This window comes from Aotus nancymaae, unplaced genomic scaffold (assembly GCF_030222135.1).
Source record: "Aotus nancymaae isolate 86718 unplaced genomic scaffold, 86718_ANA_hifiasm-v0.15.2.pri h1tg000029l, whole genome shotgun sequence".
Lineage (NCBI taxonomy): Eukaryota > Metazoa > Chordata > Mammalia > Primates > Aotidae > Aotus > Aotus nancymaae.
This window is the reverse complement of record NW_026988442.1, coordinates 8,320,883-8,526,864: the sequence shown is the minus strand read 5'-3', so window position 1 is coordinate 8,526,864 and position 205,982 is coordinate 8,320,883. Positions and strand designations below refer to the sequence as shown.

Genomic DNA, 205,982 nt, shown 5'->3' with positions numbered 1-205,982 from the left:
TTGAGGTCAGGAGTTCCAGACCAGGCTGAGCAACATGATGAAACCCCATCTCTACAAAAAAAATACAAAAATTAGCTGGGCCTGATGGAGATGCCTGTAATCCCAGCTACTCGGGAGGCTGAGGGGCCAGGTGCGGTGGCTACTCTGTTAACCCAGTACTTTGGAAAGCCTAGGCAGGATGAAACCCTGTCTCAAAAAAAAAAAAAAAAAAAAAAAAATTAGCCAGGAATAGTGGCATGCACCTGTAATTCCAGCTACTTGGGAGGATGAGGTGGGAGGATCACCTGAACCCAGGGAGGTCGAGTCTGCAATGAGCCATCATCATGCCACTGCACTCCAGCCTAGGTGAGAGTGAGACCCTGTCTCAGAAAAAAATAAAAATAAAAAAAATTCAGGACCAATGAACTAATGGTGATAAAGGGATTTGAAAAAATATGGGCTGGGCACAGTGGCTCACACCTGTAATACTAGCACTTTGGAAGGCTAAAGCAGGCAGATCACTTGAGGTCAGGAGTTCAAAAGCAGCCTAGGCAACATGGCGAAACCCCATCTCTACTAAAACTACAAACAATTATCAGAGTGTGGTGGTGCATGCCTGTAATCCCAGCTACTCAGGAGGCTGAGGCAGGAGAATCTCTTGAACCTGAAAGGCAGAGGTTGCAGTGAGCCAAGATTTCACCACTGCACTCCAGCCTGGGTGACAGGAGACTGTGTCTCAAAAAAAAAAAAAAAAAGGCCAGGAGTGGTGGCTCATGCCTGTAATCCCAGCACTTTGGGAGGCCAAGGTGGGTGGATCATGAGGTCAGAAGTTCAAGACCAGCCTGGCCAAGATGGTGAAACCCCGTCTCTACTAAAAATACAAAAAATTAGCCGGGTGTGGTAGCACACACCTGTAATCCCAGCTATTTGGGAGGCTAAGGCAGAGAATTGCATAAACCTGGGAGGCGGAGGTTGCAGTGAGCTGAGATTGGGCCACTGCACTCCAGCCTGGGCAACAGAGCGAGACTCTGTCTCAAAAATAAAAAAAAAGAAAAGAAAAGAAAAAAAAATGGGCTGGGCGCAGTGGCTCACACCTGTAATCCCAACACTTTGGAAGGCTGAGGTGGGTGGATCACCTGAGCTCAGGAGTTCAAGACCAGCCTAACCAACATAGTGAAACCGTGTCTCTACTAAAAACACAAAATTAACTGGGCATGGTGGCAGGCGCCTGTAATTCCAGCTACTTGGGAGCTGAGGCAGGAGAATTGCGTGAACCTTGGAGGCAGAGGTTGCAGTGAGCCAAGATCATGCCATATGCCATATGCCATTGCACTCCAGCCTGGGCAACAGAGCAACTCAGTCTCAAAAAAAAAAAAAAGAGAGAGAAAATACAGCAATGTTAATATGTGAACATCTGTCAGATTGGAATGGTGGGAACTTTGGCATCTATTTTATTATTTTCTATAAATTTGAAATAATTCACAATTCACATTTTGTTTTTCTGAGACAAGGTCTTGCTTTGTTGCCCAGGCTAGAGTGCAGCATACAATCATAACTCACTGCAGCCTCAAACTCTTGTGCTCAAGTGGTCCTCCTGCCTAAGCCTACTGAGTAGCTAAGACTACAAGCACGTGTCACTACACCCAGCTAATTTTTTTTTCTTTTTTCTTTTGAAACAAGAGTCTTACTCTGTTGCCCAGGTTGGAGTGCAGTGGTGTGATCTCAGCTTACTGCAACCTCTGCTTCTTAAGCACAATTAATCCTTCCACCTCAGCCTCCCAAGGTAGCGAGAATATAGGCATGAACCACCAAGCCCCACTAATTTTTATTATTTATTAATTTGTATTCTTTTGAGTTGGAGGAGTCTTGCTCTGTTACCCAGGCTGGAGTGCAGTGGTGTGACCTCAGCTTACTGCAACCTCTGCCTCCTGGGTTCAAGTGGTTCTCCTGCCTTGGCCTCCTGAGTAGCTGGGATTACAGGTGCACACCACCATGCCCATTAATTCTTGTATTTTTAGTAGTGATAGGGTTTCACCATGTTGGTTCGATTTTTTTTTTGAGACAGAGTCTTGCTTTGTCACCAGACACCAGGCTGGAGTGCAATGGCACAATCCTGGCTCACTGCAATCTCCGCCTCCTGGGTTCAATCAATTCTCCTGCCTCAGTCAGGCACGCGCCACTATGCCCAGCTAATTTTTTGTATTTTTAGTAGAGACGGGGTTTCACCATGTTGACCAGGATGGTCTTGATCTCTTGACCTCATGATCCACCCGCCTCGGCCTCCCAAAGTGCTGGGATTACAGGTGTGAGCCACCGCGCCCAGCTCCCAGCCTATTTTATTTAAGACAAGGTTTCAACTCTGTTCACCAAGGCAGGAGTGCAGGGCTGCAATCGTGGCTTTCCACATCCTCCCAGGCTCAAGCCATCCTCTCACCTTAGCCTCCCAAGTAGCTGGGACAACAGGCAGGCACCACCATGCCTGGCCAACTTTTGTATTTTTTTGTAGAGACCAGGTTTCACCGTGTTGCCCAACCTGGTCTTAAACTCCTGAACTCAAGTGGTGTGCCCACCTCAGCCTCCCCAGGTGCTGGATTACAGGCATGCACAACTGAGCCTGGCCTAAATAGTATTTTGACAAAGAGCCATAAATCCTATATAGTGATGAGACAAATGAGAGAGCAGTGCTAGTCTTTTAAAATGTGGGAAAATGTGGGAAGATAGTAAAATCTGTTCCCAGATTCCTCTGGTGTCTGTGAGTGCTTTTTGGGAGCTGATAAACAAGTGTCTCCAGTAAGGAAGGATTTAGGTTGAGGCAAGGAGAGGCTGAGGCAGTGTTCCCCTGTGTTTCCAGGAACTTTAACTTAACAATCCTGAACATTTTGAGAAATGTTTTGAATTCCTGAAAGGGAAAGAACTGTCCTTTTCTTTTTTTTTGTTTTTTTTTTGAGACTGAGTCTTACTTTTTTTTTTGAGACTGAGTCTTACTTTTGTCGCCCAGACTGGAGTTCAGTGGTATGATGTGATGTGATCTTGGCTCACTGCAACCTCTGCCTCCTGGGTTCAAGCTATTCTCCTGCCTCAGTCTCCTGAGTAGCTGGGATTATAGGCGCCTGCCACCACGCCTGGCCAGAGTTGTCCTTTTCTTAACTGGGTTTCCTTCAACACTGGGGGAGTACAGATCCAAAGACATTTTCTGGCACATTCCTTGCTGAAGAGGGTAAAAATTTACACATTCAGGGCTGGGTGTGGTGGCTCATGCCTGTAATCCCAGCACTTGGGAAGGCAGAGTGGGCAGATTGCCTGGACTCAGGAGTTTGAGACCAGCCTGGGCAACATGATGAAACCCCATCTCTACAAAAAAATACAAAAATTAGCCAAGCATGGTGGTGTGTGTCTCTAGTCCCAGCTACTCAGGAGGCTAAGGCAAGAGGATCGCTTGAGCCTGGGAGGTTGAGGCTGCAGTAGAGTCAAGATCACACTACTGCACTCCAGCCTGGGTGACACAGTAAGACCTCATGTCTTAAAAAAATTTATTCATTTAGGCCAGGCACAGTGGCTCACGCCTGTAATCCCAGCACTTTGGGAGGCCGAGGTGGGCAGATCACAAGGTCAGGAGTTCCAGACCAGCCTGGCCAGTATACTGAAACCTTGTCTCTACTAAAAATACAAAAACTTAGCTGGGTGTGGTGGCATGTGCCTGTAGTCCCAGCTACTCAGGAGGCTGAGGCAGGAGAATTGCTTGAACCCAGGAGGCAGAGGTTACAATGAGCTGAGATTGTGCCACTGCACTCCAGCCTGGGCAACAGAAAGAGACATCATCTTAAAAAAAAAAGTAGAAGAAAAAACAGATTCCTTTTATGAGGATTTCCACCTGGTGAATGTTTCTGCAGCTTCTGGAATTCTGCTTAAAATGTGTTTCTTGAATTTGCCTTTTTGTGGTTTTTGACTTGTATAACCACTTGAGACAGCTTTATTTGGCCTAGGATCTGAAAAGAAGCTGCTCCCCATCCTGAAGGATCAATTCTTTGGCTTTAGATATCTGCTCACACCTATAATCCCAGCATTTTGGGAGGCTGAGGTGGGCCATCACTTGAGGTCAGGAGTTTGAGACCAGCCTGGTCAACATGGTAAAACCCCATCTCTATTAAAGATACAAAAATTCACTGGGCATGGTGGTGCATGCCTGTAGTCCCAGCTACTTGGGAGGCTGAGGCAAGAGGATTGCTCAAACCTGGGAGGCAGAGGTTGCAGTAAGCCGAGATCACGCCACGCCACTATACTCCAGCCTGGGCAGTAAGAGTGAGACTTTGTTGGTGAAAGAAAGGAGGAAAGGGAGGGAGGAGGGAGGAGGGAAGAGGGGAGAGGGAGGAGGGAGGAGGGAGGAGGGAAAGACAGAAAGAAAGAAAGACTAAAATTACCTATGGAATTATAATTACAGATGTCAGTTGTGATCTTTTTGTTTGTTTGTTGGGTTTTTTAAGACAGGTTCTCACTTGCATCACCCAGGCTGGACTGCAGTGGCACTCTTGGCTCATTGAAGCCTCAACTTTGCAGGCTCAGGTGATCTTCTCACCTCAGCCTTATGAATAGCTGGGACTACAGGCATGTGCCCCCATGCCCAGCTAATTTTTTGTAGAGACTGGGTTTCGCCATGTTGCCCAGGCTGGTCTTGAACTCCTGGACTCAAGTGATCCACCGTGCCTGAGCTAGTTGTGATCTTACATTACAGAACACCTACTATGTACCAGGCACTGGGATTTAAGAATGACAGGTGAGGCCGGTGTGGTGCTCTAGCCTGTAATGTCAGCACTTTGGGAGGCTGAGGTGGGCAGATCTCCTGATGTCAGGAGTTCGAGAGCAGCATGGCCAACATGCAAAAAACCCATCTCTACTAAAAATATAAAAATTAGCTGGGCATGGCGGTGGATATCTATAATCCCAGCTACTTGGGAGGCTGAGGCAGGAGAATCCCTTGAACCCAGGAGGCAGAGGTTGCAGTGAGCCAAGATTGCGCCACTGCACTCCAGCCTGGGCGACAAAGCGAGACTCTGTCTCAAATAAAAAAAAAAAAAGAGAGGTGAACAAAAATAGACATGGTTTTTACCATTATGATTTTTAGAGGAGAAAACAGAATAATCACACAAATGGATATATATCTGCAGTGGAGAGGCCAGTGCTATGACAGCAGATGAAGGGGAGCTTAGGGAAGGTTTCCCTGAGCTGGGGCTTGAGCTGGCTGAGATTCAAGAAAGGCATCCATGTGGGGTGGGCCATTTTTCTTCTCAGGCTCCTCAGGGTAACTGATGTCATCCAGGCCCTTCTCTGCCCCAAATCCCCCTGGCCACTCCTCTAGGGACTCTGCATAATGGTTAGTGTTTCTGCTTCAATACAAGAAAACGGGTCACCAACCAAAGCAGTGGTTCCCACACTTTTTTTTTTTTTTTTTTGATATGCAGTTTTACTCGTGTTGCCCAGGCTGGAATGCAATGGTGAGAGCTCTACTCACTGCAACCGCCGCCTCCCGAGTTCAAGTCATTCTCCTGCCTCAGTCTCCCAAGTACCTGGGATTACAGGCATGCACCATCATACCTGCCTAATTTTGTATTTTTAGTAAAAATGGGGTTTCGCCATGTTGGTCAGGCTGGTCTCGAACTGCTGACCTCAGGTGATCCACCCACCTTGGCCTTCCAAAGTGTTGGGGTTACAGGTGTGAGCCACTGCACCCAACTGGTTCCCACACTTTGATGAGCATCAGAATGGCCTAAGGAGCTTAGTAAGAAGTCAGACTGGCCGGGCGCGGTGGCTCACACCTGTAATGCCAGCACTTTGGGAGGCCGAGGCCGGCGGGTTGCTGGAACTCAGGAGTTTGCGACCAGTCTGGGCAACACGGTGAAACCCTGTTTCTACTTAAAAAAACAAAACAAAACAAAAAACACAAAGAATTAGCTGGGCGTGGCGGCGTGCGCCTGTAGTCCCAGCTACTCCGGAGACCTAGGCAAGAGAATTGCTTGAACCCAAGAGGCAGAGGTTGCAGTGAGCCAAGATTGCGCCACTGAACTCCAGCCTGGGCGACAGAGCGAGACTCCATCTCAAAAAAAAAAAAAAGAAAGAAAAGTCAGACTCCCTCCCTTTCTTGTCCATGGGCAGAAGTGACCATTCAAGAGGTACTGCCCCAGGATTCCAGGCTGTGGGCAGAGGGCTGAGTCTCTGGAGGAGGGAGTCAGATGACTTGCCCCAAAGAGAGTATCAGCGGAGGTTCACCAGACCCACGGTTGAGAGGGCACTTCCTACTCACTGTTGTGTTTGGAATGCAAAGATCTGGATGAAACGGTGGCCCTGGAGAAGGGGTGATGGATTTGAGAGGCTGGAGGGATGAGGAAGTGAGGGAGTCTAGCTACTGAGCTCTCAAGCCCAGGAATGAAAACTAGGTTTGGGCTTGTTTTAGGCTATGCCGAGCTTAAATTCAGAGTCAGTGGATCAGAGCTGGCGAGGAAGGCTGAGGGTGAGATCAGGATGAAGGTTTGGGAGCCCTTGCCTAGAAGGAGGCAGTTTTTTGAGACAGCCTTAGGAGAGAGCAAACCTTCAGGACCACAGAGCTGCAGTCTTCTTTCGGAGACCCCATTGCAGAGAAGAGTGGAAAGCAGAGGCGAGGCGGGGCGGGGCGGGGCGGTGCAAGAGTGGGAGTGGTCTCTTCCGTTTCATTTTTTCTTTCTTTTTTTTTTTGAGACCGAGTTTCGCTCTTGTTGCCCAGGCTGGAGTGCAGTGGTGCTATCTCGGCTCAAAGCAACCTCTGCCTCCCGGGTTCAAGCGATTCTCCTGCCTCAGTCTCCCGAGTAGCTGGGATTACAGGCATCCGCCACCAGGTCCGGTTAATATTTTGTATTTTTAGTAGAGACGGGGTTTCACCATGTTGGCCAGGCTGGTCTCGAACTCCTGACCTCAAGTGATCCACCCGCCTCGGCCACCCAAAGTGCTGGGATTACAGGCCTGAGCCACAGCGAGCGGGCTCTTCCGGTTCTTGAAGAGAGCGTATCTTAAACAGGAGGGACAGGTCTTAGCGCACTCAATCTCCAGGCTCGGGAGGCCCCTAGCAATTCGAACGCGGAGGGCTAGGCCACCATGGAGAGCCTACCCACCCGATACGTGCCTTGGAGTCCGGGTCCGTTTTCCCCCCCTCCCGATCCCTGGCCGGAAACTGAGCCGTTTACTTCCGCCACCATCCGGAAGTGACCTGCCACTGAACGCCAAGGAGTTTCCAGTGGCTCCGCTGTGTAACCGGGGCTCCCTATGGCGGCTTCCTTGGTGGGGAAGAAGATCGTGTTTGTCACGGGGAACGCCAAGAAACTAGAGGAGGTGCCGGGAGGATGTTGGTGGTTGACTGAGAGGCGGCTGGGAATAGGGCGGAGAAGGGGCTTCCGGGCGGAGGGAACCATGTGGGAGGAGGCATGGAGAGTGACCGGAATTCAGCCGAGAAGGATGGGTCCCCAGCCGATTGTGTGGAAAGGCTGGGGCTCAAAAAGGGAGCGGCTACGGAGTCAGGACGCCCCGGGGTGGGCGAGGGAACGAGGGCCTTGACGGATCCCGATACAGGGCTTGTGTGGTCAGCGACCACCGGAGCTGGAGGAGTAGCGGGGCCTTTAGCAACCGTCCCCGAGGTCACCTATTGAACTAGATCCCAACCCTGGGTCCCGATACTCTTCCTGGACTTACCCACCTCCTGCTGCTGGGCCAGGGCTAGAAAGACCCAGAAAGGGCGTAGGACGGAGTTCCACACTGAGCAGTCCATGCCTCACCACCGTCCTGAAATGTTCTAACCTCTTTGCGCATGTGTGAAATGAGGGTGATGCAGGGCATTTGCTTCACAGCGCTATAGAGAGGAGTAAAGGTGGCAGTGGATGCAAAGTTTCTGTTTGCAGGACTTTGTGGCTAGCAAGTAACAGAGACACACAGGGAGCTCATGTAAGCCACCAGATGACTCTTGTGGGAATTTAGTGTTACTGTGTCCCACAGGACCTGAGGTTCCCTCAGGGAGCTGACTTGTCGTTCTCTCTGGATACTGATTCCTATTCCTGTTCAGATCTTTCATTTTTCTTCCCTGCTGGGGATAGAACAAAGGATCCTACAAGATATCAGCTCTTATTGGCCTTGCTTGAATCAAGGGTTTTCCTCTGTTCAATTAGCCATAGCCAGAGTGGTGGTGATGTGTGGGGAATCAGGATGACACCCACTGGATATGTCTGAAGCAGATCCCATGGGATGTAATCACTAGGGAAACCTACATTTGCCTGTAGCATAGGGAGGGACTGATGTCACTTCTGTGCCAGGACAGAGTGGTCTCCTCAGGAACCAGAGCCTTCTGATGTAAAAAGGTTTGGGATCCTGAGGCCAGACCAGTCAGGCATTGCCACCCAGAACAGAGCCATGCAGGACAATGGTCATGAGACCCCAAACCTCTAGCTGAGAACACTACCCTCTCTCCTTTAAAGAAGGAGCTGGGTGCGGTGCCTCAAGCCTGTAATCCCAGCACTTTGGGAGGCTGAGGTGGGCAGATCATCTGAGGTCAGGAGTTCAAGACCAGTCTGGCCAACATGGTGAAACTCCCTCTCTACTAAAAATACAAAAATTAGCTGGGCGTGGTGGCACACACCTGTAGTCCTGGCTACTCGGAGACTGAGGCAGGAGAATTGCTTGAATCCAGGAGGTGGAGGTTGCAGTGAGCTGAGATGGTGCCACTGCACTCTAGCCTGGGTGACAGAGTGAGACTCTGTCTCAAAAAAAAAAAAAAAAAAAAAAAATAGAAGGCACTAGAGTGGCCAAGGGAGTCTCCTTGGAGAACATGGACTTGAACTTGGCCTAGAACCGGTAGTCTTTTTTTTTTTTTGAAACAGCATCTCACTCTGTTGCCCAGGCTGTAGTGCACAGGCCTCCTGAATTCTGGGTGTCTTCTGATATAGAATTCCTGGTCTAGGAAGATGGTTAGGGTTTCTGGGAGCATTGAGAAGGGAAGGGGGTGTTCTGGATGGGGGCTTAGCACAAGCAGAGACCTGAAGTAGGAGAGATAGAGAAGTAAGGAGATGGAAGGGGCAGGCTTGCTGGGGTGGGACCCTGAAAGCTGGGGTGAGGCTCATGGTCCTGAGTTGGTGAGATTTAGGAGATCGGCAGGAGAGTTGTCGATGAGAAAGGTGGATGACAGCTCACATGCTCACGTAGTAATGGGTGATGAATGTTCTCTTTTCTTTTGGAACAGGTCATTCAGATTCTAGGAGATAAATTTCCATGCACTTTGGTAGCACAGAAAATTGACCGTAGGTCTCCATTTTGTTTTATTTTTAAAAGATGTTTGGATTTCTCTGCATTCCTGTGACCTGACTCTCTGTCTGTCTGTTTCCCTGATAAGTGCCGGAGTACCAGGGGGAGCCGGATGAGATTTCCATACAGAAATGTCAGGAGGCAGCTCGCCAGGTACTTGCCCTGCCCTTGTCTCATACTTGCTCCTCTTGTCCAGGTAGTTTTGGCGCCTGTGCCTGCCAGAAACAACAGAGTAGGCACAGATTGTTGAGCTCTCTAGGACCTGCCCAGAGCCCTCTAGGGTTCAGTTAATATTGGCTTTGGAACACTGCCTTCCTTTGCCAGCCTTGAATACATGGTATCTCCCCCAGACCACCATACACACCCACATACACACAGACTCCCCTTCCCCCAAATGCTCAGACATGCATTCTAGCCCTACATCTTCCCCACATACATCCACCGCTGCGTTCACACATCTTTGTGGAACTGAGAAAGCATGCTGTGGAGAGTCAGACTGAGTGCAAATCCAGCTCTCCCACTGCTATGCCCAGAGCAAGCTTTACAATCGGCCAAAGCTTTGGTGTCCTCATCTCTAAAATGAAGATAAGAGATTGGCTGAGGGCAGCTCCCGTGGCTCTGCCTGCTGCAGATCTCAGCTAGCTGAGGGCTGGCCCCAGTCTGGGTGACCTGGGGGTTCCAGGTGGGGATGGTGTCACGGGTCTCAGGGCTGCATGTCTTTGTGCTGCAGGTACAAGGGCCCGTGCTGGTTGAGGACACCTGTCTATGCTTCAACGCCCTCGGAGGGCTCCCCGGCCCCTACATGTGAGTGTTCACCTCCACCGCCTTACAGGGCCCCAGGCCCAAAATCACTAGAACTGCAAAATGATTAGATACCTGATACTGCAGGTCATTCACTGTCTTGGCATCAGTAGCCTTTCACATTGTCCAGAGGAAAGATGGCATAGGAGAAGCATGTCTTTCTTTTGTAAAGTGTGAGACTGCAACTATGTAAGTAGAGATAGTAAAGGGGACCTCACCCATTTGAGAAGTACATTCATAGGTAGATTAATTTCAGGAAAGAGAAAACAAGGAAGTTGGAATGTAAAACTTGATTTCTTTCTTTCTTTCTTTCTTTTTTTGATACAATCTCTCTCTGTTACCCATGCTAGAGTGCAGGCATGATCATGGCTCACTGCGGTCTCCACCTCCTAGGCTCAGGTGGTCCTCCCACCTCAGCCTCCTGGGTAGCTGGGACTACAGGTGCACGTCACCACACCAGCTGTTTTTTTGTATTTATTTACTTTTGGTGTGTGAGACGGTCTCAGTCTGTCGCTGAGGTGGGAGTGCAGTGGTGCGATAGCAGCTCACTCCCTGGGCTCACTCCCTGCCTCAGCCTCCCGAGTAGCTGGGACTACAGGTGTGTGCCCAGCTAGTTTTGTATTTTTTGTAGAGATGGGATTTCGCCATGTTGCCCAGGTTTTTCTCAAACTCCTGAGCTCAAGCGATCCACCTACCTTAGCTTCCCAAAGTACTGGGACCTCACCTGGCCCTTGGAGGCATTCTTTTTCATTTCCCCTTGGCTGTCAATAGGGAACAGCCTGGAAAAGGTGGTAAGAAGATCCAGCTGCTCTTGGTGTCTGACTCTCCTTTATTTCTCTTGTAGAAAGTGGTTTCTGGAGAAGTTAAAGCCTGAAGGTATTATCTGCTTTTTATCTTCCGTGGATCTGTTGGGAATGAGAATCTGCACTTGGTGTAGGGGAGGGGCCCCAATTAGTATTCAGGAGTCTCAGATTCTAGCTCCCACCATGGAGTCTCCACCTCAGTTTCCCCATCTAGCACCTACAGCTCACACTTACCCTGAACTCCAGGGAGCACCGCATAGGGGAGGGATGGTGAGAGCTGTAGGGTTGAGGGACAGAGGGGCTATAGTTAGTTCTGGGTTGCAAGAGGGACTTGGCCTTCATGACTGCCTTAGCTAGGGCCTGCCCTGGGAGTTGGAGGACTGCCCCTGGACCCCAGCAGTGCATATCCTTTCACCCACAGTTGCAGGCCAAAATGTTCCCTCTTTATTGTGTATTCATTCATTTATTTAGAGATGGAGTTTCACTTGTTACCCAGGCTCGAGTGCAGTGGCACAATCTTAGCTCACTGCCACCTCCACCTCCCGGGTTAAAGCAGTCCTGCCTCAGCCTCCCAGGTAGCTGGGATTACAGGCATGTACCACCACACTAGCTATTTTTTGTATTTTTAGTAGAGATGGGGTTTTGCCATGTTGGCCAGGCTGGTCTCAAACTCCTGACCTCAGGTGATCTGCCGACCTGCCAAAGTGCTGAGATTACAGGTGTGAGCCACCACTCCCAGCCTATTTTATTTCTTTGAGACAGTGTCCCACTCTGTTGCCCAGGCTGGAGTGCAATGGCGCAATCTCAGCTCACTGCAGCCTCCACCTCCTGAGTTCAAGTGATTCCCCTGCCTCAGCCTCCCGAGTAGCTGGGATTGCAGGTGCCCACCACCAGGCCTGGCTAATTCTTGTATTTTTCTTTTTTTTTTTTTTTTGAGTCACTGCACCTGGTTTTTTTAATTTTAATTTTTATTCGTTTTTAATTTTTTTTGGAGACAGGGTCTCCCTCTGTTGCACAGGCTGGAGTGCAGTGGCTCAATCTCGGCTCACTGCCCACCTTCCAGGCTCAAGCAGTCCTCCCACCTCAGCCTCCTGAGTAGTTGGGACTACAGGTGTAAGCCCCCATGCCCAGCTAATTTTTGTATTTTTTGTAGAGATGAGCTCTCGCTATGTTGCCCAGGCTGGTGTCAAAACTCCTGAGCTCAAGCGACCCATTCACCTTGGCCTCCCAAAATGTTGGGATTACAGGTTTAAGCCACCACGCCCAGCCGCTGTATTTCCTTTTTTTTTTTTCCTTTTTTTTGGAGACTGATTCTCTCTCTCTGTCACCCAGGCTGGAGAGCAGTGATGCCATCTTGGCTAACTGCAACCTCTGCCTCCCGGGTTCAAGCAATTCTTCTGCCTCAGTCTCCGGAGCAGCTGGGACTACAGGCATATGCCACCATGCCTGGCTAATTTTTGTAGAGATAGGGTTTAGTAGAGATAGGGTTTCATCATATTGGCCGGGCTAGTCTCAAACTCCTGACCTCATGATCCACCTGCCTCGGCCTCCCAGTATGTTGGGATTATAGGCTTGAGCCACCGCGCCCTGCCAGCCACTGTTTTTCTAAAAGGTGAAAAATTTAGGGCCGGGCATGGTGGCTCACACCTGTAATCCCAGCAATTTGGGAGGCTGAGGCGGGTGGATTACCTGAGGTCGGGAGTTCGAGACCAGCCTGACCAACATGAAGAAACCCCGTCTCTACTAAAAATACAAAATTAGCCAGGTGTGGTAGCACATGCCTGTAGTCCCAGCTACTAGGGATACTAAGGCAGGAGAATCATTTGAACTCAGGAGGTGGAAGTTGCAGTGAGCCGAGGTCCCACCACTGGACTCCAGCCTGAGCAACAGAGTGAGACTCTGTCTCAAAAAAAAAAGAAAAGAAAAGTGAAAAATTTCTGCATTGGCTAGTTTTCTGACTTTAAACAAAGCCTTGTGTCAGCCTGTGCCAGAGGGAAGTGAGGATGCCCAGAGACTTCCATTTCAAGCCTAGTCCCACTGCCTTGGGTTCTGTGGCCCCCATTACTACCCCTATTGAGACCCAATTTCCCCTTTTAGGGAGTTCCTCCCTCCTCACCCTTGGTGGGCTTCTGGGGAGTCGGGGTGGGAGCTGGCCAGCAAGGATGCACTGAGTCCTTACTGTACCCACCCACAGGTCTCCACCAGCTCCTGGCCGGGTTCGAGGACAAGTCAGCCTATGCGCTCTGCACATTTGCACTCAGCACGGGGGACCCGAGCCAGCCTGTGCATCTGTTCAGGGGCCGGACCTTGGTGCGTACCCACCTTGATGTAGTTCCCGCCGCATGCCGCCAGGGGGCGCTGCGACCTCGGGTGACTGCTCAGGGTCTGCGGGAGGTTGGTGGGAAGGGCGCCCTGGGGCCAGAGATAGTTATCCGTGCCTTTCTGAGAGGCTCCCCTGGGCGGCACAGGTAGAAGTGCTGTCAGTCCTAGAAGACTGGTGGAAAGGGTGCCCTGGGGCCAGAGTACCTAACGCCTTGCTGAGGGGCGCCCCTGGGCAGGACAATGAGAAGTGTCCTCAATTCTGAAACCTGTTTTACCCCTGAGGGCTGATAGACTCAAAAGTGTAAACTGAAGGTGACAACTCCCAAAGCTATTCTTTTTCTATTTTTACTTTTTTTGGTATTGTTTTGTTATTGTTAGTAAGAAACCACACTTGGATAAAAGCTACATCTATAGTCCAGACTTCTCCAAGCTCAGATCTCCTTATCCAACTGCCAAGGTGCTTGACTATCTCAGCCTTTCCAGCTTTTCATGTTCATGTATAATAGAGTCTGAATTCTTTTTTATTAATTTTTCGAGACAGTGTCTTGCTCTGTTTTCCAGGTTGGAGTGCAGTGGCGTCATCTTAACTCACTGCAACCTCCACCTCCAGGGTTCAAGCATAGAATCTTAGTTCTTAGCCAGGTTTGGTTAATTACCCCTGTAATCCCAGGACTTTGGGAGGCCCAGGTGGGAGGCTTTCTTGAGCCCAGGTGTTCAAGATCAGCCTGGGCACCATAACAAGATGCCATCTTTAAAAAAAAAAATTAAAAGTGAGGCCAAGCACAGTGGCTCACACATGTAATCCCAGCACTTTGCGAAGCCAAGGCAGGAGGATTGCCTGAGGCCAGGAGTTTGAGACCAGCCTGGGTAACATAGCCACAACCTGTCTCAAAAAAAAAAAAAAAATTGGCCGTGTGCAGTGGCTCATGCCTGTGGGCGGATCACCTGAGGTCGGGAGTTCAAGACCAGCCTGACCAACATGGAGAAACACTGTCTCTACTAAAAATACAAAATTAGCTGGGCATGGTGGTGTGTTCCTGTAATCCCAGCTACTCCGGAGGCTGAGGCAGGAGAATCACTTGAACCCAGGAGGCAGAGGTTGTGGTGAGCCGGGATCACACCATTGTACTCCAGCCTGGGTAACAAGAGCGAAACTCCGTCTCAAAAAAAAAAAAAGAAAAAAAAAATTAAAAATTAGCTGGGCATGGTGGTACACATCTGTAGTCCTAGCTGCCTGGGAGGCTGAGGTGACAGGATCACCTAAACCCAGGAATTTGAGGGTACAGTGAGCTATTATCGCACTCCTGCACACCAGCCATGGAGTGACAGAATGAGACCCAGTCTCAAAAAAGAAAAAAACAAAAACCTAAATTTTTGCCCGAACTCATTCCTTCTGTGAGATGCATGTGCAGAAGTGTGTCTTCTGCCACTCCACTCCTGCAGTTCCTCTTGCTCAGGAGAAAGTCCAGAGATTCCACTGTGTGCTGTTGACAGATGTCTTACCTTGTCTGCTCAAATTTTTTGGTGGTGGTGGTAATGGTAAAAAAAAAAAATTACTATCAGCCGGGCACGGTGGCTCACGCCTGTAATCCCAACACTTTGGGAGGCCGAGGCAGGTGGATCACAAGGTCAAGAGATCAAGACCATCCTGGTCAACATGGTGAAACCCCGTCTCTACTAAAAATACAAAAAATTAGCTGGGCATGGTGGCGCGTGCCTGTAATCCCAGCTACTCAGGAGGCTGAGGCAGGAGGGTTGCCTGAATCCAGGAGGCGGAGGTTGCAGTGAGGCGAGATCGCGCCATTGCACTCCAGCCTCGGTAGCAAGAGCAAAACTCCGTCTCAAAAAAAAAAAAAAAAAAAAATTGCTATCGTAATCTTTCTTTTTTTCTTGGTACTCTCTGGTTATAGCTTTTTTTTTTTTTTTTTAAAGAGACAGTGTTTCAGTTTGTCACCCAGCCTGGAGGGAGGTGGCACAATCATAGCTCACTGACTCCTTGAACTCCTAGGCTCAAGGGATCCTCTGCCTCAGCCACCTGAGTAGCTGGGACTATAGGCACATGCCACGGCACCTGGCAAATTAATTTTATTTTTTGTAGAAATGTGGTCTTGCCATCTTGCCCAGGCTGGTCTTGAACTCCTGGGCTCAAGTGATCCACTCACCTTGGATTCCCAAAGTGCTGGAATTACAAGGCATGAGCCACCACACCCAGCCATAATATTGATTGATTGATTGATTGATTGAGACTGAGTCTCTCTCTTGCCCAGGCTTGAGTGCAGTGGCATGATCTTGGCTCTCTGCAACCTTGACATCCCACATTCAAGCTATTCTTGTGCGTCAGCCTCCCGAAGTAGCTGGGACTACAGGTGCGCGCCACCACACCCAGCTAATTTTTTTGTATTTTTAGTAGAGACAGGGTTTCAACATGTTGACCAGTATGGTCTTGATCTCTTGACCTCGTGATCCACCTGCCTCGGCCTCCCAAAGTGCTGGGATTATAGGCGTGAGCCACCGCGCCCGGCCTAGCTTAGTGCTTTTTGTTTGTTTTTGAGATGGAGTCTCGCTCTGTAGCCCAGGCTGAAGTGCAGTGGCGCAATCTCAGCTCACTGCAACCTCTGCCTCCCAGGTTCAAGTGATTCTTCTGCCTCAGCCTTCTGAGTAGCTGGGATTACAGGTGCGCACCATGTCGGCTAATTTTTGTATTTTTAGTAGAGGTGGTGTTTCACCATATTGGCCAGGCTAGTCTTGAATTCCTGACCTCGTGATCTGCCTGCCTCAGCCTCCCAGAGTGCTGGGATTACAGGCGTAAGCCACTGTACCTGGCCAGCATAATGTTTTAAGGTTCATCTGTGTTGTAGCATGTGACAGAACTTTCTGTGACTTAAGGGTGAATAATATTCCATTTTATGCAGGGACTACTTTTTGTATCCATTTATCTGTTGATGGCATTTAGCTACCTCTTGGCTACTGTGAATAATGTTGTAATGAACATGGGAGTGCGGATATCCTGTTTTCAGTTCTTTTGGATAAATACCCAGAAGTGGAATTGCTGGATCATGTTGCCTGGTAAATTTTTTTGTTTTGCATTGTTTTGTGAGACAGTCTTGCTCTGTCACCCAAGCTAGAGTGCAGTGGTGCAGTCACTGCTCACTACAGCCTTCACCTCCCAGGCTCAGGTGATCCTCCCACTTCAGGGAATAACTGGGACCATGTGAGCCACTACGCCTGGCTAATTTTTGTATTTTTGGTAGAGACAGGGTTTCACTGTGTTGCCCAGGTTGGTCTTGAACGCCTGACCTCAAGTGATCTTCCCGCCTCATTCTCCCAAAGTGCTAGAATTACAGGCATGAGCCACTGTGCCTCGTTTTTTGTTTGTTTTTGAGATAGAGTTTCACTCTTGTTGCCAAGGCTGGAGTGCAGTGGCGCAATCTCAGCTCACTGCAACTTCCGCCTCCCGGGTTCAAGCGATTCTCCTGCCCTAGCCCCTTGAGTAGCTGAGATTACAGGTGTCTGCCACCACGCCCTGCTAATTTTGTGTTTTTAGTAGAGTGGGGGTTTTCTCCATGTTGGTCAGGCTGGTCTCAAACTCTCGACCTCAGGTGACCTGCCCTCCTCAGTCTCCCAAAGTGCGAGGCGTGAGCCACTGGGCCTTGCTTTTGTTTGTTTTTTAATAGAAACAGGGTTTCACTATTTTGCCTGGGCTGGTCCTCGACTCCTAGGCTCAAGTGATCCTCCTGCCTTGTCCTCCCAAAGTGCTGGGATTATAGGTGTGAGCCACCACACAGGCCCCCATACTTTCATTATTGAACTTAACACCTTATTCAGTCCTTTAAGGCACTTTGCATTGGGTAATCATTAATTTTATTAATTTTTTACTGGTGTAATGCCCTCTTTGGCTTAAGAGGTCTATTGTATGAGGGCAAGACTAGACATACCATAACCCCAGTGCTGGGAACACTACCTGGCCCCCCGTGGGTGCACAGAAAACATTTGTTGCATGTGTGAGGTTCAGAGTGTTCAGTAACTGGCCTTGGTTCCATAGCTCCTCACAGCAGAAGTAGAATTTGCCTTTGGGTCTAAATGACTTGGCATTTATGTGGCTAATACCAGTCATGTACCACCTCCATTTATTTATTTATTTATTTATTTATTTTTTTAGAGACGGGATTTCACCATGTTGGCCAGGCTGGTCTTGAACTCCTGACCTTGTGATCCACCCACCTTGGCCTCCCAAAGTTCTGGGATTACAGGCATGCGCCACTGCGCCCAGCCCCACCTCCGTTGTTTTTAAAATTTTTAGAAACAGCTAGGTATTGTGGCTCACGCCTGTAATCCCAGTACTTGGGGAGGCCGAGGTAGGCAGATCACCTGAGGTCAGGAGTTCAAGATCAGCCCGACCAACATGGTTAAAATCCCATCTCTACTAAAAATATAAAATTATCTGGGCGTGGTGATTCATACCTGTAGTCCTAGCTACTCGGGAGGCTGAGGCAGGAGAATCCCTTGAACCTGGGAGGTGGAGGTTGTGGTGAGGCGAGATGGCACCACTGCACTCCAGCCTGGGCAACAAGAGTGAAACTCCATCTCAAAAATAAGATAAAATAAATAAAAATTTTTTGAGATGGTCTTTTTGTCACCCAGGCTGGAGTGCAGTGGCATGATTATACCTCATTGCAGCCTTCATCTCCTGGGCTCAAGTCATTCTCCCACCTCAGCCTCCTGGGTAGCCAGGACCTCAGGTGCAAGCAACCACATCTAGCTAATTAAAAAAAAAAATGGTAGCGATAGGGTCTGACTGTGTTGCCCAGGCTGTTCTTGAACTCCTGGGTTTAAGCGGTCCTCTTGCCTCAGCCTCCCAAAGTGCTGAGATTACAGGCGTGAGCTACCACACCTGGCCCCTTGTATTTTTTCAGTTAGAATTTTTTTGGGCTTTTTTGAAGTGTTTGTTTTGAGACAGGGTCTCATTCTGTCACCCAGGCTGGAATACAGTGGCATGATCACAGCTCACTGCAGCCCTGATCTCCTGGGCTCAAGCCATCTTCCCACCAAGTAGCTGGGACTACAGGCATATACCACCAGGCCAGGCTAATTTTTGTATTTTTTGTAGAGATGGGGTTTTGCCTTTGCTGTGTTTCCCAGGCTGGTCTCAAATTCCTGGGCTCAAGCGATCTTCCCACCTTGACCTCCCAAAGTGCTAGGATTACAGGCATGAGCCACTGAGCCTGGCCAGATTGTTTTTTCTTTTTAATTTTGATAACATGACATTTCATGTCACTGGATTACAATTTGTTCTTTTTCTAACATTTTCACTGTGGAATTTCCCTCCTGCAGCCAGTATTGTACTCACTGACGTGTTCGTGAAGTGGAGAGTTGGGTGCCCGCTTCCTGTTGCGGTATTTCATCTTAGTGTTAAAGCCTCCCTTGCAACTTCAGGAACGCTGTCATAGTAGCAAACATCTAACTTATCCAGAGTGCAGGGCACTTAGCTTCTTATTAGGAGAAAAGGTTTTCTGTCTATCTTTCAAAATAGCCTCATTGTTCTTCAGTGATGTCCCAGTTTGTCCCAGGTGTGGAGAGAGCGCGTGGCCCTGGAGGTGCTGGTGGGCCCGTCCGATACGTGCTTCCTCCCTGTGTGTGTGGGGGGAGCTGCCCTGCTATACTTTTTTTTTTTTTTAGATGGAGTCTCGCTCTGTTACCAGGCTGGAGTGCAATGGCGCGAACTCAGCTCACTGCAACCTCCAACTCCTGGGTTCAAGTGATTCTCCTGCCTCAGCCTCCTGAGTAACTGAGATTACAGGCGTGTGCCACCATGCCCAGCTCATTTTTGAATTTTTAGTAGAGACGGGGTTTCACCGTGTTGGTCAAGATGGTCTCGATCTCTTCACCTCGTGATCCGCCTGCCTCGGCCTCCCAAAGTGCTGGGATTACAGACGTGCGCCACTGCGCCCAGCCTCTGCTCTGCTTTTTATTGTATTCAGCAAACATTTGCAGGTGCTGTGGAGCCCTTGTAACTACACTTTGCATAAGTTGGGTCAAATCAAATTCCCACACTCACCAAACTCATACTGGCTGCTGTCCTTCTCGTGCTTCTCCTCTGGACCCAGTTACACACCTCTCCCCGCTTTCCTGTGGCAGGGCCAGATCGTGGCACCCAGAGGCTGCCGGGACTTTGGCTGGGACCCCTGCTTTCAGCCTGATGGATATGAGCAGACGTAAGGAGCCCTGTTTCTTCCCTGGGGTGTGGGGTTGGCATAGCCATGGTTCGGGTTGGGCCAGTGCCCCGCCCAAGTGCAGGCATGCGGATATGGGCGGGGGAGGCTCCGAGGTTGCTGTTCCAGCCAAAAGCAGCTCTGCTGGGGTGGACACTAGGAATCTGGGTGGCCCAGACCATGGTCGGGGAGGCAGCCAGATGGTACTGGGAGTCCTGGGCTCTGAGGCTCCAGCTCACCCCACATCAGCTGTGTGGCCAGTGGTTCCACCTCTCTGGCCTTGCCTTGTAAGCTGTACATGTGACAGTTTTGTTTTGTTTTTTTGAGATGGAGTCTTGCTCTGTCACGAAGGAGGAGTGCGGTGGTGCAATTTTGACTCACTGAAACCTCTACCTCCCGGTCGAGCAATTCTTTTGCCTTAGCTTCCTGAGTAGCTGGTACTACAGGAGCGTGCAACGACATCTGGCTAATTTTTTTTGTATTTTTAGTACAGACAGGGTTTCACCATGTTGGTCAGACTGGTCTCAATCTCCTAACCTCAGGTGATCTAGCTCAGCCTCCCAAAGTGCTGGGATTACAGGCGTGAGCCACCACACCCAGCCAAATCTGACAGTTTTATGGTATCATTTTTTTTTTCCCTTTGAGACGCAGTCTCATTCTGTTACCCAGGCTGGAGTGGGCACAGTCTCAGCTCACTGCAACCTCTGTCCCACAGGTTCAAGTGATTCTCCTGCCTCAGCCTCCTGAGTATTTGGGATTACAGGTGCCTGCCACCTCGCCTGGCTAATTTTTACATTTTTAGTAGAGATGGGGTTTCACCATCTTGGCCAGGCTGGTCTTGAACTCCTGACCTCAGGCATGAGCCACCATGCCTGGCCTATGGCATCACTTTCTGACCCCCATCTAGGTTGGGAAAATGTTCGGGCTTTTGCGGCCTCTGGTGGGCACTGTTTTATGCCCTCACAGTACCAGTTGTTCTCAGTAGTTCACATGAATCCCCCCTTATTCACACAAGGGCCATTGTTGGAATTAGGCTTTCCAGGCTGGAGGGGCCCTTAGGGAGTGCAGTCTGAAGCCCCGCAATAGCCCCAGCAGGGGTGAGGACATTGTGAAACCAGCCACTAGCCACATGGGGCTATGGAGCACTTGCAATGTGGTGAGACCCAGGAACTGAATATTTTTATTCAGCGTTAATTCATTTAAATAGCCATACCTGGCTAGCGGCTACTGGCAGAGAGCAATCTACAGGCCACAGGCGGGGTGTGGGATTCACCTCTCTATGCCGTGCTGGCATGGAGGTCGGCCTGTGGCCAGCTGTTCAAGTGCTCCACCACCCTCCGCACATTAGAGGAGACTGCTGTGTTTGCTCTGTCAGGCCCCACTGCTTCCTGTCAACAGATGACAAAGCTGATCAAACATGCAGCTCATCTCCCCTGTCCCCAGCTTCCCTTAATGACTTTTGGGCACACTAGAGCAAGTTTAATGTCCCTCCATGCTCATTCATGGGGGCTTCTGCCTACAGTGGGATTGAAAACATCATCCAATTTTTAAAAATTCACTGGCTGCCAGGAGCTGCTGGGCCTCACTCCCCTCTCCTGGGGGTCTGTGAGCTTTGGACTCCAAGGATGAGAGTAGGGTAGGGAAGGGATGTGCTTCCTCCCTGAACCTGGGCTCCCTCTGAGCTGCTACCATCACCCCTCAGGTATGCGGAGATGCCTAAGGCAGAGAAGAACACTGTCTCGCATCGCTTCCGGGCCCTGCTGGAACTGCAGGAGTACTTCGGCAGCTTGACTTCTGTGGCTGGAGGAGGTGCCTCAGGCCGGGGATCTGGGGAGGGCTAGCCTGAAACCTCCTGCGTCCTTCAGGATTTCCACTTCCTGGGGGTGTCGAGTAGCCTCACCAGCCCGTCTGGAGGAGCAGCTGGCTCTACTCTGAGAAACTCTGGGCAACTGGACGCCATTCTCTTGCCCTTAGGGAATTGTGCTGTCTCCTGCAGCCTCCAGGCCTGGGATCCTGAAAGGACCTTGGGTGGTAAAGCTGAACTTGGTGGAGTGAGGGTTTGGAGAGGAACCATGCAAATCGCCTCTGCTGTTTTTTAAATGCAGCAAATCACATTTCTGGGTGAGACTTGTTTCCAGAATAAACCAGCTATATCTGTTTTGAACCCTGCCGCAGGCAGGTGTCTGTCTCTCTCTCCTTTGGCGGTGCAGGAAGCCTTTTGGGTGGGGGTGGGGATGGGGACACTGGTGGTGCCATATGGAAGGCATTCCCATGCCACTGTGAGCTGGAGTGCTACATCTCCACTGGCGTTCTTGCCTCACTCTATGGCACAGATTTTGGGCTGACTTTCTCCATGCTGGATCTATGCTGTCCCCCACCCACAGGTAGTGCCAGGGACTCTGTGAAGCCTTGCTGGATTGGGGACTGGGTGGTATGGCACGTCCAGTGCTTTTGTCTTATGCCGTTACATATCAGACCCGCTAAAATGTTGGTTTAGGCCGGGCGCGGTGGGTCATGCCTGTAATCTTAGCACTTTGGGAGGCCGAGGCAGATGGATCACTTCCGGTCAGGAGTTGGAGACCTACCAGCCTGACCAACATGGTGAAACCTAGCTCTACTAAAGATACAAAAATTAGCTGGGTGTGGTGGCAGGCCCCTGTAGTCCCAGCTGTTCGGTAGGCTGAGGCATGAGAATTGCTTGAACCTGGTAGGCGGAGGTTGCAGTGAGCTGAGATCTCGCCACTGCACTCTAGACTGGGTGAGACTGTCTCAAAAAAAAAAATTAAAACCTGCTAAATGAAGTAAATATTTCCCTGACTTTTGTGAACCACTCTAACAAATTAATTGAACCCAAAAGAGGAGTCGTTGGAACCCCACCTTGAAGACAGCCTGTCAGAAGTTCTGCAGGCCCAGGCTGCGGACTGGTAGGAAGGAACGGGTGGGCTTGTGGGACTGAGCCCTCGACCTGGGGTTTCTGAAGCCATCTCCAGGCAGGGAGTGGCTGGGTTGAATTGAATTGAATGGGAGGGCACTCAGCCGCTGTCCCGTGAGAAGTCCCTCACCTGGTCACAGAAGTCTTCTGTGTTGACGGTTATGTGCAGTGAGAGCAGAGGAAAATGGTTTGAGTTGTTTTTTCCACACTCACTACCTGTCCCCACAGACGGCAGGGTGAAGGGTGTGCTCGTACCCACCCGCATTGGTTCTCAGAGCCCTGGGGGCTCCTGATCGCCCACTCAACACCAGGCTACCCAGTGTGAGGTGGCATCTCATGGGCACGCATCTGTCATCTGATTACCAAGGTGTCTGAGTACCTCTCGACACTCCCTTTACGGTTGGGCCTCCTCCCTCCCCTGTTCACAGCCTCTGTCTCTTCTGTTGGAACTGCTGTCCTTTGTTTGCAGGAATTCTTTGCATATTTCAGATATTAGTCTCTTTTCAGTTTTAGATGCAGCCAGTCGCTTCTGTCTGCTAACTTAGTCCGTGGGGCATTTGAGGAGGTGCCGTCAGCTCCAGGTGTTCTTTTTGCCCACAGTTGCTGCACACGGGGCACTCCCCTGAGCCTCAGAGCCGTATTCCTGTTGCTGGCTGCCGCTGTGAGCCCCTGACCAACCAACAAATGACCAAGCCAGAAACACGGCACCTTCCCCCGTCCATCAAACCCTCCCTACCCCATGTCCTGCCATCGGTAGTCCTCCCGCTTCCCTCCATCCCCACCAGCGCTGCCCCTGCCCTGTAACATCCAGGATATGCAGTACAGACAGGATGGTTTGGTTCACAAGCGGGAGCCTTGGCCTCCCACAGGCAGCTTCCATCTGAGAGTCACAGGGCCCTTGGCTGTCACCCTGATGACCCTTCCCCGCCCCACTGCTCTCCACCAACCATAGCGCCTCGGCAGCCCCAAGCCCTTGTTCCTCTGGACCCTTGCACATGCTGTTCCCAGAACGCTTTCCCTGCAGGTCCCTGGAAAAATGGCCACGCAAAGGCCTCCCGGATCTTCATGTTTCACTGTTGGGCCAGCACCCACTGTGCGAGGTTGGAGGTGACAGCTCACGGGTGGCATTCCACAGACTGTCCCTTTCATTCCATTTCCCCAGGGAGGGCTTCTCCTCCCCAGAGTGGGGGTGGGGGTGGGGTGGTGGCAGCAGGGACAGAGGTGACACAGGAAGCCTAGAAACAGGAGCTTTATTCTCTAGTGTGCGTACAGCGAGTTCCTTACACAATCAAGGAAATGGTTTCTCTTTCAGGCATCGACTCTTTTATCAAAAGAAAATCCATCCTGCTCAGTCCCACCCACCCTGGGCAGAAGCTGCCCTGAGCAACGCTCCTGGCCCAAAGCTAAGGGATAATGGGAGGGGGGCAGGCACACACCACTGCACCCCTACAATGCCCAGATGGCCCCAGGCCTGAGTCAGCCATGAGAGAGCGCAGCGCAGAGCAGCCACCCACACACCCACACCTCCCCTCACAGTCCCAGAGCCAGCCTGGGAGCATGTTGGGGGCTGGTGAATGGGGTGTGGCTAGGCCTGTCAGTCAAGGCCTGTGCTCAGCATCCATGACATCCAAATACTTGGCTTCAATGATTCGGGGCAGCAAGAGATAACTGCGGGGAGGAAGGGACAGGAGAAGCCTGGGTCAGAGAGAAGGCAGTGGGCACCCACCCAGCCCACCCACAGGGCCAGGCTAGGCCTCTCCTTTCCTGCCTATCCCCAGTCCGCTCACTCTCCACCCCTAGGCTGGGCTCCTCCTGCCCACCAGCCACCCAGCCCGCCCACTGTCCACCCCTAGGCTGGTTCCCTCCTCCTGGCTACCCACCTACCCCAATTCACCCATTCTCCACCCCTAGGCTGGTCCCCTCCTCCTGGCTACCCACCCACCCCAATTCACCCATTCTCCACTCTTAGGCTGTAGCCTGTACCACCCCTAGGCTGGTCCCCTCCTCTTGGCCACCCACCCCAGCCCACCCATTCTTCACTCTTAGGTGGGACCCCTTCTCCTGACAACTGCCCCTGCCTGCCCAGTCTCCGCCCCTAGACTGGACCCCTCCTGCCCACTGCCGGCCGCCTGTACCGGATGGGGATCATGGTGATCATGATGAGAGGAAAGATCATCTTCATGTAAGGCAGGGAGCTCATGCCGAAGGCGCACAGCAGCAGCAGCTGCAGCACCTGCAGGCCTGTGAAGTAGTGGATCTTCCTCTGGGGCACCCTCCGGATGTAGTGTGTTGGGGGGTACGCGGTCTGTGGGCGGCAGGGACCCGGTGTGAGTGGGCATGGGTTGTGTCCCCGCCCACGCTGCTCCCTCGCAGGGCCAAGCACTCACCTGCTCCTTGAGCAGCAGGGCCACGCGCTGGACTAGCTGGTTGCCGTCAAGGGAGGTGAGTGCAATGTAGAGGAAGAGGCCGTAGAGCACAGGCTTGGGGATCCACTGCAGTGGGACAGGCAGCAGCAGCAGGGACAGCCCCACCAGGATGCTGGCACCCAGCGAGGTCAGCCGCGTCTCCTTCACGTTCACAATCCTGCGGCGCCCCAAGGCTGAGCATCACCTCTGCGCCCCCATCCATGAGGCCTCATCCCTCCCTACGTCCCATGTAGCCTGAGGCTCCCCGCTCCTCAGGGTCCCACAGTTCTTGCCACCTCACACTCACGTCTCATAGATGTGCCCATTCTCCACGCGCTCCTCCACTAAGGCCAGGGCCCGCACGTGCAGCGGAGAGTGGGGGTAGGCGGCGTGGATCCAGGGCAGCCCGAACAGAGACAGCCCCGTGTTGATGATGGCGAGAAGCAGGAGGTCCCAGTGGTAGGCAGTGCCCTTCACCAGCCTGCAGCAGACGGGCACTGGTAGACAGAGCCCCACTCCCCGGGGCCCAGGCCTTGTCCACCTCCGCCCTCACCTGCCCTCCACACCTGTTCTCCGGTGCATTCACCAAGGCGGCCACCAAGTTCTGCTCGATAAAGAAAAGCATGGACAGCAGGAAGCCGAGACCCATGGCACTGCTGATGGCCCTCAGGGACAGCGACTGGATCTGCGCCATCGCAAACAGGCTCTCGCTGGGATTGTAGCGGAACTTGCTCACTGCAGCAGGAGACAGGCTACAGCTTACCTGCAGCGCCTGGGAGCCACCCCACGCCACCCGCTACCCAGCCCCAACTTACTCTCGATTTCCCGGAAGCCGTGGGAGCTGATGAGGGAGAAGACGAGCACTGCGATGGGCAGGGCGCAGTCAGACAGGATCTCACGCACGCAGGGGTGCAGGTAGGGGCTGGGGACAGCGGGTGCATGAGCACGACCTTCGGCCCGGGGGGCCCCTTCCCTCCCTGCACAGCCCCTCACCTCTTCTTGAACTGGTACAGGGTGTAGCCCAGCCAGAGCGTGCCCAGCATGATGAGGAGGCTGAGCACGGCAGTCGCCTGGCCTGAGTGCGTGGCCGAGGACAGCTCTGTGGGGCTGGCCAGAAAGCTGGCATTGAGGGCAGTGTGGAAGCTGGCGTTGAGGCTGGTGCCAAGGCCTGACAGGCTGATCAGGGATGGAGTCCTTTTTGAGTGGTAGTCGTCCAAGTAATGCCCATAGTAGTACTTCCAGAAGACTGTGGACACGGACCCACAGGCCTCAGCCCTCTCCAGCGCGTGGTGGGGAGGGACCCTAAGGGAAGGGGCCCTGAAGGGAGAAGGCTCCAGGGATAGGGTGGGGGGAAGGTGGGGGGGAAGGTGGGAAGGACCCTGTCTGTGCACCTGCACTCCTGCCCACTGTCCTTGTCCCATCTCTGACACCTCATCACAGTCTGCCCAGTGCCTCTGCCTCACTGCTGATCCCACCTGGGGCGGCCCTGTCACCCTCGATCGTGGGGGGATCTGCCCTCTGCCAGTCCATGGCTTCCAGAGCACCGCACCCTTGACCACGGGGGCACGCTCAGCTTGGGCTGGTCCCATCTGCCCCTCGCCGGGCCACAGTGCAGAGCCTCCCATCTCGGCTGAGTGCCCCATGCAGCAGGTGGTCCCTGGACAGACTCACTTTTGACCATGCCCTTGACAGCATCCAGCACGAACGTGATGGAAATGAAGAGGGCAATGATCTCCTCTGTCGACCTGCCAGGAGGTGATGAGCCTCATCAGAGCGAGTGTCACCAGGGGGTGGGTGGGGCAGGCCTCCCTGAGCCCCTGCAGGGTCCCCTGCTTCCTCTTGCCAGGAAGAAAACCAGGGCCCCAGTCCCTGCCCGAGTCCACCCCGGCCCCTTCGGGTATCGATATGGTGGGGGCACCCCCCTTGCCCTGTGGTTACAGGGCCTGATGCTGGCATGAGGCTGAGCCAGATGCCACGCTTGAGGGTCCCAGCAGCTCACAAAATGGCCAGTCACCTCTTGAAGAGACTCATGACCAGGCTGAGGTTAAAAAAGGCATAAAGTGCGAGGAAGAAGCTGTTCCACAGGCCCGTCCACGCGTAGAAGGAGTTGAAGTCCAGGTTGTAGTCATCACAGATGACGCGAATCACTGCAGGCAGGGGGCAGGGTGGGTCAGAGCCCAGCAGGGATTAGGGGTCTCGGGTACCATCTCCCTCCTCAGCCCCTACTGCACCCTGGATGTAGAGCGCCAGGGGCGCGGTGGTCAGCAGAATCACCAGCGGCTGCCCGGAGAAGAGCGCGTAGAGCAGGCCTCCGATGCTCTGCCCGGCTATGGTCTTCTGCACGTCTGTGGGGGTGGGGAGGTCAGGCGGGTGCCGCAGCCCAGGGCCCTGCCCAGCACACCCCCGCCCACCGCCCACCGCCCATCGCCAACCGCCAACCCCTCACCGATGGCCCCCTTCGTGTTCTCATCATTGAGGGACCCAAAAGCGATGGTGGGCAGGAGGCAGGCAAAGTAGAGGAACAGGGTGGTGGTGATGTATTTGCCCACAGCCTTGTTTTTCCCGATGATGCCTAGGAATGGGGGATGGGACAGAGGGTTTGTTGAGGATGCAGGATGGGCATGCGTGTGGTCCAGTGTCAAAAGCAGTGGTCCAGATGCGCCACGAGGCCACATACCGTCAGTGAAGTCTAGGGGGTATAAGGGGAACCTGCGTGCGATGTCCTCCCGGATGCCCTTCCCGAAAGGGACAAAGTCCTTGCACTTTGGGGGCTGTTGGAGAGAACGGAGGGCCCGTTAGCCCTGTCCAGCCCCTGCCCCCACCAACCCTGCTGGCCCTCGCCGGGCTCTACCCTTGTACCTCCTGGTGTCTGTGGGCAGAGAGGGAGACTGTGCTGTGTTCCTTTGTTCTCAGCGCCACTGGGCCGTGGCTCACCATGGTGAGCAGCTGTCTCTGATGCACCAAGGCCTCCTTGAATTCCTCCTCTGTGCGGGTCTGTAGGAGCTTCTGGCGGAAGGCGATATCCGAGAACATGGTGGCAAATGTGCGCGCGACCTCCATCGCGGTCTTAGTGCTTTTCTAGGGGTGGAGGATGGGAGTCACATCCACCACCCCTGTAGAACAGAGGAGGCTCTGCACAGGCCGAACAGGTGGAGGTGCTCTCCCCATGAACTAGCAGCAGGTTTTTTGTTTTGTTTTTTTGAGACTGGGTCTCACTGTCACCCAGGCTGCCCACTCACGGCTTATAGTAGCCTTGACCTCTCAGGCTCAAGCGATCCTCCCACGTCAGTCTCCCCAGTAGCAGGGACCACAGGCATGCACCACCATGCCAAGCAATTTTTAGTTTTTTGTAGAGATGAGGTCTCACTATGTTGTCCAGGCTGGTCTCGAACTCCTGGCCTCAAGCAATCCATCTGCCTAGGCCTCCCAACGTGCTGGGATTACAGGTGTGAGCCACTGTGCCCGGCTGCTGGTAGCAGGTCTTATTCCACAAAGTTCAGGCATTAGTGTACTCTGCCATGATTTCAACCAGGCCAGTAGATCCAGAACTACCATCGATCTATATTTTTCTTATAAACTCATGATTTTTTATAAACTTAAGATATTACTCTTGTCCTAAGCAACAAAAGTCTGTGTAATCACAGATAATGAAACCACAATGGAGAAAAATGTTTACCCAACTACATTTCCCCAGGGGTATTTGCACTGTCTGCTGGTTTGACTTTCAGAGCAGCTCCAAGCCCATCAGGTCCTCTCTCTCCTGCTTGGCCAAGGTCAAGCCTATCCATGAACCATGAGCTCAGCATCCAGTCCTCATCGCGGCAACCTGCTCATCTAGCAGCAGCATCTGCCCCTCTGTGGCTCAAAGCTGTAGTCCCAGGACACTGTGCATGTTTGCTTTAGAAGAGGCCCATGCTTCGCCGTGGCTCATGCCTGCAATCTCAGCACTTTGGGAGGCTGAGGCAGGCGGATCACTTGAGGTTAGGAGTTCGAAAGCAGCCTGGCCAACATGGTGAAACCCTGTCTCTACTAAAAATACAAAATAATTAGCTGGGCTGGAATTTTTGGGTGGTGCTCGCCTGTAGGTCCAGTTATTTGGGAGGCAGAGGTTGCAATGAGTTGAGATCACACCACTGCACTCCAGCCTGGGCAGCAGAGCGAGACAGTCTCAAAAAATTAAAAACAAACAAAAACACAAAACCTCGAAAGAACAGACCCATGCCCCTGAGAGGAGCCCGGTGTCAGGGGCTAGGGCATCGGCCTCAAGGCACCAGGCTTTTACTCAGCTCTGGCTATTGCTCCTTCTGTCTGGGCACCCTGCTGAGGGCCACTCCCTCCAACCCAGGGGCTGCCTTTCCTCTGTCACCAGCATAGTAGCATTTGGGAAGGTTCCCGGCATGTCTGAAATCCCTGGGAGGGCTATCCCCCTGAGCATCCGCTTTGCCTATAGAAGGCCAGGGGCAGAGGCACGAGAAGCTAAGGGAAGCTGAAGCTGAAGGCCTTGCTAAGGCCTTGGGAGGGATGGTCTCCTGGCAATCATCTGTTGAGATTTGTTAAATCTTTTTCCTTAAAAAACTCCCAAAATTGTATCAATTCCAGCTCCCACAAAAAGCATGGTGTCCCAGCCAGTGGGTATGTAGCCTAGGAAGGAGCAGGGACTCAGCCAGCAAATCACAAAGTCAGCCAAGTTGAAGAAGGGCTGGGGGGGCAGGCAGGCCAAAGGAAGGCCCCACGTTTGAATAAGGATAGTGATCAAAAGCATTTCCTTTCAGTCAAGAAGGAAATACAACCTTTTGGGCAACCCCTGGGGAAATGAGGACTTGCCAGGCCTAGCAAGATGTTTCTGACACAACCGCAGGGCTGAGGTGGAAGGAGGGGTAAGGATCAGGCCTTCAGAGGCCAAGACAGGTGAGAGGGGCCCCCAGGAGAGGGTGGGTAACCTGGGATCCTTCTTCCTCCCCAGGACACAGACCCCAAGACCCCCACTCACCATCTTGGGTGGCGCCAGCACCAAGATGACGAACCGAACCTCACAGGAATTCTCCCCCCAGTTCTGTGGGCGAACCAGGCGGCTGATGCACACGTGCCGCTTCTGTAGGGCCTTCATGGTGCAGCTGGCAGGGGTGGGGAGGACACAGTGACACTTGCACCCTGGGGGGCTGGGGCTCCCCCACCTGGAACCCCCTTGACCTTGACCCCTGGTGACCTCTGCTAGGGAGGGAAAAGAAGACCAAAGGGGATGGAGTGCTCCGACCCTCTTCTCCCAGGTTGGGTGGGCGGCCAAAGCCCTGGCACTCACTGGGCCGGCTTCTGTAGGGAACAGGGGACACGGGATGCCCAGTTGCGCTGTGACAAGAAGGGGGGGCCAAGTGGCCTGGCAACTCACATGATGCAGAGCCATGACTGCTGGTACTGCACCCCTGTGACTGTGGCGGTGACCCCTTGGATGGTATCTGACAGCAGGTGGACTGAGGACAGAGCAATGGGGAGGGTGGGTCAGTGGCCCCTTCTGACGCCCACACCGGGGGTTGGGAGATCGGCCTCACCTTTACCCTGCATGGGGGCCCCGGCGTCGGTGAAGAGCATGGCCATGAGCAGGTCCAGGTTGCAGTTGGGCTCCGCGTCGTCAGGGTCCTGGGCAAAGCGGCGAAGCATGGCCCGCAGCACATTATCCAGGGAGGTGGCCGGCTCGTTCAGGATGATGCTGGCCTGTGCCAGGAAGCCATCTAGGTCGCGGTGGGCACGGATCTCTTCCTTGAAGTTCTTTAACTTCAGGTACTGAGGGGACCCCAGGGACAAAACCACAGGGGCCCATGAATGAGACGCTGTCACCATCTGGCCCCTCCCACCCAGCCGGCTGCAGCAGCCTAGTCCCCAGCCCTGGGCTGGAGTGAGCTCCCTGTTGAGCTGCTCCTGGAGGCATGGGAAGAGGGGAGCAGCAGGAGGACTCTCAGGGAAGCCACTGCCTCAGCCCCCAGGTAGAGACCCCAGAACCACCTGCAGGACGGACCGCTCACCTTGCGGGAGGTGTGCAGGAGCACACAGCCACCGGAAGTCGCTTCATTCTCTGCTGGAGAAAAACGGGGAGGGCTGAGGGTGCCGCCTCCTCCTCAGGTCTTAGTAAGGCGGGTCACACCTTCCCAGGCCGGTGCCCTCCCCAGCCTGCCCCTGCTGCAGCCCCCGTACCAGCATTGGCGGCCTGCATCTCAAGGTTCACATTGACAAAAAAACGGATGCTCTCGCCAGACACGATGGAGGAGTTGACGGTGTCGAAGCCCTCATCCCCCAGGATGTCCTCTCGGGCATCACAGTTGTCATCTGTGTCACACTTGTAGTAGCCTAGAGACCCAGTGACCCCCAAGAAAAGACCCCCAAGAGCAAGAGGGCCTGGCTGTTAGTGCCATACACAGAAAGGAGGGGCTCCAAGCCCAAGGAACAGGGACCCCTGGACTGTCCCACTCTCGGGCCGTGGTAGGAGAGGCCATCCCACAGGCCAGGAAGGCAGCTTCTAGTCCCACACAGTGACTCTCCGGCATTACCCAGCTGCTGGGACCAGGACCCTGAATGGCTCTGACCCTTCAGTGTGAGAAAAACATGTCCACTCCAGACACGTCGGGGCTGGCACAGAGTACAAGAATGAAGAGAGGGCAGGGCGCGGTGGCTCACACCTATAATCCCAGCACTTTGGGAAGCCGAGGCGGGCGGATCACAAGGTCAAGAGATCGAGACCATCCTGGCCAACATGGTGAAACCCCATCTTTACTAAAAATACAAAAATTAGCTGGGCGTGGTGGCACGCGCCTATAGTCCCAGCTACTTGGGGGGCTGAGGCAGGAGAATTGCTTGAACCCAGGAGGTGGAGGTTGCAATGAGCCAAGGTTGTGCCACTGCACTCCAGCCTGGCACCTGGCGACAGAGTAAGACTCTGTCTCAAAAAAAAAAAAAAAAAAAAAAAGGATGCAGATGAGACTTCCCTGCCTGTCCCCACCCTCCCCAAGTAGGGGACACAGGGAAGACAGAGAAGCTGCAGTATCCATGTGACACACACACACACGCATGCTGCCTGTGGGCACAGGGTCTTAGAGCTCCTCCTCAGGAGGGCAGGTGGGGAGAAGCATCAAGACTGAGACCCAGGTATCAGACAGCCTAGGAAGCAGGAAAGCCAGGGAAACAGCCAGGGGCTGCCAGGGGAGAGGATCCCAAGGCCTCACGTCAGCCCTGCCCCTGTTGTGCCCCTCCCTCATGGAGAGTGAGGGTGTGTCCTGGCACCTGGGGGATGTGGGACTCCAGAGCTGAGAGCCTGCTCCCCTTTCTCTTGGTCGGCCCCTCAATTCCTGCAGCTGGTTCACAGCACAACCCTCTTCCTACAGGAAGATTTCCTGGTTACATGCAAATATTCCTCTGCCTAAGCCCTGCGATGGCTCCCTGCAGCCTACAGATCACAGCCTGAGCCAGCCCTGCTTCCCCTGCCCTGACCACTAGCTCCTCAGGCCAGTTGGTCAGCACCCCAGGCATGCCAGGTCCTGTCCTCCAAGTTGAGGACTTTCCTCCCTGGAGGGCCTTTTTTGGAACCTCCTCCTCCAGGAAGTCCTCCTAGGTCCCTGCCTCACCCCTGGCCACTGGCAGCTCTTCCTGTCTTGTAGGTCCCCTAAGGTTCCCCACTTGTGGATACTCCCAGGAAAGGGGCTGCTGTAGCCCAGACCCTACCGATGCCTGACAGACACCTGTGCAGAAACAGGGACAGGTCAGCAGCACGCCTACACCTGCCAGGGAGTGACTCACCCTGACTCATTTCCACTCCTGCCGCCAGTTTCCCTGGTACATCCCAGGCCCTGTTCCCTGTGTTCTGAGTTTAACCTGGGCCCCTTCTAGGCAGGAGGCCCTAATGCCTCCTGAGTCAAAGCCTCCAGGGACTGGTGACCCCCAGGCCCAGGTCTGCACTACCTCCAGAGCCCAGAGAAGAACTATTAGGTCAAAAGACATCCTCGCTGCTTTGGTTCACCTCCCCGTGTCAGGCTTGCCTTGTTGAAACTGTCTGGTTTCTCTGGCCCCAACTTGTCCCAGCCTCCCCTCTGCCCCTCAACAAGCACCCGCTAGTCTCCGGCACTGCCCTTCACACAGCCCCATTCTTCCCCCATTCTTCCCGATATCCTGAGCTCTACCTTAGGCTTAGTGCTCAGGTCCCCTAGGTCAAGGACTTGCCCAGCTGACACTACCAGGTCCCCGGAGGGCTCCTGTAATGCCAAGTCCTCATCCCAGCCCATACCTATCCTGCCCACCAGCAGCCTCACACATAGAGCCCCCACGTCCTGGGGGCCCTGGGTAAGGGCGTATCAGCCCTGGGTCTACGCACTGACCCAAAACCAACCCTCGATGGCCAGGCCACTCATGGGGCTGGGCACAGGACGCAGCCTGAAGCCAGCCCGGAGACATGGGGAAGAAGACAGCTAGACTGGTACAAGGAGGGGCAACAGAAAGGTACCCAACATACTGCAGCACAGAGGCCTTATATTTCTTTAAAGAGACGACAGCCACTCCCCGCAGGGCTGAGTGACGACAGAGGGATGGGGCATACAGAATTCTTGCCCCAAGGCTAGTCAGATAACAGGCCACTGTCACAGAAAACCTCGGGGAAGAACCCCAGAGGGTCCACTTGGTCCGTGTAGCCCAGGAGAAGGGGCGGCCTGCCCTCCCAGGTGCACCGGGGACCCGCCCATGTCCAGCCTCCCGGAGAGTGGGAGCCAAAAGCATTCCAGCACTAGAGTGGTCTAACAGGCCGCCAAAGCCACAGGACTCTGGTGGGTGGGCTACACACCCCGGAGGCTTTTGCCGGAGAAGCTCTCTGCCCACGCACACTCCCCGAGAGGTACTCACTTGAATCCTCGAAGTATCCATTCCGCGACATGGTGGGAGAGTTTTCTGCAAGGGAAGCCGAAAGGTCACCAGCCCCATGGACCAGCCCTGGACCTCCTTCCTGTGTGCACCTGTCTTCCCCGCCCCCCCACCTGGCTGATTCCTTCACTCTTCCCAGGGATGCAACCCGGCCACCCTAGGGAGAAAGGGAAGCAGGGGAGGGGGCCCGATGAGGAGCAGGGGAAGCCAGTTTTAATCTCAGAAATTCAATTCCTTAGCCCATCTGCTAGGGGCTGCCCAGGCGGGCCAGAGGCGAGGAGGGGAGACGTTCTCGGGATGTCTTCCCACGGAATTAGTACCAGTACCATGTTCGCTAATCCAGGCTTTCCTGGCAGAACCCTGCCTAGCTGCAGCGGGAGGAAGGGACTGGGCCGGGGCGGGCCTCAGGCGATCTCTCCGCACATCACTCCTCTCCCTCTCAGACGGGTCCCGGGGGCCATGAACGCCCACTGCAGGCGCAGTTCCCCCGACCCCCGTCATGCACCCGGGGTCACACGGGGGCCGACAGGCAACGGTCTCCTGCCCTGGGACCGCATCCCGGTCGCCTAGAAGGCAGAGCCGTTGGTCCAAAAGGGAGAACAATCGGGGGTGGGAGGAGTGTCTGAGGGACACATGGGTCGGGGGAGGCTGTGCCCTCCCGGGCCGGGCCCCGGATGGTCCCGGCTGTTTGTGACTCGCTGTCAGAGGAAGGAAGCGACAGGAGGGGCCACATGCACGAGAGGAAAGCGCCTCCAGATTCGGAGACCCCGGGGGTCGGGGCGCAGGATGTGGATGTCGGCGCGAGGCGGGAGCCGGGGCCGCATCCAAAAGTGGGGGGCGGGGGCGCTGGGGCGCGTCCCAGGCCGCGGGAGGGATAGCGGCCGAGGGCGACGAAGGTCTGGGAGGGGTGGGCCAGGGCACACCCCGCTTCAGTCCACGCGGCCCACGTGCAGGTAAAGGGTCGTACAAACCCGGGTCCTGGTAGGGACCCCGGGCTGACCCTCGGGTGTCAGAGCAAGGGAGAAACCGCTGTGGCCGCGCAGGGCACGGTCAGGGCGCCCGGGACCCCCAAGAGCGGAGGACCCCACCGCGGTGCCGGGCAGGAAGGTGCTCGGGCAGAAGGTAAGAAGAAACCTTCCGAGGCGGCGGCGGGCCGGGCTCCCAAAAGCTCGGCGCTCGGGGTGCTGGGAGCCCCACAGCTCCGCCCTGCCCACTTTGGAGCTCCCTGCCCTCGACTCGCTGCATCATCTGTTCAGACCTGGTAAGAAATTCAAGACGGCGACAGCAGAGCCCTAATGAAACCAAGCGCTCAGGGGCCGCGAAGCCGCGCCCGGGCCTCCCGCACCCGCGCCCTCTTCCCCGTGGCTGGGATCCCCGCAGCCGTCTGGCCCACTCGCCCGGGCCCGCGCAGGCCGACGGCATCCGCGCTGTCCTGGTACCCCCGACGGCTCCGCGTCCCCGCCCAGCCGGCCTCAGTGGCGGAGACCCGGGCGGCCTTCCCCCGTGCCCCCTGTTTCAGGCACCCACCGCACGGCTGGAGATGGAACACGCGCCTGGTGGCCGCGGCCATGGCACACTCGCGCCCTCACGCCCGGGCTCCTCACGCCGCGCTCCGGCGCTTCGGGACCCCAAACTCGGCGACTCGGGCGGGCCAGCGGCGGGAGCCGGCGACACACCCCCGCGCCGCGCCTGGGTCCTAATGCCGCTCAGACGCCCCGCCCGGGGGCGGGAGCCACAGCTGCAGAGAGCTGGGACCCGGCCGCCCGCCCCGCGCCCCCACCCGCAGGAGGCTGCTCCTGCCGGACTGGGCCGCTCCCCGCCGCCGCCGCTGCTTGGCCCGACTGAGTAGACCCGGCCCCTTCGAGCCTGTGCGCAGCAGACCCGGCGGACCCAGCGTCGCTGGGTTAGGGGCTGGGCGGGGCCGGGGAGCTTCTGGGAAGACGCTCGACGGGCTCACGGGCCCACGGGCCCACGGAGCTGTGCGACTGAGGCAGACCCTGGGAGGGCTTCCCCCGCGTCCGCTTTAAGTACACGGCCGGCCCCTGTCTCCTCCTTTCGGCCGGGGACCTCCGCAGGGCCACGCCCGCTGGCTGCCCCGCCTCCTGCATTTATCCCATGGCTCTGGCCGCAGGTCCTCTTCCTCCTCCAGGAAGCGCGCCCCGACTGACTCGACGGGCCGGCGAGCAATCCCCGAGCTACTCCCTGGCCCGCTGAGCCGGCACTCTCCGAGCTCGGTTGCTTTGGGTTTGCTCGCTGCGAGCCTCGCAACTTATCTACCGCCCTCCTCGCGACCTCGGTCTTCTCTTAGGTCAAGGTCATGGTTCGCGGCCTCTTCCCTTCCCAAAATGGCCCCTGCGCCCGTCCCCTTTCCTGGACCGGCCGGGGACTCGCCTTCTCGGGCGCTTAGTCTCCTGCGAGTGTGGGTGCGCGCGCTGCGATGGGGTCTCGCAAATGCAGCCGGTGCGACGAACCCCTGGCCTGATCCACGGTGGCTTCCTAGTAAAAGGCTCCACAGCCCTCGGAAACGGAACACGCGGCTCCGTAAAGCGCTAACCAACCTCCTGACCCCTCCGGCCGTCAGCGCTTTCCGGCTTAGCCGCGCTGGGACAGAGTCCTCGGCCACTGTCCCCAGCCATCGAAGAGGGACGGGGTGGTGGGTGGTGGGCAGGCCGGGGCAAACCCATCTCTGCGAAGGAAGGGCTCCTGGCGCGTTGGGGAAGCCTCAGGCATAGATTGGGTGAGCCAGGCCGGCCCATTCCGCTCCCGGCAAGGTAAGAGCGCATTAGGAGCAGAGCCCTGGAATGCTCCTCTTGGCGACGGATGGCCTGGGGCTGCGCGACGGCCCGAGCACACCAGCTCCTCCGCTACTCCAGGAGGTCTTGTGGGAGATCCCTACCCCAAGACCTGCAACTGACTTGGGGCTGACCACATGCTATTTACTCAGGGGTGACTCTGGAGAGACACCGGGTCATACTGAGCACCCCTTGGGACCTTCTCTAGACGCCCTCTACCTAGAGCTCCACTCCAGGCACTGACTCCCGGGTGGCCTGTGGAGGCTGAGGGGGAGCTGAAGGACACAGGCAGATGTCGTCCCTGGAGCATGGCTGCATGGGTGGCATGCAGGCTGGACCCCTGAAAAGCCACCTTGCCACCCCCAGCCTCTCCCATCCGGGAATGCCTTGGTTTCTGCATCTGCCTCCCACCAGCTCCCAAACACCTGGTCCTTCCAACCCACTTGTTCCAGGAAAGCCCCTGGAATGGAGGGTGCTTCCCCTTACCACAGCCTCCTGTGCCCTCCTCAAAGGACCTCCGCCCACTGAGGAAAGAGGAGCCCACCGCCAAGCCTCCCCCAGACTCCCCCAGTCGGCTATGGTCCCCCTCTGTCCCTTCCCTGGCTGTCTCTCAAAGGAACTGGCACTGAGCCCTTCTCTGCTTCACCTGTGCTCTACCCCTGTGGTTCTGTTCCCTGGGCCCTCCTGGAGGGAACCCCTGAGGCCCATGCCCCTGCTGCCTCCAGACTGACCCTGTTTCAGAGGCTGTTTCCTTCAGCCCTCCCACCTGCCCCTGTCCTGTGTAGATCAGACACTGAGGCCAAATACAGGCGCCCCAGATCTCCTGGGCTGTGCCCCACTGGGTCCTTACACAGGAAGGCAGGTTGAGGGACCCAGATGCAGGCACACAGTCCCCATTCATTCCCTCCCTTGGGGTCTCAGACTCCACTGGGCTGTGGATATGAAACTGTGACCCCTGGGTTCCACACGGTGCACTTAACAGTTTTCTACTGTCCTGCCCTGATGCCACTTACCTTGCCTGCGGATTGTAAAATCTGGGGTGAGATCTCATTTTTAGGCCAGGCCTGGTGGCTCACGCCTGTAATCCCAACACTTTGAGAGGCAGAGAGAGATGGGAGGATTGCTCAAGCTCAGGAGTTTGAGACCAGCCTGGGCAACACAGAATTTTAGTAGAGAAATCCCATCTCTACTAAAATCACAAAAACTTAGCCGGCATGTTGGCACGCTTCTGTGGTCCCAGCCACTCAGGAGGCTGAGGTGGGAGGATTGTTTGAGACAGGGAGGTCAAGGCTGCAGTGAGTCAAGACTGCATCACTGCACTCCAGCCATGGTGACAAAGGGAGACCTTGTCTCAAAAAAATAAATAAGTCTCATTTTGAAAACAAAACAGGCCGCGTGCAGTGGTTTGCGCCTGTAATCCCAGCACTTTGGGAGGCCGAGGCAGGCGAATCACAAGTTCAGGAGTTCGAGACCAGCTTGGACAACATGGTGAAACCCCATCTCTACTAAAGATACAAAAAGTAGCTTTGCGCAGTGGCAGTATCATAGCCAATGAGGTTTATCCAAAGCGCAATTATTGCTAATTGAAAACTTTTCCCAATACCCCGCCGTGACGACTTACAGTACAGTCGACACTGGCAATTTTTGACAGTCTCTACGGAGACTGATAAAAAGAAAAAAAGAAAAAAAAGAAAAATACAAAAAGTAGCTGGGTGTAGTGGCAGGTGCCTGTAATCCCAACTATTTGGGAGGCTGAAGCAGGAGAATCACTTGAACCTGGGAGGCAGAGGTTTGCAGTGCCCTGAGATCACATCACTGCACTCCAGCCCAGGCGACAAAGTGAGACTCCATCTCAAAACAACAAAAACCCAAAACATTTCCTTAGAGCCCCTTCCCCTCCGGGTGCTGCCTTATCCCTCAGCTACATTTAAGAGGAAATTTCTCCAGAGCTCCGTGCCCCTCCTGCTACGTCTCTTCAACCCACTTATACTTGTCTTTTGTCCTCACCACACCACTGAAACTGCTGCTGCACAGGTCACTCTACCTTGGCTTTCTTGCCCTCCCTCCAGCAGTACCTAGTACCATACAGGCCTCTGCTTTCCTTTTTATTTTATTATTATTTTTTATGGTGTCAGTGTCATTTGCCAAGGGGCCCCCTTTTTCTTTTTCTTTTCTTTTCTTTTTTTTTTTTTTTCAGACAGTGTCGCTCTGTCACCCAGGCTGGAGTGCAATGGCACAATCTTGGCTCACTGTAACCTCTGCCTTCTGGGTTCAAGCGATTCTCCTGCCTCAGCCTCTCGAGTAGCTGGGATTACAGGCGCGGGCCACCATGCCGAGCTGATTTTTGTATTTTTAGTAGAGACGGGGTTTCATCACATTGGCCAGGCTGGTCTTGAACTCCTGACCTCAAGTGATCCATCTGCCTTGGTCTCCCAAAATGCTAGGATTACAAGCGTGAGCTACCGAGCCTGGGGGACCCCTTTATCTTGCAACATTTATTTCTTGTCCTCCCACCTCCCTCTGACCGGGTGCTCAACGTTGGCCTGCCCAGATCTTTCCCTGCATCCAGGGCTCTCCACCAGCCACAGCTGACTGTTAAATGTCACATCTCATGTCCGCACACCACAGGCTCTTTAGCCCTCCTCCCCCTGTGGCTAATAGACAATTCAAATGAAATTCAGGGGAAATAGGGTTTCTGGCCAGGCACTGTGGCACACGGCTGTAATTCCAGCACTTTGGGGGGCCAAGGTAAGTGGATCACCTGAGATCAGGAGTTCAAGACCAGCCTGGCCAACATGGTGAAACCCCATCTCCACTAAAAATACAAAAATTAGCCAGGCATGGTGGTGCATGCCTGTAGTCCCAGCTATAAGGGAGGCTGAGGTGGGAGGATTGCTTGAACCTAGGAGGTGGAGGCTGCAATGAGCCAAGATCACATCACTGCACTCCAACATGGGTGACAGAGTGAGATGCTGACTTAAAAAAAAAATCGGCTTCTGAGTCTGCCATCCATCCAGCAGCCCCAGACCTGGGGGTCGGCCCAACTCATCCACATCTAATCCATGAGCAGATTTTCTTCAAATTAGAGCTAGAATCCGCCCACTTGCACCTGCAGCCTGGTCCATCATCTGTCTCTGACTGGTTCAATCTCTACTTCTAGCGGCTTCTCCAACACATAGGAAAGAAAAATGCCAAACTCCCTGCTGTGGCCTACATAGGGGGCTGCTGTACAGCCTGGCCCCTGCCTAGTCCCCCACTTCATCTCACACCTCTTGCTCCCAGGAGAGCGCTGCTCCAGCCACAATGGCTGCTGGGGCTGTTCCTCCGCCCACCAGCCTGCAGCCCCTGCCTGCTTCCAGAACTTGAGTCTGTAGGCTGGAATTCATGAGCTTTTACTGAAGCTCATTTCATTCTGCAGGTCTCAGAGGCCTTGGTCTGCAGGTTCCATGGCCACACCATCTAAGGTTCCTGCTGTGCTTCTGTCACAGACCTTCGTGGCCTCTAACTCTAGCATGGCTTCCTTCATCCTTCTTACTGTACTGCTGGGTCCTGTCTCCCTGTGAGCTCCCAGAAAGCAGGACTGAGTTTCTCCTCAGCCAGTGCAGCACTGCATATAGTAAGTGCTCAATAAAAACAAAAAGTAGGCCAGGTGTGGTGGCTCACGCCTGTAATCCCAGCACTTTGGGAGGCTGAGGCGGGTGGATCACCTAAGATAAGGAGTTCAAGACCAGCCTGACCAACATGGTGGAACCCTGTCTCTACAAAAATATAAAAATTAGCCGGCATGATGGTGGGTGCTTGTAATCCCAGCTACTTGGGAGGCTGAGGCAGGAGAATCGCTTGAACCCTGGAGGCAGAGGTTGCAGTGAGCTGAGATGGTGCCATTGCATTCCAGCCTGGGTGACAGAATGAGACTCCATCTCAAAACAAAAACAAAAAGTAAACCAGGCGCAGTGGCACATACCTATAATCCCAGCTACTAGGGAAGATGAGACAGAAGGATCCCTTGAGCCCAGGAGTGTTGAGACCAGCTTAAGCAACATAGGGAGACCCGCTCATCTCAAAACAAACAAAAACCCAAAGGAGCATTAAAGGCAGCTCCAGCCATCTGCCTGCCTCGGCCTCCCAAACTGCGATTACAGGCGTGAGCCATGGCAGTCGGCCAAGTCCTATTTTTTTTCAGAGAGTTCCCCTTTTGTTGCCAGGCTGGAGTGCAATGGCATGATCTCAGCTCTCTGCAACCTCCGCCTCCTGGGTTTAAGAAATTCTCCTGCCTCAGTCTCCTCAGCAGCTGAAATTATACGTGCCTGCCACCATGCCCAGCTAATTTTTTTGTATTTTTCATAGAGACAGGATTTCACTTTGTTGGCCATGCTGGTCTCGAACTCTCAACCCCAGGTGATCTGCCTGCCTTAGCCTCCCAAAGTGCTGAGATTACAGGTGTGAGCCACCATGCCTGGCCGGCTAAGTCCTTTTATGTCTACCTTGGGTCTGCAGCATCCTGGCTGCCGTAGCCTTCCTTGGACCCTTGACAGGCATGGCTTTCCACACCTCACAGCCAGCAGCTCTCCTAGAAGTCCCAGCTACCTGGGAGGCTGAGGCAGGAGAATTGCTTCAACCCGGGAGGCGGAGGTTGCAGTGAGCCTAAATCGTGCCACTGCACTCAAGCCGGGGTGACAAAGCGACACTCTGTCTCAAAAAAAAAAAAAAAAAAAAAAAAAAAAAATCCATCACCTGCTACCTGAGGAAGAATTCTAGCTGGTGAATTCTGGGTAGGGTGTCACCTCCTGACCATCTTTCTGTGTCCCTCATGTCCTCCTCACCCATGGCTCTCCTTTTCGCTGGTCCCCATCCTGCTCAGGGGCCTGGAACTCACCCTCCGGTGCTGACATGGCCTGAGGCTCCATCCAGGTCATTCTCCCTTCTGTCCCCAACTCCTCCCAGGAAGTTGGAGGCACAGGGGAGAGAGAGGTAGTGGGAAAGCCCAGGGTGACACCCTGGAGCAAGACCTCCAGCCTCTTTAGATTTCTGACTATTGTTATCTGTAAAATAATTTGGAATGGAGTTTTTGTAGCTAGAAAATTCCATGAATTATATCTCAAACTGAAATAATCTTATCAAACCATCTTTCCATTTCCTGTTATTATTTCTCTATTTGTACATTCATCCAGGCATGAAATTTCAGAGTAAAGATGTAAAGTTTGTTTTAATTTTTTTTTTTTTGAGATGGAGTTTCGCTCTGTTGCCCAGGCTGGAGTGAAGTAGCGGATCTTGGCTCACTGCAACCTCTGCCTCCTGGGTTCAAGCAATTCTGCCTCAGTTACCCAAGTAGCTGAGAGTACAGGCATGTGCCACCATACTCGGCTAATTTTTGTATTTTTAGTACAGACGGGGTTTCATTCAGGCTGGTCTTGAACCTGACCTCGTGATCCACCCATCTCTGCCTCGCAAAGTGCTGGGATTACAGGCATGAGCCACCATGCCCAGCCTGAGATATAAAGTTTTTTAAACATGTTCAGTCATGAGAGGAAAACAGAAACTTTATTGCTGGAGGAAAAGCAGTCATAATTTGTGGGATAAAATGAAAATATATTCACATTTTATTTGGTTAATTTTTTTTTTTTTTACAGATTTACAGTCATTTTTGAGTAGGACATAAAATGAATTGAACCCAATGTAATTTTGAAAAAAACCAAACTTGTTTAGCTGGTCAATCTAGGAATGCAAAGGCCTGGGAAAAACAGGAATGATTTGTGGATAAACAAATTTATTTTTCTTCAAATTTTTAGAGAATGAAACAAAAAAAGTCTTTGGATTCATTTCAAAACATTGGGTTTTTTTCCGCTTGGGGTTTTTCCACTTTTACCTCGAGGTCATCTCCTTAGCTGTTGCCTCTTAGTCACTGTCTTGTCAATTGTTCCTTCTAAGCGGCTCTCCAGTTGGTTCACTTCTCACCTCCACCCAGGAGGAGCAGCAGCCCATTCCTCACATTATGGTCTCCAGGACCTTTTTCTTTTCTTTCTTTCTTTCTTTTTTGTAACCTTTCTTTTGTTTAAGAAAAATAGATTCTTGACCTGCATGGTGGCTCACACCTGTAATCCCAGCACTTTCGGAGTCCAAGGCCGGTAGATCACAAGTTCAGGAGTTCGAAACCAGCCTGGCCAACATGACGAAACCCCGTCTCTACTAAAAATACAAAAAATTATCTGGCGTGATGGTGCGTGCCTGTAGTCCCAACTACTCAGGAGGCTGAGGCAGAATTGTTTGAACCTGGGAGGCAGAGGTTGCAGTGAGCTGAGATGGTGCCACTGCACTCTAGCCTGGGTGACACGGTGACACTCTGTCTCAAAAAAAAAAAAAAATAGATTCTCAAACAGGATCCTATGGATCCCTGGTATCCCTGGGTTGTGCTGAGGCACTGTAAAACCAAACAATGGAAACAATGGGCTGGGAGCAGTGGCTCACGCCTATCGGTTGAGCCCAAGTTTGAGACCTGCCTGGGCAACATAGGAGATCCTGTCTACAAAAAACGCAAAATTTGGCCTGGCATGGTGGTGTGCACCTGTCCGAGCTATTTGGGAGGCTGAGCAGGGAGGATGACCTGAGCCCAGGGAGGCTGAGGCTGCAGTGAGCCATGATCACTCCACTCCACTCCAGCCTGGGCCACAGAGTGAGACTCCATTTCAAAAAAAAAAATCAAGTAGGTTAGCAGGGTGAGGTGGCGCATGCCTATAGTCCCAGCCACCCAAGAGGTTGAGGTGGGAGATTGCCCAAGCCCCGGGAGGTTGAGGCTGCAGTGAGCTGTGACTGCACCACTGCACTCCAGCCTGGGCACTAGAGTGAGACTCTGTCTCAAAAAAAAAAAAAAAAAAAAAAGCTGGGTGTGGTGGCTCATGCCTGTAATCCCAGCACTTTGGGAGGCTGAGGCTGGATCACTTGGGATCAGGAGTTCAGCCTGGCCAACAGGGTGAAACCCCGACTCTACTAAAAAAAAAAAAATGCTGGGCATGGTGGCACACACCTATAATCCCAGCTACTTGGGAGGCTGAGGCAGCAGAATCACTTGAACCCAGGAGGTGGAGGTTGCAGTGAGTCAACCTCCAGCCTGTGCTCCAGCCTGGGTGACAGAGCGAGACTGTCTCAAAAAAAAAAAAAAAAAGAAATCAAGTGGGTGTCTGACTTAGCAGAAAAACTTGGAAACTGCAGGGAAATGTGTAATACTGGTTTAGGGGAGCAAGCCCTTCTTTAGGGGCCCACCTCTTAGATGGGCCTGGTATCAGAGGCCCATGGAAGCACACAGAGACCCAAGGCCAGGCCAATCAGAAAACTCCCTTCTTCCTGACCACTGTAACTGTTCAGGGATAGGAATGTGACCCTTGCCTTTGGGACCCTGGGGCTGCTGGTTGTGTAGAGGAAGCTTGCTGCAGGAGGAGAATGAGGCCACCAAGGATGGGGAGAGGGTCTGATGGCATCTAAGTACCTGGGCCGGGCTGATTTGTAGCTGATACTCCTGGACTGGACTCCTACAGAAACCAAGCTGATCTCCCTGTCATGGGCTGGAAGTGGGTCACATGGTCATGTCTTCTTTGGGCATAACTTTTCCCTAGAGTGTAGGATAGAGATTAACACTGGGGTTTCTCCATGTTCCCTGATGGGCCCTGTGATTTTCAGCAGTTCCACGAGATCCGCTGCTCTAAATCATGTTTCACAATCGACTTTGCCAGGATGCCCTGACTCTGGGGCTCCCTCCCACTCTGGTAAGCAGCACTAGGGTTTCAGTAGTCCCCTGTCCCTACTGAGGGCTCCAGGTGGAAGATGGGATCCCTTTCCCGTCCTCAGGTTTCCTGGCCTCTTCCTGGCCCCTCAAGAGCCCTTCGCCGTCTACTGTCTCCCCACTGCTCTGGGAATTCCTGTGGGTTCATCCCGAAACCTTAGAGGTTTCGAGATTTCGCCAAAATGCAAGCACAGGCACTCCATAAGTTCAAACCACAGCCTGCAGAATGGGGAGGCCGGAGGCTCTGGGCAAAGAGGTTGTGAAGGGGTAATGTTGCTGCCAGCCCCCTCCCCCAAGTCTACCAGGCCCTTCCCGTGCAGATTTGCATTTGGTTTGCACAGGACTAATTTATCTCAAGGAACTTCCAAACCTAAGACCACCATTCCAGTCACCTGAAGCTCTCTGCGGAGGCTACACCCTTCCCCCTGGAGGAGTTCCACATCTGCCCAGTGGGGCATTTCCCCTTCTCTCACCCAGCGTCTGGCCAACAGGAAGCAGGGTGTCTGTGGACCGGCGGTGGGCGTCCCTTTGCCCCACCTCCCTGCCCGGCCGGTGGGGGCCCGGGGTGTAGTCTGCTGGGAGGCTCGCGCCACGTGCCGAGGGAACCGCCTGGCGAGCGGAACCCAAGCCTGCACGGGGACAGCAGATGCATTTGTGGTCGCTCCTCTTAGAGCTCCGCGGGCTCCGGCAAACCTCCGCGTATCCGCCCCTTACTGTAACCGCCTCGGTTGTCCCCATGTATAAAGTAGTTCCGAGGAGCCACCTCACCGAGATTTCACTGCGCTGAAAAGCGCTATTAGGTGGAAAGGCGTGGTTCCTAGGGGCTGAGAACCCGCACCCGTGCACCGCGGTATAAAACGAGGCTGAGGGACCCAGGCAGGGCGCGAGGGCCAGGGAGACCTCTGTTCCCACAGCGGGCTTCCTTGAGCCCATCTCCGAGTTCTGTGACTCCCCAAGTTCCCACCTCGCAATCCAGTGTGGTTTCTTCAGATGAATTTTATTCTCCGCGGGCTGCTCTGGCATCTAGAAAGGAGGGAGTGTGTCCCCAGCATCCCCAGCAGAGGCGTCCAGCAGAGGCTGAGGGCCAGCCCCCCTCATCCCAGCCCCAGGAGCACCAGGGACTGAGTCTATGGCATAGGCATCGTCTGGAGGCCTTGCTTGTTCAGTGATAGTTTATTGGTCCTTAGCATGACATCTCAATTACCAAGGTAAATTCACATACACAACTGCAGGTAAAAACATGTAAAATAATATAAAAATAAATTGAAGGCTACTTTTATATATTTACTGAATTAAGTAGTGTAATAAATACTATAATAAGCAAAAAGCTTCAATCACACAATTCAGTTTCACTGAAGTTACAGTAGTGTTTGTAAATACAAGTTTTAAAATTTAAGTTACAAATATTAAAGCACTGAAAAACTAGTATAAAAGTGAATTTTGGCATGTAAGTGAGCTCTTATGTCATTAGTATTTGACACCCTGGGACAATGAGGAAACCAGTTCTCACCTACTTTTTGAGGTACAACTATCCAACTAGGTCAGCAACACGGCTGGAATACTTCATAGTGTACAATCTTTGAATTGAACTTTTCCCTTTTGAGAAGCCCAAAGAGCAACCCAGAGCTTATTACTGTGCAAAAATTCTCCAAAATCCTAATAGAATTTAGGAGGGAACTTTTTCTTGTGACCTGAGGGACCCAGTGTCCAGGCCTCAGGTCAGAGAGCCCCCAGGGCTCAGAGGGGCCAGCTCGACTCCTTGCCAATGGCCCTTCCCTAGGATAATAATCCCATTTTCTCCAATTTCTGTCTCCTTCTTCCAATTGAAAACAGAAAAATCCCATGTCAAAACATAAAGTAACCCATAACTTCAGCGACTTCAACAGTATCCCACGCACTCTGGGTGATATAAACTGAAGCTGCTAACAGGAAAGTTGGCAAAAAGCATGTTAAGCCCCTGGAGGACTGCCTGTACCTGGGAACCCACCCACCATGTCTGCTGGGTCCCTGGATCCACTTGTATGGTCAATAGCAGTGTCATGGCCCTTCCTCTGGAGACAGTGGAAGACCCTGCTCTCCCCGACCTGGAGCACTACCTGGATGAATCAAGTGGATACTGAACTTCACAGCACCGAGAGGCCCAGCAGGTTCCAGCATTTGCTGGGAGAGAGGAGGCATCCCCCAGCCTCAGTCCTCAAAGAGCTTACACAGTGCACCGCTGGTGTGCTTATCACTGGGGCAGAGCAAGTGGCCCCAGGAATGCCCTTTCGCCAGCTGCCCCTTCACGTTCCCGAGTAGGCTGAGCATCGACAGAGGCCTCAGCCAGTTTTGCCTTTTTGGCTTTGATGCTTCTTAACATTTTGACTTTTTTCAATCACAGTTTCATATTCAAGTTGAGGTAATCAGTTTTTCCTCTAAGAGGAGAGGAGTTGGGACAGTAGGGCAGGTTGGTGAGAGAGCATTTCTATAAACAGAAACCAAGACCACCATGTAGTACAGCCCCACATGGTGAGAAGACCCACTCTCACGGGCAGGCTCCGACCCCTCTTTAAAAACTCTTGTGCAGCAGCCAGACTGCCAGGCCAGTGCAGTCAGAAAATGGCTCAAGCTCCTAAAGCTAGAGCTTTCATTTAAAACTTCACAGCAGCCCCCTTAGAGAAATGGCCTGTGGTTCCCACCCCACCCCTACCCCTTTTCTAAGGCTGCTCAAGTTTGAGTTTTTAAAAAGAGCTCGGTAGAGCTAAAGGAAGCTACAGTAACTCATTGCTTATTAATCAATTGCACTTAAGATCTATGTTATTGATTCTGAAGCAGAGGCAAGCCCTTGATGGACCCCAGCCTCTGGCCAGCCAGAAGTCTGGGGGCTCCCAGACTTGGGCTCCACAGTGGGGCCTTTTGGAGCTGGGACTGGAGCACATGGGCCTTTTCAGAAGCCCTTCTTGATGCAAGATTTCTTACTCAATGGTATGTGGAGTTTTGTTCATTTGACTTCAGATTGTTTTTTCTAATATATTTTACTGACAAGCCCTTGACAACTGCTTTGTTACTTGCATGCAGGCCTCTGTGTGACCAGGCACACAGACTGCATGTGCTCCATCCTGTCTCTCCACTGCTCCAAGGGCCTTTCTCAAAAACCCCTTACATTACTGGAAACTGCTGGTTTTACCTATGTGCTTCTTCCTAAGGCATGCAAAAAAAAAAATGTGAAATTCAGAAACATTTACAGTTCAGGTAGCTGAGGCACTGAAGTCATAAGAGACATCACCTAAATATCAGTGGCTGTGACTCCCCTATCCCCCAACACCAATTATGAAGGTTAGGAATGGGACACACTTGTAATTCCCCTCTGCTTTATGGTCCAGCTGAAAACAATGTCATTGGAAGGAATTCTAACTTGGGTACTGGAATTATTTGAAATTCCCCGTCCTCAGGAGCCATACAAGCCCAGGGCCAGCAACAATGCTCTGGAGAGCGGGGGGATGAGTTTCCTGAAGTTTGTAGCTGAAAAGCAGGCCTTCCCTGACAAGGCTTGCGGGAGGGCTGGGTGCTGGAGGTTAACCCCACAAGTGATCAGCCACCAGGCCAAAGACTAACCAGCTGCAGGACACCTCCTTCCACAGTGAGATGAAGCCTTGCCAGGGGGCCTGGGCTGCACGCTTGCTCTTGTCCCTATATTAGGACACATGAATGATGTGATAGGAGAGCTCAAGAACCACCCACAAGGGGGAAAGCTGATGTCAACTCAAGAGCCACACACTTCTGGAAAGCAACGAGTCTCTCCTTCAGTTTAGTTCAGAAGGGAAATCTCCTCATTTGTGAACATGTTATTGATCTCAACCCAAGGTGCTGGCTCTGTGGGCTGGACTTGGGCAGGGCTTGTACTGCTCCTCCCAGGACTGGGCCCACGGCCAGTAGGGCCAGCTCCTTCAAGGAAAGGGGCCTAGTGGGAGGCAGGCACTCCACTGGGGAAGACGGCTCTCATGGAGCAGCATCTGAGGCTTGAGCCTGTGGTGGCCTCGCCTCCCAGACATGGCCACAGTTCAGGCAGCCAGGGTTCCTTCTAAGTCCCAGCAGCTCCTTTGTGCAATCCTAATGCTTCTCCACAACCTCAAGAGCCCAAAGGAGATCCTGTTTTCAGAAATCCAGAGTTCCTGGACTGCCAGCTGCATACATAGACGGACAGGTCCCATCTGCTCATCCTTGAGTATTCCCCCAACCCCACAAATCAATGGTGCAGGTGATGCTCTTCAGCGCTATACAGGGAATAAAGACAACATGCACTCAAGCCAGCACACATAGGCCAAGGAGAACAAAGACAGCCCTTCAGGGAGAAGCCTCCAGGAGAGCTGAGGTTAAGACATCCATTTGTCCATCTCCAGGGTGGACATTCTGCAGGACATATGGGCCCAGCCTTCCTCTAGGGCTTCAGCTCAAAGAGGTCATGATACTCCTGCTGCTCCAGCTCCCGGTTATACTTTTCGATTTCCCGGTTGGCTTCTTCCACGTAGTCATTCATGAACTGGTCCATGACTGGCATCTCATTAAGGAAAAGAGCGCTGAGCCTGGAGGACAAGGGAGCCGGCCTGAACCCAGAGGGACCTGTAGGCAGGTGAGGAGGGACTGCTGAGGAAGTGAGCATCTGGCCCATACAGTGGGTACCTGATGGGCTCTTTGTATACACTGGCAGCACCACAGCTACAAAGAATGTGATGGCTATGGGCACAAGGCCATTAATGAGGTCCTAGAACTGAGCCCTTCAGCTTTCATTAGCACACAGTAGCACCTCAAGTCTTACATTTTATCCTATCTATCTTTTCGCAGATTAACTGTTGTAATCAGGCTGTCTTCAACTTGTAAATCGTGACTCTGACAACTGCAGACTTCAGGGTATCACCGTAGATGCATCCAAACTATAACCCACAGGCTGGGCACAGTGGCTCATGCCTGCAATCCTAGCACTTTGGGAGGCTGAGGAGGACGAACCACTTGAGCCCAGGAGTTTGAGACCAGCCTGGGCAACATGGCGAGACCATGTCTCTATTAAAACAAGATAAAACCAAAAAAACTATAACCCCCAGAGTCACCTTAGCAATCACTCAATAAAGGAGAAATCTAATTTTAACAACATCAAAGACTGAAATGCAAAGTTTGCCCCTGAGGTTTGCCCCTGTGCATCCCCAGTCCCAGTCTGTGGATATGCAGAGCCCGGCCTGCTCCTGGGGCTCAGATGCGTGGCTCTGGCAGACAACTGCTTTACAGACAGGCTAACATACACTTCCAGCCTCACTGCCCAGGTTCCACACAGGGACCACACTGTTTCAAGGATACGTGGATGAAAATCAGTTTTGTCACCAAAGAAGTTAACAAATTGGGTGCCATTATAAAAGTAGCCTGCAGGGAGGGGTTCCAGGTGGCGTTTTACCTGTATGAAAAGAGTCCTGTAATAATTATCTGACTACTTTCTTTCACTCACTCATTAAAAACAAACAAGTCTATTCCCCTAGTAAGACAGACTACTCTGCTATTCAGAGAAGCCCGGAAGCGAACACCCCCAGCAACCCTCAAGCCATGCCTAAGGGTGGTTCCCCACCTCTCAGGTGAGGAGCTCTGGGAGGTCCTAGTGGGATGAAGCTCCCATGGCTGCAGTGGTACTGATGTGCGAACACTCTTTATTGACTGTTTCCCCTTCCCCTCTTTCATCCTCCCGTTTCCTATTTAGTGTCTCCTAGAATCACTTCCAAAATAAAGTACCTGTATTTAACTCCTATGTCATGATTGGCTTTCAGGGGAACATGAATTATGAGGACTACCTTGTGCCCATGTTGTCTTCCCAGGAGCATCCAGGGCTGTCTGGGCCTATAGGAGTTGGTTATGAAGGGGCCTTCCTCAAATCCAAAGTAGGGGCTCCTGGAGTCCCAGAATACTTTCCTGCCCCCGCTTCCCCTGCTCATTATTGGGGCTGGTAACACCCAGTCTGGGGACCTAAACTCTATGTTCTTTTTAGCTTTTTGTCCCCAAACCCCTCAGGAAAAAGCCCCAGTGGGCATGGCGACTGAGGGAGAGGCTAGGGTCAGAACCTGGAGGCTGGGAGGCTCATCAGGGGGTCTCTCAATCAGCCTCTCATCCTGGCCTCAGGTTTCACAACCTTCCCATGAGCACCTTCTGGATCTTGACAGTTTTTGCCTGGGCCCTAGCTGGTTCATATGGAACAGGGGTCTTCTGCAGTTGCTGGAGCAAGGTGCCAAGGCAGGGCCTCTGGTCATCAGCTTCTCCCACAAGTACTGGCTCTCCTCAGTCTCATGCCCAGGTCACACCAAAGGTCTCCTGCACCCTCCTCACTGAGGCTGCAAAAGCCAGACTTCTGTACCCAGCTTCCCTCTGTGGCCTGGGAGAAGCAAGACCTCCAGCATGTCCTACAAACAGCTCCTCACTCAGGGAATCCAAAAGACAGAGCTATGCAAGCCGAGGAGGACAGCCCTGGGCCACTGAGAGGAGAAGCCATGGCAAGGCACTCACGTGGATGCTCCTGATCTCCTGCTGTGTCAGCATCCCCCTGGTCTTCAGGGCTTTTCTCTGAGGCTTCTGCAGAGATGGGGAATGGAGGGTCAGGTCCCAGCAGAACTCATAGAGTGCATGGGCAGGGGAGGGCTCAGGGCTCTGTTACACGACTAAGATCCCAGCAGCGGGAAAAGCATGTGCACTATGGCCTGGACATAATATTCTGCCTGTCTGCTCTTTGATAAAACCACTTTCTCGTCATAGGGCCCTGTGAGCCAGCAGGGAACAAGCAGCAGAAGATAGCCCAGTGTTTTCATAAATGGGCATGGTCCTGCCTCTTTGTAGATTCTTATCCCTAATCCCTACCAATGACATGCAGACAAAGGGGCAGCCTGAGATCCCACAGTCAAGAACCATTTAAAAGCTTATCTAGGTGAGGCAGCTCATGCCTCAGTATAAAGACAGGTCTCGAATGAGCATCTACAGAAGACCCAGGCCCCCACTAACTCTATTCCCAGAGTTCCAGGATGAACTAAACCCCTAAGGCTGTGCTACAAGGCTTAGCACCCAAAGTTTGCAGAGAACCTGGTTCACAGAACAGACAACATAGCATGCCTGCCTGGAGTCTGCTCTGAGTGGCTTCCTCCTTCTCTCAAAGTGTCCCTGAAAGTGCTGGGCTGGGCCTGGGAGGCAGTGGCGGGGCTTCTCAGGGCCAGCAGCAGCTCTGAGGTGTCTGGTCACATCTGTGTCAGGTCTGCCTGGACTCTGGAAACCACCTGCTTAGCTGTCTGCCGCAGCCAGTCCTTGATGCTGTCTTCCTTCAGGGAGCAGCCGATGAACACAAGGTAGCACTCCTGCTGCCCGCTGCTATCTGGAGATATGATTTTGGAGTCCGGTGGTGGTGTGGGTCCTTCCAAAACTGGCATAATGCTCAAGGAGTTGGCCAGTGTGTTGTGGCAGACCTCCATGATCCTCTCAGAGTCTGTAAGGAGAATACACATCAGCCCCCGAGAGCCTGCCTTAAAGGATACAGCTATGCTAAGACTGTAATAATGCAGACAGTTGGGACAGATTCATGAGAAAATGTAGGAGAGAGAACTGACATGACTGGTGGCAACTTAGAAAGGATGGAGCAGGTAGGCACAGTGGCTCATACTGTGGTCCCAGCTATTCAGGAGGCTGAGGCAGGAGGATCACTTGAGTCCAGGAATTCAAGGCTGCAGTGAGCAGAGATTGTGCCACTGTACTCCAGCCTGAGTGACAGAGGGAGACCCCATTTTGTTTTGTTTTTGTTTTTTAAAAAGGAGAGGAAAGGATGGAGTAAGAGAGGAGAACAAAGTAAGTTTCTGGTTTGGCTGATCTGGGTGGTCAGGTGGACACTATTATCCCAGAAGGGAAACGCAAGATAAAAAAAAGTTTTGGGGTGGGAGAAGAGGAAGATTTTGACGCTGCACTTGTGGCATTTTAAAGTCTGTAAGGCCCTGCATGTGAGACATCCACATAGTCCCTGGTGGTTGCTGGAATAACCACTATGGAAGAGGTGGTTGAGGAAGAGGAAAGAAAGTCCGCTTGGTAGAAGTGCCGGGGGTGCTTTCAGCAGAGGCCTTAGAGGCCAAGGGAGGAGGGCACAGTCAATCGTACAACAAAAAAGTTAGCCAGGTATGATGGTGTGTTCCTGTAGTCGCAGCTACTTGAGAGGCTGGGGTGGGAAGATCACTTGGATCTCAGAAGGTTGAGGCTGCAGTGACCTAGGATCGCACTACTGCACTCCAGCCTGGGCAACAGAGCAAGACCTTGTCTCAAAAACAACAAAACAGACAAAAAACAGTACAGCAGTGTTGCATGAAGGTCACACCGATGAGAATGGGAAAAAGTGTGACCAGGTTAATGCTAAAGAGATGGGGGCTAGGAGTGACTGGAGACCCAAGAAGTGGGCAAGGGCTCCCCAAAGGGCAGGATGAGAAAGGATCCAAAAAAAAAGAGAGTTTAAACTTGAACAAAGAAAGAGTCAGGGCTGGGCGTGGTGGCTCACGCCTGTAATCTCAGCACTTTGGGAGGCCGAGGCAGTTGGATCACCTGAGGTCAGGAGTTCAAGACCAGCCTGGCCAACATGGTGAAACCCTGTCTTTTAAAAAAAAAAAAAAAAAAAAAAAAGAGTCAATAGCAGATCTAAATAAACAAGAGGCTGGGCGTGGTGACTAATACCTAAATTCTAGCAAAGAGTCAATAGCAGATCTAAATAAACAAGACGCTGGGCGTGGTGGCTAATACCTAAATTCTAGCATCTTGGGAGGCCGAGGCAGGAGGATCACTTGAGCCCAGGAGTTTGAGACCAGCCTGGACAACAGAGGGAGACCTCGTCTCCACAAAAAAGGAAAAAATCAGCCGGGCATGGTGGTTCACTCCTGTAGTACCATCTACTTGGGAGGCTGAGGAAGGATGATCACTTGAGCCTGGGAGGCCAAGGCTGCACTGAGCCAAGATCAAACCACTATACTCTGGCCTAGGTGACAAAGTGAGACATTATCTCAAAAAACAAAAATAAAAAAAGAAATAGAAATATTTATTTATTTGATTGAGATAGAGTCTTACTCTGTTGCCAAGGCTGGAGTGCAGTGGTACAATCTTGGCTCACTGCAACCTCTGTCTCCCGGGTTCAAGTAATTCTCCCACCTCAGCCTCCCGAGTAGCTGGTGTGTGTCACCATACCTGGCTTTTTTTTTTTTTTTTTTTGAGACAGAGTTTCGCTCTTGTTACCCAGGCTGGAGTGCAATGGCGCGATCTCGGCTCACCACAACCTCTGTCTCCTGGGTTCAAGCAATTCTCCTGCCTCAGCCTCCCGAGTAGCTGGGACTACAGGCGCATGCCACCATGCCCAGCTAATTTTTTGTATTTTTAGTAGAGACGGGGTTTCACCATGTTGACCAGGATGGTCTCGATCTCTTGACCTCGTGATCCACCCGCCTCGGCCTCCCAGAGTGCTGGGATTACAGGCGTGAGCCACCGCGCCCGGCCCCCTATTTTTTTTTTTTTTTGAGACGGAGTTTCACTCTTGTTGCCCAGGCTGGATGGTACGATCTCGGCTCACTGTAACCTCCACCTCTCAGGTTGAAGCGATTCTCCTGTCTCACCCTCCCAAATAGCTGGGATTACAGGTGTCCAAGGCCATACCCAGCTAATTTTGTATTTTTAGTAGAGATGGGGTTTCATGTGTTAGTCAGGCTGGTCTCGAACTGCTGACCTCAAATGATCCACCTGCCTTGTACTCCCAAAGTGCTGAAATTACAGGTGTGAGCCATCGTGCCTGGCCTAATTTTTTTATTTTTAGTAGAAATGGGGTTTTGCCATATTGACCAGGCTGGTCTCGAACTCTTGACCTCAAGTGATCCTCTCGCCTCAGCCTTGCAAAGTGCTGGGATTACAGGTGTGAGCCACCGTGCCTGGACAAAAAAGAAATAAAAATAAAGAAGTAAAGGAGGTGATGGATGAGAGGGAAAAATTAAAGTACCAAGACCTCTGAAGCAGCAGGGGTTGGCTGTTGGAGCCTGGGCACAGTGGGCTTAGGTATGGGGCCCAAGTTTCTGATCTGATCACATAAATTAACCAAAAGCTATGAGCTAAGGACCTATGTAATTCTCCCATCTGAACTGTGATGGTTCTATGTTTGAAGCCCTCAGTGGTTCCCTACAGCAGACACCAATAGCTGTTTATCCCCCACATTGTCTCCCTCTTCTTCCAATACCAATTCCCGCATGGGTGATGGATGGGTCCAGGAAGGCACAGCAACTCAATCCAATGAGAGAAGTCGGCTGTGAAATTGGGGGTGGTGTTGCACTGACATAGATACCCACAGGAAGAGCCAGCCTCTCCTCACTGGCTGGATGCTGTGTCTGGCTTTGACACCCAGACCTATAGCACCACTTGGCAACCATAAGCGGCAGGAACCTGAAAGACAAGCTGAAACACCAAGAATGGGAGGACACGAAGACACACATCACCTGGGTCCTCAGTGGCCTTGCTCTGCTGCTTGAGCGCCTCACTTGTTATACAGCCAACATCTGCTAGCTGAGTGGGGTTCTCTGTGATAACGGCTCAAGACACCCTAACAGACACACTCCCTCTCTCCCTATTCCCAGGCTCTAGCCACAGTAAATGCTTTCTGGTTCCTGAAATGTGCCTTTTCTGCCTCTGTATTATAGCAAATGTTGTTTCTTTCCCCTGGAATACTGTCCCCTTCCTCAACATTGAGTTGACTGACTCCTACTTGTTTTGAGGTCTTCCCTGATGCCCACCCTGGGAAAAGATTATTGGATACAAGGGATCCGGAGGTCTAAGAATGATCCTCAGGCCTACTGGGCAGAAGAGAGGAGAAGGCAAATGGAAGCTCAAAGACTTTGGTCAGAAATGGATCTGGAGCTGAAGAGCTCAGCACTGGGGCAGCTCCTGGTTTTAGGTCTAGAGGCCATGACTGGCTCAAGAGGTGTGGAGTGTGAGGCTTGTTCCAGAGTGTGAGTCTCTGGAACAAGAAAGCCAAAAAGCTGTGAGAAGAGCCCCTGAGCAAGTCATCCAGGAGAGCAGGGCAAACCTCTGCCATGGAACAGAAGGACCTACAGAAAGTGGGCCCTTGGGGCAGTGATGGACAAGCTGGATGGTGGGAAGGCCCAGGGTGGGGGAAGGTTCCTGAGAGTCTGAGTGGCATCAGTGGTCTGCAGAGCACCAGCAGAAACTCTGAACTCACACCATGAGATACAAGCACTCCATGCTATAGAGCTCCCAAATCCCAGCCCCTGGTTACCTGAAAACTTCACTTTGCCCAGGATGTGGTAGATGTTTCCGGAGAAGGGACTTGGCTTGATGGAGGACTGAATTGCTGGTGGAGGAAGAGGACAGGGCTGTCACCCACATGGAGGCACAGGCCAAATTCAGCAGAGCACAGCTGGGAGTTTGAGGGACTGGGGAGGGACCGTACACCAGGGTCTAGGGCTCACAGGTTCTACCCCTCACACCCTATTGCTCCCCAGGGGCTCTGCCACTGTTCCCAGGGGAGAGAAAACCCTTTCACTGGAGTGGAGATCAAATTGTGTGGCCACCCACAATCCTCAAATCCCTCTGTCTACTTTTGGTTCCAAAAGGTAAGAAGAGACACAGCACATAGAATACTGAAATGGTACCAGGAGGCAGAATCAACTCTGGGGCACCCTTTTTCCAGGGTCTGGGACATCCCAGTCAAGGCTTACCTTTACACTTGGCCACAAAGCGAGTCTTCTCCAAGGGACGGCCAAACCATACGCAGATCTGAACCATTAGTGGATAGACTGACCCAGCATTCAATTTACCTTCATACCTTAAAAGGTTTAAAAAATTACAAGTACAAATAATTTGGGCTTTGAGTATTATTACATGCTACTTTGAGATAAACTACATACCACTTACCCTATAATATCACCTCCTTAGATTTGCGGTTCCTTGATGTCAAAGACCCTATGTACCTCTGAAGCCTCCCAGTCCCCATCTGAGTTTAGGGGTCCTTCCTGGTATAGTGGGGGGCTCTTGCTCAGGATGTCCCCCCTTTCCTTCCTTCCTTTCTTCTCTTCTCTTCTCTCTCTCTCTCTCTCTTTCTGAGACAAGGTCTCCCTCTGTTGCCCAGGCTGGAGTATAATGGTATCATCTTGGCTCCCTACAACCTCCCCGTCCTGTGTTCAAGCAATTCTCATGCCTCAGCATCCTGAGTAGCTGGGATCACAGACATGTGTGCCAACATACCCAGCTAATTTTTGTATTGTTGGTAGAGATGGGGTTTTGCCATGTTGGCCAGGCTGGTCTCAAACCCCTGGCCTCAAGTGATCGCCTGCCTCAGCCTCCCAAAGCGGTGGGATAACAAGTGTGAGCTGCTGCGCCTGGCCTCCCTCCCATTTCTTTAAGGGCTCCGACTATGCCCTGCCATCTTGTTGCAGGCAGCCTAACAGGTTGTACGTATGAATGTGTACACCTGTCACAGAAGGAACTGGGGATCTCTGCTCTATTTTCTTTGAGACAGGGTTTTGCTCTGTTGCTCAGGCTGGAGTGCAGCAGTGTGATCATATCTCATTGCAGCCTTGATATCTCAGGCTCAAGTGATCCACCTCAGCTTCTTGAATAGTTGCTACCACACATGCCACCATGCTCAATTAATTTTGATTTTTTATTAGAGATGAGGTCTCACTATGCTGCCCAGGCTGGTTTTTAACTCCTGGCCTCAAGTGATCCTCTCTCCACAGCCCCCCAGGGTGCTGGGATTACAGGCATGAGCCACCATACCTGGTCTAATTTATTTTTTTGAGACAGAGTCTTACCCTGTTACCCAGCCTGGAGTGTAGTGGCACGATCTCGGCTCACTACAACCTCTGCCTCCCAGGTTCAAGCAATTTTCTTGCCTCAGCCTCCTGAGTAGCTGGGATTACAGGTGTGTGCCACCAGGCCCAGCTAATTTTTGTGTTTTTAGTAGAGATGGGGTTTTGCCATGTTGGTCAGGCTGGTCTCAAACTCTTGACCTCAGATGATCCACCCACCTCGGCCTCCCAAAGTACTGGGATTACAGGTGTGAGTCACCACACGCAGCCCTGTTTCCTTTATTTTATAACAGCACTGCAATTTTGAATTTTAAATTGTTGAAAGTATCTTATTCTTTGTAATTTCTTTAAAGTAATGTGGTAGGCATAATATTTTTGCAAGACTGACCTGTCTTCTCATTCAAACAAGTCATTTGGAGACTGGGGGTTTATCTGGCTTATGTGGTATCTGAATCCTTAGGGGAATTTGCAGGGGCCAAGGGAAGGCAGCAAGGTTTCTGCCCAAACTAGAAACAAACTGTTCTACAAGAAAAGGTGGGGTAGGGTGGATGGGAACAGAGAAGGATGTGGGAGGGAACTGGCAGAGAATGTGTGCACAGCATAGAGCTGAGCACATCCTGTAACTAAAGCCCATTGACTCTGAGGTGGTGGCCCTGACCCAAGTGGGAGGGAGTAATATATAGAGATGAGTAGGAGACTGATGACTGCCATCTTGTTAAAGATGAAATTATCTGATTCCCAGAAATGGACTTAGGAGGAATGGCCTGAAAGAGAACTTTGGGTTCCCTCCATCTCTGATTCTCTGTAAGGACTGATCTTCCTGATGAGGAAAAGGTTTCAAACTATAGATTCACAGTCTTCTAATGGACCCCTCATATCCTACTCTCTCCTGGATTAGGCTGCCTCCAGGTGTCTGGGCCCTGAGCTAGGTTTTTGTGCATGAGTCAGTATGGACTGGAGGACAGGGCTTCTCTAGGCACCTGGTGTTGATTACAGGAGCCTCAGGACTAGAATTTCAGGCAGCAAGGGGGTCAGTGGCTGTAATTGGAAAGAAGGTTCCCCCTACAATCTCCATTTGTTTATTTTTAGCTAAGATACCATTACCTTGTTCAGGCATAAGGAATGATCCACTTACTCACTGTTTAAATATGACGTGACTCAAATCAGAGGTTCCTTCTAAGAATATGCCTGAAAGCCTTCAATTTTACATACTGACCCTCTGGGGTTTTTTTGATTTTACAGCATTGTAGATCATTTTTTGTTAGGATAAAAAGTTGGCGGTGTAAGCAGTAGTGTGAAGGATGTAGAGAGGTGCTTGGGAAAAGTGAGTAAGAATAACACAGATAATCCAAATAAACACGAGAGATTAATTTTTGCCAAGCTTTAACAACTGTCTTCCCCTAAACCTTCAACAGAGCAGAAACAAATTGTCCACTCTATACAGAAATAAGTGTAGTGCTACACTTATTTAGCTATAGCTAAGAGAAAAAGCTCTGGAGCCCTTCAACCTGGGTATGAAATACAGTTTTTTCATTTACTAGCTGTAAACTGCATGCGTCATTAACTCTTTGCTACCTCTGGTACCTTATCTGTAAAATGAGAAATAAAGGAATCCACTTCACAGGTGTGGTGTAAATGAGATAACACAAACAAGGATCTCACCACAGCATTGCTCAACAGAGCTTTCTGGGGCAATAGAAATGTTCTAGATCTGTACTGTGGGACACAGTAGCTGCTAGACACAGGAAGCTATGTAGCACCAGAAATGTGACTGTGTGACTGAAAGACTGAATTCTAAATTTTGATTTTTATTAATTTACATTTCATTAAATAGCCATGTGGCTAGCAGCTGCCATGTAGAGAATGGAGTCTTAGAACAATGGCTAGCACACACAGTAAATGCTCCAGTGTGTTGGTATTAGTATGATTACAGTAACTTTGCATATTATTCTCTCCTTTGTCCTCTTCTCCTCTGGAAAGGTCCACAGGCTGTGCAGCAGCCTACAGAGAACACTCCCTGGGTCATATGAGCAGACGGGAACCCTAGAGGACTGACTGATAGTATTGTCAGAAGCGACTCTCACCTGGGAGAGTTATAACTCCTTGGTTCTGTGCCAGTCACTCTGCCCTCAGTAGGGGCTGGAGGAACACAGGGCACAGTTGTGCTTGCTCCCTACAGGATGACTCCCTAAACTGAAACATCTGGGAAGGCTCCCAGTTTGGAGCCCAAGAGGTAGAGCACTGGGCTCCTGGCAAGGCCAGCAGCTGCTGGGACAGGTGGGCCGTGCCAGCTGCCATGTGTCACCCTTGCAAAGCACATCTGATATTTTCACCTTCTCCCCTTTATTTTCCTATAAATAAATAAATCATTGGGTTTACAAAGATATCTTAGCTATTTTTCAATGATGATACTTGCCATCCAGGATACATTAAATATCGAGATCGTAGCATCTCAGGACTTGAAAAACTATTTTCTGAGAGAATCAGCTCAATGTCTTCATTCCTTTGAAAACACACAGAAAATACCTAGATTAATTAGGACTGTCACTCTTAACCTGAACACTTTGCTTCTTCTTCATGTCCCCTAAATACATATAAGCAATTTTTTTTTTTCTGAACTGAAAACTAGTTGTACTCACCATGATATTTTACCCCTGAATACTTCAATATGCATCTCCCAAGAACAAGGACATTCTCTTACAGAACCACAATACCATGATCACATCCAAGGAATTTACTGGCTCCCAGGAATCACCTGGGAGCTTGTTAGAAACACAGAACCTCAGGCCCCAACCCAGACCTACTGAACTAGAAACTAATTTTTAACAAGATCTCCACTAGAGATGCATATGCACAACAAATCTGGAGAAGCACTAACATACATCCACTTTCAAATTTCCCCTGTTTCAGTGGGGGAGGGTCCATTAAATTTTTATTTTTTATTTTTTATTTTTTTGAGATGACTGTATTCCCCAGGCTGGAGTGCAGTGGCACAATCTCAGTTCACTGCAACCTCCACCTCCTGGGTTGAAGCGATTCTCCTGCCTTGGCCTCCAGAGTAGCTAGGACTACAGGAACCTGCCACTATGCCCGGCTAATTTTTGTATTTTTAGTAGAGACGGGGTTTCACCATGTTGACCAGACTGGTCTCAAACTCCTGACCTCAGGTGATCCACCTGCCCTCAGCCTCCCAAAGTGCTAGGATTACAGGCATGAGCCACTAAACCCAGCCTAAATTTATAATCTTTATTCTCTTTAAGGTGGAACAGCTCCTCCTCTTTTGCTTGTTTGATTCTCATGGTATTGATATTTTTGAAGAGTACCTGTCAGAGCTCTTGTATCCCACACTTGAATTTGTCTGTTTCTAATCCTTTTAATTAGATTCAGGTTATGCATTTTTGGAGATTAATATCCAGGTCGTGTTGCATCCTTTCCATTGCATCGCATCAAGGAGGTACAGGGTATCAGTTTGTCCCATTATTGGTCTTACTGAATTTAATTGTTTGGTCAACATAGGTATACCAGACCTTTCCATTGTAAGGTATTTTTCCCTCTTTGTAAGGAGTCAGTAGTCTATGGAGTGATACTTTATACAGTGGAGGATGAGTGATATTTTTTTTCTTCAACAGTCTTTCATCTAATGCTTTTAGAATTCATTAATCATTCCCTAAATCAAATACTGTATTAGACTGAAGGTTACAAAATGATTATTTTCTAAGTTTTATCAAACCTTATTTACTTGGCATTCTTCTGTAAAGGGCTTTGCCATACTGGCCTCCTCCGCTTTTGTATATCACTGTGGACACACATTTTATTCCATGTGTTATAATCCATAGTTCCAGTATTATCACTGTTCTTTCTTATCCTCAAATTGTCCCAAATTAGACTAGCAGGAACTTCTTTTTTTTTTTTTTTTTTTTTTTTTTTGAGACGAAGTCTTGCTCTGTGGCCTAGGCTGGAGTGCAATGGCTCAATCTCCGCTCACTGCAACCTCCACCTCCCAGGTTCAAACGATTCTCCTGCCTTAGCCTCCTGAGTAGCTGGGATGCCCGCCACCACACCCAGCTAATTTTTATATTTTTAGTAGAGACGGGATTTCACCACGTTGGCCAGGCTGGTGTTGAACTCCTGACCTCAGGTGATCTGCCCAACTCGGCCTTCCAAAGTGCTGGGATTACAGGCGTGAGCCACTGCGCCAGGCCTGACTAGCAGGAACTTCTTGAGTTCCTGTATCCTTCTGATGCATCTTCACTAATCTTTGTGTACTTCCTTGGTTTACTGGCATAAAATGGACCAGGCTCACCTTGTACTTTCCTTGACCTAGGCATGCAGTCAACTAATTATCCAAGGAGTCTTGATACCTTGTAGTGGGAACTGGTACTTAGAAACCAAGATACAGAGGTAAGGGTATTTGCTGCGACTGTGGTATTACTATTCTGGTCCCTTTCAAAGGAAAGTGCTAGGAAATACACATTTTTAAAAATAATAAATATATATTGAATCTCCAATTCAAATCAACATTTGATCTTTGGGAGGCTAAGGTGGGTGGATCACTTGAGGCTAGGAGTTCAACACCAGACTGTCCAACGTGGTGAAACCCTATCACTACTAAAAGTGGAAAAATTAGCTGGGCATGGTGGTGTGCACCTGTAATCCGAGCTACTTGAGAGGCTAAGGCAGGAGAATCGCTTGAATCTAGGAGGTGGAGGTTGCACTGAGTTGAGGTCGTGCCACTGAACTCCAGCCTGAGTTACAGAGCAAGAGTCTGTCTCAAAAATAAAATAAAGTAAGTATCTGAAGGGTTTTTCTTCATCTTTATTTCATATTCATAATCTCCTCTCTTCAATCAGTGATGTTGTTTAGAACCAGGGTTCCAGCAGAGGATTATGTTCAAAAGTTACTTGAATTACTTTTTTTGTGTGGTTGTTATTACTTTGATACACAGATTCATTTTTTTGGTTTATATTTAATTTAGTTTTTTCCCTCCTTGATTTAATTTTTGAATAGATAAAATATTTACATAGTTCAAAAGTCAAAACTACATAAAATGGTATATAACCTTTTATCTGAATTGAGCAAACAAAATGGCTACTTTTCTCTTTGTATATGTGTATACACATACAAAATCACTAATTCTCTATTTTTAGTTATAAATTGAACCTAAGTCCATGAAGTACAGTGATAATATCTCTGTTACCTTTTTTTTTTTTTTTTTTTTTTTTAAAGAGACAAAGTCTCACTATTTCACCCAGGCTGGAGTGCAATGGTGTGATCATGGCTATCTGTAACCCTGAACTCCTAGGCTCAGGCAATCATCCTGTCCAAGCTTCTTGAGTAGCTGAGACTACAGACATGCACCACCATGCTGGCTGATTTTACAAAAAACTGTTTTGGTAGAGACAGCGTGTCACTATTTTACCCAGGCTGGTCTTGAACTCCTTCAAGGAGTTTTGGGCTCCCTAAGTGCTGGGATTACAGGTTGAGCTACCACACCTGACTCTTCTCTACATTCTCTATGCCATTTCTCTAACACCTTAATACAAAGATATTCAGAGAATCTTGGCTACCATCCTTCAGTGGATGAGAATGTGAATGCATCAAAACAAAATGCCTCCTAACAGTAAAGGATGGGTCTTCTTAGAGATTTTTACAGAGCATCAAAAGCACTTCAAAAACTGGCTTTTTTTTCCCAATATATTTTTTCTTTTTTGAGATGGGTTCTCACTATATTGTCCAGGCTGGTCTCAAACTCCTGACTCAAGTGATCCTCCCATCTCAGTCACCCAAAATGCTGAGATTACAGGCTTGAGCCATTGTGCTGTCTGCTTTTTTTTTTTTTTTAAGAGATGGGATTGGCCAGGCACGGTGGCTCACACCTGTAATCCCAGCAGTTTGGGAGGCCGAGGCACCAGCCTGACCAACATTGAGAAATCCCGTCTCTACTAAAAATACAGAAAAAGAGATGGGGTCTTGCTCTGTTGCTCAGGCTGTAAAGTGCAGTAACACAATCATATCTCACTGCAGCCTCTAACTCTTGGCTCAAGCAATCCTCCCACCTTGGCCTCCCAAAGTGCTGGGATTTCAGGTGTGAGCCATGGCACTCAGCCTGCCTTTTTTTTTTTTTTTGACACCGAGTTTCACACTTGTTGCCCAGGCTGGAGTGTAATGGCACGATCTCAGCTCACTGCAACCTCTGCCTCCTGGGTTCAAGCAATCTTCCTGTCTCAGCCTCCCAAGTAGCTGGGATTATAGGCATGCGCCACCACACCCGGCTAACTTTGTATTTTTAGTAGAGTAGCTGGGGCTATAGGTACATGCCACTGTACCTGGCTCAAAAACTGACTTCTATAAATATTCAGGTTTTAGATACAGTAGAAAGACTCTGTGGGCCACTGAGTACTGTATCTGAGAAAACAACCGGTCTTGCAGAGTGAATCTATAGATTACCTGGTAACAATCCCATTTTCTGCAAGAATGAAGGCTGCAGCAGGATTGGCAGCCCTGATGAGGCTCTGCAGCTGAACAAGGAGGGGATGCCGCTGCTCCGTGGTGTGACTGGTGAATACCACATTACTCACCAGGCCTGGGAATAAAACCAAGGACAGTTTAGCCTTCACAGTCCCGGTTAGGGATGAGGGCTCACACAAATGTGGGCCCTTGCTCCTTTCCCTAATCATGCCTTCCAGTAGTCTCCTAACGTAGACAACCCTTACACCCCAACACCAACATACACAGCTATCATTCCCTTCCCCCTTCCCGGCACTGTCACCTCTTGGAATGAACAGCTTCAAGTCTGTAGTTGCCTTACTTCCTGACCTCCGAACTGCCTCTACCTTTTCTTTTTGAGAAGGAGTCTCACTCTGGCTCTGTCGCCCAGGCTGGAGTACAGTGGTGTAATCTTGGCTCACTGCAACCTCTGTGTCCTGTGTTCAAGCAATTCTCCTGCCTCAGCCTTCCGAATAACTGGGAATACAGGTATGCACCACCACGTCTGGCTAATTTTTGTATTTTTAGTAGAGACAGGGTTTCACCATGTTGGCCAGGCTGGTCTTGAACTCCTGACCTCACGTGATCTGCCCAACTCGGCCTCCCAAAGTGCTTGGATTACAGGCGTGAGCCACTGTGCCTAGCCCCCTCTATCATTTTAATTCTGGAATTTGGCTGATACTTGGAGTTCTTAGAGGGCCATTCCACACCCCCTGTATTTAACATCATCAGGTATTGGTGCCACTTACCTACACCAGTTCAGAACACAGATAGTTATCAAAAACTCACCATATGTCAGGGGCTATTCATTATATTCTCAAAGAGCGCACAGTCAAGACACTGTGCACAGGGAATCATATGATTCCAAGATAAATGCTAACAGATTTTACATGGTAACATGGTAAGAAAGGGTGGCCCATGTAAGAAGAGGTTGCGGGTGGACCATGATCACTCCCAACTTTACTTCTGTATTTTGTGAAAATACAGAAGTAAAATTCACAGACTACAGAGAATTGGAAATCAGGAAAGTTACCACACTTCACCAAGATAATTATAATACCCCTTCCAAGGGGCCAGGCGTGGTGGCTCACGCCTGTAATCCCAGCACTTTGGGAGGCCGAGGCGGGTGGATCTCAAGGTCAAGAGATTGAGACCATCCTGGTCAACATGGTGAAACCCCGTCTCTACTAAAAATACAAAAAATTAGCTGGGCATGGTGGCACGTGCCTGTAATCCCAGCTACTCGGGAGGCTGAGGCAGGAGAATTGCCTGAACCCAGGAGGCAGAGGTTGCGGTGAACCGAGATTGCACCATTGCACTCCAGCCTGGGTAACAAGAGCGAAATTCCGTCTCAAAAAAAAAACAACATTTATAATATCCCTTCCATATTCATTCCTATTTTAACACAGTTATAACCATAGCATATATACCAGTTCTGCCATAAGATCATTCATTTTACATTTTTGTTATTCAATAATTTTTACTTACTTAATATTGTAGAAACTTTCAGACATATACAAAACTAGAAAAATAGTAGAATGAACTCCTGTCCCCTGGCTCCAGGAACTACCAACACTCAGCTAATTGTCTTTCATCTACACTCAACCCAGCTCATGCCCAGCTCTCCCTGCTGTATGATTGTGAAGTTAATTCCAGACATCCAATTATTTCAAACAAAAATACTTCAGCATGTATTTCTATAATACAAGGACTCTAAAAATACTAACAATGAATTCCTTAATATAAAAAAATCTAGTCTGTGTTCAAATTTCTCTGTCTTATAAGTGTTTTCTTATAGTTAACATTTTTAAAATCAGGAACCAAAATAACTCTACGTATTATATATATTTTTTCGTTTTTTTCTTTTTGGGATAGTGTATTGCTCCGTCACCCAGGCTAGAGTATAGTGGCATGAACATGGCTCACTGCACCCTTAACCTCCACGGCTCCAGCAATCCTCCTGCCTCAGCCTCCTATGTAGATGGGACCAAAGGTGTGCATGCCACCATGCTTGGCTAATTTTTTTATAGATACAGGGTCTCATTTTGTTGCCCAGGCTGGTCTCAAACTCCTGGGCTCAAGTGATCCTCACGCCTTGGTCTCCTAAAGTTCTGGGATTGTGGGTGTGAGCCACCACACTCTCATTAGATTTTTAGCTCCTATAGTGGTCACTTTTATATCTTTAAAGAGTATAGTTAACCCTTTATAACTTGATTTAATAGCTTTACACTTTATCAATCTCCTATTCTGAAATATGTAAAGAGTATCTCTCCTCTGCTAATTTTTTGTAAAATATAATTTCACACACATTTTGAACACTTATATTCTATTGTATAATGGAATTCTCACAGGTGTTATTAATTCTAGACTTTAAAAAAGTCAATGCTGTGATCCAATCCATTTACTAATAGAGAGTAGTTTTATAAATAATTAGTTCTTAAGTAAATATCTCTAAATTATGGAGATTTCTGCTTTCCTAAGTGACCCTATAATTGCAGAATCCTAAATAATGAATATTCAGTAACGAAGACTCTATACTGATACTATGCACTCCAGTCAAGTATTTAGCTAAAAAAAAATTAGCTGTATTCAGTTATCGAGGGCAAAACTCACAACATATAGAAAGTATGTTGGGCTGTTAGGCTGTTTAGGGGCTGCTGTAAAGAAACACCTGAAACTGAGTAATTTATAAAGAAAAGAGGCTTAATTGGCTAAAGGTTCTGCAGGCTTTCCATAAAGCATGGTGCTGGCATTGGCTTCTGGGAAGGCCTCAGGAAGCTTAAGATCACAGTGGAAGTCCTAGGAGCCAGAACAGCACATGGTGAGGGCAGGAGCAAGAAGGGATGAGGAAGGTGCCACACTCTTTAAATAACCAGATCTCCTGTGAACTGACAGTAAGAACTCACTCACTATCAAAAAGACAGCACCAAGCCATCCATGAGGGATCTGCCCCCATGACCCAAATACTTCCCACTAGGCCCCACCTTTAACACTGGGGATTATGTTTCGACATGAGATTTGGAGGGGACAAACATGTAATCTATATCAGAAGGGTGCACAAAGAAAATAATTCCTTTCCTCTCCAGATACCTAAACTCCCTTCCCTGGAGGCAACTACAGTTATCAGATTCTTACCTCTTCTGGAAGATCTACTGAGTATATACAAAAGTGCTGACTATAATTTTTTCCACAAGTAGTGGCACATTACACTGTTCTGCACCTTCCCCTCCCCCCACTTACTCCCTTTACTTTTTAATTTTGGTAAAGCTTACATCTTCCTTCAAACCTTTAACATCTTACCATCCTAGTCCTCCCCTCATGCCACCCTACTCTCTCCCCTTCTCTGAACTTAAAAAAAAAAAAAAGAAAGTTATTTTGAATAACACAGGTGGCACTTAAAACACAGGACTTGGCCGGGTGCGGTGGCTCACGCCTATAATCCCAGCACTTTGGGAGGCTGAGGTGGGTGGATCACGAGGTCAAGAGATCGAGACCATCCTGGTCAACATGGTGAAACCCTGTCTCTACTAAAAAATACAAAAATTAGCTGGGCATGGTGGCGCATGCCTGTAGTTCCAGCTACTCGGGAGGCTGAGGCAGGAGAATTGCTTGAACCCAGGAGGCGGAGGTTGCGGTGAGCCGAGATTGCGCCATTGCACTCCAGCCTGAGTAACAAAAGCAAAACTCCGTCTCAAAAAAAAAAAAAAAAAAAAAAAAAATTAATAATAATAATAATAATAATAATTAAAAAACACAGGACTTACAACCTTTTTTTTTTTTTTGAGACGGAGTCTCACTCTGTCGCCCAAGCTGGAATGCAGTGGCATGATCTTGGCTCACTGCAACCTCTGCCTCCCAGGTTCAAGCAATTCTCCTGCCTCAGCTTCTCAAGTAGCTGGGATTACAGGCACATGCCACTGCACCTGTCTAAGTTTTGTATTTTTATTAGAGAGATGGTTTCACCATGTTGACCACACTGGTCTTGAACTCCTGACCTCAGGTGATCTGCCTGCCTTGGCCTCCCAAAGTGCTGGGATTACAGGCATGAGCCACTGCACCTGGCCTGGACTTAGAACATTCTTATATTTATTTTTGAGATGGAGTTTAGCTCGTGTTAACCAGGCTGGAGTGCAATGGCGTGACCTCGGCTCACTGCAACCTCAGCCTCCTGGGTTCAAGCGATTATCCTGCCTCAGTCTCCCGAGTAGCTGGAATGACAGGCATGTACCACCATGCCTGGCTACTTTTGTATTTTTAGTAGAGAGGGGGTTTCTCCATGTTGGTCAATCTGGTCTTGAACTCACAACCTCAAGTAATCTGCCCTCCTCAGCCTCCCAAAGTGCTGGTATTACAGGTGTGAGCCACTGCACCTAGCCTTATATTGTTATCTTCTTCCTCTGTGGGAAAAGCTAGCATAATGTAAAGACTAAGGCATTTAGAGCCAGGCAAATCTGAGTTTGAATTTTGACCTCCACTGATTACTAATGGGTTACACTACACAAATTGCTCTATTTTCTTTCTGAGCCCAAATATCTTCCTCTGTAAGATGGGAACTGTAACATATCACTCTAGGTTACCAATAAAACCTAGGTTTATCATAGGGCCTACAGAGAGTAAGAATCCACCGAATACAATCTATCATCTTCACCACTACTATCCTCAGCATTGTCGGCTGAGCATCAGCCTGAGAATGGGACTTCTTCCTGTACATTGAGGGGCCTGTCAGACAGTGGCTGTGGCATTTGGGTCTTGGCCATATAAACCACTGGAAAACAAGCCGGGCGTGGTGGCTTATGTCTGTAATCCCAGCACTTTGGGAGGCTGAGGCAGGCAGATCATGAGGTCAGGGGCTCAAGACCAGCCTGACCAACATAATGAAACCCGGTGTCTACTTAAAAACACAAAAATTAGCTGGGCGTGGTGGCGCGCACCTGTAATCCCAGCTACTTGGGAGGCTGAGGCAGAAGAATTGCTTGAACCTGGGAGGCGGAGGTTGTGGTGAGCCAAGAGTGTGCCATTGCACTCCAGCCTGGGCAAGAGTGAGACTCCCTCTCAAAAAAAAAAAAAAAAAACACTGGAAAACTAAGTCACACCATTTCCACCAGCCAAGGCTGCTACACTCATGGTTTAGACGAGGGCAAGCAATAGTTTGAGGGCAGATTCCAGGACCCCTGACCCCTGCCTCTAGTCTCTTCCTTCCTCTTACCAGTAACATCTGTGAAAAAAGTGTTCCAAAATTCTCAAGACTGAATCTAACCTCACAAATTCATCTGAACGCATTCCATTCAAGACCAGGGAAAGGTCCCACACAAAGGCTAAGTTATGCGCCTGGGGCCAAAGACCGTCAGGAGTTAGAGCTCACCTGCTAAGCACAGAAGCTGCTTCCTAAGTGCTTATGGACCATCTTGGATCTATCCATTCCTTGGTTCTGAGACATGAGACCTACTCTGCTGAGGCATCTATTAGTAAAAACTTCCCTCTTCTCTCCTCCTGGGGCTCACCAAGCCCCAGTTCTCTCAGAGGCAACCACTGATAACCATTGTTTGGGTATACTTCCTCAGATGGTCTATGCATGCATGCACAAATATGCAGGAATATACAGAATCATGTTTTCTTTTCTTTTTTTTGAGACAGAGTCTTGCTCTAGTACCCAAGCTTGGAGTGCAGTGGCACAATCTTGGTTCACTGCAACCTCTGCTTCTGGGGCTCAAGTGATCCTCTCACCTTAGCCTCCCAAGTAGCTGGGACTACAGGCATGTGGTACCACTTTCAGCTAGTTTTCATATTCTTTGTAGAGACAGGGTTTTGCCGTGTTGCCCAGGGTGGTCCTGAACTCCTGAGCTCAAGAGATTCACCCGCCTTGGTCTCCCAAAGTGCTGTGAATACAGGCATGAGCCACTGTGCCCAGCTCACTTTTCTTTGACCTAATGGTGGTAACAGCACATTACTAAACCAATTCAAATGAAGAATTCATCAGCATCTTGTTTATTCTATTTTAAAAATGTTCCTCACATACCCTTTCTGTTAAGAAGTTTTAGCCGGGCGCGGTGGCTCAAGCCTGTAATCCCAGCACTTTGGGAGGCTGAGGCGGGTGGATCACGAGGTCAAGAGATCGAGACCATCCTGGTCAACATGGTGAAACCCCGTCTCTACTAATACAAAAAATTAGCTGGGCATGGTGGCGCGTGCCTGTAATCCCAGCTACTCAGGAGGCTGAGGCAGGAGAATTGCCTGAACCCAGGAGGCGGAGGTTGCGGTGAGCCGAAATCGCGCCATTGCACTCCAGCCTGGGCAACGAGCGAAACTCCGTCTCAAAAAAAAAAAAAAAAAAAAAAAAAAAAAGAAGTTTTAACATTAAGATGGAACTCCTAAACCAGCAGCAGAAAAACCTCCTAACCAAGGTGACACTGGTGGTTTACATGTGGGGCAAGCAATAGTTTGAAGGCAGATTCCAGGACTCCTGGCCCCCTGCCTCTAGTCTATGGTAGTACCTGTGTTCACATGGTCTTTTGGAAAGGTCACTCTGCAGTGCACCCCGGAGGCTGTAGATGAGGCAGCAAAGCCAGCCTGGAGAACTTGATGCCAGAATCCCATGCCCTGGTGCAGCCAAAGAAAGTGGGGCCTCTGGAAAATGAGTAAGGCAAAGCCCAAAATGTGGCACAGTGGGGAGGCAAGTAGGATCTTAGAAGGCTCAGCACATTCTGGAGATGGCAGATATGGGAGCCAGATCCTACAAAGGGCCTGCCAGATTCCCGGGGTGGAAGACAAGAACAGTCTGGCGGGTCTGGCAGTGAAGAGCCAGCAAAGACTGAGGGAAGATCTATAAATGCCTTGGGATTCTGTTTGGTATCTTTTTGGGCAAAAGAAACAAAAGAGTCAGATTGGTCCACATGTGGCCATATGAGTGGTGGTCATGAGCACAGGCCTGGCTTGCCCAAGAAAAGGCTGGGATCTGGGTCTCTGACAGACACACCTTATACAAAGTCCTGTCTGCTGCACACGTACCATCTGGATAAACCTTGTGGGGCTGGGATTCTAGGTCAGGAACTGGGCACAGAAAAGGGGCTTTGCTTTATAGGGAAACAAGCAAGAGGATTATCCCCAGCATTCCTTAGGCCAGCTATGTAAACTGCCACCTGCCAAGAGGAAATGCCATCTGTGAGGCAGGTACAGCAGTTATCTGGAGCACAGGGTGAACAGGCCACAGTGAGCAGTTCCACCTTGTTTGGGCCAGGAGCTTCTTTCTGTTCTGTATCAAGGAATGGACACCCAGATTTGGCCAAGGTCTCACCAGTTTGGGTTGTGAGTGAGCAGGCAACCTGGCCTATCCTAGTCCCAAGAGCAGATAAGCATCCCTATTGTCTGGCTGACCATCCCAGTTGGAGCTAAAGCATTCCAGAAGCCCAGCAGAAAACAGAAGTGACTTATTCTATCTAGAGATGTTTTTATTTTTATTTATTTATTTTTTGAGACAGAGTTTCGCTCTTGTTACACAGGTTGGAGTGCAATGGCATGATCTCAGCTCACGGCAACCTCCGCCTCCTGGGTTCAAGCGATTCTCCTCCCTCAGCCTCCCAAGTAGCTGGGACTACAGGTGTGCACCACCATGCCCAGCTAATTTTTGTGTTCTTAGTAGAGACGGGGTTTCACCATGTTGACCAGGATGGTCTCGATCTCTTGACCTCGTGATCCACCCACCTTGGCCTCCCAAAGTGCTGGGATTATAGGCGTGAGCCACCGCGCCCAGTCTCTAGAGATGTTTTTAAAAGCAGGCCACGACAGTAAAGTATCCCCACTTTGCTTTCAAGCCAGCATTATGAGTCTTACTTGCTGTTTAAGAATAGATTGTTTCTTAGTCCTTTCATTTCTGTAATACACATTGTCTTGGGGCTGCAACAGAGTCCTTTCCCCATTCGAAAATAATCTCTTATGAATCAGGTAGCCTGACTCATGAACAGGCGCAAAAGGGAGGCAAAATGCTCCCTCGGGACATGAAGTGTTTGTCTAATGCTGGCAGATTCCACCTCCAAGCCAGCTACCAAATCTCCAAGGAGAAAAGAAATACTTGCCTTTTATTTCCTCCCTCCCCAGATAGCCCATGCCCATGGCAAGCCTGGTCAAGCCAGTCCACAGGGGTCCCATGGGCCCAGAAGCAAGACACCATCACTCCACAAGCCCCTTGGAGAAGTTCCAAAAACAACCTTTGTGGCCTGAAGGTGCTCTGCCCACATCTGATCACACCCCTAGCTCTACACAAGCACAGAGTTTAACACACATTGTCTTTGAACAATGAGTTGGAAGGCAGTATAAATGAAACATGCCTACCCAAGTGCCAGAAAGAATGCAGTATGTCTTGGCCTTAAAGGGCTCAGACTAAAAGGGGCTTTCCCTTTATGAGACAAACCCAGGGCTGCCCCTGATTCAATGGACGAAGACAGAACACTTCCCCAAGGCTCTCTGCCAGGGAAGCCCCACCATCTGTGCTTGTTCTTCATGCAAAAAAAAAAGAGGGACACAGAGGAAGAATGCCAAGGAGCTGAGGTGCACTAGGGTGCCAATCATCACATGGTGGACAAGGGGCTCTGAAGGGATAAGAAGGCTCCAGCATTTATAAGAATAAGGCAGGGCCTGAGGCTGGATGGGTCAGCAAGTCCTAGGCACATCTGCTGGCCAGTACTGCCCTCTAGGCAAACACTTCCTCAACTTCACCTGCTCCTAACTAAAGCTATTCTCAAAGAGGACACTGCTTCTCTGAGTCAATCTTCACTTCCAGTCTGAGCTCTGGACCCTACCCCTTCCTTCTCAGGGGTCCCCTCTAACAAGCCTAGTATCTCCTTGCAGCCCATAGGCTTTCTCATCAGCAAATAAGGAGGAGCGATCATTCAGCAATGACAAATCTTGGAAGTATTCTCCTCTAGCCATCTTCCTTTTTACAGCCCCAAGCACTCTAGATGTGTCAGGCAATGCTCTTCCCGGCTTCTCCTCTTTCGGTGTCCTGGAACCCCCACTCTCATCCCATCTCTAGCCTTCTGATCTTTTCAGCTCTACACCTGGATACTGGCTGACTACAGTCCATGCCATTAACTTTGACCATGACTTCCAAATATGTATCTTAGGAGGAGACAGCCCTCCTTGGTTATCTCCTGGACCTATGTTTTGTCCTGTGCTTTCTATTTCAAGGACAGGTACCGCCAGCCTTCCTAATCTCCTAAACTAGAAACCTAGGAGTCACCCTGATACCTCTTTTTCCAATGGATACCCCTCATCTAGTATGTTACCAGATCCTATTGACTCCCAACCTCCACAAAATCTCCTTAATCTACCTGGGGTGGATACTGTGGAAGGACCCAGTCAATCTCCATTTCATCCTGTTTTTGGGGTGCGGTGCCTCTAAAAGCTGGACCTGAGACTACCTGGTACAGCAGCCTAACATACACATTCCTCCCTTCAGGGACCAGCCTCCTGCGCTGGGCAGCACGAGCTCAGCTGTTTCCCAAGACAACAGCTCTGGTATGTTCTGCTATCTCTACTCCCTGTGGACCGGCAATATGATCAGCAGGGCGAAACTGTGCTGGGGACACTGAGTTGTTTTCTTCCATCTGATTTCTGCTTGCTGGACTAACTCAGGAAGCCCAGACCCCAGGCATGTCTCCTGATAACAATGAGCATTTCATCACCACTGCAGGGAATTCAGAATTTATTCTGGACCTCCAAGCATCACAGATAATATGACTAGAAAGTGCTGCTTCCAGGGTTCCCAGGTACTAGGGGATTGCAAGGTTGAATGCAACCTGCAGGATGGGTGAATTTTTCTCAATGTTATCAAGTAAATGTGGAAAATTCCAGTGTGCATGGGGGTGGCGACATTAAGAAAGACAGGACCTGCTGGGCCAAACTTGGCACTCTTGGGGCAGAAGTGAATCAAGATCTTGCTGATCCAGAAGCTAGGAATACCTACTCAGTCCACTAATATTAGCTGGAGTGCCAGGGTGACTTAAGCTGACCTCAGGAGAGGTGTTACTGTGGCAATTTGGTGCCATAAGAGACAAGCTCTTGGAATAAATATGCCTTTCAAATATGGTAAAAGTAAAGATGTCAAAGTTTTTTTCTGACCAATTTTGTTTGCTTTAGATTTCAGAACGGTACGTAAGAGCACAAAGAACAGTCTATTGACGAATTCTACGGAACTTGCAAGGCATGCAAGCTGTAAATAAAGCATATTACTTACCTTGTGAACACTGGTCAAGACATTTAGGAAAGAGAAATCTAGGGAAAAAAGGGGGGAGATATTTAAAAACCATTCATCTCAGAGCTGTCATAGATTATTTCCCATAAAAACAGGAGTATCACTGACAAGCAACCAACTCACATGATGAGGCAAGTGGCCACAACACTGAGCACTAAGGACAGACACGGGACTTCACAGCTTTCCATCAAAGCTTCCCATGCCAGGAGCCCCACAGAAGTCCCTACATGGCCAATTCTAAGTGGAATGTTGAGGGGGTGATACTGGGGACAGGATCAGCTGTTTGGTCTTGGGGAAATGGAGAAAGAGCTGGTCTTTTTTGAAAGACACATGTTTTTGAGTAAAGTGGATATTTCAAGGGAAAGTAAGAATTATACTCATCTAACTCTACCAGGAGCCTTTAATACCAAAGTTGCCATGCTTCTTTTTATGTACACATTAGAATCGCAGTTCCTCTTTAATTTCATTTTTTTTTTTTTTTTTTTTGAGATGGAGTCTTGTTCTGTCACCAGGCTGGAGTGCAGTGGCGCAATCTCGGCTCATTGCAACTTCCACCTCCTGGGTTCAAGCGATTCTTCCGCCTCAGCCTCCCGAGTAGCTGGGACCACAGGCGCATGCCACCACGCCCAGCTAATTTTTTTGTATTTTTAGCAGAGAAGGGGTTTCACCGTATTGGCCAGGATGGTCTAGATCTCTTGACCTTGTGATCCGCCTGCCTCGGCCTCCCAAAGTGCTGGGATTACAGGCATGAGCCACCACGCCCGGCCTTTAATCTCATTCTTAACTCAAATGGTGAATGAAAAGCAGGAAACTGACCAACTGGATTACAGGTGAAGCAGGAGGTGGGGTAACAAGTGTGAGTTATGAGCTGGGCGCGGTGGCTCATGCCTGTAATCCCAGTGCTTTGAGAGACCAAGGTGGGTAGATCATTTAAGGTCAGGAGTTTGAGACCAGCCTGACCAACATGGTGAAACCCTGTCTCTACTAAAAATACAAAAATTAGCCGGGCGTGGTGGTGTGCGCCTGTAATCTCAGCTACTCGGGAGGCTGAGACGGGAGACTTGCTTGAACCCAGGAGGAGGAGGTTGCAGTGAGCCAAGATCGCACCACTGCACTCCAGCCTGGGCGACAGAGCCAGAGTGAGACTCCATCTCAAAACAAAAACAAAAACAAAGTGTGAGTTACTTAACAACTGTAGCATTGCAGCAGGCTCCAGAGAAAAACTCACATTCTCACAAAGCTTCAGAACTCCTAAAATATCATAAAGCCTGCCTGAGGGAAGAAAGCTAACACTAATGGGAAGAGCTGCCTTTTATGGAGTTCGTTCTGTGGGTAAGGCACTGTGCAAGCAGCTCACAAACATGATCTTGCTCTGTTGTCCTGTCCACTCTGTGCCTCAGGTGTCTAACAGATGAAAGGCATGGGTTGGCTAAGCACACTAAGCTTGCTCAATGTCTCACAGACAGCAGGGCTAAGGCAGGGATTTAAGTTTGTTTGGCATCACAGAGGTCCTCTGTGTTTTCTTCCCTGGCAATTGGGATGCTGGCTGAAACCACTCTTCTAAATGACTGCTGGTCTAGCTGGCAGGTATTAACGATATTCACAACACTGGGGGAATTTCTCTCCTGGAATTTCCTTGGTGGTAGCAAATATTTGTCCTTTTATTTGATTTCTGACAACAGCCAGCCATATAAACCAAATTTGATGGATGAGCAAGCTGGGTGAATACCAGGTTGGGCTGTGGATCCCGTTCCCCTACCTGACTCCCTCGTAATTTCTAAAGAATTCCAAGGAGGAAATCCCATGTGCTATGAGCAAGGTCAAAGGGACTGGAACAAGGGAAGACACATCCACACCAAAGTCTCCCAAGAACAGAACTCACTGACTTCACTGTGCTCACAGTCCAGAGAAGGCCTGCCGCACAGTAAGAATTCTTTTATTTACTTATTTAATTTTTAAAGTTTTACTTAAAAAAAATTTAAACAATGGAGCAACTGTTCAGTTGGTGAAGCAAGTCAACTCTTTTTTTTTGAGACAGGGTCTCACTTTGTTGCCCAAGTTGGAGTGCACTGGTGTGAACACAGCTCACTGCAGCCTCAACCTCCCAGGCTCAAGCAATTCTCCAGCCTCAGTCTCCCAAGTAGCTGGGACTACAGGTGCTCACTACCACACCTTGTTAATTAATTTATTTTTTTTGCAGAGATGGGGTCTTGCTATGTTTCCCAGGCTGGTCTTGAACTCCTGGGCGCAAGCATCCTCCAACCTTCCATCTTCCAAGTGTGCTGGGATTATAGGCATGAGCCACTGTGCCTTAATTTTGTATTTCTAGTAGAGATGGGGTTTCTCCATGTGGTCAGGCTGGTCTTGAACTCCCGACCTCAAGTGATCCACCTGCTGTGGCCTCCCAAAGTGCTGGGATTATAGGTGTGAGCCACCATGCCCAGCGGGAGCTCTCATTTATTTAGCAGAGATTTTGTAAGTCCTTATTATATACTAACTGTTAAACAGAAATAGTTCTCCCTCACAAAAGCCAAGTTTGTATTCCATAATTTCTCTCTTTTTTTTGGCTATAAGTCCAAAACTGAGGACCTAGCACTAATAAAAGAACAGCATTTACTACACACAAGGTGACTAATGCATTCCAAAAGATGTGTCTCCTTCTGGTGGGCAGAAAAAAATTGCTTTCAGTACACTTACACACCATATCCTGTATCTACCTGTGCTCCATGTAGCAGCTCATGGGGTCCACACATGCTGTGATGGCACCAATGGTGAAGGAGGCCTTGACATTTGAGTCTGGGTGGGTCTGCAGGGCCTGGACAACATCAATAACATCTGTGTAGCTGGGGAAGGTAAGAAGGGAATGATTAGTTTACTGACTGGCATTGCAAAATGGAGGAAGAGGGGAATGCTAAGTGGCTGACTGAACAAGGATGGGAAGAAAACCAAAAGAAGAGCCTGTAATCCGGTCCCTTGGTGTCACTCCACTTCATGACATGCAGCCCCTGGAATCTACAGTGTTTCTATATTCCCAAATTCCATTAGTTTTCCTAACTGTGCAAGAGTGAGTGGAAGAACCACCCTGCTCTAGGGGCAAAAGGAAGCCTGCAGGTGACCCTGGAGCTCTGAGGGTGGGACCTAGTGTCCTAAGGCCTGCTTTCTAATCAAGTTAGGAGCTCCTGCTACTTGCCTATTTTCTTTAGTAGCTCCTTTCTTTCTTCCCACTTCTCAGAACACAGCAAGAGAGAAAGGGGGATTGCGTCCAGACCCACCCAGGTCAGCAGACCCAACCATGTCAAATACAGCTCACGCTGGTACTCCTGCCTGGAACTCTCTCCAAACTCCAAACTCCTTGTCCTTTTCAGCAGATGGACTCTACTCTTTCAGATGCTAAGTTCAAAGATTTTTTTTTGGTCTCCTTTTACTCCATTTTTTTCAGTTTTCAAAATATAACTAGAAGAGATCACTGCTTACACCCCCATGCTCCCACAGGGTCCAAACTGTTATCATCTCTTGCTTAGATTGCCCCACCAGCCTCCCAGCTGTCGCTGCTTCTGTCCCTGCCTCTCTCTGATCTGTTTTCAACACAGATGTCAGAGGGATATGCTAAACCCAGAGTCAGAGCATGTCATTCCTCTGCTCAAAACCCTCTGGCGGCTTCCATCTCACTCTGTGAAAGCCAAAGTCCTTACAATGGCCTGGGCAGCCCTCTATGACCTGACCCCCTGTGGAGTAGTGAAGAATTTCATCTACCATCATTTCCCTTGCCCTAATCCAGGCACTTTGGCCTTCTGGCTCTTTTCTGAACATGCCAGGCATACTTCTACCTCTGCATTCTTTGTCTCCCTGTCTGGAATGTTCTTTTCCTCAGGTATCTGCATGGGTTGTTCTCTCTCTCTTCAGGTTTCTGCTCAGGTGGCATCTTATGAGACGCATCCTCTGACTTCACACACCCTGTGTGATCCAGTAACCCTCCCTTCCTGGCATTCCCTGCCTCCTTCTCCAAGTTTCTTCAAAGCACCAATCAGCAGCTACTTATACCCTATTTTCTCATTTATTTGTTTACTGTCTCCATAAAGAATGTCAGGTGGTTGTTGAGTGCTGTAATCTCTGCTGCTAAAGCAGGGTAGGTAAGTAAACTGGATGTTCAACCCTGAGCAGGCCCCTGGCCACTCCAAGAGGGCACCTAGTCTCTTCACCTTGTAGAGGAGAACTCTTTCCTGATTGATCCAGCCTATTACCAAAAGGTTTGTTTCTATGGAACAAAGTCAAACCTAACGGGCAGACCTTCTGATCACATGGGCCTAGTTTAGCCTGAGCCCTCTGGAAGCTAGTGTTGGAGGTGGTGTGGACAGGTACAGCCTGCTTGAGTTGTTCTTGAGTTCCTATGAACAACTCATCTGTAAAAAGGCCCTTGGCTTTATCCCAGACTATAGTATTCCACCCCATCCCAGGTTCTCCTGAGTCCTGATCAGTCAGCAGTGCTTCAGTAGGGAACAGGGTGTACTAGGTCCTAGAGTTCCCCCAGGGGGGCCTGGCAGCCCTCTGCTCACAGCCTTCTCTTCTGTGGGGCTTCTCCCCTGCCTGGGCATGTGTGTATGACCATGTGGGGCTCTTTCCACTGAGTGCCTGGCTGGGCCTGGATGCCAGGAGAGTCCTACCCACAACATGCACTGCCAGGCCCATATAGAAGCATGCCTGGTAAGCAGGTCTGGTGTATGTGTGTGTGCTGCCCCACATCCCTCTGTGGTGGTGTTTAATGGAGTTAATGGATTTAACTCTTATGGTTAATGTGAAACATATGCTCACTCAGATTGTAGACTTAAATTGCAAACATAAAATAGCCTACAGGAGACTTCAGTGTAAGCAGTAGAGACTCATTTCTTAGGGTAGCAAAGGATGACTGAAAAAGATTCACAAGCCATGCTTGAGGAATCATTTTAATATAACAGAATTTCCCTTAGAGAGGGTGGCTGGGGAATTCCTAGGTTTTCAAAGCATTTCATTTCATCAAGGAGACGGGGCCTAGGCATCTGGGAACTGCCCCAAGAGAGGAGGCTCTGGGCTATTCACTCTATCCATTAAGGGAATCCTTGCTAGAACCTCCCACCCTCCCCAGCCCCATAATCATCCTGGGTGATGCCTCCACACAGAAAGAGCAGCCTTCACCCAGAAGAAAGCACCATGCTCAAGTTACTAGAGCCTTTTTTTTTTTTAGAGACAGAGCCTTGCTCTGTAGTCCAGGCTGGAGTACAGTGGCGGGGTCACAGCTCACTGCAAACTCCACCTCCCAGGCTCAAGCAATCCTCCTTCCTCAGTCTCTTGAGTAACTGAGACCACCACACCCAGCTAAGTTTTGGATTTTTGGTAGACAGAGGGTTTTACCATGTTGCTCAGGTTGCTCTCAAACTCCTGAGCTCAAGTGATTCACCCACCTCGGCCTCCAAAAGTGCTGGGATTACAGGCGTGAGCCATGGTGCCAGGGCTAGAACTTATACCAGACCACTTGGGCTTAACTGACCCAATTGCATGATGAAGGCAAAAAACTGTCTCTTCATGTTTGCTTGCTGTCAGTATTTTCTTTATTAAAAATATAAACAAAACAAAAAAACCCAGCAGGACCTTAACTTTCTTTTCTCTAAAACAACAGATAATCTATTCAAGTTTCCTTTGGGCTCAGTTTTATGTTTTCAATTTAAGCCTACAATCTGAGTGGGCATAAATTTTTACGTTAATTTCAATTTTTACTTTGAGAGATATTTTGTTTTTAATGTAGATAATTTTATTTTATTTATTTATTTTTATTTTTTTAAAGATGGGGTTTCACCATGTTGGCCAGGCTGGTCTCGAACTCCTGACCTCAAGTGATCCACCCACCTCGGCCTCCCAAAGTGCTAGGATTACAGGCGTGAGCCACCATGCCTGGCCAATGTAGATACTTTTAAAGAATGATTTTATAACATTCCAGAGTATAAATACAGCCCCTCAAATTCCCTAAAATTAATTTTTAAAAATTCAGAGTTTCCCAGTTTTACTTATATTTATTTGTTTGTGTGCATGTGTGTATTAAGTTTTACACAATTTTACCACCTGTGTAGGTTCTTTTTTTTTTTTGAGAGGGAGTTTCGCTCTTGTTGCCCAGGCTGGAGTGCAGTGGGTGCAATCTCAACTCACAGCACCCTCCGCCTCCTGGGTTCACGTGATTCTCCTGCCTCAGCCTCCCAAGTAGGTGGGATTACAGGCATGTGCCATCATGCTCGGCTAATTCTGTATTTTTAGTAGAGATGGAATTTCTCCATGTTGGTCAGGCTAGTCTTGAACTCCTGATCTCAAGTGATCCACCTGCCTCGACCTCCCAAAGTGCTGGGATTACAGGCATGAGCCACTGCGCCCAGACAGGTTCTTATATCCATCACCATGGTCAAGATACTAAACAGTTCCAACATAGAAGTATCCCTTGTATTGCCTTTTTATAAACACACCCACCTTCCTTCTGCCCTCCACTCCCATTCTGACCCCGCCAATCACTAATCTTTCCTCCTTTTCTAAAACTTTGTCATTTTAAAATACATAAATTCAATTTTTTTTTTTTTTTTTTTTGAGATGGAGTTTCGCTCTTGTTGCCCAGTCTGGAGTGCAATGGCTCGATCTCGGCTCACTGCAACCTCCGCCTCCTGGGTTCAGGCAATTCTCCTGCCTCAGCCTCCTGAGTAGCTGGGATTACAGGCACGAGCCCAGCTAATTTTTTGTATTTTTAATAGAGACGGGGTTTCACCATGTTGACCAGGATGGTCTCAATATGTTGACCAGGATGGTCTCGATTTCTTGACCTCGTGATCCACCCGCCTCGGCCTCCCAAAGTGCTGGGATTACAGGCGTGAGCCACTGCACCCGGCCATAAATTCAATTTTTAAAACAACAACTAACAGCTCCACTTGGTATCAAAGTTCAATTCTATTGCCCCACTGCTGCACTAAATTGAATGGCATCAGGCCACTCTCGGGGCTAAAGAAATGTCTGTCCTATATTACAAGTTTCCCCAAATAATGCTATAAATGAAAATAAAGCTGGGCTGGGCATGGTGGCTCACGCCTGTAATCGCAGCACTTTGGGAGGCTGAGGTGGGAAGACCGCTTGTGCTCAGGAGTTCGAGACCAGCCTGGGCAACATAGGGAGACCCCCATCTCTAAAAACAAAGGCCAGGGATCGGGCGCAGTGGCTCACGCCTGTAATCCCAATACTTTGGAAGGCCGAGGAGGGCGGATCACTTGAGGTCAGGAGTTTGAGACCAGCCTGACCAACATGGAGAAATTCTGTCTCTACTAAAAATACAAAATTAGCCGGGCATGGTAGTGCATGCCTGTAATCCCAGCTATTTGAGAGGCAGAGGTTGCAGTGAGCTGAGATCACACCACTCTACTCCAGCCTGGAGGACAGAGCAAGAGTCAGTTTCCAAAAAAAAAATAAATAAAAAAATAAGCTCATGCCTGTAATCCCAGCACTTTGAAAGGCTGAGGCAGGAGAATCACCTGAGGTCAGGAGTTTGAGACCAGCCTGGGCAACATAGTAAAATCCAATCTCTACTAAAAAATACACAAATTAGCTGGGTGTGGTGGCATGCACCTGTAATCCCAGCTACTTGGGAGGTTGATGTGGGAGTATCGCTTGAACTCGGGAGGTGGAGGTTGCAGTGAGCTGAGATCATACCACTGCACTCCACCCTGAGCAACAGAGCAAGACTCTGTTTTAAAAAGAAAGAAAATAATGCCATATTCAAGGAACACAATCCTCAATATGAGGAGCCTCTGGGATCTCCCATTACCAACAACCTAAATAATGGGCGTGAAGGCCCAGCACCAAGCAATGGACATGCTATGAAGGAGGCTGCTATATGGGCCCAGCCGGTAAGAACAGTGTCTTAGTGAAGAGCCACAACATTTAGCTGATATTCTGACTGAAGTCCTCCAGGAAATTGACTAGAGGTCCCCATATCCTGGGGCTGTGATGGGGCAAAGGCTGGCTGTGCAGTAAAAGAGTGGGCTGGTCACACAATGTCGATGTAGTCCAGAAGCAGCCAGGAAAGCTGACACTTTTGCAGACTTCTAAAGTCAAGACAAGAAGTCAGTGATGCTTTCTGAAGTGATGGGAGATTGAAATGACTTCAGCTGCACATGGTCAAGCTGCCGAATTAATCTCCAGGTCCACAGCCTCAGTGACAATCAACTGGTGGGGGCCAGAGGTGAAGAAGGAGGCCAACCCATTCCTTTGACCAGTAGAAGTAATAGAAAACCAGAAGAAAACAAGTGGTTTCAAGCCCAGACTCTTCCTCTGGTTTCTAGGACCTCAGCCCACAAGCAGGACAGACGGCTGATAGAAGGGAAGTTGGAGGCAAGGTATGAGAACAAGACTCGAAGTGGAAATTTGGCCTGCTGGGGTGCACCACCCTACCAGCCTCCTTCCTCAGTACCACCCTCCCAGCTTTCCTCCAATTCCCATCACCACAGCCAGGACACCAAATGGGGCTTTGGATTGGGACCCATTCTTTACTGGAAACAATTAGCCAACTGCGAACACTAACATAGCACAAAAGCACTTTGTAAGAACTGCTAAAAGCTTCTTTATTACCACCAAACTTAATGACACTAGTTTGGTGCACATTCCCCTCTGGGCCTGGGTGGTGATGGGACTGTGAGGGGCTCTTCCCTGAAAGGCCTTAGAACAAGTCAAGAGAACCTCTTTTCAGCCAGGGTCCCCTGGAGCAGTGGTATAAGCTCTGTCAAACCTGCCCTCTGATGTTGCACACATGCTTACAGAGACTTCATGAGCTAGTCAGCTTATAATCACAGTTCTGCACATAGCCCAGAAAAGGGAGCTTCTCACCCAATGTGAATATTCACACTCCTCACTGAGGGTCCCAGGAAACTCTCCTAGGCTAGCCATCCAGGGCATGGTGAGGCTGGAGACTGCAGAGTATGAGGGTCATCTCTGCAATTCCACAAGAGGGAGGACTGAAACAGATTAAGCTCCCTTATTTAGATGATGAAGGAAGAGGCCTAGGGACCACTACTGTTGCAAGAATTACCAATACATCTTACCAGGTTCCCTAATTCCCCACCTTGTCGGGATACGATGATGTTAAATCCAAAATTAAAACTTGTGTGGAAGCTATACTAGCCTATAGGCCATAGGATGGCAACAGGGTCGTTCCTTGCTTAAGGCTTCTCTGTAGCACAGACACTTGCTCATGCATGTGTGGAGTCTATTCTGTGCTCCAGGTTTGTTACACATGAAATAAGAGTAATGGCAAGGTCATCATCCTGATTTGACTGTTCCCAGGAGACTTCCAATGCTCACCCTTGTAACACCACCAGCAGTCTGGTCTTCTTGCGGATGTAGGCTGACTGGCGGGCAGAGCGGTTCTGCCGGGCCTCCAGGGCACTGGAAAGGTATCTCTGGAAGTGTGCAGCATGAAAACATTCGGAGCTGTCCATGATTTGGCGGTACACCATCCATCTGGAAAGGGAAAAAATGTAACCTCAGCATGCAAAAGATGGCTTCAGTTAGTCTCTTGCTAAGAAATGGGTAGAATGTTTATAGAACAAAAGCACTAGACACGGGGAACCTGTTTGACATTTAGTACTTAATAAATGAAGTCCAATATTTCCTGAGCATTCCTCTGAAATATGCCTCCCTATTCCCCACAATATTCCATCCTAAACTGCCGACTTTCTATGCAATTTCAGGCTTCTAAATTTCTTTTTTTTTTTAGACGGAGTTTCGCTCTTGTTACCCAGGCTGGAGTGCAATGGCACGATCTTGGCTCACCGCAACCTCCGTCTCCTGGGTTCAGGCAATTCTCCTGCCTCAGCCTCCTGAGTAGCTGGGATTACAGGCACGTGCCACCATGCCCAGCTAATTTTTTGTATTAGTAGAGACGGGGTTTTACCATGTTGACCAGGATGGTCTCGATCTCTTGACCTCGTGATCCACCCGCCTCGGCCTCCCAAAGTGCTGGGATTACAGGCTTCAGCCACCGCGTCGGGCTTCTAAATTTCTTTACGGCTTCCTGCAGGATGCCTTACTTTGGGGAAGACTGATTAGATATTAAATGCCTGGTTCAATCAGCAAGGGTTGTTTACTAATCTGACAGCCAGGTGGAAGTGAAGGATGAATGATTTTCCTAATTTCACCTGGGCCAACCTGTCCCAGCTGCAACTGAACTCATGCAGTCTGCTTGTGCTCATGGAAGGATCATGACATCCATCAGCTCCCAAGTTTTTATAACCATCATGGCCCTGAACTTCCCTGCTGACCAGGTGCACTCCGAGGCCTCTGAACTTGCTTGACCTGCTGCTACAATGCGCTCCCCAAGATATCCACATGGTTTATTCTTTAAAGTCTTTGCTCAAATATCACCTTCTTAGTGAAGTTTTCCCTGACCACCCAATTTAAAATTGGAATCTAAGCTGGGCACACAGTAGCTTGTGCCTGTAATCCCAGGAACTTTGTAGGCTGAGGCGGGAGGATCACTTGAGCTCAGGAGTTTGAGACCAGCCTGGAAAACAGCAAAATCCCATCTCTAAAAAATTTTTCAAAAATTAGTTGGATGTGGCTAGGCACAGTGGCTCACGCCTGTAATCCCAGCACTTTGGGAGGCCGAGGCGGGCGGATCACTTGAGGTCAGGAGTTTGAGACCAGCCTGGAAAACAGCAAAATCCCATCTCTAAAAAATTTTTCAAAAATTAGTTGGATGTGGCTAGGCACAGTGGCTCACGCCTGTAATCCCAGCACTTTGGGAGGCCGAGGCGGGCGGATCACTTGAGGTCAGGAGTTTGAGACCAGCTTGGCCAATATGGTGAAACCCCATCTCTACTAAAAATATAAAAATTAGCCAGGTGTGGTGGTATGTGCCTGTAGTCCCAGCTAGTCGGGAGGCTGGGGCAGGAGAATCGCTTGAACCCTGGAGGCAGAGGTTGCAGTGAGCCAAGATCGTGCCATTGCACTCCAGCCTGGGCATCACAGCAAGACTTCATCTCAAAAAAAAAAAAATTAGTTGGGTGTGATGGTGCATACCTGTAGTTCTACCTACTTGGGAGGGTGAGGTGAGAGGATAAGATGAAGCCAGGAGTTTGAGGCTACAGCGAACTATGAACGTGCCACTGTACCCGACTTTGGGTGACAGAGAGAGACCCTGTCTCTAAAAACAAAACAAGAAACTGGAACCCCACCCCTAGCCCTGCACTTCCTATAACCTTCCCTGCTTTCTTTTCTTTTTTTTTTGAGACAGAGTCTCACTCTGTAGCCCAGGCTGGAGTGCAGTGGCATGATCTCAGCTCACTGCAACCTCCGCCTCCCAGGTCCTGGTTCAAGAAATTCTCCTGCCTCAGCCTCCTGAGTAGCTGGGATTACAGGCCCGTGCCACCATTTAATATTTTTAGTAGAGATGGGGTTTCATCATATTGGCCAGGCTGGTCTTGAACTCCTGACCTCAAGTGATCTGCCTACCTCGGCCTCCCAAAGTGCTGGGATTACAGGCATCAGCCACCGTGCCTGGCCCCCTGCTTTATTTTCTGTTTTTTGTTTTGTTTTTTAATCAGGGTCTCACTCTGCTGCCCAGGCTGGGATGCAGTAGCACAATCTCAGCTCACTGCAGCGTCGCCCTCCTGGGCTCAAGTGATCCTCACACCTCAGCCTCCCAAGTAGGTGGGACTACAGGTGAGTGCCACCATGCTCAGCTAATTTTTATATTTTTGTAGGTTTTGCCATGTTGCCAAGGCTGGTCTCAAATTCCTGGGCTCAAGCAATCCACCTACTTTGGCCTCCCAAAGTGCTGGGATTACAGGTGTGAGTCACTGCATCTGGCCCCTTCTCTGCTTTATTTTCTCCACAGAACTTTTCACTAGTTAATATACTTTTCCTTATCTATTTGTTTGTCTTCCCAAATTAGAATGTAAGCTCCATAAAGGCAGAGATTTTTGTCTGTTTGTTCATCGATGTATTCCCTCATACTCAGAACAGTGCCTGGCATACAGGAAGTGCTCAGTATAGCGTGTTAAATGAATGGAAGACTACCATGCTGATACCAGTCACACCAAGCCAGTACATGTCTAAGGTTTCCCAGTGCCTAGACAAGTCCAAGTTAGAATCTCTTTCCCCAAAGCAAAGGCAGCAGCTATACTAACCTGCCATATTCCTTATGCAGAGTGACCAGAAAAGCACAGAGCTCGATAGCGTGACAGCCTGGGAGGCCGGTTACAATGGTGATAATTACCTACATGAAGAAAAAGTCATGGGTTTGCAATTCAACTGCATTGCATTGTGTAAGAAGAGGTTAAGAGAACTGACTTCTGGTGGCAAGCATTGTGGGTCTGAACCTCAGCATGACCACTAACTCTGTGACCTTAGGCCAATGACAGACCTACCTTGTAAGGTAGATGTGAGGATTAACTGACTTAATGTAAGCAAAGTGTTTAGAACAGTGCTTGGCACGTAGCAAATACCATATAAAATGTAATGTTACTAGTCTAATTTTTACTAGAGTAGTATACTAATTAATGCAGATTGTGAATAGATCAGTTAAAATACAATGCATTAAAGGACCTACCTGCTTGAGACCACAGATCTCTTCTGTAAAGCAGACATTCAGGGATATTAGGACTTTTTTCCAGTAGTAACACTTCTTAGGAAAACATTGGGTAGAAAGGAGGTCTGAGACAAATATGCCCAGGCTACACTGGTGTGGTAAACTAGGGCAGAGGACAGGAGAGTGGTGCTGGGATGCTTCTGCCTGGTTGCCTGTGCCACCCAAGCCACATGGCCAGGGCTAAGCAGGGCTAAGGCTTTTTTTTTTGAGATGGAGTCACTCTGTCGCCCAGGCTGGAGTGCCATGGCATGATCTCGGCTCACTGCAAACTTTGCCTCCTGGGTTCAAGTGATTCTCCTGTCTTAGCCTCCCGAGTAGCTAGGACTACAGGCACCTGCCACCATGCCTGGCCAATTTTTGTATTTTTAGTAGAGAAGGGGGTTTCACCTTACTGGTCAGGCTGGTCTCAAACTCCTGACCTCAGGTGATCTACCCGCCTTGGCCTCCCAAAGTGCTGGAACAAGTAGATATTTTCAGATGCTTTATACTCTCACCTAAGGGAAAAAATGATGCTTCTGATTGCTTGGTTCTTCTATTTCCTTTTGCAGCCAAGTATCTTCTAGACTTGCATGGAAATAAATGCCCTCTTTGAGTCTATGAAGACTTATGGTTCTGGGCTGGGCACGGTGGCTCATGTCTGTAAATCCAGCACTTTGGGAGGCCAAGGCAGGCAGATCACTTGAAGTTAGGAGTTCAAGACCAGCCTGGCCAACATAGTAAAACCCTGCTTCTACTAAAAATACAAAAATTAGCTGGGCATGCCCGCGTGTGCCTGAAGTCCCAGCTATTCGGAAGGCTGAGGCAGGAGAACTGCTTGAACCCGGGAGGTGGAGGTTGTGGTGAGTTGATATGGTGCCACTGCACTCCAGTCTGGTGACAGAGTGAGGTTCCATCTCAAAAAGAAAGCCAGGCACGGTGGCTCATGCCTGTAATCTCAGCACTCTGGAAGGTGAGGTGGGAGGATCACCTGAGGTCAAGAGTTCGAGACCATCCTGGCCAATACGATGAAACCCCATTTCTATTAAAATAGAAAAAATTAGCTGGGTGCGGTGGTGGGCACTTGTAATTCCAGCTACTTGGGAGGCTGAGGCAGGAGAACTGCCTCAGCTGAGATTGCGCCACTGCGCTCCAGCCTGGGTGACAGAGCAACACACTATCTCAAAAAAATACAAAAAAACAAAAAAAAAAACAGACTTATGGTTCTGAAGGAACGGTGAGAGGGGGTCAAGAGGAGGGAAGCATGAGGCAGGAGCAGATTAAAATCCACTCTGGGGGCCAGGCCCAGTGGCTCACACCTGTAATCCCAGCACTGTGGAAGGCCAGGGCATGTGGATCACCTGAGGTCAGGAGTTTGAGACTAGCCTGGCCAACATGGTGAAACCTTGTCTCTACTAAAAATACAAATATTAGTCGGGTGTGGTGGTGCATGCCTGTAATCCCAGCTACTCTGGAGGCTGAGGTAGGAGAATCACTTGAACTCAGGAGGCAGAAGTTGCAGTGAACCGAGATTGCACCATTGCACTCCAGCCTGGGCAACAGAGCTAGACTATCTCAAAAAAAAAAAAAAAGAATCCACTCTGGGGAAGACAGTGTTTATAAAGTATAATCTTACCCTGGTGACTCCAGCAAGGCCTGAATAACACAGGTGCCCTTCCCCATATTAAGCACAATGTGTCAACAACTGCCAGGTAAGTTCCTGTCACAATCAGAAAGAGCTAATGGCACGAGAGCTCTGAGTAGGAGTTTAAACCGATCTCGAGAGGCCAGGAAAGGGCATGCAAGATGCCAGCGTTTTATGACTTTCATGAGGCTTGGCCAGGGTTAACGCAGACACCTGGCGCAGTCATTGTATACATCAGGTTATATGTGTACCATTACATTTCAGGATCCAAGGAAGTGGAGAGTCTGGTAACAGGGACTCCATTTGAGATCCTTTTGTTAACTGACACAAAAGATCCAGAGGTAGGCTCTCAAGATTATCTTCCTGTGAATTCCCAGCATATCTGATGAACTCCTCTACCTTGTCATTTTCTACTATGTTAGTAGGGTTGATTTCAGCTTGCTGCAGCAGGACAGGAAGATGGGTCTGCATTACGGGCTCACGGCTAATGCTGCTGATGGCGAAATGCTGGAGAAACCTAAAAACACAAAGACAATGCTATTATGTTACCACCCTAGCCTTTCCTGAATGTGCCTACTCATGTGAAAAAGTTTCTACTTAATTGCTAAAGATAAACCTTGGAGAGATTCTCTCTAGAGAATAAACTTGTATATAGTGTGTTATGGTGACATTTTACAGTGATCTCTAAGAAACTACAAGAAAAAGGAGCTTAAAAGGACCAACATTGGGGTTTCTGACATTTCAAAAGCCAGAATATTAAACATCTATAAACAGAACCAGAGCTTACCAGTCCAGCTCTGGGAGTTTGGCTGAAAGTAACTTTAAGGAACTCCGTTTATCCCCAACAGGCTGGCTCAGGGCACTGATGAGCTTCTGTGCACTGGAGTGCCTGGAATAACAAAAGCTCACAGATTAGAAGTCCATCTTCCAACTGGTTTTGATGCTTTCAAGCCAGAGTCCAGGGACAGAGTCAACTCTTCCAAAACACTCATCTCAGACTTAAACAAAATAAGGTGTTAGTGCATGATGATGAGTATGTCCACATAGAAAGGGTGGCCTGAAATCCTTTGATAATGCTATGAGTTTCTGATTCTTGGTGGTTTCACCTCTCTTCTTGCTTTTTCTTTTGGAGATGGAGTCTCGCTCTGTCACCCAGCCTGCAGTGCAGTGGCACAATATTGGCTCACTGCAACCTCTGCCTCCCAGGTACAGAAGATTCTCTAGCCTCAGCCTCTCGAGTAGCTGGGATTACAGGTGCACACCACCATGCCTGGCTAGTTTTTGTATTTTTAGAAAAGATGAGGTTTCCACCTTGTTGGCCAGGCTGGTTTTGAACTCCTGACCTCAGGTGATCCACCTGCCTTGACCTTCCTAAGTGCTGGGCTAACAGGTGTAAGCCACTGTGCCCAACTTTTTTTTTTTTAAAGAAGCCCAAACACATTACTTGCTGTATTTAAGATGAATTCTCCATCTACAACAAGCAGTCTTCTTCAGGGCAACATGGTCACAGGACTGGGGCAATCCAGGGGACTGAGAGGAAGCATGAGGATGGGAGGTGGGGCTACCTCTTGCTATTTGACATTAGAGAGAAACTGTAACACAGTCCATGGGCCTGCAATCGTCCCCTTTTATCATCTGGCATATGCAGTTGTCCACTTTATTCCGGAAGTCCTCCTTGTCCTGCAAATGATGTTCTGCAGCTTCTATATTCAGTGGATCATCAAAATTCAAAAAATCAGTAAACAGAGTTTAAACCCCAAATGACATCCTTTAATGTTCTCGTGGAAGCCCAGCCAGTGCTGTAAATTGAATGTTCTCTCAGTAAACTCAGGCATATTTCCCATCTCTGTGATGTTGGGGTGCCAGATCTTGGTCAGGCATTTCACTTTGGGAGGCACCATGTTGTCAGGAACTTCAGTTTCAAACTGAGATTTTCCACCCTGGTAGTAACCCACATCTGGGTTACTGTTAGCTGAAAACAGTGAAGCTTGTTTGGATCAGGAAAATGCATGTTACATGTACAAGGTAAATTAGCTTCAAGTTCTGCAACCTCTGAAGTCCCAATTTGTCAAGATGTTGAAGTGGGAGTATCACCTAAGCCTGGGAGGTGGAGACTGCAGTGAGCCAGGACCACACCACTGCACTCTACCCTGGGTGACACAGTGAGACCCTGGGTTCCCTGAGACAGGTGAAGTGGGCCCGGCACCCAACACCATGCCCTGGCCTGGGTGGCGGCTGCGAGATGCAGCCCCTTACAGCCACACTGGCTCCCGGCAGTGGGGACCTTTTTTTTTTTGAGAAAGGGTCTTGTTCCATCACTCAGGCTGAAGTAAAATGGCATGGTCATGGTTCGCTGCAACCTTGAACTCCTGGGCTCAAGAAACCCTTCCCCCTCAGCCTCCATACCCAGCTAATTTTCTTATGTTTTGTAGGAGTGGGGTGTCACTATGTTGCCCAGGCAGGCTGGTCTCGAACGCCTGTGCTCAAGCCATCCTCCTGCCTCAGCCTCCCAAAGTGTTATTGTTGTTGTTTTTTGAGAAAGGGTCTTGTTTTATCACTCAGGCTGAAGTGCAATGGCATGGTCACGGCTCGCTGCAAACTTGAACTCCTGGGCTCAAGCAACCCTTCCACCTCCTGAGTGGCTAAGACTACAGGCATGTGCCACCATACCCAGCTAATTTTTCATGTTTTGTAGGGATGGTGTCTCACTGTGTTGCCCAGGCAGGCTGGTCTTGAACTCCTATGCTCAAGCCATCCTCCTGCCTCAGCCTCCCAAAGTGTTGGGATTACAAGCATGAGGCAATGCATGTGGCCCTCTCTTGCTTTCTATTCCCCCAAGGGCACTGGCTACCTGCAACTTGGCAGCATTGAAATGTCTGCATTGACCCTCTCAGAAGCCAAGACCCCTGTGTTACATAATGCTAGGTATCCTGCAGAGAGAGCACACCCACAACGCCTAGGGAAACAAGCACAAACACTGAAGCAGCCACTTACAATCTCTTTTGTTCCACAGATAATCCATCTTCCTGGATCACTTTTAAAGAGAGCCCTGAGTTATCCTGCTGTTGCCAGAGGGAGAAGACCTAAACAAAACAGAATTTGAGCAAAGAACACTTTAAACCCAACAACAGGATATGGAACCCACATGGGGATTTGATAGTTGTTGAAAATCTAGACTGTCAGTGCAAAGAAAATGACTATAACAAACAAGTTTCCTTCAAAAATAGAGGCCTGAAGCAATTTTGTTCTGTATTTTTTAAACCCAGAATGTCTTTCTGGGTTCCTCCCCCAGGGATTCTGTTCCTTCAGAGGTCAGGAAGCATGGAGAAAGGGGGGTCGGGTAACACTGTGCTGGCTGCAGAGGCATGTTCTCCTCTAGGGAGACAGACAGGAGTGGTTCAAGTAACTCCTGCCTAGAGGCAGAGGGATGGCTGAAGAGAATCTAAAGGGTTGTCTTTACTTTCCCAGATTGAAAGGACAAGCATAAGGAGGTAAGAAGGTCCAGCAAAGGTGGGAGACACAGACTGGGCTGAGAAACTATTCTATAGCCAAGGTCAACTCTTGCATCCTCTATGGTCTGCAAATCTGATCTGAGAGAGGAACACCGTCCCCTCACAAGCTGCTGCAATCACACCCTTCCAAGAATTCTTACAATCATGAGGCTGGCCATCAGTTTGACTTTGGCTATTGCTTGGTCTCTCAGTGGGTCGTATCATTCTTATAAGCTCTCACTTGTGCAGTCTGTCTGAGCACCTATAATGTGCAGCCTGCCAGGTGGTACCATTCGCAAGGGCAGGGGCTGTGACCCATGGGGAAGGAGAGTATAGGGTGGCAAAGGGAACACTAACTCAGTAGGTAGGGCCTAACAATTCAATAAAGTAGCTAAATAGGAGATAAGTCTAATTAGGATTTAAAAAGGACAAAGTAGATTTTTCTTAAAGGCTAAAAAGCCTTTTGTTCAGGTTATTTAGGCTCTCACCCCTCACTGCCAACAGCACCATTCCAGAACCTGAAGGGATTTGAAGCAGTCACTCCACACCAGCCAGCCCTCCTAACTCTCCCTCTCATCACTTTACTGTTAGTCCCACTGCCTTACCATTTAAATTGCTACGGGGAAAAAAAATAGTAGCAGTATTACTGAATAATGACTGATGTTACCTCTGAGTAAAATGCTTGGTATATCTTCGATTTGGGGAAAAGGGCGATCATCAGAAAATTGCTTGATCCATGGAAATAAACTGGGAGGTGAGGAAGCAATGAGCTCTTGAAGTCTATGAGAAGAGCAGCAACAATACTGGTGGAATCCTAAAGAGAAAAGGAGCGAGCATCAGCAAGAAGGGCATCTGCACAATTACAGCACTCACAACTACTGCCGGAACACACAGGATCAATTTCAGTGCAATTATCATCACATTATGTAGTTCAGTGGAGTTCAGTATAAATGTGCTTTCCAATATTTACTTATAGGAGATATAGGAAGTACAAGGATTTTTGTTGTTGTTTTTGAGACAGAGTCTCACTCTGCTGCCCAGGCTGGAGTACAGTGGTGTGACCTCGGCTCACCACAACCTCCATCTCCGAGGTTCAAGTGATTTTCCTGCCTCAGCCTCCAGAGTATCTGGGACTACAGGTGTGTACCACCATGCCTGTCTAATTTTTGTATATTTAGTACAGACGGGGTTTACTATGTTGGCCAGGCTGGTCTCAATCTCCGGACCTCATAATCCACCTGCCTCAGCCTTCCAAAGTGCTAGGATTATAGGTGTGAACCACTGTGCCTGGCGGAATTTTTTTTTTTTTTTTTTGAGACAGGGTCTTGCTTTGTCACCCAGGCTGGAGTGTGATGGCTCACTGCAGCCTTGAACTCCCAGGCTCAAGCAATCCTTCCACCTCAGCTCCCCAGGTAGCTGAGACTACAGACACATGCCACCATGCCTGCCTAATTTTTAAAAACTTTTTGTAGAGACAAGGTCTCCCTATGTTGCCCAGCCTGGTCTCAAACTCCTGGTCTCAAGTGATCCTCCCACCTTGGCCTCCCCAAATGTTGGGATTACAGGGGTGAGCCACCACCCCCAGTCTGGATTTTTTTCCCTAAACTGAAAATGTCATCTCAAAATTCCTTCTACGATATTAATCCCTTATCAGATAATGATTTTTGAATATTTTCTTCCATTCTGAGGATTGTTTTTTCACTCTCTGGATAATGTCCTTTAATACACAGAAGTTTTAAATGTTGATGAAGTCCAATTTAGTATTTTTTCATTTGCTGTCTGTGCTTTTGGTATCACATCCAAGAAATCACTGCCAAATCCAATGTCATAAAGATTTTCCCCTGTGTTTTCTTCAAAGAGTTTCATTGCTTTAGCTCTCTTTTTTGGAGACAAAGTCTCTGTCACCCAGGCTGGAGTGCAATGGTGTGATCTCAGCTTGCTGCCACCTCTGCCTCCTGGGATCAAGTGATTCTCCTGCCTTAGCCTCCCAAGTAGCTGGGACTACAGGTGTGTGACACCATGCCCGGCTAATGTTTGTATTTTTAGTAGAGACAGGGTTTCACTATGTTGGCCAGGCTGGTTTCAAACTCCTGACTTCGTTATCTGCCTGCCTCAGCCTCCCAAAGTGCTGGGATTACATCTTGTTTTAGCTCTTAACGTTTTATGTATTTGTTCCATTTTCAGTTACAGGGTATAAAGTAAGGGTCAAACTTCATTCTTTTGCAAATGGGTATCTAGTTTTCACAGCACCATTTTTTTTTTTGAGACAGGGTCCCACTCAGGGGAACTGTCCCCAGGCTGGAGTGCAGAGGCGCCATCTTAGCTGACTGGCCTCCGCCTCCTGGGTTCAAGTGATTCTCGTGCCTCAGCCTCCCAAGTAAGCTGGGATTACAGGTGCCTGCCACCACACCCAGGTAATTTTTGTATTTTTAGTAGAGACAGGGTTTTGCCATGTTGGCCAGGTTGGTCTTGAACTTCTAGCCACAAGTGATCTGCCATCCTCAGCCTCTCAAAGTGCTGGGATTACAGGCGTAAGCCACCGGGACTGGCCTCTCAGACCATTTGATAAAAAGACTGTCTTTTTGACACGGAATGGTTCTGGCATCCTTGTCAAAAATTATTTGATACAAAAGTTCATTTCTGGGCTCTACATGGGTCTATTCTACTGGTCCTTTTGCCAGCGCCACACTGTAGCTTCGCAGGGAGTTTTCAAATAAGAAAACGTATGTGTTACAACTTTATTTTCTTTTTCAAGATTGTTTTGAACAATCAGGGCCCCCTGAGATTCTATATGTTCTATATTAACTTTCGGATGGGTTTTCCTATTTCTTTTTTCTTTTTTTTTTTTGAGACATAGTTTTACTCAGTCACCCAGGCTGGAGTGCAGTGGCACAATCTTGGCTCACTGCAACCTCCGCCTCCTAGGTTCAAGCAATTCTTGTGTCTCAACCTTCTAAGTAGCTGGGATAACAGGCATGTGCCACCACGCCCAGTTAATTTTTGTATTATTAGTAGAGATGGGGTTTTGCCATGCTAGCCAGGTTGGTTTCAAATTCCTGACCTCAAGTGATCCACCCGCCTCAGCCTCTCAAAATGCTGGGATTATAGGCATGAACCACACTGCCTGGCCGTTTTTTCCATCTGCAAAAAATGCTGTTGGGATTTTAATATAAACTGCACTGAATCTGTAGATCGCATTGGGAAGCACTGTCTTAATATTAAGTCCTCTGATTTATGAACATGGATTTTTTTCCATTCATTTAGGTTGTCTAATTTTTCTGCAATATTTTACAGGTTTCAGCGTACAAGTCTCTCACTTCCTTGGTTAAATTTATTCCTTAGTACTTTACTCTTTTTGATGCTATTGTAAATCGAATTGTCTTTTTTGAGACAGAGTCTCACTCTGTTGCTCAGGCTAGAGCGCACCATGGCATGATCACAGCTCACAGCAACCTCTGCTTCTTGGGCTCAGGCGATCCTCCCACCTCACTTGTCAAGTAGCTTGGGACTACAGGCACGTGCCACCATGCCCCAGTAATTTAAAAAAATTTTTGAGGCCATGCACTCCAGACTGGGCAACAGAGCAAGACTGCATCTAAAAAAAAGTAACAATAGTAATAATTTTTTTGTAGAGACAGAGTTTCATCACATTGCCCAGGCTGGTCTCAAACTCCCAGACTCAAGTGATTCGCCTTACCTTGGCCTCCCAAAGTGCTGGCATTGCAGGCTTGAGCCACTGAATCCAGCCCTGGAATTGTGTTTTCTTTCTTTCTTTCTTTTTGTTTGAGATGGAGACTCGCTCTGGTGCCCAGGCTGGAGTGCAGTGGCGTGATCTTGGCTGACTGCAACCTCCGCCTCCTGGATTCAAGGATTCTCCTGCCTTAGCCTCCTGAGTAGCTGGGACTACAGGCGTGTGCCATCACGTGTGGTGTTCTCCTCTGCTACCAGTTTTTTAGCGTTTATTCCTTAGCACAAATTAGTATACTTTAACAGTATGTTATTTAACAGTAAATGCTAATTTACTGTTACATATGATAGCAAGAGGTTGTTTCTGATGCAATTTCTTCTATCTGTTAAGTAGCCTCATAAACTTTAAATACCTCTGATCTGGGACTCAGTGTTTACATGTTAATAAAGACACAACTTGGCCAGGCGCGGTGGCTCAGGCCTATAATCCCAGCACTTTGGGAGGCCAAGGCGGGTGGATCATGAGGTCAAGAGATCGAGACCATCCTGGTCAACAAGGTGAAACCCCGTCTCTACTACAAATACAAAAATTAGCTGGGCATGGTGGTGCGTGCCTGTAGTCTCAGCTACTCGGGAGGCTGAGGCAGGAGAATTGCTTGAACCCAGGAGGCAGAGGTTGCGGTGAGCCGAGATCGCACCATTGCACTCCAGCCTGGGTAACAAGAGCGAACTCTGTCTCAGAATAAAAAAAAAAAAAGACACAATTCTTTGTAGAAAAAAAAAATATTAACTCATTTGTTTAAATCACCAAAAATGTTTTTCCAGTTTTTAAAATTTGCCTTTTGAAATACTTTTTTTTTTGGGACAGAGCCTTGCTCTGTTGACAGGCGGGAGTGCAGTGGTGCAATCTTGGCCCACTGCAACCTCCGCCTCCCGGGTTCAAGTGATTCTCCTGCCTCAACCTCCCGAGTAGCTGAGACTACAGGCATGTGCCACCATGCCCAGCTAATTTTTGTATTTTTAGTAGAGATGGGGTTTCACCATGTTGGCCAGGATGATTTCGATCTCTTGACCTCATGATCCACCCGCCTCAGCCTCTCACAGTGCTGGGATTACAGGTGTGAGCTACCGCACACAGTCTGAAATACTTTAAAAAAATTATTATTATTATTATTATTATATATAGTTTTGAGACTATGATGCAATCTTGGCTCACTGCAACCTTTGCCTCCCAGGTTCATGCGATTCTCCTGCCTCAGCCTCTTGAGTAGCTGGGACTACAGGCATGAGCCACCGTGCCCAGTTAATTTTTGTGTTTTTAGTAGAGACGGGGTTTCACCATGTTGGCCAGGCTGGTCTTGAACTCCTGACCTCAGGTGATCCACCTGCCCCAGCCTCCCAAAGTGCTGGGATTACAGGCATAAGCCATTGCCCCTGGCCATAAAAAATTATTTTGTATTTTTAATTGACACATATCCACATATTTATGGGGTATAATGCGTTGTTTCAATACATGTATACATCATGTAATGATCAAATCTGGGTAATGAGAAATCCATCATGACAAACATTTATCATTCAGAATCTTTTCTTTCTCTTGTAGCTATTTTGAGATCTATAACACCTTATTGTTGACCGCAGGCACCCTACTGTGCAACAGAACACCAGAACTTACTTATCTTCTCTAACTTTGTATCTATTGATCAACCCCTCCCCATCCCCTGAAATACATTTTAAAGGATTTTGTATTACAAATTAGTCTGATAAATTTTATGCTATACCCATACAATAGAATACTATTTAGCAATAAAGAGAACTAAGCTATTAACATACACAACATGGATGACTCTAAAAATCACTATGCTGAGTGGAAAATGCCAGACTCAAAGGGTACAGAATGGATGATGTTCATTTATATAACATTTTAGAAAATGCAAACTAATATTCAGTGACGAAAGCTAATCAGTGGTTGTCTGAACCCAGGAGCGGAGGGAAAGATCAACTATAAAAGGGCATGAAGAAACATTTCGGTTTGATTGTAAAGGTGGTTTCATGAATGTATACATCTGCCAAAGCTTTAAATGGATACAGTTAGTTGTATTTGCAGTATACTTCAATAAGTTAAATTATCAGCAAAAAATTTTTAAAAATCATTAACTGGTCAAATTTGAAAAACTTTTCCTTTAGAATTTCTTGTATTCTTTCTAAGCGTAGAAATTCTTCCAACCCCTACAGGTTTAATAAATATTCATTTTTATATTCTTTCTATTTGTGAAATTTAAAGATATTTAATTTTAATCCATCAGAAGTTCATTTTGCTTTTGGTACAGGTAAGAGTCTATTTTTTATCTAAATTAGCTAACTTATCATCCAGTACTGTGGTTTCCATGATGTATCCTTTCTTCTTTGATGTTAGAAGGCTCTTTAACCTAACAGTAAAGCTTTAATCTAATAGGGCCATCCAATGTGTCCAGTCGGTCTGCCTACATTTCTGAACAGTCTTTAAGGCCGCAGGCTCTATATGGAAGAAAATAGAGCCTGCAGCCACAGAATTTGTTTTCTGAGCCATCTGACCAAAATACCTCACATAGTCTCTGTCCTAGCTCCCAGACAGACTGGTTTTGAGGCTGAGACTGGGCAGAGTGGAGGGCCTGCCCTCTAATCTGGTGCTACACTGAGACAAGCTGTGCCTTGGCCAGAGGGTAAAGGCTAGGGGAAACGTGTCGCTACCCTCCTCCCCTTAAGGTGAAGGGGAAGTGTTGGTGCAGACTGGTGAACTTAGAGGATTGTTCTAGGAGGGTGGAACTTCTATGGAGCTGGAGAGGAAGTCTGGGTGTGTGAGGGAGGTGGGGCTAAACTCTCATGGGGAAAGTGAGCCATTTCTCTCCCTCTCTGGCTCACTTACAATCCTGTCCATGCTAATGCATACGTGGAGGCTCGTCAATACCACAGGATGCAGCTCCTTTCTGATTTTTCAGTGGGTGAGGCTTGGGTCCCTGGGCCTGGAGGTCACCCGAGAGAGGCCACTGGAGGCCTTCTCAGCCTGCTTTCTAGTCCTCTTTAGGTTGAATAAATTGGGCATGGGGAGTTCTTTTTAGGTAAGCTCTTTACAGAGCAGTGAGGCTGACAAGGCTCATAAGTGCTCTGAGAGTGCCCAGGCCTCTCCATGACCTCCCTCTCTGCCTGCCTCAGTGGCAGTGCTGGTTCTTGATATACTGCTCTGTGGTAGTGGAGGGGAGACAAGAGTTATTTGGTTTTCCCCTCAAAAGTATGAGCAACTTTCCAACCAAAAAAGCCACTGACTAGTAAAACACCTACCCCATCATAGAAGGAAATGGAATTCATGTGATCCTTGGAAATGACGATACTTCCATGACGACAGTGAGAAAACAGAAGGCCACTAGAGAAGAAATGAACATTCCCTGGAAGGAAAAGAGAGTTGGTCAGACTAGCACGGCTGGATGCTGGAGGTGAGATTCCAATGTCCTCTTGCACAGCAGAGAGGTAACTAGAGGCCAGTATCAGTAGCAATTATGTTATGTGATTTGTATGCTGAGCTCTGTAGTCTGAGGAAGCCAAAGTAACCTCCCAGAGCCTCAGAGGGAAATGAGGCATCAGATGCAGTCTTTGCATAAGAATTAGAAAAACAAGTGAATAAACTATCAGCTAATGGGGAGAAGCAAAATTCACATTCCCTTATGGGTATCTTCCAGGGAAACACACTAAAAGACTTTGGGTATATGTGCTCCATTACTGAGTTTACAGATTTTCCTTTCTTCTGCTTTGCCAGAAGCTGGCTCAGCCCTAAAGAGACCACATTCCTCACTTAGGGCCCAAGAAGGAGCACTAGGGTCTTAGCTGAAGACTGGTGAAGGGAGCTTAAGATCCCTGTGCCCAGCAATGGAACATTTGAGTCAGGTAATGAGTAGGTTCTACAGACTCTGGGGGCCTGCTCTTCTGTGGTTCACAAAAACAAGATGAGTGGCAGGTGAACATGGATGTGGGTTCCTTGGAGCAAGGATTCAGGTCTAAGGAGAGCTGTTGTTTCCTGGATGATCAAGGTCATAGCTCAATATAGGCCCTAGGGAGCAGACCATGGAAAAGCTGGACAACTATGATGACAAAGATTAATGCAGGGCTGGGTTTGCTTTGGAGACACAAAAGCAGCATCCAGAGCACCCATAAGATTCCTAGGTGAAGCTGCTCTCTGAGGCTGGTCCAAGCTGAATCTTCTATTCCTGTAACAGCTTTTCTTTCCATGTTTCCGCATACAGAGAGATGAAGTAGCTCTTAAAGCTCAAGGCACAGGGTTGAGTTTATTGTCATTGAGACCTCACTGTCAAGGTAAAGGCCAAGAGACAAATAAGTGGAACTGATTCCTTGAGTTGTAGCTCCAGAAAAGCAGTGCAAAGCTCTGGAGGTTGGAATGACAAGAATAGCAAAGGCCACAAGTCTGAGGGCTGCCTTTGCATCCTGGGTGAGGAATCTGGAGACTGCAAACTTTGAAGGCTTCCTGAGGAGGTTGGGTTTCAGAAGGAAGGGAGGGGCCTAGTTAGTATGTGTTCACAGGGGGATGGCAGAAGTGAAGGAAGAAGGAGGCAGTTTTTGGATACAAGAAGAACTGGCACCTGCCTCTCATGGAAGAACCAGATGCCCAGTCAGAGGGACATGCCAACCTTACTATCTGGGGCAGCCACAGCCAGCGACTATCCAGGTTCAAGCCGCGGAAACCTCTACCCTCCAGTAAGTAGCCTGGCTTTCCGTGCACATTGCCTTTCCCTGAGGCCCTCTGGAAAGGAAGGGCCTTTCTACTCATACCTCAGCTTCATCCTGTACCAACCCCAAGGTTCCTCCATGCTTCTGCCAGGCCATTCTCCTGCCACTTCAGCATGATACTTTCATTCCCCTAGAGACACAAGCCCCTCCCTCTGCTGCCCACTGCCCTCCTGACCATGCTATATTTCAAATTGCTCTGAATGTGCTCAGTCTTCCCTTCCAATGCCAACACTCCTATTCCTTCTTAGAGCAGTAAAGCTGCACCCAGAATATCATGACTTTTGAAATCTCCAGCCCAGCAGCTACTCCCTGACACCAGCACCACATCTCCCTTTTAGCTGTCCCATAGGAAGATGGGCAGATCCCCTGGGAGAGGACTTACCTTTAAATCTCTGTTCTGTTAAAAGAAAGGAATGGCAACAGGTTTCACTCAGTATTTACTAAGAGCCACGCATGTCATAAATTATAGGTTTCTGTTTTCACAATTTTAAGAGGTGGTATTGTTTTTCTCATAGGACAGATGAGAAAACTCAAGCTTAGAGAGATTTCCCCCAAAATCAAGCATTACTTCTATACGTGGTGGTGGAGCCACATATAGAACACAGGTTTGTCTGGTGCCAAAGATGCTGTACCATGCTGGTGTCTTCAGTTCTCTCCCTTTTCCTTTCAATTCTTCCCTGTCCAAAAGCCCAGCTGTGGTGAATCTGATAATGTGTCTTCTCTGCTCCCTCAACCACAACAGGCCACAGTGCTGCCCCATAGCTCGTTCACTGCTGTCTTCCAACTCCTTCCCCCAGCCCACAGAGCTCATCCCAGACCTTCAACACTCTCCTAAAACCACAACCACACCAACTCCTGCCACCAGATGACTCTACTTACTGTTTCCAGAGATAAGAGGGCTCTACAGCTGTCATGAGGTAGAAACTGCTCCTACTTGTGAGTGCTTAGTACCTGCACCCTTCCCTGTCCTGGGTACCCCTCCACCTGTGTACCTCTGAAGTGAACCTTTTCTGTAACAAGTCCAGTCCCACTCAAAAGGCCTTCTGGAAAAATCTTAATATTCTTCCAAAGCTTCTGGAAAAAAGCACAGATTGGAGAAGCTGGCACATTCCATCTACTCACTAGGAAGACGGGAAAGAGGTGGATGAGGGAGGTCATCTCTAGCACTTCCTCTCCCACTAGACTCTGAAGCCTCAAAACAAAATGGAAAAGAGGAAGACAAATTCACAAGATAGTGCTGGAAAAGCACTCATTATGGGGCATGGCCCAAGGCAAGGTCTCAGTACACAGGATCTGATTTTAGTACTGTCCTGTGATTGCAGCTGCCCCTCAGCCTGGCTCTGTGAGCAGTAACTCTGTCATTATTCTCAGAGCACACATGAGATGAGTGAAGTGACTTACTGAGTGACCCAGTACCAGTGCTCTGGTCTCTGAGAACCAAATCCACTTGATGCGATAACCCTTCTGGTATCTGCTCTGGACTCTTGACTGTCAGACTATGGTCTGAGGGCCATGCCTTTGCAGGGGTTCATGGGGGTCAGAGCAGCCAACTCCTGAGGAGATCTCCCTGACTCTTTGTGCCATCCTTAATGTCCTTAGTGGATGAGTTCTGTCCTTCCTTCTCCATTCTAGAGTATGAAAACCCAGGATAAGAGGAAATTTCCCATTACTGCCCCAAAACCAGGAGGACTGCAGTTTGGTTCTGCCTTTGATTGAGCTCTGCATCCCTGGAAGTCCAACAAAGGAGGGATGAACCCTCGGGGTAAACCAAGATACCAAGCAAATACCAATGGAGAATTTGGCTTTTCCTCTTTCAGAAAACTGGCTGCACAAATAAAGATATTCCAACAGCCAGTCTATGTGAAGAGGGAACATTTATCACTGCTGGGGAAATTTATGATGCAATGGCTAGATGATTTTCATCCTGTGTCTACAAAAGTATGTGAAATGTACACATAGGGTTTAGAGAAAAAAAACAAACAAACAAACTAGAGCAACAACAACAAAACCCAGATACCTATGCACTCACCACTGAGCCTAAGAAATTGAGTATTACTGGCACCATTGAAGCCCCCTGGATGTCCTTCCTCACTGAGAGCCCTTCTCTTCCACCCAGTGGGAATAGCATCCTAAATTCTGGATGGTTCTACCACACTTGAATGTATCTGTAAACTGTATTACTTAGCTTTGTCTGTTTTTGTTTTTATATAAATGAAATCCTAATCACATATTCTTCTGTGACTTGCTTACTTCTCTTGACACACTGTTCCTGAATGTGACCCATGCCCAGGCCAGAATGCAGTGGTGCGATCTTGGCTCACTGCAACCTCTGCCTCCCGGGTTTAAGTGATTCTCCTGCCTCAGCCTCCCGAGTAGCTGGGATTACAGGCATGTGCCACCATGGTCTGGCTAATTTTCGTATTTTTAGTAGAGATGGGGTTTCACCATGTTGTCCAGGCTGGTCTCAAATTCCTGACCTCAGGTGATCCGCCTGTCTTGGCCTCCCAAAGTGCTGGAATGACAGGCATGAGCTACCATGCCAGGCTAAAACCTTCCTTTTTAAAGTGTCCCTCCTGTTGAAAATTAGCCAGGTGTGGTGGCATATGCCTGTAAGTCCAGCTACTTGGGAGGCGGAGGCTGCAGTGTACTGAGATCACACCACTGCACTCCAGCCTGGATGAGAGTGAGACTTCCTTTCAAGAAATAAAAAATAAAAAAAAAAAGTAAAGTGTCCCTCAATAGCTTCAGGTGGACACAAGGCAACACATGAGAGGATGCAGAAAGATGGCAGCAGAGAGCAGACCACAGCTGGCCTGGGCCTCTCCAACACACAAAGGTGAAAGCCAAATTGGTCCCCAGGGTTCTCAGGATGTATTCACTATCCCATGTTCAATGGGTTCAGAACCCTGCTCTGCATTGCTAACAATTTCTGCCCAACGTAAAAACACTCTGGAACCTGTAAATCACTATAAGGAGAATGAAGGAGCTGCCTGAGCACCAACCATTCACTGATGCCTGTAGGAAACAGTAGAACCCATACATATATGGTCAGTTGATTTTCAACAAAGATGAAAAGACAATTCGAAAGAGAAAGAAGAGTCTTCAACAAATGGTGCTGCAAAAACTGGATACTCATGTCAAACAGCAAACATTAATACATCCCTCACAATGGAAATTCTGCCCATTCTCATCAGTCACAGTAGAAAATCTCATACTTCACAGGGATATTGGGTAGAGTACTCAAAAGCATTTTTAGTGGCATACAATTAGTCCTAAATCCAATGTTGCTCTTCCTCCTGCCTGATAAAGCTTAAAAGCAAGACCAGATAATAGGATTAGAAGAAAAAGTTATTGGCTGGGCACAGTGGCTCACGCCTATAATCTCAGCACTTTGGGAGGCAGAGATGGTTGGATTGTTTGAGGCCAGGAGTTTGAGACTAGCACGGACAACGTAGCAAGACCCCACCTCTATTAAAAAATAATAAAATAAAATAAGAAAAATTTATTAAAACAGTTATTATAACTGTATCCCATGTTTAACAAGCTGGAGGAAAGAATGAACCATATTAGCTTGAGTCACAAAAGATATAAAAAAAGATTCAAATCAAACTTCTAAATATGAAAAATATAATGTCTAAGAAGAAAAATACACTGGATGAGATTAATGGCATTAGGCAGTGCAGAAGAAAAGGTGAGTAAATTAGAATAAACAGAAATGGAAACTATGCAAAACAAAACACAAAGAGAAAAAACCCTGATCACAATGGTATGGAACATCAGGGAGCTGTGGGCCAACTTCAAGCTCCCCTGATACACATGTAACGGGAGTCCCTGAAGGGGAGGGGAGAACTGTTTAAAAAAATAATGACGACAAATTTCTGGATTTGAGGAAGACTAAAAATCCACCAATCTGAGAAGCTAAAAAAATCTTAAGCACAAAAAACATGAAAAGGCCAGCGTGGTGGCTCATATCTGTAATCCCAGCATTTTGGAAGGCTGAGGCGGGCAGATCACCTGAGGTCGGGAGTTCGAGACCAGCCTGGTCAACATGGTGAAACCCCCGTCTCTCTTAAAAACACAAAAAATTGCCGGGTGCGGTAGCTCATGCCTGTAATCCCAGCACTTTGGGAGGCCGAGGCGGGTGGATCACGAGGTCAAGAGATCGAGACCATCCTGGTCAACATGGTGAAACCCTGTCTCTACTAAAAATACAAAAAATTAGCTGGACATGGTGGCATGTGCCTGTAATCCCAGCTATTCAGGAGGCTGAGGCAGGAGAATTGTCTGAACCCAGGAGGCGGAGGTTGCGGTGAGCGGAGATCGCGCCATTGCACTCCAGCCTGGGTAACGAGCGAAACTCCATCTCAAAAAAAAACACCAAACAAACAAAATTTAGGCTGGGTGTGGTGGTGGGCACTGTAGTCTCAGCTACTCAGGAGGCTGAGACAGGAGAATCCCTTGAACCGAGGAGGTGGAAGCTGCAGTGAGTCAAGATCGCGCTGCTGTTTACACTCCAGCCTGGGTGGTGAGTGAAATGCCATCTCAGAAAAACAAACAAACAAACAAAAAACATGAAGAAAACCACACCAAGTCACATCAAAACCAAATTGCTGAAAAAAAACTTTTTTTAAACCAAACTGCCTAAAATCAGTGATAAGCAGCTGGGAAGAAAAGCTGTTTCTTACACAGAAAGAAACAGGCCAGACACGGTGGCTCACGCCTGTAATTCCAGCACTTTGGGAGCCTGAGGCGGGTGGATCACCTGAGGTCGGGAGTTCGAGACCAACCTGACCAACATGGAGAAACCCCATCTCTAAAATACAAAATTAGCTGGGCATGGTGGTGCATGCCTGTAATCCCAGCTACTCAGGAGGCTGAGGCAGGCAGGAGAATCTGAATCTGGGAGGAGGAGGTTGTGGTGAGCTGAGATCATGCCACTGCACTCTAGCATGAGCAACAAGAGTGAAACTCCATCTCAAACAAGATAAAGATGGCAGAACCATACAAAATCAAGAAGACAATGGGATGGAACAACATCTTGAAACCACAGAAATTTGAAAAATTTTGTCTTTATACAAAAAATCTGGAAAACTTAGATGAAAGGAAAAAATTTCTAGAAAATTCTAAGTTTCCAAGATGAATCAAGGAGAAAATAAAAACCTAACTAATTAACCATTAAAGAAACTAAATCAGTAGTTAAAAACCTTTCCTTAAAAAATAAATCATGCTAGGCTGGACATGGTGGCTCACACCTGTAATCCCAGCACTTTGGGAGGCTGAGGTGGGCAGATCACCTGAGGTCAGGAGTTCGAGATCAGCCTGACAATATGAAGAAACCCCATCGCTACTAAAAATATAAAATTAGCCAGGCATGGTGGTGCATGCCTGTAATCCCAGCTACTCGGGAAGCTGAGGCAGAAGAATCACTTGAACCCGGGAGGTGGAGGTTGCAATGGGCTGAGATCATGCCATTGCACTCCAGCCTGGGCAACAAGAGTAAAACTCCATCTCCAAAAAAAAAAAAAAAAAAAATCATGTCTTCAGTGTTTTACAGGCAAGTGCTAACAAGAGTCAAAGCATACATAATTCAAATCTCATACATAATATTCTACAGTAAGGGAATACAAAAGAGAATACTCCTTGGCTAGAAAATTTGATCCTAAACCAGAAATTACAGTACAAAAAAAGGAAAAAAAGCTAATCTTATTCATAATAATCCTAACAAAACGGTTAGCAAACTGAGGCTAACAGTATATTAAAAGAATAATCAAGTTAGCCCTTCTCAAGAACGTAGAATTAACATTTAAAAAAATAAGTAATATAGCAGTTTATTACATTAACAGATTACAGAAACAAATTTGTAAGTGTAGGAAAAAGCGCTAATAAAAATCAAGAAACAGGCATGATAAAAACTTACTAAACTTATAATGAAAGGGAAATGTTCTTAAAATCCACAAGTATTAAAATACAGAGGAAGCAGTAAAGCTCTCTCTGCTAGACGGGAATAATACAAGAATGCCTGTTATCACTACTTCTACTCCATGATGTACTAGTGGTATGAGCCAGTGAAGGCAAGATAAAGAAATATAATAAGAATTAGGCCAGGCGCGGTGGCTCATGCCTGTAATCCAAGCACTTTGGATGCCAAGACAGGCAGATCACCTGAGGTCGGGAGTTCAAGACCAGCTTGACCAACATGGTGAAACCCCGTCTTATTTAAAAAAAAGAATTGGAGAGGAAGAAATAAAGCCATCATAATCCATAGATCTTATGAGTGCCCATAAATAAAACTCCAAAGGATCCAGATTATTCGAATTAAGAATAAGGTTGAGGAGGCCGGGCACAGTGGCTCACGCCTGTAATCGCAGCACTTTGGGAGGCCAAGGCAGGCAGATCACGAGGTCAAGAGATCGAGACCATCTTGGCCAATATGGTGAAACCCCGTCTCTACTAAAAATACAAAAATTAGCTGGGCGTGGTGGCGCACGCCTGTAGTCCCAGCTACTCAGGAGGCTGAGGCAGGAGAATTGTAGAGGTTGCAGTGAGCCAAGATTGTGCCACTGCACTCCAGCCTGGCTCCTGGCAACGGAGCAACTCTGTCTCAAAAAAAAAAAAAAAAAAAAAGAATAAGGTTGAGGAATACAAAGTAAATATATAAATATTAAATGCAGTTAATCTATAACCAGCATTTTACCACAATTTAGGATTATAATCCTAGATAAATCATCAAAAGTATAATTATAAAAGATATTTCTGACGGCACAAAAGATATAAAAATAATGAGAAAATTATAACACTATGTTAAAAGTCATTAAAAATGACATAAATACATATCACATTCACGGTCTGGAAACTCAGGTTTACTTAATTGACATGGTAAAAATGACAGTTCTCTCCAGAGTGATCTTTAAATTCAACATAATTTCAGTTAAAAAAAAAAAAAAACCCCAACAAATTTTTTGAAAATCCTGAAAAGCCAAAATAAAAATGTCAGTAACTTGGAGTAAAATGCTAAGAACAGCCAAGACACTCCTGAAGAAGAAAAATAAGGTAGGAACTTGCCTTATCACATTAGACACTGAATGTCTGTGTTCTCTCCAAAATTCCCATGTTGAAGCCCTAACCCCAAAAGTGATGGGATCTGGAGATGGGGCTTTTGGAAGGAAACTGGAGTTAGATGAAATGTGATGAGGTCATGAACGTGGGGCACGGTCTGTTGGGATGTGGTGCCCTTAGAAGAGCTACCAGAGAGCTTGGCCCCTACCACTTGTGCACAGAGGAGGGGTCATATGGGCACACAGTGACAGCCAGCCTCTACTGGCCAAGAGAAGAGGATGAAACCTCCCTTGCCTGCACCTTGATCCTGGACTTCCCAGCCTCCAGACTGAGAGAAATAAATTTCTACTGTTTAAGCCACTCAGTCTGTGGTATTTTGTTATGGCAGCCCAAGTGGACTAAGACACCATATAGAAATACGTTATCTGTCTAAAATAAAACAACATGGTATTTTCTCAGGGAGAAGCTGAATAATGGAACAGAATAGAGAGCCTATTAATAAATTCACACATAAACAGAGTTGATTTATAACAAAGCTGGCATTACTTATTGGTGGGAAAAGAATGATTTTTTTTTTTTTTTTTTTTTTGAGACGGAGTCTCGCTCTTGTTACCCAGGCTGGAGTGCAATGGCGCGATCTCGGCTCACCGCAACCTCCGCCTCCTGGGTTCAGGCAATTCTCCTGCCTCAGCCTCCTGAGTAGCTGGGATTACAGGCACGCGCCACCGTGCCCAGCTAATTTTTTTTGTATTAATAGAGACGGGGTTTCACAATGTTGACCAGGATGGTCTCGATCTCTCGACCTCGTGATCCACCCGCCTCGGCCTCCCAAAGTGCTGGGATTACAGGCTTGAGCCACTGCGCCCGGCCAAGAATGATTTTTTAATAACTGTTGCTGAGACAGGTTGTTGCTTACATTTAAAAAATGAAATTTGACTACTATCTTATATCACTTTCAAAGAGCAATCCAGGTGGATTCTTTGAAAAATTATATTTTTATAATTCAACAGAAAAAGCCTCAATAAATCTAAAATACATGAATCACACAGGAAAAGATTATCTTGATTACATTAAAACCAAAAACTTTTATTCGCTAAAAAGCATCAGAAATAAAATAAAAACACAAGCCACGAGGTGAAAGAAAATATTTGCAATATACTGAACTGACAAAGAATTAGTATCCAAAATCTATAAAGAATTCCTAAAATAGGCCAGATGCGGTGGCCCACGCCTGTAATCCTGAGCACTCTGGGAGGCCAAAGAGGGCAGATGACCTGAGGTCAGGAGTTCAAGACCAGCCTGGCCAATATAGTGAAATCCGGTCTCTACTAAAAAGACAAAAATTAGCTGGGTGTGGTGGTGCACCCCTGTAGTCCCAGCTACTTGGGAGGCTGAGGCATGAGAACTCCTTGAACCCTGGAGGTGGAGGTTGCAGTGAGCTGAGATTGCGTCACTGTTCTCCAGCTTGGGCAATAGAGTGAGACTCAGTATCAAATAAATAAATAAATAAGAGAAAGACAATCTAAAAGAAACATGAGCAAGAAAACAAGAACAAGCATTTAACAGAAGGAAAGTATAATAGCTTGGTCAATAAATAAAGATGGTTCACTAATGATAAGAGAAATGTAAATTAAAATCCTAATAATACAGCACTGCACACTCAGCATAATGGCAAAATTGGCAAAACAGCAAGTGTCAGCCAGAATATGGAAAAACTCAAATACTTGTATGCTGCTGCTAGAAGTATAATTTGGTATAATCAATTTTTTAAAACAGTCTGGCCTCATTGATAAAAGCTGTATGTGGGCTCAAACTAAAACTCCAATTTTTACTCCCCTCATTCCAACGCTACAGAAATATTTGCCCATGTGGACCAAGAGACATGCACAAGAATGGTCATAACTGTACAGTCTGCAATCCCCCCAAAAACCCTATATTTACTTATTTACTTTTTAGAGATAGTGTCTCACTCTGTCAGCCAGGCTGGAGTACAGTGGTGAGATCACAGCCTTCTCTAGCCTTGAACTCCTGGGCTCGAGCCACCCTCCAGTCTCAGCCTTCCAAGTAGATGGGACCACAGGAACATGCCACCATGCCTGGCTTTTTTTTTTTTTTTGGTAGAAATGGGGTTCTTGAACTGTTGGGCTCAAGCAGTCCTCCTGCCTTGGCCTCCCGCCTTGGCCTCCCAAAGTGCTAGGATTACAGATACTGGTCAATTTTAAAAATTCTTTTGTAGAAACAAGAGTCTCACTCTGTTGTCCAGGCTGGTCTTAAACTCCTAGCCTTAAGTGATCCTCCCACTTCAGCCTCCTGAGAAGCTGGGATTACAGGCAAAAGCCACTGGACCTAATACAAAAACTATAAATAACCCACATGTCCACCAAGATTCAAAATGATAGTGCATGTTCGTACAAAGGAATACCATAGGGTCATGAAAATGAGCAAACTAGGCCAGGTGCAGTGGCTCACGCATGTAATCCCAGCACTTTGGGAGGCTGAGGCGGGTGGATCACGAGGTCAGGAGTTCAAGACCAGCCTGTTCAATATGGTAAAACCACATCTCTACTAAAAACACAAAAATTAGCTGGGCACGGTGGTGGGTGCCTATAATCCCAGCCACTCATGAGGCTGAGGCAGGAGAATTGCTTGAACCCGGGAGGCAGAGGTTGCACTGAGCCAACATCATAACATTGCATTCCAGCCTGGGCAACAGAGTGAGACTCCATCTCAAAAAAAAAAACAAAAAAAACAAAGAGTAAATTATATGGCTACATATAACAAACTGGATGAATCCTAGGATTACTGAGCAAAAAAAGCAAATCTCGGAAGAATACATACAGTACGATTCTATTTGTATTAAGTGCAAAACAAGATATTGTTTAGGGATATGGGCATGTGTGGCAAAACTCTAAAGCAGGTTCCTGAGGATCAGGTACTGGGCAGCCTGCCTGGCCACAGTCAGCAGGGCGGGGAAGAGAAGGGCACATGAAGGACAAGAATGAATGGGAAGCCGAATAGCAAGACGTCTTGTGATAGCAGATGCCACTAACTGGTGAAGAGAAAAGGTTCTAGAGCTGAAAACATTTCAAGGTAAAGGAAATACTATTCTTTTTTTTTTGAGATGGAGTTTCGCTCTTGTTGCCCAGGCTAGAGTGCAATGGCATGATCTTGGCTCACCACAACCTCTGCCTCCTAGGTTCAAGCAATTCTCCTGCCTCAGCCTCCCAAAGAGCTGGGATTACAGGTATGCACCGCCACACCAGGCTAATTTTGTTATTTTTAGTAGAGACGGGGTTTCTCCATGTTGGTCAGGATGGTCTCGAACTCCTGACCTCAGGTGATCCACCTGCCTCGGGCTCCCAACGTGTTGGGATTACAGGCATAAGCCGCTGAGCCTGGCCAGGAAGTACTATTCTTTTCATCTGGGTGAAAGTAATTACTGGGTGAAAAATCAGAAGACCTGTACAATCCTCCAGACCAGGACTGCCCTCTAGATGCTGCCATTACTTGTACTTCATCTCAGTCAGTCAGGGTGAGTGTGTTTTTTTTTTTTGAGACAGAGTTTTGCTCTTGTTGCCCAGGCCGGAGTGTGTAAGGACATGATCTCAGTTCACCACAACCTCAACCTCCCCGGTTCATGCGATTCTCCAACCTTAGCCTCCTGAGTAGCTAGGATTACAGGCTTGAGCCACCGTGCCCAGCCTATAGGATGAGGGAGCTTAAAAAAAAAAAATTTGGAAAAAAAAGCCTGCACAACATCAGGCAAGTTATCACCTTCTATGGGACTCAGGATATGAAGATCAATCAAGATAATGCATCCTGAGGAACTGAAGATAAATACCTTCGGGGGGTGGGGACAGATAAATTTCAAGCTCATCATAGTTTCAACAAAAGGCAGATTTATAAAGACACTAATGACACTTGAACTTCAGGACCCCTTACCTGCCCAAGCCCCCTACTAAGGCCCTAAGAAGAGCTCTAACCATTTTGTATTATTTTCCTTAAGAGAGTCCCCCAAATGGTATAAACTTCGAGCTCCACAAAACCTACATCAGCTCCTGATCTGAATCCCAAAGTGGTAAAATACTTACCGCATAGGCAGGGGAGACTCCTGTTTAAATTCTCTGCTTCTGTTGAATTTCTCTGCCACAGAAAACTATCTCCTAATTCAAATTAGATTTCCCTGAGGAACTGAGAAAGTTTAAAATTTAAGTTCTCAAAAGACTATGACTAATAAGGCTCCAGAAATCCCTGGCTATGCACTTTATTCTTGCACAGAGACCTTAGGATACACTGAATCTTGTTGGATAACTCAATACAATGCAATACTATTTTTCTAACAAGGCCCTTTGCTAAGAAGGTGCAAACTAATTTTGGCAAATATCCCTGCTAAATATTGTAATTGGCTCAAGGATGACAGAGCACAAACCACCTCTGTGTTGTGCGTACAATCTGCTTTCAAAACACTATGCAATCTTGCCTCAAGGCTGGTAGTATTACCACACACTCCCTGCCTTCAGCAAATGTTCCCGGGTCCTCTGCACCAGGATCTGGAGAGGCAGAAATGCAGGGACAGATGTGATAATGAATGCCATTACCACCCCAGCATTATGTGGATAGAAAACCAGAACTCCTTGTGCTTTGTCTTCTGTGTGAATGAAGGAGCAGAAGCAGAACCATTGATCTGAGAACAGGGAGAGGAATTTGCCACCAGATAGAATATTTTCAACAAGAAGAACAAATCATCCAGAAAGGGGATTTGCTTAGTAGAGGTTGAGGAATTTGTAGAGTAAGTCAGAACTCCTCCCTCACATAAAGGCTATATTCAACAAGGAAAGAATAGGACTCATAAGAAAATGTTATTTTGAGGAAACCAAAAAGGAACATGCAGTAAATCCCTGTAAAATCCATGCAAGACCAACAAGGTTTTTGAGGATTTTAGATGAGCAGAAACACTGCCAGCTTGGAATGAAAGCGACAGAGACGTGTAAAATTGAAGGAGACTGTTGGACTCTCAAAATTCTACTGGCAAGAGGCAGGCTGATAAAACAACCCAGCTACAAACAAGGTGCTACCTTTCACTGAAAGAGGAAAGACGACAGTGGTGTAGCCATAAGCCCAGGCGGTGGAGCCATGAGCCCAGGGCAAACCAAGAGCAAACAGAGTAGAACCAAGAGCCAGGGGGCAGAGCTGAAAGCCAGAATTATTCCCAGGCCTTGAAACCTAATCAAGGAACTGGAGTCTGCCCAGCTGGACTTCAACGCTGCCTTGGGCTGGTGACTCCTTTTTACCTTCTGTTTTTCCTCTTTGTGAACCTGAAGTCTATGCCAGTCCCACCTTGTATGTTGGGAGGGCTGGGGGCAGATGACTTGTTTCTTTAGTTTCGTAGGTCCACAAACTTGATAGATTACACTCCCAAGCCTCATTTACATGGGACTTAGATGATCTTGATCATGAGATTTTGGGTATGTGAGCCCATGAGACTTAGGACTTTGAACTGCAGCCGTAATGGGATGAGAACCTCTGGAGGAGATAACCATATTTGCATAAGATAGGGACATGAATTATGGGTGCCAGAGGGTGGACTGGGATAGGCAAAAACTTCAGATGCTGATAGCAGAAGAGGAATTCAGAGAGATTCAAAGTGTGAGAGAGATTCAATACAAGGAGGTTCTTTATAACTGAGATGGAGGAGTGGGGGGATCACAAGGGCAAGGACTTCTGGGAGGAGGAGCTGAGAGAATCCCTGTCTGACAGCCAGCAACGAAACAGGGACCTCAGTCCTACAAGTGAAAGGAACTGGCAGACAAACATCCTGGCTGAGCTTGGGAGAAGATTCTTTCCCAGAGGCTCTAGATAAGAGCCTAGTCTGGCTGATGCCTTGACTTTGACCTCATGAGATCTGGGTCCAGCCAAGTGTGCCTGAACTTCTGACCCAGAGAACTGTGAGATAATAAGAGGGTGTTGTTTTAAAAACTACTAAATTTCTGGTAATTTGTTACACAGCAAGAGAAAATGAATCCAGATTCTGTTTAGGTTCACAAATTCTATTTCTGGAAATGTTGCTGCCCTAGCCCATTAGGAGAGCTAACCTCAGGCAGCAACAAAAGGACCAAGTTCGGTTCTGTGATTAGCCCTTCCTAGCATAAATTTCCTCATCTACAAAGTGGGTGAGTCAAGAGAAAAAAGCTGTAGGAAAACATTTCTGTACCACAATTGTGTTCAAATATAAGATGTATTTTTAATCACAACAACCATGCTGCCATCTGCAAATGAGGGACCCAGGCATGGCCAAGAACAGAAAAGTTGTAACTCCTTACCTTCCTCAGGGCAGGTCTGTAGATTGCTGGAATAAAGATATGCTCCTTCTCCTCTTGTTAGAAAAGTACCCAGGAAAGACTCATCCCCCTTTAAAAAACAACAACAAAAACCAAAAACGAACAGGTGATTTATAGCATAAATACAGATTCAAAAGTCCTGCCCAATTTTGTGTCTACAAAAAGCTGAGTCAGGCTCAGATAGCCCCAGTGTATTCCGTGGCCGTTGGCATTGTCTGGCTCTTTGGCAGGTTGCTGGCATCCTTGATTTGCACTGAGAAAAAGAATGTTAAGGTTTTCTCTGAGTCCAAGCATCAAAGCCTTCAATGCTTGTTCATGTTCCAGTGGATTTATTCCCTCTGTGAAAATGGAGGCAGGTTTTCCTTGGCCTTAAGCCTTGATGTCCCAGCTCTACATGTCTAGGCCAATCTAGCATCTGCTTTTAATATTATGGGGAGATTTTTAAAAAACACCAAAAGGCCCTAATGAAATAAAGAATCCCTCTAATTGTATCCTCTATAAATGGTTATTTTATTTATTTATTTATTTAAGAGACAAGGTTTTCACTTTCTTGGCCAGGCTGGTCTCGAACTCCTGACCTCATGATCCACTCGCCTCGGCCTCCCAAAGTGCTGGGATTAGAGGCATGAGCCACCGCACCTGGCCTTATAAATGGTTATTTCTAAAGCTCTGTGGGGAAGGGGAGGAATGCAAATAGGAAGTAAAGACAATGTAGTGCAAATCCTTTAGATTAGTAATGAGATGAAGTATTTTAATACCTTTATGAATTGCTTACATTATCTTTTGATATGATGTTAATATAGAATAAGAAGGCTGCTTACCTTCACTGCTTGCTGGGTTTTCTCAGAAAATTTTACTTCATTATCTTCCACCTGTGTCCAAAAGGAATGCAGATTTTCAGTTGACTACTTCAAGGGAAAACCCTGCTAGGTCTCCCTACTTGGTTCAAATACTTCTAAGACACTAGCTGGGCAGTCCCTCCACCATGTCCATGTCCAGTGCTCTCAGGCCCTGACACAGCTGAGATGTCTGCTGGTCACCAGGGCTCAGAGCCCAAGGTCATAGTGGGCTCTCTCACTAGGACCTGAGGTCCAGCTAACGAGCTTATGGCATGCGTTAGTCTCCACCTACATTTCACTTAGAAAAAAACAACGGTTTTTAGGAATGAAGCAAACAGAATGTATTAAAATACTTTCAGAGTGTCTTCTCATTTAAACACATTCAGGTTAGAGGATAACTCTCGGTCTTCCCTGTCCGTGTGGGAACTGCAGAAGCAGAATATGAATACTCTCAAGCAGGGACTCAGCCCATTAGCAGACTAAATGCTGTCACACCTTCTAAGTTTCAAGGCGCTGGTTTCAGACCAAGTCCCTCCCACTGTGCAAAATGGGACTTTTCTACAAGTAGAGAGACGTTGCTGTAAAAAAGTAGCAACCACTCAATCAGGGAAGGAAACCACAGGATCCACTTTGCACGATCTGTGTGACCTTCTAAGCTCAGTTTCCTCATCTGTAAAATGAGGCTGTTATGTCTTCCTTCACAATTTAACAGTGACCCATATAACTTTGTTCCTTTCTTATGAAAGTTTTCTAAGATTATGAGAGTTAACAAAATCAGGTTCATTTGTATAAAGAGAAAGGGCTGAGATAATAACTTCCATTCCTGAACAACAGCTAGTTCAGGATCTGACATTCCACCAGGGGCACACAAAGAGGCTCCTCCTCAAATGTTCGCCCTGATTTTTCCACACACAGGTCCACTTCCACCTGACGAATGACACTACTAACCAGCCAGGAGCAGAATCTGGGTACAGCGGCAGTCAGGACTATGGAGCTGGTTTCTGTGGTAACAGTGCCATCTGCAGGAAGACCACACACATGCCAGTTACTCCCCTAGCACCTCAGCCCGCCTCGCAGGCCTCAGACCCTAAGTGCCCTTCTCAGGAGCAAGGGCTCTTATTTTATTTTTTTTGAGACAGCATCTTGCTCTGTCGCCCAGGCTGGAGTGCAGTGGTGCGATCTCGGCTCACTGCAATCTCCACCTTGCAGGTTCAAGCAATTCTCCTGCCTCAGCCTCCCAAGTAGCTGGGATTACAGGCATGTGCCACCACACCCGGCTAATTTTTATATTATTAGTAGAAACAGGGTTTCACCATGTTGGGCAGGCTGATCTCGAACTCCTGACCTCAGGTGATCCACCAGCGATGGCCACCCAAAGAGTTGGGGATTACAGGCAACATGGCAATACCCTGGTTCTTTACAAAAAATATGAAAATTAGCCAGGCGTAGTGGAACGTTGGTAGTCCCTGTTACTTGGGAGGCTGAGGTGGGAGAATCGCTTGAGCCCAGCAGGTGGAGGTTGCAGTGAGCCAAGATCATGCCACCACACTCCAGCCTGGGTGACAGAGCAAGACCTCGTCTCAAAAAAAACCTCAAAAAACAAAACTCTTGGGAATCAGTCCATTTTACCATTACTTTTTATTTTTGAGATGGGAGTCTCACTGTGTCACCAGGCTGGAGTGTAGTGGTGCGATCTCGACTCACTGCAACATCCGCCTCCTGGGTTCAAGTGATTCTCCTGCCTCAGCCTCCTGAGTAGCTGGGACTTCAGGTGCATGCTACCACGCCCAGCTAATTTTTATATTTTTAGTAGAGATGGGATGGTCTCAATCTCTTGACCTTGTGATCTGCCTGCCTCGGCCTCCCAAAGTTCTGGGATTACAGGCGTGAGCCACCACGCCCAGCCTACTTCTTAATTTTTATCAAGTACAGGTACACATATTAAAGATCAAAGAGAATATTATCAGGCTCATTCTATCATTCTTTAGAATATTTTCGTTCCTTAGAATATAATTCTTTAGGATATTTTGCTAATATAACAGGTTAAAAAAATGATATGTCATTATTGTTTCAAATTACTTTTTTTTTTTAGACAGAGTCACACTCTGTCACCTAGGCAGGAGTACAGTGGCACAATTTCAGCTCACTGCAACCTCCACCTCACAAGTTCAAGCGATTCCCCTGCCTCAGCCTTGAGTAGCTGGGATTACAGCTGCCCACCACCATGCCAGCTAATTTTTGTATTTTTAGTAGAGATGGGGTTTCACCATGTTGGCTAGGCTGGTCTTGAGCTCCTGACCTCAAATGATCCTTCTGCCTTAGCCTCCCAAAGTGCTGGGATTACAGGCGTGAGCCACTGTGCCCAGCTTTCAAATAGCTTCTTCTTGACTACTAATGAGGCCACGCATCTTCATTTATACATATTCCTCCTCCCTTTTTTGTTTTCCACACCTGTGAAGTACCTGTTCATTTTTTTTTTTTTTTCTCATTTTACCATTGGGTAGCTTTTCTTTTCTCATTAATTTGTAAAAGCTCTTCATAAATTAGGATATAAACCCTTTGTACCTCATTAATGTTCCTCTTTTTTTTTTTTTTTTTGAGACAGGGTCTTACTGTGTCCCTGAGGCTGGACGGCAGTGATGTGATCATAAGTTCTAATGTTTTTACCAGTTTATTGTTGGCTTTTTGCCTTAGCTTATAACTTATTTTGCCACACACAAAAAAAGGCTTAAGGTTTACTTTCTAAAGATCACATACACATACCTTTTTCTTTAACTAAGATCTGAGAAGTCAAAAATGATTCAGAGAAGACCACAGATCCTAAGCAACCATTTCCTCCCAGCATGTCAGGAATGTCATAGACGGTCATATAAGCCTGCATCAAATGAGAAAACAGAGCAGTTACCAGCCCAAAACCTTCAGAGAGAAGTCCATAAGACAGAGACCACAAAATACTGCCTTAAGGAATATGGCAAAAGAGTACTGAAGAGTTTCTAGGAAAAACTGGAGTTATCTTAAATACATCTTTGAACTGGGAGGTGACTTCAGGATCACCCAGCCTTCCCTGAAATTGCTCCCTGATCAGAGATGCACTTGGGCTATAAAGAAAGTATCTTTTTGTTTCTATAAATTCCCTCAAATTGTTGTATATTGACTAGGCACAGTGGCTCATGCCTGTAATCCCAGCAATTTGGGAAGTCGAGGTACCCAGGAATTTGAGACCAACCTGGAAAACACAGTGAAATCCCCACTCTACTAAAAAAAAAAAATTAGGCCGGACATGATGGCTCATGCCTGTAATCCCGGCACTCTGGAGGCCAAGGCGGGTGGATCACCTGAGCCCAGGAGTTTGAGACCAGCCTGGGCAACATGGCAAAATTCCATCTCTACTAAAAATAAAAATATATATATATATATATATTAGCCAGGCATTATGGCATGTGCCTGTAATCCCAGCTACTTGGGAGGCTGAGGCAGGAGAATCCCTTGAACCTGGGAGGTGGAGGTTGCAGTGAGTCAAGATCATGCCACTGACTTCAGCCTGGGTGACAGAGTAAGACTCCATCTCAAAGAAAAAAAAAAAAAGCCAGGCATGGTGGCATCTGCCTGTGGTCTCAGTTATTTAGGAGGCTAAGGCAGGAAGATTGTTTGAGCCCAGGAGGTTGAGGCTGCAGTAAGCTATGATCACGCCACTGCACTCGGCCTGGGTAACAGAGCAAGATCCTATCTCAAAAACAAGAACAACAAAAAGCCAAGAAAGCTATTCAAGCTTTTGTGGCCAAGGCAAATAAAAGCAGAGGCTTCAGTAGCCTGGAAACAAATTAGAGCAACTCAGAGAGCTCCCAAATGTCTGGTAAGAAAGCCCTAATTTATCAGGTAAAAACTGGTGAAAATGGACAATTCTGGGAAGAAGTCAGCAGAAGAAACAGAGAAAGTGATGTTAGCCAGAGCTAGAGTCTGGGATGGTCAGGAAGATCTATCTGATGAGGGACATGGGATAAGTAGCACAAGGACCTCCTACCCTGAAGAGCATTCAGTGGTGGGTAGGGGTACAGAGCTTCTGAAACTAAGTCCACTTTTAAATATAGTCGTCCTAGCCTGGGACCCCTGTCCTACCCCTCAGGACAGAGACAAAAGATCTGAGGATTTTGAAGGAATTGCTGGATTTTCAAAGAAAAACTTAAAGACGGCAGAAGGTTGAAAAGAAAAAAACGGTTAAAGCCAAAGCCCTTAATTTTCCACATTATTATGATAATAGGATATACAAAAGAGACAGGTAGACTTCTATATTTGAGTTAACTTTCTTTTTAGGTTTGACAACTGGAAGGTTTATCTAAAGCTGTCTCAAATAATTTTGAGCATCTGAAGACACAGAACTCTCCTGAGCTACATGGTTCCTCTTTTTTTTTTTTTTTTTTTTTTTTTTAGGGAAAAGGGAACTTTTATTTCCTTTCCTTATGATCACTGCATAGTGTCCTAGAGAGGAACATTTGATTATTCTACCTCCTCTGTGTCAGAGTCACATGAAACCTGACTTTTACAAATATGTAATAACGTATGTGAACAGTCAAAACTGAGTGATCTAGCCTCAAAAACTCTTTGGATGATGGATTTGTTATTTCCAAGACTGGACTGTAATCAGTAAATAATATTACTCAAAACCGCAAAACGTTCAAATAATCCAGGGTTTTGTTGTTTGCTAATAAATAATGCTTTGAATTTCCTAGTCTCCCCACTTCCCTTGTTTCCTTTGTTGTTGTTGTTGTTTTTTTTTGAGACGGAGTTTCGCTCTTGTTACCCAGGCTGGAGTGCAATGGCGCGATCTCGGCTCACCGCAACCTCCGCCTCCTGGGTTCAGGCAATTCTCCTGCCTCAGCCTCCTGAGTAGTTGGGATTACAGGCATGCGCCACCATGCCCAGCTAATTTTCTATATTTTTAGTAGAGACGGGGTTTCACCATGTTGACCAGGATGGTCTTGATCTCTTGACCTCGTGATCCACCCGCCTTGGACTCCCAAAGTGCTGGGATTACAGGCGTGAGCCACCACGCCCAGCCCTCATGGTTCCTCTTAAGTGACAATGGCAATCCTATGTCTTTGGTTCCCAGACCAATCAGGTGGACAGATTCTGTGGGTTCCTGATCCTTCATGTTCATATTTGGCCACTGGTATTGAGGAAGGGGAGAGAGGACATTAAAAAGAGGACATGGGGTGTTTGTTGGAGACTTGCTATATATTTCCCACTATGTGGCATGGGGAAAGAAAAAATATAGCATGGTGCCTGTCTTCAGGAAATCTATAATGTATAGCTGGAGAGACAAGGGCATTCTTATAGAAGAGTCATCATATGACACATTATGATATCATATGACACGTTAGGATAGAATTATTCCTTAAACTGCAACTGCAAGTACTACAGGAATACTTGTAGGGAGAAATCAACAGGGGAGGTTTTGAGATGGAGACAGAACTTCATCTCTGTCTGGATAAGAGGACAGAATGTAGACAGAAAGCATCAATTTCCGGCATCTTATTTCCTATCTCATTAGCTGTGCATACTTAACACAGACTGTGATTCTACTGGATTCCTAATCACCTGCTACTGTGCAAAGCATCTTCCAAAGCACTGTGCAAAAGTCCAAGGAGAGAAGTCAGGGACTTAAAATCTAACAAGGAGATAAAGTATTATTACCTAAATATCAGTAAATATTTCCCAATGTTTTAATAATATCACAAAAAAGCCTAAATTAGTTCTAAAAGAACATCCACACAAAATGTTCACAGATGGGGACCAGGAACATTATAAAAACATAAATTACAAGCTTAAAAAAAGTACCCTTGTTGTGCTGTTCTCTGTAGATGAGTTAACACTACTGACAGGAACTCCGAGTTACTTTTCCACAGGTGATGGTGAGGGGGATGCACTTGTATCAAATCATTCACAGCTGGTCACCTAATTTCCTGGGACCAAAGCTTGTTGGAACTAAGGCTCAGGCAGTGCTCACAGAACAGACTCAAGATCACACCACCAACAGAATCCTGGCTGGATATCTACCACCCTCTCATGCACCGTTTGCCAACCTTCTTCATATCAGATGCTCTGGCGTAAATGGAGGACTCAGCTTGTGACTGAGAGCAACTGGCCTAGAAACTCTGGCTCCCCAGGTCATGCCATCCCACCCAGGGACCATTATCTCAGTGCATCTCCAAACCATTCCCCCAGCACACAGGTTGGAAAACTTTGCTGACTACCCTACTTCATAGGAGACCCAGGTCCCTACTGACTGTTGGTTATTTAAATAATTATAGTCATGTATCACTTAATGACAGGAATACATTCTGAGAAATGCATCATTAGCTGATTTCATCATTGTGTGAACATTATAGAGTGCACTTAAATCTAGATAGTATAGCCTACTATATACCTAGGCTAGCTGGTATAGTCTATTGCTCCTAGGCTACAAACCTGTACATGTTACTATACTGAATACCATAGGCAATTGTAACATAATGGTAAATATTTGTGTATTTAAGCATATCTACACGTAGAAATGGTGAGTAAAAATACAGCATTATGATATTATGGGACCACTGTTGTATCTGTAGTTCACTGTTGACCAAGATGTTCTTTTGTGGTATGGGGCTGTAGTTAAATTTTCCCAGGTCGCTGTTTTTGTTTTTTTGTTTTTTGAGACTAAATCTCTGTCACCCAGGCTGGAGTGCAGTGGTGCAATCATGGCTCACTGTAGTCTCAAACTCCTGGGCTCAAATGATCCTCCTGCTGCAGCAGCCTGAGGAGCTCAGGCTGCAGGTGCATGCCACCACAACTGGCTAATTTTTAAAATATGTTTTTGTGGACATGGGGTCTCACTATGTTGCCAAGACTAGTCTCAACTCTAGGTTCCTGTTAAGAGCATCAATGCAAGTCTTGGAACTCAAAGAAGCCACTGAAAAACTTTATCTATTAGGCAGGCTTATCCTGGACTCATATTTAGACATGAGGCCAGAGCAATCTCAGTTACCTGTAGGAAGGCTTCATAACGCAGAAAGAGGTGCCTCCTAACACCTTAGTTAAGACTTTGGACCCTGGGGAAGCCTAGGCAAGGGAGTATAGATGTGGGTGGGCCTGGCACAGCTACCTGGGTACCCTCAGTAAGCACAGGTTCACCACTGCTTTGGCTGGGATAGGAATAGAATAGATCAATTTCTTCAGGTAAGGGGTGGGCTACTCAAGACCTCCACCCACTCCCACCTCCCTACTCACAGATGTCCCTCTGCAGGCCATTTCCAGCCAGCTGACCCATGACAGCTCTGCTTACCGTCTTCACAAAGAATAAGCTATCTTCACAGTCCAGCGGTACAATTCTATGAGAGGAAAGAGATGGAAAAGACTGTCAAAGAGTTTTTAAGTGTACTGAAATTTACAGTGTTGACTTTTTTCAACCTGGCAATGACAAGTCGTAGACTCAGATTGTTCTCAGGGACTTTCAAAACACGGGGTTACATGTATGTAGAATCGGTATGCAGGCCACTAAGGTAAATACGTCCAGCCCCACCTCTGCCCCTCAGCTCTGCAGTGGGAAGCACTTAGGGTACAGGGCCTCAGCTGAGCACAACCAACCCAACCCCAACCCTGGAGTGATATCACTACCAGGTATGGAACTGTGAGAAAACCACTCATGTCAGCAGCTTCCCCTATCTTTATCTTCCTAAAACTTGATCCATATGAGGATGCACCACAATCATATACGCACCTTCCCTGATTATTCACAGCATGTATGTGAAAAGCCATCTTGGAGCTGTAGACCAGAAACAAAACAAAACAAAAGAAAAATCAGTCTGCTCCTGCTCCCCAGATACTTGTGCAAGGCCCTGCTTGGGATTCTCAAGGCTACACAGTGAAGTGTGTGTCATCCTTGCTTCACACAGATTTACCCTAGATATTTTAGATACTTTCCCCACGGTCCCACGCCACCAGCACGTGTGGGACCAGTGTCTCACTCTTATCATGGCCCTGCCTCTGTGCAAGTCCTAAGGACTGTCTTGACTCCTGAACCACAACAGGAGGAAATGACATGAGAGGACTGTCGCTCACTGCAGACTGCGAGTGACCCTCCATCCCTGCTCCGAGCACAAGCAGAGGCCACATCTCTGCTACTCATAGTCAAATGCTGTGGAGCCATGGGCAGGGTCAGGCCTTCAGAGCTGAGAAATAACTAGAAAGCCCTTTGAGCTTACTCTAAATTGTGTAAGTGTAATTTCTTGCATTAATAAGTACTGGATAGTTACACACTAATGCCTGTCTGCATTCATGGCTCCCCACTCCTTTCCCTCTTGGGAGAAAGATCTGCTAATCTGAAGCAGTTCGAGGGTCCTTAGTGAAGTCATCTTTTTTATTTTTATTTTTTTGAGACAGAGTCTTGTTCTGTCACCCAAGCTGGAGTGCAGTGGCACCATCTTGACTCACTGCAACCTCCGCCTCCTGGGTTCAAGTGATTCTCCTGCCTCAGCCTCCCCAGTAGTTGGGACTATAGGCACGTGCCACCAAAGCTGGCTTATTTTTGTATTTTTAGTGAAGACGGGGAATTGCCACGTTGGTCAGTAGGGTCTCAAACTCCTGACCTCAAGTGATCTGCCTGTCTTGGCCTCCCATAGTGCTGGGATTACAGGCGTGAGCCATTGCACCCTGACCTCAGTGAACTAATCTATGTGGTGAGAAAGGGGTGGGGCTCTTGGTAGAAGACTGGCCTGGGAGACTCTTCTCCAATTGACTGGCATTTTCCCCTTGTGCCTTTCTCCAGCTAGAGCAGACACCCAGGCCTAGGAGGCCTTGGAAGTGAGAGGTGGCCTGCTCTGGGAAGGCTGAGTGGCCTAGGCAAGGGCCCGAGTAAAGGAGGAGCAGAATGACTATACCAGCCATATTGATGGTAAAAGAGAATACCCCACTGTGATAGCAGCTAACATCTATGTGCCCAATTGCTTTACAAGGTGGGTAGTTAAGGAAGCAGATACAGAGAGTTCCCTATCTTTCCCAGGGTCACACTGATGCAAAGTGAAGGAGTGTTCTCAGACTCAGGTTGGCCAGAAACAGATAGTACAGGGCAGTACAAGGCCTTAAGGGAACACACTTCCTTTATCCTTCCCCTTTCATGGCCAGAGAAGCAAGATCCAGAAGACCCAGGGGAAAGAAGACCTGAAGCAAGTCTAAAGCCCTGCATCTCAGAGTTCTGGCTCTTTCTTCCACTCCTGGGGCTGCAGAAATAGAATTCTTCTTGTTAGACCAATTAATTGACTAATCTTTCAAATACTCCCTCTTATTACCCAGGACTGTAGATAAAAGAAAAATGTGGGACATAGACCTTAGGCATCACAGGACACATCCTAGAAGTATTCTTAAATAAATTCGCTAATATTGGCGTCTTTTGTATCCTTTGTATAAAAGTACACACAATGGTCCTCATGTGAAACACTGGGTTAAGTGGACTGGGTTCATGAAAATTCAGCTGTGGATAAAGACCACAAAGAGATCCACTGTGACATGCCAAGAGATGTGATGGAAAAATCACTAGATTCTCAGACCATGCAGACCCTAAGACATGGCTAGGCTCAGGGTTTCTGTCATTCTAGAGAGAGACGAGGTCCAGTGCAAGTCTCTTCTAAGCAGTGACTATCTTCCTGTGCCCAGGGCCCCCTGCCTCTATAAACCTCACCGTTCAGGTCCCCAGCTTCATCTTTCTAGCCTTGGAACCCAGGCCTGTCAAGTCTCCTGTGATTCTGGTGTTAATCTACCTTGCATTCTAGCCTCAAAACATGTGTGTGACTTTCTCAAACAGTTCCTCCATCTTTGGCTCTTTGGCTTCTAAGTAAAGGTTGAATCATGAATGACTCTCCTTCATACATCCCATTATTTTACTGAAGCATTTCTCAAAGGGAGATGAAATATAAATTACAAGGGACAAAGAATCTTTCAAAAATAAAGACAAAAAAATTCCTTATAAAAAATATCAGCCATTGCTTACCGCAGAGCTGCCTTAAACGGAGTCAACTCAAAGAAGTCTAACCCAGATCCCAGAGTCTGCTCTGCTACCTCCTTGGCCTGTAAAATAATAACAAGACAGGGACAATTAGCTTTCACAGTAGGAAAAAGTACACATATCAATCATGGAAGGGCCCTCCTAACACTTATCCAAGATCACACCATGCCCTACAGTGTGCCCTTCCCATCTATGTGACTACTTGGTAGACATGAACAGATTAAAGTAAAAGCATCATGTTAAGGGAAACAAGGGCCTGCTTTCTCCAACCTAGGTTCACAGGACAAAATTGCATTCAGGCAGGTGTGCACTGGAACCTGACCTGCTGGATCCAGAGAAGTGATCAGCTGTGATGACAGCAGTGGAATGTGAGGTCTGTAAAGGTGCTTTCCCCCCCGCTCTTCCCTGGCTCTTGGAAATAAATGTCTGCCCTCAGAGTTTTAGCCAGATGCTAAGAATATCCAAATAGCTAGAGTTACAAAAGATAAGTTAAAAAACAAAGATGTGAGAACTGATATTGAAGGACACCCCACTGCTTTGCCATGTGGCTAAAGGGCTGAGAAATCCGGACTCAGTACCAGGGATACAAGTTCAGTAAGGAGGGGAGACGGCAAGGAGCTGGTGACTACAGCTACAGTCTCTCTGATATCTACATCATACACAACCTTTCCAATGTCAAATGGCTTCCTTCAGAAAAGGTCCTATTGGCATTTGGGAGGCATCAAGCTGACTCTTCTCATCTCCTTACTGGGTCAGATATAGGAATCCAACTCAGCAGGGCAGGTTAACCGCAAAACAGCAAGGCAGATAATGGTCAGAGAACGGGAACACATGTGCTTGTCTAGGAAAAGCAAGTCAGATTTTCTAATCTTTAGCTGTTTTTTTTTTAAAAACACTGAGTTATAGGAAATCAAACTTACCGAACTTTATCAGAATTCACAGAATAATCTACAGTTGTCTTTATGTTTTCTAGCTTTTAAAAAAGTCTTTTGTTTTAGCTATTCAATAAAACAATGTGCTACAGAATGATTTTTCCTTAACACAATTAGATGTCTACAAAGAAGCACCAATAAGTTGTCATCCATAAGACAACAGCGGCATGGTCACAGGCAGCAGGTGCTCAGTGCTTTAAAGGTATCGCTCTGCCTCATGTCAAAGAGGCCCAAGTTCGCATAAGAGAGTACTACAAGGTGTCCAAAGAAGAAACACATGGATAGAATGTTTTACATTAAAATAATAGCTACAGAAAGAGAAACATGGTATTTAAATTACCTTTGTTAGACTGGAAGTTTTAGCATAACATGCAATGCCAGCCAAAACAGCCTCAATAACAGCAGCATATATCTGGGACAATAGCCTACTTTAAAAAAAAATAATAATGGTTAACATTACAGCATCATGAGATTTTGTTAAAAGATGCATGCACACAAATGACAGCCCCCAAGAAACTGATTTTTAAACAGAATGGAAAAAGGCAAAAATAAAACCTATTGATTTCTAAACCTTTTAAAAGTCACAAGCCTGGGCTGGGCGTGGTGCCTCAGGCTTGTAATCCCAGCACTTTGGGAGGCTGAAAAAGGCAGACTGCTTGAGCCCAGGAGTTTGAGACCAGCCTGGACAACACAGCAAAACCCCAGCTAGACAAAAAAATTAAAAAAATAAAAATAAAATTATCCAGGTGTGGTGATGTATGTCTGTAGTCCCAGCTATTTGAGAGGCTGACGCTGAATGGTAATTTGAGTCCGGGAGGGAGAGGAGGTTACAGTGAGCCAAGACTGTGTCACTATACTCCAGCCTGGGTGACAGAGTGGGACCTTGTCTCGAAAAAAAAAAAAAAAAGTCATATGCCTGGTTTGATTTATACTTTGCTTTTGTTAAATCAACTTAAGGAAAATTGGCTCCTCTGAATTCTGCTCAAGAGATTGCCCCTCCCTGTTTGTAACCAAACAGAATAAAACTATGAAGTCTCCTTGACCCGTCTATGTGCAGGAGCAGCTACCCATAGACCAGGAGTCCCTTCAGTGTTATCACACCCACTTGTTGCTTTTCCAGGGACCTAACCACACTGTAGTTTCATTTCATTTTTTCACTAGACCTGCTGACGGCTGGCTACTACTGGAACCTCTGGGGGAGACCTCAGACGGGAAGAGAGATGACTAGACTGAGGAGGGGCTGGGTTTCATTTAAATTCAAGTTAAACAGCTGCAGACCCCTTTCCAAGCAGCTTGCCTCATTTAAAGAACAGAGAATCCTTCTGAGGAGATGTCTCACCTTTCCCCCAGATAATGTTCTTTCTCTCTGACTTCTCATTTCCACAGTATAAAACTTCCCAGTTTTACTTGGCTGGGCGCAATGGGACAAGCCTGTAATCCCAGCACTTTGGGAGGCCGAGGTGGGCGGATCATCTGAGGTTGGGAGTTTGAGACCAGCCTGACCAACATGGAGAAACCCTATCTCTACTAAAAATATAAAATTAGCTGGGCATGGTGGCACATGCCTGTAATCCCAGCTACTCGGGAGACTGAGCCAGGAGAATCACTTAAACCCAGGAGGTGGAGGCTGCACTGAGCCAAGATCGCATCATTGCACTCCACCCTGGGCAACAAGAGCAAAACTCTGTCAAGAAAGAAAGAAAAGAAAAGAAAAGAAAGAAAGAAAGAAGGAAAGAAGGAAAGAAGGAAAGAAATAAAGAAAGAAGAAAGGAAAGAAGGAAGGAAGGAAGAAGAGAGAGAGAGAGAAAGAAAGAAAGAAAGAAAGAAAGAAAGAGAAGGTTTTTCTCTGCCAGACTAGACTACCACAGAAGTCCCTAGAAAAACCAGTCTGGTTCCTTTTTGGGAGGGAAGGTTTTTTCCACCTTGGCATTTAGGGAAGGATAATTCTTTGCTGTGCAGTTTGTCCTGTGCATTGTAGGATGTTCGGCAGCACGCCTGGCTGCTAACCAGCATCCCTACCCACTAGATGTTGGTAGCATCCCAGTTGTGATAATCAAAAATTTCTCTAGAATCTGCGAAATGTTCCTCTGAGTGGGGAAAGACAGGAGAGGGAAGTTCAATAGAATTGCCCTTGGTTGAGAACCACTGCCTTGGAGGAAGGAGGTGCAGGCTCTTCTTAAGACACTTACGAAGAGAAGGGGCCCAACCAAGAGACCCTGAAAGGCAACAAAAAGAGGCACCTGGGAAGGAACTGACAAGGTCTCACCTAAGAATACGTCTACTTTTAAGCCCATAAGAATCTTGTAACAGGTAAAGGAAGGTGATAGGAGTTTGAAAGTGGGAAAAAACACAGAAATGATTTGGTCTAATCCTCTCATCTTCTAGAAGAAGCAATAAGGGCCTCTGGAAGTGGAATAACTTGTCTATTAAGTCACAGAAAATTCACGGCTGACCCAAACTCAGATCTGCTCTCAGCCTGGTGCTTTTCCACTGTGCCATATCACATTGCCACCTCCTTAAATTTCCTCCTTGGCTCCTGCACCACACCTCCACAATGTAGGTAAGAGATTAGGGTTGAGTTGAAAAAAAAAACAAAAAAAAAAACAGGGAGAGCTCATATAACAAAATGACAGCTCCAAGTAACATATCCCGAAGACTTTTGGCCTGGCCAGGCCAGGGCAGAGGGTATACCCTGGAAGGGGCCTGACAGAGAGATGTGAATCAGCTTGGCCCCTTCCAGGTGAGACCAGAATCCTCTACACTTTGGCACTAAGGGTGCAGGTTTAAAGATGCCAAACCCAAAGACATGCAAAGATATCCCCCTCCTCAGCTGATTCAAGCAACACTCAGTACCAACATTGGTCAGGCCTTCCCCTTGCTTGGTCTTCTCCTATACAGATCCGTACACAAGAGCTCAATACACAAGCCACACGGCTGCTGACCCATAAAAAGGTCTTCATGGTACTGTTGTCACTTTGTTTATTTTTTTTGAGACAGTCTTGCTCTGTTGCCCAGGCTAGAGTGCAGTGGCGCAATCTCAGCTCACTGCAACCTCAGCCTCCCGGGTTCAGGCGATTCTCCTGCCTCAGCTTCCTGAGTAGCTGGGATTACAGGCACCCACCACCTCGCCTGGCTAATTTTTGTATTTTTAGTACAGATGGGGTTTCACCATCTTGGCCAGGCTGGTCTCGAACTCCTGACACTTGCCTTGGCCTCCCAAAGTGCTAAGATTACAGGCATGAGCCACTGTGCCCAGCCTCTGTTGTGACTTTCACTTGAATCCACATGTTCCACTGGACCTGTGATTTGGCAAATCTCCCAATGTGCACCCAGTTACCACTCAATACCAGTCCCTGATGCAGGGCATCAATGGATTTGGTTTAGGCAAAATGTTTAAGGGTCTAGCATAAGGATCCAGGGCAGTGGCTAAGCAGTGCTGGCACAGAAGTACAAGCAGGCACAAGGTAAGACTACACCCACCAACATGTGAGGAAGTGGTTGACTTGTTGCTAAAGAAAGGAAACGCACAAAAGAACTACATACACATTATGATTATAGCTTAAGTGAATAGTTTTTTTTGAAAGCCCAGAAAGTTATATACATATACATATACAAACACACACACATGTATAGACACACATTTTTTTTGAGACAGAGTCTTGCTCTGTCACCCAGGCTAGAGTGCAGTGGCACTATTTCAGCTCACTGCAACCTCTGTATCCCGGGTCCAAGCAATTCTCCTGTCTCAGCCTCCCGAGTAGCTGGTATTACAGGTATGTGCCACCACGTCCGGCTAATTTTTGTATTTTTAGTAGAGATGGGGTTTTGCCATGCTGGCCAAGCTAGTCTCGAACTCCTGGCCTCAGGTGAGGCCTCCCAAAGTGCTGGATTACAGGTGTGAGCCACTGCACCCGTCCACACACACATATTATTGAGACAGGAACTCACTCTGTCATCCAGGATGCAATGTAGTGGTATGATCTCAGCTCACTGCAGCCTTGACCTCCCCAGGCTCAGATGATCTTCCCGCCTCATCCTCCCAAGTAGCTGGGAATTCAGGCATGTGCCACTACACCCAGCTAATTTTTCTATTTTTTGCAGAGACAGGATTCCACAAGGTTGCCCAGGCTAGTCTTGAATTCCTGGGCTCAAGCAATCTGCCTGCCTTGGCCCCCCAAAGTCCTGGGATTTCAGATGTGAGCCACTGTGCTCAGCCCCAGAAATACATAAATTAAGATACTAATGGGTTGTGCCGGAGAGAAGGAATTATAGTTGATCTTAATTTCTTTTCTCTACTTGCATACTTTCTATTTTCTACTTGCAAATAGAATCACAATAGTGTGATTCTATTTCTTCTATTATATTTTTCCCAATACAACTTTGTGGGCCCTGCCCTAGAAATTCTGATTGTAATGCTGAGATTGGGCCTGGAGAACCTATATTTTAAAGAGATCCCTAGATAATCTTTTGTAGTCTGTCACTGCTGGCCATAGGGAAGCACTGATCTATACCCCATCAAATTATGCTGCAGTATTTAATTAGGTAATAATAAAATCCTACTATGTCCATACTGCTAAAGGAGAATGCTTTTTGAAATTCAATAGTTTCAGCACAAATGAGTTTATTTTCTGTCTTTGGCTTCTTGCTGTATGTGAAAGAAGAGAAGTCAACACTAGGCAGGACCTTTCTGAGGTTGCACAGCCGGTGTTCACACCCTCTGACTCTGTTCCATAGACTTAAGTGTCAAATCCAGAGAAAAACACTCTTCAGACCAGTTGGGGTTTCACATGATTCTCCTGATGGATTTCAAGATGGTTTATTCTTAGAAAAGTCCTTAATTTAAAAATGCATTATGTAGAAAACATATCAAGGGAGTTTTATCATATAATGCATGGGTGTGCAGGTAGGAAGTCTCTGAGGTCTAGAGAGAAGAGCAGATGGCAAAGCTGGCAGGGTTCTCTGGCCTGAATTTCAAGCTGAGAGAAACCTGGGAAACGACACCATAATGTTCACCTCATAAACCAGATGTCTTCTTTTTTTTTGTTTTGAGACAGAGTCTCCCTCTGTTGCCAAGAGTGCAGTGGTGCAATCATAGCTCACTGAAATCTTGACCTCCCAGGCTTAAGTGATCCTCCCACATCAGCCTCTCAAGTAGCTGGGACCACAGGCGTGCACTACCATGCCTGGCTAATTTTTTATTTTCTGTAGAGACAGCATCTGCTTATGTTGCCCAGGCTGGTTTTGAACTCCTGGCCTCAAGTGATCCTCCCACCTCAGCTTCCCAAAATGTCGGGATTATAGGCTCACACCACCACACCCAGCAAAACCAGATGTCTTAATCACTGCTGATCTCAAAAGGAAGTATACAGGACAGTCACAACTGAGTAACTCAACTCTGAGAAAGAAAAAATAAAATATGAAGACTTACATTTGTTCAGTTTTCTTGGGCAGCTGGCTATCACCACCTGTGAAAGAGGCCCACTAAGAATGTGACAAGAGCACAGAGTATGCAAACACTTAACAAGGAAGCTAGAAATGCTTCATTTACCTGGAAGGCACTGTCAAGAACTACATTTTGTTTTTGTTTTTGAGACAGAGTTTAGCTCTTTCACCCAGGCTGGAGTACAGTGGTGCCATCTTGGCTCACTGCATCCTCTGCCTCTGGGGTTCAAGTGATTCTCCTGCCTCAGACTCCCAAGTAGCTGGGATTACAGGTGCATGCCACCATGCCTGGATAATTTTTGTATTTTTAGTAGAGGTGGGGTTTTACCATGTTGGCCAGGCTTGTCTTGAATTCCTGACTTCAGGTGACCCACCTTGGCTTGCCAAAGTGCTAGGATTACAGGTGTGAGCCACCACGCCTGGCCCATTTTTTTCTTTTAAGCTAAATACAGTATAAACACCAACAACAGTGGAACCTGGCCACTCCCAATAGCCTTCTGGACCTTCGCCCGCATTTCCCACTTTTACAACCCACTCAGCATCACCACTAGATACCAGAGATGTGCGGAAATCTTAGGTTCTGGAACGTTTTTGCTTTTATTTTTAATTTTTTAAACTTTGAAGCATCAGTAAACAGGTTCAGTTCTACTGCTTGCTTTATCTCCTTAATTACCTGACCCAAGTTATGCTTCTTTCCAGAGTTTCCTGGCTTATTTAACATCATCCAGAATAAAATAGGGCTTCTGATGTACTTTCCTCTGTGTAGCAATGCTGAAACCTGCGTTCATTCCAGAGGTTCTTTTCCATGTCTCTTTGGATGTCTGCAACTTCTTGTTACCCCAGTAAGCAGGCAGCCTCTTTCTGGATGGCCCCACGGCATGCTCCTGGCTTCTAAGTACTCTTTCATTATGGACTTTCCTCACTTTCCTCACAAGAACAGTCAAGTGGGCACCTGGCTGAGTCATTGAAATTCCCATTGTGGACCTTACCTCCTGCTATCTTTTTTTTTTTTTTTTTTTAAGACAGAGTCTCGCTCTGTTGCCCAGGCTGGAGTACAGTGGCTCAGTCTTGGCTCACTGTAACCTCCACCTCCCGGGTTCAAGTGATTATGGTGCCTCAGCCTCCCAAGTAGCTGGAACTATAAGTATGCACCACCACGCCTGGTTAATTTTTGTATTTTTAGATGGAGTTTCATCATGTTGACCAGGCTGGTCACAAACTCCTGACCTCAAGTGATCCACCCGCCTTGGCCTCCCAAAGTGCTGGGATTACAGGTGTGAGCCACCGCATCTGGCCCCTACCTCCTGCTATCTTAAACTAGGTCTTATTCATCTTGGCCTCCCCTGTGATACTAAGCAAAGGGCTATACACATGGTTAGACTTAATGTAGGTTACACCAATCATCTTCCTCTTGAACCACATTCTGTGAGAAATGTGTTAGAAACATCAACTATCCAGAAGTAATCAGAGAGGGAGCTGGAGGCCCATGAATTGGGTATCATGAGCTTCCAAGCAAAGTAGTGAATCGTGTGTCAACTTTTAGTTCATGGGAGCAACTGTTCATTAGAAAAGCTGATGAGATGACGATTTACAGGGACTTACCCAAGTAAGGAACATGAGTAGCTCCAAAAAAGTATGTTCTTGAACAAGCAAGAGGTCCCTTTGGTGAGATGCACTGGGCTACCTGGATGTCAGAAAAAAATAAAAAAGGCACAATAACTTAGGCATGTACTAGTAGAGAAACAAAAGTATAGAGTTAATAGAAATAAATTTTCTTTCTTTTTTTTTTGAGACGGAGTCTCACTCTGTCGCCCAGGATGGAGTGCAGTGCGCAGTCTCAGCTCACTGCAACCTCCACCTCCCCGGTTCTAGTGATTCTACTGCCCCCCCAAGTCGCTGGGACTACAGAGGCACACCACCACATCCAGCTATTTTTTTTTTTTTTTTTTTTTGTATTTTTAGTAGAGGCAGGGTTTCACCATGTTGACCAGGCTGGTCTTGAACTCCTGACCTCAGGTGATCTGTCCGCCTTGGCCTCCCAAAATGCTGAGATTACAGGCGTCAGCCACTGTCCCCAGCCAGAAATACATTTCCTTCTACAAAACTGATTTATTCTCCCTTGTTAAAGACATGTGGGAAAGATTACCTTTAACTGTTATTCCAAAGGTATCTTTTGTGTGTGTGTGGTTTAAACCTTGGCTATATTGTGAGGGTGCAGCAGTTGGATACTCAGTCAGCCCAGGATGCTAAGGAATTCACAACTCAGAAGGAAAAAGGAAGCAATGTGTTTGGGTTTTGACTATCATTAATACTCAGTCCAGAGCTTTCACAGTGAAGACCCCGGCTGACATGACAGGAAGAGGTGTGGGGCAGTTCCAAATTCAGGAAAGGAGGATGCTAACCACATCCCCACCTTCATTTTTATTTCAACTCTGTGTCAGGCTGAATCAATTATGAGCTTTCCTGGAAGACCACAGCCCCTGAGGAAGAAAAAATACGTTCCTCTAGGTTTTCAAATTTCTTTTTTTTTTTTTGAGACAGAGTCTTGCTCTGTGCCCAGGCTAGAGTACAGTGGTATGATCTTGGCTCACTGCTAGAAGGGTATTTTCATTAGATATAGATTTCTAGGTTGACAATTCTTCTCTTTCAGCATTTAAAATATAGGTGTCACTTCCTTCTGGCCTTCATGGTTTCTGATGAGAAAGAAATACAACTTTCATTCAAAAATAGTCAGCTGGGAGTGATGGTTCACGTCTGTGATCCCAGCACTTTGGGAGGCCGAGGCGAGTGGATGACCTGAGGTCAGGAGTTGGAGACCAGCCTGGCCAACATAGTGAAACCCTGTTTCTAAATAAAAATAAAAAAATTATTTACGAGAACTTCATGCAGAAAAAGAAAATAAATAAAATTAAAAAATAAATAAAAATAAAAATAAAAAAAATCAGCCAGGCATGGTGGTATGTGCCTGTATTCCCAGCTACTTGGGAGGCTGAGGCAGGAGAATTGCTTGAACCTGGCACTCTCAATAAACAATGATCATCAAGTTTGGTTTCTGTCCTTAAATTTAACAGTCAAGGCATAACAAACTTAGGCTTGGAATAACTATCTTCAAATTATTTTGAATTTTAAAAATTCTATTGACAATACTACTCTGACAACTTAAAGAGTGGTCTGTGAAACTATGTTCTTAACCTTTTTCCTTCAAGTATTTCGAAATTAAATGTGATGTTTTCAAATGATACCTAGTACCTATATAAAAATACACACAGTTTCTAATCACTTCTTTTTACTCTAAAACAACTTCAAGTTCAGGATTAAATCAACACACTAACTGGAAAAAGTTCCTTTTGTTTAGATCCCCTGCCCAAGCAGTCCAGCCACTTACCATGTGCTTGGCAAAGCTCCCGCCAGGACCAGTGCTTCGTACCAGGTGTCCTTCAGAAGGGAAGTTAAAGTTGCCAGCATTTAGGTTTTCTCGTGTGGAGTGATTACCAAAGAGAACAAATGGCTGCCGATTAGGGCTAGAGAGCGAAGACAAAAACATGTGATTAGAAAAGAGTTCCTGGCCAAGGCAACCTTCCATGACCTTAATAAGTCCTCAGGCTTTTCTGAGTGATGCCTGCAGTCTGAGCAAAGTGGTCCGTCAGTACAGTCCACTGAATGTCCTTGGCTGGTTGGGAAGGGATGCCAGCTATCTCTGACTCTTCCTACCGAACTATAGGGATTGGTTAACATTCAGGGACATAACCAAACTCAAGCTAGGTTTGTATTTTCAGCATGTCTCACTTTTTGAGGAATATGTTCCATAGAACTTATTCTATGGAATAAGTGATAGAGCAAAACTCCAGTATTGTAAAATAGAATTTTAATAGAAACACGAGCTTTAAAGGATGACAGTTATATTTGGACTAGACAGACAATAGGGCAGTCACCACTTCCTACGTAACTTTCAACAGGGAAGGAGCACAGGAGGGTTGCAAATTTTCTCAATACCACACCTACCTGCCTCTGTACCCACCCTCTTTCTCCCTGCCCTCTTGGCTGAACTTTTCCTCTCCCCCACTTTCTGCTCACTCCTCAGCCCACTCTAATCAGCCTCCTCAGTCATTTCACCCAGAGAGTTCTTGCTGAAGTCACCAGGGGACTTTCATGTAGCATAGAGTAAATCCAACAGATGGTCTTCAGGTCTTCCTTCCTTTCTCGGTCTCTGAGAAGCACTTGACTCCTTCCACCCTCCACTGCAACAACTGTTTCCCTTCAGTCTCCCCAGTGAGTCACCCTCCTCTTCCACCTGGCCTTGAGTAGTCCTGGGTGTACCTGCAGCTTGCTGCTCCCTCCTCTACTCTGTGATGATCTATTCCCTATGTCTGCTCCCATTCCAGTTCTTGCAGGAAATAAATGGCATCACAATCCACCCAGGGACCCAGTCATTTGAAAGGCCTCCTTGACTTCTGCTTTCTTTCCCTCTAAATCTAATCAACCTCCCCCAAATCATTCTTATTTAGCCATTTTCTTTCTTTGTTTATTTTTTGAGATGAAGTCTCACTCTGTCACTTAGGTTGGAGTACACTGGCACAATCTCCGCTCACTGCAACCTCCACCTCCCAGGTTCAAGCAACTCAGCAATTCTCCTGCCTCAGCCTCCTGAGTAGCTGGGACTACAAGGGTGTGCACCACACCTGGTATTTAGCCATTTCCTTCCATGGTCATGGCCACAACCTTAGTCCATGCTGCCATCATTTCTTCCCTGGACAACTGCAATACTTCCTCACTGTTTCCCTGCTTCCGCTCTTGCCCTTCTATAATAGATTCTCTACATTGCAGTGATGATAATCTTTTAAATGTGCAAAAATTTTACTGCCTTTATGTTATTTTCAGGAGAAGGGCCAAAATCCTGAACATGGCCAAAGAGGACTTGTAAGATCTAGTGAACTTTCTCAGCTCCATGTAAGGCCGCTCAACTCCAACTTTAATACTCCAGCTAAGCTCATTTTCTTTGATGTCCCTTGTGTCCTTGTCTCAGGGCCTCTGCTCTTCATCCTCCTCCCAGTTATCTCTGTTCACTGTTCAGCTCTCTCCTGGAGAGGGCTGGGTTCCCCTGTGATGGGCTCCATACTACTATGCTATCTTCTCCTTCATGGTATCAATCAGAGTTAGTAATAACAGATTTCTTTGTTAAGTTGTTGGATTAATGTCTTTTTCTCCACTACACTATAAACTTTATGAGGGCAATGACCATATTTGCCTCATTTTTTAAAACCATGAATCTCTCTTGCTTGGTATGTCATACGTTCTCAGTAAATATTTGACGACTCTATCCTCTATCCTCTTCCTAAATTGCCCTTAGTGTGTGCCATGTAAATAATTCTTTGCATTTCTTTTCATTACTCTTAAAAATACTACCTTACACTTCAGGCAAACAAGGGCTCTTAAAAGTAAACATGGCTGATTTTTCTTCTGAAGCTTAACTCAAGCTGAGTGACACTCTGGACAGAAAAAGATGATTCTGAGTCCCAGTCAGGGTACTTTGTTTCACTATTAGATTGGATTGGAATTGGGGGAAGAAAAGACAGACGAGATGTACTCTCTATCCATCAGAGGAAGTATCTCCTGCTCATCATGACAAAAGAAATGTGGGAGGAAACACTTCCAAACCCTCATTGCTCGCATCTTCTTTGTGGGACTGGACCTTCACACCTGATCCCATTTACTCCCTGCAAGCCACTGTTGCTCTCCTGCCCAGCCCTCGAACTATGCATATGTCATATGCTTGCTTATTTATTTATTTATTTGAGACGGAATTTCACTCTTGTTATCCAGGCTGGTGTACAATCGGCTCACCGCAACCTCCGCCTCCTGGGTTGAGGCAATTCTCCTGCCTCAGCCTCCTGAGTAGCTGGGATTACAGGCACGCACCACTATGTCCAGCTAATTTTTTGTATTTTTAGTAGAGACGGGGTTTCACCATGTTGACCAGGATGGTCTCGATCTCTTGACCTCGTGATCCACCTGCCTCGGCCTCCCAAAGTGCTGGGATTACAGGCTTGAGCAACCGTGCCCGGCCTTTATTTATTTATTTCTGAGATGGAGTTTCACTCTTGTTGCCCAAGCTGGAGTGCAATGGCGCAATCTCAGCTCACTGCAACCTCCGCCTCCCGGGTTCAAGCAATTCTCCTGTCTCAGCTTCCTTAGTAGCTGGGATTACAGGTGCATACCACCATGCCAGGCCAATTTTTGTATTTTTAGTAGAGGTGGGGTTTCATCATATTGGTCAAGCTGGTCTCGAACTCCTGACCTCAGGTTATCCACCTGTCTTGGCCTCCCAAAGCATTGGGATTACAGGTGTCAGTCACTGCGCCTGGCTGACAACAGTGTTTTAAAAGCTAGCTTACTATAAAATAATAAAAAATAAAAAGCAGTGAAACAGATAATTTACACAGTATAGATTTCTTACCCTGTGATGACTAAAGTCAACCCATATTTTCCTGACTCTAGCTTCTGAACTTGGATGCACCCCCACTGCCATCCCCACTTTGCCAGCTGCATTTTCTCTATTACCATTCACCCTTCTTCCCCCAAAAATAAACTTACCTGTTTTCAGTTATATGGCTAGAGATCATTCCATGACTGAAATAACTTCTGAATGGCTAAAAAGAATCCAACATTGTATATATTAAGACCACAATCTGGTAAAACAATCACAAAACCCCTCACATAAGTATATATGTACATGCACACTTCAGGAGAGTGCATAATGTGTGTGTGTGAGAGAGAGAGAGGGGTACAGAGAGAGATGCATGTTTGTAGATTATTATAAGAACACGGAAAGATGTGTATGGTGAATAGCATTATGAATTTTAGGAATAAGTGACAAACAAAATAATAGCAAAAAAGAAAAAAAGACAAAAACCTGCGAAAAAGAAAGTAAAGAAAAAAATTCTTTTAATTTACGGTGTTTAACTACTGAAAGGAAATTGGAGCAACCACCATCTATGGTGTAAGTTGCTAAGTGGAAATTTTTTCTTTAAATTTTCTTCAACATGTCCAATAAATTAATATATACAAATTCTATTGTGCTAATTTAAAATCAGTAATGAAGAGGAATCCAAAGAATTTAGAAGTATACAGACAGAAGTTTCCTGGGAAACCAATGAAGTAATTCTCAGCTTTTGGATACATAGTGTCAGGCTAAACACTGATAAAAACTTAACATGCATGGTTCCATGTTCAAAGGGTCTAAAAATTCAAATGGTAATTTTAATCCAACTAAATAACATTTACTATATTTTTTCTGATTAATAATATATGTTCATTGTAGAAGACAATAAAAACCACCCATAATTTCTAAAAACTATGAACATTTTAGTAAATTTTCTTCAAATCTTCTATGGTACATCATAGACTATGTATGATTGTACTACACTTTATTAAATAGTCCTCTGTTCATGGAAATTTGTATTGTTAACTCTTCTATATCATGGAAAAAAGTTCACACACACACCCCTCTCTCACGTAATAAACTTAATAAATTTCATCTGAAGCTCTGATAATTTCCTTAAGGCAGATCTGGAAATGAAATCTTAGAATAAAAAGGCAGAACTATGTTGCCAAACTGTTTTTTAATAAAGCTCTATCCATGTACACTTCTACCTACAATATATGAGTGTGCCTATCTCACGGTCTCCTCGTAAGCACTGCCTATGAAATGGTTTCAATATATTTGCCAAGTTGACAAATGAAAAATGGGACCTTACTGTTTGTTGTCTTCTTTTACACCCCTTGGGTTTTTAATAAAGTAGAATATTTTAGACATGTTCAGTGACCATTTGGATTTTCCTTCATTAAGGGAAAGTTAGTTTATTTGTATTAATTCCCTTCATTAAGAAAGTTAACAGTTTATTTACATTTTCTGGATATTTATCCATTGGAGTGTTTATTTATTTATTTATTGAGGTGGTGTTTTGCTCTTGTTGCCCAGGCTGGAGTGCAATGGCACAATCTTGGCTCACTGCAACCTCTGCCTCCCAGGTTCAAGCAATTCTCCTGCCTCAGCCTCCCAAGTAGCTGGGATTATAGGTGCGTGCCACCACACCTGGCTAATTTTGTATTTTTAGTAGAGACAGGGTTTCACAATGTTGGTCAGGCTGGTCTTGAACTCCTGACCTCAGGTGATCCACCTGTCTTGGCCTCCAAAGTACTGGGATTACAGGCGTGAGTCATCGTGCCTGGCTCAAATAGAGTTCTGATGTTTATCTTACTGATTTGTAAAAACTACAGATTAACATAATACTTAAAATTTATTGTGGGTTTACCATGTGACTGTGATAGGCACTTATCACCTCAAGCAATCCTAATAACCTATAAGCTTCATTCTAATATTATCTCCTCTCTAGAGATGAATTGACAAAGATAAAAAAGTTAATTTACTTGTCTAGGTCACAGAGCTAGTGAACTGCATAGCTGGGATTCTAACTGGGTAATCATTTGGGGGGAAAAAACATAAAAGTGGATCCATATCTCACAACATATTCCCACAAATTCCATTTGGATTAGGGATCTAAATGTAAAAATTCAAGCCATAACAAGTACAAGAGGGTGACTTTAATTATACCCTTTCCCTAAATAATGACTCAAAATCCAGAGGCAATGCAAGAAGAGGCAGCTCAATTTACATAAAAACAAAAATGTCTACGTGGCAAAAAAATCCCCATTATAAGCAAACCAACTGATAAATATGGAAAAAGTATTTGGAATATATACTAGAGACAAAATGCTAATAGCACAAATATATAACAAACTCTTAAAAACCAGGGGACAAAAAAACCTCCTAAAACTTATGCTCCATAGTTCAGTTAATAATACTGTACTAATATTAAAATGGGAAAACAACATTTAAACAAAATATAAAATGTCCATCAAACATATAAAGGAATGTTCAAACTTACTCATTAGAAAAATGTAAATTAAAACAATACTGATACACTATTTTTCATCTGTGAAACTGAAAAATTTTAAGTATTACATACACATTCTATTGGTGAAACTGTGGACAACAAGTATTCATATAGTGTTGGTGGGAATGCAAACTGGTACCACCCTTCTGAAGGGGAATTTGGCAATAACTAACAACATCACATATGCACTTACCTTTTGACCCAGCAATCCCATCACTAGGTATATATACCTCCAACAATAGGAACATACATAAGTGTTGAGTTATTTACTATGGCTCTGTTTGGAAAATATTAGAAACAACTTCAATATGTGCACATACAAGAGGGGTTGAATAAATTAAGACAAATCCACAAAATGGAGTACTATGACTCTAACAAGGAATGAGGAAGGTCTCAATGAACTGACTTGAATATGTTTACATCATTAAGTAAACAAAGAAAAAAAAAACTGACTGGGAGAGAGTTCCAGGATATACTGTTAAGTGGAAATCACTGTATGCTACTCTTCAATGTTAGAAAGGTGAGAATATGAGAAAATGCACATGTATTTGTTCATTAGTGAAACAGAAAAGATAAATCAGAAACTCAAGAGGTTTGATACCTACTGTTAATGGAGTGGGTGGAAAATGGGTGGAAAGAAGAAGGCAATAAGAACAGGGTAACAGGAATCAACAGTGACACTTCTGAGTATACCTTTTGTAATCTCTTTCACTCTTAGAATCATAGCAATAAAAGAAGAAAAAATAACCCCCAAAACTGAGAAGGGCATCAGCGAGATGTGGAACAATTTTCAAGTGGTCTAATGTAGAAGCAACTGGAGTCCCTCAAGGAGAGAAGAGAGATTTGGAACAGAAAAAATAATTGAAGAATTAATAGTGAAACACTTTCCAAACTTAAGACATACCATAATTAAATTACTCAAAATCAGTAATAAAGAGAAAATCTTAAAAGCTGCCAGAGGGAAAAAAAAGGTCTGCTATATTCAGAGATTAGGATGAAAGACTGTGGTATGTACAAAGATTAGGATGAAAGACTTCCCATCAGAAATAATGCAAGCAAGAAGATACTGAAGCAAGATCTTTCAAGTACAGAAAAGTAAAAACTGTCAATCTAGAATTTAGACATGGAAAAAATATATTTCAAAAATGAAGGCGAAATAAATATTTTTTCCAGACATTCAAAAGCTGAAAGAATTTATCATCAGAAGATTAATACCACAAAAAAATATTAAGGACCATCCTTCAGGGAGAAGGATACCAAGGGGAAGTCTGGGTCTACACAAAGGAATGAGGAGCACCAGAGAGAGCAATGACTTGGGCAAATATACTACATTTGACCTTAGCCAAAAGGCTGAGTGAGATGTGATTCATGGGCAAATACATAAGACTTGTTCCTCATTATTTAAATCTTTAAGAAAGATAATTGACTGTTCAAAGAAAAATAAGAGCACTGTATTGTGGGGTTTATAAAATATGTGAAGGTGGAGGGTGTGATGACTCATGCCTATAATCCCAGCACACTGGGAAGCCGAGGCAGGCGATCACTTAAGATCAGGAGTTCAAGACCAGCCTGGCCAACATGGTGAAACCCTGTTTCTACTAAAAAAAAAAAATTAGCTGAGCACGGTGGGTGTGCCAGTAATCCCAGCTACTTGGGAGGCTGAGGCAGGAGAACTGCTTGAACCCTAGAGGAAGAGGTTCCAGTGAGCTGAGATCATGCCATGCACTCCAGCCTGGGCGACAGAGTGAGACTCCATCTCAAAAAAAAAAAAGTAAAGGTAAAATGCATAACAACAAAGATAAATTACAGCTCCAAACTGTCAGCAGGAGGGCTTGCTCTGAGCTGAAAGGGAGCACAGGAGTTGAGGGTGCAGTGAGTGCCCAAGAAGGCTAGAATGTCTTAAAAGGGTTCCTCTGATCCTTCCTGGTGATTACTTTTTGAGGCTTTTCTGTGTCTTGATTCTCGATCTAGATACTCAAGAGCCTGGTAACTGCTAACTATCGTAATCTGCTTGTAAAGACATCTTGGCATTCATTATCTGGAGGTTAAACTGACAAATGTGTGCTACTCACATGTGGAGAATTATTCCTACGTTTATTAACTAGTGCCCAGTAGAATTCCTGACACTACCACACTGCAAAGCAAAAATCATTCTAATGAAGAAGCTGGCACAAAAAAAGGACATCTTTTTATATAGGGTTGGCATGGGGGAAATTTCTTCATGGTATATAACACGGCTTAAAGAAATGATTAATTAGAATCAATAGTGTTGTATTTTGGAAAAAATGTAATAAAAAATTAAAATAATAAATGAATTAACCATTTTCTTCTTCCTCTTTGACCCTTTCCTTACATACCTCACCCGCCTGAGATTCTGAAAGTTCCAGCAGGAAAGGAATTTCTGTGTCAAAATTAGCGAAGAAGCTAGTCCACTGATGTTCAAAAGCCACCAAATCCTAGGAAAAAAGGAAAAAGATAATGTGTTTGGTCATATAAAGGAGGTATTTTAGAAAACAAAAATTATGAAACTGTAACTGATCTCAAAACACTAGACCATTTATATATGTTATTTTAAAAGGTAATGGCAAACTACTAGTACACGCTACTCATATGGATTAATCTCAAAAACATTATGACAAGTGAAAGAAAGAGCCGGATGTAAAAGACCACCTGATATGTGGTCCTTTCCTATGAAATATCCAGAAAAAGCAAATCTGTACAGGCAAAAAGCAGACTAATGGTTGCCTGGGGTTGGAATGGAGACTGACTACAAGTGGGCACAAGGGAACTTTCTGGGTTGATGAAAATGTTCTAAAATTCTGTTGTGGTGATGACTGTACAACTCTGTAAATTTACTAAAAATCATTGAGTTGTATGCTTAAAATGGAGGAGTATTATACATTATTATATATATATTATATACACATAAATTATACTCCAAATAAAGCCATTTAAAAGGACAGCTAGGAGAAGTGGTTCATGTCTGTAACCGCAGAACTTTGGGAGGCCAAGGTAGGAGAATCACTTGAGCCCAAGAGTTTCAGACCAGCGTGGGCAACAGGATGAGAGCTCATCTCTACAAAAAAAAAAAACAAAAAAAACTCACAAAAAAATGAGCTGAGCTTGGTGGTGCGTGCCTGTAATCTCAGCTACTCAGGAGGCTGGGGTGAAAGGATCGCTTGAGTCCAAGAGGTCCAAGTTGGAGTGAACTAGGATTGTGCTGCTACACTCCAGCCTGGGTGACAGAGTAAGACTTTGTCTGAACAAATGAATGAATGAATGAATGGACAGTAATGATCCTTAAGTGCTTTACTTTAGCAGCCCTGTTGGGAAAAACTTATTTATGGGGCACCTAAAGGATGGTACCATATCCAGTGCCAAAAGGGTCACATCTGTGCAGCTTTGTTCAAGGACTGATTGACTTTAGTTAAAGTCCAGTGTGGCACAGAGCCCTCTCCTTCCTTATACCCTCTTTCTAGTGGCCACCTGAGTACTGAGAAACTCTGCACCCTTCTTAGCTGACTCTCCTCTACATGCAGCCTCCATTCCCTACCCCAGATGTTTTTCAAGCATCCTCCCTGAACTCATTCTTATTCTCAAGCACTACAAATTGTTTTTTGCTATTAACTTTCCTTGAAGGTATCATCAATTAACAAAAAACCACCAGTTAGGACTTGCTTAAGATGTTCCTCAAGTATTATCTTTGTCTTTATTTTGAAGTTGCTAATAATTTGTACTAAAATTGGACAGTCATCTTCACTGTCCATCTTGCACCATGGAAGGGTATGTATGTCAGGCAACCAGTCTAGTACCTTGCTCATAGCAAGCATTCTGTTTGCTGCACCAAAACTCACTGGCCAGATCTATGCCCTCCTCCTCTCAAGGATACACAAGTACTCAGACCTCTGTGCTACCCATGTACTGATTCTACTTCTGGCCCTAGACATAAAGAACAATGGACCACTGCTGGGAAGACAAAGTAAACATTCTCTACTTGCTGCCCAGACTATCTAACTATATCTATATATACAGATGGGTATGTATCTGTGTATATATACGAACACATGCATATTATATGATATTCAGGCAGACACACACACACACACACACACACACACACACAGAAATTCTGGCCAGGTATGGTGGCACATGCCTGCAATCCCAGCACTTTGGGAGGCGAGGGGGAGGATCACATCAGCCCAGGAGTTTGAGACCAGCCTGGACAACACAGTGACACCCCATCTCTACCAAAAAAAATTCTTTTTAGTCTTCATGTAGGTGACAGTGCTGATAGTGTTTTCTGAATATGTTTTATAGATAATGTAGGATAAAAAAGAAAGTCTATGTGTGTGTTTACAGGTATCTATGTATGCATACATACACATATTAGGAGGAGGGAGACAGAGAGATAAAGAGATAGAAAGTATTTCCTAGCTCTATCTACTGAAGAGATCTAGAAACAATGGCTAAACCAGTAGCAATGAGTACTTCTAGCACTCAGATTGTGGTGCTGAGATACCACTTCTCATTCAAAGAAACCAGAACTTTTTAGTGAACTGAATCTGGGTCTCAGAAAGGAAACGTACAAGATAAGCCTGGGATATGTTAATATAGTAGCTGGCAAGGAAGTTATCAAAGGCTATCAGTATTCTGTTAAAATAATTTGTGAACCAACTTGAAGGGAGTTCATTATCCAAAGATAGAACAATTTGAGCATCACTGAAGTTGGTAAATGCAATGGATATAAAACACATCAAATATGTTTAAATCTATGAGTTCAAAATATATACAATATACATATATACTTGTGTTATGTATATATATGCAATTGGAATATCACCATTTTGCAACGAATTGAGGATCTAATTAATGAATTAAGGATAGGGATTACACATCAATTGCTGTTCACAAAACACAAAGAGAATCAATTAGACATTACATGCTTCTTGATAAAGAATATAATCTGTAGGAAGTAGTCTTTTCTCCAAAAATCAACCCTGAAACTGATCAAACCTCTATATTCGATTACCAATGATCAGGAAATACAGAAGACAGGGGAAAATGTTAAACTACATCATGGGAATGCAATTAAGAAAATTTCAACTGTGCCAAGCGCAGTGGTTCACACCTGTATTCCCAGCACTTTGGGAGGCTGAGGTGGGCAGATCTCTTTAGGTCAGGAGTTTAAGACCACCCTGGCTAACATGGAGAAACTCCATCTCTATTAAAAATACAAAAATTAGCAGGGCATGGAGCGGCTGAGGCAGGAGAATCACTTGAACCTAGGAGGCTGAGGTTGAAGTAAGCCAAGATCACGCCACTGCCCTCCAGCCTGGGCAACAAGAGTGAGACTCCGTCTCAAGAAAAGAAAAAAAAATTTTCAAATGATGGCAACTGTAAGACAAATGATCTGATTTTTTCAACAGACAGCAAGGGTAGGGGGAGATATAGAGAAAACCTACAGATTAAAAGAAACCTACACACACACATGCACACAGGGCAGGCAAACAAAGCTAAACTATGTTTATAAAATCATATTTGGATGATAAAACTGCAAAGAAAAGTAAGGAGATGACTACCATAGAATTCATGATAGTGTTATTCTTGCGGGAAGAGGAAGGAGATAATGGAGATTCTGTTGCCTTGTTTTATAAGAAGTCATTAGATTGTACTTTTTTTTTTTTTTTTGCTGTTCTGTGAGTCTGTGTTATTTTATTTATTTATTTATTTGAGATGAAGTCTTGCTCTGTTACCCAGGCTGGAGTGCAGTCGTGTGATCTCTGCTAATTTTTTATATTTTTAGTAGAGATGGGGTTTCACTATGTCGGCTAGGTTAGTCTCAAACTCCTGACCTCAAGTAATCCATCTGCCTTGGCCTCCCAAAGTGTTGAGATTACAGGCGTGAGCCACCATGCTCAGCTGTCTATGTTATTTTAATAATAAAAAGTCTTTTTTTTTTTTTTAGATGGAGTCTTGCTCTGTTGCCCAGGCTGGAGTGCACTGGTGTGATCTTGGCTCACTGCAACCTCTGCCTCCTGGGTTCAAGGAATTCTCTTGCCTTAGTGTTCCAAGTAGCTGGGATTACAGGTGCCTGCCACTACACCCGGCTAATTTTTTTTATTTTTAGTAGAGACAGGGTTTCACTATATCAGTCAGGCTGGTCTCAAACTCCTGACCTCAGGTGGTCCCCTGGCCTTGGCTTCCCAAAGTGCTGGTATTACAGGTGTAAGCCACCATGCCTGGTCATAATGAGAAGTCTTTAAAAGCAAATGCATAAATACTATTTGTTCATTACAGAAAACAGAGTAAGAATCACTGTAAACACTTTGGGGAACATTCTCTCAGCTTATTTTTACTTAGTATTTTACATATACAAATGTGCATGTACTTGTAACTGGTAATCTGCAAGGTCCTGGGTTAGACTGCCTTGCCATACCACCTCTGTGCCTTGGCCTGGTAAAACAATCCTTTTGGGTCTGGGTTTCTGACTCACTGCTATCAAGTTCAATCAGTGCCCCTGTATCCTGGGCCCAGGACAATCTTTCCACTTTGGCACTGGGTTCTCCCCTTCTGGACTCTGGGGAGAAAAATACTTCTAATGTTTCCAACTAACACTCTAACCACAGACCTTCAATGTCTGTCTGACTTCTCTGATCCCAGATCTACTTTCCTTCTCAAGTTGGCTGTCACTCACAGCACTGAAAGAATGTTTCAATTCAGAAATACCTGTGCTTGAATCTCTGCCTCTTAGTGGCTGTGTGAACTTGGGTAAGGAACTTAACCTGAGCTTCAAATGTCTTACAAAATTGGGATGGCTACTATCTACCTTGCAGAGATATTACAGGAATTAAGTGAGATAATCTGTATCAAGTGCTTATTATCAGACCTTGCACACTAGATATCCTTAGTACTGCCTCTACTGCAGGTCAGCCCAAGGCTGGCTGTGAGAAAGATGGTAACTGCAATGGATATAAATGCATCAAATACGTTTAAATCTATGAGTTCAAAATATTTATAACAGATATGTATAAATATATTTATATATATTTACGTGGAAATAAAGATATACATCTGAGCCTTCCCCGCAACATCCTGACATTTGTCTGCTCTCTCTCTCAGATACTCATAATGCACATCACTGGAATCAGGGAAGCTGTGCCCAAAGCCACCATCTCAGAGTACATCTTTGCCTTGCTTACTTGGCTCTGTCCAACCTCTTCAGCTTTACTAGAATGCTTCACTCTGTGAGGCTTAAAAAAAACAAAAAGGGACTGGGTACAGTGGCTCATGCCTTTAATTCCAGCACTTTGGGAGTGAGCAGATCACCTGAGTCCAGGAGTTTGAGACCAGCCCAGGCAACACAGCCAAGCCCTGTCTCTACAAAAAACACAAAAATTAGCTGGGTGTGGTGGCATGTGCGTGTAGTCCCAGCCTCTTGGGAAGCTGAGGTGGGAGGATCACTTGAGACTGGGAGGCAGAAGTTGCAGTGAGCCGAGATAGCACCACTGCATTCCAGCCTGAGCGAGAGTGAGACCCTGTCTCAAAAAAAAGGCTATTAATACACACACTTTGTGTTTCAATTCTATTAGAAACAGACTCAGGAGGTAGGTATATTTCCACTTAAATGTCCTACCTGGTGACACCCATTTTGGTTTAGGTCTATGACAGGAAGCAGTCACACAGTTGAGCAATACCCATTATCTGCTAACTTGTAGGTGAAAAACACTGTGTGCTTTAGGGGTTACAGAGAAGAAGACAGGTACTATTTTCACAAAAAAACCACCCCTGAGGGGGATGGATATGTCAGTACTAATTATAGAATAAGGTAGAATGAATCATTAAGTACTGCTTTCAGCTCCATGCACATTCTGTTTGTCCAATGCAAGATGCAATGACTCATACTAAAAATCACCAGTATTCTATATAAAATGTTCTTTTATGTATATTGTCCTTTTAAATTTTCCTGATATCTTTGTGTACTTCTCTATGCCCACTTTACAGAAGAGACTGAGACACCAAGCAATAAAGTGACTTGCCTGCGGATTCAATACTAACAAGCAGCAAAAGTGGAAAAACATCTAGACAAGAGATACCTAGAGCCTGTGTGCTTTTCACTAAACACGCTATTCTCCCAACTTTTCCCCAACATAAACACTGCATTTGTGGAAATGGATACTGTGGTAAGTAAGTGCACCTGGTCAGGTGGATGGAAAGTTTATCATTCAGATGCTTCAAGGCTAAATCCAAAAGACAAACCCAGATTAAGATGAGACAAGCAGGCAAGGCGCGGTGGCTCACGTCTGTAATCCCAGCACTTTGGGAGGCCGAGGCAGGTGGATCATAAGGTCAAGAGATCGAGACCATCCTGGTCAACATGGTGAAACCCCGTCTCTACTAAAAATACAAAAAATTAGCTGGGCATGGTGGCGTGTGCCTGTAATCCCAGCTACTCGGGAGGCTGAGGCAGGAGAATTGCCTGAACCCAGGAGGCGGAGGTTGCGGTGAGCCGAGATCGTGACATTGCACTCCAGCCTGGGTAACAAGAGCGAAACTCCGTCTCAAAAAAAAAGATGAGACAAGCAGCAGAGGTCAAGAACCATGCCACTGTGCCTTGGCCCTTGGCCAGAGGACAAAGATACTGAATTTCAAATAGAACTCTTGGCTCTAGGACTGGCTTAAACCCAGCAAGGGCAAAGCAGCCACATTTCAGCACCTTTTCTCAAAGTTCAGCAGAGGATGATTCTGGGGCTTTCAGACAGGTCCCTTCCCTCTCTGCCTAGAATGTTCTACCACCTTCTCTCCTTTCTGGAAAATGCCTGATTAATGCCAGGCATGGTGGCTCACATCTGTAATCCCAGCACTTTGGGAGGCTGAAGTGGGTGGATCCCCTGAGGTCAGGAGTTCGAGACCAGCCTGGACAACATGGTGAAACCTCGTCTTTAAAAAAAAAAAAAAAAAAAAAAAAAATCCCTGGCCGGGTGCGGTGGCTCAAGCCTGTAATCCCAGCACTTTGGGAGGCCGAGGTGGGTGGATCACGAGGTCAAGAGATTGAGACCATCCTGGTCAACACGGTGAAACCCCGTCTCTACTAATACAAAAAAAATTAGCTGGGCATGGTGGTACGTGCCTGTAATCCCAGCTACTCAGGAGGCTGAGGCAGGAGAATTGCCTGAACCCAGGAGGCGGAGGTTGCGGTGAGCCAAGATTGCGCCATTGCACTCCAGCCTGGGTAACGAGCGAAACTCCGTCTCAAAAAAAAAAAAAAAAAAAAAATCCCTGATTAACACACACATGACTCCTCTGAGAAACAATCCTGTGCACTTCCAGGCAGAGTTATCACCTTACTTCATTATTTTCAAATACAATTAAATCTGGCTTTCAGCCTTTACTCTTCAGGATGTATAACAAGTCCACTATCACACATCAAAAGGGCTTCCTTCTCCTTCTTCATATCACCTAAGAATACCAAGCTCAAAGGAAGTCAGAAAACTAGAAAAGAGCCTGCTCTACAGCTCATGGTGATCACCACATCTGCTGCTTCAGTTGCATGATGTCACTGCTGTTCCAGGTGCAATTAAAGATGCCGTCCCGAGTGGACCCTCCCCACTGATTCTAGGGATGCCAGCAATGTTTTTTTTTTTTTTTTTTTTAAATTAATAAGTCAAGTTTATTTAAAAAGTAGGAGAAGACTCTTTACTTTGGGGTCCATTCCTTCAAGATTACAAGGGTTTCCAGAGAAAAATACTGCAAGGTAATGAGTGGCTGTCGCCACAGGGCAATATTCTGCCTTTCTTCCCGCTCCCTCCTCTTCTTTTCATTCATTGAAGAGGGGTCTGTGAAATTTCCATTATGTTGTTCCTTGTTCATTGCTACACGCCTCTGGTCACAATTTTTTCCATTCTCTGCCATTTCATAGATCAGTAACTCTTGAGGAGCCGCTCCGACCTCGGCTTCTCCGGATCCTGGAAGCGGCTCCTGACCGACTCTCACACCTGTCGTGGGCTCCGGCCAACCGGAGGCCGGTCACATCACGTCACTTCCGGTCCCCCCCACCCCCTCGCTTTGCCCCCAGCAATGTTCTTAAAACTACAGTGCTATTCTGGCCTCTATGTGTGACCTGTAGGATCCTCAACTCAGGACACTGCATGCAGACACTACTAAATCACCTGCCTCTCTTCTTTATCTGTGGTTAAATGGTCTTCCTCATTCTTATATTCTGTGTATTTGCGCTTTTCACTTTTTTCCATAATTAGATTAGCTATGAGATTATGTTTTTTCAGAAACCAAAAATTTCAGATTTTATTTTTCTTTTACATTCTTCTTTAATTAGAAATGTTTAAACAGAGGCTGAGTGCAGTGGCTACTGCCTGGAATCCTAGCAACTTGGGAGGCTGAGGCAGGTGGATCACCTGAGGTCAGGAGTTCAAGACCAGCCTCGTCAACATGGCGAAACCCTGTCGCTACTAAAAATACAAAAGTAGCCAGGCATGGTGGCTCATGCTTGTAATCCCAGCTACTCAGGAGGCTGAGGTGGGAGGCAGAGGCTGCAGTGAGCTGAGATCATGCCACTGCACTCCAGCCTGGGTGACAGTGAGACTCTGTCTCAAAAAAAAAAAAGAAAGAAAGAAAGAAAGAAAAATTTAAGCAGAACAGATGTTCAATTTTATCAAATGCCTTTTTAGCATCTATGGAGTCATTAAAAAGGCTCCAAGAAAAATTAGCATAGTGATTACTCTTATAGATTTCCAGCTATTGAACTGAATATAGAACCCTTAATAAACCTTACTTCATAGAATATTATTTTAATATGACACTAGGTTCTATCTGCTAATATTTAACTTAAAATATAAGTATCAATATTCATAAGACTGGTCTGTAGTTTTCATTTTCTTTAGTTTCTTTTTATGGAGTTTTGATACTATAGCCAATTTCTCTTTTTTTTTCCAGATCCAGTGCTGTCTGATTTTTTTTTTTCTTTTTTTTTGAGACGTTGTTTCGCTCTTGTTACCCAGGCTGCAGTGCAATGGCGCGATCTCAGCTCACCACAACCTCCGCCTCCTGAGTTCAGGCAATTCTCCTGCCTCAGCCTCCTGAGTAGCTGGGATTACAGGCACGCGCCACCATGCCCAGCTAATTTTTTGTATTTTTAGTAGAGACGGGGTTTCACCACGTTGACCAGGACGGTCTCGATCTCTTGACCTCGTGATCCACCCGCCTCGGCCTCCCAAAGTGCTGGGATTACAGGCGTGAGCCACTGCGCCCGGCTGATTTTTTTTTTCTTTAGCTAATTTCATTACAAGTTTGCAAGATGTTCTTTTTCCATGCTGTCTGGTTTGATTTAGCTCATCACTACATTAAAATGTTTTAAGGGTAGGATGTGAACTTTTATTTTATTGTATTTATTTTTTTAGACAGAGTCTTGCTCTGTCACCCAGACTGGAAGCATGATCTCGGCTCACTGAAACCTCTGTCTCTTGGGTTCAAGTGATTTTCCTGCCTCAGTCTCCCAAGTAGCTAGGATTACAGGCATGTGTCACCACACCTGGCTAATTTTTGTATTTTTAGTAAAGACAAGGTTTCACCATGTTGGTCAGGCTGGTCTTCAACTCCTGACCTCAGGTGATCCACCTGCCTTTGCCTCCCAAAGGGCTGGGATTATAAGGCATGAGCCACTGCACCCAGCCGGATCTGAACTTTTAAAGAGCTCCGAAACTGTATCTGAAGGTTTTAGGAGAATTCACCTATGAAATGTGTTCCTGGTAATTTCTCTGCATTTTTAAAATCAGTTATTTTAGATTTTCTATCTATCCTAGGGCCTATTTTAATTAACCTTTAACCAAATGTATTTGCACTGAAATGATGCAATTACTTTCTTATGATTCTTAACCTCTTTGTATCTATCGTTGCCCTCTTTTTTCTTCTTTTGACATTGCTGCTTTCTCCCTTTCTTTTTCTTGTTAGATCAGTTTATTAGTCAGGTTATTGCTTACTGTAAGGTCTGATCTAACAAGAAAAAAAAGGGAGAGCTCAGCTTTCAGTCTGTTCTATGAATGTCAGCTGAGCTTTCAATCTGTTCTATGAATGTCATTTTGGACCCACACATAAAGCAGCAACTACCTGGGAAGAGTTCTCATGGCAGGAGTTTAACAGGGCAAGAAAAATTACACAAGAACACTGAAGGCCTCTGGTCAGACATGTCATATTATGACCATTCACCTTCAATATGACCAGGGCCAACATTGGTGTAACAGGAAAGAATACTCTACCCACTGTCAACTACAGCAAGGGCATGAAGGGAAGAAGAGGAGTTATGAAAAAATAATATAACCTACCAAAATTAAGCTAATGGTTTCTCTATTTCATTATTCTCAGGTTCAAAGTACCAGTGCTAGGCATATTTATGAGTTCTACCACTTTCCTATGTTCTATTTCATTATTTTCTGCTTTCCATGCAATAATTCTTTCCTTACTCTTTTCCCCTAACTTCTTCACTTGGCTACTTACTTTTAATTAAACATTTCTTATAAGTACTGCTTTAGCTGTTTTTCAAATACTCTGATATGTAGCATTTTCATGACTTAAATTATTACTGAGGCCAGGCGTGGTGGCTCACGCCTGTAATCCTAGCACTTTGGGAGGCCAAGGCAGGTGGATCACTTGAGGTCAGGAGTTCAAGACCAGCTTGGCCAACGTGGCAAAATCCCATCTCCAGTAAAAATACAAAATTAGCCAGCCTTGGTAGCATGCGCCTGTAATCCCAGCTACTTGGGAGGCTGAGGCAGGAGAACAGCTTGAACCTTAGAGGTGGAGGTTGCAGTGAACTGAGATCGTGCCACTACACTCCAGTCTGGGCAACAGAATAAGACTATGTCTCAAAAAAAAAATTATTATTGAGTGCTAGTGTTTACTTTGTAACTAATGTACAAACCTTAATGTTCAATTGCCTTAATCTCTGACCATGTCCGATAATAAAATTAGTGTACTTCTTCTTCCTACTCCCTCCTCCTTCCTCACCCAGCCAACTTTATCTTTTACTGTTCATTTTGTACTGTTATTTATTTATATCTTTATTACTTAATTTTTCAGGGTTTTTTTTTTTTTTTTGAGACAGAGTCTTGCTGTTGTCACCTGGGCTAGAGTGCAATGGCTTGATCTCAGCTTACTGCAACCTCCACCTCCTGGGTTCCAGCAATTCTCCTGCCTCAGTCTCCCAAGTAGCTGGGATTACAGATACCCACCGCCAAGCCCAGCTATTTCTTTTTATATTTTTAGTAGAGATGGGATTTCACCATGTTGGCCAGGCTGGTCTCAAACTCCAGACTTCAGGTGATCCACCCTCCTCAGCCCCCCAAAGTGCTGAGATTACAGGTGTGAGCCACTGCACCTGGCCAGTTTTTCAGGTTTTAGATGACATCTTTTGATTCTCTACCTCCTGGGTATCAATATGAAGAAAACAATATTCTTACATGAACTCTTCTTTCTTCCACCAACTTTTGCCAGTTATGCTATTTATATTAACAAGCTTTTTTTTGAGATGAGGTCTTGCTCTGTTGCACATGCTAAAATTCAGGGGGACTCTCCATATAGGCCAGCCACAGTAACATTTACATTCTATTGTACCACCATAATTCTCTTACATGCTTTCGTTTTAATGTTATAAACAAAAGATCTAATGCCTACTGCCAATCCTTTTGCTACAGCTTTTCCAGTCATCGTGAGTAGAAGAAATGTTAGGTTTCTTCAGAAGTCATGAGCACCATATGCCCCAGTACTTATGTGTTCAAAATGTCTGCTGCCCTTATTTTTGAACTATAAAGTTTGGGGCTGGGCACAGAGGCTCACATCTATAATCCCAGCACTCTGAGAGACTGAGGTGGCAGAATCACTTGAGGCCAGGAGTTCAAGACCACCCTGGGCAACACAGCAAGATCCCATCTCTACAAAAAAGTAAAAAATTAGCCAGGTGTGGGGATGCACGCCTGTAGTCCCAGCTACTCAGGAGGCTGAGGTGCAAGGATCACTTGAGCTCAGGAGTTCAAGGCTGTAGTGAGCTAGGATCACCACTGTACTCCAGCTTGGGCAACAGAGCAAGACCCTGTCTCTAAAAATAAAAATAAATAAAATTTGAGTGTTATATTTTTGTTCTTGAGGATTTTATTATAGGTGTGTTGCTTCATTTTTTTTCTGCCATGGAGAAACTCAAGGCCACCCTGAATTCTTCTACTTTACCTGTACCTAGATGCCAAAGCATTTTTTTTTGGGGTGGCAGAAGCTTGGGGAGAAGTCTAGTAACTTTATTAGAACATGTCTCAGCAATATTTTCTGGGGCATGGTATGCCCTTTTCTTTTCTTTTTTGAGATGGAGTCTTGCTCTGTTGCCCAGGCTGGAGTGTAGGGGCATGATCTCGGCTCATCGCAACCTGCACCTCCCGGGTTCAAGTGATTCTCCTGCCTCAGCCTCCTGAGTGGTTAAGATTACAGATGCATGCTACTGAGCCTGGCTAATTTTTGTATTTTTAGTAGAAACAGGGTTTCATCATGTTGGCCAAACTGGTCTTGAACTCCTGAACTCAGATGATCTGCCTGTCTCAGACTCCCAAAGTGCTAGGATTATAGACATCAGCCACTGTGACTGGTCTGCCCTTTTCAGTATGTAGATTCAAAACCTTCTGTTCTTTCGAGGAAATATAACTTTTGAAACTGTATCTTTTCCTTTCCTTATTCTTTTACTTTATTTTTTCAGTATGCCCACTCAAAGGGCCTAAAACCAATGTCTCCACAGAAGCAAGAAACATACTTAAGGCCCAGATTTTGTTTGTTAAATATTGTTCCTCGATAATTGTACTGAAGCTCCTTGAAGAAATGGCTAATTCTAAGTCATTCCATGACTATGCATATCTATCCATGGCCACAGACAGACACTACTGACCTGCTTAACCAGAATACAGAGTCCTAAAGCTTTAGTTCTATTTGTTGCTCTTCATTGCAAATTTCCCCTCACATCTTGATATAGACAGGCCACGTATTTTTGTAAAGTTTCCTTAGAACACAGACATACCATTTGTTTAAACACTGTCTAGGGCTGTTTTCATGCTACTATGGCATTGTCAAGTAGTTGCCACTGAGACTATAAGGCACACAAAGGCTAAAATATTACCAACTAGAGTTTCACAGAAAAAGTCTGCCATCTTTGCTCTAATCTTGATTCCTTTAAGCCATAATCTCATCTTTTTATCTTTCACACCAGAGAAAGCCTTCTGCATTGTTTTTCTTAAGTCCAGTCCAACAGAAAGAATGCTTTAGGTGAAAACCTAAACCCAGCGCCAAGAAGGAGCCATTGGTTTTGCCTCCAGTGAGGTCACCTCAGAGTGGAAGAGGGAGCAGTGTCACTTTGCCAGGCTCCCTTATACCCCCCCCAAGGAATTCAAGACAATAATCAAGAAAGAAATTGCTCTATTTTTGGACTAAAGAAAACTAAAATATACTTTGCATTTCTTCAAATTAAAGATCATTAGCAGGTAACTGAGCTGGATATAATATTAATATTTAAAAGTTACTGTTTGGTTCCTTACTTCTGAAAGCAAACTTTCCAGAGACATAGGATCCATCTTGTTGTAGACATTCCATAGATTCAAACTCACATCCTGCAACTGCAACAGAGGGCAATAACAATGAAATAATTAAGTCAATATCATTGGAACAATCAGAATTATTTTCTGATGTTCACAAATGACTCTTTTGGTATAAACTAGTGTGAATAGATAATAAATCAAAGTTTTATCAATTATATTAGCACCTATACATATTAATAAATGCTTTCCAATAAAAGGAAACTATTTTTTCAGAACCTCTGGTACTAATTATCTTCAATAATGGGCACGTATACATTTATACACACACACATGCACACAGACTTGTATATTGTATATTTTTGCCATTGTTTTAAATAAAATTGTAATCAAAATAATCCATATCCATGGCTTTAAAAATCAAATGGCACAAAAGGCTTATAATAAAAAATGTTAATCCCAACTCCAACCTTTCACAAACCCCCACTAGTCTCACTCCTCATAAGCAAACACTTAGGTGCTCCCTTCAGCAGCACATATACTAAAATTGGAAGGATACAGAGAAGATTAACATGGCCCCTGTGCAAGGATGACATGCAAATTTGTGAAGTATTCCGCATTTTCAAAGAACATTTTTTTAAAAAAAGAAGCAACCAGTTAGAATTCATTTAACATTTTCTTTCTGGTATTTACCCCCAATTTTGATATAATATGTTTCTATCACTATTTATCAATTTAGAAATTAAATGTTGATTTCTGTCAAAGATGTAGTTCTTCTACACCCATTCCTATTCCCAAACTGTTTCTTTCTCAAACTCTTGGACTCAACAATCCACCCCCCTCAATCTCCCAAAGTGTTGGGATTATAGGCATGAGCCACCATGCCCAGCCCCCAAACTGTTTACACATACATATCCTAACATCATTTAATAGCATAATATGCTTTGTTGGTTTATTAAAACTTTTTAAACACAATGAATTGTTTTTGTTTCGGTATGCATCCACACATCAGCATTTAGTGGTCCTAAACAGAAAGTAGAAAGATGCAGCAATTTGCCAGGTCAATCTCGCCAATTTTGGGGATCTGCCGTGCACACCAGGTTCGTTCTTAATCCCTAATGAGGATTTTTTTTTTTTTTTTTTTTGAGACAAGTCTCTCTCTATCCCCCACAGGCTGGAGTACAGTGGCACAATCTTGGCTCACTGCAACCTCCGCCTCCTGGGTTCAGGTGATTCTTCTGCCTCAGCCTCCTGAGTAGTTGAGATTACAGGTGCACACCACCACACCCAGCTAATTTTTGTATTTTTAGTAGAGATGGGGTTTCACCATGTTGGTGAGGCTGGTCTCAAACTCCTGCCTGACCTCATGATTCGCCCTCCTTGGCCTCCCAAAGTGCTGAGATTATAGGCATGAGCTACCACTCCCGGACTGCTAAGGATTTTGAGAAGCAGCAGAAGCACCAAAACCAAGGTTTGCACTGGATTCAAGGTTATTTTGTTCTAGTTGTGGAATTCCAAACTAGACCCCAATACATTGCAGCGATGACCAAATGAAAGCCCTGTTTAAAACTTCAATTTTTAAAAGGAAAAGCAATTACAGAAAAGTAAAACAATTCAGAGGGATCATTTGTGCTTACGAGTGTCTTTATGTGGTCTTTCTCCAAGTTTAACCACCAAGGACTCTGACCAGCTGGCGGGTATGAGTAATCTGGTGACTATTCTTTTTACCTTATCAAAACCTGAGCTAAAAACAATGCACAGCTGACAAGAGCAGAGGATGGCTGGGCTGAGGACCCAATATTCATTTCCAAGGCTGATGGAGAGTGAATAAGTACGGTTCCAAAACTAAACAAGGAAGGTCAGAGACTCTTTACAACCTTACCTGATGGCTTCTGGCCAAAGCAAGGAAATGTCATGGAAGGTGTTGGGTGGTGATAGTGCAAAAAGGAACTTGAGGAGGGAATAAAAAGCAGCACTCCTCAATAAAGGTGACGGAGAGAAGACATAGGGAAAGTCCTGAATTCCTCATCAAAGGCCAATCTCAGAGGGAAGCAAAGGGTTACAATCTTTGCTTCAGCCAAGGGAAGGAGTAAAGGAGCGTGAGGACAGGATAATGGCTTAGAAGGGGCATCAGTCTCCCGAGTAGCTGGGATTACAGGTGGGTACCACCACACCCAGCTAATTTTTGTATTTTTAGTAGAGACGGGGTTTTGCCATGTTGGCCAGGCTGGTCTTGAACTCCTGACCACAGGTGATCCACCTGCCTCAGCCTCCCAAAGTGCTGGGATTACAGGTGTGAGCCACCGAGCCTGGCCTTGATAGCTAGCATTTTACCCACAGTAGAACTTCTTTCAAAATGGGAGTCAATCTTCTCAAACCGTGCCACTGCTTTATTAACTAAGTCTGCAGAATATTCTAAGTCCTTTGTTGACACTTCAACAATGTTCACAGCATCCTCACCAGGAGTAGATTCCATCTCAAGAAACAACTTTCTTTACTCATCCATAAGAAGCAACTCCCCATCCATTAAAGTTTTTAACATGGGATTGCAGCAAGTCAGTCACATCTTCAGGCTCCACTTCTAATTCTGTTGCAGGAATCAGAAGACCAGAGAGACTAATGGGTGCAACAGGAGGATTTTATCTAGGTGCACTGGCTTAGTGGATTAGCATCTAAAAAACTGAGCCTTGAACAAAGACAGGGCTTGACTTTTATACATGAAGCACAGTGGCGTGAAAACAGACTTGCAGGTGCAGAACAAAGGCAGTTTATCAAGCAATGACAGGCACATAACTCAGGCTTACATATGTCTTTTGCTATGCAGCCTAGCTGGCCGTTACCTAAGTTGCTCAAGGAGCCTTGCACATGCTTATCTTGTGCCCTCCGCTATGGTACCTAGATGGCTGAAGTCCAGGCCTGCTTAGGTATTTCTCATGACTTTTGTTGTGTTGCTTAGATGAGAAACAGAAACTCAGTTATCAGTTACAGAGAACAAGAATCCATAAACTCATAAAACTTACAGAACTGAGTAAAGGATAAGGGCTCAGGAAGTTTGATTATACTAAAGGAAAGAAGGAAGACTTGTTTTTCTGTTCCTATCTCCTGTTTCAATTTTAGTTTTCTTGCTATTTCTACCAAATCTCCAGTGACTCCCTCCATTGAAATCTTGAGCCCCTCAAAGTCATTCATGAGAGCTGGAATCCATTTCTTGCAAGCTCCTGTTAATGTTGATATTCTGACATCCTCCTATAAATCATGAATGCTCTTAATGTCATCGAGATCGGTCAATCTTTTCAAAAAGGTTTTCAGGTTTTTTTTGCCCAGATCCATCAGAAGAATCATTATCTATGGCAGCTATTGCCTAACAAAATGTATTTCTTAAATAATAAGCCTTAAAAGTTGAAATTACTCCTTGATTCATGGGCTGCAGAATGGATGTTGTATTAGCAGGCATGAAAACAACATTAAACCTCTTGTACACCTCTATTAGAGCTTCACTGGGTGTCTAGGTACACTGTTAATGAGCAGTAATATTTGAAAGGAATCTTTTTTTTCTGAGCAGGTCTCAACAGTGGGCTTAAAATATTCAGTAAGCCATGCTGTAAACAGATGTGCTATCATCCAGGCTTTGGTGATCCATTTAAAGAGCACAGAGTAGATTTAGCACAATCCCTAAGGGCCCTAGGATTTCCAAAATGGTAAATAAGCATTGGCTTCAAATTAAAGTCACCAGCTGCATTGGCCCCCAAGAGAGTCAGGCTGTCCTCTAAAGCCAGGCACTTACTTCACCCTATTTATCAAAGTCCCAGAGGCTGGGTGCTGTGGATCACACATGTAATCCCAGCACTTTGGGAGGTCAAGGTGGGAAGATCACTTGAGCCTAGGAGTTTAAGACCAGCCCTGACAACACGGTGAGACCCCATTTCTACAAAAAATAAAAAAGTTCCAGGGCATGGTGGCTCACGCCTATAATCCCAGAACTTTGGGAGACTGAGGTGGGTGGATCACCTAAGGTTGGGAGTTCAAGACCAGCCTAACACGGAGAAACCCCGTCTCTACTAAAAATACAAAAAAAAAAAGTAGCCAGGCGTGATGGTGCATGCCTGTAATCTCAGCTACTTGGGAGCTGAGGCAGGAGAATTGCTTGAACCCGGGAGGCGGAGGTTGCAGTGAGCTGAGATCGTGCCATTGCACTCCAGCCTAGGCAACAAGAGTGAAACTGTCTCAAAAATAAATAAATAATAAAAAAGTTAGCTGGGCATGATGGTGTACCCCTGCAGTCCCAGCTAGTTGGGAGGCTGAGGTGGGAGGATGGCTTGAGCTTGGGAGGTCAAGCCTGCAGTGAGCTGTGATCACACCACCGTACTCCAGCCTGAGCGACATGGTGAGACTCTGTTCCAAAAATAAAGAAAAAAAAAGTTCTAGATGGCATCATCTTCTTATACAAGGCTGTTCTGTCAACACTGACAATCTGTTGTTTAGTGTAGTCACCTTCATCAACTATCTTAAGTAGATCTTTTAAATAACTTGCTGCAGCTTCTATATCAGTGCTTACTGCTTCATCTTGCACTTTTACGTTATACAGACAGCTTTTTTCCTTAAACCTCATAAACTAACCTCTGCTAGCTTTAAACTTTTCTTCTGCAGCTTCCTCATCATCCTCAGTCTTCATATTAAAGAGAGTGAGGGCTTTGCTCTGGATTAGGCTTCGGTTTAAGGGAATGTTATGGTTGGTCTGATCTTTTATCCAGATCACTCAAGCTTTCTCTGTATCAGCAATAAGGTTGTTTCACTTTCTTATAGTTTACGTTCACTGAATTAGTGCTTTCCGTCTCCTTCAAGAACTTTTCCTTTGCATTTACAACTTAGCTAACTGTTTGGTGCAAGAGGTCTAGCTTTCAGCTTGTCTTGGCTTTCAACATGCCTCCCTCACTAAGCTTAACCATTTCCAGCCTTTGATTTAGAATGAGAGAATTGTGACTCTTCCTTTCACTTGAGCCATCGTCGGGTTATTAATTGGCCTAATTTCAATATTGTGGTCAAGAATAGAGAATTCAGAGGAGAAAGCAAAAAACGAGGGAACAGCCAGTCAGTGAAGCAGTTAGAACACACAAAACATTTAATAAGTTCATCATCTCATATGGGTGCAGTCTGTGGTGCCCCAAAACAATTCCAGTGGTAACATCAAAGATCACTCATCATGGATTATCATAACAGATATAATAATAAAAAAGCTTGAAATATTATGAGAATTACCAAAATGTGACACAGAGACACAAAGTGAGCGCATGCTGTTGGAAAAGTGGAGCCAGCAGGCTTGCTGGATGCAGGCTGCCACAAATCTTCAATTTGTTTCAAAAAAAATTCAATATCTACAAAGTGCAACAAACCAAAGCACAATGAAACAAGATAGGCCTGTATGTGTTTTTCCAGTTTAACTGGTGCAAACAGGCACTGTTCTCAGCCCTGAATACACGTTAGGCACCATTCTCAAATCCTTTCAGATAGGCTTCTCTTGACCTTGAGTAGTTACCACACACGTGACTGCACTGAACTACTCTGCTGAATACTGACTGGGGAAAGAGGAGTCTCTACAGTCTTTGGGAGTTTTCTTTGGATGGTTCTTTCCTCTTTAGTACTCTAAATGGTTTGGTCTCCCCAGACTCCCAGCTGCATCTCTTAACTCAGGGAGTGCATTGGGCTCCATCTGGGTACTCTCTTCACGGGGCTCACCTTGATTGTTTCCACCTCTCAGGGATTCACGATTCCTCACTGCCTGATGCCTAGTTTCTTGAGGAACATTGTTTCATATATTTCGTTTGTGGTTGTGTTTTTGTTTTGGGGGCTTTTGTTAGCTGGGGAACCAGTTCTTGTTGTTTTGTTGTGGGTGACTTGTTTTTTCTTCCTGGAATCTTTTTTTTTTTTTTTTTGCCAAACTTATTGACCAACTTCATGGAAGCTTTTAAAGATACTCTTTCATCCAGGCTGGTCAGGGGTGGCTCACGCCGTAATCCCAGCCGAGGCAGGTGGATCACCTGAGGTCAGGAGTTTGAGACCAGCCTGATCAACATGGTGAAATCTCATCTCTACTAAAAATACAAAACTAGCCAGCTGTGGTGGTACACACCTGTAGTCCCAGCTACTCGGGAGGCTGTGGCAGGAGAATCACTTGAACCCAGGAGGCAGAGGTTGCAGTGAGCCGCCTAGGCAATAGGAGTGAAACTCTGTCTCAAAAAAGATACTATTTTACCCTTAGTGTCTGAAATGTCACAGACAGAATAAGGTTTTTTTTCCCCTCTTCCTAGTCATACTTAAGTGATTTAATTTAAAAGCTTTTGCTTCTCTTTATGATTGGAATTTTTTTTTTTTTAAATTTCCTCCCTTATGGTATCCCTGCCTTCTCTTTCTAGAAATTCTACTCATTGGATATTAGACTTCTTAGATCAGTCTTTTAACATTTATAGTTAACTTTTTGTTTCTTTCTTTTTTTAAAAATTTTCAGATGAAGTCTTGCTCTGTCACCCAGGCTGGAGTACAGTGGCGTGATCTCAGCTCACTCTAACTTCCACTTTATGGGTCTGAACAATTCTCCTGCCTCAGCCTCCCGGGTAGCTGGGACTACAGTTGTAGTCCCATTTTTGTATTTTTAGTAGAGACAGGATCTCACTACGTTGGCCAGGCTGGTCTTGAATGCCTGACCTCAGGTGATCTACCCACCTCGGCCTCCCAAACTGCTGAGATTACAGGTGTGAGCTACCATGCCCGGCCTAAAGTTAACTTTTAAGGTTAAAGTCTTAACTTTTTTCTCATATTTTCTATCTCTGTGATGTTTTTATTCTACCTTTCTAAAGAGCTTCCTAACTTTACCTTCCATTCTTCTATTGATTGCATCAATTATGATTTCCTAGAGCTCTTATTTTCCATACATTGTTATTACAACATATACTTGTCCTATGATTGCCAAATCTTACATTTTTCTGAGCATCCAAAAAGATTTTTATGTCTTAAGTTTTCTTCTATACCTTAAATTATCTTTAGGTCTTAATGAATTGGTCTTTTTTTTTTTTTAAACAAACTTGATCTTTTTCTTTTGAGTTTAATCAAATGTCTGGTGATCTTTGGCTTCCTATTCATACTTTGAAATGAGGCAATGAAAAGGCTAAATGGAAGCCGTATGTTCCTGATAGCTGATAAGCAGAGCTTCTATTCCTGGGTCTCCATCCCCTTTGATTCTACATGCCAAAATGTGAACATCTTTACTCTCAGGAAACAAAAACTACACTAACTAATGAAATCTCTTTGTTTTGTCTTGCCTTTTAGTTTCTTTATTTAAGTTTTATTTATTTTGAGACAAGGTTGCCTAGGCTGGAGTGCAATGGTTCAATCAGCCCACTGCAGCCTGGAACTTCTGGGTTCAAGTTATCCTCCTGCCTCAGCCTTCCAAGTAGCTGGGACTGTAGGTACACATCACTGCGCTCAGCTAATTTAAAAAAATTTTTTGTTGCCAGGCTGGTCTTGAACCCCTGGCCTCAAATGATCCTCCCACCTTGGCCTCTCAAAGTGCTAGAGTTGATTACAAGTGTGAGCCACTCACCAGGCCTTTTTCAGTTATTTTTACAGAACCTCCACCCAAACCTGTTCTTTGTTTTTCCTAGGGTGGAGATGGCATCTGCAAATGCCTGGGTGCCGGTCACTTGAGAGGAGAGTGGTAGAAAGTGGCATATAGGCCGGGCGCGGTGGCTCACGCCTGTAATCCAAGCACTTTGGAAGCCAAGGCGGGCGGATCACCTGAGGTCGGGAGTTCAAGACCAGCCTGACCAACATGGTGAAACCCCGTCTTGAAAAAAAAAAAAAAAAAGAAAGTGGCATATAACAACCTTCAATTAATTCTTTCCTTTCAATATCACCAATTTCCATTTTTTCTTCTCTACTTTATCATCTTCTCCCCCATTGATTTAATCTACTTGGCCCCTTCCTCTGTATTCTGGAAAAGGTTTTCAAGTGTGTCAAGTGATTAGATTTTCTAAGGGTACTAAATTTGATATCTATTTTTTAATGCAAGTTTTCATTCTACTAATAAATTTTGAGACTTCCTACAATCTTTTCTTATATGTCCTCCATCTCCCTTTTTAATTCTGATTGCTCACCTCACTGCTAGATCTCATTTCTCTTTTTATAAATTCTGTTCCTAAAAAGTACCAAAAAGAGACATTTTCTCAATTATTTATTTTATCCCTTGGAGAAAACCTTTTTTTAAAGCATACTGGTCTATCCCTGCATCTAATATGCTGTGGTCTCTTTCTTAAATTTTGTTAACCCTTTTCCTAGTTCTTAATCCATCTTTCAATATGAAGATCTATTTGTCCATAAACAGATGAATGAATGCTCACTGGTTACTCATTATTTAGAAGTTTGCTATTAGGATCCTCCCCTTGTGGAGCTGGTTGATGTAAATTTACATTACCAGATCACAGTTCCAGCAGCTGGAGAGTAAGAAGGAGGAAGTTAGAGGCAGAAAAAGCCCTAGCAGAGGAACTTCCCTGTACGTCTTCCCAGAAAGAAAAAATTATCTATATCCATGACTCAGTTTGGCCCAACATAAATGCCAAGTAGAAGCTTGCCATTTAATCATTTAATCTCTCCCAAATAGGGATGTAAAATAGGACCTACCCCAGAGAGTTACTATAAGAATGAAATGCCAAGTAAAAGCTATGGCTGGGCCTGGCTTTCTTTCTCATGCTGGCACCTACCACATGAGGAACAAAACACCATTTGGATTAATGACTTTCTTCTGGGTATGGCCATATAATAAAACACAAGTTTTAAAAATTAAGTTTTAAGTATCTATAGCTCTCCTTCTCTTAGCCTGCAAAGGAGGCAAGAGACTTTTTGGCTCAGGCAGTCATCAGGCCATCAGAGTGGAGTAGAGAGAGTACTGGCAGAGCCCATCTGTAGGTCAAACTGCTCCACACCTCAAAGCACTGGGAAGGGCAGGGGAAAGAAGAAGACTGAGGTGGAGTAGAGTGAGATGGAGACAAAAGGAAAGTATCTGAGAATAAAAATGAGCAGCTACAGAAAAGGGCAGGATGTGGAGAGAGAGACCTCAAGAAGATCTACAGTAACTCTTCCTTTATGATGTGTGCTATTTCCTCTTCATGGCCCATCCCATTTCCTAAAAACACCATCCTAATGTAAACTGCATTACTTTTCAAAGCCTTTTTTTTTAAGGAAATAACATTCTTTTTAAATGTGACTTCATAGTGTGATGGACCTAAAGGTCCTCATTTGGGTTATATCAACTATGTGGCCTCCCAGTGCACTTCTTTCAATGTGATTCTAGCTACAGGCCAGGGGTTAGGAGCACAGGCTCTGAAGCCAGATCATCTGGACCTGGCCCCAGCTCTGCCTCTCACTAGCTCTGTAAATTTGGGAAATTCATTTAATCTCTCTTAAATAGGGATGTAAAATAGAACCTACCTCAGAGGGTTACTGTAAGAATGAAATCAGTCAATTCACTTAAAGTGCTTAGAACATTACCTGACATATAGTAGGCACTCAGACCTAGTTCATATAATTAACTAAGAATAAATATTACCATTATTAATATTACAAAAATGTTAAGTTTATTCTCTACCCCCTATAGCCTGCCTCCCTTCAAGCGCCTACTCTTCTAAGTTAGACAGTATTAATTCCCAGTAGAGGCAGCTTCCACAGCCTTGTGGATGTTCTGCTACTTGTAGTCAATGTGAGAACACTGTGATTTTGGAAAAGGAAAAGTGGAGTCCAGGTGGTATGCTTCCCTTCAGCCCCACAGCCCATGCTGCTCCATTTCAGAGGATGTGATGTGGTTGTCCCAGGCAAGCCTCCAGTCACCTGCTAGGGATGCCAGTGCTGCTCAGAGGGGTAGAAAGTGGCTCTGAGTCTGGCTTCTAAAGGCCCCACTTACTCTCTCCCTAATAAGATGTCCCCATATCTAGCATGACAATGCTCCCCCTCCCTGGTTTCCTGTACTGGGCAGGTCATTTCAGTGGGGATCCTATGGAGGCACATGGATGCTCATGGTCATGCTGCTAACTTATCATGCCACTCTGTACTCTGGACCACTCCCTGTCCCAGACTCACTTAAGAAATAGTTACTGGTCATCTTCTAGATGCAAGGAATGCTGAAATAAAAGACACTGTTCTTATCACAAAAGCTAATCTTTTCATTCTTCTAGTACATTGTACTTATCCAAATTCTGCACTGTCCCTTTCATTGCTCTTGAATAGTTCTCAAATTATATACATTTCTGAGGTACAAACCATAACAAAGTTCTGTTTTTGTACTTAAGGAGCTTCCAGTACAAACACCATGGTGGGTGGACTGGTAGGCAAGTGGGTGAGCATGACAAATGTGTAATTACAAGATCATAAAAGCTGTAGGAGATGTCAATCTAGGGTGCTACAGGAGTAGACAGGAAGAATAGTTAGCTCAGAATGGGGTAAGAAAGAGGAAGGAGGGCAGAGAAGAACTCCAAGAACAAAGGACACAGGACCTCAGACTGGGACTAGCCTTTAGCAGCAACTATTTTCCATTTCAAGTCTTCTAACTTGCTCCATGCCCTTGGGAGGTAACTGCCAGCTTTTCAGTGTTATAATAATGCACACCCACGTCAGTTCTTCAGTTTCAGCCAAGTGGCAGACAAAAACTAGGCATACTGCTTTTCATACATACCTCATATTTCATGGTAAAAAATCCATCCCCTCCAATGCCCTCAAGTGCAAAGGCCTGTACAATTGGCCATTTCTCCACCACAAACATATCAAATATCTGCAAGTGACCTAGAAGAATCAAATACAACAACACATATCAAATACCATCCTGGATATAACAGTCTAAACCTGATCTAACATGCTTAGACAGGTATCATTTCTCACATGGTCACCAGGGCCTCACCTAGCAAAATAAAATTTAAACAGATAAAATAGTTAGATACTGCAACTAGATATACAAAATGAAAGCCAAGTAAAATTCAAACCATAAACAAGTTACATTCAGATTTCTCTACAGTATATTTTAACATTCCAGTTTCCTGAGTAATTAAGTAAAATATTAGAGTAGTCTATTACATCTGACTTACATCATTCAGTGTGAATAATTATTAACAGACCCAAACTTGGCTCCTTTCCCTTAAGAAACACAGCCAATCAACTTCCTCAAGGGAAAACTACCAAATCAAAATTTTTCCTTTCTTGTAACAATAGCGTCAATGTGCAAGGTTTTTTTCTTTTTGTTGTTACAATACAAGCACTGTTAAACTTGATGGTTTTTCCCTGTATTTTACACATCATTTTAAAACACGTCAGCATATCCTTTTAGAAGTTATCCAAATCACTCTTATTGCCAAGCTGCCCCCACATCTATACTCTTTGTACAGTGAGTGATACAGACATGTCAACTGTGCTAAATTCTGTATCAGTTCTTCTGATTTTAGGCAGCCTGCTGTGTTGCTGCACAAACTGTGAAGTAATTAATACAAGCTTGCATAGAAAAAGTCTCAATACTTAATTCTGCTTGATGGCTTTGGTAAAAATAGATGAAGGAGTTTCCCAGCTGAATGCCTCCAATGAAAAGAAAAGTAGTGATATTCAGTTCACACACTCTCTAAGCAAGGTTCTAGAAGGCTTGCTGTCAGATCTCACCTTGGGAGCTGTAAGGAATGCCAATTCTACTACAGTCTCGAACCATGTCCACAAAGCTGGCAATTTTAAATTCTTCTGCAGCTTCCTCATCTTCATACTAAAGAGAGAAATCAGAAGAAGAAGAAGCTCTGATGAGGTATCACACAAAGTCCCATATTTTCTCTGCATTTTATCAATCAGAGTTGTCCCAAATGACATTTACAAAGGACTGCACCCAAGAAGGTGTTTCCAAAGCCAACCTTTTTTTTTTTGTTGGTCAGAAAGACTCGTCATTCCCTTATTTCATATTACACACAAAAAAATCAACTGAAAATGGATCAGGAAAACTAAATCCAAGACATAAAATTTTTTCCCCCAAAAAAATCTCCCAAAAGCTCATATGGGAAGAAGTGTTCTTGACCAGTATCAGGTCACAATTTTCATGAAATCCTAAATCTCAAATCCCAACTTGATTTCCAGTCAAACCCTTGAAAAGGGCCCAAAGGGAAAGAAAAACAGATACCAAGACATTGAAACACAGGAATATCACAAAGCTTAAAAAATTCTCCCCAGGGGCCAGGCACGGTGGCTCACGCCTGTAATCCCAGCACTTTGGGAGGCTGAGGTCAGCAGACCACCTGAGGTTAAGAGTTGAAGATCAGCCTGACCAATATGGTGAAATCCTGTCTTTACTAAAAATACAAAAATTAGCTGGGCGTGGTGGCAGGCACCGGCAGTCCCAGCTACTTGGGAGACTGAGACAGGAGATTTGCTTGAACCTGGGAGGCGGAGGTTGCAGTGAGCAGAGATTGTGCCACCTCACTCCAGCCTGGGCGATAGAGTGAGACTCCAACTCAAAAGAAAAGAAAATTCTCCAAGGGCAGTCCCTAGGCACTAATACCCTAAGATTAGTGCTGGTTCAGGCTGGTGGTAAAGAAGCAGGAAAGAAAAAAGTTCATAAGCTTACTACTAGGTCCCAATTTGAATAGCCTTCTTTTGTCTCCACAGGCATATAATTTATCTATGGTAGCCTCAAAATGAAATATGAAATTTTCCACTTCAAACAGATAACGTTTTTTGTATAATCACACTCCGCAATTTGATTGCCAATCCTATTTCACATTAACACTTTCCTTAAAGAGTATTCTTAGAGTGTCTCTGGGTGCCTGTTCTCTCTTTTCTTCTCACCTCATTTTCAGTCATGCAGTGGAAATGCAGATTTCTCCAATGTGCCACATAAGGTAAGAGATAGCGAAAATTTACAGGATTACAGTACAGGTGGACACTATCTGATTTAATCAATATAATTACATCTGTAAGGAAAAACAAAATCAAAACACAAGATTGTCAAAGGCATTTCCTTTAGACATTTTCTGCCCACATTAATTAGTAAAACCATTGAAACTACTTCATAGACAATGTAACAAAACTCTAAACTGAAAATTATTTAATTAAGTACTGTGCCTTATAAACCAAAAAGTATCTGAGATGAGTATCAATCAATTTCGAAGTTTATTTTGCCAAGTTTAAGGACATGCCCATGACATAGCCTCGGGAGGTCCTGAGAACACGCACCCAAAGTGGTTAGGTCACAGCTTGATTTTAGGCTTTTTAGGGGAAGTTGACTATGTGAACACTATGTCTCCATAAATGGAGGCTGTTCTTTGACTTGTTCTGCAACTGCATTGCCAGACCCAGAGGGCCGTGGTACTGAGAGTACTGCTTGGGGACTAGGAAATTCTTGCTGTCAACATTTGAAAGTTCTAAAGTCACTTTGAAGCTGTAAACCAAAAATAAAATTCTAAGCCCCCAACCAACTGAATGGAACCCCTTGTTGGCCAAGGGCATTCCAGAAGTTACTGGCAGACATCAATCAACACACGTAAAGTGTACATTGGTTCGGTCCAGAAAGTCGGGGTCGGGAGTGAAGGACTCCTTTCAGGTCATAGGTGGGTTCAAAGATTTTCTGATTGGCAATTGGTTGAAAGAGTAAGTTTTATTATCTAAAGACCTGGAATCTACACAATGTTTGGGCTAAGATGAAAGGTTGTGGAGACCAAGGTTCTTATTACACAGCTGAAGCCTCCAGGCAGCAGGCTTCAGAAACGATAGATGGAAATGTTTATAGACTTAAAAAGGGACCAGACTCTTAGTTGATCTCCCCTGGATCAGGAAAAGACCTGGAAAGGGAAGGGGATTCTCTACAGAATGTAGATTTCCCTCTACAGAATGTAGAGACAGCTTTGCAGTAGCATTTAAAAATATGTCAAAGGAATATATTTTGGGATAAAATACTTTTTCTTTCAGGGTCTGCTGTTACGTGATGTATCTTATTGCTATACATAGAGTCTGTCTGGTTGGTCTTAAGATCTCTTTTGTTTTTCTTTTTGATAGGGTTTCACTCCATCACCCAGGCTGGAGTGCAGAGGCATGATCTAGGTTCACTGCAACTTCTGCCTCCCAGGCTCAAGCAATCCTCCTGCCTGGTCCCCACAAGAAGCTGGGGCTACAGGCAAGCACCACCACGCCCAGTTAATTTTTGTGTTTTTTTGTAGAGATGGAGTTTTGGCCATGTGGCCCAGGTTGGCCTCAAACTCCTGAGCTCAAATGATCCAGCCACCCTGGCCTCTCAAAGTGCCAGGATTACAGACATGAGCCACTGCACCCGGCCAAGATCTTTGTTTTAATGTTAATGTTGGTCAGTTGTGCCTGAATTCCAAAAGGAGGAGGACAAAATGAGGCACTGCCAATCCTCACTTCCCATCCTGGCTTGAACTCGTTTTTCAGGTTTACTTTGGAATGCCCTTGGCCAACATGCAGGTCCATTCAATTGGTTGGGGGCTTAGAATTTTATTTTTGGTTTACAGCTTCAAAGTGACTTCAGAACTTCCAAATGTTGATAGCAAGAATTTCCTAGTCCCCAAGCAATACTCCCACCACCACGGCCCTCTGGGTCTGGCAATGCAGTTGCAGAACAAGTCAAAGAACAGCCTCCATCTACTGAGGCATAGTGTTCACATAGTCACATCTATGGAACCAGACATGGCTGTGTACTTCACTGTAGAGATCAATACCATATGGAAACCCCACAGCTTCAGGCCACTGAGGCAGAGAAACAGCACCAAATATGGCCAGTGACTGGTTCTTCCTCAGACATCAGTGTCTAAAGCTCTCAGCTGTTGGCTCATCTGGCTCTAAGGCAACTGCAAGCCCAACGACACTGCTTGCCCCTTTAGAGGAAGAGTTACTATGTGTGGTGGCGAGCTTTGTACACAGGAAAGGCTTGGAGGAAGGAAGCAGAGGCCAGGGGAAGAGCTTCTATAAATAGATCAGCACCTTACAGATTTAAGGAATAGTCATCAATGCTAGTGGGTCAAGTAAATAAAGCAATCCCAAGAATGCAAATAAACCCAGGTAAACGGAAGAGCCATGGGATGAGGTAGGATATTAAATCAGTTTGACCACTGAGGAAAAAGGCAGTCATGCTTCCAGAAGAAAACCAGAGGCCCCATTCTATGGCTCCTCAGAAACCAGAGCCATTAGGTCTCTTAAGAAGATGAAATTAGGCTGGGTGCGGTGGCTTACAGCTGTAACACCAGCACTTCGGGAGGCCAAGGCAGGTGGATCACCTGAGGTCGGGAGTTCGAGACCAGCCTGACCAACATGGAGAAACCCTGTCTCCACTAAAAATACAAAATTAGCCAGGTGTGGTGGTGCATGCCTATAACCCTAGCTACTTGGGAGGCTGAGGCAGGAGAAGCACTCAAACCTGGGAGGTGGAGGTTGCAGTGAGCAGAGATCAGGCCATTGCACTCCAGCCTAGGTAACAAGAGTGAAACTCTCTCGGGGGGAAAAAAAAAAAGAAGATGAAACTAGAAGTTGCCAGAGGAGGTGGCTAGAGGTGAGAAAGGCACATGGTGGGGCAGAGAACACCTAATGCAGCAGGTGTAGGGTAATGCCAACAACAAAAACATCTTATAAGCCCAGTAAATACTGACCACATTTGACCACACAGCTCAGCAGCCTCCTGAAATAAAACTCCATGGGTCTAGCCTTTTAAGCCACTCTGATCTCCATGCCTGGTAAGACCCAGGGTGTTCCAGGGAACACGGCATGTAGCAGCCTCATCACTACTGACTCTTTAGGTAAGCACCAGAGTCAAAGGGTAGTAAAGGGTGGGATGGAGGCCCCTCTCATCTCTCAGAATACTGGTCTTTATCACACACTCCCTTCAAAGAGCCCTGTCCTGAGTCATTTGTAGACCACCTGCAGAGGAATGAGAGTTGGATGTCACTTGGAGAGACTGAGGGCTTCTGGTATGTATTATACTTTACAGTAAAATGTAATATGCCTCCAAGAATTAGGATCCAGTAAGAGGCATAACACAGTAATTACTAAACCTAATTAAGCATTCCCCAAATCTCTTAGAACTCTGGTGTCATCACTATGAACCAAGTTTACAGTCAGGGAAAAGAGGAAAGCATAGAGAATGGGATGAATACGTAAACTATTTAAAAGTTGCTTTTAGGCTTGTGTGGTGGTTCATGCCTGTAATCTAAACACTCCATGAGGCTGAAGCAGACGGATCACCTGAGGTCAGGAGTTTCAGACCAGCCTGGCCAACGTGGTGAAATCCCATCCCTACTACAAATACAAAAATTAGGCAGGCATGGTGGTAGGTACCTGTAGTCCCAGCTACTTGGGAGGCTGAGGCAGAGAGAACCCCTTGAACCCAATAGAAGGAGGCTGCAGTGAGCCAAGATCACAGCATTGCACTCCAGCCTGGGTGACAGAGCAAGACTCATCTCAAAAAATAAATAAAATCAATCAATCAATAAATATTCCTTTTAGAAATAAATTCATATTGGCTTTTCCCCCTCTCATGAGATCAAAATGTAAAAATCTGGTGATCTCTGCTTTCTACTTGTATAAACAAATTTATTAATTTGTAGGATAATGATTATTTCCTAAGCACCCACTGTGCCAGGTAAAAAGATAAAAACAGGTCAAGCATGGTGGTTCACGCCTGTAATCTCAGCACTTTGGGAGGCCGAGGTGGGTAGATCTCGTGAAGTCAGGAGTTCGAGACCAGCCTGGCCAACATGGAGAAACCCCAACTCTACTAAAAATTCAAAAATTAATCCCAGCACATTTGTATTCTAACGTGGGTTGATCATGAGATCAGAAGTTCGAGACCAGCCTGGCCAATATGGTGAAACCCCATCTCTACTAAAAATACAAAAATTAGCTGGGCGTGGTGGTGCATGCCTGTAGTCCAAGCTACTTAGGAGGCTGAGGCAGAAGAATCGCTTGAACCCGGCAGGTAGAGGTTGCAGTGAGCCAAGATTGTGCCACTACTCTCTAGCCTTGGTGACAGAGTGAGATTCCGTCTCAAAAAAAAAAAAAAAAATCAAAAATTAGCTGGGCGTGGTGGCACATATCTGTAATCCCAGCTACTCAAGAGGCTGAGGCAGGAGAATCTCTTAAACCGAGGAGGTGCAGGTTGCAGAGAGCCAAGATCGCACCACTGCACTCCAGCCTGGGCAACAGAGCGAGAGTGTCTCAAAAAAAAAAAAAAAAATACAAAAACGAAGATAAGCAAAAAAGCACACCTTTGAGGATTTAAACTATTTCCTTAATTTCAGTACTGTAATGTCCTTAGCAACCTTGACTGTGGTGAAGTGTGTAACTGGTAGCAGCTGCCAAGATTACTTTTTTTTAAAATCAGCAGATGGTGTACAACGTAAGGAAAAATATTTTGTAATCAAAATCTGAAACCAAATTTGAATTTAAAAAAATTTAATGGAAGGAGTAATTTCAGTAAACTCTTTTTGCACTTCCTAACAAAAAGAAAAGCTTTAATCAGTCTATAAGAATAAACACTATTAGAGAAATAAAATAAAATAAAAAAAAAGAAGAAGAAACACTATTAAGGACTTAACTAGAGAAAAATTTTCATATACACTAGACCAGGATTTCTCACCCTCGACACTACTGACAGTTTAGATCAGTGAATTCCTTGTTCTGGGTGACTGTCATATGCACTGTAGATGTTTAGCATCATCTCTGGCCTCTACCCACTAGATGCCAGTGGCATAACCCACCCAGTTTTGATAATCAAAATGTCTTCAGACATTGCCAAATGTCCCCTGCAGGACAAAACTGCCCCCAGTTGAGAACTACTGCACTAGACACAGAGCAATATTATTTCACATCAGATGTTTGTTTTCATGCCTTCCCCAGCTGTCTCACAAAAGCCGTCTGTCTGTCCTCCACTTTTATTTGTCTATTCCAGTGTCTCCTGACCCATCTGGCATACAAGGCATGATTCTAAATATGTGATATCAGAGATAGCTCCTGGGCAACAGCCCCCAGCAGCATCAACACAGGCAAAGTGTCTCAGTGCTAAAGAAAGGGGAATGTAAACAGAAATCCAGCATTGTAGTCACAGGCATCTTCATGAATTAAAGTCACAGAGAAAACAATTCCCAAAGACAGCAGGACAAAGAGCCTTTGTTCCTTGGCTGATAAGCCACAAGAAGTCTTCCTTGTAGGAGCTGCCTGCAGGCCCATCCTTACTTCACAACTGAAGGGGCTTTCACAGGACAACAGCATGTAATCTGAACCTTCAGCATGTAGAGGCAGTGGGCAATTAAGAGGAAAACCAGTACTTTGCCAAAAAAAGATAAAGCCAAACACTGATGTTTACTTGTTTCTCTAAAGCTGAATTAGTAAATATATTCTGAAAAATACTTGTTGCTACTTAATATGTCAGCAAACAAAAAATGCTGTTTTTCTCATTCTTTAAAAGGCAAACATTTACTGGGGATTTGGACCATTTTAAACTTTTTTCCATAAAAAGACCATAAAATAAGGATCCAAAGAAATAAACCTCTTACTCTTCTATCACACAGAGTTTACCAATATATACTTACCATCTAGCACTTCTTCAGAAAATCCCGTTTTCTCAAAATCACTGGTATTCTGATTGTACAAACCAAATAGGAGATAATTTGCCAGCTCTCTGCAGCCTTCATTGTACCTGCTATCGATTCCTGCAAGGCGAAGGAGGCTCTGATCAGCTGTACTGTACTATGGGGAGCAAATGAGCCAATAATTAGGCCCTGCTCAGCAAAACTCCGATGATCAAGCTGAAGGACACAGCTCAGACCAGTTTTGTGCCAGAAACCAAGCTAAGCAATTCTGTGAAAGAAACAGGCCTCAGCGTCAAGTACCTTTACTTGAATTCCAGCATCTTGTAATTAAGACAATCAAACAGCACAGATTATTGAGGCTGTTAATTTCTGAAAAGGATTCATCTTGAATACTTTCAGTTGGCTTAAGAATAGGGGTCAGAAAAATATTCACCTTTCAAAGAGATCTTTACCAAAACATGTGGGATCAAACAAAGGCAGATTAAGGTGGCTTGAAAAGAACCCAGTAATGTGAAGATGAGGACAAGTGAGTGGAATTACAAACACTTATCACTTCACAAATATGAGGCTCAAGGTGTAGCACTGTACTGGATGCAGGGGTATGGTGGTAAATACGCCTGAAAATGACCCTCATGAAGCTTACAGTCTAGTGGGGCAGAATTAGAGACAAATAAAAAGGAAATTAAATAACACTGTCTTCACTATCATCTCTCAATGCTTCAGATATATATTTATTTCCTGGTTCCTGATGTCTGTGAAGTCTCAGAGTATGGCTTTGGGCAAGAGGGACGTGTCATGGCAGGAGGGAGCTATATATGTGAGGCTAAAAGAAGGGCTTAAGGCAGAAGTAGCTCTAAAAATGGGCTTCCTATCTCACTGATAGCTCATCTAACCTCATTAAAACAGCAACAAATTTCAGGGGAACAAGAACTAGGAAGACACTAACTCACAGCTTATTTCACATTGGTACTATTACTAATACTTTCCTGTCAACAAAAAAAGCCAAGTTGCCCCAGCCCTGAGTCCCACCTTGTTAAAAGCACTGACCTAGGATGCAGAGGATCCCATCTGGCCGAGACTTGCTGCTCTGGGTCAGGATGCTCTGAACCTGTCGAAGTCGGCTGCAGCTGCAACAAGAACAGAAAATGGTCCCCTGAGTTCCAGGACAGCCCCATGAGAAGAGCAGCATCCTGTGTCCCACAAGGTAGGCATGAGGAAGAGGAATGACTATGCTAGGAATGGCAATTTATTCTTGTCTGATTCTGGTATCAGAACCATAAAATGAATTGGGAAAGTTTCTTTCTCTTTTATTTTCTGGAAGAGATTGTGCGGAATTGGTCTGAAGATTAAATCTGAGCTGCTGATTACAAACTGGATGGTCAGTGGCTCTCTGGCCTAACAGAGGATGAAGCCAAAGTTCCTCTCTAATGGTCAGTGGTGCAAAGGATTAAGCCTCAGCAGCTGACTCCAAGAACTTCCAATGACTTTTCATTTTTGAAGATTTTTCAAAGAAGAGTTTCCACACTGATCACCCCACCTGTGGTCCTCATCAGGCTGTCTCAAAAACAAATGCAAACTAAACCTCCAAATTGGCCTGAGGACCTAAACATAGCTCTAATTCATCCTCACAGCTACCCATACATGGAGTGTCAGCAGAAAATACTTGCATCCATTTCCATGCAGATTTATTATTTCTTCAGCCCTAGATGGATATCCCTTTGCTCAAGCAAAATGTGAGGCACTCCCAGACACTCATATTATTTCTAAGGACCCCATTCTCTCCATATCCACCCCCTCCTTCCCAGAAGCTCCAGAGAGAGGCACCCAATTTCCTGTTCAAGACTGATCCTTGCATCTGGTATCATCAACTCCAGGTCCAGGATCTGCCTCTACTATTCATTCTCTAACACTCTTTTTTTTTTTTTTTTTTTGAGACGGTGTCTCGCTCTGTGGCCCAGGCTGGAGGGCAGTGGAGTGATCTTGGCTCACTGCAACCTCTGCCTCCCAGTTCAAGTGATTCTCCCACCTCAGCCTCTCAAGTAGCTGGGATTACAGGCACACGCCACCACATCCGGCTAATTTTTGTATTTTAGTAGAGATAGAGTTTTGCCATGTTGGCCAGGCTGGTCTCAAACTCCTGACCTCAGGTGATCCACATGCCTCAGCCTCCCAAAGTGCTGGGATTACAGGCGTGAGCCACTGCGCCTGGATTCCTAACACTCTTATATTTAACATTTTCTCCATAGTCAATATAATCCCAGTACTACCACATCATTATTAACTAAGAGCCTCTACAAACCAACTACACTAATTCTCCTGCTCATGAAGCCAGGAGTCATCCCCATTCCTTACTGAATCTCTTCCAGTACACTGCCTTACACTCACCTCAAAACAGTATTTACAGCCAAACAACACCATTTCTCTTTGATAATTCCTGAATTCTTTTTTTTTTTTTTTTTTTTGAGATGGACTCTTTTTTTTTTTTTTTTTTTTTTTTTTTTGAGACGGAGTTTCGCTCTTGTTACCCAGGCTGGAGTGCAATGGCGCGATCTCGGCTCACCGCAACCTCCGCCTTCTGGGTTCAGGCAATTCTCCTGCCTCAGTCTCCTGAGTAGCTGGGATTACAGGCACGCGCCACCATGCCCAGCTAATTTTTTTGTATTTTTAGTAGAGACGGGGTTTCACCATGTTGACCAGGATGGTCTCGATCTCTTGACCTCGTGATCCACCCGCCTCGGCCTCCCAAAGTGCTGGGATTACAGGCGTGAGCCACCGCGCCCGGCCTGAGATGGACTCTTGCTCTGTCACCCAGGCTGGAGTGCAGTGGTGCAATCTCGGCTCATGGCAACCTCCGCCTCCTAGGTTCAAGCAATTCTCATGCCTCAGTCTCCCAAGTAGCTGGGATTATAGATGTGCACCACCACGCCTGGCTAATTTTTGTACTTTTTAGTAGAGAGAGGGTTTCACCATATTGGCCAGGCTGGTCTCGAACTCCTGACCTCAAGTGATCCACCCACCTCAGACTCAAAGTGCTGGAATTACAGCCATGCATCACCGCATCCAGCTGCCCCACTGGATTCTTTTTGATGTTCCTATGTCCCAACTCATTCACTCCATGACTTAGTGGTCTTCATCACTATTTTCCATGAAGTTTCAGTCTTCCATGTGATACCAAAACTAGACAAAGACAGTACCAAAGACTATGCTTTCAGGAATTATTCCTATAGTTCGTTATTAGAGAAGTCTCTCTGAATGAGTAGAGCACTAGAAACCACAAGGAGGAGGCACAGTGTTCTCTCCTGAGCATAAAGTCAGCTTTTGATGTTGCTTTGCTGCAACTGCCATTTGCCACTGATGACTGTTTTCTTCCTCTGGGAGAGTAAGAAGGAGAGGACACAGTCTAAGTGGTTCCCCTTTAATCAAACAAAAACAAAAAGTATCAAAAAGAGAAAGAAACTTACAAACCAAAATCCATCATGAATATAGATGTATACATCCTGCCGTTTTTTGTTTTTGAGATGGAGTTTCGCTCTTGTTGCCCAAGCTGGAGTGCAATGGTGTGATCTCAGCTCACCACAACCTCTGCCTTCTGGTTCAAGCGATTCTCCTGCCTCAGCCTCCCGAGTAGCTCAGATTACAGGAATGGCTAATTTCATATTTTTGGTAGAGACAGGGTTTCTCTATGTTGGTCAGGCTGGTCTCGAACTCTCGACATCAGGTGATTCGCCCACCTTGGCCTCCCGAAGTGCTGGGATTACAGGTACAAGCCACCGTGCCCAGCCTCCTGCCTTTTTTTTTTTTTTTTTTTTTAAGAGATGGGGTTTCATTAATGTTGCCTAGGCTGGACTTGAACTCCTGGGCTCAAGCAATCCTCCCTCCTCAGCCTCCTGAGCAGCTGGGATTATAGGAGTGCACCATCACGCCCGACTTTTTTAAAAAAAATTAAATGTAAACATCCTTAACAAAATATAGTAAATAAAATTCAGCAACATATAAAACAACTATATACTAGGACCAAGTGTAATTTACCATAGTGATACTCGAGGCTAGTTCACTATTCATGAATCAATCAATGTAATCCCTCATATTAACAGGCTAAAGAAGAAAAATCACACAACCAAAAAACGGATGCAGAAAAATCATTTAATAAAAATACCCATTCATAATAAAAACACTCAAAATTGATGGATATCCCAATTACACTAATTTGATTTTTACAAATCATATGAATGTAACCTGAAAATACGTATATCTATTATGCATCAAAAGAAAAAAAACACTCAGAAAACTAGGAATAGTTTACTCAACTTGATAAAGATCATCTAAAAAACCCACCAAGCAAAGTTTGTAATTACACATAATGGTCAAAGTCTGAATGTTTTTCTTCTAAGGTGAGGAAGAAGATGAGCATGTCTACTCTCACTACTTCTATTTAATATAATACTGGAAGTTCTAGCCAACAGAACAAGGCAATAAAAGGAAGTAAAAGACACATAGATTGAAAAGAATGAAAAAAAAATGTTCCTATTTGCAGATACGTCCTATTTGTAGATGACATGATGGTCTCTGTAGGAAATCTTACAGATTCTACCAAAACTCCTAGAACTAATAAGTGAGTTCAACAAGGTTTCAAGATACAAGATCAACATATAAAAATCTATTGCAATTTTTTTAGAGACAGGGTCTTGCTCTGATGTCCAGGTTGGAGTACAGTGGTGTAATCATAGCTCACTGCAGTCTCTAACTCCTGGACTCATGGGCTCAAGCGATCATGCTACCTTAGCCTTCCAAGTAGCTGAAACTACAGGCACATACCACCACACAAGCTAATTCTGAATAGAAATTTTGGAAAGACGGGGTCTCACTTTGCTGCCTTCCTAGGCTGGTCTTGAATTCCTAGCTTCAAGTGATCCTCTCACCTTGGCCTTCCAAAGTGCTGGGACGATTGTAATTTTATAGTAAACCAAAATTTAAAATATAATACCATTTATAATCTCTTAAAAATTAAATACCTAGGTACAAACCTAACATAACATATATAGAAATTACATGCTAAAAACTACAAAACACTGATTAAAGAAATTAAAGAAGATCTAAATAGAAAGACATATCTAATCATAGATTAGGAGCCTCAACATAGTACTGATATTAATTCTCTCCAACATGTTAAGTTTAATGCATTCCTATAAAAATCCACTATTTTTTATAGATGTAGAAGAGATTATTCTAAAATTTACATAAGCCAGGCACAGTGGTACAGGTCTTAGTCCCAGCTATTAGGAGGCTAAGGTAGGAAGATCACTTGAGTCCATGAGTTTGAGGCCAGCCTAGGCAATATAGTGAGATCTCATCTCTTAGAAATAAAATAAATAAAACTTATAAGGAAAAGTAAAAGAACTAGAATAGCTTAAAATTTTTTTGAAAAAAAAAAAAAAAGTGGGAGGAATCACTCTACCCAATGTCAAGACTTATTGCATAGCTAAAATAATCAAGACTGAGTGGTACTACTGGCTAAGGGATAGACACAGATCAATGGAACAGAATAGAGTAGCCAGAAACAGACCCACACAAGTACAACTAACTAATTCTTAACAGACGTATACAAACAATTCAATGTTGGATGGATCGTCTTTTCAATAAGTAGGGCCAGTATAACTGGATATCCATAGGCAAAAACATAAACCTCAACCTTATACACTATATAAAAATCAAAGCACAATAGATCTAAATGTAAAATTATAAAATCTTTGGAAGAAAATATTCAGGACCTAGGACTTGGTGAAGAGTTCCTATATTTGACACCAGAAAGTGTAATCCATAGGGGAAAAAATGATAATGTGGACTTCATTAAAATTTTAAAGTGTTGCTCTATGAAAGACTCTGTTGAGAGAATGAAAAGACAAGCTACCCACTGGGAGAAAATATCTGCAAACCACGTATCTGAAAAAGAACCATATGTGGAATACATAAAGCACTCTGAAAACTCAATGGTAAAAAATAACCCAATTAGAAAATGGGCAAAAGGTATGACGAAACAATCTGTCAAAGATTCAGAAATGGCAGAGAAGCCCCATGACAACATGTTCAACATCATTATCCATTATGGAAATGCAAATTAGATATTACTATACATCTATTAGAATAGATAAAATGAAAAATAATGACTACCAAACAGGGAGAATTCAGAGAAACTGGATCACTCATTTACTTCTGAAAAAAATTACAGAAGACAGCAATAAATAAATAGATATCCTCTGTTCATGCATTGGTAGACAGTATCATTAAGCTGTCAATGCTACCCAAAGCAATCAACAAATCCAATGTAATCCTTCTCAAATCCCAATGATGTTTTTTACAGAAGTAGAAAAATCCATTCTAAAATTTATATGTAATCTCAAGAGACTCTGAATACCCAAAACAATCTTGAAAAAGATCAAAGTTGTAGAACTCACACTTTCTGATTTTAAAACTTGTACAAAGCTCAGTCATCAACAGCGGGGTACTGGCATAAGATGGACATACAGACCAATGAAACAGAGTAGAGAGACCAGAAACAAACCCTCATATACCTGGTCAAATAATTTTTGACAAGGATGCCAAGTCCACTCAATAAGAACAGTCTTTCAAACAAATGGTGCTGGGAAAACTAGATATCTACATCCAAAAGAATGAAGTTGGACCTTACTATATACACCATATACAAAAATTAATTCAAAATGTATCAAAGGGCCGGGCACGGTGGCTCACACCTGTAATCCCAGCACTTTGGGAGGCAGAGGCAGGCGGATCACAAGGTCAAGAGATGGAGACCATCCTGGCCAACATGGTGAAATCCCGTCTCTATTAAAAAAAAAAAAAAGTATCAAAGACGCAAACATAAACCTAAAAGTATAAAACTTTTAGAATAAAACACAAAGGAAAATCTTTGTGACACTGGATTTGGCAATGAATTCTTGAAAATGGCACCAAAAGCCCAGGCAACAAATAAAAAAATATATAAACTGGACATTCAAAATTTAGAACTTCTGTGCATCAAATGACACAACCAAGAGAGTAAAAAGACAAATCATCTATATAACTCAACAACCACAACCAAAAAAATCCAATTAGAAAATGGGCAATGGGCCCGGGCAGGTGGTTCATGCCTGTAATCTCAGTACTGTGAGAGGCCAAGGTGGAGGATCGCTTGAGCCCATGAGTTTGAGACCAGCCTGGGCAACATAGGGAGACCTTGTCTCTACAAAAAGTGGAAAAAAAAAATTTAGCTAGATGTGGTGGCATGTGCCTGCGGTCCCAACTACTCACAAGGCTAAGGTGAGAGGATCACCTGAGCCCAAAAGGTTGAGGCTGCAATGTAAGCTGTATTCACGCCACTGCACTCCAGCCTGGGCAACAGAGCAAGACTCTGTTTCAAAAAAAAAAAAAAATGGGCAAAGGACATTTCTTCAAAGAGGCTATGCAAATGGCCAATAATCACATGAAGAGAAACTCAACACCACTAATTACTAGAGAAATGCAAATCATAACCATAATGAAATATTACTTCATATCCATTAGTTTGGCTACTATCAAAAAACTAGAAAATAACAAGTGCCATCAAGGATTTGGATAAATTGGAACCCTTGTGCACTATTGGTGGGAATGTAAAATGCTGCAACCACTATGGAAAACAGTATGGCAGTTTCTCAAAAAATTTAAAATAGAATTGCCACATGATCTAGAAATTCCAGTTCTGGGTATAAACTCCAAAGAATTGAAAGCAGGTACTAAAGGAGATATTTGTATACCCATCTTCATAGCAGCACTATTTGCAACAGCCAAAAGGTGGAAGCAACCCAAAGTGATAAACAAAATGTGATATATACACACAATGGAATATTATTTAGCCTTAAAAAGGAAATTCTGACATATGCTACAATATAAACCTTAAGAATATTATACTAAGTGAAATTCAGCCATAAAAGTACAAATATTGTATGATTCTACTTTTTTATGAGGTGCCTAGAATAGTCAACTTCACAGAGACAGAAGATAGGTAGAATGGAGGTTGCCAGGTGCTGGATGGGAGAGAGAATAAGAAGTTATTGTAGGCCAAGGCAGGTGGATCACGAGGTCAAGAGATCGAGACCATCCTGGTCAACAAGGTGAAACCCTGTCTCTACTAAAAATACAAAAATTAGCTGGGCATGGTGGTGCATGCCTGTAATCCTAGCTACCTGGGAGGCTGAGGCAGGAGAATTGCTTGAACCCAGGAGGCGGAGGTTGCGGTGAGCCGAGATCGCGCCATTGCACTCCAGTCTGGGTAACAACAGCGAAACTCTGTCTCAAAAAAAAAAAAAAAAAAAAGAAGTTATTGTTTAATAGGTACAGTTTCAGTTTTGCAAAATGAAGAGTTGTGTGGATGGATGGTGGTGATTTTAGTATACCAATGTGAATGTACTTAACACCACTGAATTGTACACTTTAAAATAGTTAAATGGTAAAGCGACATCTGTATTTTTTTTTTTTGAGACAGAGTTTCATTCTTGTTGCCTAGGCTGGAGAGCAATGGCATGGTCTCAGCTCACTGCAACCTCCGCCTCCTGGGTTTAAGTGATTTTCCTGCCTCAGCCTCCCAAGTAGCTGAGATTACAGGTGCCAGCCATCACACCTGGCTAATTGGTTTGTATTTTTAGTAGAGATGGGGTTTCACCATGTTGGCAGGCTGGTCTCAAACTCCTGACCTCAGGTGATTCGCTCGCCTTGGCCTCCCAAAGTGCTGAGATTACAGGTGTGAGCCGTCTCTACCAGCCTTCTCTCACATTTTATGTATGGTTTGAACATTTTCATAATAAAAATATGGGAGTGAGAGGAAAGTAACAAAGTTTTAGAAGCAGCAGGGTTGAAACAGCAAGATGATCAAGAAGATTAAAGAAAAACTTTTTCTGGGCAATGAAGATTGCCCGCCTCTCCCCAATTTTTCACGTTTAGTAGAAGGCTGATCTTGCAGTCATTATCCGCACTAGAAACAGTTCATTAAGTTTGTCCTCTGGCCCACTTCCCAACCCATCAGACAGTAGGCTGCTTCACTGCCAAGGTTACCCAAAGCTCTTTGGTTTTCAAAGTTAGCAACCAGCAAGTGACAAAAGCATGAAAAGGTCAGGTGACCAAGAAAAAACAGCTCCCCAACCACAGCTGTACAAAGCCAAGACAATACTGAAAACAGTTTCCTTTCCATGATGTTAATCCAAATAAAGTGTAAGCATATAAAATGTAGAAATACTCTCTTCTTCCCAGAGAAAAACAGTCCTAATTATTGTTTATTTTATTAATACACAGCAAAACTAAATTCTTTTATTCCTTTGCATATTTTCTTGCTTCCCAAGTTTAATTATTAACTACAAGCTAGTATTTTGTCACTGAAGCATAAAACACGTCACTTAATTATTTACCTTTTAATTAAAAAAAAGAAAACCTAATAAGTATTTTAAAACTCACAATGACTCACACTCCCAGCAGCCAGAATTAACCACTGTTAACATTTTGGCATATCTACTTTTTTCTACATTACTGTTTTTTAAAATTAGGTATGTAGAATACTTATTGTGTATTTTGAGGAAGGAAAAGGAATATTACATAAAGCCGTCACTGATCCTCACCCATCAGAGGATCAATGAGGTAACCACTATGAGTTTCTTATGTATCCAACCACCAGTCTTTTTATTTTTTTTTGGAGACAGTTTCGCTCTTGTTGCCCAGGCTGGAGAACAATGGTGCTATCTCAGCTTGCTGCAACCTCTGCCTCCTGGGTTTAAGCAATTCTCCTGCCTCAGCCTCTCGGGTAGCTGGGATTACAGGCATGTGCCACCACTCCCAGCTAATTTTGTATTTTTAGTAGAGAGAAGGTTTCTCCGTGTTGGTCAGGCTGGTCTTGAACTCCTAACCTCAGGTGATCTGCCCACCTTGGCCTCCCAAAGTGTTCAGATTACAGGCGTTAGCCACCATGCCCAGCCATCTTTTTTCTTTTAATAGAAATATTCAAAGGTTGGGCACGGTGGCTCACACCTGTAATCCCAACACCGTGGGAGACCAGGCATTCAACACCAGCCTTAGCAACGCAGCAAGACTTCATCTCTACAAAAACTAAAAATAAAAAAATTACCAAGACATGGTGGTGTGCGGCAGAAGTTCCAACTACTTAGGCGGCTGAGGTGGGGGATCACTTGAGCCCAGGAGTTCCAGGCTGCAGTGATTGTTCCACCGCACTCTAGCCTGGACAAGTGAGACTCTGTCTATAAAAAGAAAAAGAAAGAAAAAATTTTTCAAACATATACCACACCCAGCAATGACACTATCCTCTATCCCCTGGGTCTATCTGAGCATGGCTGGCATATCCTGGGTAGACAGCCTGTGGTCACCAATGACCTTACAAAGTTCCACTTTTAGAAGACACATAGACTCAGCAGACCCAATAATGCAGCTTATGTCAAAGACGCTGCCTTCTATTAAATTATAACTTACTTCTTGTGTTCCTTGGATTCAGACTCAGAATTTAGACATGATAGAGGACTGAGATAACAAGAAGAAACCAAGAGCTAAACAGATGCAGTTTGCCCAAGATCCCAAAGCTAAGTAAAGATTAACATCATCAGAACCTAAGTGACCAGGTACCCTGACTCTGGACTTTTTCTTTCTGCTAAACCCCACTGTTTTCCTGACAATAAAGCCAGTCATGGGTACAATATATTTGAATTCTAAACAATCATCTCTGTTCTTCCCATCTTATATGTAAATAGTTAATTCATTGCTCACTGCTTTTATAACAGCTGCTGCATAAACAGCCAGGTATTTTATTGTTTATGTTTCATTATCTTGCTTCCCCAGAAATGAAGAAAAAAATTGGAAATTTTATTTTACCCATTTTTCATCCATGATTTATGCTTTTTTATCTTGAAAATTAAACAATTAGAATACTAACATATTTTTATATGCTGTATACTTTGTGTTTTGAATGTTTTACAAAATGAATCCTCACATACCAATCTGATTCATCTCATCGTAGAAAACTGTTATGAACAATTTGGTATGGAACTCTCAGTAATACATAGTTTGGGTGTTTTTTGTTGGGGAAGTATTTTTTACATAAACAAAACAATAAAATACGTCACTGCTCTGCAACATGTTTTTTTCACTTAACATTATACCTTGGAGATCTTTCCAGCTTAGTACATAGAACTGAATCTCATTTTTAAAACTGCTGGCCATGATCACTAATGATGTTGAATATATTTTATTTATTTATTTTTGAAACAGAGTCTTGCTCTGTCACCCAGGCTGGAGTACAGTGGCACAATCTCAGCTCACTGCTGAGATCACTGAACACCTCTTAGTTGAAAACAGACTAATAAAGAGTCCATCACACTTTTTCAAAGAACTTGCTAAACTCTAATTAGTTTAACAGTTTTGTCTATTGTCATAAGTTTTCGGGATGAATCAAAGGAGTTTTATCTCTTTAAGTTTTTATTTCAACTCAATTCATCTTTCTTTTTTTTTTTAAATAGAGATGCAGTTTCACCATGTTGGCCAGGATGGTCTCGATCTCTTGATCCACCCATCTTGGCCTCCCAAAGTGCTGGGATTATAGGCGTGAGCCACCCTAATTCATCGTTTTTTTTTAATTGAGCATCTATTGTGTGCCAGGCACTGTTTAGGACACTGGGGATTTAGCAATGAATGAAAGGACAAAAAATCCTTGAAACAAAACTCCTAGAACTTAATTTTAAGGGAGGGAGGTGTGAGGGAGGAGAGATAAACGAAATAAGTAAGTAAAATATATTTGTCATATGGTGATAAGTGGGAGGTTGTGAGTCCTAAGAGGAGGGTAGAGTGCAGTTTAAAAGCAAGATCAGGAAAAGCCTCACCAAGAATACATTTGCATAAAGACCTAAAGGATATGAGAGCACAAGCTATGCAGCAAAGGCGAAGGCCCTGAAGGGAGTGTCACTGAGCCTATGTGGCTGGAGCAGAGTAGGTGAAGAAGAGTGTAGTACGAGATGAAGGGAGAAAAAAGAAATTATGTGCGTGTTAACCTTAAGATTAGTTAATACTTGCAGTGTTTAGAGTGCTTCAAAAAGAGGTATGACATAAGAAATGACTTACATTTTAATAAGATCACTCTATTTGCTGTGTTGAAAACAGACTGAAGGAAGATAAAAAACTCAACCTGAGGGACCAATTAAGACTCTACCACTAGACAGGAATGGTGGCTCATGCCTGTAATCCCAGCACTGGGGGAGATCGAGGCAGGTGATTGCTTGAGTTTGAGACCAGCCTGGGCAACATGGCAAAATCCTGTGTCTACAAAAAATACAAAACTTAGCCAGGTGTGGTGGCACACACCTGCAGTCCCAACTAGTCAGGAGGCTATGTTGGGAGGATTGCTTGAGCCTGGGAGGCAAAGTTCGCTGTGAGTGGAGATAATACCACTGCATTTCAGCCTGGGTGACAGAGTGAGACCTTGTCTCAAAGAAAAAAAAAAAAAGAGTCTACTGCAATAATCCAGCCAATAGATAGATGATTATTTGTTTTGCTTATCTTATTACATTAGCTGCAACCTTATTATATTAGCAGTTTAAATCAGAAATGAGTGTTAAATTTTAAATAGATTTTTTTTAGGGGGAGCATCTACCAGTCTATTAACTTCATTATTAGATTTCCTAATGATGAACAATTCTTGCATTTCTTGGATAAACCCTACTTGTGCATGAAGTAGTACCGTTGTTTTACCGTACTTCCAGATTCAATATACTATTGTTTTACTTAGGATTTTTGCATTTGTAGTTCTCCTTTGTGCTTTGCTAATCAACTACCAGGATTATGCTAGCCTCAGAGAATGAGTGGGAAAGCTTTCTGAGTTTGATACTCCACTCAGCATACTTTCCATTTATTTTTTCTTTTTTTCTTTTTTGAGACAGAGTCTTACTCTGTCACCAGGCTAGAGTGCAGTGGCTCGATCTTGGCTCACTGCAACCTCCGCCTCCCAGGTTCAAGCGATTCTCTTGCCTCAGCTTCCCGAGTAGCTGGGACTATAGGCACGTGTCACCACGCCCAGCTAATTTTATTTTTAGTAGAGATGGGGTTTCACCATGTTGGCCAGGATGGTCTCAATCTCTTCACCTCGTGAGCGGCCCGCCTCAGCCTCCCAAAGTGCTAGGATTACAGGCATAAGCCACCAGCCCGGCCCTCCATACGTTCCATTACTATCTCCCCTGGTAATATATCCTGTGATCCTTCCAGGTCAGTGTCCCATCATGATTTATCCAGGTGCAAGTCAGATCAACTCGAGTCCTTTCCAGGGCTCTCATTCTAGAGCTAAAAGAGAAATGGCCTCTAGGATCACAGTGCAGGAAGAATGTGGTTTGGGGCTATGATAACCATCTTCCCTGCCTTGGGGAAGATATATTCATAGGAGAATGCACAGCCAGGTAGTGAGAAGCAGATGAGAGATAGCATGGACAGAGTCAACTGTTCTGATAGCAGAGTCTTGGCTCCAGTCCCTAAGGCACTTCCTGAATCTTCCCACTATCCTTTCCAGGCAGATAAGCTAATACATTCCATTTTTTACATAAATCCTTGACTTGGACTTCTGTCACTTGCAATGGAAAGCATTCTTAATATAAAATCAATCCCAGGAATTGTTTAGGGTTGAACCATGCTGGTGTCTACAAGTTATTTTGAAAAGCATTAAAAAAAATTGGATGGATCGAGAAAAGGATTTGCCTTATATGATAAGGCAAATATAGCAAATACATTAAGCATAGAATCTAGATATGGTATATACAAATGTTCACTGAACAATTCTTGAAACTTTTCTGTACTTTTGAAATTTTTCACAATAAAATGTTGGTCGGGTTTGGGTATCAACAGTAGGAGTAATAAAAGCCATATTAGCATTAATCTAGACTTTAGGTGCTGATTAAAAAGAGCTCACTGTAGTACTGCTACAGGTTTAAGAAACCTGGCCCTGCACTAAAGCAGCAATCATTTACCTCCCTTTGCATAACTAGAGATAACGGAGAAAAGGCAAAAAGGCAGGATGTGCAGCACGGCAATAAATGACACTTCCCAGTGATGTCTTTGCTGGAGGAACAACCTGCAATGGAAAAAAAGCTAGCCAATGTTGCTGCTGTCATAGCTAATACATGGTTGACCAATGACCATAAGGTGACTCAAACCGAAGGGACAAACATACACACGTATGATATGCCTGGAGAATGTGCTGGCATCATTGAATCATTCAATGATTTTCATTTTCTCCCACTACTTTCATGTTGCTCAACAGAGCCATTAGTAATCCTAAGCAATGTAAACTTCATTCTACACAGCTACCTCCCTGGTAAAAATAAACAGTTGACTGATCCATATCCATTCTCCTCTTCTTTCTTAGTAGAGTACCACAACTTTATTTGGGGCAGCAATAGGTTCAGGTCCTTTGTTTCCACAGTTATCAATGAGACATACACAGAAGTCATCAAGTAGAAGTTTCCAGGAAAGCTCTCTGAAGGGAACTGATTCAACAGGAAGGAAACCCCTTCTATTGCCCCTTCTTGTCTGACAGACATGATGGCTGGAGTTCCTGCAGCCATTCTGTGATCATGGAGCTATGATGAATAAAAGCCACCTGCTAAAAAACAGCAGAACACAAACACAGAAGAGGCCTGGCTCCCTGATGACTCTGTAACAGGATGGCCCGCCTTCCTCTAGACAGACGTCTTCTTAAAGTTAAGTCATTATTGTTAAGAATCTCGCCAGCTGCCAAATTTAATTCCTGACAGGCCACCTTATCTAAAATGGTTAAAACTCATGTCCAATGGCAATTCATGTCTACACATATTTCACGAATTGGTATACACAAGACACTCTATAAACTAAATTCAAGAACTTCAGAAAATGTTACCCGCCACAAATGGAAAATGTTATCTGGAAGTTTGTTCACTATATTCCAGTGCATGCAACAACACTTTATTTTCCATTTTCTTCCTTTTCTCTGGCATTCTCTGAACATTTCCTCACACAATCTGCTCTTTGTAAAGTCAGTTCACAAGTCTTTAATCACAAAGTATTCACAATTCAATTCCTTTCCTTCACTTCTCTGACCATTAAAAACAGGCCAAATTTAAATGCAATGTGAAATCCTGAGTTGGATTCTGGAACACAAAAATAATGTGTGGGAAAACTGAGAAAATTCAAATAAAGGCTGGAGTAGTAAACTCCAAGCAAACAAAAATTTACTAAGTAAATGAATCTATTATACCAACATTAATTTCTTACTTTTGATAAATGCACCATGGTTATATGTAAGACGTTAACACTAGGGGAAGCTGCATGAAGAGTATATAGGAACACTCTGGGCCACATTTGAAATTCATCTATAAACCTAAAATTATTTCAAAATTAGAAGTTAAAAACAAAAAGAATGCCAAATAAGCTGCCTTTTCTTCAGACTAGAGCTCAAAATCACAGATAATAATTTTAAATATCCAAGTTGCAAACACTGCTTTTCTTTCTTTTTTAAACATTTCATGATAAAAACAATAATTTAAGCTGTGTCGCCGGGTGCGGTGGCTCACGCCTGTAATACCAGCACTTTGGGAGGCTGAGGCAGGTGGATCATGAGGTTAAGAGATCGAGACCATCCTGGTCAACATGGTGAAACCCCGTCTCTACTAAAAATACAAAAGTTAGCTGAGCATGGTGGCACGTGCCTGTAATCCCAACTACTCAGGAGGCTGAGGCAGGAGCTGAACCCAGGAGGCAGAGGTTGCGATCAGTCGAGATTGCGCCATTGCACTCTAGCCTGGGTAACAAGAGCAAAACTCCATCTCAAAAAAAAAAAAAACTAAGCTGTGTCACTTAAAGGGCATTTGTATCTCATTCTCTCCCTTCTCCGAAGATCAGAACCTCAGAGAAGACCCCACAAGCTGGGAAACATTGTTAAGATAACGTGTACCATTAATGCCACAACACTCACTAAATAAGAGTCCTCAGTATACTGTCATCCCAGATACAAGTGAAAAGGCAGTTATGTAGGCCCCTACCCCTGGGCCAGAAATAAAGCCATAGAAGTCTAACTAAGCATACCCTTTTTACTTCTACAGGTACCACACCAAGCCTTCCTGGCCAGCATCCAAGTAAATTAGTAAATTGGAGACTGAACCTTCACATTTTCAGGCATTCCAGGGCATTGGCTTGCTTTGCATTTTGAGTTTTCTTAAGGCTGGGACCAACTGTACTGCAGTTATTACTTCTGTAGATCTGTAAACCCCCTAAGAAAACCAGGGGTAATGGCAACTGGCTAATAAACATTACCTGAAGAGATAACTGACCTCTGTGAGGCTTTCATTAAAGTGCTTTCTGTAGAGCATCACTATTATGAACCGCTTTATTTTTTTATTTTTGTTTTTTTGAGATGGAGTCTTACTCTATTGCTCAGGCTGGAGTACAGTGGCACAATCTCAGCTCAGTGCAACCTCTGCCTCTTGGGTTTAAGCAATTCTCCTGCCTCAGCCTCCCCAGTAGCTGAGATTACAGGCACCCACCACCATGCCCAGCTAAATTTTTGTATTTTTAGTAGACAGGGTTTCTCGATGGCCAGGCTGGTCTCGAACTCCTGACCTCAGGTGATCCACCCACCTCAGCCTCCCAAAGTGCTGGCCTTACAGGCATGAGCCACAGCACCTGGCCAATGAACCACTTTCTTATCACCTAGTTTACAACAATGTCTTTTCATTCTTGAATACCCATGAAATTTAACATAGCCCACAGCTTCACCTGTAATTATTCTCTATTCATTCAATAAGTAATTACTGAAGCAGTGTTTCATAATAGCTAACAATAGCAGTTCATATTCATCGAGTCCTATGTGCCAGATACCAATCTAAGCAGCAAGGGAAACAACGTGGGAAATGGCAATTAAAGATGGTCCTAGCCCCCTGATACTGTCCAGGGGTGATAAAGAAGGTCCTTCCCTATGACTCTCTTGATAATAAAGAAATCCCACCTATGCATGGTAGAAGGGACCCAGCACAGGAAATTCTTAATCAGATTGTTTTGCTAGAGTACATCCTCCACTCACTTCTTCATAAAATGTGCATGGGAGGTCAAATTTTGAGAACTTACTTGTGTGAAATATCTTCATCCTTTCTCACACCTGTCTGAGAGTTTGGCTGGGTGTAGAATTCTGGGTGGGAATCTATTTTCCTTCAAAAGGCACTCTGCTCCATTACTTCCTAGCTTCCAATGCTGCTAGAATCCTAGGATTCCTGATCCTATGTATGTGATTTACATACATACGATTTACAGTATATTATTTTGTCTTTATGGTGCCAGAAAATTTCATGATGCTATGCCCTGACATGGATATTTTTATTTTGAATTGACAGATAAAATTGTATATATGTATTTGTGTAAAACATGATGTTTTGAAATACATATACATAGTGGAAAAGTTAAATCTACCTAATTAACAAATATATCAACTCATATAGTTGTTTTTGTGATGAGAACATTTACTATCCACTCTGTTTGCATTTTTCAAGAATATATCATCATTAACTATAGTTACCATGTTGTATAACAAATCTCTTAAACTTACTCCCCTATCCAACTATAATTATATATCCTTCGACCAACATCGCCTTTACCCTGCTACACACTAACTACCCCAGCCTCTGGTAACCACTATTCTACTCTCTACTTCTATAAGATCAACTTTTTTTTTTTTCTTGACACAGGATCTCACTCTGTTGCCCAGGCTGGAGTGCAGTGGCATGAACACAGCTCCCTGTAGCCTTGACTGCCTAGGCTCAAGCAATCCTTGGATTACAGGTCCATGCCACCACGCCTGGCTAATTTTTTGTTTGTTTGTTTGTTTGTTTGTTTGAGATGAAGTCTTGCTCTGTCACCCAGGCTAGAGTGCAGTGGCGCAATCTCAGCTCACTGCAATCTCCGCCTCCCAGGATCAAGTGATTCTCCTGCCTCAGCCTCCCAATTAGCTGGGATTACAAATGCGTGCCACCACACACGGCTAATTTTTGTATTTTTAGTAGAGACAGGGTTTCACCATGTTGGTCAGGCTGGTCGTGAACTCTTGATCTTGGGATCTGCCCGCCTTGGCCTCCCAAAGTGCTGGGATTACAGGTTTGAGCCACAGGGCCTGGCCAATTTTTTTTTTTTCAATTTTGTAAAGATGGGGTCTTACCATGTTACCCAGACAGGTCTCAAACTCCTGGGCTCAAGCAATCTTCCCACCAGGGCCAAGATCAACTTTTTTAGATTCTACCCACATATGAATGAGATCATGTGGTACTGGCATGGATATTTTAAAATTCATTGTGCTAGATTCTTGGCAAGTGCTTTCAATCTGGAAATGTATGTCCTTTGGTTCTGGGAAATTTGTTGTTTTTTTTTTTTATCATTTCTTCATGTCTTCAAGCAATAATCACCCACTATCTCTCCCTGTTACAGACATCTACAGATCCCTAAGTAATTCATTCATGATAATCTCAATAGGCACCACAATCTTTACCTCTCAATGCCTTGATTCCCCTGCTTCCAATGGTGGTGTCCTCTATTCTACTTTAGCTATTCCTTTCCACATTGCCCACATCCAAGCAGCTCAACACAGCTGCAGGAAAAGCATACAACTATGCTTAACTAGGGTCTCACCTAGGTTTATAACTACAAACATCAAATGGGCACTAGGTGCTGCCTGGCAATCCTAAAACTTTTCCTTATTTTCAACTAATTCTTCCCCATTCTCTTGGATGAATTTTACAAATATCCAACACCTCCCTTCATTTTTGGCTGAAGACCTTCCTTGTTATTTAAATGAGAATACAGAAGTAATCAGAAGAGAACTTTCACTTTCTCCCACCAACAAGCTATCAGCATTTGGGTTCACATAATCTGCCACCAGTGAGTTGTCTGCATTGCTCCTATCTAACTTGAGACCAACATGCCCATTTACCTACTAGATCCCATTTCATCTTACCTACTCAAGGACTTCACCCCTGCAAGTGTCTCTTCTCTCTAATCATCAATTGTTCCTCCCTACTGCATCAACTCATCAATTTATAAACATGCTATAATATCTGCCCATCTAAAAACAAAAACTGAACACCTCATGATCTTCCAACTACAGCCCCATTACTCTGCTCTCCCTATAACCATCCTCGAAAGAACATCACTTTGACTGTCTATATTCAGTGTCTTCAATTCTCCTCTTATTTTCTCCTTTGTAAATTAATAAATTTTTTTTTTAGAGATGAGGTCTTGCTATGTTGCCCAGACTGGACTTGAATTCCTGGACTCAAGGGATCCTCCCACCTCAGCCTTCCGAGAAGCTGACCTACAGGTGACTGGCTTCACTTTCTGTTGAACCCACTGCACCAAAACTGTTCTTGTCGAGGTCACTAATGACCTCCACAGTATTGAATCTAATTGTCGATTATTAGCCCTTTTTGTTTTTTTCTTGAAACGGAGTTTTGCTCTTGTTGCCCAGGCTGAAGTGCAATGGTGTGATCTTGGCTCACTGCCACCTCTGCCTCCCCAGTTCAAGCGATTCTCCTGCCTCAGTCTCCCAAGTAGCTGGGATTACAGGTGCCACCTCCATGCCCGGCTAATTTTTTTTTTTTTTTTTTGTATTTTTAGTAGAGATGGGGTTTCACCATGTTGGTCAGGATGGTCTCAAACTCCTGACCTCAGGTGATCCACCTGCGCTGGCCTCTAAGAGGCTAGGATTACAGGTGTGAGCTCAGGGCCTGATTGTTCTTATCATTCTATCAACAATCTCATTCTATCATTCTATCAACAATCTCATTTGGCTTTCAATGTCTGTTCTCGATTATTCTCCTACATCAGAGGTAGGAAACCATTTTCTCTCAGAATCTGGGAGACACTGCTACACTCTTTCCTTCTTCTAGTGTTCCTAATAGTAAAAAATGGTAACAGTCTTTGAACAGCGGAGGCCAAAACCGACTAGGCCTTCTGTATTATTGTTCCTTCAGCCCTATTTCTTCCCTAGTAGTTATGTCTCACCATTCTGCATCATGATTTTTACTGTTATTGTCTCTTCCCATTCACAAGAGTTTAATTTGAGGGCAGGGGACTACCTTAGTTATCTGAATCTACAGCACCTAACACAGTACATGTTGCATTATTTATATAAGAAATAGTGAAATTTAAACTGTTAAAGAAGTCCCAAGCAGGAACAGATCCCTCTATAAAAAAAGATTTTGAAGTAGTAAAGTATATTTCAGCTAGATTTCTACTGGTTCCTTAGCATTGGTCCACGTAAGTTAGTTTATACCTTGGTAATAATTTCAAAATCCCAGTGGTGTTTCACTTCTTGCTCAACCTATCTGTCAAGCATAGGTCACCTAGAAGCTCGCTCTGGGGCCCCAACTGATGGGTGGCTGCCATTTGCAGCCCGAACAGCTACCACCACAGAAGGAAAGAGAAGGAAAAACTACACAACAGAAGCTTGTACCATGAAAGGTGACACAATATTCCCACACATTTCACTGACCGAAAGCAACTCTCAAGGCCATACCTAACTTCAAAGAAGCAAGTACAATTCTACTACATGCTCAAGAGACAGAAACCAAAAATACCTGATAACACTGATGACTATCATATGCTTAAAGAGAAGCCTCTAATTCTGAGCAACAATATTTTACTTCTTGATCTCCATTCTCCATCTGTGAAAATCAACTACCGTGCTAGAACTATACACGTGCAGAGTACTATCTATGAGTCTTAGGAATGTCACTTCACCAGTTAGGCTTGCCTCTTTCATCACTCAGGAGTCAGCAGCAAAGAAGCCATATATGGGTGACAGGGAAGTGCTAGAAACATTCAATGTCAAGAGTAAGGGAAAGGCTTGAATAGGCAAGAAAAGCACGTTCAATTTCGTAGAAGTGGGGAAAGGAGGGAAGCCTTCAGCAAATTTCTTTCACCAAAGGTATCAGGCAGCTAGGCCTTCGGGTTCCTTGCATTAGCCCTTTTCTGAAATCAAACAAGTTTCACTCAAACCACTTGACAGAAGATTTGGTGTTCGGGGATGATCAGTAGTGAGCCAGCATTCTTCTTTTAACATAGAATCACTACCTTTAAAAGAATAAAACAAGAAAGGCAACAGTTAAGAGACGGATTCTAAGGTAGAGATGATTTTTTCCCCCTAAAAGTCTCAAAAGACTCAAATCCAAATTCCTAAGCTCAAGATGATCTGGGATAAACCTCAAGTCTACACAGAGCCTAGATTTAACGGATGGCTGTTCTAAAGTATCCTCTGCAATGTCTATACAAAGTTCAAATTTCACTGTTTCAGACAGTGAAACTGGTAGAAATGTTGCAAAGGATTGGAGATGGTTACCATAAGCAGTTAAACTTGGAAATGAAAAGCCCACAGGAATTACACTAAAGGGCAGAGCCGGAGTTCAAAAACGTCACCTGCCAAATCTGAAGCAATTCAGGACTCCTAAATGCAATGTTTCATTGGTATCTACCCCCCACCTTCCCTATCCTTTATAGGTTCAACAAACATATATTAGACTCTGGGATGTGGAAAGGAATGCAGGGAAGTAAAAAAGAAACAGGGTTCTAAGAATCAGTTTCTTTTTCTCCAAGAATTTGGTCTAGTTAAAGCAAACAACCCCAAAATACAGATCAGCAAGTAAAGTTAAAACATATGCCTTAGTACCACAACAAGAATATAGGAAAACCTGTTCTAACATGTAGATTGACAACTTCCTTTCAAGGGAACAATACTATATTTGCTTTGCTATGTGGCTAGAATAAAGAAAAATCAAACAACAAAACCCTCTCCTGGTTTAATGATAGTTTAGCCGTGCTAATAATAATCATAGTTCGTATTCTCTCTCCTCTCTCCTCTCTCTCTCTCTCTCTCTCTCTCTCTCTCTCTCTCTCTCTCTCGTCTCCGCTGCAACCCCTCCATCATTCCAAACTTCACACTATGCCAGCGCTCCACACCAGCTCCATCACAAACAATGCCCAGACTAACAAGGTCAGCACCAAAGGCACAGGGCAAAGAAATCTCAAACGGATCTTTCTATATCGAAAGGGGATGGGGAACCCTCCCCACAATCGCCCCCTCCCCACGGCCACAGGGCCCCCACTTCTTAAGCTGCGAGGTAACTTGGGACTGTGTCTCTACGGTAAGGGGCCTGGCGTCCGCCGCTTTCGGGGATCTAAGCCTCTTTCCCCTATTCATCCAGTTTTTCTTCCTGTGCCCCTAATGCCTCTACTTCCTCCCTATTGTGAAATGAGGGGGCATCGCGATGCAGACTGAGGCAGGGGAAGCTGGGGAAACGCGCAATAGGGGAGATGCTGTCATTAGGTACATAGGGGACGGGGGACACTCTTTAAGGAAGCCCTTGTCAAGGGCAAAGGCTCTAGAGATACACGGTAGGGGGCTTTCTAGGTAATATATTTGGGGGTTCTACACAAGGGAGCTACTGTGTGTCTGGAGGTGCGAGGTCTCTAGAGGTAGTTTCTGGGGGCAACATTCCATGGGGAAGGCGAGTGAGTTTTTCATAGGGAAGCCGCTGTGCGGTTCTGTGTAGAAGAATCCTTCCCGGGAGAAACGTTGTATGGGGGCGAGGACGTCATAATAGGGTCTTCACAGGGAACCACTGTCCATAGGGAAGCCATTGTCGGGAAACCGTTGCAGGGTTGTCTAGGGAAGCCATTGTCGGGAAACCGTTGCAGGGTTGTCTATAGGGGAGCCATTGTGGGGAAACCGTTGCAGGGTTGTCTAGGGAAGCCATTGTCGGGAAACCGTTGCAGGGTTGTCTATAGGGGAGCCATTGTGGGGAAACCGTTGCAGGGTTGTCTAGGGAAGCCATTGTGGGGAAACCGTTGCAGGGTTGTCTATAGGGGAGCCATTGTGGGGCCTCTACAGAGGGCGCCGTTCCTGGGAAAACATTCCTCCCTGAGCCGTTCAGGAAAGAACTGTCCCGAGGAAGCCATGTCGGACCACGCCCTGCGGCGGGAAGCGTCGCCGGACCCCGAAAGCCCGCATCCCCCGCCCTGTCGCCCCTCGGCTGCCTCTGCCCCGCGTACCTGACGGAGGGTGACCCGCGGTTGCAGCCGCCAGGGGTCCGCGTGCGGGGCAGCCCCAGCCGGCGCGGTGGACACACATCCATGGCGGCGGGCGGCGGAGGAGGACGGTGCCGCAGGAGGGTCTCAGCGGCCGGCGGGGCAGCTCCAGGACGGCTGCGGCCGGGTGGGGCGGCGGCGGGGCGTGCCGGGTGGGAGGGGGCGCGGCGCGCGGGGTCCGACGGGGGCGGGGCAGGGTGCGCGCACCGAGGGCGGATGGGGGCGTCGGGAGCGGCTGGAGTTGGGGGTCGGTGCACGACCACAGGCCCCCACTTCTTAAGCTGCGAGACCGCCAGGCCGGATGTTGGGAGCGTGTGTCCGCAGGGTGAGGGTTGCCACGGCGCCGCCCTGCCTAGCCCTCAAGCCCGGCATCACGGAGCGGGGCTCTGCACAGAGCCCCCCGGCCACGCACGCGGACGCGCCCGGGGGCGGAGCCTCACCCAGCCCGGCCCCGCCCCACCGGCTCCGCCCGCCCAGCCCCACCCCGCCAGCCTTGGCCTCCAGCGAAGTCTTCCGCTCCGACGCCAGGGTTCAGCGCACCTCCCCGGTACCCGGCTCGCTTCCCGGCTCTCGCGAACGGGGGTCTTCTCGCCTCCTGCTCATCAATTGCACACCCATCCTTCAAACGTCCAGCCGATTACTAGCCGTCTTCGGGTTAGCATAGCAGTGCGCACCCAGCCCTGCGCAGGGCATGGGCGTTAGAGGCGCACAGGATCCCAGAGGACCCCTAACTTTTACTATTCAGATCCTGGCTCTACCGGTTTCTGCAGGGACATGTACAAGAAACTTGGGAAATACTTTAACTGATAGTTGTCAGGCGTCCTGCATATACAGGACGTGTTTCATTATTTTTGTCCTGAGTCCTTTGTTGACATTGTCAGAATGCCCTAAATGTTCTGTATTCATCTTTTTACAATAAATTGCAATAACAGCTAGAGCTGTTTTTCTCCCACAGTTTTTGGTGCTAGATCACTTAAATTACAACACTGGCCGAAAATCCTTCCTACACTAATGAAGATTTGGACAATCCCTAAGGTGTTTCCTGCAGGTTTGGCGGAGGAAACACCAGAAAAAGGGAGTAGGAATTTAAAGTGCTTGTTTTTCACATTAAAGAAAGGAAAATACTTTTTTAGCTCAAGTCCGGAGTCCTGAACAAATAACCACCATTATTTAGAGATAACTTCTCATTGGTGCAAAACCCTGAAAATCAGCCAATCAGCGACAGCCTCACTAGGGTAACTATATTTCTTAGTAAATCAATGACAACCCCACGCTTCTTCTTCTTCTTCTTTTTATTTTTTTATAGAGCTGGGGTTTCACCATGTTGGTCAGGCTGGTCGCGAACTCCTGACCTCATGTGATCTGCCCACCTCGGCCTCCCAAAGTGCAGGGATTACAGAGGTTGCAGTGAGCCAAGAGTGCGTCACTGCACTCCAGCCTGAGCAACAGAGGGAGACTCTGTCTCAGGAAAAAAAAAAAAATCTGTGGTGTATATACACAATGGAATATTATTCACCCTTTAAAAAGGAGATGATTCTGCCCTTTGCCACAACATAGATGGGGAGGACGTTATGCTAAGGAAAATAAACCAGACCAAAAAAAAAAAAAAAAAAAAAGGAAAAGAAAATAAAAAAGAAAACTATTGCATGATCTCACTCGCTTATATATAGAATCTTTAAAAAAAGGTGGTGGGAGCCCAGCATGGTGGCTCACTCCTGTAATCCCATCAATTTGGGAGGCCGAGGTGGGTGGATCATGAAGTCAGGAGTTCAAGATCAGCCTGACAAACATGGTGAAACCTTGTCTCTACTAAAAACACAAAAATTAGCTGGGCGTGGTGGCGGGCGCCTGTAATCCCAGCTACTTGGGAGGCTGAAGCAGGAAAATTACTTGAACCCGAGGCAGAGTTTAAGGTGAGCCAACATCACACCGTTGCACTCCAGCCTGGGCAACAAGAGAGAAACTCAGCCAAGAAAGAAAGAAAGAAAGAAAGAGAGAGAGAGAAAGGAAGGAAGGAAGGAAGGAAGGAGAAAGGAAGGAAGGAAACGAAAAGAAAGGAATGAGAGAGAGAGGGAGAGAAAGAAAAAGAAAAAAGAAAAGAAAAGAAAAAGGAAAGAACAAAAAGATCAAATGTACAGAGATAGAGAATAAAAGTGGCTACCAGGGGATAGGGTGATGAGGAAGAAATTGAGCCATATGTCAAAGGATACAGAGTAGCAAATATGTAAAACGAACAAATTTCAAGATCTAATGTATGATTCCATAAGAAATATAGTTTTTTTGGTTTTGGGGCTTTTTTTTCGAGACAGAGTCTTGCTTTGTCACCCAGGCTGGAGTGCAATGAAGCAATCTCAGCACTGCAACCTCTGCCTCTGGGGTTCAAGCAATCCTCCTGCTTCAGCCTCCCAAGTAGCTGGGACCACAGGTGTGCACCATTATGCCCAGCTAATTTTTCATTTTTTTAATTTTTTGAGTCGGAGTCTCGCTCTGTCGCCCAGGCTGGAGTGCGATGGCACGATCTCAGATCACTGCAACCTCTGCCTCCTGGGTTCAAGTGATTCTCCTGCCTCAGCCTCCCAAGTAGCTGGGACTACAGGCACACGCCACCATGCCCGGCTAATTTTTTGTATTTTTAGTAGAGACAGGATTTCGCCATGCTAGCTAGGATGGTCTTGATCTCCTGACCTCGTGATCCACCTGCCTTGGCCTCCCAAAGTGCTGGAATTACAGGCGTGAACCACCGCGCCCAGCTAATTTTTCTATTTTTACTAGAGATGGGGTTTCACCATGTTGCCCAGCTGGTCTTGAACTCCTGCACTTAAGCGAGTCTCCTGCCTCGACCTCCCAAAGTGCTAGAATTACAAGCATAAGCCTTCATGCCTAGCTGAGGACTGTAGTTAATAGTATATTGTATTGAGATTTTTGCTAAATGTGTATAGTATAGTTGCTCCTTCCACTGGGGGAAAAATGGGTAACTATGTGAGATGATAGCTATGTTAATTTGTTTCACTCTGATAAATATTTTACTATATATATATAGATATACTTGTATCTTATAACATTATGCAGTATATCTCAAATATCACTATAAAGTTTATTTTAAAAAAGAATTAGACTAGGCAATTCCCAAATAAAGAAACAACCTATGTAAATATGCCCAATATCATTAGCAATGAGGGAAAAGAAAAATTAAAACAATGAGATACCATTATACCCATTAATTGAGAAAAAAGTTTTAAGCTTGACATTATTTAATATTGCCAGGATATGGGATGGGAACTCTCATACACTTCTGTGGGAAGTATAAATTAGTATAACCGCTTTGGACAACAATTTTGTAATATCTGTTGAAGTAGAAGACACATTTGCTGGGTGTGGTGGCTCATGGCTGTAATCTCAGCAATTTGGGAGGCTGAGGCAGGAGGATTGCTTGAGCCCGGACTTAGAGATCAGCCTGGGCAACAAAGTAAGACCCTGTCTCAAAAAAAATAAAGAAGATACATATATGTCCCTAGAACCCAGAAACCACTTCCAAAGAAACTCTCATTTGGGCATACTGGCTCATGGCTGTAACCCCAGTACTTTGGGAGGCCAAGGCAGGCAGATTGCTTGAGGTCAGGAGTTTGAGACCAGCCTGGGCAACATCGTGAAACCTCATCTCTACAAAAAAAGATGCAAAATTAGCTGAGCATGGTGGCATGTGCCTGTGGTCCCAGGTCCTCAGGAGGCTGACATAGGAGGATTATTGGAGCCCAGGAGGTCAAGACTACAGTGATCTGTGATCATGCTACTGCACTCTAGCCTGGGCAACAGATCGAGACACTGTCTCAAAAGAGAATAAAAAAAGGGGCCGGGCGCAGTGGCTCAGGCCTGTAATCCCAGCACTTTGGGAGGCCGAGGCAGGCGGATCATGAGGTCAGGAGATTGAGACCATCCTGGCCAACATGATGAAACCCCGTCTCTAAAGAAGAAAAAAATTTTTCAAAAAAAAAAGCTCTGGCATATGGGAACATGTGAAGTAAAACCAAAGATGTTTATCCATGTTGTTCGTAATAAATAAACTAGGGGTGCAGATTTAGTATCCATCAAGAGGGGATCAAATGTGAAACATAAATCAAACATGGAAGAGTTACACAATGTAATATTATATAATTAAAATGAATTAATATGGATGAATCTTAGAAACACAGGGTTTAGGCCGGGCGTGGTGGCTCACACCTGTAATCCAAGCACTTTGGAGGCCAAGGCAGGCGGATCACCTGAGGTCGGGAGTTCAAGACCTGCCTGACCAACATGGTGAAACCCCGTCTTAAAAAAAATAAAGAAAAGAAAAAAAAAAAGAAACACAGAGTTTAATAAGCTACAAAAGAATATTTTTTTTTTTTTTTTTTTTTTTTTTTTTTTTTTTGAGACGGGGTCTCGCTCTTGTTACCCAGGCTGGAGTGCAATGGCGCGATCTCGGCTCACCGCAACCTCCGCCTCCTGGGTTCAGGCAATTCTCCTGCCTCAGCCTCCTGAGTAGCTGGGATTACAGGCACGCGCCACCGTGCCCAGCTAATTTTTTTTGTATTAATAGAGACGGGGTTTCACAATGTTGACCAGGATGGTCTCGATCTCTCGACCTTGTGATCCACCCGCCTCGGCCTCCCAAAGTGCTGGGATTACAGGCTTGAGCCACCGCGCCCGGCCCAAGAATATTTACAATATGACATCATTAATATAAATTAAAATAAATATAACCAAAACAATGCTATGTACATTGTAGCAAAGGTATAAAAACTATGAGTGGCTCTTCAGACTGGGAAGGTGAGCTCAATGAGTACATCTTCATCTGCAATTTTTTATTATTTAAATTTTTTTTATTAATTTTTTTTAAGAGACAACAGGGTCTTGCTCTGTTGCCCAGGCTGGAGTGCAGTGGTATAATCATAGCTCATTGAAGCTGTAACCTCCCAGGCTCAAGCAATCCTCTCACCTCAACCCAGATCCCCTTTGAACTGTGGTTCTATCTCTTGTTTGGACACCAGATGAAGGCAGACATATCACATGGAAGCTTCTGGGAATCTTCCCTAAGAGACAGCTGGTGTTACTCTTTGCCCCTTCTTTGCCCTTTCCTCTATCCTGCTGGCTTGAAGTATGTGTGATAGCTGGAGCAGGAACAGAACTGTGAGGTGATCTGGAGAATAAAGGCCAACAGGGCCACAGTTTAAGAACCTGATGAATATATATTACCAGGCTTGCACCACCATGACCAGCTAATTTTTTTTTTTTAGATGGAGTTTTGCTCTTGTTGCCCAGGCTGGAGGCTGAAAATGCACCTGCATGGTTTGGTTTGGCTCTTGTAATCCTGTCCTCTGTCATATAAAGAGCATGTCACAATTGCTGCTGGTCCCAGAATGAGGAGACTTGTGGAGTGGACTTGAGTCCCACTCACAGCCTGGAGCCAAGCCCAGCTGATTCTAGTTGAAGCCAGAGAGCAGCAGCTGAACCTGTAACCTATAAGCAGCAACTCAAAGCTTGTTCTAAGTCCTTTTGTTTCGAGCTTGTTGTGCAGGAGAAGCATGACTAATAGTCTTTTAAAAATAAATACTCAGATCTTTGGGTTTTTGTACCTGTCCCATTTTCAAAGGGCATCCGGATGAACAAGGAGAGGTGGGTTTATGTGTCTAGCTCCTATCTGCTAACGTCTGTCACTGAGGAGATCCATTATTTTTCTGTTTGAGCTAGGTCTGATGATTTAGCCTCTTGTTGGCTCTCACTTGCCCTGTGGACATCTGAGTCCTGGTTCTGCCCGCTCTGTTCTCGCTTTGTTCCTATCCATGCTGATCAGTCCACTCAGCACCCCCTGCAGCCCCAGGACAGACCTACTGGGTCTCAGCATTTGCTCTACCAAGGATCATAGCAAGAATCCAGTCAAGGCTGTAGCCCTGCTTAGCCACTCTGCACATTACTCCTAACTGGATTCAACATTCTACATGGTGAACTCCTTCCAGAATCCCAACTATGGAATAGAACAAATGCCTCCTGCCCTTGACGCCCAGTTGAATTATCAAACTACCTCTGCTTCTTCACGATTCAGTTTAGAACAGAGGGACTAGGACCCATGTATTGCATATTCATTCTCTGCTACCTCTCCCTCCCTTTCTTCTCCATGATACCCTCAGGCCTAGGCCTAGGTTTTGAAAGCACACTACGGAAGAAATGCTCCAACCTAAGAGTCTTCATATGTCAAACAAGAACTAAAGGAATTTAGACAACGACTTTCCTCTTGACAACATCTGGCTTTGGAGCCTATTGATTTGTAGCAAAACTCCATTGTGAATGTGCAAAGCTGAAAAAACATTCCTCTTTGCTTATCCCCTGCAATACATCAAATCCTCCCCACCACCCTGATGGAATGGATAAATTGTGACAGACATAGAGATGTGTGGCCCAGGTCTCCCCTCAGGGAAGAATTTGCTGCCCAGCTGCAGAGAATGTGGTCAGTCCCTCCGAAGGTAGCCTGTGTACAATGACTGAGTGAGGTGGAGGCATACAGGCCTCCCTCTTTGAGGTCAACGTGGGACACTCTAATGGGCAATTCTCACTCAAAAACTCCCTGCCATGTTGACTGAGGCTTTGTTAGGCCTGCATCACAGTTGAATTTCTTCTTCTCCCTAGTTTGGCTTCTGCCCCCTTCTTTTCCATAATGAGCACGTTTTGCTTGTTTGCTTTTTGAGACGAAGTCTCGTTCTGTTACCCAGGCTGGAATGCAGTGGCATGATCATGGCTCGTTGCAACCTCAAACTCCTGGGCTCAAGTGATCCATTCAAAGTGTTGGAATTACAGGTGTGAGTCACTACACCTAGCCTTTAAATTTTTAAAGATTTGAAGTATTCCAATGCAAGACACACACACACACATATATATGTATATATATAAAAGATTTGAAGTATAGAATTGGAAAAAAGGAGACAAAATTATCTAGGTTTTTCAGGTGATACCAACATATACTTGTAAACTCCAAGAAAACCTAGTGGTGGATAGAAGACACTCATTTCCATCCTCTCCAGAAACCTAACTAAAATGATGGTAAGGAGCTTTTTTTAAGATATAAAAGACAAAGATAGAGGATATGAACAGACCGTAAACATAAAAAAAAGTTGAGCCAGGCGCGGTGGCTCACGCCTGTAATCCAAGCACTTTGGAGGCCAAGGCGGGCGGATCACCTGAGGTCGGGAGTTCAAGACCAGCCTAACCAACATGGTGAAACCCTGTCTTAAAAAAAAAAAAAAAAGTTGAGCTGAGTGTAGTGGCTCACATCTGTAATCCCAGTACTTTGGGAGGCCAAGGTGGGTGGGTTGCTTAAGCCTAGGAATTTGAGACCAGCCTCATCAACATAACAAGACCCCATCTCTACAAAAAATTTTAAAAAATAATAGCCTGGCATGGTATTGCATGCCTATAGTGCCAGCTGCTTGGGAGGTCGAGGCAGGAGAATTGCTTGAGCCTGGGAGGTCAAGGCCACAGTGAGCTGTGTTGGCACCATTGCACCCCAGCCCGGGCGACAGAGCAAGATCCTGTCTCAAAAAAAAAAAAAATTATTGGCCAGGTGTGGTTACTCATGCCTGTAATCCAAGCACTTTGGAGGCCAAGGTGGGCAGATCACCTGAGGTTGAGAGTTCAAGATCAGCCTGACCAACAAGGTAAAACCCCGTTTTTTTTTTTTTCTTTTTTCTTTTTAAAGAGACGGGGTTTCACCATTTTGGTCAGGCTAGTCTCGAAATCCTGACCTCATGTGATCCACCCGCCTCGGCCTCCCAAAGTGCTGGGATTACAGGCATGAGCCACTGCGCCCGGCCCAGAAACCCTGTCTTTATAAAAAAAGAATTATTAAATAAAAAAAGCAAGTTGGAGAACGCTGTACCTAGCATGCTATCATTAGTATAAACAAAAGAGAGGTGCAGTTTGGATAACTGAGGTGAGCAGGAGGTCCCCAGGAAGGCCTGTTTTCCAAGGAAATAGGAGAAGCTCCTGCTGGAGAAACAGAAAGGACAATGAGGGTGAGGGCGGCTGCTGTTCCCTAAATCTGTCACTCCCTCTTCTCTGCTTTGGCAGCCATTATGTTCATGGGTTTCTGGCTTGCCTTGTGCAATACTTCCTTGTGTTAAACTCCAAGATATCAATGAGCTGATGAGAGTTCCAGCATGAGCTAGATGACTGGATCGGTGCCTGGAATAAGAATCCCATGCCCCAGAGAGCAAGACCAGCAAGACAATGCTGACCAAGCCACTTTCCTCTGCAAGCCGCCCTGGACCCACTTCTCAGTCCTAAGGAGAGAGACTAATGACGGAAACTGGATAGTGGTCATGTAAAAGTCTTGGTGAGATGCTGGAAGTCTAAAGTGGTCCCTTTGGGAACATAATGTAAGAAAATGGCTTCAGGGCGTATTTCCGCATAGAGTCACCTTAGCGTTGGAAGCACTTTGCAAAAAATATAGGAAATGGGGCATACACCATGCTAACCCTTTTCATACAACAGAGGCCTGGCAGGTGACATCTCCAGGTGGAGAACGGAAGGCTCTGAGAAGACTGCACAGGAGTCTCCCTTAGACACTTCTAGAAAATATGGGAGGCTGTGGTAGAAGGGAACTGAAAGTTCAAAGTGTTGACCATGTGCACTGACTAAGCCTTTGTGTTTAAAGTCAAGATGACATCATAACAACTTGATTTTCTTTCTTTCTTTTCTTTTCTTTTTTTTTTTTTTTTTTTTGAGACAGAGTCTTGTTCTGTGACCCAGGCTGGAGTGCAATTTCAGCTCACTGCAACTTCTGCCTCCCGCTTCAAGCGATTCTCCTCCCTCAGCCTCCCAGTAACTGGGATTACAGGTGTGCACCACCATGCCTGGCTAATTTTTGTATTTTCAGTAGAGACGGGATTTCACCATGTTGGCCAGGCTGGTCTCAACCTCCTGACTTCAGGTGATCCACCAGCCTCAGCCTCTGAAAGTGCTGGGATTATAGGCATGAGCCACCGCACCTGGCCAACCTGATTTTCTTGAGAATAAATCTGGGTTCATATTTTTGGTAGAAA

The 205,982-nt window shown here is 45.8% G+C and overlaps 3 protein-coding genes, 3 non-coding genes and 1 pseudogene across 13 annotated transcripts; 4 read left to right on the top strand and 3 right to left on the bottom strand.

Annotated features, from left to right (window-relative positions):
* The first annotated feature begins 7,205 nt into the window (after window positions 1-7,205).
* Window positions 7,206-23,546, top strand: ITPA (inosine triphosphatase). 4 transcript variants are annotated; one of them, XM_012455356.3, is made up of 8 exons: window positions 7,206-7,332; window positions 9,227-9,284; window positions 9,377-9,441; window positions 10,019-10,092; window positions 10,934-10,965; window positions 13,087-13,202; window positions 19,350-19,426; window positions 22,956-23,546. In XM_012455356.3, the coding sequence occupies exons 1-8, from the start codon at window positions 7,267-7,269 to the stop codon at window positions 23,026-23,028; spliced, it is 561 nt and encodes a 186-aa protein (XP_012310779.1). In that variant the 5' UTR covers window positions 7,206-7,266; the 3' UTR covers window positions 23,029-23,546. The 4 variants fall into 4 exon arrangements, with proteins under 4 accessions (XP_012310779.1, XP_012310776.2, XP_012310781.1 ...); XM_012455353.3 differs by lacking the exon at window positions 22,956-23,546 and adding an exon at window positions 21,126-21,587; XM_012455358.3 differs by lacking the exon at window positions 22,956-23,546 and adding an exon at window positions 21,126-21,197 and having other exon boundaries at window positions 19,319-19,426.
* A 41-nt stretch (window positions 23,547-23,587) lies between these two features.
* Window positions 23,588-34,246, bottom strand: SLC4A11 (solute carrier family 4 member 11). Of its 2 annotated transcripts, XM_012455350.2 has the most exons (20): window positions 33,979-34,246; window positions 33,635-33,679; window positions 30,947-31,099; window positions 30,778-30,827; window positions 30,307-30,538; window positions 30,147-30,228; window positions 29,751-29,874; window positions 27,620-27,838; window positions 27,438-27,531; window positions 27,207-27,332; window positions 26,992-27,105; window positions 26,775-26,907; window positions 26,432-26,505; window positions 25,754-26,006; window positions 25,576-25,682; window positions 25,327-25,495; window positions 25,068-25,241; window positions 24,743-24,938; window positions 24,491-24,660; window positions 23,588-24,023 (listed from the first exon to the last, which is right to left on the bottom strand). In XM_012455350.2, the coding sequence occupies exons 1-20, from the start codon at window positions 34,151-34,153 to the stop codon at window positions 23,954-23,956; spliced, it is 2,760 nt and encodes a 919-aa protein (XP_012310773.2). In that variant the 5' UTR covers window positions 34,154-34,246; the 3' UTR covers window positions 23,588-23,953. The 2 variants fall into 2 exon arrangements, with proteins under 2 accessions (XP_012310773.2, XP_064238346.1); XM_064382276.1 differs by having other exon boundaries at window positions 30,778-30,830; window positions 33,635-34,069.
* A 3,720-nt stretch (window positions 34,247-37,966) lies between these two features.
* Window positions 37,967-38,107, top strand: LOC135277182 (U4 spliceosomal RNA). Its single transcript, XR_010344767.1, has one exon. It is a non-coding gene; the product is annotated as a U4 spliceosomal RNA (small nuclear RNA).
* A 7,265-nt stretch (window positions 38,108-45,372) lies between these two features.
* DNAAF9 (dynein axonemal assembly factor 9) lies at window positions 45,373-197,065 on the bottom strand. Of its 4 annotated transcripts, none has more exons than XM_021665721.2 (37): window positions 196,876-197,065; window positions 174,802-174,881; window positions 173,755-173,874; window positions 168,008-168,132; window positions 166,841-166,937; window positions 165,873-165,979; window positions 155,162-155,239; window positions 141,947-142,045; window positions 137,227-137,282; window positions 134,021-134,156; window positions 132,238-132,319; window positions 130,622-130,658; window positions 125,534-125,621; window positions 124,247-124,323; window positions 121,982-122,026; window positions 121,547-121,592; window positions 116,992-117,103; window positions 115,177-115,247; window positions 114,211-114,261; window positions 113,372-113,459; window positions 98,538-98,641; window positions 92,200-92,346; window positions 91,036-91,124; window positions 88,829-88,930; window positions 88,441-88,558; window positions 85,960-86,048; window positions 83,132-83,290; window positions 76,495-76,620; window positions 73,760-73,797; window positions 63,493-63,628; window positions 59,462-59,548; window positions 55,954-56,060; window positions 55,512-55,586; window positions 51,493-51,698; window positions 50,735-50,800; window positions 49,547-49,640; window positions 45,373-48,748 (listed from the first exon to the last, which is right to left on the bottom strand). In XM_021665721.2, the coding sequence occupies exons 1-37, from the start codon at window positions 196,956-196,958 to the stop codon at window positions 48,636-48,638; spliced, it is 3,534 nt and encodes a 1,177-aa protein (XP_021521396.2). In that variant the 5' UTR covers window positions 196,959-197,065; the 3' UTR covers window positions 45,373-48,635. The 4 variants fall into 4 exon arrangements, with proteins under 4 accessions (XP_021521396.2, XP_021521398.1, XP_021521397.2 ...); XM_021665723.2 differs by lacking the exon at window positions 196,876-197,065 and adding an exon at window positions 176,772-176,885; XM_021665722.2 differs by lacking the exon at window positions 196,876-197,065 and having other exon boundaries at window positions 125,534-125,618; window positions 174,802-175,315.
* On the bottom strand, window positions 88,960-90,388 carry LOC135276950 (NEDD8-conjugating enzyme UBE2F-like; annotated as a pseudogene).
* On the top strand, window positions 155,676-155,782 carry LOC135277047 (U6 spliceosomal RNA). The gene has a single exon (XR_010344659.1). It is a non-coding gene; the product is annotated as a U6 spliceosomal RNA (small nuclear RNA).
* Window positions 176,951-177,163, top strand: LOC135277175 (small nucleolar RNA U3). Its single transcript, XR_010344763.1, has one exon. It is a non-coding gene; the product is annotated as a small nucleolar RNA U3 (small nucleolar RNA).
* Window positions 197,066-205,982: the final 8,917 nt, after the last annotated feature.

Excerpts from the sequence above, each read along its gene's own strand:
- ITPA (XM_012455353.3), top strand. The coding sequence starts at position 7,267 with ATGGCGGCTTCCTTGGTGGGGAAGAAGATCGTGTTTGTCACGGGGAAC. Across the intron at positions 10,966-13,086 it reads GGAGAAGTTAAAGCCTGAAG|GTCTCCACCAGCTCCTGGCC; the intron begins GTATTATCTGCT and ends ACCCACCCACAG. Across the intron at positions 13,203-19,349 it reads TGTTCAGGGGCCGGACCTTG|GGCCAGATCGTGGCACCCAG; the intron begins GTGCGTACCCAC and ends TTCCTGTGGCAG.
- SLC4A11 (XM_012455350.2), bottom strand. The coding sequence starts at position 34,153 with ATGACGGGGGTCGGGGGAACTGCGCCTGCAGTGGGCGTTCATGGCCCC. Across the intron at positions 33,680-33,978 it reads AGCCTGGATTAGCGAACATG|AAAACTCTCCCACCATGTCG; the intron begins GTACTGGTACTA and ends CTTCCCTTGCAG. Across the intron at positions 25,242-25,326 it reads GTGAATGCACCGGAGAACAG|GCTGGTGAAGGGCACTGCCT; the intron begins GTGTGGAGGGCA and ends CGTCTGCTGCAG.
- DNAAF9 (XM_021665721.2), bottom strand. The coding sequence starts at position 196,958 with ATGGATGTGTGTCCACCGCGCCGGCTGGGGCTGCCCCGCACGCGGACC. Across the intron at positions 124,324-125,533 it reads AAACTTCCAGTCTAACAAAG|GCCAAGGAGGTAGCAGAGCA; the intron begins GTAATTTAAATA and ends ATTATTTTACAG. Across the intron at positions 55,587-55,953 it reads CTTTGTGGCCAAGTGTAAAG|CAATTCAGTCCTCCATCAAG; the intron begins GTAAGCCTTGAC and ends TTCCTCCACCAG.